Below are 288,358 nucleotides of genomic sequence, written 5' to 3'. Positions count from 1 at the left end.
ATTTATTTTTTGCCGCCATCTATGATCATATTTACCAAGGGGGCAAATAATTCTGACCAGCACATATATATATAAGTGCACTTGTATATATCGTGATTAATCGATTTGACAGCACATATGGGCTAAAATATATGTAGTTTTTTTTTTTTTTTTTTTTTTTACTTTACTTCACGTAACGAGAACAGCACTGCTGTAGGCCATTCCTTTTTGCAATTACAACTGGTGTTGCTAGTAGTGCTTAAGTTACACACTTCACCTTTAAACCATTAACAAATATTGACTTTTTGGATGAAATTCTTTTAAAGCAAAAAAATACAGATATCTTACAAGCATAATAGATCCTCTAGTGCTGCGTGATCTTCGGGTGAGTAGGAACACAGGAAGCTGAAAAATGTGAGCAAGAGGGGTCTTAAGGGAAAATAATGAGCTGATCAAATGAGGCACTTTTATATCCAAGCAGCAGGCCATGGCAAACTGAGATGTATTTGTGTTGTGTGGGTAATGCGATCCTGTAATGGATTAAAGAAACACGATTCTATCTCAGCCATGTTGAGCCACACTACCGTGCACAGAAGTGATGAAGAGACTGTTAGACAGCACTGCCTCACTCCTGGTACCGCCGTCGTGACTGTGATACACAACACCATCCTAATGTCACCTAAACGCACAGCAATCTCCAACGCACCCTGCAGAGTACACAAACACACTCCCTCCCTGCTTCTCTCTCCCTCTCTCTCTCTCTGTAGACACCGATATATCATCCACTGCTATGGTTAGGAAAAATGCACTTCGGTTTCCAAGCCAGAGCCGGTATGATAATTTTGCAACTCTTCTAAATCTAAGTGGGCTGATAGTTCTTTAATTAAGCGGACCAGTGGTTCCTTCATAAACTCTTGAGTGGCTGAAGTGATCAGCCTATGTGCTTTCTCATTAAATACCAATTTAACTTTCAGGCTTCAGCATTGCTCTTGTTTTAGAGGGGTTAGAAGTAGTAGGCCACAGAGGGCAGTTTGGCAGCTGTTGACCTCTGCCGGGAGACACTGGTTTATCAAGTCAGTGTAACACATTCAATCAAATTACTCCCACCTCACTTCCTCTCTCTTTCTTTATGTATCTCCTCCCTTCCCTGTCTCCCTCACCCTCTTCATTCCCATAAATCAGCTCCTGCACTTGCCATATCAAATGTTGTTTGGGGTTTCATTTATGGTAAACTGCCGTTCGTCTACCAGGATTGGCCATCCAAGCTTTAACATTTTCTACATCTCTTTATAATAGTTACCATTAAAAAAATTAATTAATACTATTATTCAGCAAGAATGCATAATGGATCAAAAGTGACAGTAAAAACATTAACGATGTTATAAAGATTTTTACTATATTTTTGATCAAATAAATGCAGCCTTGTGAGCATAAGAGGCTTCCTTCAAAAACAAAAATTCTTAATTATTCTGAACTTTTATATATCATAGTTTTAAAAACTGGACACTGGTAAAACATTTAAACCAATATTTATAATGCAAATAAAATATTAGCAATTTATAATTTACTTGGGCCTACAGAAAAAAAATATTTTGCCATTTTGAATGGCTGTCAATAAAGAAAGATGTTTTGGGGGGTTATCTGCCACAAGTTGCCAAGCTAAACCAACTTGTTTGGACATGTCCTATGATAGTGCTATGATTATTGGACATGTCGTTTTATGGTATAGCCTACTTTGAAATACCCTGGAGTACCATATAAATATAATGGTATATGGATATGGTAATCTTTCAGTACCATAGTAGCCCTATATATAAAAACACATACCCAAATGCACAAAAACCTTGTCATTTCCAACTTGTTTTTCAGCACAGCAGTAAGGTGTTTTCTCTGAATGTGGGAGACTTCCGATGTATTAGCCGCTATAGGGAAATAACGAGAAGAATATGTCAAAGTTCAGTAAACTGTAAAACTGTTGGCACTACAAACCAGCCTGTTTGTAATTAAGAAACTACATTAAATTAATTTGGTAAGAAATACCAGTTTGCAATATCAAGCAGCATAATGAGCTGTTTTGTACAGCTAAAAATAACTGGAAGCGAATGACACCGGAAGCCAGACACATTAAAATTACAAATTCCCGCTCTAACCTGAAAAATAAGGTGGATACCATTAGTAACTTTGTAAGGCGAATGGGTGCTGTAATTCAATTTGGATGATCCAATAAAAAAAGCATGGAGAGGTGTTGAAGAGTATCTTTAAGGTTATGTTAAAGTCAAATTCAACATGGCTTCTAAAAGGCAGAAATGCATGCGGTGATAACTTTCTCCAGGCTGCATTTGATAAACACTGGCCATAAATCAGAGCCGAATCAATCTAGATTACCCTGACAGTGGCTGAAATACACTCAATAGCAATGATAACACGGATAGCCTCTCATGTTTCTGTCCATATAACCACTCCTTCCCTTAAAGAAAGCTGGTGGAAAAAGTGCAGAGGTGAGTGGAGCACTCTCACGGATGGATCTGCTTCAGAGAGCGAGTGGAGCGATGGACACAGAGAAAGAAAGCTGGAAAAGAGAGAGCAGATGTATTACCTAATGTCCGAGCGTTTGCTTGGGGGGGGGGGGGGGGGGGAGATCACCTGTATTGATTGATCTGCTCTTTGCCGGTATGCCTCTTCCACCATATTGTTCTAATCTAATAATGCTCTTAACAGATGTGGCTGATACGGTCTCTCCATTCTGGATTCGGATCGTTTAATGTCTGGTTCGTTTCTCCCATCGGTTCTGCTTTAATGGACTCTGAAATTCCATCAGTAAGGCTGTCCTTTCCCATACGATCTAATCTGAAGTGGAGGCATTGTGATCTCAAAGACAGCTGAATACCCCACTTAATGGTTTGAATTATATGAAGTGTGCAATTAATTATGTCTTATTAGTTGCTTTTGTTATTAAGTCAAGCTTTTATGTAATTTACAGTAACTAATTGGGACATAAGTGGGGGAAAAAAACACTTAGCCTAAATTATAATGCTATACTGACTTAAACTTCAGCCTAATTTTGCCACAAACATGATTTTATATTATTTTAAGAAATCATTACTAATTTAAATGAATACCAAAAAGTTTCAGGACCAATAAGCCAAGTTCCAGACAATGCTGATGACCTACATGTACTTGTCATCTGGAGACCAGCTCATTTAAAACCCACTGCTCATGGCCCACCACATCCCTCCTCCTGAATGATTACCCTTCTCTGGATGGAGCTTATTGGTAGGAGTGTAATTAGCATGAGCACAAGTGTAACTGCTGTGCTAATCGGTCTCAGAGCTGTTGTCCCGTTTCTATGTTCTCTCTGGTGGTTTACAGAGCGTTTGTTTTAATATTTGTGGCAGTGTGGTGCATCAGACTCCCACACACAGCCGATCATCTGCTGAAGCCCACTCTCCTCAGTTTCTGGGGGTCTAAAATTGGGTTTCTCTCTCTCTCTCTCTCTCTCTCTCTCTCTCTCTCTCTCTCTTTTATTTATTTATAAAACATTTGACTTCTCTTAGGCCTTTTCCTCACCTCACACACCCCAAACTGTGACTACAAACAGCTTAAATCTGGACTCAGTCAGATTTAATTAATATAAAGTGCTGTTTGTGTGGCTGTCACTGCGTGTGGATCTTGCCTCAAGTCTTACAGACTGGCCTTTTTTTCAAACAATGGCTGAGTAGTCCACTCCAGTATGTTACTTCATAGAAGATTATGTTAGAAAAGATTGTGTTGATAAACAGGTTTATAGTGATTTTTCCAATGTGTTCTCTGCTGAGTTCATTCCACTATGCATGGCAAAAAAAAAAAAAGGCTCAGTGCCAAAACTCTATGTGGACCTTCTGGTAGGCTTCTGCTGTGCAGTATCTCTAAGCCCATGCAGGCAATGTGAAAACTGTAACCTGTTATTTATTTCCTTCTTTCTCTGCCCCTCTGCTGCCACTCAGACTATCTTTGTGACAGGAAGCTCAAATGTGTCAATGTGGGTGGTTTCGCATATGTAAGGGTGAGACAGTGGACTCTTCCTCACACTTTACACTCTACCTGAGATTCTGTAGTCATGCCTAAGTTTGTACAGTGGCAGTGTGCTTTCTAATATGACATTAGCTCTGTTCCAAAATAGTGAGCTGCCTGTCTAACGTCTACATGGGCACATACTTTCTTGAGGCATCGTACAGCTGTCAGCTACAGTAACTAAAATGGTACCTTATAAGATTGAAAGACTTAAAAAACATTCTATATTGGCAGCAATTCTGCTATATGTTCACTCACAAATAGCGTATCATGTACGAACGAGAGAAAAAAGGTCAATTGTCTATTGTCAATAGTGTAGTAATGCATGAAGCACCGCTCACACAGAAGTCACTTTCAAGCCAAGTTTCCAAGCATGACAACAAGTGAAACTCCAGATTGCACTTATTCCTATTGAATTGATGTGATTTCTTCAGGCTAAATGACACAAGCACATAACAAAATTACAAAAATTAAAATAAAATTAAAATTAAAATAAAAAGATAATTCCATTTATTAATAAGTGCTACAATAATCTAAATAAATAAAATAACACAGCTATATATGTGATTAAAATTACTGAATTAAAAATATGCATTTTCATTAGCTATTTGTCATGCATTCTGGGATGATGTGGACATTTTGGTCCAAAGAAACTAGTAATTAGTCATTTCTAATAGCCATTCTCATTTAGCTTCAATAAAGAAAGCATGTTAATAAGTGACTCGCCGATTGCTGAGTTCCCATCTGTCTGTAGCCACTTAGCTCATGTTAACCACGTCTATGTGTTCCATGTTTAGAACATATGACCAGATGGAGAGCCACTATAGCATGAAGATCGCCCACTGTCAGATTAAAATAGCCACCACATTCCCCCAATGTGTTCACACAACACCTTACAGTGGGTGTCGCATGTCATATACAGGGCTTATGTCATTCTCATTTCCGATGAGCCCTCCTTTCCAAGGAAAAGAAGAAAATCAATTTACCATGCACTGTTCTGAACGTCAGAGATTGTAGTCATCATTTTAACACAGAAACATATGGTTAAATCGTGAACAGTGGAGGAGAGACAGAAAAAGGAAAATAAATGACCTTTAAAGGAATAGTTCATTCAAAAATGAAAATTATCCCATAAATTGACTCACCCTCAAGCCATTCTAGGTGTATATGACTTTCTTCTTTCAGCCGAACACATTCAGAGTTATATTAAATAATATCCTGGCTCTTCCTGCTTTGTAGTGGCATTGAATAGTGCCTGAGTTTTTGTAGCTCCAATAAGCGCATCCATCCATCATAAAAGTAATCTACACAACTCCAGTGGGTAAATAAATGCCTTCTGAGGCGAAGCGATGTTTTTTTGTTAGAAAAAATATCCATATTTAAAACTTTATAAACTATAATCACTGGCTTCCAGAAACGGCTGTATTCGCATTCACGAGAGAGTCGAATTACGGTGGAAAGGTGACCTCTGACCTGACGTACAATAGGACGTATATAGCTCCTCCTTTTTTATATCGAAATATTTAGTTTTGCTCTATCCTCTGCGATTCCACATTCGTTAGTTCTCACCTTAGCTTACGTGCTACGTCATATGACGGGTCAGAGGTCACCCTTCCACCGGAACTCGATTGTCTCATGAACACGCGTACGGCAGTTTAAATATGGATATTTTTCTTACAAAAACCCATCGCTTCACTTCAGAAGGCATTTATTAACCCACTAGAGTTGTATGGATTATTTTATGATGGATGGCAGCGCTTTTTGGAGCTACAAAAACTATCCAATGCCATAAGAAAGCTGGGAAGAGCCAGAATATTATTTAATATAAATCTGATTGTGTTTAACTGAAAGAAGAAAGTCATATACACCTAGCATTGCTTGGGATAATTTTCCTTTTTGGGTGAACTATTCAATTAATGATAGAGAGAAAATGTCATAGGTCAAGGTCCACCACAAAGTCCAGTAGCTTTTGTGACTGAATTTAAAATAGTTTGTATTTAAAGGAACAGTCATGATCAAAATTAGCTGTTCCAGAAGACTTGAAAAGTGAACAAGTTGTGCGGTCCTTATACAAGATATTTATCTTCATGAATGTATCATCTTCAGTTCTTGAAGCTTTAGTCCTTATTCATTTACCAACATGGAGAAAAAAAACGACTTGTACAATTCCTCGAAATATATAAATAAATATTCAAAATAAACTTAGACAATACAGTAACAATACAGATTTTGACAATTTGAAACAGTATTTAATTTTTATTTTTGTGATCTATCCCTTTAAAGTCGGTATGAAACGGAAGTACATTCGAGTGAAATGCCTTCTCGAACAAGAAAACACGTAGGGCGGGGCTTGATTTTGTCCATTGGGATTTGATTGGCTTGTTGTGGTTTGCTATTGCTGTGATCTCATGTGAGTGACAGGTTGTCCCGCCCTCGCATCAGTAAACACGTCATCAGAGAAGAGATGTTGTTGCAAGAGGGAGGGGAAGTTAATTTGGTTAAAGATTACAAGGGCACATGCTTTTTTTTTTTATGTGCACAGATACTGTAAATAATTTACAATACTGTAATATTGCATACAAAAATTATGAATTTTTAGTTTTAATTTCATGGTGGATTTAATGTGCCTTACTCCAGTGCGTGTTAAAGTATTGGGGGGCGAGGACCTCATCAATCGTCTAATCTAATTATATTTCTCATTTCTCTATCGTGATTGATGCGTAGTACTCAATCTCGTCAAAACAGCTATTTAGAAATGGAAATCAGCACAATTGATCAGATGCAGAGTGATGGTCACAAGAAAGTCATTAGCAAGCACCCTGTAGAGTGATATATGAAAAATATGAACTGCTTTTCCCCAGTGCAAAACTCTTCCTGACATTACTTCCAACTGGCTTTGGATGATGTTAATTGCATTTGGTGCCGAAATGCTTTGGGTGAGCCTTGTGAAAGCATCAAATGTCTGCAGATGGCTGTGTGGGCTGATCGGTGGAGAGTGTTGTACGGATGATTATATTTTTATTTGACTCTTTATCATTGTCTGAAAAGAAACGTTACATGCCAGAAAAACGGTTAAATCGGCACCTTGTAGTCTCTTTGAAAGCTCTGCTGTCAGTTAACCCGTTCTTCTGTGTTGAGATGCTTGAGTTGTTTGACATCTCCTTACGATCAGAGCGAAAATAGATGTATGCTTGATATTTACAAGGGGAAGAAATAGCAGTGCGGTTTTCCCATGCCATTAGTCAATTTTATTATTTCATTAGTTTAAAGGGCATTTTCGAGTACCCTCGGATGATATTAGAGCTTCTTCGTGCAGGCAGAGAGTGGCACTTTGTCTCCCATATCAACACCATCCAAATCATACTCCTGTCTCCAGGCAACCAGGACCAAATTTAGGAGGATGTTATCTAACTATTCAGAGCCATTGTAAGGTGTCTGACAGGACCATCTCCGGCCTGTGAACTTTATGTTCCTCCTAGATCTTCCCCACCAGATTAATGTAATATAATAAGAGCTTGTCTCATTGCTGGCTATTACAATTGGCTTTTACCTAGCATTGATTGTCTCAGTAATACTCCCACAACAGCTTGTTGATCGTGGAAGCAGGAAAAGGAATGAGTGGTCTGGGTTTTTGAAACGCGATGCCCCTCGCAGTATAACACTTATAGAGCCGATGGGTTCAAAATAACCTTGTTTTCCTCACTGCACCAAAATGGGCTGCAGTGAACGAGTAAGACAACATAGAATTGAATCTCACTAAAGAGGTTAACACTTTGAGGTTGTATATAGCTCTGTGTCTCGAAGCGCTCACACATGTACAGTACTCCTTTTCTCTCGCACACACACAAAGGCTGTTTGGAATAGCATATTAGAATACTAATCTCAGTATTTCTGCAGTATATAGTATGTATAGCCTACTGTGCATATTAATGCATATTAAAACCTGGAGGAGCAGTATACAACAGAACAAAGTGCATTGAATATTGTAATCCCACAATGCAATGCGCTCAAATTTCCTGTAATGAATGAACCGGAAGAAATATCCACCACAATCAGTTTTTTTCATCTATTTCTCATTATTCAATTTCATTTTCATTAATAATTATTAAGAGTTAAAATGTTTTCACACAAAATTAGATTAAAAAATGCAATAAAAAAAAATTGTTATTAAGATTTATTCTCAGATTAATTTAATATTTAAAATAAAATTGTGTGACACCTTACAATAAGGTCCCAATACTAACTTAACGCATTAACTAACAATGAGCAATATATTTGCTACAGTATTTATTCATCTTTGCTAACATTAGTAATTCAAAATACAAATGTTCATATAGTTCATGTTTGCTCAGGTCCATTAACTAACAGATTAACAGCAACTTTTGATTTTAACAATGTATTAAATGATGAAATCAACATTAACTGAGATTAATACATGCTTTTCATAGATTTTGTTCCAATTGTTACTTCATGTTAACAAATAGTTAACTAATTTTAACAAAAGTAACCTTATTGTAAAGTGTAACCAAATTTTTTTAAGACACAGTGCAAAACTGTTTACATTAAATGTTTGTTGCATAAAAGTATTTTTCATAAATAGTATGCAACATTCAATGTATGCTGTGCAGTATGCACTCAGCAGTCAGCACTTTTGAACATAGCCAAACACTCTTGGCATTGCGAGTGTACTGGATGGAGTCTAGCTCCCTCTGCTGATGAGTCTTATATCTGTGTGTGTAATAGTCTTTTCATTTCTACTAGACTGCAGCACAACTGAAGTCAGCTATACATCATTACACTGAGAGCCAAATGTAGAATAGATGGGACAAAACGGACTAAAAGAAAAAAATTTCACACATGAAAGTCAACATTTTGATTTGCTTTAAAAGTAAAAACCACACAAAAAAACCACATGTAATGCATTATTTTGAGTTATTTCTTTTATATAGATTTTTCATAGATTTTGATGTATTATTATATTTCAAGCTCTTTTTTTTGTGTGTGTGTAATAGCAGATACTGTTCTTTACTCCTCCAGATCAAACCCCAGTGTCGCTCTGTTTCTGTTCTTGAACCACCTGACCACTCCCTGATAACTCATCTTTAACAGATACTGCTGCATCCTCTTGAGAATGGCTCAGAAAGCACATCCTAGTGTTTCAGAGCTCTGCTTGTAAAAGAGTAGTGGTGATTGGGATGCGACTGTGTGCTACTATCAGCACGAACTGCCCTCTTTTACTCATTAAAGCAGCCACGGACAAATGATGAAAACAAAATATGCTCTCATGATGCAAAAAAGTATTGAATTTGAAGAGTTGTTTATAAAAAGAGCTCTTCTGCAGCATTGCGCATGATAGACTGAGCTAGAGAACACTATGATTAACCATGTTGAACTGTTGACCTTGTTGTCAGTGTGGAAAAACTAATGTGCTTGATGTCACAGATATCTATATTATAGAGATTTTTTTGTCTTTTTCACATTGTCAGCTGAAAAAAAGACATCATTTCTCAAGGGACACGTCTGCTTTATGTGTGTGTTGTTCAAGTTTTGCTCACATTTGAGACCAAATGTTCCCTTAAGAACAGTAAAACCTAGAATCACCTACACTGTGGGGGCAGAAATGGTTCCCACAAGGAAAACAGCATAGTGAACATAAGGGATAGTTCACCCAAAAATGAAAATTACCCCATGATTCACTCACCTTCAAGCCATGCAGACGAATACGATCAGAGTTATCTTAAAAAATGTCCTGGCTCTTCCCAGCTTTACAATGGCAGTGAATGGGTGTTTATATTTTGAAGCCCAAAAAAAAGGTATCCATCCATCATAAAAAGTAATCCATATGGCTCCAGGTGGTTAATAAAGGGCTTCTGAAGCAAAGCGATGTGTTTGTGTAAGAAAAATATCCATATTTAAAACTTTATAAACTGAAATAACTAACTTCCTTGTCATTGGATAATAATGACAATAACTAGTCATTGGTGAATCGATAGCAGCTGGTTCAAAATGCCGCTGCTATTGACCGGTATGAGAAAGAGGGACAGAATCACCCCGATTCTAACATACCTTCAATGGCCTATCAGATTTCGAAACGACTTCAAGGCCCTATTAATAATTTTTTGCATTTTAAATGGTCTTGCGCCCTCCTATCTGTAAGATCTTATTATTTCGCACAAGGCAGTAAAGTATCTGATATCGGCAGATAAATCATTTCTCCAGGTACCGCGGTCCCGACTCGAGCGAAAAGGTGATTTCTCTTTTTCGATAGCCGGTCCTAGGTTATGGAATAACTTGCCGCTTGCCACCCGCTCTGTCCCCACTTTGCCCTCTTTTAAAACGGCTTTGAAGAAGCACTTTTATAGCTTGCCGTTTGACTCTGACCCAGGAGAGAACTAAATATAAATTTGATGTTGTTGTGTTTTGAATTCTCTGTGTTTGGTTTTATCAATGTCTTTGCACAGCACTTTGGGCTGCACTTGAGGCAGTAGAAATGTGCTTTATATAAAACTAAACTAAACTAAACTAAACTTCCGACAGATGGCTGTACGCATCGATTTACGGCGAAAGAGTAACCCCTGACCTGACACATGACATACTTACGAACGCGGAAGCGCAGAGCATAGAGCAAATCAAAACACCAGTCACGAATTAGAAGTCTAAAATGAGAATTTTTAAAGAGAAATGTCGGAGGAGCTTGAGTTTGTTGCCCAGCCCAATTTGTTTGGACGCGAGAGGCGTCCAAGCTTACGATCCTAAATCCGAAGTCATACATCGCTTCAGACGTTACCCTTTTGGCATAAGTCGAATTGCGTAGGCTGTCTGCCAGACGCTAGTTATTTTAGTTTATAAAGTTTTAGATATGGATATTTTTCTTACACAAATGCATCGATTCACTTTTACTTTTATGATGGATGGATGCACTTTTTTGGGCTTCAAAATATCAAAACCCATTCACTGCTATTATAAAGCTGGGAAGAGCCAGGACATTTTTTTATATATATAACTGTATAACTGTATTATTTAAGTTTGTTTTTGTCTGAAAGAAAAGAAAGGGCTTGAGGGTGAGTAAATCATGGGGTAATTTTCATTTTTGGGTGAACAATCCCTTTAAAACATTTTTAAAAATGTGAGGTTAAGGTTTAGAGTTAGGAGATATAAAATATGATTAGCTCAGTATACAAACATCAAAAGTCAATGGATGGAAAGTCACCACCAAAACTGTAAAATATTGAATAAAGCATTTCTTTAGTGGCATTAAATTCAATTATGGAAAGTGAGACTGTTTTTTTAACCACTTTTTCTCCAGATGAGTGATTAGTCACACGAAAAATGTTCCTGGAACGGAGCACCTATGTGCAAAGATGACAGCATCCATTCGCACACTTCCGAGGGGCCCTGCGCCAGCCAAGAAGCTGACATTCAAGATGAATGAGAACGTGAAGACTTCTCTAAGTACTACATTTAATGAGTGCACCTGGATAGGTCACCCAAAAATGAAAATTCTCTAAATTACTCATCCTGGTGTACCTCAAATTTGTATTTAGCAGGATTTTTTGTCTAAAAAGTGATTAGTGACTACAAAAATGACAAAAAGCACTAAAAGTAGTTCTCTAGTTGGTCTAGGCTGAGTAAATGATTAGAGAATGATCATTTTTGAGTGAACTATCCCTTTAATTTTACCAGTAGTTGAAGTTTTGGGATTGTGCGCATTGTTTTATTTGCTGAAAGGGCGAAATTTGACATGCAGGACGAAAAAAGAAAAATGAAAACCACTGTCTATACAGCAGATTCATTACTTGTGCTTAGAATGTGAGCTGTACGAAAGACCAAAATAGAGCTGAATAATATGTGCAAAGCAATTTTTTGAAGTTGTGCTTTATGCGCAATAATGCACCAGAGGACAGGACCTTTGTCTCGCCAGCACTTTTGTGTTTGGAACTCATCACAATGCCATCTGCTCCTTTTCACATAGACCTAAATGTCACCAAAACAATAATAAAACCGGAAATGACCTATTGTGACTTCAACAGTCCTCACATGAGAAACAGCATAACAAACATACTTAATGCCTTAATGTCCATTACTTCGGTTCTGAGTATATCAAAGTTCAACCAACTCATTGATCTTTCCAGCAGAATATTGCAAAGCTTCAAATGCATTCTGGTGTGAAACGTGGAGATATTCGAACCACTTACACAAATTGCATGGCTCACTGGTTCATTGTAATGGCTTATAGTATTAAAAAGCAAATTATGATGGATAAAATTTCAGATGTGAATGACAGTATGTGTTGACAAGTTGGGAGAATTGCCTAAATATAATGGTGGTTAATTTCAAGTAAAATTGTATTCTTAGTAAATTGGGTGTGAATGAACAAGTCTACAGTACAGCAAGAGGATTTTTAAATTCTATTTTTGGGAATAGATTCCCAAACTGTTAAATTCTTCCCTAATGAATAAGATAGGGTCTAAATAATACTAATAATCTGTAAAGATTAAAATAACAATAAGTCATATTACCCTTAACATCAATCATCACTGTTATGGAGATGCATTTAGCTATGATTGCATTACGCCGCTGTGATTAGATGACTCAAATGAATCACTTTAATTACCCTGTGCTCATATGGTTGATAAATGATGTTATAATTTGTTAACATGGGTGATGTGTAAAACGAAGAAATCAATGATAAGTGTTCCAAATATTTTCCATTGATGACACCACAAGTTATCAGCACATAAGTATAATATAGATAGAGAGTAAAAAATTACAACAGCTGTACCACAAGAGGGCAGCTTTTTCAGACACAACCCCATAACAACATCAACGGCTAAACGTTCTAATTCAAGGTTCATTCGATCTGTTAAATGACAATAATAAATCCACTTGCTAAGCACAATGATGTAGAGCAGCAAAACAGTGGCAAATGCTGAATCAGGTTTTAAAGCCAGCCACTCTCCAGGTTTATTGGAAGTGGAGGGTGCATCTATCCAAAGCTCCAGATCTCAGCAGATTTGCAAGTGCTGGGTCATTAGCCCTGAGCGCACGGGGCAGAGGGAGATCAATCAGGGCCCTATCCAACCCACTGTCACCCTTGATTTGCAGTACTAGTGTCCAGCTGTTGGGTTTGGGAAAAAATAATGGCTGATTGACTCGGTGGCATCTTGGCATTGGGGAACAATTCAATTTCCCAGTGATGGATGGTCAAAGAGTGCTGGTCCTGAAACACTGCAGCATGCTGCTACAGACCCAACGCAGACCTGAAAAACAGTAGCGAGACAGGGAGAGTTTCCAGTCATTCCAGCTGACTGCCAGAAAGCCACTGCAATGATGAAAAAAATGAAAATGAAAAAAGCCATGTGGTCTCAGTCCCCAAAAGCCTGGGGATTGATCTGATTTCCTTTTCTTCTGAACAAGCTTTTCAAAAAACGGTGACAAAATTTACTGTGTAGTGATGAAGAAATAAGCCATTTCACATAGACTAAAGAATCTCTATACAAAGCTAATTTCACATGATTCTGAATGAAGCATAATGATGAAAAAAGTAGTGACCTATGCTCAGCATTTTCATAAAAGAACAAAGCAACACACAGTTACTAATATATTTGTCTCTGCCGATGTCAAAATGTGTTTTTCCATTTGATCAATAGCGATAGCAACTGTTTTATCTATTTAAAACTAGATCTTACCTCATTGTCATGATTTATCGCTTAGATTTTATAGATAGCTAGAAATTCAACAGCTGGTATATGCCGCATACAGATGTCAGAGCAACTTGCTTTGTTTCCCTCTCTGTTCAAGGGTATAATAGAAGAAAAAAAAGAAGAAATAGCCTATCCTGAATGGAATTCGAACCAGTTCTTCCCGTTCATGGTGCAAATCTTGTACCATTAACCCATAGATGCCACATTAGCGGCTGTTTCTATGGGCTGCTATGCAAAAATTGTCTGCCATATTGGAATATCCAAAGCCGGTCCATCATCACTCAAGAGCAAGTTGGCTGTGCAACTGCAACCTTAGCTATATGCATGTACTGTATGAATATCTAAATCTGCAATAGACTTCAGCATGTGAGTTTGATAAAATAACACAATATGTCAAGACGAAGGCATTAGCTAACACGACATTAAAATGTTCCTATAGTTTAAAAGCCTGTAATATTGAGTTGATACATATAAAAACACAAAGCAATACACTCTCGCTGCACAATGTTGACCGTTCCAAGATGGCGGACGCGTCAACGTGTCTTGATTGGTCGAATGTGAAATTTAACCATACATATATCTATGACATTAACCCACCTATTTCTGTAATCAAACTATGCCAACTTCATATCTGTTTACACAACTGCAACAATGGCAACTGTATATACTAACTTGAAACAGCTATAATAATCCTCAGATTACTGTCTGTTATGCAATGGACAACAAACATGTTTTCATTTCAGTCCTCAAGTTAACAGAGTTACTGCAAAGTTGTTTTTCTGTATTCTTAAGACAGATGGTTTTATTCAAACAGAAGATAACAAGGAAGAGACATATCAAAGAGTTTATTAAACTGCACTAGGTGGCACGTTTGCTTTCGTCTCATTACAGGGCCCTGAGTCACAGAGAAGCTGATTAACTTGTTTGTGGAGATAATATAAACATCACAAATCGTTAATAGTTTCTTGGCTAAAGGAATCTCCACCAAACAAGGGCGTAGATTTGGCGTGACCACAATGTCATGAAACGTTCATGTGCTATTTTTAATTGCACTGAAATATCCACATTTTTGGTGTGGTCTGTTTAATAGTCCTGTGGGGAGGCAGCCATCATAAAACCTACTCTACTACTACCATACTAAATAATGTCCAATAGTAAACATTATATAAATCCCTCATATTTTGAGCATTTTTACTTCTTGAAGTACATTTTTTTTCAACCCACATAAACAACAGTTGCCAATTTGTTAATAATTAATATAATTGATATAATTACTTAATTTCTTAATTTGAACAATTACGTTTGTTATCCATAAAATAACAAAAGCACAAGAGTAACTGTAAATAAGTATATCATACAGTCACATAAATAGAACACACTTTAAATAATTTTGTCTGGTTCCTGAGGTTCAATTTGTGCCAAAAAGTAACTGTTTTGTACAATACATTTACCCAGATAAATTATTATATGTTGATGTGTATGTTCTTTGTTTATATCGTAATGCTTCGCCTTGTTCTGTCATTTGTGGAAGGTTTTTTCTAAAAACTATTCCATTCCGTCTGTGCCAAAAAAAAGTATTGACTGCTTTGCACATACATTTGTCAGTCTACTGTTATTGCTGTTGTTTTATTTGTGTTGTCCTCCCTGTCGTCTGTTTGTGTTGTCTGCTTGTGTTATCCTCCCTATCGTGCGTTCAGCTCAATTTTATATTTTGTACGTTTAGATATCCAAGTAAAAATATGATGTTGTTTTCAACCATGTTTTGTCAAAAACTTTTAGATACATTTATCTTTATGACTCTATAGTCCTGAAGTTTCATTCTTTGTGCTTTGACATAATATTCTGAGTTCAAGGAAGATGGTGAGAAACTCCCTATTGAAAAAATAGACGACAAGGAGGACGACACAAATTAAACAAAGGCAATAACTGTAGACATAAACACACGTTCAACATATTTTTTTTTGCCAACAGAATGCCATATATATGTTAGGTTCCACAGCTCTCTATTGTCAATAGTAGTTTTATGTACTCTCGGTTCCAAGTTGTTGGAAATGTTTTAAGATCTTGAAAGTGAAGAGTGACTGAGGTCATTCTGACAGAATTTTTTCTTTTTTTTGCGAACTATGCATTTTTCATAATAACTACTACTACAGATTAGATGCAACCACCGTATTTAGGTGTATTCTTAGCAAAATCTGTATTTATGATAACGTCTTCCATTGGAATCGCTTTTTCTCAATGGTAACGCGTGGCACTTCCAGTTAGATGTTTCATTTGTAAATGGGCGGGGCTACGTTTGCGTCAGCGGTGACGTTACTTTTGTACCTCCAGTGATTGGCTTGTTTTTTCAACACGGTCTGCGTAAAACCCCGCATGTACAATCATATGGATGGACTTTAAGTAGCAATACTGATCTGTAGGTTTATCCTAATGATTTATGTTACTAAAATGTGTAACAGCGCGTACGTATAATCACTCGGCCCTGCCTTAAAGCATCTTCATCTACTGAGGGGGAAAAAAAAGATGCCGCTGTAAAACTTTTCAGTATTAACGAGAGAAAGGGAGAGTTGACGCGATGGGTGAGGACGATAAAACAAAGTGAAGAGCATTTCATACTGTCCTACATCATCAAGGAGGATCAGCATGATTACATAGATACCATCTTTTATTTGTTCAAGGAAAAGAGACAAAAGTTTTGGGCGAAGTATGGCGCGAGAGACTGGAGAGTCTGGAGACACGAAAAGTACCAAAGTGAAAAAGCATAAAAGGAGGAAAAGCAAAAAGGAGAGTAAAACAAGGATTGTACACGCCAACATTTTGTATGACCATACCAAAGGAGGGGATAACCCCAACAGACACTATGCAAACAATAAGATCAAAACCACGAAATACACTCTGCTTTCTTTCCTACCGAAGAACCTCTTCGAGCAATTCCACCGATTTGCCAACGTGTATTTTGTTTTCATAGCCTTGCTGAATTTTGTGCCTGTGGTCAATGCTTTTCAACCAGAGTTGGCTCTTGCCCCTGTGGTTTTTATTTTGTCCGTTACCGCTATCAAGGATTTATGGGAGGATTACAGGCGACACCGCTCAGATAAAGAAATAAATCATATGGACTGTCTCGTTTACTGCAGGTAAGCACGTGCTTGAAAACTGACCCAATACAAACTCATAAAGCTGTGTGTATTTGTTTAGTTTTACTAGTCGACAATACACAACTGTTATGATTTTGCCTTGCTTCTGGACCTGTGGGCCTGCCTACCTGTTGACCGAGGAGTCTCGGGATGTGGATCATATCTGCATTTTGGACGCGCACCTGTTGTTTGTTTGTTTGTTTGTTTGTTTGTTTGTTTGTTTGTTTGTTTGTTTGTTTGTTTGTTACAATTGAAAGTTTTAATCCTGGGTTACCTTGTTCCATGTTTCACACTGTCCATACTTTATCCTGAGTTGTTATTGAGGTGCTGCTGAGATATCACACAATACATTCGGAAACGCTGTGTTAGCGTTATTTGAGGTTAGTAACACTGAACAAATACAGCACGCAACCACCTGTCTATTACATGCTATCCAGTTGTCGCCATATAAATGTCCTCTGGTTGTCGTAATCTTTTGAAATATAACGTTACCTTTAAAACTCAAACACGTTTGACATTTGAACATTTTCCACATACCTTAAACGTAACGCATGAAACCCTTTTCTACGAAAGGGAATGAATAAAGTCACCATGAAATCGCAATTGACCATTATTATTTTTATTTATTATAATGTGCACATAATTTCCGAAAAGAAAAAGATGTAGGCTACCCTATATTCTTTAAAGTCCCACAATAAATTTTTTTTTCTGGTTCCAGAAGATGTTTCACTCGGATATCCGAAAATACTATCACAACTTTTATTCAGTGCTTGCCCCATTGATGTCAGCCTGAAACGGTTGTCTGTTACCAAAAAAACAAAACAAAAACAGTTATTTTTGTCATTTCATTTTACCTGCTGTCACACATAGGCCTACCTTTGGCCCCACAACCCTTGGAACAGGGTTTCATAACCCAAGGTTAAAAAGTGATCCTCATCCTCAAGTACAAGTAAAACTGAAACGTTTTACATAGGGTTAAACATGACTTTATCCCAGGGTTAAATGGATAGGTCACCCAAAAATGAAAATTCTGTCATTAATTACTCTCCCTTGTCATTTCAAACCTGTAAAGATTTTCTTTCATCTTCGGAACACAAATTAAAGTCTTTTTAACGAAATTGGAGACCTTCCTGTCCCTCTGTTGACAGCTACCCAACTACTTCGTTGACACTTCAGAAAGTTTTGAAGCATCAATGTGGTAGTTGGGTAGCTGTCAATGGAGAGTACAGAAAGCTCTCAGATTTCATCCAAAAATCTTTATCTGTGTTCCGAAGATGAATGAAAGTCTTACAGGTTTGAAACGACATGAGGGTGAGTAAATAGTGACACAATTTTCATTTTTGGGCGAACTATCCTTTAAATGCAGTATGAAAAGTCTCAAATGATGACGGGTAACTCACTAGCTTTTTGAGACTCATGTTGGGAAGCTTGGGTGGTGGTGTTAGTTAGTTTGCTGCCTTTTATTTTATATTTCTGGTACATTTTGTTATTTGAAATGCCTCATACCACATGACACCCATAAGGACATACTGTTGTACTGATGTAGGCAAAGAAGGAACTTTGATTTGATCTCACTGGGTAAATGAGTGCTGTCACAGTGGTGGATAAGATTGTACATTTCAGGCCTCAGCGTTGCTCTTGTATATTGACACTGAATTTCAATGAGTGTAATAACTATTAATTTCTGTTTGTTAAAAAATATTTGTAATGTGCATCTAGTATAGGGTGATTAGTATTATGCAGTTGTAGCTGATCACCTTAGATAATGTCTTTTATTCTCTGGATGTTGTTGAGTGCAGGGTTATTGTAATTAACTAGAACTTAAACCCCATTTTTCTTTTAGTTTAACTTGATGTACTACAATAGCTAAAACTGAAATAAAAATGGATAAAAACTAGGCTATACATATAAAAAAGCTAATAAAATGACAAGCACACAACATTTTTCAACATTTCATTAAGTGAAATGAAAAGCTCTTCAAACTTTAAAAACTGGAGTGAATGGCATTCAGCTCCTTTCTCATTGTTGACGTTATGTGGCAAACACATTACCCCTAGTTGTGAAAGTGTGTCAGATAATCAAGTTAGGCACTCATTTGTGTGCTGTTTAACTTTAGTTTTGTCCTTGGTTATTAACACAATGTACTTACAGTGTGAACTTGCTGGAACAAACTATAAACCTCCATCCACTTGAAGCTACAGGTCCTTTAGCAGATAAGACTTGTCAAAAAATTTCACTTTGTACAGAAATGAAGGACGTTGGATTGCTGGTGAAAAATCTGCCTTGTTTGGAGATCTTCCTGTCTCTCATCTGCTCTTTTGAAGGCTTCCACTTATTTATTTCTCAGAGTCAGGCTGTATTTCTTGATGAAAAGCTGCTCTGTCAGCCATGTTAAGGCCATGTATCAACTCTGTCAAAAGCCACAGTGTTTCTCAAACTCCACAATCTGGGCTTGTGCTGTGCCAGTGTTGCTCTCAAGGCTGGGTTTGATTGAATTTTCTCAAGCAAATGACTGTCTTCTGAAAACTGTTCCCATTGCTAACAAAACAACACTGAATTGAAACAGATCAAATCTGCGGTGTGATGTCATCCCAGATGAACCTGATTTGACCTTTAATATGATTGCAAAGTTTGTCATGGAATCTCACATTTGAATTGCTAGCCACTGGTTGGACTGTAAAGGACACATTTCCATTTAGTGTTAATGAGTACAATGTTTTGAAGAATGCAAGCGTGATTTGTTCGATGGGACCGTGCATTTGTCTTAGCTCTTCTCTCTAGCAATTCCATTGGGTTTCACAGGATGTTTTTGTATCTGAAAAATGTTTTCCACGTGTGCATGGCACCCCAGCACTACAGTATAACTACAGACATCTGTTGAAAGTGTCATGTTGCCTGATGTTATTGAAATAACAAAGTGATTTAATAGCTTAATGTTTAAGGAGAGGCTTTATATACTTTCTGTGCATAAAACACAGTTTGTTGTTGAACACTGACTGCAGCACTGTGTAATTAGCCAACTTTTTTCTATTTTGTATTGTGTTATTGCACAATGATGTAAAAGTGGATACAATTATAAAGGATAGTGCATATTGTAGAATTTCTTTTCTTTCATCATCCATTGCATCTTGCCTCATCCATGGATTACGTGTTTGCCTGCACACAAACTTCAAAACAGCTGAGAAGTTCTAGAAGTCATTTATTCAAAACTTTTAAATACAGTATTTTAAAATGTACTTTATTCCTGTGATTTTTAAAACTGAATTTTCAGCATCATTACTCCAGTCTTCAGTGTCACATGATCGATCAGAAATCATTCTATCATTCTCATCACTTGAAAATAATTTATTTACTGTTTATTTTTATCTGCCGTCCGACTACATACGACATCGTTGGCACTTTGGTACGGGTTGTGTCTTGATTTGGACTTGACTGGCATTCTGACACCGCAAGCTTCATGCTTTTTTTAACCTTATCTCCACTTCTTTTTTTCTTTTCTTTTTTTGAAGCAAGAAGACAAGAAGTTTATATCAGTAGTCCCAAGTTCATAATTGTGCCCTGCCCACACAGTCTGTTTACAATGTCTACCATTGTTACGTCTACCTATATGAAAAAGTTAAGAGACCACTGCAGAACTAACAGTTTCTCTATTTACTATTCATATGTGTTTGAGTAAAATTAACTTTTGTTTTATTCTATAAACTACTGACAACATTTCTTCCAAATTTAAGTAAAAACTCTGTCATACAACATGCAGTGTTTTCAGACCTTGAATAATGCAAGGAAAACAAGTTTATATAAATTTTTTTTTTTAACAACACAATAGGCTACTAATATTTTAACTTCAGAAGAGTTCAGCAACCAATATTTGGTGGAATAACCCTTATTTCCAATCACAGCTTTCATGTGTCTTGGCGTGTCAGTCACATTGCTGTTGGGTGAATGTATGCCACTCCTGGTGCAAAAATTCAAGAAGCTCTGCTTTGTCTGATGGCTTGTGACCTTGTGTCCTTCCTCTCGATCCCGTTCCAGAGGTTTTCAATGGGGTTCAGGTCTGAAGTTTGGGCTGGCCATGACAGGGTCTTGATCTGGTGGTCCTCCATCCACACCTTTATTGGCCTGGCTGTGTTGTATGGAATATTGTCCTGTGGGGAAAAACAATCCTTCGAGTTGGGGAACATTGTCAGAGCGGAAGGAAGCAAGTTTTCTTCCAGGATAACATGTACTTGATCGGGACTTCCCTATTATAAAATATTTTGGTGCAATTTCTTGAAAGTGTCTGATTAAGAAGGCAGAGTGTCACTGAATTTGCTCTCTGGTAGCAAATTTTTTTTTAATACGTTTAGGCTCAAGGTTTAGACTCGGCTCTGAGGGCCTTGACATTTTAAGGTAGACTGAGAAACACAGAAGGCTGTTTAATTATTTGGACTGAATGAATCCCTCTACCCTCTTAAAAATAAAGGCTCTTTATTTTAAATGATGGTTCCATGAAGAAGCTTTAACATCCATGGAACCTTTCCATTGTACAAAAGATTCTTTATAATGGAAAGGGGTTCTTTACATTTTTAAATTGTTGTTCCGAAAATGGTTCTTCTGTGACATCACTGCAAAAAAAAAAAAAAAACCTTTTCCAACCCTTATTTTTGTAAGATTGTAGGACTGCAAAAAGCCATCTGTACATGGTAGGATATGTAATTATGTATCGAATGATAGTACAATCAATATCTCACATTGTGTGTGTGTGTGTGCGCGTGTGCCTGTGTGTGGGACCCTGACCTTAGACATATTTATGAGGTGCAGAGGATGCAGGCTCTGTCTCTGGCTTCTTGTTATGAGTTGCTCTTCTGTTTTGTTCAGTTTATGTTCATATTTTCACCATCTTAAATATAAATTGAAGGTTCTGCCAAGCCATAACATTTCTTTTTTTTGCTGATCGACTGTGCGCATGAAGGTACGCATTTTATTTGCAGGGACATCCTGTTCAAACAGAGAGGGCTATTTTGGGGGAAACCTACACAAATTGAGGTCCTGTTTAGCTTCAGGGTAAACACATCTTGGAGACATATCAATGATTTGTTAACACTGCAGGGTCTCTGAGATGTCAGCACTCAAGGCAGATGCATGGACGACAGGAGAAAAGGGTTATGCAAGATAAAAATGATTTTATTATGTAGCAGCAAAGTCCGTTTGTGAGCACTGTGATAGGAGCATTTCGAGTCAGTGTGGTTTTTCTTTTTTTATTATTCAGGAAAATTGCTAAAACCTTCATAGCCCGCCTCTCCGACAGTTTCACATGGCCCATTGTTTGTGTTTGAGAGCAGTATCAAGTGTAACTCGTAAAATAATGCAAGTAATTTTTCATGAGAGACAGCGGGATCAGAAAAACAATAGAAATGTCTAGAAAGCGAGCGTGTCCCCTCCTTTCCTGTGTTCCGTGAACAGCGGCGAGATCAAAAGACTTTTTCTATTGTGTTTCTTGCTGCTCTTTTCAAATGCTTACAACAAAAATATCGCACAGTTCTTATGAAAATCTGTTTACAGTGTGACAAGGTGTCCTGGGGGATTTTCATATCAACACTTCTTTTCTTCGAGAGTTGAGAGAGGACAGGAGGCAGGAATTCAAGGAATTTTGAGCTTTTGCAGGGTGAGATGGTTCACGCTATTTCAAACGGTTCAGGTTCACCTCAGATCATTGTAAATCACTGGTACAGTTCTAAAATGGATATCTATATCATGGTAGCCCTCAACAGAGGCCTTGACTGTAGTCAATTATTATTATTTTTTTGTCATGGTAATCCATTAATGTTGTAATAAAGCAGGCTTTATTAAGTGATTACTTGTCCTAATTATTTACTATTTGTCTTAATTTGTGAATGTTTACACACATTGTTTGCTTTATTCAGCAATAAGCATTGAATTCATCAAAAGTGACAAAGACATGTAAAACATATTTCTATTTCAAATAAATGTTGTTCTTTTAACTTTCTGTTCATCAAGAATCCTAAACAAAAATGTATCACAGTTTTCACAAAAATATTAAGCAATTTCAACTTTTATGATAATAAGAAATGTTTCTTGGCCACCAAATTCTAATGATTTCTGAAAAATCTTGTGACACTAAAGACTTGGGTAATGGCTGCTGAAAATTCAACTTTGCCATCACAGAAAAAAAAAACACATTTTAAAATATATTAAAATAAAAAAAAACATTTGTTTTAAATTGTAATATTACTGTTTTTACTGTATTTGTTGATCAAATGAATTCAGCCTTGGTGAGCATAACTGTTTAGGATATTGTCTATGTAGATTCATGACTTTCTAAAACATCCACATTATGAAATGTTCAAACAAACAATTTATTTAAAAATCTGTGGATTAGGCCTAGATAAAAATGAAACGAGACGTTTTGGATTTCACACAAATACCATCTTCAGTTCAGTTCAAAACAGTATATTTGCGAGAGTTACTTCTTGTGTTTTTACAACTGAAGATGGTGTTTGGGTTCTTTTAATGTAGTACAGTGATTTTTAAATAAAGAGCTTATTTAAACTTTTTTAGGACAATAAATTGCATATAAATGAAAGTTTATATATTATAAACTGTGTGTGGTAGCTGTTCATTTAATTTTGCATATTTAAAAGCTCAGGTTTTCAAAGGTGGTATTTTATGTTGATGAATCTTTTATACAATTTTCATAATCAAAGTCTTTGATCAGTTTGGTCTTGCTACAGTTTGACATGCTTATGTTTTGAGTAATTATCGTTCACCAAAATTGAGAAATAACATTCTGCTCCCATGACACTTCTGTCCCACTCAGTTTTTCCATGCACACTAGTTTCTGTCTGTGGTTAGAAGGCTTGCTTTGGGTGGTCGTTTCAGTTGTTTTCTTTCTTTTATACTGTATCTTTGGCAGCTTTAGCAGTGATGCGTTATTGGCTTTTATGTGGGACCATTTGGATTTGTAGGAATTGTGTAGAGAAAGAGCCAATCTGCTTTTAAGAGAACAACCTTTGTTTCTGTTGACTAGATACACCCATAAGCCTTTATTCTGCTGAGCTGCTTGTTTTCTCTCGGAAGTCTTGTTGCTGGACCCTTTCCACATTTGTGTCGCTGGAGGAAATGACCTTAAAGAAGGTTCAGTTCAGTGGTCTTTTCTATGTAGGTCTGTGCTTGAATATCCACACGTCCCCGTTCCTAACTGCATTTATTTGCACATTTCTTCCTAAATTAACTGGTTCATGATTTTATATATTCTTCATTGTGGTAATGTGCTGCTCTTCAAATAATGCAATGTTTGTTATTGCTCATAACAGCGATTGGAACTATTGGATATTTGCAAAAATGACCACAGATAATAGCTGATTTCTTTTTTTCTTTTTTTTTTTTCTTTAAAGAATCTAGAGTATGACCTCGACCTCCAGAGGTGAAATAAAAACAATCACTGATTCCTCATGGGGGTTTGTTGTTAGTGACACATGACTGCACCCCACTCAGCATACCCAACACTTAAATTTAGAATACTCGGTGATTATCTTTGAGTGAGAGAATGCCAAGAAAATTGCCTAAGGAAACACACCCTGTCTGCACATACATTGTGTCTCCATCTGGTGAAAGCTTACACTAGCAGAGCTAAATCCCAATCACGGTTTATGGACTAATACTATTAGTATTGACTGATTATTAATACATAATGGTATTAAAGACATATGGATCATAGACCTTTATTGAAAGAGTTTTAGTTTAGCATAATTGATTGTGGAGTTGCCTTGCTTTGCCTGTCAATGTTTTGTTTTGACTTAGACTGACAAGGACTCAAGAGAAAAGGGAAAAAGGTCTGCTCTGTTAATTTAATAACAGTTTACAGTGTAAGTGACTGTTAATGATTTACTGTTGATAATTGTTTCATGGCTATATTTACTGTTATAGTGTTTATATTTTAATATGTTGAATATAATTGAAAGCGCACATTTTCCCTCCTTACTGTTTTGTGAGCCATTGGGGACATAGACAAGTGTAAATACAAATTTTATGTATGCACTACTGTTCAAAAGTTTGGAGTCAGTATTTTTTCAAATAAATGCTGTACTTTTGAACTTTCTATTCATCCCAAAAAAAAAAATTCCTGAAAAATGATCAAGGTCTCCACAAAAATATTTGTAATAACTTAATTTGTAAAAAAACATAACTTGCATTTTATTATTAATTAAAGGGCACCTATTATGCAAAATGTACTTTTACATAGTGAACATAAATGTGTGTTGGCAGTGTGTGTACACAACCACCCTATAATGATAAATCCACCCACTTCTTCTTTTTTTTTTTATCCACATAAATCATAAGCAGTGTCTCAGAACAAGCCCACGACTGCTGACGGACTCTGCGAAATTAGCATAGACCCGCCCTGAACGCCCCGATACTGGTCACGGCAGTAATGAAAGGGAGAGCACACACTTTATTACAGTTCCTCAGAGTTGTTTTATGGATATATAGGCTAGTTTACCATTTTATTAAGCACCTTCTGTATATATTTCTGTATATATTTGTTTACTGTTAGTTGTAATGAATGTTTTTGTGTAATTCGCTGTGTATGTTTATGATAACGCAAAGGAGAGAGAAGGAGTTTACGGATTAGATTTTAATGCGCACTTGTACTGTGTTTTATTCAGCTCTTACAGTGATTTTCTGTGGTAAAAACAGCCGCTTCATCTTTTGTGTGATGTACAATAAACTTATCAGTAAGGTTTTGGCCATCATCCAGACCGGGTCTGCTACAACAGGCTTGTACTAATAATGGATAAAAGCAAGATGACAATATAAGTTATAACTGTAATTAATAGGGGTTTAACAATATATCGTGTCACAATATATCGCAATACAAAAATGCAACAATATGTATCGTGGATAGTTCACTTTGATGCCATGTTTACTGGCATGAGGGCGGGACAACCTGTCAGTCACATGGGATCAGAACAGTAGCAAATCACAGCAATCATACAATCCAATCAATTCCCGATGGACAAAATCATGTTCCGCCCTACATTTTCTTTTTCTTGTTCGAGAAGCAGCCGTTTCACAGGTGTCACTACGCATGTGAAGGGCAAGAAACTAGTGCAGATGCAGTTACATTGATAAAAATGACCAAATGTTTCAAACTCTCAAGGTTTCATGAAGTGATATAAAATAATTTAAAATTCTTTAAAACCTGTAGCTTTGACTTAATTTAAGATCTACTCTGAAACTGAATTAGTGAATTGTGTGCTCATGGTTTCACTTATCACATTTCCTCTCAGTAAACAAAACTTTCTCTTTCTTACCCTCTCTGGCTGATCTTTTTGTTCATTCATGTATCAATCTCCCAGGGTGTTCAAAAGCTTACCCCCCAAATTCTTAGTTTTAAGCGTTTACAGTGACCAGAATTATTTATAAAATAAGCTAGATTGTGAATTGCTTTCTCAGTGTAACATCCTCATGACCACCCTAATCTGTCTCTGCTTCCTCTCAATGACATGTTTATCTACTTACAACTGGACACTGTCTGGCACTGCTGACCCTCAAAGTCATGTGCCTGTAATCAGTAATAGAGTTAAACATAGGTTCAGAGTTGATTTGAAGGTAAAGTGTGTATTTTACACTCCTGGGCAAAAAATATGGTGGGCCAAGCCAAAAGTTGGCAAACGTTATGTGGTCTTTTAATTGCTTATCCATTTTAATCACAAATCACTGGTCAGGAAATTATCAAGAATTACACAAATACAGATGCAGACAGCTTTTTACATGAAGGAAGAGTTAGTGTTGTTCCACTCAATGTTGATGGCTTCAAACAGTTCATGAGTAGTTGAAAAATGTCTCCCAGTTTGATTGACTTTAAAATTAGACCAAATATTCACTATAGGGTTCAAAACCGGACTCTGACCAGGCCAAAACATGAGCCTGATGGACTTGTTCTCAAGCCAATTCTTGGTTGTCTTTGCAATTTGGGCAGAAGCGTAGTTGAAAAATAACATCTGATCATTCCTCTTTAGATTGCAACTTTTCATTTGTGGGAAGAAAGCCATCCTGCAATATTCTCCTGTACTCCAAAGTTGTTGTTTTTTACAGTGAAGTAGCTCACCAGTACCAGCAGCTAAAGAGGCTTCCCACACAATGACACTTCTTCCTCCATGCTTCACTGTGGTAGAGAAGAATTTATTATTATATTTCCCACAAGGTTTTCGAAGACACCGCTCTGGAGCATCACCATGCAACTCGTGTTTCATTGTGATTCATCACTCCACACACGACTTCCATATTCCGCCAAAAACTTAATTCTGTCCTTGATGTATTCTGAGAAAGCAATTTTAAGTACTACATTTGCTTAAATATTTCTAATTTCCTGACCAATAAATGATGGTGAAGACAATGAAAAGCTTAGTGTTTAGCCATTTTGGGCTTGGCCCTTTTTTTGCCCATGAATATATGTGCCTCCAAACTGCATTGCCAAAATAACACGTGAAAATGTGAGGGTTTTTTAATGTAGTCATTTATGTGACAAAAGAGACTTGAAGAAACCTTCCCTGTGGCCACCTTTCCTTTTTTGCCAACAGGTGACTCCTCTTCCTTCCCTCTTAAACCTTGGAGAATTAGTTCTTCCTCTACTTTGTACACAACTATACAAGCTGAATTTATGTAAGAGGTCACACTACGGTTCTGTGTGGCAGTAAAAGACCACTCTTATGTGTGGAAGGGCGGGAAAAGAAACAGAAGGAAGTTTTGTTTAGCAGCAGCTCTCCCTGAGTCCCTGCCTGTAGCCATGTTTGCCAAAGCCCTGTAATATTATTTTTGTCCTCCTGAAATAGGCGTCATGTTGTCCATCATGTTAGGCCTTCACCATGATGAACACTACTCTCCCAGTTTTGAACACGGCACAGATGTGGTTTGTTTATTGTTCAGTTCCGTGTGGAGTTTGTTTGGTCTGGTTGTTTTTCCACTTTCAGTGCTTATGGATATGTTCTCTGTTAATGCAGAAGCATCAGTGGCAAATGTCAAATAAGTTTATGGTAAAGCAAATTGTGAAAATTGAACACCTTGTCTTTAGAGTTTCTAGATGGTTATTTGTAAGAGCACAGTTCTCTGATGGGAGACAAAGACAGATTCATGTACATTGTTTTGTCTGTCCTGATTTTTATTTATTTTTTACCAACATTTGGGTCTCTTATTTCTGTGCTATTATCACAATCAAGGCTTTCTTGAATTACACCAAAAAAAAAATTCTACCTTCATATTAGTAATACTAGTAATAGTCATGCTTGCTAAGGCTATTCAAAACCCCTAACCTTAAACTTTGGTGTGTGCCTTACATGGCTCCATGTGATTAGAATTGGAATTATTCACTCGGCAAATCCAAAGACTTCACTGCAACTAATGTCATTAGATAATAGATAACATTAGATAATACATTAGCATAGTGAGATGCTTGTCAGACTGTACAATATACTTGCTAGGTAAGATTTACATTGTAATAATAATATTTACTAGAGTAATTCTAATGTTAATCGTAATTAACATTAGAGTCTCTGACCCCAAACATAGAAATGGTAAGGTCAATCTCAACTTAACTTGAGGATTACATTTTGTGATTTGAGTATTCAATATTGATAGGCATGTATGCGTATGGAAAACATTGGTGTCTGTGAGATAACAAAGCCTCTTTGCTTGGCTACATCAATATGGGTAAATTACATTTACAGATACGTTTTCTTGTGCCCTTTGTAGGAGTGAGAAACGATATGTGGAGAAATACTGGAAGGAGATACGGGTTGGAGACTTCATTCGTCTGCGCTGCAACGAGATTCTGCCGGCGGACGTTCTTCTGCTCAGCAGCAGCGACCCGGACCGCCTCTGTCACATCGAGACGGCCACACTGGACGGCGAAACCAACCTCAAACAGAGGCAGGTGGTGCGCAGCTTTATCGACCTGGTGAGTGTTAAGGACTGTGGAGTGTTTGCTGTGAAAGTTGAGTAAAGAACTGAATAGAAGCATCCTGGTGTCAAGAACAGTTAATGTGATGCTGTGTGTATTCAGCTGGTCTGCGTTTGCCCACTGAGATAACTTTAGTCAATTCACACCAAAGTCAAATATTAATTTACCTTGGCACTGCTCAACCTGTATGTGTTACGTTCTAAGATGTCAATAAGAGAGATCTGAAAACAGTTTGGTAAAAGAAAACCGTGTATCAAAACCTAGTTCACCCCAGAAAATGACCTTAATCTAAGAAAAATGTTCATGCTGCTATTGTTTCATGAAACAAAAGGGACAAAAAGTACCTTAAAAGTAGTCAATAAAGCCTGTGCAATATATCATAAGTCTTCTAAAATCTTAAGATTTATGTGAGGAGCAGACTGAAATTTTGCAACACGAAGAGGAATTAGGTATGGCTCGATACCACCTTTTTTTTTTTATGTCCGATACCTCAAACACACACACACGCGCGCACACACAGACACATTAATGTAACTTTATAAACAATACATTTGTGATAGTACTACATAAATATATGCACTATAAAAAGCATTTATTTTGGAATCTATGCTATAGATTTTAAATAGGACTACAGACATTATAGATACGATTGAACAAATGAATTGGATAATAAATATATTAATTATCTTTTATTGCACAAATCTATCATAGTATGAAAGGCTCCAATACAGAGCAGCACAAAAGTGGCTATGCAAATCTTGAATGCGTGATGATGTGCTTAAAACAACATGGGTTTACGGGCAACCCTCAAAAATTCATAACAGTTGGAGAACAAAAATAATATTGTGTGTGTGAAACTAGGAGTATTACATCTGTCCAACAGTTTACTGAGTTTTAAATTGCATTTACTGTGTGAATGAGGAGTTGTATTCAGTCCTCTACTCCAGTCCTCTCATCCAACAGCGAGTACCACACCATTCAGAATCACCAATAAACTCCAGCAAAATAGTATTTTTAAACAAAAGCCTAGGACTTTGTTCAGATAATGCACAATAATGGGAATATTGGAACATCTTGGAGAGAGCTTTACCATGCTGACTTTTGTAACTGAACTCGACATGCTGTTTGAATGCTAAGTGGATAATTACATTTACATTACACAAGAGTTTCCATGAACTTAAATTTCAGAAATTACTATATTGCCTGTTCCTCAAATAAAGCAATGTAATGGCTTCATAAGACTTGGAATATAATGGACAAATTGTGCTTTGTCCCTTTTTTTTTTTTTTTTTTCTTAACAGTAACAACCATGGGTAACTAACAGTATCGCATTTTTATCGGTTCTGTCTGACCGATCCAAAAAATACAGATACCGAGTATCGGCTGCACCTGAGTACTGTGTATACTGATAATCAGGGGTGCGTTTCCCGAACAACGACGTAACTTGCTGCTTAACTACCATAGTATGATGCATTGTTGAAGAAATCAACTAGCTAGTCACGACTGTTTCCCGAAACCGTATTGTCGCAAAGTGGTCGTTCAATCACGTTGGTTTATGACGTCACGCACGTGGTGGAGTAATAACTTCTTTTAATGAATCTGTTTGAGATCGAATTAACGCTAGATGCTTTGCTATAAATTAGACATGACATCTGAGGACTATTTCAAATTTTTCTCAGTTAATTTGCTTTATTTCCAGATTCAATCATAGGCTCGTGCTTACATAGTAGAGCACGTTCGCACATGCGCACTCTTCAAAAACGGTGCTTTAAATCTCTTGACAAACTAAAAGACGTAAATTACATTTGTATGTATTCTAAATAAAAGACACAGGTTGTACTGAATGTCAGCTTACTTATTTTGCTCAAGATAAGGATTTATGTCCACATGTTATGCAAACTAGAAACTATGCTTCTAACCGCAGGTCGAGAGCTGTCGTTCCAACTACACAAGTTTGAGATGCTGTTTGCGAATGTTCGTTAGAACGATGGTTTCGGGAAACACTGACTCGTTGAACTATGCTGATAACGACGGAACTTGCGAACATAGTTGGCTAACGATGCTTTTGGGAAACGCACGATTGGTACATCCCTAGGGTGAATATATGATGACAACTATCCTTTGATCATTTATAAAAACTTTAACTCTTTTTATTATTCTGGTGATTTTAGTGTTCAGATGCCAAATTGCAAATATGTTTTTCATTTGCAGGACTGTGAGTTTGACCCATCAAAGTACAACAGCATTATTGAATGTGAGAAGCCCAACAATGACCTCAACAGATTTCGTGGATACATGTAAGTTAAATGCATTATTGCTTTTTAAAGGGCATTTAAATTATTGCTTAATGTATTGTCCAACCTAATCCTTTGAAGAAAATTGCATTAACGATTTAACCCAACAGTCTTAATGTAATTGAAATATCATGACCATTTGCATGGTCTTTGTTACATATGTGTATTGTGAATTAGTTTAGCCCTAGCAATATGTACTCCATTATATTCAATGATTTTCTTATCCATAAGCCAATGGTCTCAAACTCATCTCCTGGATGGCCACTGTCCTGCAGAGTATAGCTCCAACACGTTCCAAAACACCTGCCTGGAAGTTTCTAGTAATCCTGAAGACCTTGATTAGCTAGTTCAGGTGTGTTTAATTAGGGTTGGCTCTAAACTCTGTAAGACAGTGGCCCTCCAGGAGCCGAGTTTGAGACCACAAGCCATTTAGATGACTCAGATCTTTCCATTGTTTTGTTTTGCTGGCAGTAATTAAAATTCCATTAGCTCTTGAGATTCAAATAACCAGATGAATGGTTATTTTGTGACCCACATAGATCCAGTTTAATATATTTGTAATGGATAGATGGTGTGTATTTCTCTTACTCCAGCATTATTCGGATGACTTTTCAACCCTGTTATTCTACCCAATTATTCTTCCTCTTACCAGCCGCATTCCCTTTTGGAGAACTGTAGGAATGGGTCACGAAGTCTTTTATTTGTTAGTGTGGTAGATGGATGGAGGCTATAAATAATGCTGCTGTTGAAGTATGTGAAATGTTTCCACCAGAATGTTTTTTGGTACGTTTCGATCAGATGCATGCAAAAAATGATATTCTAAGAGTCATTCTACAAAACTGGTGCCATTTGTGACCCTCATTTATATTATCCTATATCATATTTATTGACTATAACAACAGTTAATGCCAAATTTTACTAAGCGAGTAAGCGTTAATACAGACAACCTTTCTAAATCTGGTAACTTTATTTATTTTTTTAAGTTGTTGTTTTTTATTTGTCTTTCATTATGACAATGCCCTCTCATGAATATGCTTCCAACGTCTCCTTGCTACATCTGTAAATATACACATTTTGATGAGAACAAAAGTTTTTTTTTAGTCTTTCTCTCTATATATATACTTGTATATTGTGTTATTAATAAGGCTTAAAGTTGTGTCCCCAGGTTGTGCGTTTACACTGTTAGTCACATTTTTCCCTTTTTACTATTCTATAAATAAAAAAATACAAAATTGAAGGATACAATCATTGTTTTCAAGAAGTGAGTTATTTAAGGATAAGTTTATCAATTTATCTTATGTTGTGTTATGATTTTGAGTAAGGTTAATTACCATAGTAAATAATTGAAAATAGATATTTTTAGACATATCATTATTCAATTCTGAGAAGCCCCTTATAGTTTCATGACTTTGAAGGCTTGTAATGCCAAATTAAATTGTAAACTTTATCAAACTGGAAAATGCACCCATTTCATAGAATGATCCATGCATTCCTTGTGTTTTCACTTTTTAAAACAGTTTGTTAATCTGGTGTTTAGACTTTCAAGGTGTGGATTAAGATTCTTCTCTGTTTATCTTGCAGTCTTAAAGTCTTAAATGATGGCTAAAGCATACAGGTCATAGGCTTAGGATTAGCATGCATAATATATTATATACAGTATAGGCAGACTGATGTAGCAGTAGTAAAACAAGAACGGTATCTCCTGTGTTTAGAAGAAAACCTGCTGCACATGGTATGGTAATGACAGCAGGGCCAAGTGAGTCAGCTGACAGGAACCAGAAGGATTATGACATTTATTTCCCTGGATGATGGAGAACAGATGCTTCTGATGTGCTGCCAGCTTTTTTGTCCAGTTACCACAAAGTGGCTTACCGTAGCAAAAAAGGGAACATGGTGCACGATGGGCGCCAAGGACTGTTCCTTGTTGGAGTGACAGCTTATTGCATTAAGATACAGTATCATCCCAGCTGGTGAATATGTGCAGTGCAATCTAATGAGGTTAATACCTGGAGGGCATAGGCATGTCTGCAACCAAGTTGTTTTGAGCCAGTCACCTTAATGCTAAATTCCATGCAACTAATGTGCCCTTTAAGTGGAGTCAAAAGTATTATAATTAGGGATGCACCGAAATGAAAATTCTTGGCCGAAACCAAAAAACGAAAAAGAGGAACCCAAGGCCGAAAACCGAAACACCGAACGAAATTATGCCAATTATTAGTACCATTGCATTTATGGCTATGACTGTGTACTAACTTTACTAAAATCAAGGCATTGTAATTGCATAAATTAACATTAAAGTTTCAAAGAATAAATCAATTACAAATTATGCAAATATTTATTTAGCACATTGCAACAATGCACAGTATAAAATAAAATTGTAACTAAAATGTTTAACTTGACCCCACTCATGTGTACATTAAATAATAATGTACAGGCCTACTGGCCTGCAGAAAGGTTTTAAAATGAAATGTTCTCTCATAAAAACAAAGTGCATTTAGGTCAAGTGCATTTGAAATTTTTCTCTGTAGGACTACTACAAGAAAGTGCATTCAGAACAAGTGCAACTGCTTAAAGATACAACAATATTTTCTCTGTAGGCCTTCAACATAATAGTGTATCAAAACAAAGACTGCCATAGCCCATATGTTAACTGTAGAACTTTAACAACAACAAATGCACCAAAAATTGCAGATGTGCAAAGTGGATAATAAATATTTAAACACTAGACAAGCCCATTCTACTTGCATTATTTTTAATATTAACGGGGCTCAGTGTGCTCGATCAGCCTACGAAATCACACATCTTCTACGACAGAGAATGGCTGATCATCTAAGGCAATGAATTCCATAATCTTTTGTGTAATGCCCTTTGCCTTGACACCATCACTGGGAAACTTCCTTGCCTTTTCAAAAACGTCTGCCACATACAGAGTGGGCGTGCTCAGAGGCGTTTTCCTTTTCTGTGCCGCGTTCCTCTCATATTCAGCGTAGTGATCGGAATGTTTGGATTTCAGGTGATAAATTAAACCCGACGTGGAGAAAGTCTTTGCAGATGCACCCCCTCTTGAAATTTTGGCATTACATGTTTTGCAAATCGCTGTCCGTGGGGCTTTCTCAGATATACTGAAATACGTCCACACCGCAGACATGTTGCTTCAGACAAGCACGTGCAGGCCGCGGTTTCTGTTTGCGTCATCACAACATTTCGGCCGTATTGTTTCGGTGATAAAAGTCTTTCGGCCGAAAACCGAAAATGCACTTTTGGGCCATTTTCGGACGAAAATATTCGGTGGCCGCATATTTGGTGCATCCCTAATTATAATTATGAGTTCTGAGCACATGAATGGCCAAGCAAATTTGAATTTACAAGTGGAAAACTCGTAATTCTAGCTGATACAAGAGTTGTGACAATAGAAGGGGCGTGTTGATTTGAAACATTGTCTTGAGCACGTGACACCGAAGTAACAAATACTTGACCGACTCGGATGTATGAGTTTCCCGGGTGCACTTTAAGGCAGCATATTTACTCTAGTGCAGCAGAAAAATAGGTACATAAGCAGATACCCTGAGCTGTGATGTGAAAGTCAGCAGACAGTGAAGAACATTTCAGTCCATTTCATACTTTTAAAAGAGATTGTTTTCCCAAAAAAAGAAAATTGTTGTCATTTACTCACCTCCCATGTTATTACAAATCTGTATGACTTTGTTTCTTTTTTCTGTAGAACACCGAAGATATTTTGAAGAATGTAAACAGTTTTTGTTCATATTATGAAAGACTTATGGAACAATGGGTTAAATGGACAGTTTTTCAGACAATTATGATATATTTTGTATATTTTTGTTTATATGAATATGTGTGTGTGTTTGTGTGTGTTTTGCAGAAAAAGAAAGTCTTACAGGTTTAGAATGACATGAGAGTAAGTAAATGATGTAATTTTCATTTTTGGGTAAATGCATGCATTTACGAGCCCTCCAAACAATTGTGCACTAGTAAAACATCTGCTAGAATATAATGAAATATTTGCAGTTTATATGTTGCTTGCAATATATTTTGTGTCAAATACATAAATTACATTTTGAATGATCTTTAATGCTTCAGCTTTTTGCTGGCATATGATATGATAGTAGTTATGACATCTATCAGAAAGGGCCTAACTAGACCAAAATATTACCCCTTGACTAGGCAAAATTTGACCCCTTGGTGCAGGATAACAAAGAGACCAATGGCTCCGAATTAAGCCAGAACTGTGGTTGACAGCATGGGGCATGTAGACAGCTAATATATCAGGTCTGCCTTTAAACCAGGGCAAAGCTCAAAGATTAATGCACTACTAGGGGATAAAAAAAACTTGCCAGAGGCCTTGTCAGATAATTGACAAAATGAAGAGTTCACAGATGTAATCCTGAATTTAGCAGTGGGATTAGTGCTTGCATTAAAGTTTATTGAGCTCCCACCACAGGTGTTTAGCATTCAGCGCTCATTCAGTGGGAGTTCATTTGCATTTGCTGCCATTTTTATCAGCAAGCTTAGCCCTGGGACCTCTTGAACTTTTTCCCGGTGTTGGAATCACGCGCTTTCGGATCTGAGGTCTCATTGGATTTAAGATTTCAATCCTCGCCTGCTCGCCACTCGTCCTCTCTCATTTATCCGGAGAATCTTTTCACTTTGCTCAGTTCTTCTATGACGCGGCTTTAGGGTTTTACAAAAAGTGCTGCATTGACTGAACGCAGGATCCAGATGGCCTCAGGGCTTTACCTGTGTGCAGAGCCATTTTAGTGAGGTCATGGCTTTATCATTGATTTTGTGCTGAGAAAGAGGGATCCTGGGGGAAACCCTGTGGACTGTCAAGGATGATGGATCGATGTGGTCAACATCAAGGGACGCAGAATTATGTGGATATCCCATGGCAATATCCACAACAAATGGTTATGAAGGCCAGTGTTCTTAGCTTCCAATTGTAAAATTCTAGCAAATGAGGACAGAGGAATTCAGATTGGAACTAGATTATGTATAATGCTCAATGATATGTTGTATTATAAGTGTGACGAATGAGCCTGTGTGGTGTGTATGACAGAATCCATCGCAGTGGGAGGAGAGACGGGCTATACAAAGACAATCTGCTGCTTAGGGGCTGTACCATCCGCAACACAGAGGAGGCTGTAGGAATTGTCATCTATGCAGGTACGCTGCCTTCTATCCAAACCAGGACTGGAAACGTCCACTACTAATTTCCACCACATCTCAAATTATGAATTGTGTTTAACAGCTCTCCTTTGTCCAACTAAGTTCATTTTATTGCTATCCCAAAAAATGAATATTTTCACACACTGAGTAACCGACAAATTATGCAGTTTTATTGGAAATGATGTGCAATTAAATATTTTGTTCAAAATTAAATACTTTGTTTAAAAAAATATATATATATTTTGTTCAATTAAATATTTTGTTCAAAAGCTTGTGAAGGAAATCTGTGTAAACAGTGTTAAATGGTAAGATATAATGAAATGGTTCATGATTATCATTAATATCTATTATAGTTTTTTTATGTATTATTTTTTTTCTTGGATTTTGGTATTCATTTGGTTCATTTTTTAATGTGTGACAAGAATACAACACAATCTTTGCATATGGCATTTAAAAAGGAGCAAAAATAATGAAAGTTGTGGTAAATGTCTGCTATTAAGTCCATTAAAAGAACAACTTTGTTAAAATGTGCATTTTACTGTTTCCTGTAATTTCATGTGTACATACAAATGCCAGAATTGTTAAATGATAGGTCATCTGACTGGTACAGCTCATATTATCTTTACAGTGTTTGTTTTTTTGTACCGATTCTCAGGTCATGAGACAAAAGCAATGCTGAACAACAACGGCCCTCGTTATAAACGCAGCAAACTTGAGCGGCAGATGAACGTAGACGTATTCTGGTGTGTCATTATCCTCCTAGTCATGTGCCTCTTTTCCGCCATTGGTATGTAACACTTTGCATCAATAGTTTTTTCTAGAAAATATAGTATTGTAAGATATTAATGTTTTCATGTCTGAGATTTTTGAAGTTGAGTGTGTTTGTCGGCTACTTTAAAGGTGGCTCATCCCATCAGAACTATCACCAACTATCTGTATAATATTAGTTACTATACTGTTAGTCACTGTTTCGAGTCTTACTGTTACATCATGTGAAGCTGCCAGATTCATCTATCATGAATAATCTTTTGCTTCCATCAAGTCCCAAATAAAAAAAAATTTTTTTTAAACAAGATGAAGTATTCAGTTAAGCATGTGGTAATGTCTATTTTGGGACAATCTTGTTATTTAAAGGTATAGCGGAGGATCTTTCCAAATTTTAGATAAGACCCGCCCTCTCCACTTTTTGAAAAGTTTGATTGATTCACCAGAATGATTGACAATTAGGAGGACCAATAGTTTAGACTACCCACCAGGAAGTAAAACATCCTCCGCTATACCTTTAATATATAAACCTTTTTGTAATTGCAAGCTAAATGTGTAGTCACTCCAAACCCGTAAGACTTTCATTCATCTTAATAAAATCTGAGACTTTCCTGTCCCTCCATTGACAGTTACGCTACTGACACTTTGACGCTTCAAAAAGTTCATGAAGAGATCCATATGAATTGAGCTGTTTAGTCCAACATTTCTGAAGAGCCTTGATCGCTTCATATGATTAACGGATTTAAATTGGGCTTTTATTCACATTTAAACATTGATCAGTGAACATAAACAGAAGCTTGAAGTGTGAGGATAAACAACATTGGTTCTTGCGGAAGCTCAAACGTGCTGTGTAACACGAGAATGAACCTCATCGGTTTTTAGGGAAGCTCAAACATGCTGCGTAACACGAGAATGAACCTCAACGGTTCTTGCCGAAGCTCAGACATGCTGCGTAACACGAGAATGAACCTCAACGGTTCTTGCTGAAGCTCAGACGTGCTGCGTAACACGAGAATGAACCTCAACGGTTCTTGCTGAAGCTCAGACGTGCTGCGTAACACGAGAACAAACCTCATTGGTTCTCGCACGTCAATAGAACCTGCTTGAGCTTCCGTTTACCAGATCTTATGTGTGAGACGATGAATGTTTATATGTGAATAAAAGCCTAAATTCAATCAGTTCATCATATAAAGTGATTGTGTCACTTCAGAAAATTTGGACTAAACCGCTCAATTCATGTGGATTAGTTTTACAATCTCTTTATGAACTTTTTGAAGAATCAAAGTGTCAGTTGCGTAGCTGTCAACGGAAGGACAGAAAAGTCTCAGATTTCATCATGTTCATCTTCAGAACACAAATGAAGATCTTTTTAAGTCTTGCGGGTTTGGAACGACATGAGGGTGAGTAATTAACGACAGAATTGTATATTGCAATGCCTGTTACCATGATAAAAATACTACAGCAGTTGATGAATGTATCTGATATGAGGAAGTGTTGGAGAGGAAGTAGTGGTTTAACTGTTTTTGTTTCCTTAAACATTTTTAGATTGCTTTAACATCTTCAGTGTCTCTTGAATAGCAATACCCATGATTCCATTTTACCTGCTTTATATAGTCAAGTGTTTGTCTTTCAAACCTTCTTTAGGTCATGGCCTGTGGATGTTTCAGTACGGAGATAAGAGGCCCGTCTTTGACGTCCTGAGCCCAGAAGGAACAGACTTATCTCCAGTGGTCTCAGCCATTTATCTCTTCCTGACCATGATTATAGTATTCCAGGTGAATAGCAAGTGGTGTGAGAATATTACAATGTGCTTCAGATTCTCTTATGTAGAACAATTCCAAATTCCATTTGAAGAAACCATTCGATTAAACAATGCCACAATTTTAATTTTGGAATCAACTGTTCCTTAAATTCCTGTCTTATTGTAGGCTCATTGGTAGTTGAAATAATGCTGTGAATCTACACCAAACCTCTCTGTTTCTCTTTCTCTCTGATGCAGGTCCTGATCCCAATCTCACTCTTTGTTTCTATTGAAATAGTGAAGATATGCCAGGTATACTTTATCCATCAGGACATGGAGTTGTATGATGAGGAAACAGACACTCACCTCCAGTGCAGGGCTCTGAACATCACAGAAGACCTGGGCCAGATGCAGTACATCTTTTCTGATAAGACCGGCACACTCACAGAAAACAAGATGGTGTTTCGCCGTTGTACTGTGGCAGGAGTCGAGTACTCGCATGATGCCAATGGTTAGGGTTATCAGTGTCTTCTGTGCCCAACACAAGGGCTATTATTGTTCTGTGGACACAACATTAATTCTCTGTTAATGAGCAATATGTTGTATAAATAATAATGTTGTCAATCAATCTAGAATATAACATTTTAATTGAATTAATTACATGAAACGCTGATTAACGTATTTAATCACATTGATTGCAATTAATGGCATATATCAAAAAGCCCCCAAAATGAAGATTCACAGACAGTAGATTATTTATTTTTTAAATTTTAAATTTAAGATATATGTTTTTGTGAAGTAGTGACACTGTGACACTGTGTGACACCATGTGACACTGAAGACTGGAGTAATAACTGCTGATAATTCTGCTTTGCCATCACATGAATAAATGAAATATATTAAAATAGGAAACAATTATTTTACATTGTAATCATTTTTCAGTATATTGCTGTTTTTACTGTATTTTTCAAGTAAATGCAGCCTTGGTGAACATAAGAGACCTTTTAAAAGCATTTAAAACTTAAAAAACATAAATACTATATCTTAGCTTGGGCTTAAATTAACATGCAACTTAAGCAGCCCTAATAAGTAATAAATAGATAATTTAATATTGAATGTATTAGTGGTTCTCTCCCTCTACAGCCTGTGCCCCAAATAGACCGTTCAAATACAGGATTAGTATGAAGAAAAGCCTTAGGTCTTCATGAAGCCCTAAAGTTAAGTTTCAAACAGTCTAACAAAGTGTCTTTCCCACAGCGAGGAGGCTTGCTATGTACCAGGAGTTGGATTCAGAGGAGGAGGACTGTACATCTCATGGTGGAACTCTCCCACGGCGGGACAGCGTCACCAGTCACCAGAGCGGAAAAGTGGTGTTGCGATCCCAGAGCACCAAATCTCACCGTCGCACCGGGAGCAGAGCCGAAGCCAAACGGGCCAGCATTCTGTCCAAACACACTGCCTTCAGTAGTCCTATGGTTAGCAAGTGCTTCCATTACACATTAAGCTGTTCATGTATCGCTCAGTAACCCAATGCTTACAAATTTTTTCCATTTTATTTGATCCGTTTGACAGGAGAAGGACATCACTCCAGATCCCCAGCTCATGGATAAGGTCAATGAGTGTAGCAGTCAAATGGAGTTCATGCGTTTTCACAGTCAGCCCCTGAACCAGATCCCCCCTGACCAGTGTGACATCTTCGACTTTTTCATCGCCCTCACTATCTGCAACACTGTTGTTGTGTCCTCACCCAATCAACCCAGACAGAAGGTAAGCAAACAGTATGGATGTGCACAACGTTTAATTCTGTTTTCATAATGACCAATGTAATCTACCAAGAGCAGCGAAAATTAGCGTCTGGTTTAAGACATGCTTTTTTTGTGCAGTAAATAATGCTGCAAATACCAGTAAATTGACTAGCCCACACATTAGTAAATCTCCTTGCATATGCAATAAGGTCAGCTGCAAAAATAACCCTGTCCACGCCTTTTCAGCGCTAATTTTTCACTGCGTGCTTTTAGTAAATCCTGTCAGTAGTTTACTTTTTATGCCAAAAGAGGGTTTGCGCTGGCGCAAGCTGTTAGTAAATCTGGCCCTAAATTCGCAAAAAAAATTCAAAGTCAACTAGCAGCAGCAGTATCAATTAATCAACTAGTTTTGCACATCTCTAGCAGACAGACCAAACAGACTACTAGGAATTAGCTGGAACTGACATTCACAGCGTATTTTACCTCAGAACTGGTGTTTTGGCCGCAGTGAACTTCCTGTGGTTTTCTGCAGGATGTAGAGCAGGAGCAACTACCTGTTTCTGTGTTGAAGATGCATGGCCTATCCTTCATTGTGTAATCTTTACCCTCTGTGAATTTATGGCATGAGTTTCCCCCAAAACCCATCCTGTCTGTTTCCATCTGCATACTTCTTATAAGTGTGTGTTTGTAAGTTCAGTTTGATGCTGCAATCAAAGACTTATCCTCCCTTCATGATACAAATCTGAGCTTAAACTGAGTGATTTGCATTTAGTTTAATGAATTTGATGCCTGATAAACTGCTTAAAGTTCTGCTGTATTGGGGAAATTTAATTTAAAAAATGAATCTCCTTTCAGTGGAAGCCTTTGACCATGTTGTCTACATGTTGTCACTAAATTTTCAGGACACAAGCTGTTGTAGCTCTGTCCCCTGTGCGGGAGCAGCAGCTCATTTGCATTTAAAGGGACAGACACAAAAACAGTGCGTTTTTGCTCACCTTCAAAAAGTGGCTATTTTAACATGCTATATAAAAATATATGTGGGATATTTTAAGCTAAAACTTCAAATACACACTCTGGGGACAACGGAGACTAATTTACATCTTGTGAAATGGTAATTATACCACCCCTTTAAACAAGCATACTTAACACATGAATTCAGTTAGGAATTCAGTTAGGTATTCAAATATTTATTTTGGTCACCATATGTGCGATAAAAAACATTTGTCTTGTCTTCTATTATGGAATGAATCTTCCCAGTTTGGCTGCCATAATGAAAAAACAACTGTTGCATGACTTTTTAAAGTGATTCAATCATGATATTATGATTGGAGTCATAATAAATATTTAAAGAGTTTTATTTTGAAAATATTTCTTTGAATCTTATCAAGGTGCGTCGCTTCGAGTTGAAGTCTCCAGTGAAGACCATCGAGGACTTCATCAAGCGCTTCACTCCAAGCCGCCTGACCTCTGGCTCCAACAGCAGCAGCTCCTCCAGTCTGACCACCAACCGCTCGTCCTCCCATAAAGTGGGCTGCAGCATGCTGTCCTCCCCTTCGGCCGAGAGCACGCTCACCAAGCTGAACGAGGAGAAGCGTCCTGAGCATGACCTGCAGCATGCCTTCAGCCCCGTCCCACCCAGCTTTGATAAAACAAAAGCTTTGGCTCAAGATGAATGCGAGCTCAGATATGAGGCGGAGTCACCAGACGAGGCAGCTCTGGTTTATGCAGCCCGGGCCTATAAGTGTGCTCTCGTTGGACGTTTACCAGATCAAGTGACCGTGGAACTTCCACACTTGGGCAAGCTAAGCTTCGAGCTTCTGCACACACTGGGGTTTGACTCCACAAGAAAGAGGATGTCAGTGGTGGTAAAACACCCGCTGACTGAGCAAATTACTGTCTACACCAAGGGTGCTGATTCGGTCATCATGGATCTGATCAGACCAGCTACAGGTATGCTAGCATTGATGTGCACACTGTTCCCACACCTTTTCTAGGGTTCAAAATTTAGGCTGCTCCATTCTGGTGCATTGAAGTGTTTGTTTAACATATAAAACAGTGACACGGTCCAGCTTGAGTCATGTCCCAGTCGTCATGTCCCAGTCCCAATGTCCCTTTCGCTTCCTATAATACAAAAAGTTCAAAAGTTTGGACTCTCCATGGGGTAGGTAAGATAAAAAAATAAAAAAGTACTTACCTAGGATGCATTTATTTACACAATATTCATACATAATATTTATAATTTACAATAACTTATTTCTATTTTCATATTTCAAAAAAAATTCAGCATCCATTCTCTAGTCTTCAGATAACATGATTCTTTAGAAATCTTTCTTTTTCAGACCACAAAAGGAGAATTAAAAAAAAAAAGTCTCGCCCGCGCTTGTCCATATGTGACCCTGGACCACAAAATCAGTCTTATGTGTATTTTTTTTTAAATTGAGATTTATACATCATCTGAAAGCTGAATACATAATCTTTCCATTGATATTAGGTTTGTTAGGATATGACAACATTTGGCCAAGATACAACTATTTGAAAATCTGGAAACTGAGGGTGCAGAAAAATCGAAATATTGAGAAAATCGCCTTTAAAGTTGTCCATTTCTATAGGCGATTGTGCTGCATCCACTCACAAAAATATATATTTTATATATTTAAGGTGGGAAATTTACTAAATATCTTCATGGATCATGATCTTTACTTAATATCCTGATGATTTTTGGCATAAAAGAAAAATCGATAATTTTTACCCATACAATGTTTTGTTGGCTATTGCCACAAATATACCCGTGCTACTTAAGACTGGTTTTGTGATCCAGGGTCACATATAATGTCAGTGAATAGCGACCAGCATAGAGCTTTTTATGAAAAGACACAAAAAGTATTACAGGATGATCTAATGCGATACGTGTCGTATATTCCAAGAGTTCTGGGGGTATGCGATAGGTTTTGTTGAAATTAAATGCATTATTTCATGAAAATCCTGACCTTGGCCATTGGTCTTGCATTACGTTTACATTTTCATTTACATGTATTCATTTAGCAGACACTTTTATCCAAACCAACAATATGACAAAAATATGCAAGTGCTATGACCCTTCCCAGTTTAATCTAACGCAGTACGTGTACCGTTTTTTATTTATATTTTTTTCAAATAAATATAAAAGATATTGAATAGAAGATAAAGTGTTCGTATTAATGGATCAAGTGTTGCTGTTTTTTTAAACGTCTTCTGTGCTCGACTGCGCGTTCATGCATTTTTTTATTATCATTATAATTTATTTGACATTTTTTAGGATTCCAATTTGTATAGAATAACAATGTAAAAGTTTCACTGTCACTTTTAATCAATTTAATGTTGCTAAGTAAATTGTTTTATTTTATTATTGTTTTTTAAACAAACTTGTGTATATAACCACCTTGAGTGTGGTGCATTATTTTTCATTAATTCAACGGCCCATTGTCAATTATTGCTTTTTTACAACCCAGTCATCACAACATACCGGTAAACTCATAACATCTTATTAAAAAAATAAATAAATCATATTATTAAACGTTGGAAGCTACAGTTCTGATATTGATTCCAATTCATCTCTAAAAGACACTTTCCATGAATTTTGCCATCTATAATTTCAACTTTCTGTAACTTTAGAATTATTCATTTTATTTATTAATGGCTCTTCTCTTTTATATTTGGAATTCATATTAACAAACGTTTGGCATGCTGTCAAACCTTCCCCCCATATGAAATGAATCAAATATTCTGGGTTAGTTTATTTTGATGTTCAGTGTTGATTATGCTTTAGAACGCTTGTTGATCGTATTAAAGTTTTAATGAAGTCTGTGTTTTCTTTTCCATGTCCCAGTTAGACAGTGCATGAGGCCTATTCCAGCAGAATTAATGAATAACGGCTCACGGCCAAATGGCCGAAAGTCATCTGATTTCTTCAGAACATTAAATGGATACTTTTTTCTTTTCCAAGAAATTAAAAGAGAGCTGGCAACCATCTACTAAGAGCAGACAGTGAGACAGTGTGATTTGTTTTTCAGGATATGTTTGGAATTTGTCATGTCTTTGGAGTGCTTAAAGTGGCCCCTGGATTTTGATTTACACAGTTGATCAATGCTGATAGACATTTAATTCCCAACATAGTAAGGTCACGTCCCTGTCGTCCCCTTCACCCAAACATCTGCTGGATGGCTTCCAGTTTGTTCCTCGCTCTAGATGTAGCCAAGGGTTTTAGTGGTAATAAACTATCCTAATGGCATAGGTAGACTGGCTTGTTAGTATTCCAGGCACGATAACCGACTCGGTGGCAGTTTTCTCTAATGCTGTGGACAAAAATGACTGAACAGTAGTACTACATACATAGCCCTGTGCTTTATAGCTAAATGTCAATGCGTGAGCCTAAAAAAAAGGAATAAAACTATGGCTTAGAATAGTTCACCAGCAGTCTAGTTGCTCAACTTTTTTGAGGAAAGAGCAGAATAAACCAGAGAATTTTTTTTGGTTTGTTTGTTGTTGTTGTTTAAAAAAAATTTCCACTGGTATGTTGCCAATTACAAAAGCAAACAATTTATTGCTCATTTTGTAAAATAAAAAAATAAAAAAGCACTTACATATGTCAATATGGCAGTTCCAGAAGGCTAAAAAGCAGAAACAGGATGTTAATGTTTTTGTAAAATATGTAATATAATTCATGCTTAAAAAAAGTGTGCTATTTGAATATTTTGGTAATATTTTTCAAATCCTCACGGACAATTCGGGGTTCTAGAAGGACAAATTTCTGGTTATTCGTCGCCAACTGCAGAAAACCATATTATTTTGTCTTGTTTTATAGTAAAAATATCTAAATGCACTTAAATCAAGATTATTTTACTTGGAGCAACACTGCAAAGATATTAAGTCTATTTCAACTTTTTCAGCACTGACAGATTTTGCCCCTTTGTTTAATTTGCTTATACTTAAAACGAGTGATAAAAATCTTCTTGTGAATTGAGACAAAATATTTATTCAAGCTACAGTCTATAAATAGTCTTAATAAAACAGTGCTGCTTCTCAAGTAAATGTATCGTAAGGATATTTAACTCAAGCCGTGTCTCAGACAGCGCGTGAATACTGAATTGAGCTCTTTCTTCACCTCGTCTTGTGATTTGAAAAGACAAATTCACACAAAGTATCCTAGTAAACCTAATCAGTTGTGTCTTAAGTGAATGCAAATAGAAAGAAAACGCATGTGTACAGTATCAGTAGTCTGTATTGGATCCGTGCAGGTCTTAAAGTTACAACAGCCTAATAATCCTGCTGCTATCTGTGTTGATAAAACTACAAAAGATAAAGAGAAAAACACTCGTCTGAATCATTTTTTTTTTTTTTTACCTTTAATAAGTTTAAGGTTTAGTGCATTAAAAATTGAGATAGTGCTGACTTTTTCCGATAAGTATTTTTACTCCAAGTAGTGGAGTTTCCTCTCATTTGCTCTTTGTTATGTTTAGTTGGCAGTCTAGAAATGTGTTTAGAGACCTAGGTTTATTAGTGTCTAGCCTATGTGGGGTTAGTTAGCATGAGACTGCAAGCACACACCCAGACTGTGCCTCACTACAGACTGTGGATTATTTCATGCACATAGAGACACACATGCTCAGTATATTTTCCTGTACTTTTGAATCCTGAACCACTGTTCACCTCTGGGTGTTGGCTTCCAATTAGCACAGTGGACCAACTTGAAGGTACAATAGCTTCTTTCAGAAGCAGTGGGATATTTGCCATGCTTGTCTAATGACACAATGTGTAAAAACAGACTACAGATGCCAGCTTGAGCCACAGCGCTTTCCGTGTTTTGACCAGTAAATTGTTATAACTTCATTGACATAAAGCAGTTTTGACCGTGCAACCATAAAGATTTGGAAGAATCAAACAGTACCTGTGTGTTTCCAGTCATTATGTAACATGTTAATATGAAGCACAAGACAAATGTTTCTGAATGTTTGGAAAGAACACCATGTTTTGCTGTGGGAATGGCAGTAATTTCCGTCTTTCAGTAATTTGACACTGGTGCATAATTTTTATTTTAGTGAGTAACATTCTCTCTGCTTACATTTCCAGACTAAAGCTGTTATTTATTATACAATCCATTATGACAGCCAGGTCTAGGCCTTCTGTGTTGTTGCTGTATTTTTTGGTGGCATTTAGTTTTTGGTGGTGGTCTTATTTTGTTTTTCGGTTTTGGTGTCTTGTTTTGCGTTTAGTTTTTGGTGTCTTGTTTTGCGTTTAGTTTTTGGTGTCTTGTTTTGCGTTTAGTTTTTGGTGTCTTGTTTTGTTTATTTTTTTCTGTCGTTTTGTTTTTGTAGTTTTTGGTGTTTTGTTTCGTTTGTTTATTTTTTGGTATGTCGGTTTCAGTTTTTGGTGTAGTTTTGTTTTATTTTGTTTAGTTTTTACTGTGTTTAGTTTTTCGTCTGGTTTTGTTTTCTGTTTAGTTTTTGGTGTCTTGTTTTTAATTTTGTTTTTGGTGTTTGTTTTTTTGTTTTATTGATGGCGTTTTGTTTTTTAGGTAAGCTTTAAAGGCAAAGATATTATTATTGATGTGTTTTTATGGGGGGTTTATGTGGGTTTTTTTTGGGTTTTTTTATGCTTTCTCCTATCCTAGTTTAATGTGTACTAAGCCATTCATAGGTTGACTTACCAAATGAATAGTATGGTGGTTTTGTGGAGCTTTCAAGATTCTCTATTTAGACAATCCCAATATATCAACTTCTGCAACAACTTTTCAACAAGAAGACTGTAGGAGTGTTTGGGGAAACATGCTGTCATTATTGGTGCATTGGAAGCATCACTTACTTTTGCTCATACTAAAGTATTAAACTTGGTGTCATAGGTTCTCCCACACTCTTGTGTGCTGTTGACATGAATGATACCACTCCATTTGTGTTACTAGTTTAAAATTGCACACTTCGCCTTTTAATACTGTTGCTTAATTTGATGACATTGATACCGTTTTCATTTTCACTATTTGGATGGTCATGTAAGGGCATGATATGGGGATTTAGTTTATCTATAGAATTATTAAGAGCATTTAATACCTGAGTCAATGCATCAGTCTCTGGAAAAACAGGTCCAGTCGTCCCACAGTTGCAGGGGTGGTGATGAATCATTCTGTGAAAATGTGAGGTTTGGCACCCCTCACCCCCTCATCTTGGCTGACTGTCCTCCATGTTGGGAAGTGATCATCCCAAACAGTTTGTTCTGCTTTTCCTGCCAGGAAGCAATGCACTGAGCAATAACGCAGGAGCGATAAACCTCAGAGTTATCCAGTCAACCTGTCAAAACACTTGTTGAGGAAGCCAATGGCAACAAAGAGAACCAACCTTAAAGATGCAGAAGTGATTAGTTTAGGCTGTCTGCTTACATTGTGTTTTTCTGATGAATTGCCTAATTCTCTTGTTGTTTTTCTTTGTTTTTGTTTTGCAGATGATTGCAAAGGAAAGCGACAAAGGAAAATCTTGTATAAAACTCAAAACTACTTAAATCTTTATGCTGCAGATGGCCTCAGAACGCTTTGTATTGCCAAAAAGGTAACAATTACTTTAATTTAATAATTAGATTATTATATTGTAAGGGCTGTCATTTTTATGTTTAAATTTAGAACAATTAATTATATTCAAGCAATGCAATGCATTTGATGTACAATGCATTTCCAGTAAATAGTAAGATGTGATGCAGTGGGCAAAGAATATAATATACGGTGATATATACACTTACACAAAGTTTTTGAATGAACTGAATTACATTAATTTGGGTTATATTGATGTGCATTTAATTTGATTTAATTTATCAACATATCATTCAAATAAAATCTTTAATCGATTGAAAGCCCTAATTTTTATTTTCACATTTACACTTTTGGGTTGTCTTCATGGATACAAACTGAGTGTTTGCCTTGTAAAAAGTGTTTTTGCACAGATGGTTTACAAGTGTGTGAGCTTTTTCCCAGAGTGCTGATCTGTGTGACAGATCAACAACCCTCTCTCTCTCACTCTCTGTCCATCATTCTCTCTTCTCTCTTCTCTCTCCATATCTCATGGATGGTAATATATGCCCTCACTCTCTTCTCTGACTTGTTAACCCAGTGTCTTGAGCTCCTTGTGGGAGTCTGATGTGAAAAGATGTGTTGTTCTTGTTTTGCTTTGTTTTCTCCCCACAAAAATGTCAACAAACCTTCACATGCTCACACGGACCTATAGATTTCTGCTGTCATAGACTTTTAACCAACAAAACATGTAACTTTTTTTATCTCCATTTCTTAGTCACTAATTCCCAGCTAAGATCTGACACTGGTTTAATAAAAGTATGAATTTTTGGGGGTTTTTTTGGCATGGTTCACAGCCACTGTTGCTAAAGTCACATTAACAGAAGGGAAGCTTTGAACAGCTTGGGTACAATTATTTTTCACACGATTAAGTGTGAAATCATACATAAATGGAGCTGCTTAAAGTTTAACAAGCCTCTTATTGTGTTAGTTTTATTTTCTCCACCTGTTTGTTTTTTAAGCCAGCAACCAGAATACCTTTATTGCGTTCTTCTCTCTTTTTCCTTTTTTCTCTTCGAAACCTTTTTTTATTTTTTATTTTATTTTTTTATGTAGCAGGCACGGTGTTATGGGTCCCAAAGTCCCACCCAAAACTTTTCTTCAAAAAAAAAATGAACTTTTAGTATATTTTAATTTTGTCAAGAATTATAAAAAAAATCGGCAAATAAGCTCATAATTTGTGCTAAAATAGTCTAAATGTTTAGTTTTCAAAGTTTCATTGCTTAAGACGTCCTCCCTATAATAAACAAATCATTTATTTAATCAAGCTTTAAATACGGCTCGTTGTGGATCCTATGGGGTGAGGTGACGTCACCTAGCACCAGTCAAGTTTTCAAAACAATTTTAAAAAGCTGGTTATGTTTATTTTGATGTTTCTGCACAAGTTCAGCAGACAGTGAGGTTCGGGATCGGATGTAGCTGTTAATCTTCGTGGATGACCGTGAATTGGCAGTAGCCTATTGTATTATTATCTCGTAGTAACCTATAGGCTACATTTTAATGCATCTTCTCTGTATAATAAGCCAAGCTCAGTCTGTTGGTAATGAAATCGAAATAAATTAATGTTGTATGAAATCGTCAAACAGGTCTATTGCCACTTATGACCGGATTTGATTGAAACTGTCGAGCAGTGTTGTTGATCTGTATTGTTGAAAACTTAAAACAATTAAACAGAATTGTGTGAAATATTCGGCCTCATGTTATATGAGCAGAACTAAACTGTTTTGGGGAAATAGATTCTTGACCACTTTTACAGTCTATAGGCCTTATGTCTATAGAGAGATGTGCTAAAGCACAGCCAGGTATGATGCGTAATGGAGATTCCAAAGCGCTCTTCTTTGGTCAGAACCAAGGAGAGCGATCGCGGATAGGTCCGTCCTATGCACCGAAACTTTTTACAGTGCAACAAAATATTTAAAGAGCATCAAGCTATTAAAATCTCTATTATTCAAGCACGGATAACATAACAGTATATTAGTCAGTCATTTTTATTAGGTTAAACAGTGATTTGAATACGTTTTTAATTTAAGGCCCACCCACAATTGGTCTGGCCCATCCAAAAAATTGAATCCTGGCGCCATGCCTGTGATGTCACTGCGTTATCCAAACTCGTTTATCACAAATAATATTTATTAAACATCATTGAGCTGATGTTACACCTCTATCAGTGATGTGATGATAGTTTTTGTTTGGTCCAGGTGCTCAGTAAGGAGGAGTACGCTAGTTGGCTACAGCGCCACCTGGAGGCCGAGACAGCCATACAGAAGAGGGAGGAGCTGCTATTTGAGTCTGCATTACGACTAGAGACCAACCTCCAACTTCTAGGTAAAAATAGTTCCTAAAGCACTCATAGTACATCACAGGACTTATTTATGCCCAATGTTAATATACATCTCAGGATTCAAAACACAAGTGCTTAGTGCCATACACCAGTGGCCATATACATCTTTTTCAATAGGAGCAACAGGTGTTGAGGACAGACTTCAGGATGGGGTCCCCGAGACTATCGCCTCGCTGAGGAAAGCGGGCCTTCAGATCTGGGTGCTGACAGGAGATAAACAAGAGACTGCTATCAACATTGCCTATGCTTGCAAACTGCTGGACCCTGAGGAGGAGATAATCACTCTTAATGCTGACTCACAGGTACACCCAACATGCAATGCTGCTGTCTCTTCTTATGGGCTCTGCTCTTTATCATCACTTCCTTCTCCCTCTGGTTGCTGACTGAGTGAGGATTCTGTCTGCATCTGATGACTGTTTTAATATACGATCGATTGATCTGTTGATTATTTCTTTAGTTAATAATTTAATCAGATTCCACCTCTCCAAACGATATGAAAGTTGAGGGCCACAAGCACATCTGTTTTGAATTCAGAATCACTCAATTTAATTTGTGAACTGATTCATTGAAATTTGAAATGTTTGAAAGAATTGTTTTACTGAAACGTTTCAGAATTCCCAACACTACAAGCATTGTTTAAAAACAATAACAATTACTCTTAGACTGCCCACTCCAGCTGACAAATTTTAGGAATGCTGCCCAGTCCCACTACAGGGTTTGAAAACTGTTTAAGATCAGTTCTCACAAGGGGTTGAAAGCCTGTTTATAATTCTGTTTTATGTTTTGATCTTGTATTTAATTATTCATTCTCTGATTTGATTATTGTTCTTGTTTTGCTTTTTGCTACCAGGAATGACAGAAATGTCTGAAGGTATTGCCCATAACCTGTAGACCTGATTGTGCCAGTTGAAAACCCAAACTGTAGTTCCATTTCTACCACTATTGTACCATTTTTTTTTTTTCTTCTTTTTTTTCTTCTCCCCCTCACTCATCTATACCGTATGGGTGTTTTTTTCCATTATGGGCAATTCAATCTCCCAGGGGCTAGTTATTTATTTATTTGTTTTTATTGCTTTAAATCTAACTGATCTCAATTTCCTTTGTTATTTGAAGGTCAAATGTCTTCTAGGTATAGAATTTTTTAAGCTGTAAGTATGCAAAAAAGAAAAGCGAATTAGTGGTTGGCCGATATTTGCAGTTTTTTAGTTATTGGCATGGCCAGATAATAAGTTATTCTTTTTGGCTGATAAGTGCCAAAAGCGGGACCGTTATATTGACAGCGTCAGGATTTTTATTTTGACTGTGCTGAGAACTCGACAAACAGAAGCTCCTATTCGACTTCATTAATTCACTATCTTTGTTTAACAGTTCTGTCTAATCAATTCTGTCTATACAATTAGCATTACCTGGGCTTTATTTAAGGAGTGTTTGTTATAGTGTTTACTTCCTTTTTAGTCATGTTTGTAACAATTTCTTTTTTGCAAAATAAATTTGGATTCTTGAAATATTAGCCATGAAATCACCCTACACTAGATAAAAAAGTTGGCTATTTTATTCCAAAAATGTTTAAAATGCAATTTCTTCCACAAACTATTTTAAGCAAAATACATTATTTGAGATGCGATTAAAAAAATCTGATTGTTAATTCAGGAAAAAAAAGAGAGAATTCTTATGTGATTCATACAGTATGTATTCACTGTTGGATGTTGTTAGTAGATACATTTAGCAAACTTACACCAAACTTTATCTGCATTCCCCTGTTTAAAATGTGTTAATAATTTATCCGCTTTAGACCTAAAGGGCCAGAAGTGTCTATAGTTGAAAAAACACCCATATACCAAACTATATCTGCATTCCCCAGCATGACATTGTCCACTATTAGACTGTAGATGTCAACAGCTGGGCTGACTTGAATGAGCTTTTGTTATGTTTCATTTTGTCTCGTTAGGGAACACGTGAAACATCCACATGAGTTTTGTTTTAAAAAAACAAAGAGTTGTCATATACTGTAAGAATGTCTTAATCACGGACTCGTTGCATTAGTCATAACTCTCTCCTTGCTTAAAGGGATAATCCACCCAAAAATGAAACTGTTGTCATAATTTACTCACCCTCATGTCGTTCCAAACCTGTATGACTTTTTTTCAGTGGAACACAAAAGATATTTAAAAAATTGATGGTATCACTATTCAACTAAAAAGAAGATATTTTAAGAAATGTCTGCGTTTGTGTAGTCATACAGGTCTGGAACGACATGAGGGTGAGTAAATGATGACAACATTTTCATTTTTAGGTGAAGTATCCCTTTAATAAAAGTGATTTGGTACAATCAATTTGTTATATAATTTTATACCGTAATTGCATTTCTTGTGTAACCCTCGTGAGATCTTCATTGTGTCCTTTTTATGACCTTCCTGAATTTGTGCGTGTGTGTGTGTGGATTCTTACCAGGAAACCTGTGCTGTATTGCTGGAGAACAGTTTGCACTACATCCAGGCCAAGTTCCTTTGCAACCCTCGACCAGATCCTCAAGTAGCTAGAGACTATGCTGGCATCCACTTCTCTTCTCCAGTGTGTTCCCCGGCCTCTTCTGGCCACTCCAGCCCGTTCCTGGTGCACCGGCTAGGGCTGGTGATCGACGGCCGGACCTTGGCCTATGCACTGGACAAGAGTTTGGAGGACAAGTTCCTGGCGGTGGCTCGAAGTTGCCGGTCCGTTCTATGCTGTCGTTCAACGCCCCTGCAGAAGAGCATGGTGGTCAAGTTGGTGCGCAACAAGCTCAAGGTCATGACATTGGCAATAGGTAAGTAAATGATTGTATTGGTTATTTTTTTACGATTCTCTCCTATCTAGTGTTTGTTGCAACTGCTTATTCAACATATCATTCAGCTGGGTTTTTAACAGTATTTAGTTTAGTTGAATTTGTTTAATGAAAAAGAACTACGTTTTTAAAGTCCAATCTGCAGCTGATGGGCCCTTAGTGTTCGTAAACATCACACAACTGCAAACTAAGACAATACACACAAATAAACGTCATTGTTTTTCACGGAACTAATGCTGGTGATTTAAAGGAATAGCTAACCCAGAATTGAAGATGCCATCATTTACTCACCCTCGTGTCGTTCCAAGCCCAGAAAATGTTTCCATGCTCTTTTCATGCAGTTACATAAAACAAACAGAGACTGAAGCCTTGAAAGCTCCAGAAAGGACACAAAAGCACCATTAAAGTAGTATACAAGTTTTACAGGAGCAGTGTATTACAACCCCATTTATGATGTTAAAAAAGATTTATATTTCAAATAAATGCTCTTATTTTTAACTTTTTGTTCATCAAAAAAAAAAAAAAAAAAAATTCCACAAAAATATCAAGCAGCACAACTGTTTTCAACATTAATAATAGAAGGAATTTAATAGAAGAAATATTACTTGAGCAGCAAATCAGCATATTAGAGAAGGATCATGTGACACTGAAAACTTGAGAAATAGCTGCTGATAGCAAAGCTGAATATTCACAGGAATAGATTAACATTTTAAATGTATTAAAATAGCAAGAGATCTTTTCCATGGTAATCACGGTTTTACGCGACTGCGATACTCAATGATTCTTTTTTAGAAATAGAATTTTCGACATTGAGGCTGGAACAACAACATACAAAGTATGACCATGATTATCCCAGGTAGGCTACTGTTTATGTGCTTTATTTAATGTTAAAAGAATCGAATGTGAGTTTGAATATCATTTTGCGTGACCTTTTATCGCTATATTGAAAGTGACAATTCACCTCACATCAAGGAAACAAGAATGTTCAAACTGTCAACTCAAGTGTATTCAATGACAAAGATTGTATAAGTCACTCAGTATGTATTTGTTATGAATAATATTGTAATATAATCACAAGCTTTGTGAGCTAAGTTGATCGTAGAGACCATTGGTTGCAACGGTTCTACAATCTACTTAGGCTTACGATGCTTTTGGGAAACACAGCCCAGATTGGTTTGTTCACGCATCTGACTGATCTGGTTCTTTTGATATCAGCTCACTGATGCAGTGGGAAGATTATACAATATTTACATTATTATGCACTGATAAAGTCGAATGGACCACTTTTATGAAACTTTTGCATTCTTTTTGGAGCTTCAAAGCTTCAGCCTCCATTCGCTCTAATTGCATGGAAGATCTAAGAGCACGACCAGTACAAAATATGTTCATTTGAGATCGCCAGCAAAAAAAGAAAAAAGTCATACAGGTTTGAAAAGATTTGAGGCAGAGTAAATGATGACAGTTTTATTTTTGGGAGAACTGTGTAAGCCCGTTTATCGGTCCAAATGGGGGTTTGCGCCAGAACGGGCGACGGTCTCTGCGTGTTACTGTCTTTCTGCGTGGCAAAGTAATTTAATTCCATTTAAGCTTTTATCTGACTCCATTTTATCACGACCTCGAATTTATGTTAGATTGCCAATTGGTTATTGGTCAATTACATAATAGTATTTAACTCTTTACTTATATTTTACCCATTCATATTAGGAAGCTATGTCGCTCAGAGGTCCTCACGCCTTGTTTAACGTGGGTCTCACAATCACAGTCTCGCCAGCTTCGGTCACTAAACAGAGGTAATTGCTATATGTCTGAGATTGATCGCATTCACGCTTACACAATCAAAGATACTTTGGTATAGCCCCCGTGATTGTATGCACTTGAAATTAAAGTAACGTTTACTTCAGTAGAGGTATGGCCACTACTACAGATATAAGTCAACCAACTTTACTTGTCTTATAATAGCTTTGGATTGGCCATGCCGTGGTTTCCCACGTACACTTATCTAAAGTAACATTAAATTAAAACAGAGGTAAAACACACCCAGATTTAGGTTGGTAAAGCAACACTTCTGCTGCCCTTAACGGAAATTCACTTCTTGTCTTTGCAAAACACGTACACTTGAATTAGTGCCAAATATTAGTAGTCACTAATCTGACGCAAAACTTGCGGTAACATACAAATCCGTTTAATCTACTTGGGGAAAACAATTTCAGAGTCAGTCGGAATAAAATCAAATGTAACAATTTATTATGTCAGGTAAGTGTATCATGCCAGGTAAGTGTATCATGCCAATTTCATAATCAGTTCAAAGATAATAAATACAAAACATCAAATGCTCTGGAATAAAGAGAGAAGATGCGAATCTGACATTATAAAATATGTGATGCGAAGTGTTTTGCATACACTCAGCATCACGGGCTAATTTGAGTTACAAATCGCCCCGAGCCTCTTGTTGCAATTCATTATATACCCAGACCAAGACAGAAACTTCTTTCACGTGGAAACATTTGCTAACATTGGGAATTTGCATTCAGAGTTGACACCTTTTGAGAGCAGGATGCCATTTGCCTGGAAGACACACCCTCTTCTGTGTGCAAGTTATCTCTAAACTCTTAAAAACGTTAATACCTTTTGTTTTACTTCTTTGGGAATGAGACCTCTGTACCAGTCGCACTGAGACATTTCAAATGATACCAAATATGTATAATTACTTTACACATTTAACATTGCATAGGTGCATAGTTTTAGGTGAGGAAGAGAAGAGGGGGAGCAGGGGAAGAGAATGAGACTGTAAAAGTGAGGTGTGAGCTGCACTCTGTGGTGCGTCTCGGATGTTGCTGTTACATATACAAGAGAGAGTTCAAATGTTAATTCTCAGGAGAGCCTTTTGCTTTCTCGCGGGGTAGCCCAGACTTACTGGCACCCGCCTTACAACTGTCCCTTTGAGCAATAAATGGTTCTTTCTTTGTAAGAAGCACAAAATAGGTAGCATAGATGTTCTTTTTTTGTAGTTTCTTGTACTTTTTGCTTGGCAAGTGGAATTTGGAGATTAATGGTACCCAGTGTTGCCAAGTAAACATTTCAGTGGTGACTGGACAGCACGTGTCTGTCCTTTCCCCAGCGCAGAATGCCACATTTACAAGCCTACGCAGCACTCTGGCTAATTATCCAGATGGCTTTAGGGAGAGAGAGAGATGCAAGGTGCATCGAGGCTGAACCACCTGCCTGCTGGAAGAGCGGGTTACCTCAGGTCATACCCCTGCCGTAAAGATTTTGTAATTCATTTATGCCTCGTGAAAAGAAAGGAGCAGATTTTTTAAACATTAACTGTCATTTTGGATGAAAAATGTGAGAGGGAGTGCTCAAACGACCCTCAGAAGTGGTGCAAATAAACTCCTTTAACCTTCAAAATTTACAGACTTCATTACAGAATGAATCGGAGCCTTGTCTCTAATGAACAAACATTTATGGTGTACTGACACGTTCACAGCAGATGTTACCGGTTCTCACGCTAAGCTTGTTTGCTTTATTTGGTGTACTTCAAATAAAGGTGGTCTTGTTGAATTTGGCGGCCATGCTTGTTTGTTTCAGTTTAGACAAAGGCGACTGACGGTCTCAGCGGGCTTTTACTTTTCTTTATACTTCAAAGCCTACTAGCTTTTTAGCTTGAAAGTCAGCTTTTGATGATAGCTTGGGGTCAAGTCTGCACTGCGCCTTATGCCTCAGGCAACAGAAGATGGTTTTAAAAAACCATCTCAAGGCAGATTCAAAGGTCCAAGACAAACATCTTTGAAAACATATTATGTGTTAACTGAAGTACACTCTGCCTCTCACCATACAGAAGATTCATACATGCTGTCAATTTGGTTCATAATAATGTAACTGTCTCATCATTGTTTATATTTTCTTTCAAAAGTGCCACACCTTTATTCTCGTGTTTATAATAGTGTTCACACTTGATTTTAATTATAATATAATAAAAAAAACTAACAAATAGCCATTTTTTTATTTCATTTCATTGTTTTATCTTATTTTAAACCTATTATCAACTGTGTGCTTCATCATTTCTAATCTAACTAGAAGTTTTCCTGTGATCAGATATGATATCAGGCTGTTCTGACTTTGTATACTCATTTTTTTTCTTGCTGCTTGTTCATAATTTCAAACTCTAACAATCAAACACACAAACCTTTAACCCACTCTATCTGTCTAACATAGCTTAACGATATATAACCATTAAAATTGGAGGCTTTCAGACAGAGCGTTGAGCCAACATTTGTGTCTTTGTCCCATTTTCTTGTTGAAGTTTCAGTTTAATAGTTTAACAATGTGCTTCGTTTAGTTAATTTGTAACATTTAGATCTTTTGCGGTTCAAACGTTGCTATATGAATTTGCAGCTCAGGCTTCACCAAGCTTAAACTGATTAATGGCATCCAACATTGACCATGACCGTCCCCTAATACTGGGTTCCTGTGTAATTTGACTTTGTAGTAAGCATTTTTCAGACTATAGATGTGTAAAAGGTGACATTGATGTAAAGTCATGTCACCCCGTTAATGTCATTCTGGTTTATTTCAGAAAACACAGCTTGCTTCTGGGCTCTTTTGCATTTAATTTATGTTGTTTATTTCCTGCCAGCAGAGCACTTTGCTGCTGATGCAATGTTTGCATTAATGCAGGCTGACATTGTGCAAAGTGAACAGGAATGAATATATCCTATACCCTCTCTCTTGACCTCTCTCTTTTTCTCATTCATCCTAGGTGACGGAGCTAATGATGTTAGTATGATCCAAGTGGCGGATGTAGGGGTCGGAATCTCTGGACAGGAGGGCATGCAGGTGAGGAGAAACTGAAAGAACAAGGGGTAGTAATGATGTTTAAAAGAGGATGGGGATGGAAGAGATGACTGCATTCTGGCTAAATCTAGAGCGTATAGTGTGAGCAAACTTTATGCTCTGCCTCAAGTGTACAGTACAAGAGGAATGAACATTGCAAAGCAGGACTGCAGAGTTAATGCACCAAAAAAAAATGGATATACATAATTCATGTTTTATGAAGATGTTTTGGCCAAGATATGGAGAGACAGTTGATAAATGGTACCTTACACCAGTGGTTCGCAACCGGTGGTTTACAACCCAATTATGAGTTGTAGATCTCATAAATACAAATGATAAGATGCAGTTAACCGTATTATTGAGTATAGTTACATATTTTCTGATGCAAAAATTACACAGAGTTATAACTCAAATGTGCTGTTTCTTTTTTTTTCTTTTCTTTTGTACGTTGTTAAATAAGTGCAAGTTGCTAAACAAGGACTATAACAATTACCATAGTAATGGGATTTTATGTGTTTGACAAATCTGACAAACACTTTTGTGCTTGCATATTTATAACTATCGTGATCCAGGATAGGATAGTAAAATACACTAAAGTTTGGGGTCGGTAACAGTTTTTAATGAAAGAGGTTGCATAAGCTCAACAAGGCTGCATTTATTTGATCTAATATACAATAAAAACAGTAATATTGTGAAATATTTGATTTAAAGTTAAAAATAAAACTGAATTCAAAACAACTGTTTTCTATATTAATATATTTTAAAATGTAATGTAGTCCCACTTAAGAAACATTTCTTAAGACCAGCGTTGAAAAAAAATTTGCTGCTAACTATTTTTGTGAAAATTGTGAGGCATTTCTTTTGGGATCTTTTGATAAATTGAATTGAATTGACCTCAAAGTTTTGAACAGTATGTAGTTTTGTTATATTGTGTGTGTGTGTTATAAAATGCTAGTTGATAAAGAGTTCAGCAAGAATGTGAAGTATAAAGTTCATTCGTTTCCATGCTTTATTTTAGGATATTTTCCTCGAGTTAATAGTACTGTATTAACTTGCCACTTGATTTAAAATCTGGGTCCTGAAGCAGAACCACTGCCTTATGCAACCTTTCTGTTAAATGGACTCTTCCACTGATATATTGACCCATGCCTTTTCTTAACGGCAGTTAACCTAAATGCACTGTATTGCAGTGGCAGCAGTCTGGCTTTTAGGTGACTTGCAGCATATGGCTGCTTCAGCGCTTCATTTATAAAGCGCCCTCCACTTGTTCGTCCCTGGGAACAGCAAATCTCATTCTGGTTTCTCAGAAAATCTCTACGTTGCCCACAAAACACTTACCCACCCCCCTCAGCCCCGTTCTCAGTGGCAGGCGTACAGAATCTTCTGAGGTGAGAAGAGAGACCGGAAGCACCATGAGCTCATCTGTTTGACGCTCTGTCTCATTAATTAATTCAGAGAAAGATCTGGACGCAATGAGGCGCCACTCTCCGCTGTGTGCCAAAGGGCTGCTCTTATCTGAGATCTCGTTGAGGCCAGCATTCAGTATAAACAACCCTAATGAGAATCTGCTTGTGACTCTGTCCCGTTGACATAATGTACCAAACACTGCAAGGTAATAACTAATCTCACCTGCTTTTTTTATACCTTTTTTTTTTTGGCTTTCTTGATGTTGAGAGAATGACAGTAGGGTGGCGAACATGGCTGATGGTGCTGTCAGGCCAATTGTAACTGATTAAAATCCCCAAATGCTATTAGAGACGACAAGGCAGTATCTGTCACGCTGATAGATGACATGTTAACTGCCTGACGCGTGCGGCTGTCGGAAACATATCATAAAGAATAGATGGGTGATGGACGGAGGATCGTTTTCACCAGATTCCACAGGCAGGGAGGCTCTTCATAGTTCTTTTATGCAAAAATGTCCTTACAAGTGTTTTGTCACCAGGCTGATGTTAATCTTTTGTCTTCTGAATGTATATGGATGCCACGCCACCATTTTTGTGTCTCACATGATGGATCTTTTGGGCCTCAAGGCAGATGTCATCAAAATCCATTTTATATGAATATGTTTGAACACTTTAACTCATTGGGACAACATGTAACAGAAGCATTGGGAAACGGTGTATATGGAAAAAAATATATACTCTCATTTAAAAAAAAAGCTATTCTACCTTTCTGAGTATTTGACATTGTTAATAAAGGTTTGACGACATTTATATTGCGACCACATTTACTGTCTTTGACTGTTCTGTTCACATTTTGTTCATTCATAGGCGGTAATGGCCAGTGACTTTGCCCTGCCACGGTTTCGATACCTGCAGAAGCTGCTCTTGGTTCATGGCCATTGGTGTTACTCTCGTCTCGCCAACATGATCCTCTACTTCTTCTACAAAAACGCTGTGAGACCCTGAAGTTTCCTCATTTCATGATTATAATTTGCTTTAATATATAGGTTGATCTACTGCAAAGGAAATTTGAAGAACTATATGGCAGGGATAATATATAAGCTAATCATCCTGAGGTTTATTTTGCGATAATGATCGGATTGCTGTATATTATCCTGGCTAATTACCAAATAAACACATAAATACGAATGAAATGCTGATTGTATGTTGGAAATAGTTTTATTCTGTGAAGGAAAATGAGTTATACAAGTGATATGGAAGGAAGAAATTAGTTTACAGGGTGTTCATGGATCCTGTAAAATTATTAAATCTTTCCCCTATACCATTCAGCCCTAATCACACTTCATGAAGTTCAACTGAACATCTTGATGCCTTAAAATATCGCTGTTTAATCATTTTACATTTAATGATTAAACAGCGATATTTTGTATATTTGGTTTAAAGAATTGGGCTTAATTTTTAAAACATAAATGATTAAATTTGCACTAAAATGTTTTTATGCTTTGAAATTAGTTTCTGTAAACATCCATAACCTGTACTTCAGCCATTATACTAAATAAATTGACTTTAGGATTGACCAATTAGAATGGAGTATTCCAGAGAGTCATGTAATAATGCATCCAGTTTAACAAGTTGAAGTTTCATGACTAGTTTATAGCTAGAAGCTCTTAAACGTTGTTGTCTGTTCTTCATATATACTCTTTGATTAATGAAGATCTATTCTTAGGGAGGTCCTAGAAACGTCTCGGACGTAATGAAGATGCATGACTTGTAATGAGGCAACAGCTGCAGACCTCATTGTAGACCTTTTTTTTTGTCTTTGTCTTACCCTTTTTCCCCTCTATTGTCTCTTTCACTCTAGATGTTTGTTGCCCTCATCTTCTGGTATCAGTTCTACTGTGGGTTCTCTGGGTCAGCCATGGTTGATCAGTGGTATCTGATCTTCTTCAACCTGATGTTCTCCGCCTTCCCTCAGCTCATCACGGGCATCCTGGACAAAGATGTGTCAGCAGAAACCCTGCAAGAGTTGCCGCAGCTCTACATGAATGGACAGAACTCAGAGGTACCGGCAGAACATAATTATAGCATAAATCGAATTATAATTGCGATGGAAAAGACTATTGAAAGTGTAATGTAAATGGTAAATAAAACCCATGAACAGCGTTTTGCCACATGTATTCACACATGAGTTGCCCCCAGTTTGCAGCATCAGCAGATCCTCTATAAGCAGATGAAGTATTACCCATGCAACGGTTGCTGCAGATATTGCTTTGATTGTTTTTTGCTGACCCGTTTCAAAATGGGTCTTTTATTCTGTGCTGAGTTTCATGAGGGGGAAAACAGCACGAACAAGAGCAAACATTTTATAAAAACCACTAATCATCCTGAGAGTGCTGAAATTGTGCAACCTGGGATAATTAAACTGCTGTGGTTGCCTCTGCTTTGCTAACAATATGCCTCTGCAGAGGTCTTGCTTTATTTTGATTTATTCACAAACCATTTCTTCACATTCTATGACTCCATTAGTGGAACATCTAATGACATTATAATAAAACTGGGCTCGTCTGGAATCGTGGAATAGTTTTAACTGCCCCTGATTGTCTCAATTTCTTTTACAGGAGTATAAACCCTACATGTTCTGGATGAACATGATTGATGCCTTTTACCAAAGTCTCATCTGTTTCTTCATCCCCTACTTTGTAAGTTTGATTTGATTTTTAGTGCATTTGCTGAAATTTCCATGCCAAATCCATGACTTGGCTGCTCAAGTATACCTTGGTTTATACCAAGTATAAACACTAAAGCCATTATTAATAATGCATTATGAAAGTATTTTTAAAGCATTAATTATTCCTTGCGATGCACCTTGTAATGCATTGTATGGTCTCATGAATAATTGTAATCACAGTTATAATACATTGTAATTCATTGCTACACCTCTAGAAATTATAATGCTTTAAAACACATGGCAAACAAAGATGTAATCTGCAAATATTATAATCCATTTTAATTTTGGTTACAATTATTTATGAAACGATATAATGTATTATAATATACATTATGAATACTGCTTTAATACATTGTACATAAGCTTTAAGTGTTACCAAACATTCTAATACAATATTTAAAGTTTAAGTGAACTGCAAAAATGACTTCTTAACTACTCGTTTTCCAGTAAAAATATTGATTAAAAAAAATCCTTAAAACAAGAAAAGCTTATTTTAAGCAACACATAAGATTTTAACTCTTTACCCACCAGTGTTTTTATAAAAAGTTGCCAGCCACCACCATCTTTTTTGATCATTTTCACAATTTCATGGCCCCCAGAATATTTTGTTTTATGAATATCTGAACATAAAAAATATTAAAAGAAACAACAGACCATCTGCTTAAAAAAAAAATTCTAGTATTTTTTTTTTTATGAACAATTGAATTTGGGTAAGTTCCATTAAAGCAACATTGAGCAAAACGCAGAGAGAAGTTTGGCGGCGAAAGAGTTAAAACTTTTTTTCATAGACCTTCACTAATGGTGTATTTTGTTTTATTGCACTGGCAGATTTTTTCTTTTAGCCATCATCTTTTTAATAATTACAATTGATCTTGTTTCAAGGATTTTCAGATATTTTAACTGCAACTTTATACAAAAATACTAATTAAGAATAGGATTTTTGCAGAGTGTGATGTTAAAATACTTAAAATCAAGTCTATAAGTAAGCAACAGTGTTGTCTGAATGTCATATTTGTGCAGGCTTACGTTGACTCTGATGTGGATTTGTTTACGTGGGGAACTCCCATCACCACCTTGGCACTCTTCACCATTTTGCTGCACTTGGGAATCGAAACCAAAACCTGGGTGAGTAAGTCTTGTTTTATCAAATGCAAAATGTAATAGGATGGTGTAATGTAGCGGCTAAAACTCTCACTCAGTCTTCATGGTCCTTCTGTATACCTTTTGGCAGTGTAATGGCAGTTGTGTGCTTGTTCAGATTGTTGAGGGTTTCTGGTTAGGCCTGTTTATTGTTTCTAATCCTAAACGTCATTTGCAAAAATGCTGATAAGAGAAATAAAGTCTGTTGTCAATCAGATCAATTTCAGTCAGAAATCAGTTAGAAATGGATGTCCCTGCATGGCATTTTGCATGCATGTAGGTAAAGACTTGCATTAACTTACTCTGTTAAAAGTATTTTAAACTTGCTTTACCATGTTTGCTGGCCTTGTCGAATGTGTCATTTTATTTTATGACATACAGTATTAATTATTTGTTCAGGTCTTCACTCTAATAACAGCAGCAACCATGAAACTTACTTTGTACTGCTACATTATCACTGTTGCTCTAGAACAATCCATTAGGGTGCCGCAATATGTATGAATATATATATATACGTCTGGTGTAAGATCCACCTGAGGTTTGGAAATGATAAAGTGCTTTAGCTTTGCAGAAATAAGAAATCCATCCCACACATGTATATGAGGGGGAAGAGAAAACAAGCCTTTCCTTACTTTCTCCAAGTATGAAATGAGGCTGAACACTGTAGCGAGGAAGACCAGGATGATGCTGACACGGCCAGAGACATTTTATGCAGGGAGCCTCCATGATTGGTTTGAACCGGGAGATAGTGCACCATCAGGGGCCATACATCAGCCTGACAGCCCATGCAGGAAGCCTGAATCCAGGCCAATGTGCTCGTCTCTCTCGCTCACCACGGTGGCGTATACATGGCCCACACGCACAGGGTGGCCAAAGCTAATAGTTGATTTTACCGATGCATGTCTTCTGGTGTATCGCAAACTACATTTATGTATGTGTGCAGCCCGTACCTGCTTCTCCTCTATTTTCCCCCTCTATTCATGAGCCACTGGCTTAGATTTATGAGGGCGAATTGGATTAGACCTTTTTCCATTACACCGGCACTGTAAATTTTCAGCTGACAAGTTTCGGTGCGTGAAAAATTTCCTCTGCAGCCTCACTGTCTTTCCGGACATGATGATGGCTTCTGGTGTGAAAGAGGCCGTTCTTCACAGTAAATGGCTCAAGTAGAGAGTAAACGTTTCCGATAGTTGGGCTGGCAGGTTCATCGTTCCACATGCTGCCTGGGAAAATGAACACATGTACTAGAGAGAGCGAGTGAAACTCCTTTTAGGTCATTTGAGGTGAGGTCAGTGTGGAGGCCAAGTATGCATCAGAAGGTCGTTGCACGTAAATTATGCGTAACCCTTTTCAGTTCCACAATTTGATGTAATGCAGAATCCCTGACAACATTCAAAAGACAGCTAAAAACCCATCTCTTCCGTGAGCACTTAACCTCATAAATTAAAATAAATAGAAAAAATAATAATAAAAACGATGTTTTTCCCTTTGAAACATCACTTATCAGGCTTATGCTACTCTGAATAATACCTGAACTTCGTATTTTGAGCACTTCTTGTGTTGTTGTTGTTTTTTGCCTCTTTATGATGACTCGCTTAAATTAGTCCTAATTTGTATGTCGCTTTGGATAAAAGCGTCTGCTAAATGACTAAATGTATTTTAGGATTGAAACAACAAGCTTTACTCTTGCAACACCAAGTGCAAACTACATGCTCACCAGAGAATGGTTGAATTTTGATGTTAGGTTTCCCATTTTCTGCTGTACATAGTGTAGTAGAGACTGAATCACATCATAGAAATAACCAGAAACTCATTTGATCCAGTGTTCTTGCATTTTTTAATTCTCACTAATAACATTGTGAATAATGTATGAAGCGTTTTCAAATTTGTTCTCATTTTGAGTCATGGTACAATATCTAATTCGGGCAATTTAGCAACTCTTGGTTAACTCTGCCTTGATTGTCTTTAATTATTTCACAGACATGGATGAACTGGGTATCGATTGGCTTCAGTATAGCTCTCTTCTTTACTGTGGCGCTGTGCTACAACGCCTCCTGCCCAACCTGTTTCTCTCCCTCCAACACGTACTGGACCATGCAGAAGCTGCTGGTAGATCCTACATTCTACCTGATGTGTGTTGTCACACCTGTTACCGCTCTTCTTCCCAGGTATTTCTAAACATGATTATGCCCTGTTGTAACTATTTGGCCTAATTCAAATTATTTGACCTAACCATTTATTTTAGTTTAATTCCATGTTGTTGTTTAGATAAGGGAAGTTTATGCCAGTGACAGATACAATATTACACATTGCTATTACATTTAATTGTTTAAAAAGCATATGGTAACACTTTTTAGTTTAGAATCCAATTCTCACAATTAACTAGTTGCTTATTAGCATGCATATTATTAAGATATTGGTTTTTATTAGTACTTAAAATGCACATATATATGCCTTATTCTGCATGACCATATTCAACATCCTTAATCCTACCCAATGCCTGAACTTAACAACTACCTTACTATTAACAAGCAGGAATTAGGAAAAAGTCATAGTTAATAGCTAGTTAATAGAGAGAATTAGACCCTAATCTAAAGTGTGACCAAAAATATGTCAATATGAGAGGCAACTCATACTGTCAATATGAAATACATACAAATACTCATTAGATCACGTTGTTAAAATACATCACATAAGACATGGAAAACATGTTTGTTTGTGTCTCGGAAAACCCTACATTATGGGGTGAAAATGTCCTTGTGGGGAAATTTTTGGGTCCCCATGAGATAAACAGCTTATAAGTCATACTAAGTGAATAAATTTTTTTTTTTTTTTTTTGAAGATGTAAAAGTGCAGAGTATTTTCTGTAATGGGTAGGTTTAGGGGTAATGTTAATGTGTAATCATTATGTCTATAAAACATGAAAACGTGTGTGTGTGTGTGTGTGTGTGTGTGTGTGTGTGTGTGTGTGTGTGTGTGTGTGTGTGTGTGTGTGTGTGTGTGTGTGTGTGTGTGTGTGTGTGTGTGTGTGTGTGTGTGTGTGTGTGTGTGTGTGTGTGTGTGTGTGTGTGTGTGTGTGTGTGTGTGTGTGTGTGTGTGTGTGTGTGTGTGTGTGTGTGTGTGTGTGTGTGTGTGTGTGTGTGTGTGTGTGTGTGTGTGTGTGTGTGTGTGTGTGCTCTTATGGTTTGTAAACATTTTAAGGAACACTGAATGTGAATGCAATTAATGTCTAATAAATGTTGGTTCAAATGACATTTTCCGTGATCTAATCTAAAGAGAGAACCATTTATGGTTAAGTTGTTAACAGAGCATTATACAGTATAACTCTTTACATATGAGCTAACTAAACTTGTATATTGTCTATTAATGTATTGACTACAGTTTATAAACTATTAATTAGCTATAAACTAATAGTTTGCAAATGATTTATAAGAGCTTTGTTACTGTAGACTTATAAAGTGTTACCATAATTTCTAATCACAGTTTTGTTGTTTCCTCTTTGCTAACTCTTTACTGTGTTCATTTCTCAGATACTGTTATAGAGCTTGTCAGGGAACTTTATTCCCAAACCCTGTCCAAGTGGGAAGACAACTGGACAAACTGCCAGTGGACATGCGCAAGCTCTTACTGAGCCAGAGCCAGATGAAGCTGGGTTCGCTCGGGTCACTGTTTGCCCCCCGCGCCCCATTTTTCCCTCTCTGCAGGCCTTTCCAGAAAGATTATGGGCCCAGGGTAAAGCAAGCCCACATGAGTGGCACCAAACAGAAGGAGAAAGCTGTAGCCAGCCCGATCCCATCAAAGAGCATGGAGATGCCGGACACACCATTAAGCTCAAAGAACTCTGACAACCATATCACACTCAACTTCAGAATGCAGGAAAAAGTTCAGTCCTGCAGACAGGGCTCAGACAGCCCCCTATCTGAGAACTTACACTGCGTGAAGGAACCTTCGAGTCCCAATACAGGCACTTTGCCGTACTCCAAAGACACTCCAGGCTCCAGGACTATTTTGGATAGCACAGGCTTGGAGGCCCCGCTGAGCCCAATAGACCTCTGTCAGGTCGGGTTGCTCACCTCCACTCCGTTGCTTTCTCAAACCGAGACTATGCAGCTCATGTCGCCACCCAGAAGTTTTTTTCTGGGACAAAAGCTAGACAATGAGGAGCATTCAAACCAAAGATCCCTACTGAAACGGGCCGGGGATGTGGATCACACCCAGTCATCTAGCTGCCCACAAGAACATTCACTCAAAACAACATTTCTATGATGCTTTCTACCCGTTACGCTGATTCAAATTTGCACGTTAGCTTTAAGAAATGTTATTATATATTCATGATTATTTTATGAAGATATAGGTTGGTACTACATATATATATGTTTAGATGTATAAAGTTTAGAATAAAGTTTGTTTGTTTGTTTGTTTGTTTTTTTAGAGAGAAAGAGAGAGAGATATTGGCCAGCATATGCAAACTGGATGGTCTTATTTTTTACAATGACTGACTTTTTGGATTTTTTTTTTTTTCTTTGTAAACCATCTCAAAAGCGGAGGGGGTTTGTTTCTCGAGGCAGAAGCATACCAGACACATTCCTTTATCTGTTTATTTGAACCTGGATGTTCTGGCGCACTTTAAAGAACCTTCCTCTTCTACCATCAGACACTGCTGATAGCACTACGCTCGTATTTCCCCATCCCAGTCATAGACATTCACGGTACCCTTCACTGTCAGTAGCTACAGAAATTCCGCTAATACTTTGCCAAAAGTGCACATGAGAAGTCATTTACTAATACCTGAACTAATGCTTACTTTTAAGCATTACACGCTAGTAATTCGCTAGCCTGTTAACGCGCCACCCTTGCGCTCAGCTATTTTTATTTATTTATTTTCTCTCGCGCCTTTGAGTTCATAAAAGCTCAGGTGAATAAGAAACACTCAACAAACACGGTGAATAATGTCTTGTCCTGTCATTATCATGCGTTGCGTCTGAATGCGTTGTTGTTTTTGGAGCTCTATCGATTTGATTTATAATTCTTGATTTTTCTCTTTAAACCCGCTTACAACGAACATTTTCTACTCTTCCTCACTGAGAAGCACTACTGCTCAAACCTCATTGTTACAACGCGGACTGTTGAGCAGACGCGTCTCAAGCCTATTAGTGATCCAACGCTGCATACTCTTAAAGGTTACGTCCGTGGATCACGGCTGAACGAGTCTTCTCCACACTCACTTATAAACAAACACTTTTTTTTCGCCTATCGTGCGTCTACTCTACACCCCTATCACTAAAAAACCTCATAGTTACAACGCGGACTGTTGAGCAGACGCGTCTCAAGCCTATTAGTGATCCAACGCTGCATACTCTTAAAGGTTACGTCCGTGGATCACGGCTGAACGCGTCTTCTCCACACTCATTTACAAACAAACTTATAATATAAATTAGTATTAATATTGATAGCATCACTGGTAGCTTCGTTGCTAACTCACTGTCCATCTGTTAAAATGGCGAATATATCAGATGTAAGTAGTCTACCGCTTGGTGCAGGTGAGGACACATTTGAGCTTCACGCACTGCAGTCTGAGCTGGAAGCTGTTGAGAAACAGATCCACAACCTTTTATTGAGACAGGCCGAGCTGAGAGACCGGTGTTTGGCTCTTGAAACATCACGCGCCGACGCACACAAATCAGTGTTTAACGTTACTAACCCGCTGACTCCGACCGCGTCTACTCCGTGCGTTCCTCAGCATCGGTCGCAATCAGCCATGGTCTCGTTCACTCCGGCTCCAACACGCCACCACGAAGCCTGGGTGGTTCCGCAGCGGAAGACGCGAGTCAGGTTTAGACCAAGACTTTCTCCGACCCTCCCGGTTTTCGAGTTATCGACACAAAACCGCTTCTCCCCTCTACGCGAAACAGAACGCGATGCTGTGATCATCGGCGATTCCATCGTTCGGCACGTACACGCTACGTTAGGTACAAGTAAGGTGCAAAGTCACTGCCTCCCTGGTGCTCGTGTTTCTGAAATCGCTGCTCGCGTTCCCGAGATCCTGAACGGTGACGAGCGCGTCGGAACTGTGGTCCTGCACGCGGGAGTGAACGACATCAGGCTGCGCCAGACGGAGATTCTGAAGAAAGACTTCAGGAATCTAATCGATACGGTACGCAGCACATCGCCTGAAACAACGATCATTGTGTCAGGACCGCTTCCCACGTACCGACTAGGGCATGAAAAATTCAGCAGATTATTTGCGCTAAATGAATGGTTAATGTCATGGTGCAATGAGCAGAAACTGCTCTTTGTAAATAATTGGAATCTGTTTTGGGAGCGACCTAGGCTTTTCCGTGCTGATGGCTTACACCCAAGCAGATTCGGAGCGGATCTTCTGTCAGATAACATCTCCAAAATGTTAAATACCCTTTGACTAGTAACCAAAAGTCCAAATCATAGTCTCTGCTGCACCAATTCAACTGATATAAATACTAGTGTAGAACATTGCATAGAAACCGTGTCTATTCCTCGTTTAGTGAGATCAAATAATAAATCTAATGCAGGATCTAGGAAAAATCTAATTGTTATTAAAACAGAAAATGTTGCTATTAGTAAACAAAAACTATTTCTAAAGCTAGGTCTTATAAACATTAGATCACTCACACCTAAGGCAGTTATTGTAAATGAAATAGTCACAGATAATAGCTTCGATGTACTTTGCCTTACTGAAACCTGGCTTAAACCAAATGATTATTTCGGTATTAATGAGTCTACTCCTCCTGGATACTGTTATAAGCATGAGCCCCGTCTGATTGGCCGTGGCGGAGGTGTTGCAACCATTTATAAAGATATTCTAAATGTTACTCAGAAAACGGGTTATAAGTTTATTTCATTTGAAGTACTTGTACTAAATGTTACGCTCTTAGATGTTAGAAAAACATCCCTATTATCTCTAGCCTTGGCTACCGTATATAGACCGCCAGGGCCTTACGCTGATTTCCTAAAAGAGTTTGCAGATTTTCTCTCAGACCTATTAGTCAATGTCGATAAAGCATTAATTGTTGGAGATTTTAACATACACGTAGATAATCCAAATGATGCGTTAGGAGCTGCGTTTACAGATTTATTAAATTCATTTGGGGTCAAGCAAAACGTCACCGGACCAACTCATCGTCTTAATCATACACTCGATTTAATTATATCACACGGAACCGATCCAACCGATATAGATATCATTCCACAAAGTGATGAAGTCACTGATCACTACATGGTAACTTGCATATTACGTACTGCTGTAATATGTCATGCGGCGTCGCGTTATCAACCAGGCAGAACAATCCTCCCATCCACCATAGATAATTTCTCAAATTGCTTATCTAATCTGTCTCAGCTGCTGCCTGAACCCAAACAAACAGATGAACTAGAAGAACTAACTAGCACTATGAGCACCATTCTCTCTAGAACATTGGATGTGGTTGCACCTATTAAATTAAAAAAGGTCAGAGAGAAAAATAAAGCACCATGGTATAACAATACTACGCATGTTTTAAAGAGAGAAACCCGTATTTTAGAGCGTAAATGGAAACAAACTAATTTAGAGGTCTTTAGAATCGCGTGGAAAGACAGTATGTCACGTTATAAAAAGGCCCTAAAAGCTGCCAGGGCTGAGCACCTCCGCAAACTAATAGAAAACAACCAAAACAATCCAAGGTTTCTATTTAACACCGTGGCTAGACTAACAAATAAACAGACGTCACCCGAACAAAATATCCCGTTACAGTTCAGTAGTAATGATTTCATGAACTACTTCACTGAGAAAATAGAAAGCATCAGAACCACAATTATAAACGTTCAATCTTCAATCGCGCCTTACAATTCAGCTTCAATTATCACCCCGAAAGAACAATTACAGTGCTTTACAACTATAGAACAAAAAGAGTTAAATAAACTTATCACTTCATCTAAAACAACAACATGTTTATTAGATCCTATACCAACTAAACTACTGAAAGAAGTGTTATCTGTAGTGGAAGAGCCTCTCCTCAATATTATTAACTCGTCTTTATCTTTAGGTCATGTTCCAAGAACATTTAAACTGGCAGTTATAAAACCTCTCATTAAGAAACCACAATTAGATCATAATAATCTAGCAAATTATAGACCCATTTCAAATCTTCCATTTATGTCTAAAATATTAGAAAAAGTGGTGTCCGCTCAACTGGGCTCTTTCTTGCAACAAAATGATATCTATGAAAAGTTTCAGTCTGGATTCAGACCGCATCATAGCACTGAAACTGCGCTCGTTAAAATCACAAATGATTTACTTTTAGCTTCTGACCAAGGCTGTATCTCAATACTAGTTTTACTTGATCTTAGTGCTGCGTTCGATACTATAGATCACACAATACTCTTAGATCGACTACAAAATTATACTGGTGTTCAAGGACAAGCACTAAGCTGGTTCAAATCATACCTATCTGACCGCTACCATTTTGTCTATTTAAATGGAGAAAAATCGATCATAACTCCAGTAAACTATGGAGTGCCGCAGGGATCTGTATTAGGCCCCCTGTTATTTTCAATATATATGATGCCACTTGGAAATATTATAAGGAAACATGGAATTAGTTTCCATTGTTATGCTGATGACACTCAAATATATATTTCATCACGGCCGGATGAAAACGCTACATTTTCCAAATTGACAGAGTGTGTTAAAGATATAAAAGATTGGATGACGCGTAATTTTCTTTTATTAAATCCAGACAAGACAGAGGTAATACTTATCGGTTCAAAAAACCGCCCACAAAACCTCGCACAATACAACTTTAACATCATAGGATGTCCTGTTACTTTATCCTCTACAGTAAAAGACCTGGGTGTTATACTCGATTGCAACCTGTCTTTTGAAAATCATATTTCTTATGTTACAAAAACAGCATTTTTCCACCTTAGAAACATTGCTAAGCTACGTAATATGCTATCAGTTTCTGATGCAGAAAAGTTAGTTCATGCATTCATGACCTCGAGACTGGATTACTGTAATGCTTTATTAGCTGGTTGTCCTGCATCCTCAATAAACAAGCTACAGTTAGTCCAAAATGCCGCCGCTAGAGTTCTTACGAGATCAAGAAAATATGATCATATAACACCGATTTTATCATCACTGCATTGGTTACCTATAAAGTTCCGTATTAATTACAAGGTATTGCTACTGACTTATAAAGCCCTAAACGGCTTAGCTCCAGTCTATTTAACGGATCTTCTATCGCCCTATAATCCATCGCGCTCTTTGAGATCACTAAATTCAAGGCTTTTGGTCATACCTAGGATATCCAGAACCACCAAAGGAGGGAGAGCATTTTCACATTTGGCTCCAAAACTCTGGAATAGTCTTCCTGATACTGTTCGTTGCTCAGACTCGCTCTCCCAGTTTAAAACTAGATTAAAGTCGCATCTCTTCAGCCAGGCATTCATATAATCCTACAGTTCAAACTACAATCCGGCCTCTATCCAATGCCAGAGGAGAACTGGCCCCCGACTGAGCCTGGGTTCTCCCAAGGTTTTTTTTTTCTCCATTAAGGCACCTGATGGAGTTTTAGGACACCATTAGGTCACTTGATGGAGTTTTTCGGTTCCTTGCCACTGTTGCCTTTGGCTTGCTCAGTTGGGGATATTTTGGGGATATTTAATTTAATTTTATCAATCAATAAATTCCTCTTGAAACAAACTTTGTTGTATTATTTTAATTTAATACTGTGAAGCTGCTTTGATGCAATCTGTATTGTGAAAAGCGCTATACAAATAAACTTGACTTGACTTGACTTGACTTTTAGATAAAGGTATGATATAATTAAAAAACTAGTAATGTGCTTAGCTGTGACTGGACTGGAGTCATTTGCATTAATGACAGCCTTAACAACAGTGTTTTAGTTAGTTAATGTTTTAACACTTTCCGGAATCAGGTGATTTCTATTACGAAGAACTCAACTTTTTTTTTTACTCTGACTTTTAATAAATTAATCATGCATGATTTTAATTCATCATAATGCCTTCATAACATTTGCTTCACATTCATATCTGCTATACTTTTTCATTTACATGAATAATCCCATTTAAAAATGTAATTAAAACACATTTATTAAAGTCAGATTAGGTTTTTTTTGCCACTTTAAATACTTTGTTATACAGCCAATCTAATGCATTAACTATCAAACTTGTTCAAACGTGTAGTTAAGGTGGCCATTATTCACATGACTCCCTCTGACTCCAGTCGTAGCTCATGCTAGCGTTTAATTAGTTCTTGATTGGTTCATTCGTCAATAGTTTTGTTTTTGCTGTTAGACGGACAATGCATAACACTTTTACTCTATTGCATTCCATTATTGAAGCTCTTAGACATCTACGCGACGTTAAAATGTTAGCTCGCACACGAGCGTCATCACAGACTTAAAGGAGTCAAACATTGCTTTGTAAAAATGGAACTGTCCTCTAGTCTAGCACAGTTGAACATGCATATAAATTGCTTGTGGAAGGTTCCAGCTCAAGTATTTGTTTGTCTTTTTTGTAATTTTTTTTGCTGCTGCTTTGTTTGTACACACATTCCTGCAGAATAGGATTTCACTTTTGCCTTTTTTATATATAGTTATATTAATTCAGTCATAGTGCAGAGTGCTTTAGGAAATAGAGGCCGATGCATAAAGCTACTTAGTTTTTATTGACAGCTAAGGATCTTGGCAGACGGCCTTAGAAGATATGATTCAGTGCATGCGCGAACAGAAGGACGTGCTGATAATGCCACTTTACTGTTTGCTTTAGTCATTTTCGGCCTTATCGGTTCAAATATGCATCTTCTGCTATGATTGTATTTTTCTGCTGTTTACTCTTTACAAGATCCTTGACCAAAGATGCAAGAAGCACATGACTGCTGGAGTTTTTGTACTGTAACCGGAAGCTCTTGCTGATTGATTTATCGTTTAGCGATTTAATCGGCTCAGGGTTGCTACTCCTCGATTACATTTCAGCCAAAATGACAAATTCTGTCATCAATTATTCATCCTCATTTTGTTCCAAACCTGATTGACTGTCTGTTTTTTTTTTTTTTTTTTGGTCCATGCAATGAAAGTCAATGGTGTCCAAAACAACATTGGACCACAAACTGCATGGATTCCACAGAAGAAAGTAAGTCATAATGGGTTTGGAACCGCATGAGAGTGAGTGAATGATAACAGGATTGTCTTTTATGATGGAACTATTCCTATATGTGTCTTTGTGCCCTAACGGCCCCAGATGCTGTATCCAAACTGGTCCTATTGTTTCATTACAGGAAGCTCTATCTATTGTATGCATTCGTGACAGGCTTGCCCTCAGGAACCGCAAGCACACGTTCATGAAAACATTCCGTTTTGATCAGTCTATTCTAAGGGAACTAATGGACTAGGCTGTGACTCGTTATTTTAAAGCTGTAATATGTGTAATGGACGAATCAGGCGAGCACACGAGTGGTTATCCTTTTGTTCCGCAATAGAATATTCCATGATTCTGCAAATGTCAGGGGTGTGGCGTATCATAGTCCCCTAGAGAGATGCTGAAATAGTTTTTATGAGATGATTTGTCATGCTGTGCTCGCATAACCTCAAGGCCTCACCAATCTGTTCGTTCGAGATCTCATTTGGGCAGTCGTTATCAAAACCGCTGATTTATGAACAGCCTACCAGGAGGATTATGAGATCTATTGTGCTCATTACACAATGAATGGTGCGAACAGAATGTGCTCGGACCAAAAAACAAGGGTGATATATTTTGCAAGCTCCTCCAATTGTACTTTCTTGTGCTTCTTAAACGCTAAAACCTAGGGTAGTATATAAAGTGGGCGATGCAGTTTTAAGCTGGCTGTGATCGGGAGAAAATGACTGACTGTGTCTGCATACGATAGTAAAAGCCTAAAAAGCTAATATGAAGCACACAAGTACTTTGTCCCCTCAGTTTTTCTTCTGCACTGCTCAGGTTCAGCATTTGCTGCTTTGAGCAATTATTTTTTATTTTTTGGTCTCGTCAAAATTGTAATGTTTATAGCATCCTGGACTTTATTTTCGTAGTCTGATAATAGCAACTTTTGTATGTGCTGAAGTGCTTTAGTATATGCGAGAAAAATGGTTTTATACGATGTGGAATATATGTTATGTGCCTTAACACTGGAGAACACATGTAGACAGCAATACATAGTGAATTTTAAAGACGTGCAGTATATGTAAAGTTATTTGGAGTTCTATTAATGAATGCGGTTTAATAAAAGAAAAACACTTGGTTTTTAAGGAATTTAAGAGATTATGCTGTTTTTTTGTTTTGTTTTTTGTCTGTACTCTTTGTTTTGGGGTTTGTTTGTTTTTTGATTGGAATGTGCCAGTACTTGGATCCCAGGTTTCAGGTCTGTCAAGTTCTTGGCCAAGCATCACATGCTGTATAAGAATCCATTCACAGTTGCATTCCAGAGCCTTCCCTAACTTCAGGGCAAAACACCAGCAGGAATGCCGTCCTTCAGAGTTTGTTAGAGTTTTTCATATCACACATGTAACCATCGACTTTTTAATACTCAGCATGACTTTTGTCACTGTCATTTCTGCCATGACTGTTTCTGGCTCATTGTACTGTAATTGGTGTTTGTTAAAGTCACACAAAGGTTCAGCATGTTCTCACTTTACACTCACTACATTGACAGCCCTTTATAAAAACACCTGTTTCAAGTGTTTCTGTGACATGTTGGGGGGTTTTGTTAAATTGTTCTCTCGTTCTGTGTTTGTTTCTTTGACAAGAACAACTCTTTATGTCATAAAACTAAAATAAATGGTAAGCCAATGTTTCTTGCGCTCTCATTCTGTTTTATTATCTTCCTTGAACACTCCAAAAGCATCATGAAAGAGGTCTGTGTGACTATATTCAAACTCTCATTGAGCCTTTGTTTGAGGAACAGGCTAAATTTAAAGTCATTATTCCCAGAAAAGTTTTGGTGATGCGTATGTATGTGCATACATTCGTTCAAATGGCGTGTCAATGCAGATTTATGATTCTCATGAGGCTCTTTGACATCAAACTTGGTGTTGAATAGAATATTATCATGTTAATTGATCTTTTTTTGGTGATCGATTCAGCAAAATAAGTCATGGGTTTGTAATGATATTAGTAAATGATTATGGGGTTTATTATTTTTGGTTGAGCGATTTCTCTAAGCCAAGACTATCCCTGTAATACACCTCAGAGACTTTTCTTTTTCTCAACTCTACAGGATGGCAGAAGTATTCCAGCACATTGTAATTGCTCCCTCTCAACAGGATCTTTTGAATGGCTATTGCACATGACAGCTGAGTGGATGCACTCGCCTCAGGGCACAGCTGGAGACATTTCCCTCTGGAATAATATACACAACTAGCAGTGGCTGAGAGCATCTGTCAGCTCAATAAGTGCTTGGTCACCCAAAGGCATGATTGTGTTTTGTATTTTTTATTTTTTTGTGTGTTATGTCTTTTTACTGGTGTTACATAATAGCTGGGTTGATACTTGATGTTCATCCAGCTTATCAAGGCTTTTGTTTGGGTTTGTGTGTGTTTTTTCCAGCATAATTAATTAATATCAGCCACCACTGTTGTATAAATTATTAAATAAATTTTAAACGGTGAATTTTGGGCCAAACCTTTACATTGTCTAAGATTAATAAAAATATAATAAAGTCAATCAAAGTTGTTTGTATTTATAAATAAGTGGCTTTAATACATTTCATGTTGTCCAAAATAAAGATAGTCAATTAATTGACACATTTTTTTATTAATTAAGCCTTGTGTATGCATTTCATTTAAATAGAATGAACATTGGATGTGTTTGGACTGTAAAAAAAAAAAAAAAGTGCTGCCTTAAATTAGGTACAATCAACTTGGATTAATTACATTATACTGACTTAAATTAGTTGAATTCTTGTACAATGCAATTTTCTTATTTTCTAATTTACTTATTTTGACGAGTTAAAGCAATGTAAAAACATGTTGTCAGCGTATTGCTCATATAATATTTTACAGTGTACTCATAATTGAATAGATTGAATAAAAAATGTGTACGAAATAATCAAATAAACGCAGATGTAGCATCTGGACCAATCAGACGCACACAAATTATTCATTATATTTAATGAATAATCCAGCAAACTCACTCTCCCAACAAAAGTCTATGAAACTTCCGCCAAAACTAACATCCCAAATGAAGCTAACACACTGGCAGAAGCCCGTGTCCTGTTATAGGACACATTAAGACTGATAAGACTTTTTACGACCCCAAAAGGAATTTGCAGAGAGTTGTGCCTCTCACTTAATTCTTGCTGAGAAGGAGAAATAAACCCTTTTAATCCTATATATTCTATCTATGACCACTTCAGAAATGTATAAACATGTATCTAATTTTCCCATATCATGATTGTCCTTTTATGTGGTTTGGCCTATGTACTCTTTTAAACTCTTTTGGATTAATGTTTCAGACTTGCATATTATGGTAAACTAAAATCATATGTGTAGCATGTTTAGTCTGTATAAACTCTAATTTTCGTCCCCCATTTGTTCATTTACATTACATTTAGCTAACTTTGTGACGCATTAGTACGGTATTATAAGAATCTTGAAGATTCTTTTCTTAAACACCCAATCAAATGACATGTTCAAAGGCCTGCTTGAGCAAAAGGTCCTAAAGAAATTCCCTCCAAAGGGAACACCTTCTTATTGGCTCACAACCCTCCAGAGGGTGTGACATATTCACACTGATCACAAGATCACGCCTCTTAGTCTCTTAGTTCCTTTCTGAAATCCTGATGTGAAGATGATGCTGAACTGTAAGTTTTCTAAGGACCCCCAAGCTTGTGCCAGGCTGCGGCCTTGTCTTTCTATTCACCAAAGGTCCTCTGACTCACACTGGTTCTCTCTCATCAAGACCACATCAGCAAAGATCAACTGGAGCCTCAACAAATTGCATCAGGACATTTAAATTCAAATGGGCGAGACATGCAAGTATCAAACTTAGTCTAATTATTTGATACTTTAAGTATCCTTACCTCTTTTAAAGAAGGGTGTGTTTGAACTAAACTGATGGTTTGCTCAAGGCTGTTGATCTGCTGAATTTCAAACAATGCTATAACTTGCTTTCCTGTATTCTGTTTCAGCTCTCTTTCCCTTAGTAAACTGTATGTATGTGAATGTTAGAGTAGTTTAAGTGTTAAATCTTATTAATAAAATATTGTTCATGTCACACGTAAAGTTGTCCGTGTTTCAAATCAAACTCATACATACTGGAGTCCCAAATCATGCAGATTTTAACTACTTGCTCTTAGTAGTAAAGTAAGAAAGACATTTCCCATACCCCGGAAATGTACATTTCTTAGAATTAATAAACTATCAACACTGAGTGTTCACGGGACAAACAGGTTAATTGATTGTAATATTAATTTTGCAACATTAAGTTAATTCTATTAACTGATCCAAATATTCATAATCAATTATAACAAGTTATGATTGATTATTAATATTTCTTTAGAGCTAATTTGCTACACAGAGAATCAATCACCTGCCTCCTATTACCTTATCTTTATTTATTTATTTTATTCCCCAGTGTAAGGTTACAAAAGGCCTGAGCATTATCCCTGCTGTCCAAAATCAACTTAATCTCATTCTCTGATTTTTTCTCTTTCTCTTTTCTATCATGATGTATTTACTGGAGAGGGAAAAACTCTACTGTATAATTTTATCCCAAGAAGGAGTTGGCAAGGCCTTTAGAGGTGAAGATGGATGATATCTGGCCCAGATTTGCTCTTGCTGGTCGTTGGGTGGTGCGTTTAGCATCTGTGGTCCCTCTTCAGGAGGCAGGAAAGAGGTTATTAATGAATTTCCTTCAAAGCACAAGGGAGGGGGAGGTTGTGCTGATGCTCCCGTACAGAGCTTCCCTCCGGCTCCCACCACTGGCAAATTACTGGACTCCTTCTTTGCACTTTTCAAAATCAACTTCCGTCATCCAGACAAGGAGATAATGATCTTCCTTTACTTGCTAACGTTGTCTCTTTTCGGAGGTTAGCACAGCACACTGGAGATCTTACCTCTGTCTTTTTCTTTTCTCTTTTTACTTCGTTCTTTCTTGTGAACTCTCTCTTGGTCTTCTGTGACTTTCTATTTGTGGTGATGAAGTTTGTTTTGCTGTTGCACCACAATTGTATGTCCCTCGGAGACCAGCTGTGAAATCTGGAATGGAGAGGTTCATGTAGTTTGTCATTAACAGCCACTAAACTCTTAAGTAAGGGATAATGTATAGTCAGCTGAGGGTTATTGCTAAATAAACCCCAGTATGCAAATTAGGACCCCAATGTGAAGCACAGGTGTCTTTTATCGTCCTGAAGGGGTTTGTTTTGCAGTGATGACTGGCTGACTGTGCATTAATGCTTTTATTTCATTACTTGCCAAACAGAAATAAATAAATGGACAAGAATTATAATAAGAGAGTGTTTTTGATAGATGCATGTACCAAAATACGGTAAAAACAGTAATATTGTGAAATATTATTACAAAGAATTGTAAATAACTATTTTTATTTTTAATATTTTAATATATTTTAAAATAGAATTTATTCCTGTGAGGGCTAAGTTGAATTACTCTATTACTTCAGTGTCACATGATCCTTCAGAAGTCATTCTAATAAGCTAATTTGGTCCTTTCTTATTATTATCAATGTTGAAAAAAATCTCTTAATATTTTTTGTAAACTGATACATTTTATATAGGATTATTTAATAATAGAAAGTAATAAAAAAACACAAAAAAACAGCATTTATTTGAAATAGATTTAAAAAAAAATCAATTTAATGTGTTCTTGCTACATAAAAACATGAATTTCTATTAAAACAAAAAAACTGTTATGCAGTCATTATATAAAAATAAAATAACAGAATGTCACGACTGACCAATCACAATAAAGTATCCCACGTAAAAGTATAAAGTCACATAATATGGATTATTAATGGTAGGCCTATCGTTAATTTCTATATTTTGTTTTATAAATACACATTTATTCGTATCATGTCTAATGTTTGTCTTTTGCTTCCAAAACCTCCACCTTCACAAACACAGTTGAAAAGGCAATGAAAAAAAAAAAGATGTGAAGCAGATAGATATCAGTTCTCCTGTTCTGGAGGTAACAGGGTTTCCTGTGAGATTTGAAATGTGAGATTTAAATGCAACACTATTCATTATTCATCTCTTTTACAGGTGTGAATCTTCTATTTCTTATGCAGCTTGTAAAACAAGCTACTGCGGCATTTGTCTTCTTCACAGTTTCCCTTCAGGCTGCCTGTAGGGATCGTTCACTTGGGAGCTCATCCTGAGTTCACGGCCAGAGTTTCACTTTAATAACCTGATAGAACGTCTAGAAAAGTTACTAATCGTTTCATGAAATTTCAGTTGATTGATGTCATTTTCCACAACTTTTTAAATGTATTTTTAGTACTTGCTAAAGCAAATATATCATATTTTTGCATGGAAGGCTAAAACCTTGCAAAATTCATAAATCAGGCACTGGTAAAATTGCTACTACTACTTCACAATGAAATATTGCAATTTATATTTTCATATTTGCTTGCAAACCTCTATGAATTTATTTCTGAACGTATTATCTTACACAAAATAATACATTTTGAAGAATATGGGTAACCAAACAGTTGACAGTAGCCATTGACTTCCATAATACTTTTTTTTTTCTTCTGTACTATGGAAGTCATTGTTCGAATGTTTGGTTACCCATATTCTTCAAAAGATCTTCTTTTGTGTTCAGCAGAAGGAAAATCGAATCATACAGAACAACTTGAGGGTGAGTAAAGGATGACAGAATTTTCATTTTTGGGTGAACTATCTCTGTAACAACTATCACCACTCATGGTCGCATTGAGGTGGAATGTTTCTCTACAAATGGAAAGCTCCAAAATCTCTAAACAATGTTGCAGTTTAGACCGGACCTTATTCCATTTATTTAAAGTTGGAATGAAACGGAAGTCGTGATAGTCTTTTCTTCCCTATTGTGACGTAGCCTATATGCGAGTGAAACGGCTTCCCTGACGAAAAAAATACACAAAAAAAAATGAACGAGGAAGTTTGTGCACTTTACATAATATATTTATATTTAGTTTACTTATAATAATTGTGTTTGTTGACTTGAAATGTTTTTTTCTATTAAGGTCCATGTTTATGTCTCAACTTAACAGTACAAAATCCTAACGCGTTGTCTAAACAAACCATTTATGTAAAATTCTTACATCAGATGGTGGCAGTATAGTGCGACGCCAACTGCCATTTTGCCCGAACTTAATTTGATTGTGTTCAATCTGCTTATATGTAAAATTTAAGTTTACTTAATCCGTTTGTGTTGGATTACTTGAATATTTGTGTTGCATTAACTGAAACTTGGCGGTGCTTGTTAGTTCCCAGCATGCTTTGCATATGGTTGAATTAAGAGAGAATAAATGTTAAAATTAAGTGTTATTTTATGTTTTTTGAGAAAATGAGAAAAGGGGAAGACTTGATTGTGTGTAATTGTGTTTAATGTCCAATTACATTGGAATGATTAGAACCATTTAAATTACAGTGGGTTACAATTGTGGAGAAGAGTGGAGCATTTTGTTTGGCTGTGGACTGATTACTTTCAAATGCTTTAGTTGAAGGAACATGTAAATCTTAGCATTTAAGACTAATGTGTTACTGATAGCTAAGTATATCAATTTAATTATGTGTCACAAAAATGAATGAAATATTAAATAAGTTGGATGCAAAGTAAGTACATTAGTTGGTCCAAAATATTCCAAATTTGTTGGGCTGACACTATTAAATTAAGCTGTGCCCAACCAAGGTAAATAAGTTGAATCAACCTTAATAAATAAAGTTGACCCAACGTAAGTACATTAAATTGGAATAACAGAATTGCATAATGCTGAAATAAAGCAAGTTAATCATGTGGAAATCCTTTCCATGATTTTTTTATGTTCATTCAAAGAGTTCTTTTTTTTAAGTGTAGGACAGTACTTGATTTTGTACAGATTCTTAGATGGTGGTTTAGTTTGCTATTGCTGTGATCTCTTGTGAGTGACAGGTTGTCCCTCCCTCATGCCGAAAAACACTTCATAAGAGAAGAGATGCTGGAAGAAGGAGGTTTAAAGATTATGAGAGAACATACATTTAAAAAATGATGTGCATGGATGAATAATTGATAATAAATACTGCAATATTTCATAAAAAAAAAAAAAAAAGGAACTGTCAATTTAGATTTCATGGTGACTTTAAGAAATAATTGTCTTGGAACGTGACAGTGATCATGTTTGTAAGTTTAAAATGTGACTGCAATTAAATAAATGAGACAGGACACCAGCTGAGTGACAATCTGCCTCAGGTATGTGGAAGGGAAGGTCTTGTTAAGATCATGACACACGCTGACACTCTCCTAATTGCCTTTTTGTCCCTCACCACACACACACACACACACACACACACACACCCTCTTTCACTGTAACTGTGGCACCTTTCCAAAATTCACTTAATGATCAGAAGAGCTGTTAATATTTTCTGAGCCTTCATTAACACTCCCCTGTCGCACACACACACCCCATGATGGGCAGGCACATGAATATTAATTATACCATGCAGGGACATTTGGCTCCTTTGTGTTTAATGTGCATCCTGCATCTGGGAGGTCAGCGCATCAGGTTGTGTGATCGGTGTTGGACATTCTCATTAAATAATGCATGGGGAAAGTATTTTGAAAAGTTTGTGCTAGCCTTTACTGTTGTGGAGTGCCCTTGCAAACTAAAAATCAAGGCTTGCTAAAGACCTCCATAAATCAGCCAAGGTACATCAGCGCAGTAGTCTTTCATCAATGCCTGTGAAATGAGCTTCTTGTATGAGTAACAGACCTAAGCGTACAACATGATCTGTGCAGAAATATCAGAAGGATTATGGCAAGCCTTTGACTAAACCAGTGGTTCTCAAACTTTTTACACCAAGTACCACCTCAGAAAATATTTGGCTCTCCAAGTACCACCATAATGACCAATATGAAAATACAGTAGCGTAGTAGGCCAAACTATTCAGCTATACACAGCTCAAAAATGAGGCAGCTTAATTTTTAATAAGAATATTTATTATTGTCAGCCACTTTAAACATTGTAAGAACACAGTTTGAACATTAACACTGCACTGTGCTGCTTGCATACAGGTAAATAAAAAACTTGAATAATGATTCAATTCAAATGTATTGCACCTAAAAGTGAAATAAAAACTGTAGCTTACTGTACTTAAAATATTAAGTAAAAAAAAGTACTGTACGTAATAAAAAAATTTGTATTGATATTTAACATTTTTAAACGTACATTTAAAATATTCTGGCTGACCCCTGTGAGTTTTTCAAGGCGATCATTATTTAGAACTGATCACTTTATTTTTTCCATGGTGACGCGTCATTGCTTGTCACGTGACACACCGCAGCCACATATAGCGCTGAATGACTAATGATCTGCTTTTATTTCATTTTTTTTTTATTCTAAATATTCACAAATTTGTTAGCTATGGCATGAAATATTTGATATTCCGCTTGTCAAATATATGCAAGTGGAAGTGTTATGTTGTTTAAACACATTTATAACGATCGCGTTAGTTGAGCTATATGCGTCGTCATGTTAGTTTGTGCCACTGTTCAGAGAATCGGATCTGTTGGATTTACAGAACGTGAATTCATCCACTTCTCCCATGAAAATACATGAAAGTAAGTGGCCGGTGAACTGGGAAAAGAATAGAGTTAACTTTAAAGTTAGGCCCTACTTACACAATTTGATATGAATCAAACGTGTCGTCTAATTATAATGGGAATTGTTATTATTAGACATAGGCATAGACATCCGTGTGTATTTTACAAATTCTAAATGTATTGTTTTTTTTTAATAGTTATGTGAATTTAAATGTCTGAAACCTAAAATTAACATTATGTGGTTTAACACTGAATAATTGTGATATTTGACAGCGCCTGAGTGGCGCGCGTCCGTCTGTGGCTCAGCGCCAGCCAACTGCGAAAACACATTTGAATTTAGCAGTTGATCACGGGATGCACTGGCCGTTCTACTCACACCGGTGTAATCGTATCGTACGCTCCAGGGACCAGCCAAGACTGATCACAAAAAAGACAGTGAAAGATCACACCGGTTTGATCTTGCGTGCGAAATTCAGTGATTCCTCTGCGTACCACTAGACGGAGCCTGTACCACACTTTGAGAACCACTGGACTAAACGACAGGGCATGGCCCACATTGCAACTTATTCTGGTCAAAACACCCGACTCGACAGGGAGAGACTATTTGACCGACATGTAAAGCAACTAATTAAAAATGTTTATGTATATATGTTTTGTCTTTTAAGGGTTATCTTAAAAAGACTATACAACCAGATGAGACCAGTGTGAAAAGAAAAGAAATCTGAATGATGTTGCAGCAAATGGTTGTGCAAAAAAAATTCTTCTTCAAACTAGTTCAGTGCTGATTTCCTGCAATGCTACAACAAATAACCCCTAACCCTACCCTACACCTTAACCAATGAAAGTTTTGCTCTGAATTGGTTTAGGGGATAAAAAATCACACCTATCATTTATGAATCCTCTCATGATGCCTCATGGGATAGTAAAATGTTATTTGTATATGTGGCCAATGGCTGTCTTGGGAACACACATTTCAATCATGAAAGTACACAGCTCCTATATAATCACGTTTATACACATTTTAAATCAGTAAAACCCTACACGATGTTGGTTACAGGGGCTCAAAAAACTGGATGAGAAAATAATCCACAGTAATAATGTTAATAATAAAACTGATTATATATTTTATGTATAATAATTATGATGATATACACTTCATCCAAGCAAAGGAGAAAATTTTTTTTTTTTTTTTTTTTATTTTATTTTATTTTATTTTATTTTATTTTATTTTATTTTATTTTATTTTATTTTATTTTATTTTATTTTATTTTATTTTATTTTATTTTATTTACAAAAGCAACACAAGTACCAACAGTCGCATGTTTATACAAATACTACACCAATCAAGGCTACACAATATCTAAGTACACTTGTCACAACTTAATATACTCATTATATATGCATATAATGCATATAAGCAAACACTGAACAAACATGTACAGCTGAATGTAATTATACCAAAAAAAAAAAATTTGTTCTCTCTTTGTGAAAAGAAATAAAATACAAATTCAATTTTAAAGGAGCACAATAACTCTTAAGCCGACACTGAGTGAAGGAATGTAGGCATTATAAGGCATGAGTGAGATTACAGAGACTCCCAGTGTTCAACTGAGTAATAGCAGAAACACCAGCGTTCTGCAGTTTGATGAAATATGCAAAGGCATCCCTTTACTCTTCAAGCACACTGCATTCAACTTGCTCTGTATATCTATTCATTTTGTTCACCATAAATCCAGTAGTGGTCATAGATCACAGCTGCAGCCAACAATAATTCATCTATATGTGATTTAATATACCATGCTGTTAGTCTGCTTCTTTTTTGATGAGGATATCTGTCTTTGAGCATGTGTATGAGCTGAGGCTCACATCAGGGTTCAGCAGTCCCCACTTCTGTAATATATATAACTCAAATCTTATGATTTCTGTCTTTTGATTTAGAGTCTACAGCCTTTCAGCCACAAATACCAATGACAGCTGCCTAAACCACACGGCACAGTGAATGTACGACTCCATTTCCAATTCAATACAATTACAGAATAATGACACTCTCATGGCCACATGGGAACTGTGTACATCAGCTAGATGAAATCATACATTATTTTATTTATATATATTTTTCAAACAATTTTAGAGCCAGACTCAAGTACTGTTCTTACATGAGATGATAAACAAAATTCCGATTGTAATAAATCGGATGAATATGATTTATCTAGCATTGGTACAGAACGGATTCACAAATGTGTGCAACTCATGAATATCAGTGATTGTTTCTCAGGGTAGGTTTGTTTTTGAAAGTGAATGTCTGTGTTGATACATACTAGATTTATGCAGCTCTAAAAATATATATATATATACTGTATAAATATATATATATATATATATATAGGCCTATATTACGGTAGCCGAGAGAGCTCAACGCGCTGCAAATAAAAAAAAACACATGCAAATACAAAAAACACCTGCCAATTAAGAAAACATCTTCATCAGTTTTACAACACATGTGTGCTCCAAATACTCCAAATACCAAAATAATTTGGCTAAATATTAGCCATGAATTATTAAATTAAGCTTTTCCCCCAAAATCAGCAAGTGTACCAGCTATGTCTCTATAAGTAATCAACATTTTGATTTATGAAAAAGGGAATAATATGCAGCAAAACAAGATTTTTTAAAAGGCATTGTGCTTTAGTAAAAAGTCATTTTTTTTTATGATTGATTGATTCAACATGCTCCTTGACATGGCACATCTTACCCCTATGGGCCTGTGTTATAGACGATTTCTTCTCATTACATTTGATAGCAGGCATCCTGAAATATAATTAAACGCATTAGTTTTACCTCATTTCTCCTTGCCTAGAGGATGATTTAAGTAAAAAGTGTCACTGCATGCTTACCCTACTCTCCCCTGTATAAACACAGACAAGAGACACATAAAGAATCAACACTTTATGGTTCTTTTTCTTCTCGCTCAGTTGATTACAACAACAGTATCATTCTGCCTTTGAAAAAGGTCTTGTGCTGATCTTAGCAAAGTTGTTTGCCCATTAGGCCTTTGAGAGAGTGACTTTGATGGCTTCCATCCAAGATTAAAATGAATTAAGACAGAAAGGCTCAGGGGCTGGCTGATTGATGAGCGTTTCTTCGTCAGTGCCATTTAACCAGATTGTAAAAGCTGATGAGAAGGAAAGCACAGAGCGATGAGCTCTCGTGTGCATACTGAAGACTGTCATGTTAAAGAGCTCCTCGCTGCTTCTCCTTGAACAATAGCCATGAATTAACTTATTACTCCAATCATTAGAACTCTTCAATCTGTTCTACACACATATTAACCTTCGTAGTGAATTGGAATCATCATGAAATCAAAATGAAAAATTCGTATTGTTTTTATGAAATATTGCGGTCTTTATTATTGATGATTTATAACGATGTCCTGATGACGTGTTTGCTGGTGCGAGGGAGAGAAAACCTGTCACTCACATGAAATCACAGCAATAGCAAATCACAACCTTCTAACCATTCAATCAATTCTCGATGGACAAAATGTTTAAGAAGCCACTTCACTTAGATATACAGGGGTTGGACAATGAAACTAAAACACCTGGTTTTAGAACACAATCATTTATTAGTATGGTGTGAGGCTTCCTTTTGCGGCCAAAACAGCATTAATTTATCTTGGGAATGCAAGTCCTCCACAGTGGCCGGAGGGATTTTGAGCCATTCCACTTCCAGAACAGCCCAGGTCACTATGTGATGCTGGTGGAGGAAATTGTTTTCTGACTTGCTCCTCCAAAATACCCTAAACTGGCTCATAAATATTTGGATCTGGTGACTGTGCAGGCCATGGGAGATGTTCAACTTCACTGGTGCATTATCATGCTGATACACGGCTACCCCTTCCGGGTACAATGTTTGAACCATTAGGTGCAAATGTTCCTCCAGAATGGTTCGGTAGTCCTTGAAAGTGACGCCCCCATCAAGCACAGAAGGAAATGCCATGATATTGCAGCCCAAACCATCACTGATCCTGCCCCGTGCTTCACTCTGGGTGTTAACCCTCTTTGCCACGGATGAGGAAAAGACAGTGAAGGTGGACTCATCAGAGAACAATACTTGTTTCACATTGTCCACAGCCCCAGATTTACACTGTTGGCATCAATGAAACTGACATTTTGCCATTGGCACGAATGACCAAAGGTTTGGCTATAACAGCCTGACCATGAATATTCATTCTCGACTAACAGTTTTGGTGGAAACAGGAGAGTTGAGGTGCGCATTTAATTCTTCAGTGAGTTGGGCAGCTGTGGTTTTATGATTTTTGGATTCAATCCGGGTTTGGACATCCCCTTCAGACAGCTTCCTCTTGTGTCGACAGTTACTCCTGTTGGATGTGATTCGTCCTACGTGACGGTATGCTGACATTACTCTGGATACCATAGCTCTCGATACTCCACAAAGACTTGCTGTCAGATGAGCCAGCGAGACGTGCACCAACAAGTTGTCCTCTTTTGAACTCAGATGTGTCTCCCATTCTGTTGTGTGGATTGCAATATTTGATGTACAGCTGTGCTATTTCTTTGCTCATTCAACCTTCACACTCTGCTCTTAGTGATGAATAGTAAATTCAGTGAAGATTAGCCAACAGGCCACACATAGGTCTGAAACATCCAACACTATATTGGCCAGCGTTTCAGTTTCATTGTCCAACCCCTGTATGTCACAATAGAGAAACAAAGGCAATCACAACTTCCGTTTCATGTCGACTTGAAATGCTTTTGTTTTGAGGTTTCAGAAGGGGAAGAGAGGACAGACGTTGCTTGAAGTGTTCATGTATAATTTGTCGTGTTCAGGTGTCAAATGTCAATTAAGCCATTCTGAGAACACCATAAAGCCCCTTTTAGTATCCCACCAAATGAATTATGAAAATGCCTACAAGTATATCTGTTCTGAGAATGGATAAATTGTCTTTTCGCTGCAATCACTCAAGCAAATGCTTTCTACTGGTCATTTTAGAAGAAGCAATTACAACCTAATCAGGAAAACTTATTTATGGATTTTCTCAGGAAGACCAAATCCATTTAAATTATAGCAAAAGCCCTGGCTGCTTTAAAACAGTAAACCTGAAGTAATGTCTTTGCTCTCACACACACAACAAAAAAAAGACAAGAAGGTCTTGTTGTGGGTGGATGCTTGCTGAATCCTAATAAATATTTTTGTATTTTTTGGGGGCATTTTGATTTTGCTTGTTTTTTTGTTGTTGTTTTTTGCTCTGTGTGAAAATGAGTGAACAAAACCAAACAGCATTTTGGTAATGAAGTGTGTAAATTATCTAACAGTTGAGTAGAAACAAGTTAATAGGTTTATCTCTCTTTTTTTTTTTGCATTGTGACATCTTTTTAAGTACAAGTAAGGCAATAGATCAGAATTCTGTTGTCACACTGTGAATAAAATACGGAAACATTCTCCAGAACCCTTTCTATCTGCTCTTTATCATTTCAAAATGATTTCCGAGTCCAGTGATGGCAGCTAGCATTACTCCTAAAGCTGTAGTTTATCACCCTGTTAAACAGGCCTGCTGAAAAGGTCACAGGGAGCGAGGCGATGAGGGGAAAGCTATATGACAAATATAACTGGACCTTCTTGCTCTTCCAAAGGTCAACGGGAACATATTCCTAATGCATTTTAAACATGGCGGGAGAGGAAGATTGAGCCTCAAGGGGACTTTCTAGAATGGTCAGTGGCCTGTTTTTCAGTCGGAATTATCCAACACATAGTCCTCTCTCCCTCTCATCGCATGCCAGCTTGTCCCACACAGCTGGTCAGATTAAAGCCCAACCAATAGCCTGTATGATTGCTTTTATTTTAAATTCCTGCTTAACTGACATACAGTGTTGTCTATTTGAATCTATGCATAATTTTTCCTTTACAATATCACACAATAACATTATTAATATTCATCTTAATACAGCTATTAATACTCATATAAAACAATTAATATATCCATATAAATTCTATTTAATTTTATTCTCGTATATTATATTATATTGGGCAAGGCGAGGCAAGGCAAGTGTCACCATCGGTTGCAAGGAACACACGATGAAGATGAAGATCAGGTATAACGTCTTTAATAATCCACTCAGAAGGCAATATAAGATGAGCAAAAGAAACCAAACGCTATGAGGGAACTTGACCGGACAGTGAGTGATACAAACCCAGCATACGAGGGTTATTAATGACACACAACTGAACTGAAAATGAATCAGACAACTAAAGAGTGGCGGGAAAACTGAACAAAGGCAGACAGGAAACTGGTGAAAACAAACTAAAAGTCCATGACAATGAAACTATGAATGAGTGTCTGTAACAGCAAGTTTATTTATATAGCACATGTCATAAACAGTGGTAATTCAAAGAGCTTTATAGAAAAGGAATTAAAATAATCATGAAATAATCACAACATATGCATAAGAAATAAAAAATAACAATCGTATTTAACTAAAGGCTATACTGCCTGAATCATTATTATATAATTTCATGTCTATCATATCATAGTATATCAATCATATCATATCATATCATATCATATCATATCATATTAGATTATTGTTAGTAAAATAATAATCATAATTGAAAAAACGAAAATATGTAAAAAAGAAAGAAAGAAAGAAAGAAAGAAGGGCTAAATGATTACTTTTTTGGCGGGAGTGATCTAATTCATGTTCTGAATATTGAGCCTTTTATGGGTGATTAAGGAAAATGGTAATAATATGCAGCAAAATAAGTCTGTAGATTATAGGCATTCATACATTTCTTATTATTATTATTATTTAAAATGTAAATTCTACACGTTGCCTAATGATTCAACTAACCCATGACAGGGAACATCTTGGATAAGTTTATATAGACAATTTCGTCTTTCATTTGATAGCAAACATCATATATGACCCTATAAATGCTTTTTTTTTTTATCTAAAAATAAAATCCATAATATTTCCATAAATATGTATGGTTATTATCAGGTTATTACTTAAAGGTTATAAGGTTAGTAACCCCACAGTAATAAGTAACAAATATAGCCTACTGTTCCATTTCTCAAAGAAGAGATGTTATCTTTTGACAAATTGATGGAGAAATCACCTCAACTGTTACCACAATGTTTGCTTCCATTTGTTCGGCCATCACACTTGCTGCAAATCCAGTTTGCTCTCAGTCTTTTTATGTAGGCTATGTGGCTCAAGGGTACAGCTTGGAAGATTGATGCTATTTTGCACACATGGAGAGGGAAAAGAACCCCTCAGACATTGACAATTCACTTACTGTTTGTTTATTGGTTTGTGGGAGCTCTAATGTCTCTTTTTCTTTGAAATGCAATAATTCAAGGTATAGCCATTCATTACACGATGTCCTTTTTTCTCCACGTCAACAGATTTTTCCCCCAACATTCCATTTTGTTATGAATTACTTTAAAAATCGAATTCTTCAACACATTGCAGAGTCATACATTTTTTAGATCTCTGGTATGGATAAAAGACAGTGGTGGATTTATTTATTTATTTATTTATTCTTCAGTGGGAGGACAAACCATTCGGATAAGATCAGTTTTTCATAAAGTGCTCCTTGAAATGTTCAAATATACAGTATGTATTCCGGGGAACACATTATAAATCTGGTATAAAAATAAATGATTGTGATCTTGCATTTCCAACCCCACAAATCAATGCGTTCAACCGTGCTTCATCACCTCATGCCCTAAATCCTACGGTCAGTCTAGAAAGGGAACACAACATCACCAGAGACCTTGACTGCATGTCAGCAGTGTGAGTGTATTTCTACAGCAGTCCCTGTGGAGGTCTGTGTGCTTACTCTTGGCTGAAATGAACCCTTAGATAGCATGTGAAATGGACTATTTGTGTGTCAAATCATGACCGTGTCTTTCACTGGTAGCTTGTTTATGTTCTGCAGTGAGTGTCCTAAAGCTTTGGCACTTTTTAATCTCACAAAAAGGCCTGAAGTGTTCTGGGCTTCATGGGCTTCATGGGCTTTTGCTTTACGTGGCCAACCTGACCGAGGGCCTGTGGTGAAAAACAGCCTCCCCAGTTGCAAAAAGTCCCCTTGAAGCCATCAAAGTCACTAACTTCAGAAATACATATAGTTTATAACTTCAGAATCTTTTAGATTTTGTTTTTGAAAACGTATCTTATACTCACTAATAAAATAACTGTTTGCTATTTTATCAAATTTTATAATGTAAGTTACTCCTGTGATGCAAAGCTGAATTTTCAGCAGTGTCCTTGTTACATATGTTACATGTAGTAACAGTAAATTATGCATAATTACAAGCAACTAACCCTCAACCAAATCCTAATCCTAACCTAATCCTTTAGTAATGTAGTTGTTTATTACTTAAATATATAATTACACTGTAACAATGACACCTTAAAATAAAGTGTAACCAACATTTCTTATAATATCAATTGAACACATATTTTTTTCAGGAATCTTTGATGAATAGAAAGGTCAAAAGAACACAATTTATTTAAAATTCTAATATTTTGTAACATTATAAAAGCCTTATTGACACATTTGATCAATTGCTGAAAAGTAAGGTAACAGTTTATGTTACAATGTCCTTGTTACATATGTTACATGTACTTACCATAGTAATAACATTAAATTATGCATAATTACATGCAATTAACCCTCAACCAAATCCTAATCCTACCCTAACCCTATAGTAAGTACATGTAGTTGCTTCATATTACTCAGTGCTTAAATATATAATTACACTGTATAATGACACCTTAAAATAAAGTGTAACCAAAAGTAATACATTTAAAAATTCCAATTTTCAAAAAAAAAACAGATTTCAGCAAAAACAGATTTCAGTTTCATGTTTTTTGAGCACCAAGGAATCATATTGATCATCATGTGACACTGAAGACTTAAGTAATGATGCTGAAAATTCCGCTTTGATCACAGGAATAACTTTGATTTTAAAACATATTTAAATACAAAAAAAATTGTTTTTAAAAATGTTAATACTTTGAAATGTTAATAATATCTCGCAATATTACTATTCTACTGTGTTTTTGCATTTTCATACGTTAAGTATATTTTACAGATTACACTAAACGTAATTCTTTTTTAAATGAGGCCAAAAGACTTCTCAAGTCTTTAGTGCATGCTAATTCCATTAACATTTTATGAACATATGCAGAGTCTTTATCTCTGTGTTAAAAATATATATATTTTTAAATATAATATAAAATATAAATGTTTTCTCCTCTACCATAGTAGAAATGCAGCACGACAACTGCACTCTTTAGATTAGTTCAGTCTTTCCATCTCATAATGCTTGAGCAGATTTGTATGAGTGGGGTGGGATCTCAAACCATGTTGACTCCAGGCTAAACAGCTGTCTATATTCATGAGATCCTCATTCTCCACAGCTGCATCATCATAAAGTCACCTTTTCCATTATTCAAGCCTACAAGAGCTTCCTCCGAATTTACAGAATGCCTCTTGTGTCTTTCAAGGGGGGTTTTCTTGTAAGCCTGCATGCGAGATAAGCAAAACACAGTGGGATGCATGTGGAATCTAACGGGTGATTTTCATGCAGTGATGAATAGCTTGAGTTAGATGTTCAAATATCTAACATTTTCTCCATGTTGCACTGTGCTGACTCAAAAATATTCCCAGTTATGCAGTCGTACCATCATGCTATTGTGATACACAGATCTTTTGGTTTAAGAAACGTCTGAGCAAATTGATAAATCAGTGTTACACTGTTAGATAAAGAACAAAAGTTCAGATCAATAAATGGTAATGAAGTCTTTCACAACTGCTGCTGCTTGCAGCTGTAAAAGGCTAGTGAGATGTGAACAGAGTCTGGTGACGTGATAGGTTGTCAATACAGGAACAGACTAAGTCTTATGGAACCAGTAATAGGAAGCTGTTCAGTTTGTGCTTCCTTTATTCAAACTCGGTTATTCACAGCTATTTTATTACAGTGCTTGCAAGGGAACGCTTTATTCATTCTTTAACATTCTGCTCAGGTTTTTTCTAAACCACTAAACATTAACTTTTGCAGTAAATTCAGCCTAAATAGATATACAGACTATATTTGAACTTTACTTATTAGAAAAATGCAGTCTTATGTGTATTGTTCGTTGGTGTGGATGCTAATGTAGTTATATCATAATAGTTATCTTTCTTGGTGTGAATGGGCCTTTACACTGACAGAATGTTCAACAATCAAATGTTAATAACAGCGACAATATCATTGTACCATTTACTGAATTGTGATTGGCCCGTTATTGAAAACCTAAAGTCTCTCAGTAGATTTGTAGATACACAAAGACTTATTTCTCTTGTGAATGTGCAAATGTGTTTTTTTAACAAATCGGTTGAGCAAATGATTCAGTGACTCATTACACATGTAAATGATTCAATGACTTATTAAACAAATGAGTAACAAAGAACGATAAAGATAACATTAAAAGGACGTCCCGATAATGTTGTTCCTATAAGAACATCTTCTCTCAACATTGCAAAAAAACATTCATCAACTACAAATAACATCAAAAGGATGTTGCATGAATGTTGCTCTAAGAACATTTTCTCTCAACATATTACGTGAACCAGAGGCGATTTCAATATCAGGGGGGCTCAGCCCCAAATGAGGGCATGATTAAAAAAAAATATTTATATATTAAATATATTGTTTGTACAGTATACTATAGGGTAGCATGAACAATACAGTATAGTTCTAAGTCAATCCCTGAATATTGAATTAATTTCTAATCATTGTAAATAACCAGCAAATATTCATTAAGAATATAGACAAACTTTATATTTCTGTAATTGTCTTTGTTGATATGTTGAAAAATGTTTTTTCAACACGTAATGTTTTTAAACACTTTTTTTTAAACTGCATTTTTGCAGTAAAAATGAACTTTAATGAAGATCCACATTTATAATTTTCATTCATGGAGATAATATGAAAAAATGTACCATGCTTTTGTGGAGGATTTCTGTCACCTGGTGGAAAACAAATACACTTTTAACATGAAAATGACATGAAATTACCACTATAACCAGTAGATGGCTGCAGAGCGCCATTCACTGGTTCATTTGCCATTTCCACTCCCTTTTACATTTATTTTAGGTTGATTTATTATCAAATTAATTTTTAAGTATATCAATTGTAGGAAAAGTCACAAAGACTCATGACATTTAGATGAAAGGAAACTCATTAAATAAATAAATAAATAAATAAATAAGCCAGCCCAGATTTTACAGTGGATGGGAAACATTTTTTTTTTTTTTTTTTTTACAAACAATTGCTCCCGCGTCATATTATGTAAACTGCATTTATGACAAAGAACTGTAGATATCATAATTATGTTGATATATATATATATAAAAATGTTTTGAAAGTGATTCCAAGGATATTCCTCTGTAAACAGCATCAATGAATGATACATATATTTGGTAAACCGACTCAAAAGATTCGAATCACTGAGATAAATCAAAATCTCACTCGATAGGCTACTGGTATTTCCATCAGCAAATGCAAATCTAGTTTTTGCCGTTTTCCTTTCGAATTCTGCCATCTGCTGATGAATCTTAATATTACAATGGTTTCGGTTTTGATATATGTATAGTAAAATTTTCAAAGACTCTTCAGTCATGTTTTAAAAGTTAGTATTGAACTGTAAGCACATGTATACCGTATTAAACGTTTCCACTGTATTCCACACATCTCAGTCAGATCTTGACTGACTGCCAGAGGTCTGTGCCGTGTTTTACACTGATGGTCGTCTTCGTGCCTCGGTGCATTGTGGGATCGCTCTCCGTGTTTGCCTCAGTTGATCAAGATGGCCGCGAATATTTTGTGGAGGGGTTGGAGTTGAATACACGCCGCACACCGAGCGATTGTGATGTTGAACGACCCGATTCTTTCGTCTGCATCAGAACATCTTCAGAAGTAAGCTGTCAAAACATTAATCCCCCTTTTCCCATCCCGATCGCGTTCGATCGAAGCCGTAATAAGCGCTGGTAGGCCAGTTAGCCGCGCTGCTAACCCGCTCCGGGGAGGGACGGAGGGAGTTTCTGATAAACAAGCGAAATATGTTTAGTGTCGATATCCTTATTACTCCATCGTTTTTGATTATGCAACAATAACCGTTAAGTAAAACCCATACGTTTTGTCTAACTGTCAGGACTGTGGTTAACGTTAGCTGCAGCTAGGCTAACTAGTTACTCAGCTCTTTCCTGCCATTAGCTACTCCCCATGACAGTTACTGCAAGGTTACAATATCTGCTGCTCTCACTCTGCCTTAAGCGCAACGATCATCATCAACACACTTTATCCGTGACTATTTGGTGTGTGATCGTTTGTTTTAAAATGATCTTTAGCAGACTGACCGTGTGTGTGCAAGGTTGAAGTTGTTTGTGCACTGTCATACCCCCTGCCTGCCCCTCTGCGGCCTCTCCTCCTCCTGCTCCTGCTCGGGGTAAACAGGATGGTACTAACGCAAAAGCACACGGTGTGTTTTTAGTTCTGGCCTCTTTTTAGGTTTATGTTCCTGCTGTTCTTGCAGACACATGGGTGCGTGTCAAATACTGGCGAGCTGACTAACGTAAGTTACCTAGTCAGTATGTTTGGACATCAAAGGGTCCCAAATTACTGTCTATGTAGTAACGTAGTTCGATAGGTTTTACGACACTATCTATGGTGACATTCTGCCCCGTGATGCACGTTAGTTCGTGTTTACCAACAGTAAAATGTTTCTCCATCACCCTGAGCAGTCTCTATCAGTTGTTAATGAGGTAGTTTTAATCCCTTTCATCAGTCAGCATTAAGTGAACTATATTCCCAGTCGTCTGTGGATATTGTCTGTAATGTACGTAAAGTGAGTGACTGTTCTCTCTGTTAATCTGCAGGATTGCTTACCTGACCACCTTTTGGTCTCTTTGAGTTCAGAGCTGAAGAAGAGTGTGATATTGGAAACTTTAAGCAAGTCTAATGTAAGTGTCTTTGTTTATACCTTTTTTTTAATCAACATACATAGCCAGTTTCCAAATTACTGACTCTATTTTACAGTTTGCATTAAGAATAAGCAAATCCTTCATTATCCTAAAGGTGCGGTCACATTTACAATTTCTGGGTGAAACTGTTGTTCAACAGGAATCTGCACAATTAAGTGTTTTTCGTGTGCGGGCAAAAAAGTTCCCTAAGCAGATTTAGGGAACTATTTTGCTCATGTGAATTCACCATGTTGACCAACAGAAAGCTGCTTGGTTTGAAAGTAAGTGACTTCTGTCTGTGTGAGCGGTGTTTTATGCATCGCTACTTTATCGACAGCTTGTCTCTTTTTTGCCCGCATAATTTTTTCTGAAATTTCACTAATGTGTCCGCACCTTGTGGGTTGGTTGAAAAAGCACTATTAACCACACTGGTGGATCGTTAAAAAAGTCATGTTACAGTAATGCACTTGGAAGTACATGAGGCCAAGCAATAAACATTATTGCAGTGTTTTAAAAGTATAAGCCATAAGACCTCAAAATTATATTGGCATGAATTACGATGATGGCACATAACCGGAAGTTTAGTCACTTAGAAAAGTGTAATTCCGGAAAGCATAATTTAGGAATTACAGATCAAATAATAAAGAGTTTTTTGAAAGCTGTAAAAAAATTACAAGCTTCATGTATGCTATTAACCCCCAGGAAATCTGCCTCCATTTACTTCCATTGTAAATTGTTACTGTTTCTGATTTTTATTTGCTTATTATTTTTTGTATACTGAGGGACGAGTCAATTATTTTTTATTTAATTCAATATTAAGCCACACATGCTGTCAATAGAGCAACTTGTTGAACCCAAAACTTAATATTAGCATGGCGCCAAATTAATGATGAAGACATAAATGTCAATTAAATGTTTTTTTTTTTTAACACATTGTGACTGATCAATGCATGATATTTTGGTGTCAGTGCAAAAGGCATTTTGCATGAGTTGCAACATTATAGATATGAGTCAAAATCTGCAGTAACATCAAACATTTATTTCCATCAAGAGGTGCATACATTTTTGGTCAAGATCTTGTATTGACAATGCAAGAGTCCAGCACTCTGTAAAATCTACTTCAGCACATACCAAAGACTTTCAATTAATTTAAGGTCTGGAGTGGACTGTGAAAATGATTCTTCCTGCTCCCTCCCAACCCTTTGTTCACGATTTGAGCCTGATGAATCTTGGAATGTGGCCATGATGTGTCTTCCTACATGGTTGTTTAAGAAATGAAAAGCTACACACTACATCAATTAGGGTTAGAAGAACTGTTGCCAAACATATAACGTAAAAAACAAACCAAAAAAAACAACATAATAATCACTACAATAATGATCCAATCATAGACTCTTAAGCATTTACCTATTTAAATCCAGACTGCGACTTTTTTTTGGCTGGGCATTTTTTATGCACAAACTACTCATTCTGATTCTGACTGATTTGAATATTTAAAATAATTTCCTATTCTTAAATGATCTTTTTTTCCCCATAATTTTGGCAATAGACGAACTGTTAAAGGGATAGTTCACCCAAAAATGAAAATTCTGTCATCATTTACTCACCCTCAAGTTGTTTCAAACCTGTATGAATTTCTTTTTTCTGCTGAACACAAAAGAAGATATTTAGAAAAATGTCTGTAACCAAACAGTTGATGGACCCCAATGACTTCCATACTAATTTTGTTTTCCTACTATCGAAGTCATTGGGGTCCATCAACTGTTTGGTTACAGACATTTTTCTAAATATCTTCTTTTGTGTTCAGCAGAAAAAAGAAATTCATACAGGTTTGAAACAACTTGAGGGTGAGTAAATGATGACAGAATTTTCATTTTTGGGTGAACTATCCCTTTAAATGAGTGACCTTGAGTTGAGTCCCTGGTCATCCAATTTGACATTTTCCTGCTGATGTAAGATTCGGGAACTTGACAGATGATTTTTATAAAATGTAGTTTGATCACCATCTTCTCAGTTTGTTTAAAAGATTGAGGCAATTATCAAAGTTTGGTAAAACGTTCAATTTTCCAATAAAAGATGATACATTTTTACATGATTTTTTTTTTTTTTCATTTAATCACCCCTTAGCAGATTTTGACTCATGTCATTCTGTTTCAGATTAATAATTCTCTTAAAGAATTTAAGGTATAATGCTTGCTTTTTCCTTCATTTTGAGAGTAGGCCAGTCATGTGCACATGCAATAGTCATGTTTTGATGGCTGCTAGAGAATTTAAATGGATGGTTTTCTTTGTTTGATTTAGCAGAGAAGTATTTGCACTATTCTGCACTTATTTTGGGATTGAACCATACTAATCCCCCCTGCTGTCCTGTTTGAATGTCTGATGCAGGAAGCGAGCGGCTGCAAAGCATTTAATTGAGCGCTACTACCACCAGTTAACAGAGGGCTGTGGAAATGAGGCCTGCGCGAATGAGGCTTGTGGCTCTTCTCCGGGTTTCCAGCGCATGGATAACAATGCAGCGGCCATCAAGGCCCTGGAGTTATATAAAAATAATGCCAAACTGTGTGATCCTCATCCCTCTAAGAAAGGAGCCAGTTCAGCCTTCCCGGAGAACAGTGCCAAAGGAGCCCACAACTTCTCTGCTTGCAGCAACGGGAAGATGAACCATAAGGACCTACAACCCGCAAGGGAGGACTTTAGAGGTGAAAAATGTTGTCATGGTAGCAGAATTTCTGTCGGTCGCAAATGTTTAAATGTGCGTTACTCTGTTTTTTGGCAGATCTGAATTTCCTGACGGAGGAGAAGGTGTATGAAATCCTGAGCCTCTGCAGTGAGTCTGAGGATTATTCTCCTCTAATTCGTGTCATCGGTAGGGTTTTCTCAAGTGCGGAGAGTCTGGTCCAGAGTTTCCGCAAGGCGAAGCAGCATACCAAGGAAGAGCTCAAGTCCCTACAGGCCAAGGATGAGGACAAAGATGAAGATGAGAAAGAAACGGCCTCTGGTTCGTCCACGGCGATGGAGGTGGAACCCGAAGCCTCAGCGTCAAGTGGAGATGGGTTGTCTCACGGGGAGAACAACGTCCAAAAGTTTGATCCTGTAGAAGTTTCTGTAGACATTGAGGCAGTTAGAAGAGTGTACGACAGACTATTATCGAACGAGAAGATTGAAGCAGCATTCCTCAACGCGTTAGTCTACCTGTCGCCCAACGTAGAGTGTGACCTCACCTATCACAACGTGTACGCCACCGACCCTAATTACCTGAACGTCTTCATTATCGTCATGGAGAACAGTAACCTCCACAGTCCGGAATACTTAGAAATCGCACTGCCGCAATTCTGCAAGGCAATGAGCAAGCTACCTCTTCCGGCTCTGGCTAAGCTTGCGTGGTTGTGGTCGCAGTACGGCACAGACCAGATCCGACGTTTGATCGAGACTTTCCAGCAGCTTATTACCTACACAGTCATCAGCAACGAGTTCAGCAGCGAAAACCTGGTCAACGAGGATGATGGAGTGGTGGCAGCCACCAAGTGCTTGAAAATCGTCTACTATGCAAACGTGTTGGGCGGCGACCTAGACACAGGTCACAACGAGGAGGAGGACGACGAGCCGATCCCGGAGTCGAGTGAGTTGACTCTGCAGGAGCTGCTGGGCGAGGAACGACGCAATAAGAAAGGCCCTCGAGTGGATCCGCTGGAGACGGAACTAGGCATTCGTGCCTCGGACTGTCGAAAACCCCTCATCCCCTTCGAGGAGTTCATCAATGAACCGCTCAATGATGTGCTGGAAATGGACAAAGACTACACTTTCTTCAAAGTGGAGACCGAGAGCAAGTTCTCCTTTATGACCTGCCCGTTCATTCTTAACCCTGTGACTAAGAATCTTGGCCTGTACTATGACAACCGGATCCGAATGTACAGTGAGCGCAGGATTACTGCCCTCTACAGTTTGGTGCAGGGACAACAGCTGAACCCCTATCTGCGACTCAAAGTGCGCAGAGACCACGTCATTGATGATGCTCTTGTCAGGGTAGGTCCCAATGAGCTCAAAAAGTTATATATTTGTTTTGAAGTAAGATATCTGAATGGTTCGTTGTGTATAGTTTATCCTTTTTGAAGATGATTTGTGGATGTAAAATGAATGTGTGATTGGTTTTAGTTGGAGATGATTGCCATGGAAAACCCAGCAGACCTGAAGAAGCAGCTGTATGTGGAGTTTGAGGGTGAGCAAGGAGTGGATGAAGGAGGAGTATCCAAAGAGTTCTTTCAACTGGTCGTAGAGGAGATCTTTAACCCAGATATAGGTAATTATCATTAATAATTCCTACTAGGGGTGGGCGATCTTCCCAATATTTTATATCATGATCTTATAACAAACAATCATGATCCACGATCTTGAATCGCGACCTTCTCCATTTTGAGATGTACTATTGAGAATATCCAGACTGGAACAAGACAGTGGACTAGAATAGTCATTAAGCCCTGAGTTAAACTTTAAAACACTGCATAGTCTTCACTGTATGAATTAAATATACATTGATTTTTATTCAGTCAAGAGCAGTGAGTGATTTTGTCTTTGTCTTTTGTTTAACATTAATGACAGATAGCAGCAGATATTTGCATTAGGCTTTAAGACCGAATGCATGGATCTAATATAATGACATGGATCTAATATAATGACATGCATCCTATTTCTTTCCCAACTGTTTATTTACATAAGACTGTCATTATGTAAATTCTCGCCAAGACAGACATTTTTACATATTTTTGTGTATATTTAATCTTTTATACACAAATACAGAAAGTGTGTGGGGATCAGTCTCTTTCATAGTTTAATGTGCATTTAATAACACTTTTTTTGTTGTTGTTGTTTTTTTACGTAAAGCATGTCCCGCAGTAGACTATATTTTACGACAGTCACGTTACATGAGTTGACTGATTTGGACGTTAAGTTTAGGCTTTTAAGGAGGGGCGAATGCACACTTCCTACTTGACCTTTTGTCTTTCTTCATGCATCCTAACGCAAAGTTCTATTTAATTTCAGTTTAATTCATATTAATTGATACTGAAATGGATAGGTTAATGTTTGTATGGCCTATTAGGCTTACCCCCAGTTTTAGACAAAGCTTAAGCCTAGTCCCAGACTAAAATGCATGTTTGAGCTGTTTAAACCGAAAGCAACTTGCACTGAGATATCTTAAAATGTCAATGCCATTGTTTTGTCTCAAGATGCACACCAGTAATGTTTTTTCTAAGGCATGTTTATAAAAGTTACTTAAATATCCTAATTGAACTAAGGCCTAATCCTGGCTTAATCTAAGCCCCGTTTGTGAAACCAGACCTTAACGTTCCACTCAGAACTTATATTACACTGTCGATTCAGATCTATCTCGTTGTCATCTTGATTCATTAAGGTTGAGGGGATTGACATCTGTTGTGCACCCATCTGTACACGCTTTCTCTTTCTGTTTTATCAACAGGCATGTTTACCTATGATGAAAGCACAAAGCTTTTCTGGTTCAACCCTTCATCGTTTGAAAATGAAGGCCAATTCACCTTGATAGGCATCGTCCTGGGCCTAGCTATCTACAATAATTGCATTCTCGATGTGCACTTCCCTATGGTGGTTTACAGAAAATTAATGGGAAAGAAAGGAACGTTTCGAGACCTTGCAGACTCACATCCGGTAATACTTGCCTGGTTACATTTCTTTGTTCTTCAGCAATCTCCCTAGTCAAGAATTTGTTTTTGTAAACACTAATATAACAGAAAGTTTGGGGTCAGTAAGATTTTATGTTTTTGAACGAAGTGTCTTATGCTCACCAAGGCTGCATTTATTTGAAGGCCAGTCTTCAGTGTCGCACGATCCTTCAGAAATCATTCTAATATGCTGATTTGGTTTACAAGAAATAATACTTATTATTATTATTATTATTATTAATGTTGAAAACAGCTGTGCTACTTAATATTTTTGTGGAAACCATTCATCTTTTTCAAGTCTTTATCATCAATTTAATGTGTTTTGATCAATTTAATGTGTCTTTGCTGAAAACTTTTTTTTTTTAAGTGTCTGATCCCAAACTTTTGAACAGTAGTGTGCATTTTTAAAGTTTACATATAAATCGATTTAAACTACATTTTAGAAAAAGTGGTGCATACTTTTTTCGCATGCAGGCAGACTTTAATGTAGATTAAAATCTTGCAAAATCCAACAAGACAGTATTTAATGTCTATACAAACAAATATATAATATAATAATGTAAACATGGCCTTGGATTTTGGGCTTCCTTGAAATGTTGTAAGTTGACTGAGGGTAGTTACAAAGAGCAACATTTCAGCTTTATTTCAAGTGGGTGTGCATGTCCTGTCCTCAGTCTTTTTAATGGCATGCTGAGAGGAGATTTGAGCAGGTACATCAGCATTTCAGTCATTATGACTTTAGCACACAGTGACTGCTCATCAAAATGTTTGGGGCGAGTTGATTCTTGCTCTGTCACATAGCAATTATTTAATGGACTGGATTAGCAAAAAAAAAAGCTTGGAGTGTCAGTGCAGAGAGAATGATTATATATGTTCTGTCAAAATGGTGCTGATTGTGTGTTTCTGCAGGTTCTTTATCAGAGTTTGAAGGACCTACAGGAATATGAAGGTAATGTGGAAGAAGACATGATGATTACCTTCCAGATCTCACAAACAGACTTGTTTGGAAACCCACTAATGTATGATTTAAAGGAAGGCGGTGATAAAATCCCAGTTACCAATGAGAACAGAAAGGTTAGTTACTTTTACAAGCATTACATTCATTCATTCAACTTTTAAAACCACGAACATGTTCATATCTGCAAGTATATGCATAACATGAAGCGGGTCTCTGCAGGATTTTGTGGCACTCTATGCAGAGTACATGCTGAACAAAACTGTGGAGAAACAGTTCAAGGCCTTCAGAAGAGGATTCCACATGGTCACTAATGAATCTCCACTGAAGTATCTGTTTCGACCAGAGGAAATTGAGTTGCTTATATGTGGCAGCAGGGTAAGTTAGCTACAGATTGTTAACCACCTCCAGGATGTTCTCACATGTGGCACATCCATACATATAAACCCATTTGTTTCTTTCTCACGCAGAATCTTGACTTCCTAGCACTTGAAGAGAGTACAGAATATGATGGAGGATACAACAAAGATTGTCGCATTATTAAGTATGTGGATGCTTAATAAAATAATATATGTGTTATAAATTATTCATTTATTGAAATATATATAATTAACTAATTTAATATATAATCTATGCATTTAATATATTTTTATATAAAATATATATTAAAAAAAAAAATTCTCTAACTTCATAGTCATGTATGCATATTTATGTAAATATGTAGTATATTTGGTCATTTGAGGTTTTTGGCAGTTTCTCCAGTTACAAAACCTACTGACAACCTTGTAAATGGATAATAAAATCTAGGTGCTGTCAATTGACCCTTCGCTAAGCCACGCCCGAAAACCGCCACAGGCCAATCTGTGGCTTAGCAACCGTTACTAGGCACGGGAGGTCTGGCAAGCTTTCGAGCGAGGGAAACATGTCGAAGCGTTGTGCGTATGGATTGTTCAAATCTGATACCCGGTCTCCTAAAAGTTTGGGGGGGGGGGGGGGGTGGAATTTTTTTCCTTCTCGAAACCTAAAACCCAAGGGGAGAAATGCCGGGCCGGGATCAAGCAGTGTGGGAGGCCCCATTCACAACTAAATGTTGACAGGATTAACAAAAACACCTACGTTTGCTCCACGACGTGTGAGCAGTAGCCTGGCGCGCTAAAAATATAAGCGGGAGAATGTTATCATTGCAAAGTGGTCAGGCTAATGTCTTGTGTTTATTCCACAAGATTTATGGGTAAGCTGTTTGATTTATAATTTCACTTACCCTGCTGTGCATGAACATAGCTGTTCCTTAATGTGTGTGTTTCCCATTTGAATGGTCAGCGAATGAGGCGGCTGCTGCTTGCACTGAGACCTATAGGCTTTAGCTTCAATTTTGATTAAATTATTCTCTAATCGGTTGCGTATTATGTCGTGGATATATCCCTCGGATGCATACCGCAGTCCCTTTTGTCTTGCTCTCTCAGATATTTCACCTGTTCGCCCAAAATTACTAATTATCTCCTTGGGAATGTCTGACACCGGTGCATACATACTGTAATAGTACCAGGCGCGAAAGCTTGTCAGGCGTAGCAACAGTAACTAAGGAGGGCGGGGCTTAGCGAAGGTGTCAATTAAATATGGGCATTGGGCCTTATATTGTCCATCAGTAAAACTGCGCTTTAGATAATGGCATCAGCATTTACAAGAACGATATCAGTGGACCACTAATTTTAAAAACTACTTCCTATGTGGTCTAAAAATTATGAAAAATTATATTTTTGTCTCTCATCAGGGATTTCTGGGAGACTGTGCACTCATTTGGACAGGAGCAGAAGAGGCTATTTCTTCAGTTCACCACTGGCACAGATAGAGCTCCAGTTGGAGGTTTAGGCAAACTCAAGATGATTATTGCCAAAAATGGCCCTGACTCAGACAGGTAAACTCAAATACTGCCACTCTACACTTTTGGTCAATGAGTTCAGTTTTTGACACCATACCGTATTCAAATATTTGCATGATCATGTATCAGATAAGTTGAATCTCAAAGTCCCCCTGTAGTCAATCATTTTATCCCTTTTAACTCAAAATTACGTATTTACAAGTTTTTTCCTTGAATTTTTTTTTTCATGCCTTAAAAATAGCTTCAATGTAACTCTACACCCTTGCCTCATTTAGTATACGTGGTTCTATGAATATACAAATAAGTCCCGCCTCCACTCACTCACATCCGTTCAGAGATCCACTGACGATCACACGTTGACGTGATTGGTGACACGGTAGTTTGTGACGTCAGAAACACCAGCGATTTCAAACCGCGTTTTTGAGACTGTCTTTGGTTCACTGCGGTTTTAAGAAGAAAATAATCAGCAATGGTGTTGACTTATGAATTTTCTCATGGTTTGTCTTAAAGCAGTTTAAAAACACCACATAGACATATAAACAATAACAAAAACTGGATTTTCACCTCAAGGGGTAGAATATGGCTCTCTCACGTACACTTAAGTGCCACCATACAGCTGAATCGATTCAGAATCACCCAAGAAAGAACCATAATGCATCAAAAAAGAAATTCCTTACACCTTTACCACTCCAAACTTCCTTGCATGATTGAAAACGAATGCTGGAATAACACTAGTAATGCTAAACAAATTCTGCTTTACATTCTCACCATTTTTTTTAATCAGGTTAATGACATTGTATACATTTCTTTCCACAGCAATAAACCTGCAGTAGAAGTATTAAATAAAGTAATACACTCTTCTTCTCCTCCTCTTATGATCAGGTTACCCACTTCTCATACTTGCTTCAACGTGCTGCTCCTCCCCGAATACTCCACCATAGAGAAACTTAGAGAGAGACTCCTTAAAGCCATCACTTACGCCAAAGGCTTCGGCATGCTCTGAGGCTCCAGGACCCGCAAAAGAACTCACTCGCCCTCAGAGGTTTCATTTGTGCGTCAAAGGAGAATTCAGCTACATCGACAACTAAAAGTAAATATCAAGTTTAAATGTAAGGCAACATGAAATGGGTTAAAATGGGAAAGTTCTGGTGGCCGTGTGCCTGTGCCTAAATAGTTGATTAAACCACACTGGACTCTTGGCTCTCTCTCCCTCTTATGTAAGTGTTAAGGTTCCCTTTTTGTATGCACTGAGATATTGCGTTATTTATTTTAAGGGATTAAATCTCTTCCGGCATGTCTGCCAGGAAATCCACTCACTTTTTGCTTTCGTAGTCATAAAAAAGGAGGGACGGTTAGAAGTTTTCGACACCTGCAGGACTGATCACCATGTAAACTTAATAAAACAGCAAGATCAAAGGGAGGAAGTGGAACTTTATTGATGTATTATGGTTGAACTGTGAAAGTGCACTTAATATTCAGAATGTCTCTTAGTTTTGTTTGTTTGTTTTTGGTCTGCCCTTTGACTTTTTTTTTGGCTCGTGTTTCATAGGTCTTCCCTAGTCCATTCGCATTTGCAGCAATGCTTTCAAAGGTACAGAGCAGCTCTAATCTCAATTGTGTCCAGGAATCTGTATTTATTGAGGAACTGCGTTGTTTGTAATGCCGCTTGAACAAGCTGTGCTGCTCTTTTATGGCCAGTGTTCTGCATTTCGCTTCTTTCGCACAGAATTGATCTGTTTGCTAAAATTAATCTACGCTCACGGTGCACTCCTGACAAAAACACGTAGTGTTACAAAAGAGAGATCCAACCTTCCCATAAAACTCTCTCAATGGTTTTCTACAAGTGTTTTGTTTTGTTATCCATCTTGTTTTAATTCAAAATTCAGACTTTTAGTCGGTGAATGCTAATTGACTGCCCCGTGAAGAAACTGTTTCTGTTTTAGTTGCTTTTTTTTCTTCTTGCTCTGCACAGTGTCTGGCCCTATACTGTTGGATGAAAATGAGGGGAAATTGGCACAAACTGTACCACTGTCTTGTCGTGCCAAACATTTATCCTGAGAATTGCCTCTCCGGTTTGTACATGCATAGCTGGAAACCCACTTTAGCAATGCCCTCTACATTTTTTTGTTTTGTTTGTTTTTCCATTTTCCCTCTTGCATAATAAATGTGACTGTGGTTTGTTCCACTGCTGATGGCGCTAACATAAAAGGGGGAAACAGAACTTGATATTGAGAATGACAACATTTGATTGTTTCAAGTTATTCTTAAATAAATTCAAAACTGAAAAAACAAACCAAGTCTGGAAATGTGATGATGAGATTCAGCTTTTGGGTCTTTTGACGTGTTCCCGGTTTATAGTGGAAAAATACACAAATTAAATGTCTGTTTTAACATATTCAACACAATATCAAAGTCAAAATACTGTATAGTTTTTAGTAAACTGAGATTTTAGTCATTTTAGAATTTTAGGATTCAGTCACCTGGTGTTTGGCAGGTTTAAAAAAATATATTTAAGTTAGATAAATAATTTAAATAACGTAAATGTAGACATATGTCTATTTATATAGTCAGTCACCTTGTCCTTTTCTGTACCAGGTTACTCTCTAAGTGCAGTTTCTGATCCTTAACATGACCCGTTCATGTACTAAACACACACACTACTGTCTGTTGAGAAGTCCATCTTCTGTTTTACATTACTTTTAAATGAAATGCTTTTATCAAACAAACAACGTTTGTTAGAACATTTATTAAAGAACACATTTGGGTACTTTGGTTTGGACACTAAAATGTTATGGTTTGTGTTTGGGATGTTTTTATCATGGTTCATGTGGTTAAGTAGTTCTTTCTTTTCGATCAACTCTATTAGTAATATTAATGAAATAATGTAATTGTTTAATGAGCTTAATCAGAACATCATCAAATGAATAAATTATATATTCTAACGCTTCTGCCAAATGAACAATTAGGGTATTAATGCCTTGTCTGCAAGTGTAGCCCTGATACAGTCTGAAGTACCCTTTTTACTTGTTTTTGGGATTCACCATAAAAATATGCTACCATTCAAAAGTTTGGGGTCATTTTTTTAATAAATTCTTAAGAAATTAATACTTTTATTAAGCATGAAATTGACAGTAAACATGTATAATGTTACAAAAAAAATCTATTTAAAATCAATACTTTTCTTTTGACCTTCCTATTTATCAAAGGATCCTGAAAAAAAAAAAAAGAAGTGTCATGGTTTTCAGAAAAATATTAAACAGCACACCTTTTTACAACATTGATCATAAGAAATGTTTCTTGAGCACTAAATCAGCATGTTTTAAATTGTAACAATACTACTGTATTTTTGAAAATCAAAAAAATGCAGCCTGGGTGAGAATAAGACTTCTTTGAAAAAATAAAACAAAAAAATCTTGCCAACCCTAAACTTTTGAACGATAGTGTATCTCTCTTCCTGAGAGCATATAAACAAATTGTTCCATACTGCATATACAAGAACCAGTGTTCCATTTTAACACACATGTGGCAATTAGTACAATGTTGTCATTTGTAAAATGTATAAATATATAAGTATAAAGTTTAAAAGTAATGTACTATGTTAAGGAATATGTACATAGAAAGGAAACCCCTTTAACCCCAATGTCTATGCTGTTAACTATTTTGTCTTCTTCTCTTCTTCTTTTTTGTCCTCAACAACCTCAGAGAGATCTTCGACTCGTAGTGTTTTCACTTTGCTCTCCATGTTGGTTATCCTCTGTTTGATCTTTCCCTGGTAGGACGTGTACTCTGCCATGAGCTTGGCAAATTTGCCAGTCATGATTTCAAGGTTGCCCTCTAGGCGTTGAATCTTCTCGTCCAGATCTTTGGGATCTGCGCCTGCGCTTGCCACCGCCTCATCAAGAAGGTTGTCTTTTCTTAAAATAGCCTTTCCTTTCTCCTCCAGGGCTTTTTTGGCATCTGGGTACTCGGTAAGCGCTTCCACGAGATCATCTTTAGACAGGGCGAAGAGGTCCGAATAGCCGACACTACGAATGTTTGCAGTTCTTCTGTTACCGGCTTTACTGCCTTTGATTCCAAGGATACTGATTTCTCCGAAGTAAGCGCCGTCACTGAGCACCACAAACTGCGTGACGCCATCATCGGCCACTACAGCAAGCTTTCCTTCTTTGATGATGTACATTTCTCGGCCGATGTCGCCCTTCTTACATATGTAATCTCCAGGACTGAACACCTGAGGTTGCAGCTTCAACACCAACTCTATAAGAAGTCCCGCTTCACAATCCTGGAAGATTCGCACCTTCTTTAGCGTGTCTAAATGGACATTGATGGCTATCTCAGCTTTGAGCTTGTCTGGGAGATTCTTTAAGACTTCCTTCTCATCACAAGTTTTCTTCTCCGTCCAAAGGTAGTCAAACCATTTGATGACCCTGGCCTCCAGGTCCTTGCTGACCTTACGGAACTGCATGTACTGCTTGATGGAGTCGATCTTAGCCTGAAATTCAGCACGAGATGCGTTCATGTTGGAGATCATGGCGCCGACGTTACCGACGATGGTAGCGAAAATCAACACTCCAATGAGGAAGTCCATAACGACAAACAAGTATTCAATATCTCTAACGGGAGGTGGCGTTTCTCCAATGGTGGTGAGAGTGAGAGTGGACCAGTACAGACAGTAGATGTATTTTCTGGCCAAGCGGCCATATTCAGGGTGGCTGATGTTAGGATATACCCATGTGTCACTTCCAAAACCAATCGTTTTTGAAATTGCAAAGAAAAGGCAAGCGTTCCAGTGAATAATAATCAGGATGTAAAGTACGAGGTTGCTAATACGGAAAATGTTCGGAAAGTTTGTTCGTGTTTCTGTGCGGTCAAAGAACTCGAAGAGACGTGCCATTTTGAAGAGGCGGTTGAAGCGAAGTTCAGGATTGTTGATTCCCACTTTCAGCATTAATATATCTGTCGGGATCATTGAGAGCATGTCATATTTAAACTGTGGGATTGTCTTGTAATGATCCATCAACTTCTTGCCATCTTTGACAAGAAGACCCTGCTCCAAGAACCCTGAAAAGGACAGTAAAAATGTTAAAAAATAAAAATAATAAAAATGTAACAATTAATTAATAATAATAATAATTTTACACATTAATTCAAAAGTTGGTAAGGTTTTTAAGATTGGTAAGATTTCATAATGTTTTTGAAAGGCTCTTATGCTAAGGCTGCTATTATTTGTTTACAAATACAGTAATATTGTGAAATAGTATTTGTTTGTTCGGTACATTTAACCGTGGATTCTTTGATAAATCAGCTGCAATTTTGGTGCAGGCTTCGCAAACAGACTTTTACTGTAAGATATGGACCTTGACAGTAATGCCACAATATGTAAGTAACCGTGTTAAATTCTAATGTTTAATCTGTGATCAGTGATTTCTGATATGTAAGGATTCATGTACAGTCAGACGTTCTTCGTCTCAAAATCATTTTACTGCTGTTTATGCGTCAGTAAATAAAGCCAGTGACTAAATGATCAACTTCACATTGTTTCTCTTAGTATGAAAATGATCTGTTATTTAATTTGTGAATAAATTATATACAGAAAGCGATCAACGAACCTTTACAATCGCTGGAGCTGTCGGTCATACAGCGTGAGTTTATCAGTGACTGAGTTCTGGACTCTCCCCAAAACTCCCTGTTATAATCAGTCATGCTGTCTACACTGCACATTGAATCTCTTATTTACATCGTTTTTACACTGTTATTTATGATGAATGCATTCATGAAGGTGCAGAAATCAATGAGATCACTGCATTCATGCACTCAACAGACATGTCTGTCATCAGCTACAGTAGATCTAATATAATGCTATCAATAGTTCATCTCAACAGCAGTAATAGTAAATAGTAAACGATTTTGAGAGAGTTCCACATGTAATATTTATTTCATATGCAAAGATTTTAGCCGATCATAGCAGTGAGTGTTTACATTGAAGTCTCACAGCAGACACGCCCCTTCCAACAGAGCATTCAAATCATTTTATTTCTAAATTATGAAAATTTTTCCATTTAAAAATCGTACTAACATAAGCACACCTCATGAAACAAAATAATAATAAAAAAATGCAGTTTCATATTTTTTCTGGAATATTTTTTTAGGATTCTTTCAAAAGAACAGCATTTATCAGATTTACAATGTAAAAGCCTTTATTGTCACTTTAGATCAATTTAACGTGTCCTTGCTAAATAACGGTATTATTTTCTATCATAAATAAACTAACTGACCCCAAACTATTGAATGGTGGTGTGTTATAATATTTAATATTAATCCTATTTAATAGATATTCCATCAATATTATTATATCAATGAGTAACCACCATACCTGTTCTTGCTCTGACAAATGTGTCTGTGTAGTAGATTACATCTGACGAATAGTCCAGGATGATCCAAAGTATTGTGAAAGAGTTCTGAAGCTCATTAAAACAGGCCCTGGAGAAATATGAAAAATGAAGCATATGCCACATCTCTCCGCACATCTAAATGTATCGATGTCATGAGAGATCCTGCATGAACAGACCTTGTCACCAGCATCATCAGGTTGTAAAACACTGGGGCTGCAATGATGGAAAGCCATCTGTAATACTTGTCTGAGGCTGGGTCCATGATCCACACTTCTTTCCTAAAACGCATATTAGATTATCGTCTGGCCGCTTTCAAACTTAAACACGTATACTAAATCACAGCATTCATCTTAAGATATTACTGTTAGACTAGACTGTGTCAATATCGGTCACTAAAACTAAAATTTCATTTGTGGCATACTCACGGCGGAGGAGGAGCATCTTTCTTTTTATCATCTTTCTTATCATCCTTCTTTTCGTCTTTTTTCTCATCCTTTTTTTCATCTTTTTTCTCATCCTTTTTTTCATCTTTTTTCTCTTCCTTCTCATCTTTTTTCTCGTCTTTTTTCTCTTCCTTCTCATCTTTTTTCTCTTCCTTTACGTCTCCATCCTTTTTCTCATCTTTTTTTATTTCTTCCTTTTTGTCCTCCTTTTTGCTGAAGGTAACATTTTGGGTTGTTTTTATTTGAATTAGCAACTAGTCTGAAATCTACGGGTCACTACTGTGAACTACCACTAGTAATCTCTCGTCTTAACCTGCAGAGGGCAGCATTACCATTAACACTACCAATATTCACTGAACACTGTGAAGGCAATGTACTAACTTAATACAAAACACGACAGACTATCATCTGTTGTTTTTAGTTGCATATTTGATATACATCACTATTAGCATTCATTCATTATTTAGGAATCTACAATCTAGTATCTACCATATAAAATATTTTAGTTAATATTTATAATGTATTAAATAGGGGTTTATATCTTGTGGAGCTGTTTCTATAGGGTACTTACTCGTCTGTGTTGTTGCAGTTGTTCATATTGTAAACTGCCAGAGGCCAATGACTGGCTTTTCTTAAGGAGCAAAAGTCATTCATTTTAGTGTTATTATTGTGGATTAAATTCTGAGGGATCTGATTCTAGGATAACTATAGACCATCACTACTGCTAATTTAGTATCTATATCTACGGTCAACATCTGTTTCTATTCTACACTTTATTGCAATACTGTTTTACCTAAAGGACATTTCTACATGGAAATCTACATACTGTTTTCATTTTATAACCTCTGGTCCAACAAGTAATGAATCCTCAGCTCTGTGATCTGTTTTATGAATCATCTGCACACAATATGGATATTTTTTTTCCACACAGATCCAGCATGATTCTCTGCACGTATCTTTCATTTTCAAGGACTCCACGTTATACCAAAGGCATCTTTGTCTGTACAAAGAAACTGTACAGAAAATCTTGACTTACTTCCTCTTATGAGGCTTGTCAGGAAGGCCTATAGAGGATCGGGCATTACTTCCTCGGCTAGATAAGTCTTTGAGGTCAGGTCCACGGAATCGCTCCAAGAAGGAGTCGGGACGCTCAACCTCTCTGTGTGAAGCCCAGTTCCTCAGCATTACCAGAAATTGGGTGAGCCTGGGAGACCGTAAGATGTCAAACAGAAACACTTCCAAGCTCTTTATACAGTATGTAGCTTTCTGCTCCACCCATGTCAAATGCGCACTTAACACATTCAAATTTTGTTGGCTTGGTTGATGAGAGGTTCACTTCTTTCCATGTTAAAATCAGATTTCACAACAACAGATCTACTGCTCAGTGTGCATTTGACTTGGTTTAGTGGTAATCAGGGTTCACAAGGTGAACTAGATTCAAGGTTTAGTTCGGATGTTACCTTGCCATAGCCCCAGCACCTGTGAAAGAGCTTCTCCTGGACTCCTGAAACTGGCTGGTTCCAGTAGAAATGATCCCCTGCATATCAGAGGAGGTGTCCTCGCATGGAGAATGTGCCCTGAGAAAAGGTGTGGGGGGAATTATGTTTCAGAACTCAAATAATGTTCCAACCCCAGAACTAACTACCCAGAAAGCACAAAGTGTAGCACTTGCATACAAAGGTTTGGGGTCTGTAAGATTTTTGATGTTTTTGAAAGAAGTCTTCTATGTTCAACAAGGCTGCATTTTTTACAGCAAAAACAGTAGGCTACTATAGTGAAATATTACTTCAATTTAAAATAGCTGATTTATATTTTAATATGTTTTAAAATGTAATTTATTCCTGTGATGCAAATCTGAATTTTCAGCATCATTACTCCAGTCTTCAGTGTCACATGATCCTTCAGAAATCATTCTGATATGCTGATTTGCTGCTCAAGAAACTAATTTCTTATCAATGATGAAAACAGATTGTGCTGATACATTTTTTGGAAGAAACCATGATAATATTTTTTCTTTGAAGATAATTCTTTGAAGAATGGAAAGTTCAAAGAACAGCATTTATTTGAAATAGAAATATTTTGTAATTATAAATGTATTTACTGTCACTTTTGATCAATTTAATGCATCCTTGCTGAATAAAAGCATTAATTTCTTTCAAAAATAAAATCTTACAGACCCCAAACTTTTGAATGGTATTGTCTTTTCCTGAAGAATCCAAATATTCCAATAGAGCTACTTTTTAGAGTTTATTATTAACAAGATCGCAGATCATTTCAGTCTAATTCCAGCTGTTTTCAGCATATATTGTTTTGTGAACTTTTCAAAAAAGATTTTCAAAAAAGCTGTTATTAAAGGAGTCCAAACTACATTTGACCATACGACAAACCCACATCCTTCGGTTAAGAGCTTCATGTTTCATATGCGAAGAGGTCATTACTTTAAAAAAAATGAGTTTACTAAAACAGTCTGTGAAAACCTAAATTAAAGTTTGTAAATGATGCACAAAAAGGATTATAAATGTACTACATGACCTTTTTAAAGGGTTAGTTCACCCAAAAAGGAAAATTCTGTTATGAATTACTCTCATGTCGTTCCAAACCCATGAGATTTTCATTCATCTTTGGAACAAAAATTTTTAATCTTTTTAATGAACTCTGAGAGCTCTCTGTCCCTCCATTGACAGCCTACGCAACTTCCACTTCCAGGCCCCTGAACGGTAGTAAAGACATCTTTAAAGCATTCCATGTGACTCCAGTGGTTTAACCTCAATTTTATGAAGCGATAAAAGTGCTTTTATTGCGCTTAAAAACCCAATTTACCACTATATTTACAAAATATTAATCTCAAACGCACATTCACGAGAGCACTACAATGCATGCGTGTTGTGTTGACGAGAGCAGTTTTTTGTTTGTTTTTTTTACATACACTTGCGTCGTTTCATAAAATTGGAGTAACATGGAATGCTTTAAAGATGTATTTACTACCTTTCTGGGGCCTGAAAGTGATAGTTGCGTAGGCTGTCAATGGAGGGACAGAAAGCTCTCAGATTGAACCAAAAAGATCATTTTTTGAGTAATTTTTGGCTGAATTAACCCTTTAAGGTCATGTCTTGTTATTCTAACCTGCTTATGCCATTTTCAGTCTGATCCAGGTCATCTTTAGAGGCTCGGACCGAGAGCTTGTGTCGGGATGGGAACGATTGCTCTGTACAAATCTTCGCCATTTTTCTTCTTTGCCTATTCTAGGCATCCAGTGCTTGATAATAAGGACAAACAAAGGACAACACCATAACAAAAAAAAGCATGAATTATTAAACATTTAAAGCATGTTTTTGATCTTAGAAAATAAATTATGCTCAAAAGCATAATGCAATAAGGCTTTCAATGGGCTGTCATTAATGAAATCATTGCAGATAGTAACGTTGTATCAACCCAAAGTTGAGTGGAATTCAAATCTAAAGAGATTATAAGAACCTGTTATTGACTTGATCTCTGCAAACCCATTTTTACTCTGACAGCAATGCCATCTAAACACACATCACCTAAAAATACTTACTGCTTAAACACTAAACAAGATCAGCGGCCCATCTCTATGCTAGATCATGACCCAGATGTACTTTAAAGCCACTTGATATTAAGCCACCATGTATATAGACGTCTTAGAAAGTGTGACTGCATATAGCAAGAATAAGTTGAAAATTTATTTTTGGTTAAACTGAGAGATGCATTTATTAAAAACAGCATCTTATTCATATGCAACAAAAATGACTGTAAATTTCCTAAACTGGTTTTTCACCAAAATATTGCTTTGTGGTTTCAGGGTCTTTGACCAAAAAAACGATGATCTCCATCTAATGACGTTTAGTTTTATTGTATCGTTGTGGGAAGATTAGTCTAATTAGACTAACACCGCCAATGCTATTCGTGTAATCTATTCCAAATCCAGAGTGATGCTAATGCTGAGGACACGCAGCAACTTCATGTCAGCAGTCCTGATTTCTATCCATCAGGGTTCTTGTCATCTGAGCATCTGAAGTCCCCGCTGCCCACCCTAAACAATACATCAAAACTTTGACAAGCCCAGGGTGGTCTTTCTTTCCATTCGTTGTACGGTCATCATAAATGTAAAAGGGAAAACCAGCTCTCTTGATTCTTTTGTTTTAAATGCTTAATCAGTGATTATGTTAAATCATAAACTTACAGAGTAAATTAAACAGAGACAATACATTATTATTATTATTATTATGTATTTCTTGTTAAATTTACAGTACCAAAATTTGAGGTTGCTAGAATTTCACTGTAAAATTACATTGATGATCATTACAAGCATTATGGGGTGACTGTATATTTAGTTTCTAACTTTGTATGTTAGTAATGTTAGAATATTATGTATTTTATATAAAGTAATAATTTATTGTTATATGTAAATTATAAGATAATTCAGTATTTTCCTTCTACAAAAACGCTTTCATATATTACAGTAGAATTACATATTTAAGATATAATTTTACCTTATGGTAAAGGTGGCTGTTTTTACAGTATAGGTAACTTTGACACTGTAATGTAATACGTCTATACTGCCTATATTCTTTCCCCAATCGTCAAGTGAAAATCTGGACTGGTTTATTGTGACTAAACGGTTAGTTGGAAAGCTGCGCACTGTTGCACGTGCGCCAAAACGCTCTGAAAGGGAATCCTGTTAACTCATTTCCATTTGTTGCTAGCCTTATTGATGCATTATGCAATATTTTAGTGACTTGTCGAGTTATTTATCGACTCGTCAACAAATGCTGTCGGAAACACTAACAGACAACAAATAATGGGACATTTACAAAAAAAAAATTAAAGCCAATTGTTAACATTTACATCAGTCTAGTAAATATTTAAACGATTTACCTTACCTGTGAAGCAACAATATTTAATAGTCCAACAGATTTAGGGCACCAGATTCAGCCAGAAATCCTTTTCAAGTTGCTCTTTGGTTGAAGCAGTTGGCGATCCTGCTTAATGTTATGTAAAATCCCATTTTTATAGAACTAATTCGAGTTTGCATTTTTGGACATCAGTTTTCATCCACTTTTTCTAATGTGTGTCTCCTTAATGTCCACATTTAGACTGCTAAAGGATCCTCCTCCGATGAGCGTTCGATGTGATCGTGGGCGGAGAGTAGGGCTCGTCTTCTAATTAATATTCATTAGCAATGCCTTTTCTTTCTTTTTTTACAACAAACTGAAACGTTCATGTTTGTAATGTTTGCTTTTCCTTTTTTCTTGACTTCTTTCCTTTTTTTATGATTTATTGAAATTTGATTGACACATTTACATCCTTTGACTTTTTTTAAGAAAATAATATTAAAATGTGTTGCTTTTTTATCTTAATTTATTTATGTTTGTATAATTGCATTGTCCAGATTGTAAATTGTTCTATGCTGCCAGGCAGTGTTTTTGTCCTGATGAACTAGCACTTTGAGAGATTAGTGATCGACTGAAAAAAGTGGCAGGCATTTGTGGCACTATACCGATATCACCAGCTCTGGCATCAACATGGTCATCCCAGCCATGCTAATGAGACCTGAGAAATCCTTAAGGCAATCTGCGGAGCTGTATTGTTAATCCCAGATTAGGCCTGAGTGCCTATCTGAGCCACCTAATACTCTTTCTTGGCCTCAGCCCTATGTGTGCTTCAGTTAAACTGAGCTGACCTTACAGCACATGCGAGTCAATGAGTGAGTGAAATGAATATAAAATATATTGAAACATTTGCAAAGACATAACTTTTAATAGCATGTCACCTGCCAATAGAAAATGATTAAGTTCCCTAATAAGGACTAAGCTGCCATTTAACATCTGCCATCTGTCACAGATCACAAGGCAAGATACAAAATCTGAATTCCAGCTAAAGGTTCATCTTACCTTTATTTTACTAAACAAATACCCTATTGTAGTTACATTTTTGATGGCTGAGATAGGCCTATGTGATTGTGAGCCTCACATGTTTACAAGTTTGCTTTGCCTCGTTTGCACAAAATTGATTAAAAATGACACTAAAGAATTAATATGTAATTCATATATTTTGGTATATCAGAAGCAGCGCTATAGAGCCTTGTAATTCGTAATATCTGAATTATAAAGCATATGGATAATTGGATATCAATCTTTGTTCTAACCTGATTGAAATCTAGGAAGATATTTTTGCGCTCTGAATGACTGTTCTTATTTTCCCCTTTTCATTTATTTATGTATTTATTCATTAATTCATTATTTATATTTTTAATGCAGACCATGAAACATTAATCATTCAAACAAGTAAACGGTACTACACTTTATTTTTTACACTTCCCTCAAGGGGAAGCCATATACACTCTCAGAAAAAAAGGTACAAAAGCTGTCCCTGTGGTGGTAACCTTTCAAAAGGTTCCAATATGCACCATTTAGGTACAAATATGTGCACTTTTGGTACCAATATGTACCTTTGGAGCACTAACATGCATTCTTTAGGTACAAAGGTGTCCCTTTTGAAAGGGTACCGCCCCAGTGACACCTTTTGCACCTTTTTTCTGAATGTAGATATGAATAATATGCACAGACTTTGATTAGAAACAAGTCCATTTTCATCCAAATGTTTCTCTTACATTCCACCAATCTGATTTACTGCAGTGCTGCCCTTATCAGCAGTCCTCTCTCATCTCAGAGGAAGCTAAGTGTCTTCAGCTCAGCTACTGCAAAGCTTTTCATGTCACGAGGACACCGAGTGACAGAGACAGCACGTCACTGCTGCAGCCTTTAGGGAAAAGCTATGATGTAGTCCACCGTAAGAAATATTTTTCTAGTGACTATAGTAGACTGATGATGTCGCTGCAGAGTATGGGCTAATCCAGATTTGCTTTTCACACAGGGGCTATAATTAGCTGGTAACTGTCGGTTTTGTCTCTAAATAGACCACACTGGAGTCATTTCTGGTGATGCTTAACGCAGCCACATCTGACTAGCATACTTGTTGGGTGCAAGTGTGTTATGCCACTGTGGCCTTAATTTTCACTCAGATTAAGGCACCTATTCCAACCAGTGTTGAGACATACTGATTAACTCTTGTGTGTCACTGATCTAAAATGCACCTTATGTCTATTGATTATACTGTAGACTGAATGAACAGATACTCAATGGTCATTAACTTAAAAATATATACTTACTAATTAAGTATTCAGTTATGATAATAAAACCATCACTGAGTCTCACTGTGTTTGTTTGGAATCACGTACAGAAACATTCAGATCAATTAAAAGCCTCTTAGCTCAAGCAGCCAGAAGGTAAAGATAATCACTATCTCTAAACACTCTACTGTCTGCCTATCTCTCTTGCTCACTCGCATTCACTCACTCTATAATAGTTTCAAGACTGCATTCGCCCCAAAACTGAAACTTTTTGCCATGTTGTTCCCCCCAAAATCATTACAAATGACTCCAATTCACCCACATGCCTGTTTTTTAAAACCTCATGTGATCTGAACCTGTGTAGAAAGTTTGATAATGCATTTGTGGAAACTGTGATAATGCCTTTGATTTTCAGTGGAATATTTCAGGGAAAGAACTATGAGGCCGAAGTGAGCAGAATGCTATTGTATTGTGTTTGCAGAAGGTTTTTGGAAACCCTACATTTCCCATGAAGAGGGAAAAAATGCTTCTTTTATTTGATTTTCTGCCACTCTTTCGCAGGCAGAACTGATAAAAAATAGAACAATTAAACAGCTGCGCAGTGGATCTGTTTAATACATTCGGAATACTGTAAAACACATGCTTGATTAGAAAGTCAGTCTGCTGTAGTCACTAGCATATAGGCCTACATTTCAAAGTACATGGATATAAATTGCACTTGCTTGCAGGAGTTGTATGTTTAGTGTTAGTTGTATGTTTAGTGTTAGTTGTATGTAATATGTAATGTTTGTATCTGTCCCAGGGCATCCGACGTAAAAACCTGTGTCAAATCAAATGTGTGGAAGAGCTTTGACCCGGAGCATTAAACGCTGTTATCCTGTTCTGCTCTACATCTCCCACAGAATCAGCTCAACAACCTGTTAAATGATCCTCCAGTTTCTAACTAAGAACACAGCTCTTTTTCTGCACATCATTTTCCAAATAACATCTATATTCTAGTTATTATTCTTTATTTATTCCCAAAAAGATTAGAATATTGCTATACATGTTGTTTGCTGGTGGAAATTATTGAGTTGCTCATAGTTTCCATTTATTTAAAATAATTAATACTAATTTATGTATGTGAACATGCACAGATTTAATTGTATTCTTTTTTATTACAGTGAATATTTTTCTTCAGATTTCTTGAAAATGTAATATTGTCTTATATTTGCATAAACTTTTCTTACATTAGGCATGCATATATGACCAAATTCTAATGTCAGCATGTATACAATATATTAAGCAGCTATTATTAAAATCCTTATGAGACCTAAAGTGTGCACAATATATTACTGATAATTAAAGTTAACTTAATTATACATGGTTATTTATCTCTGAATCTTTCTTTGAATTAGGAGATCAGTTTTTGTAGCAGTGCATGGGACATCTGTGTGTTTCAGAGTTTCCATGTAAACATCAGACCATGTGACAGATTTCCCTCTTTTGACAGACGTGCTGATTATGACAATAGTGTTCTTAGGGTGATGAGAGGTTGCTATGGCAACCATAATGCTTGAACAGAACACTCACCTGCCTCGACCTTCCCACAGCAGCAAACATGAACCCATCACAGGAATTCATTTCAGCCAGGCTGATTAGAAGGCTTTGAAAATATATTGAATTTCACAACACGATTAATATTTCAATCAAAATTAGATTTAGGAGACCGTAGCATGAATGGATTGTAACTTCTAAGATGAAACAAATCTCATACCATGTGTGCTTGTCTAAATATAGCATTGAAATATGGCATTATATATATAAAAAACCTTTGTCTACTTTTGTATTTACACTCAAACTACACAATATAATTAGATCCAAAGGAGTAAAAAAAAATATATATATAAAGATGTCTGTATAAATCCTGTCGCAAAGTGGTTTTTGACTCTTTTTGAGGCCAACAAGTATCCCGGCCCCCTCTGGTAATTATATTAATGTAATCATGCCAATCACTCTGCATTTCAAATTCAAGGACAGAGTAATTGCAGTGAAGTGATATGTGTGTGTGGAGGTGTGTGTGTGTAAGCCTAATCCTCCATCAGCATCAAGCCTTTCTCTTCTCCGTGTGTCCTGATTACTCCTGCAGTGATTGTGTTTTTCAACAACCTCTCAAATTGAAGAGGTGGACAGAGGCAAAAGCAATGTCAGATCCCTTAACATACGCACAACATCACATCTTTCCATTATCACAGCAATCTCAATCAAAGAATGGAAAAATTCTTGACTCTTTTTCTGACTTACAGTTAACAGCTTAATATCAAGTGAGTAAATCTTTGATCATCAGCACAAGCTTAAAAAACTCTAGCCATAAAGGTTCTTTATTGGCATATTGTTCCATGAAGAAACTTTAACATCCATGGAATCTTTCCATTCCATAAAATGTTCTTTATAGTAGAAAAAAAAAGTTGTTTAGATTATTAAAATATTCTTTATACTATTATTTCTATGCTGGCTACACACTACTTGAAGATTTTGGGCCCGATTTGCACCCGCCAACAATGAAGGGGAGCCCTATTGGTTCAGTAATAATACTAATGTATTCAAATTAATTATTTATGACTATTATTATTCCATTATTATTTCATTAGACAAATTTTTTTTTTTTTTTTTTACTTTATCTTATTACTCAGGAGGTTAGTATTTAAAAAACAACAACAATCGAACATAAAAACATGCATAAATGTAACTGGCCTTTGTGATTGTTAAGTTGCCATGGCAGCCACACAAAACCAAGGAGTGTGGCACACTATTGCCCACTTCAGAGCTGCACACACCACCCTATTGTACTACACACTCGTGTCCTACGTCACTTGTTCTCTGTGGTTTCTGCCTTCAAGGCTACACTACACACACAGCAGCCAAATGTTTCCAATGTCTTTTCATTTTAATGTGTAATGTGACACAATAATGTGACACAACATGAATTCTTTCCTATAGAGATGCAAAGCATTGAGGTTGCACCAATTTAGAGCTGTTTTACTTGCATCATTTTGCATAATTACACATACCTTGGATCCTTTGTTAGGGAAGAAAAAAATCCTCCAAACACTTTCAGGTTCACTGAGCAGGGAAGTCCCAACTATATCATTTAAGTCTGCTTTTTAAGGCTGGACTTTTAAAACTTACTTTAAAAATGTTTGCTGTAATCTTACAAGAATTTATTATTCATAATATGTAAAGATTAGGTTCATTTTTCAATTACTGCAAATGCACTTCAGAAGAAACCGATGTACTAAAATAACATCACTGCCATCTACTGGATACTCTGCAAAATAATAAAAAGACATGGAAGAAATCTCCAAACTGTTAAGGCAATCGTCTACATCTAGATTTTTTCAAGCCATTTTATATTACTCCTCTTTATAAAAGGTTAACATATTTAATTACAACCTGACTATAAAGGTGATATAACCCTTTTAAATGTATCCAACAATTAAATCATACAATTTTTCCTTTTTAATTAGTATTTATTGTAAATTCTTATGAATTTGTTAATAATTCATTCTTTTTTCCCATTATATTTAAAACTAAACTAATTAAATTTAATTCAGACTAAATCTATATTAGACATATAAATTGAAACATAAGGGCCAAATTTTCTAACAGCAATTCCCTATCATCTATAAACCTTGTTTTGAAACTGAATAAAATAACACAGAGGCACGAAGTTTATTCACAGGGATTTAAACTTGTCACCTTTCGGCGAAATTCAGGATTTTGAATGCAAAATAGGTTATTTGTTTGATTCGTGGTGATTGAGTGATGATTGGGGCTGTGACGGTGTGGCTGACTCTGTGACACACTCATTATATAATTTTTGTACATTCTGAACACAAAAAAAAAGTTACAGACTGCAGCTTTAAACTGACACTTTGCGTTGGAATGTACGCTTTGCTTCTGTGAACAGAAAAACCCTGACATTGACGAGTGCTGTTAGACCGTTGAGTCAGAACAGACTAAAAATGTAACTTTTTATGGAAGGCCATTAGGGCCAAAACATATGAAACTAATGTCTTAACATGTAATTAACATATTTATACGCAATTACAAGATAAGAAGTTAGTTTCACACATTTTGGCCCCTTTGGCTATCCATACTTTTAAACCTTTTTGTCATCCTAACAAAAAAGTGCTGCATAATGTAGTGCAGCAGAGCAGTGCATGAATTTCAAATACTAGGGCTACAATTTGGCCATTTCTAATTATTGGGGCTGACTCGTTATGGTAGAATTCTTCTTATGGAAGGAAGAATTACACGACAGCACTTTTATTAGTGTCAATCAATGTACTGGAGAAAACAGTGACCATAAATGTAAAGAAACAAAGTTGTTTGTCAAATTTTCCTTACAAGCAACCATATTTTTTTTAAATAAGCCCAAACAAACCGCAACCCACGACCCGTGATTTTTTTAACACGACTTGCCAAAAAAAAGAAGCCCAAAGTTGCGTAGGCTATTATAAGCAGACTTGGCAACTCTGCCTGTCACGGTCCCAGAAGCTCCTCTCATGGCAGGCCAATAGGTTCCTGTGAAGGCTGTTTTTACCACAGCCTCCCCAGAGGTTCCTATCTCTTCATTCCTCAGCTCAGTGTCTGGCGGGCTGAGATCGATGGCCTGTCCATGTCTTGGCATCTAGCAAGGCTCCCAATGATTTAGCTGATTAAAATTTAATTGATTGAAATGTAATGATTAGATTAAAATATTTAATAAATTTGATTTCACTGTTATTGACGTTTACTGAGGCCCCCTAGTGGATGTGAGAGACTCAAAAACACAGAATAGCCTGATAAAAATATTTTGTGGGTTCGCCAGCTGACCAATCCTGACCTGACCTTGAGGAAATGATATAGCATTTGCCATTTTCAAAAATATAGCCATCTAAACGTCTCAGTGGCCATCTCAATCATTTTGGCATTGACGAGCACTGTTAGACCGCTACCTGGCATGGGGTGGCAACTGCTATCCTAAGAAAAAGCATTGGCACCCCAGAAATATCCCAGTATAAAATATAAGTAGCAGTGTTTCCTGTTGGGGCGTGGCTTGTGGGGGAAAGGGGAACTGTGTAGGGGGCCCAGAGGCCTTGGAGGACTTCCCTAAAGGAACAAAATTTCGAACGCATATTTTTTTAATTCAAAATGCCCAAATTTGACAAAAAATTAAGTAGCCTGGTTTACATCAATGAATTACTGCCGGTCGTTTAACTTTTTTTTTTTACTTTATGGTCAGGTTTTTCCAATTTTACATGTTTGGATACTGTATAAAACTACTCATTACCCGCAGAACTGTCCACGCCCATCAGCACTTTAACAAGATTGCGGAATCACGCTAATTTGCCTTGTTTAGTAAATCTGGAGCATTGTGAATGCATTGATGCAAGATGCAACTGAATAATTTAATGATATAATTTAAAACCAGTAGATGGAGCAAGAGACTAGGTTTTTCCCACTGACTTACCCCTAAAACTTTGTGAGATTGACGAGCACAATGCATTTTCTTTAATCGTGTTTTCTTTCATCAGTCCATTGTTAACTTGAACTTTTACAGTCAATTTAATTGCAAATTAGTCCAGTCATTTTATGAAAAAAGGTAGGACAAATTGCAACAGAAGCAAACTCAACTGATTTTGTATCCTCAATATGTCCTGAGTAAGGGGTAAAAAAGCCCAGAAGAATCCCATTAGGGGAAAGTAGGAAAATTAGGAAAAAGACCCAAATATAGCCTATTCATATATGCCTGTTCATTCTTTTTCTCAAGTGAATAGGGTAAAAATGTTTACCTTTAGATATCAGCATGAAAATTACTAAGTTGATTACTTACATCAAGACAAACAAAAAAAATTATTGCAAGTTTTTTTGAAATTGTTTGTTAACATGGGCAAATGGTGCATAATCTAATTACGTATGTGCTAATTTGCATAAATACCACAAAAGATCTAAACACTGGGTATAGCCAGGTAAAAATGTCTTGTTGAATCTTGTTGACATATAACAGTAAAATACTGGGGCTGGGTCCGTGGGACTGTTTCTGGGGGTTCACTTTTTATTTTACCTAGTCTTCTGCATTCTCCTTACCCTTGTGTCCTGTTCTTCCCTCAGACTCGTCCCCCAGAAACAAACAATTTCAAAGAACTTGAAAAACATTTTTTGTTTGTACTGATGTAAGTAATCAACTCAGTAATTTTCATGCTGATATCTAAAGGTCAAAATTTTGAACCTATTCACGTGAGAAAAAGAATGAATAGGCGTATGAATAGGCTATATTTGGGTCTTTTTTCTTAACTTTCCCCCAATGGGATTCTTCTGGGCTTTTTTCTTTTTTTCTTACTCAGGACATATTGTGGATACAAAATCAGTTGAGTTTGCTTCTGTTGCAATTTGTCCTAGGTTGACCCCCATTTTGGCTTAAAATGACTGGAATAAATGGATACAATTAAATCTCCCTATTATGGAAGTAAAATGGAAATGTCCCTCACCCTACCATGTACCAGTGTGTGTGTGTGTGTGTGTGTGTGTGTGTGTGTGTGTGTGTGTGTGTGTGTGTGTGTGTGTGTGTGTGTGTGTGTGTGTGTGTGTGTGTGTGTGTGTGGTTATTGGGACAAAATGTCTCCAACAGAGGCAAGTGGTGATCCCTTTTGGAAAATCTAAAAATACAGAAAGTTTTCTGTGATAGGTTAGGGAATAGAATATACAGTTTTTACGGAATAAATTATTTCTATAGAATGTGCTCATAAAACATAAAAAACCAACGTGTGTGGGTTTAAAGAACACTCACAACTTTTAAATTAAAATGTTTAATAAAAAAAAAAAACTTTAGGAGCAAGCTGCAAGTTTCCAAAAGAAACAGTTTTGCTTATCTAACCTATATAAAGTGCATCAGATTTCCTCACTGACAAACAAATCATTGACCCATGTAAGCAGTGAGCCATTGATGTTGGCAGTGTTTTCAGACATGCCCTCACGCCTGTATGTGAATGTGGATGAGTGATGACATTTGAGGTCATTTTTTAGGTCTGAGTCATCCTCTTTTTTTATGAAATCACTGTTATATGCAGATGCACATAAATAGTTAACAACATAAATACAGTAACAAAGACAATGTTTGTTTATTCTAAAAGGAGAATGAACAACAACATCTGCCACCTCATAATGTTGTCATCTTATGTAATCCATGTAAATCCTGTCCATCAAAATCTGAACGTTGATATACTTTATCTGCAAAGCTTATCGTCTTGTAATAACCTACAAATATTATTATTATTAAATATAAATTTAAGTTCAACAAAATTATAAACTTTAAAAAGAACTCACTGTTCACACATTTGTAACTTTTTTTTATTTAATAATAATACATTTTACTACAAATATTTTAATGTATATGAATCAAACGGATAGCAGAAAGAAAAAAGTGAAAATATTTCTAATTTATGTCTGACTGATGAGAAGCCTCATAATGCTCCCCATCGTGTCTGACCCGGTCTGACCACGTGTGTGCGCTGAGCTGTAGTAGAGCACATGCTGGAAGGACTAAACCAAATCTAGTCCACAACAAGGGTGACAACAGTCCACGTATATGTACATGTATTTAGGTTTCCCACAGGGACATAGCCTGATCCTTGTTGATTGTATGTAGCCAATGTATTTCTGAACGTGTATTGGAGTAAAAAAATGTTGGTAGGCTATTTATATAGCCAAACATGCCTGTTGGTGTTCAGGTCAAATGGAGTAACCTATCTTCTAACTTCTTGATATTCACAACTAAAAAAAAATAATAAAAATAATAATAATAATATATATATATATATATATATATATATATATATATATATATATATATATATATATATATATATATATATATATATATATATATATATTAAAAAAGAAAAGAAAAAAGAATGCAATAAATAATACCTTTAAAATGCTTGAAAACTTTTATGATTTTATGTAGCCTAGCCTGTGTAAATGGTATAAGCGACGCTCATGCATTTTCAAATGCACGAAACTCACATAAATACAAAGAAAGCATACAAAGTTATTTAATTTAAAATATGTGATTACGCAAGAGGTTTCATCATATTTGGATCACCTCAACATTTTAACACCACTGATTTAACGTACCAAAATAGGCGTTTACATTGCGTGTGTTCTCATAGGTCAGGAATCCCCCCTGTACAGGAAAGTGGGATGATCCAGTCAAGTTCTCACTTCATTCAAGGTTCATTCAGTTCAGACTAGAAGCTCGACTGTGATTGAATCACGAGACCCACTGTCACTGTATGATAAAAATGCAGATGTCAAAGAATATTTAAGAGCTGCTGAACGTCCTCAAGATCTAGAAATATGAACGCGGAAGATATTTCCAAACGCACGCACAAAACGTGAGGAGGCGGGATGGAGGCAAAGAACAGAGAGCGGCAACGGACACGGAACGCTTGCAACAGAACCGAAAGCGCCAGTGTCCTGCGCTCGCTCAGCGTCGACAACATAGACGACAATGAGACAATGGGAGACGAGTTGGACCGGGGTAAACATTGTGGTCTTGAACGACGGCTTTTTGCACCGCGGTACAGCTTGCTTCGTGAAGTTGGCAGGGGCAGTTATGGCGTTGTGTACGAAGCCATTGCCCGTAAATCAGGTGCGAGAGTGGCGGTGAAGAAGCTGCGTTGTGACGCGCCTGAGAATGTGGAGTTGGCGCTGGCGGAGTTTTGGGCTTTGACCAGCCTGGAGAAACGCCATGAGAATGTGGTGCAGCTGGAGGAGTGTGTGCTCCAGAGGAACGGGATGGCCCAGAAAATGAGCCATGGCAATAAGCGTTCAAAGCAGTATTTGAGGTTGGTGGAGACCTCGTTGAAAGGTAAGATGTTTGTTCTAGAAGGTCAGCGGTTGAAGAATGGTTTGTCACGAGCTAACAGTAGCTTTTGTTTGTGACAGTTCACTCATTTGGTAGAAATGACATTTTGGACATTCAAAATCTGAATCACGTCAAGTTTGAGTCATTTCTCATTGTAATCTGAAACAAAACCGGTTAGAATCCATTGTTTGGCAGAGAGTCAAATGGCGTTCGGCGATGACACCGGACGTTTATAATGCGCATGTCTTTGTTCTACATTAAGATTGTTTACATTTTATGTAAGAATGTGGCAAATGTCGGTCAGATTTGCCCTCCCCCACCCTCCTCTCGGTTATGAAACTCTTGAGTTTGGAAGTGGGGGAGGTGCTGGTGTTGGGGTCAAACCTTCTCCACACTGTCTATCCCGGGTTAGAACAATGAAGGAAGTTTGATTCCTTACATGACAACTGTATAAATGATCTTACAAATGAGAGAGAGAGACAGTGGTGATTTAGGTCAGATAATCGAGGCCAATTCGATCTCATTAATCTTAATGTGTTGGGCTGTCTTCTTTGTGTGACTGCTTTCACGTGCAGATCTGAATCATGATGTACGTTTTTGTACTGTATAATACTAGTGTTTCTTGAGGCATTTGCTTGAAAGCTGTTGGCCTAGTCTATATTTAGTGTACATGGGAGTGAAAGTAGGAAGAGATGTTTAACTTCTAAATGGGCTACATGCTATCTATGAATAAATAAGTGATTTTAAGTGCTTCAAAAGTGTAGTCTCTGACATTCGAAGTTTTCGGTCTTAAATATAGCAAAGTGATTCATAAAATGGTGATATCATTGTCAAGTGTTGCTGTAGTGAACAGTTTTTTGTTTAAATGATTGTATGTGTTTAAAAATGATGGCTTAGGCTAAAAGCTCCTGGTTATGTGAAAATAACTGAAAGTCCCACTTCTAACTCTTTAACCAGTCAAGCAAGGGGTTTTACTTCTTGCTTAAATAACAAGTGTTTTGTTACTGATGCAGTCAGTATTTTTTGTTTTACTCAAATACATTTTGATGTATTTTGAGTCACTGCAACTTCAGGTGCAGCACAGTGTATGGAATTTGTGAGACAATAAAACACTAAATTAAATCTTGAGTAAGATTCTCACAACAGGACAACACAATATTGAGACAATCCACCTTTATGCTAAAGTTATTTCTAAAATATTGTTTACTACTTAATATATATATTTGAAGTCTCTACTAACGACCTGATGAGTTGAAACGTGTGTTTCAGGGAGACATACAAAATGTGCAGAGTTAGGGGTACTCCAGGACCAGGGTTGGGAACCACTGCTTTAAGCCAGGCATACACTGATTTTCGTCCAAATTTGAGCTGATTTCTAAGTCCTGTTTAGAGCCTGGGGCACACCAAGCCGACTTCAAAGAACAAGCGGCGACGGGAACCGACGGTTTTGTCGCCTGCGTCTGGACAGCACAGACTAAAGCCAACTGCAAACTAGCACGTGCGTTCTGTGTGTAGGGAATTAACTGTCTATATCAGCAGGTATCAGTAGTCTATATTCGTCATTCAAAAGGTGAATCCGAAACAAGGATATACAAGAAGCGCACAGATATACGAAAAGTTAACAAAGCAGTGCTTCTTACCATTTTGAATAGCCTATCAGTTATGTTGATAACTTTCTTCATTTTAAGTGGCTCATGTTATGATGGAAATATTCCCATTTTGAAATGCTCGGGTAGAATAACATAACATTAGATCATCCTTCTGTCTGTGCCGTCTTGACATCAACGGTCTCCCGGCCTTAACATAAATTAAACCATGGCGGCATGAAATAGCTAGCCTATATGTGCTGGGCAATGGTTAACCTTGATTAATCACATCCAAAATAAAAGTTTGTGTTTACATAATATATATGTGTGTACTTTATTATGTCACATATATGTGTGCATTATTTTGTATATATAAATACACACATATGTGTGTGTATTAAGAAATATTTGCATGTATATGCTGTATACAAAATGAATATAATAAGATTTTTTTTCTTAAATATAAACAGACATATGTGTGTATTTATATATACAAAATAATTATACACAGTACACACACACACATATATTATGTAAACACAAACTTTTATTTTGGATGCGATTAATCGTTGCCCAGCACTAATATATTATCAAAAATTATTGCACAAAGCATTTTTTGTAACTATGCGAGTGGAACCGCTTCTCATGGCACAAGCGAATGGGTCCCACATGTTTATTTCACATGTATATTGTGAGCAGTCAAGTCGCAGCTCTTTGGCTTTACATTGCATGCGATTTACTCGTACATTGAGAGATTGTATATTAACAAAAACATTGCTGAAATCGCAGTGTATGCCCGGCTTTAGACTCTTTTGTGGTGGTGTTATGATAGCACCCTTACCTTTGAAAAAGAACTGTGAGATTCACAAATGTTTTATTTATATTTACAGCAGCATGTGCAGATTCAGGTAATGCTTGCGCTGACATAGGAAGTGATAAAAATAAAACCCATGAAAGCACAGGGCCACATTTATAATTACACTAAGGCACTTTAGCTTGTATCAGGAAATACAAGTCAGTCTTTGTTGTTCATATGGGAGCTAGTCCAGTCCTGTGAGAAGAAACCAAAATGGCTTCAAACTGGTTCCACTGCAATTCAGCCTCTGAAACTAGTGACAAAGCAATTCTTCCATTGCATTAACTCCTCCTTTTGTCTGGTGCTCTCATTCTCTCACCTTTTAATATGTTTACCTTAATGTTATGTGCAAGGTTTTCCCATAGTTTTTGTTCCTGTGTTGTTGTTTTTTTTCTTTTCCTAAAGCAGAAGGTTGGTGTGTTACATAGTGAAGGGCCAAACCCTTCTTTAAAAGCTTTTACCTCAAACTCCCTTTGAGACCAATCGGTTCACTTGACGGCCATATTCATAACACCTGGGCAGCTATTTCCAGGCATGCATGTACAGCTCACACAACTAATAATTTGTCAAAGTTACATTTCAATTACACATTTCAAATCAGCAATTTGACAACAATGGTGTCATAAATTATGCTAATGTACATTCTAGAGTAAACAAAGAAAAAGAAGAATGGCTCTTTCAACTGCACAGCAAGACATAAAAGAGGATTGGTGCTTTAAACTTTAAGGCGAAACTACAGCTGTTATATTGAGCATTACAATTTCTCCCATTCATTAATGAGTGGACCTCTGCCTTATACAGTCTCTGGTTTATGTTACAGACACAATTTAATGCCTGCAGAGGCATGTGCTTATTAGGGAAAGGAACATTCTTAATTGTTAACATTGTTTACTGATTTGAACACACTCAATTATATTAATCTCTAGGTATGTTTTTTGTGTACTTTCAGGTGAGCGTGTATTGTCATGTCCTGATGAGCCCTGCTACCTCTGGTTTGTAATGGAGTTCTGCGAGGGAGGCGACCTGAATCAGTTCATCCTGTCTCGTCAGCCCGATCCCTGCACCAATGCCAGCTTCATGATGCAGCTGAGCAGCGCTGTGGCATTCCTGCATCAAAACAACATTGTTCACAGAGACCTTAAACCAGATAATATCCTCATTTCACAGCGTTCTGGCACACCTGTGTTGAAAGTGGCTGATTTTGGACTGAGCAAAGTTTGTGCTGGTTTTGGTGCCGGAGTACGGGACCCAGAGGAGGGACGAGACAAAAACAAGAATAGTATTAACATCAACAAGTTCTGGCTTTCATCGGCATGCGGCTCGGACTTTTACATGGCACCGGAGGTGTGGGAAGGACATTACACAGCCAAAGCAGACATTTTTGCTTTGGGCATTATCATCTGGGCCATGATCGAGAGAATCACATTCATTGACGCTGAATCAAAGAGGGAACTGCTCGGGACGTATGTGCGGCAGGGTTCTGACATTGTCCCAGTTGGAGAGGCGCTTCTGGAGAACCCAAAGATGGTGTTGAGTATTCCCCAGCGCAGACGCTCACACATGTCCGAGGCTCTCCGGAAACTTTTGCAGGACATGCTGGCCGTTAATCCTCAGGACCGACCAGACGCATTAGAGCTACACAGCAGAATGGGAAAGGTCACATGTGCAGCGTAAAATCTGAACTTTGACCTGAATGCACACACAGGTATGTCTTTGCCAATGAAGTTTCCAAAAATGTACACATATGGTTGTTTTTGGCTTTTATGTTTTTGTGTGAAGATTCTTGTGTTTCCAGATGCAGTAATAGCAGCTAATAACAATACTATTACTATATTATCTCTCTTAAAGACAAACACATTTACACACAGGAGTGAGCGATATATACCAATAGAAATGTGACAGCCAGGAGAAAATTTGCACCTTTGTTCTATTGCATTTACTTGTCCTAGTTCTTATTTTATTACTGACTGTTTACTTTTAACTTCGGCCTACATTAGTTAGGCTGATTTTTTTGTGATGGTGAAATTGATATCAAGAATTGTGAAATTTCAATGGCCTCCAAAAAGTTTCCGCCATAACCTTATTTCCAGCAAAAATTGTTTTTGCCTGTTTTAACATTTAGATCATCATCTAGCACCAGGTTAAAATGATAACAATAGATTTTGCCAATTTTTATTTACCCCTTAAAAGCTCTATTTCTTGAGGAGCACTTTGCCATTAAAGAGTGCATTTTGGAGTGATCTGATGTGTGTGTGTGTGTGTGTGTGTGTGTGTGTGTGTGTATGTATGCACATGTACAGTATCTCACAAAAGTGAGTACACCCCTCACATTTCAGCAAACATTTTAATATATCTTCTCAAGGGACAATACTATAGAAATTAAACTTGGATATATTTTAGAGTAGTCATTGTGCTGCTTGTATAGTAGTATATATTTACTGTCCTCTGAAAATAACTCAACATACAGCCATTATTGTCAAAATAGCTGGCTACAAAAGTGAGTACACCCTAAGTGAACATGTCAAAACTGTCCAAAGTGTCAATATTTTGTGTGAGCACCATTGTTATCTAGCACTGCCTTAATCCTCCTGGGCATGGAATTCACCAGAGCTGCACAGGTTGTTGCTGGTCCTCGTGCTGGTCTTCCACTCCTCCAAAATGACATCACGGAGCTTCTGGATGTTAGACACATGGCGCTTCTCCACCTTCCGCTTGAGGATCACCACGGGTGCTCAATAGGGTTCAGGTCTGGAGACATACTTGGCCACTCCATCACCTTAACCTTCAGCTTCCTCAGCAAGGCAGTTGTCATCTTGGCCGGTCGTTATCATGCCGTTCGGCCCGCTGATCTATGTCATTATATAGATCAGTGGTTCGGCCCAGTTTCTGAAGGGAGGGCATCATGTTCTGCTTTAGAATGTCAAAGTACATGTTGGAATCCATGTTTCCCTCAATGAAGCGCAGCTCCCCAGTACCAGGAGCACTCATGCAGCCCTAGACCATGATGCTACCACCACCATGCTCGACTGTAGGCAAGACACAATTTTCTTGGTACTCCTTACCAGTGTGTCGCCACACATGCTGACACCATCTGAGCCAAACAGTTTATCTTAGTCTCTTCAGGCCACAGGACATGGTTCCAGTAATTCATGCTCTTGGACAGGTTGTTTTCAGCAAACTGTTTGTGGGCTTTCTTGTGAGCCAGCTTCAGAAGAGGCTTCCTTCTGGGACGACGGCCATGCAAACCGACTTGTTGCAGTGTGTAGCGTATGGTCCGAGCACTGACAAGCTGACCTTCCGCTTCTGCAACCTCTAAAGCAATGCTGGCAGCACTCCTGCGTCTTTTTTTTTAAGCCAGCTTCTGCACCTGACGTACAGCACGAGGTATCGACTTCTTTGATTGACCCATGCGAGGCCTGTTCTGAGTGGAACCCGTCTTGTAAAACCTCTGTATGACGCTGGCCACTGTACTGTAACTCAGTTTCAGGGTGTTACCAATCTTCTTATAGCCTAGGTCAACTTTGTGGAGAGCAACAATTCTAATTCTCAAATCCTTAGAGAGTTCTTTGCCATGAGGTGCGATGTTGATCATCCAGTGGTCAGCATGAGAGAACTGTACTCAAAGCACAAATTTGAACTGCTCTAATACAAGAAACACAAATTTGTATGGTCCTGTCAAGCAGACAAAAACATGAAAATGATGAATAGGACATGTGGCTTTGCATGGTTAAATGACGTACAGCTATTATCACTTTGTACTCGCTTTTGTTGCCAGCTATTTTGACAATAGCCTCGTTTCCACTGTCGGGCTAGGGCTAACAGCGAGCCGAGCCGGGCCAGTGGCCTCGGGCCTCAAGCACCGGGCTTGCGTTTCCACTGCCGGGCCATTAGCCCTGCAGCGCTGCCCTAAACCCCGCCCTTAACCAGGGCTGTACGCTTAGCTTTTTCACTAGGAGCACAAGTGCTCCTAGTGAAAAAATTTAGGAGCACAGAAAAAAATTTAGGAGCACTACTAAATTTCATAAATAACACAATTTTATTATTTTACACTCAAATCACGTACACAGTAACACATGTGCACTAATACATATAAACACAGGGCCATCATAAGGCCTACTGTAACCCTCAATTAAACACAGAGAACACCCCTGTCCCACATCTTTTTGTAGTCAAGTCGCCTGGCACGCTTGGCTGAGTTCATCCAGCGGTCCACTGCAGGACTTGGATCATAGTCCTCAAGACTGGGCCCCTCCAGGGTGATCCTCATGAGGTCTTCGGTGGTGGAGACTGCAAGGCTGCTTCTTTTGGAGCTCTTTATGCGGTTCTGTGCAGAGAAGCCCCTTTCGCACTGGGCAGCCGAAATGGGCAACACTAGCATCAGCTGCACCAACTCCAGTATGTTCTAGGGGGATTAAGATAGGCCTTACTTATCTCATCTTTAACCACCAATAATAGGAGAAGGGCACTGCAGCATGCAAATACTCAGCAGTGTTTGCTTACCTTGTAATCCTCCCTGTATGGCTCCTTGGTCAGCATGGTCTCCCACAGGCCACTGTAGGACTTGTCCTTGAAAGTTTGACTGACCAAGATCTTCAGTCCCTGCCACTCATCCTCAACAGCTGCCAGGTCACACCCTGATCTGTAGAGATTTAACAGAGGAAGTTAGCAAATACCCAGGCATCATTGTTCACATCACATCACAGCAGTGCAAAATACATTCTTACCTCTCAAGAGGCTCTCTGAAATGCCTCACCAGGTCTGCCACATCACCATCACCGAAGGTCAGAAGGCTGCCCTGATCATCTGGCCATGTGTCATGATTGAAGACTCTGAAGGCCTGCACCGGGGTCTTGACTTCAGCGTCATCATTCAGGAGCCCACCAAACCTGGCTTTTAGCTCAGTCACACCAATAGTGATAGCTGCCTCCATGTGTTTCTTCAGCTGTGGATGGGTGAGGTCTGTGAGACCTGTCAGATTCCCCTTCAGTGGTATTCCCTTTGAGAGAGAGAGAGAGAGAGAGAGAGAGAGAGAGAGAGAGAGAGAGAGACAATCACACAAAATTGTTTTAAAGACTGCATTTCTCCAAATCTTTACATTGAATAGACCTACACTAATTCTCATATAGTGACAGATTCTCACACTTCTGCTCTAAACATTTGTTTCCATTAGATCCTAACAAACTCATCCTAACACACCTGGAATCTGCACTCATCATCTCCACGCTGAGCAAGCATGGTCTGGATCTTCTCCAGCATGCCTCCTGACTTTGCCCTAGACTTAAGTCCTTCTAGTCTTGTCACTGTCTTCCTCAGCTCTGACGTAGCTTGGGGGAGGATCAGGTCATTTCTCTGCAGGGTGAGGCTAAGTGAAGACAGCTCCTCGAACATGTCAGAGAGAAAATGGCAGAATACACAAAAAGGTGCACTCTCCATTTCTCTCTTTACCTGTGTAGCAGTAGATGATCTACATGATCTGATCAATACAAAATAAGTGTTGTATTCCTAGCCACCTCATCATCTGCCAACCATTCAAGTCTGAAATGTCATTTAACTTAAAACCTATTTTGTTTAACTTAATGTTGTAAAACTGACCTTCTTTGCCCGTCCTTGAACCTCCACTGTACCTGCAACAGCCAGGTGCTCCATGTGCTGCAGGACAGTGGAGTACTGGCCATTGTCTGTGGCAAGGTTCTTGTCTGCTCCATGTCGCAGGAACACTTTGAGGGCCCTGTGGACATGGGGGATCCAGCGTGTCCCTTTGACAGTAGACGGTGTGCAGACATCCACACCCAGCTCTTTCCCTAGTTGATGGAGCTCTCTCTTGGACTTTCCACTGAAGTGGTAGGTCTTCCACACAAGATGCAGAAGATCGTAGACCTGGGACACCATTGGTTCTTTCTTCTGGAGGGTTAGGATCGCCAGCTCTAGTCTGTGAAAGCCAAAATATAGTTTAAAAAAAATAACTATCCACCTTCCTCTTCTTTTTTTCCCTACTCTGTTACAGTGGTGTGTCTGTGTGCCTATTTGTGTGTGACTGACAAATAATTTAGGTTGTGTGTGCACACACGCATGTGACAAATGTGCATGTATGTCTGCTACCACATAACCATTTTTTCCAGTTACAAACCTGTGTGGCATGCAGTGGATAGGGATAATATACTCCCCTGCCTCTCTTTGCAGGAGAGCAATCACTCCTCCACGGTGGCCCATATTCACTGAGGCACCATCTGCCCCAAAGCTGATCATCTTCTTCATCCATGACCCTCCATTGTCGTCTGGGCAAACTGCATTGAATGCAGCCTTGGTTGCATCCAGAACACCTTGAAGGATAGCATAAAAACAATAAGAACTTTTGTGGCCTTAAAACAAACAAGATAGTGACTCAATTATGCATTTATGAAACTATACAAAAATAAAGGTTACTCTTGCTGCTAGACCGTGACCACCTACCATTGGCATGGGAGTGTTCAAGGGTCTGTTGTCCAACAAGGAGAGTGACTGGCTTCCCACCCTCTACCAGACGCACATAGACAATCTCACACTCTGTGTTTGATATGTCAGTGTCACCATCAATGAGAACTGCAAGGTGCTTTGCTGTTCTCAGCTTAGCAGCTAGGTTCTCTTTCAAGAGATCGGCAACTTGTCCAATCATTTCTGCACACCTGTATGAATGAGAACACTGTTGTAAAACACTTATGGTTTGTAATTTTAAGTTTTATTGGATACAAACAGTGTTGCAGAACAACTGCTTATCTCCCTGCAACTGAGGCCAAGAAATAAATACATAGCCTGGCATATGTAGTATGTAGTATACACATACTAAGCTACATACTGTTACATAACATGACTGACATCACATGCAGTTACATTACTTATCATAATGGTACTATACACATGCCAGAATGACAACATTGCTTTGTTTTAGTAAAAAGCTATGATTTTAAATATTATTATTATTACTACTATATTAATATTATTGGAAAATATTACCTGACATGGTTGTCATAGGTTGGGTTGATATCAACGCCGTTCTTCTTGTGCAGCGTCATAAGTGGCCCAAACTTGACAAACGGCTCTTCCTCCTTGGCGATGAAGTAGGCGATGTTCATTTTGATTTTAAGCTGCCTCCTCATCTCCACCTCGGACAACATCACCTGCCTGTCCAGAGCTGCGGTCACTGTCAAGGCTGGTTTGTTTTGTCTCAGCATGTAACTGTCTCTGCAGGCGATGTGCCGCTTGGAGTAGTTATGTTTGGTTACACTATCTTTTTTAAAATGGGGGTTTCCAGAAACAAATGCCGAATTTCCTGCCTGCTTTTGGCCTTTACAGTATTTACAAAACATGAGGTTGTCCTCAAATTCCAACCAGGAGAAGAGCTTGATCCAGTCGGCTTTAAATTTGTAAACCTTGCTAGCACTACCGGTGCTAGCTAGGCTAACTGTTGGCATCTCCTCCGGCTCGACGGAGTCAACATCGTCAGTCCCAGATTCCACTTCTCCCACATTTCTCTCACCGATGTCCGCTCTGTCAGCGGTTTCGCTTTGCTTTTTTAGGAAATACGAGTCAATTCTCTTCATTGTACACGGTCAGTTAATTTTCCTTCAACGTTCGAGTTGAGCGGGCTACGACTGTCACACCGATATCGCTCCGCTCAACTCCACCGCATCGTCGGACTCCGCAGTGGCGTGGAGAAACTAGTCCTCCTCTCGTACACACACACACACACACACACACACACACACACACACACACACACACACACACACACACACACACACACACACACACACACACAGAGAGAGATCAATCTGTCCTAATTTTAACTTCCGCGGGCGGTGAATCGCCCGTGCTGGCCGGGCGGCGCGGATGTTTTCATTCATAAACTCGCCGCAGGGCGACGTCACCGCATCTCATCACATGAGTTCTGTGTTTTGCAGGTGTGAAAAAGAAGTTGTAGGACAGTGCTTGTCCATTTTTTATACAGAGATGCGCGAGAATTGTGGGCTACTCTACTTTGATACACATAGTATGGATTTAGTTTAGGAGCAAAATGCGAATGAAAGGGTTGAAATCCGTAGTCGCACCGGTGCTCCCTTTTTATTTTTTCTACTCGCACAAACTATTTTTAGGCGCATATGCGAGTGAAATGCTCGCACTGTACAGCCCTGCCCTTAACACGCCTTCCTGGATCAAACGTCATACAACCCCACCCATTTTAGCGGGAATTATGATGTTCATTCAGGCAGGAAGTTAGAAAACTTCGATTTTAAGAAGATAGCATGTATTAACTCACCGTCCGCGGCTGCCATAGTGTCCCGACTTGTCTCTCCACTAACAGAGGGACGGTGACCCAGCACACCGTGTCCATCAAGTCGAACCATGGAAAGTTCCTTCTCTGGGCACCGCTTTGTTCATTGTGCGTTTTAATCGCCTTGTACTGCGCCCACAACTTTTTTATTTTTTCCCGAACTTGAAGCGTTGTTCGCTGAATGCTTAGCTTAGCAAGTTCAGCATTTTATAACGTCCTCGTTTCTGCACACGCCGTCAATTTGACGTTGTACCCTTTCTTCTGCCCAAATGCTCAGAAGAGCTTTGGTATCTTCGACAGACCAGTACAGGCCCTGGCCCGACAGTGGAAACGCGGCTAGTAATGGCTAGTTATTTTTTTAGAGGAAAGTAAATATATACTGCTATACAAGCAGCACATTGACTACTCTGAAATATTTCCAAGTTTAATAGTATTGTCCCTTGAGAAGATATACTAAAATGTTTGCTGAAATGTGAGGGGTGTACTCACTTTGAGTACAAAGATACTAAGATACTGCAACAGTTTTTAGGGCGTTTTAAAGTTGTTTTTAACAAATTAGTCTGAGTTTAAAACATTTGGCATGGCATTTATTAGTGATATCAGCCAGAATTTTAATATTGATGCATCCTTAACATCATGATCTCTTTTTCCACACGGCTGTCCCAGGGGTGTGATTATTTTGATGAGTTACCATGAGTGGGGTGGAAAAAAATATGACATGATATTCTAGGTTTTGAATCCAAGTTAAACCATGCACTGCACACTTCTGCAATATCATAATACGTTACAATAAGTTAAGTTGGTTGGATTATCGATTTTGGATAACATCTTCATTGTCTTTCCACAGCAATGCGGGATATATTGCCAGTTGTTTCTGTTCTTTTTACTTATTATTAGTGTTATGTGTTTTGACTGGACTCTATCATGATGTGATTCTTTCACAGATGTTCAGAGAGCTCCTGTTGGCGTGCTATAAGAGCCTCTTTTGTTTTTAAAAGTGCATGCTGGGATAGCTGTTATACAACCACACCCATTCACCACCACCCCTCCTCTAACACTCCCCATCCCTTATTCTCTCTCTCTTTTCCATACCCTTTGCCCCGGGGGACAGTGCTCATCAGGCAGACCAGGAGACTGGGAGTTGTTCCTAGTTCAAAGATGGAAAGATTTTTGTTTTGACATGCCACACACAACTGACAGTTCCTTGCAGAGACCAGAATTTAGACTAAAGGTAGTGCTGCATTAGGGATGCACAATATGTACTATTTGATTTAAATATCGACCTTTTAGTGCTTAGTAACTATAGCATTAATATAATTAACAGTGTATTGATATTGACCACACTTTTAATATCTGCACACATCATTAAATATAAATTGTAAATCTGCTAAATGTTTTGTTTTTAAGTTGGATTGGTTCAACATAGCATTTAAAATGATGTATTTTAGGTTTGAATATCAGTCACTTAAATATTATTTGTGTGTTAATGAATGTGAAAGGCAGGTTATGAGTTCTCCAGCCATTATGAGGACATTACAGCTGTCTGCTTCTCCCTCCGGTCGTCTTTTGTTGACCATCCCCCTCTCCTTCTCCTACCGTTGCAACATTCAAAGCGGAATAGAATACTGCATGCATGGAGCCTCTTGGCTAATTTGCTCTCAGACAGTGGTGTGTATGCGTGAGAGCGTGTGGTTTGTAGTTCGAGTGACTGCAGCAGGGCTTTAATAGCTATTCCTGACTCAGCACATAGTTTGAGCTGCAGGATATGAGGAGGAGGGGTGAGGTCTTTATACTGTATGTAGCTGCCTGAGATCAAGCTGCACTCGTGCTGATTAATGACAGATAGCCTGCAAAGACTTTTATTATTTGTGTTGTGTTTGAATGCTTGTAAATCTGGTTACTCAACAAGCAATCTTGAGATTCGGACCCATTTAAGGCATTATGCAACGCCATCATGACATCACCACTCCTGTGTTTTTTTTTCAGCCTGTCACTCAAAAGATAGAAAATGCATGGCCCCTCTTTTTCTTTTTCTTTTTTTTGTGAAAAGTGTGGTTTTGTCTGGGTTCTTATGCCAGTGGAAAACCTGGAAATATCAGGAAATCATGATATATATTTTTTTAATTCTTTTTTGGGGTGAATTTTTATTTTATTTATTTATATTTATTTTAAAAGACATTTAATTGGATGGGAATTGCTGTTTTTGAAATCCTTACCTAGAGTAGCAGGGCTGCCCTCGGGGCTTGACTAGTGGTCGTTCATTTAAGTGATTAGTCGACTAATCGCACGTTTACATTAAAAAGCCATAAATCATAACAATGAGCCTTTAAGTGCCTATAGCTATATCATTTCTGTTTTTTCGGCTGCAGAGATTAAGTCGACGATGCTGACTCGTCATCTCCACAGTAGTGGACACGCATATATGCACGTTTCATACGGATTACATAATCTGAGAATATTTGTTTTCCACTTGAATTGGTTCATTTAAAAGTAGACATTTCAAGCTTTCTATAGATATATTGTGAGGCAAGTATACACTGAGTTTCTGTTCATTTTTGTGACTCGCTCAAGTTCACAGAGACCGAGACGGCAGAAAGCGCATCCTGATTGTTTTCATTATTTTACAAAAGCACAATGTTTTGTTGTTATTATGAGTTTACAGAAATAAAGGTAGACTCTTTACAGTTTGCATTACTCTTATCTGTATGACCAAAAATTACAGAGTATTTTAAATTAAAAACAAGTGATGACGCCATCGCCTATATGTTATGCAGTAAACGCGCTCTCCACACAAACACATACAGTATATGCGCCTAATAATAGCGCACATTGATAGGTTAACATTAGTGCGAGCGGATTTGTAAAGTTACTAATACTAGGTCGATGAATGGTAGGCATTTTGGATTTCCTGCCATTAACAATCTTTCCATCACGGACTGTGTGATTTTGCCACTTCCTGTGGAGGTTTTTTTTCTTTCTGCGACTAACCGTCTAATAAAATTTTGGACGACCAATAGCCTCTACAAGTTGACTATTAGGGGGCAGCCCTATGCAGTAGTAATCATGAATGACTGAAAAATCATGAAAATGAATTGGTCAAAAAAATTTTCTTCATCTGTTTTATATATTATTTTTTTGTGCTGTTTTTGCTTTCATGTTCTTAGTAAAAGTCCTTATAATCAAATGTGTGACTATTTTAAATACCAATTCTAATGACTTGTTTTTGTTTGTTTTTTCTTTTCATTCTTTTTAGGTTTTCCCTTTCCACATCAGCCCAGAAGGGACCACATTGCTTGGACAACTGTGAATCTTCCATTGCGGATTTAATGTGAAGAGTACGAAGTGCTCAACTTGAACATCAATACAAATCTATTTTCAACTGACCTTTCACTTTTTTTGTTTACAGTAGTGATTTAAACGAATCATTCAGCAAGCCCAGAAGTGTTCAGCCTAACTCAATCATCAGTTACGTCACTAAAAGTGAAGTAAAGCTAAAAACAATGTTGTGATACAGTGAGTACAATCAAGCTAAAACAAGCAAGCTATTTATTAGTCTTACTGAAGGACTAGGACTCTAAAATTGTTCATGGAGCTTCCCTAGTTGCTCATATTCTCAAAACAATCTTTTGCCATAAATAACAGTCAACAGAAGTATTTGTTATTTTATCAAGTTTTATGAGCAGTAAACATTAAAGTTTTTTTTTTTCAAGTCTTCAGTTTTAGTGCACAAACAATTCACAGATGTTAGGTTTCAGTGATATGTTTTTTATTTTATTTAAAAATAAAAATTGCAATACTAGATACATGACAACATTTTGAGCTCATCACGTCACCAAACAAGCTTCATAGTCTTACACTTGTCCAACCAGTTGGTCTTAATTGAGTTAAAAACTAAACTCCACTGGACTTGATAATATTTATCTTTGCCATGTCGCATCGCAATAGCTAAAATTATAATTAAAGACTAACTTTCAAAACTTGATTTTAAATTGCTATTAAAATGCTCATCTTAAGCCTAAGCCCAGTATTGAGATTTTTTTCCCCCTCCTTGAATGCAGATTTATTCTGGTGCCTTGAAGTCTAGTGATATTGAGATTTTCTTTTAGGTTGTTGTTTTGTTTTACAGCTTTATCTTTTAAACATGCAGTACATTCTCCAAGATTTTAATATTTAAACACTTTACATATTAGGCGTGTGTAGTTTATCCATTTAGGTGCCAGTTTTACATTGTGTGAGATTTTTTATTTTTTTTTGCCCAAAAAGATTGATTGATTCTGGTGTCCATTTATAATGCCACTCTCAACTTTGTAAAACCATGTGAACATCCCTACTACACAGACACACACATACACTTATACAGTTTCACAGATTAGTTGTTTTTGGACTTGGAAGAGAAGGTTATGGATTGATTATGAATATTTCCTTTTTGTTAGCTGATTACTTGGAATTGTTCTCAAAAACAGGATGGGAGCTTCAAAATGGTACCATTGGATTATTGCATCCTAAATGCTTCATAGAGAACAAGTTGGTGTGTCTGTGTGTGTTTGACTGTTTCCAAGTGTGATTTTGCTTGACAGTTTGTGTGTGCTATAATTCTACCTCAACACTCTTGTGTTTTAGTAACTACTTCACTAAATGAACTAGCAGTGCTTTCTGTTTTTTGGAGAGAATAGTAGTTAATGTTTTCAGATGGTTTATTTATTTATATTTTTCGGAATAATAAATCTATAATGTCAAACTTTTAGTTACTTTATTCCCTTTTTTTTTTACTGCTTATTGCTGTCTGCTGTAGAAGAAACTTGAGGCTTGTGAGATCAAGATTTTATTGAATTTTTGTGGGATTGAATCACCCTCAGGTTTAAGGTGTTGTTATATTCTGGGCCGTTATGGTTCTTCACTTGGGAACAAAAATGGTTCTGCTATTTTTTATATGTTCACATTTCAATCAGGAAATGCTTTTTGTTTTTAATGGGAGCATTTATTTTATTTTATTTTTTATCCACATTTATTTTCCCGAACGGCATTTTAAATGATTGGATGTTTAATGAGGGTCAGCTAATCCTGGTTAGAGTTGGTCAATGTTTTTACATTTTCTTTATTGTTCACTCAGTTACTCCTCTTTTCAGTTTGGATGTTTCAGAGGGCAGAAACATAATTTTGTCATAGCAGTCAGACGAACCACAGTATTAGACTGCACTTGCGCTGAGGAGAGTGAACCAAGCATAATAGAAGCTCACTTCCTGTTGTATCCTCTCTTTTGCTCATTATGTTTTTCTTTGTATTCCTTGTGGTCCAATTTTGACTGTACAACGCACTCGTCTATGCAACCTTTCCTTCTCTGACACTATGTGATGCTGCTCTGCTTAACTAGCCTCTTCAGACCTTAAAAGTTTTTGTTACTCTTTTGTGCTCATTTAATGACCTTTTTGTGGAGCACTTTGTGCTTTTTGTGTGAAAGTCTGACTTTTTTTTTTTTTTGGACTTTCCTTTGTGTAAAGCACACTAGAGCTGTGTTGAAAGTTTCACTCTTTTGGGTGGCATCTCTTATTGTTTTGATGTTTTGGATCAATAAACCATGTAAAATCATAACTTGCGTGTGTTTTTAATGTTTGTTACTCTTTAAGATGACAATTTACAGAATACTATAGAGTTTTTATAACTTATTACATTTGAAGTTGTTTTAAAGGTGCAGTGTTGCAATTGCAAAAATAGCGCTATCCTGTCTACCATTGTTAGGACAAACCGGTATAAATTACACTGAATAGATAAAAGGTTATTTGTTGTCGAAACATAATACTAGATGTTGTACAATATACCGTGATGAGCCAAAACATGACCAGTCACAGGTGAAGCCAATATCGTTGATCATCTCCTAACAAGACCACATTTGACATACAGTATTATGGTCTGGGTAGATTAATTGAGCAAACAAACAAGGTGGCAAGGTGACTAGGTCAGAGTATTTCTGAAAGTCTTGTGGGTCAGCAGTGGTGAGAATTTACTAATAGTGGTCCAAGGAAGGACAAACCACAAACCGGTGACAGGGTGTTGGGCACCCAAGGGGGCAGCGCAGGCTATCCTGTCTGGTCCGAGCCAACAGAAGTTCTATTGTGGCTTAAGTCACACACAAATTTTAATGATGTTATGGGAGGAATGTGTCGCAACACACAGTGCATCTACTCTGTGTAAAGTGCCTACAATGGACACTTGGGCATCAGAACTGGACCTTGGAGCAGTGGAAGAAGGTCGCCTGGTTCGATGAGTCCCTTTTTCTTTCACATCACGTGTACGTGTGCACCTGGGGAAGTGATGGCACTGTGGGACGACAAGCCTGTGGAGGTGATGCTCTGGGCAATGTTCTGGGTCCAGCCATTCATGCTGATGTAAATTTGACACATGCTTCCTAAACATTATTGCAGACCAAGTACACCTGGTGGATGTGACCTCTCTCAGCAGGATAAAGCACCCTTCCACACTGCACCCACTGTTCAGGAATGGTTTGAGGAACATGATGAAGAGTTCAAGGTGTTGCTCTTGCCTCAAAATTCCCCAGATCTCAATCCAATTGAGCATCTGTGGGATCAAAATGTTAGATTCACAGAGGCTCCATCTCGCAACCTACAGGACATGAAGGATCTGCTGCTAACGTCTTGGTGCCAGAAACCACAGAACACCTTCAGGGGTCTTGTAGAATCCATGCCTCGGCGGGTAGGCTCTGTTTTGGCTGCATGCGGAGGACCAACAGTATTATGTGCTTGTTTAAGCCCTGACAGACAAAACAAATCCTAATGTAATCCTTTAGTCCAGAGTCATGGTGATGTGACCGGACTTCAGTTTGATTTCCACGGTCCGGCTACTAAATACTTGTCTGATTTTTGTCGCCTGATACCACAAACAGCCACATTATACTAATCAGTTCAGACAAGATAAATCCCCTCTTAAAACAAAGCGATCACCTTCCATAGACTGCTGTTATCCATTGTATTTATTTGGCAGTCATGCGTGAGAGCCAGAGGACACTTTGTTCCCATACTAACACCCAAACACCTGCCTGCTAGACTGATAATATCTGTTCTGACAATTTTGGGCCTAACCTACTGTCAATTCTCACAATAAAAACTATTACAATGGTCATGAAAAAAATGCAAAGTATATTGGCTCCACCAAAGGAGGAAAACTGCATATTTAAGCTTGGAATAATGACAGAAAGAAAGAGTCTTGAAGAGCGCAAGCCAAGGAGACAGTGGGGATGGGAATGTGCAGTCTATGGTCATGGTATGCACTGGGGGGAGGGTCTTCTGTTTGTGTGTTAATATGACGGGGGAGTCTATGTACTCACTGACCCCGATGATGCAGGGAAAACAGCTTTATAAGGTCATTACATAACCATAAATGTGTGTCTTTGTGACACTTCGTTGCTTGCTTATCAACTAAACACCCTTTTAAATGTTTTATTACATGTATATATGTAATAAATATCACTTCCAGCCTATTTCCTTATTTATATTGAATGTCTATTTGAATGTCATATTACATAGAAGCGCTGTATGGCACATTCATTTTCAAAAGATAATATATTTAATTGGTTTAAATAATGGTATAGTTGTGGTGGTAGTGTCCATAATGCACTAATCTGTACTCATAAACATGTTTTGCTTGTATCATGCTTCATTGATGAATTTTGGAATAATTCAGATTTTTTTTATATTTTGTAAATAAGCCTCTGCATTTATTTGATCAAAAATACAGTAAAATCTGAAATATTGTGAAATATTATTACAATTCAAAATAACTGTTTTCTATTTTAAAATGTGATGTATTCTTGTGATGGCAAAGCTGAATTTTCTGCAGCCATTAACATTAGTCTTCAGTGTTACATAATCCTTCAGAAATCATTATAATATGCTGATTTGGAGCTCAATTATTATCAATTATGATTATCAATCTTGAAAACAGTTTTTGAATGTTCCAAACTATTTTTTTTTTTAAACAAATACTTTTGTTACATAACTTTTTTTTACTGTTTTTACTGCATTGTTCATCAAATAAATGCAGCCTTGGTGAGCACAAGACAATTATTTTAAAAACATTTAAAAAATCTTTATTCCAAACATTTGACCAGTAGTGAAAATGGCTCATGTCCATCTGCAAAATGACTAAACAGAGGTGCAGGATATCCAGGACAGACTTTCACCCTGCTTTTGTCATGTAATATATAAATAGTGCCTGTTTGATTGTTAGTGTCATATTAAACCATCAAACTTCCTAAAATAGTCTATATTTTTGACAGAATACAATTTGTTGAATAATTGAGTGATATCTTAAGTGATATGTAAATCTAGTTATGTAAGGTTTGTTGAACTCATTTACCAGTTTTTAAGGTTATTTCAGAATATAACAAACCTAAAACGCAGACCAAGACATCACCATTTAGAATGGTCAAACTGACACTTGAGACAATATATAATACAATATAATGTATAATATAATGTATAATATAATATAATATACGTGCAGGCACATCATATGTTCATAAGTCATTTCATTCTGTTTTCTGGATTGATGAGTGGAAGAAGGGTTGTGTTTAAATAGGGTTGGATTAGTTAGAATCTATGGCTCACAGAGGTTAACATGGATTCCATTAAACATTACTAAACTAACTGCTTATTTAAGGGTTCTACTTTTTCTGTGAAGGATTTTAGGAATCATATATGCATTTCAGGTACGATGGAACAGGAGTCACTGGTATGAGTGTTTCTGGAAGCTTTCCGTAGATTGCGGCATCATGAACAATGCTTCACTGGATTTAGGTCACTCTAAATGGAGCATAGTCAGAGTGACATCAGTGACGGGCACTGGTGAGTTTTGATTGTCTACATGCAATCACAGAAAAAGATTCTAGATTATAATTATGTATATATATATCATGAAACTGCTAACTGTCAGCAAAATACAAGAGCTAGTGTATGATCAAAATAGATACGCAACCCATTTCAATAAAAAGTGACAAGTTATAAATGTAACTCTTGTGTCAGACTACTTACTAATGTAAAATGTCTAAATAACAGCATCAACTATTCTCAAGTTAGAAGGGAATTTGAGTGAAAACAAACTCTGATTTAAAGCTTCAGGCAGAGAATGATTTATGGTTGGCAAACTTGGCATTTATGAGAGCTTGAGCCTCAAGGAAAACATAAAAGGGTGGTGAAAGCAGCTGTGCCGTGAAATATCTGACACACCGTGCTGACTCATCATTCTCTGTCTCACATCTTTAAAAGCTTCTGCACAAAGAGACATATTATCATCTAATTAGCAAATGGAAACTGTTGATGATGTAACACTGTACTGTTGAATCGAATGTTCATTAGGCTACAACCAAACATAAAGGCCAATGAATCATTAGCCTAGAGAGTAAAAATGTTTTTTACGGTCAGCTAAATGTGTGATTTTTCAATTATTTTATAGATCAGGCAAAAAAATCTCATTGCTTTTACAGTAAATACATACAATTCGATAAAAGATGATCATCGCTGCCTCCTTGTGGAGATGGTGGAGCAGTAGCCTACTTAATGCTGTTTTTGTTGTGCTGTTGGTCAGGTAGTCTTTTTAAAGTTGGCATGGAAGTTGCGATAGTCTTTTCTTTCCTATTGTGACTGAGACGGGTTCTCGACTTTAATGGGGTTACATTTGTGCCAAAAATGAGTCGACTGCTTTGTTCTACATTTGTCCTTGTCAACAGTCATAAGTTACTATATGTTGATGTGTATGTTCTCTGTTTATTTCGTATTGTTCTGTCATTCTGTCATCTTGCTTTGTTGTCCTTACTGTCGTCCTGTTCAGTCGTCCTGTTATCTTGCTCGGTTGTCAAAAACTCAAAACTCCAGCAAGGACGACAGTAAGGACAACAGTAATGACAACAAGATAACAGTTTGGACGACAGAAGAACAGGACAACAGAACAAGACGACAGAACAAGATGACAGTAATGATGACAAGATAACAGTAAGGACAACAAAACAGGACGGCATTAAGGACAGCAAAGCAAGAAGACAGAACAACAGAACAAATTGACATAAACAGAGAACATACAGATCAACATATACTAATTTCCCTGAACAACTAGGCACTGACTAGGACAAATAAATGTCCTGCAAAGCACAAAGCAGTCGATTCATTTTTGGCACAAATAGAACCCCATACTCAAGAGAGTATGTGATTTCGGACGCAGCCGAGATGTCAGGATGGGAAGTTATTTTGATTAAAGATTTTAAGGACACATGCATTAAAATAATAATAATGTGCACTGTGCACAGATAAATCATTTATAATAAAAATGGCATATTCCATAATGAACCATTTTGATGTCATGGTGACTTTAAGAGCCCTAAGTAAATGTAACACTTGCAAAGCTGCTATGTCATATTGGATTTAAAACAGTATAGTGTGACACCAAATGATTTACAATGCAAATGCCTTTTTGTTTCCACACCTTTGACATAACAGAACAAATGTGTGTGCAGGTATCGTGTTCCAGCAGAGTTAAACAGAGAACAATACCGTTCTTTGTTTTGCCTGCAAATGACATCTGAAATGATATCTACTTCTTGTAGAACAAATAGTTTAATGTGTAGCCTATCTCATATCAGTTTTGGCTTGTTTTGTGGATGTAGTGATTTACAGTAGCCTATAGAGATTAATAAGGAGAGTTTGAGTTTGGATCACATAGCCTACAACAAAAATAAAAGGACTTGAGAGGGGGGAAAAAATAGTAGGCCTAATCAAAACTTAATATAGGCCTATGTTAGTATTTTCTATTATTGGGCTAATCCTAAAGATTGATATTGTTCTTGTTCTTGTCATGTATGTTAGACCGAAAAAACTAACCAGCCGATTCCTGGCTGAGCCTACTTCGAAATTGCATATTAAATAACGTTACTTACTTCTACTCTTACCATTAAATAAAGTAGTATGAGTGGTATAATATGATATTTCGAATTCAGCCCGTCTCTCATTTTGCACAAGTCCCGCCTTAAAATAACGGCATTTTCAGAGAGCCGTCTCAAAGTATTCAGATTGTTTAACATGTGGTCACATTTTATGTTTACAGAGTCTATCGGAGTCTTTACAGAGTCTATCTTCTATAGTCTGGTTGTACGGAGGCTTTATACGTTGTTTTCCAAAAAATTACGCCCGCCAATTTACTTAAAATTATGATTAGTTTTTATACAGTTTCGAGCGGGTGTTATGCCATTAAACGTTACAATTGTCCAGCAAACATAATCCACTCAGTCTGAAGTGCACAGCGTATCATTATAGCGCTAAAGGTTTTTAGTGTGACATGACTATATTAAAATATAGCTGTCACTTTTGCTAGCGTTAAACCCACAGGAAACACTGCTGACTAGTAAACTTCTTGATGGTGCAGTCGCACGTCGATGACAATACCAAACGCGTTTGAACACGACAGAGGAATGTTGCACAATCGGTTGGTGTGACGTGGGGTCCCGTAAGTTTGAGTCTTTGAAACTATTAAGTAGAAACTAACAGCACCACACCACGAGTGCTTTCACACCCACTCTCTCTGCTCACTCCGCCCAGGAACCGTCAGTTTATAGAAGGAAGCGCTGAGACATCTGAGAGAAGGATCGCTTTGTGTGCCAGCTGATCAGAAGTGAAGATGGCAGAGGGAAAACAAGGTGCCACTGCCAACATTGGGGGCAACATCGGCGCGGGAGCTGGCATCCTGGCCAAACGCTTTCAGAAATCAATGAACCGAGCACAAGAGAAGGTAGGTGTGGTTTTTTGTTTAGTTCAGGACCTTGGCTCTCAGGTCATGCTGCTCTGGATGTGTATTTTGTGTGTGACTATCCAACATTATTCTACTTGTACGTATTTATAAGTCCTGAAGGAAAATGGTACAAATGTACACAGGATATGAAAATATTGTGAGTTGTAGAGCTGGTTCTTTTTTTTTCTTTCAAATTCACTTTTGTGAACACAAGAACTGCCACTTCCTGCCTCAATCACTTCCTCCCTAAGCACACCTCCTCTTCTAGATTTCACTCTTTTGCAGACTGCACACAATAAGAAGATTTCTTATCTTAAAACCACTCATTTGTTTTAATTTGAGAAATGTAGTGTCCGCTAGAGCATTTCTGATCTTTCCTCATCACAAGGAACAATTGAACAATTGCTGCAATTAATATTCGAGAATAAAAGTGGAACTGGCTGGCGAGTCATATTTCAGTGGCCATACAGTGACAACTCTTGATCTTCTACCTGACATCATGTCTGACTGCAGTGTGATCAACTTGGTTGTAGGTCATGCAGAAGCTGGGCAAAGCCATGGAGACGAAAGATGAGCAGTTTGAGGAGTGCTCTTCCAACTTGAACAAGCAACAGGTATGTATGAGAGAGAGAGAGAGAAAAACATGCAGATTTTTTTACCTCAAACAATTGACAGTCTGCATTAAATGGGGTCACCGCTCAACATTAGGACATTGTTATTTAAAGTAACTGGACTGGGTGAGTTGTGTTGTGTTGTGTTGTATGAACACTGACAGAATGATTATTGAAAGTAGCACAGGAAACTCCACCTTTAGAAAATGTCAATAAGCGACTGCAGCTCTCTTTCTTTTCAGTACAGTATCAAAGGTTGACCTTTTCTGGCCTATTTTGATCCCATTTATCCCTCAACCAACCCAGGAACCCCCTATAAAATGCTATACTTGATTGGTAATGCTTTTCATTAATAACACTATCAAACTTTTATTATAGTACACTTGTGTTGATGTAGTTTCTCACTTAGGAACTTCACATCCTATTTCATGTCCTGCCTGCTTCGTAGCACTGAGAATATATTATATTTGTTTAATAATCATAGATGGTTTACACTCTGTAGATGCAACCAAGTCAAGAGGCTGCTACTTTCAACCATAAATATTTTAATCCACTTACCACAAACTTTAGCTTCAAGAACCCAATAGTAAAATCCATTGAACTAATATTGAACTAATTTCCTTACCACCTACACATTTTCTATTTTTATTCAGAAAGTTTCCATTTCCGTAATATGCCTGTTAAAGATCTTGAGGGTACACATTTCAAAATGCACTTGACTATAAAAGTAGCCAAACATTTTTTAAATGGGATAGTTCACCCAAAAATGACACACTAAAAAAGATATTTTAAAGAATGTTAGTAACATTTGACAGCACCCATTGACTTCCATTGTGACTATTGAAGTCAGTTGGTGCCGTCCACTGTTTCATTACCAGCATTCTTTAAAATATATTTCTTAGTGTTCAACAGAGGTTTGGAACAACTTGAGGGAATGAACATTCTGTCATCATTTACTCACCCTCAAGTTGTTCCAAACCTGTATGAGTTGCTTTCTTCTTCTTCTTGGGTGAACTATCCCTTTAATAAACCTTTAGCCTTTAGACAAACATGTGATTGTTTCTTTTCTCTTTCCAGACTGATGGCGTCAGACTCTTTAAGGATGTTAAAGCGTACTACAATGCTGTTAAAGGTACTACTGTCTTACTCAATTGAAACGCAGACATTTTTTGTATTGAAATCTACTGACTGAATCTTTTGAATCAATTGAAGAATAAATTGTAGCACTCTACAGAACTTTGTATTTCATAATACTTAATTGATTCAGATTTTAGATTTGCAATTACTTGCTAATTGTGCCATAGGCTGCTGGGTGAGAGTGAAAGTGAGATGAGATGGTCTTGGTTGTGTTTCTCCGATTCAGCATTTGGGGAAGTGAATGTCTGTCAATTAAGGAACTGAAAATGCTTATTGTGTAAATGTCTACAAGAATAGGTGACCTTCCCAATTGAATTGTGGGCGTACTGCCCAGATGTATGTTTGCAGAGCTATATGAAAATATGAAGGGGTTATTGAGTTTGAGGAAGACGCAAGATGTTCGTGGTCTCGTTACGCAAACCATTTGCGCGCTTTTGATAGAAACCAAAGTCACCGCATGTGTTTTTAGCCCCATCTCACAGGTGTTCTAAAAGGATGAATTAGTATCTGTGATAAATCTCTGAATGTGGCTGAATCTAAAACAGTTTATGTAACTGCCGTATTAGAGAACAGATTATTCACAGATTATTAATTTATAATTTACCACGGAATAAACTGGTGTATACATTGAATGTAATTATTAATCAAATTTCCGTCCAGCACTGTATGTTTTGCAGAGCTCGATGACTACCATAAGATACTTAAGAATGCTCATTGGTTGATTTCATAATTTCTTGTTGCTACAGTCACAGCTTTGTTACTTGCAGTGACTTGTTGGGAATAGACAGAGTTTTAGTACTACTGCCAAATTGTGTAACAGTTTTAAAAGAAGTCCTCACGTCATGTTTTGAACACTCCCTGTTTCTCAGTGATGCATGAATCATCCAAGCGCCTGTCCCAGACTCTTAAAGATATCTATGAACCAGACTGGAATGGAGTCGAAGATCTGACTGTCATTATTGAGGTAGATCAGGCCTTTTTTATGACATTTAATAGTTGAAATCTCTACCTTCCTTGCCTTCATCATCTCTCTGGCTTGCTATTACAGAGTGAGGATCTCCTGTGGAATGATTATGAGGAGAAGCTGAGTGATCAAGTCGTTCGAACAATGGAGAATTACACCGGACAGTTTCAAGATGTCAAAGTTTGTATTGCTGCCAAATTACAAACCTGAACGTGATAAATTATGTGTTCACTATCTATAGCCTAGGTCTGTTTAGTGTGTTTTTGAAAGGTTGTCAGGCTTGGTGTTGAATGACTGTTTTTAGCCTTGACAATTTAGCTGTTATCTAAAGTTTTCGTAGACTTTTTGATATTGTTGAACAAAACAAAAATTCCGTGGGAGAGCTATAACTTTGTCACAGCTTTAGTTTAGAGTGATTTAGATAGTATAAGATGCTAATACCATGGTATCTTGATAAATTGCAAAGCATTGAATGCTTATTAAATTCTCATAGTATTTACATGGTACTTCAAAATCATTCTTAATTTTACTGTAGCTTTAAATTCTCTAATACTGTAATCTTTCAGGAAAGAGTGGCTAAACGAGGAAGGAAGCTGGTTGATTATGATTCAGCTCGTCATCATCTGGAGGCGCTACAAAACTCTAAGAAGAGAGATGAGGCCAGAACAGGCAAGGTCAGCTCACATTTGATCATTTAAATCTCCCATTTTAGAAATGGTTCATATTGCTAGTTTGTTATAGCTCATCACATGACCATTGGTGCTGATTCCTCTCAGGCCGAGGAGGAGTTCAGTAAAGCCCAGGAGGTGTTTGAAGAAATTAACAAGGAGTTAAGAGAGGAGCTGCCTGTCCTCTATCAAAGGTTGGTACAGCTTTATTAACAAAAATGAAACTTAGGGTGTGATTTACACTTTGAAAGTTTGGTTCGATTGAAACAAACCCTGGTGCATCTGCTCTGTTAGTACGGTTCATTTGAATAAGTGTGAACGCTAAAAAGACGAGCCGCTGAAAAAATATGAACGCAACCTTGAACAAAGACATGTACTGTAAACAAACCAAAACCAGGACATTATGTCACGAGCCTAAAAAAGACAGAATTCTCAAGCATACCTGTCTTTTCTTGTCATAGTTGCGATGTTGCCCATCACAGTTGGGTACAGGCATTAGGACCGTGTCTCCTTGCAGCTTAGTTTGTGTGTGTGACGGAGGGAATCCTGCCGCTGTTATGACTCCTTTACATATTTTATAAGCGCTTTACAAGTTGTCAGCTCCATCATATACCATCATAGTACGCATATACAGCAAATGTATTTAGCCCAAGTTTCATCGCAAAATATATGTCATAAAATATGTTTTTTTTAATCTTTGGATTAATAAGTGTGAACGCAAAGCGAACTAGGACTAAATGTATAGTTTTCTCTTTTTTGGTCCGGACCAAAAGAACCAAGAGAACCGAACTACACGTGTGAACACACCCATAAAAGAAATAAATTCAGCCAATTCCTTCCTGTCACCGAGGTCTCTAATAATAATAATAATAATGTAATTTAATTTGGCTACATTGTCTTCCTGTTTTCAGCCGTATAAGCTGCTACGTCACCATGTTCCAGAACATCTCAAACCTGCGGGATGTCTTCTACAAGGAAATGAGTGTGGTAAGTTTTATTTTACTTTGATGCTCCTTTTCTTACATAACAGAAAGTCTGGGATGAGTACAGAGAACAGAGTACTTCTGGGATGGACATACAGTACATAGTATACTCTTCTTTCTGTCATTGAAATGCCAGGGTTTTATTAATTACATTTACTTATTTAACTTGGAAAATACACCTCATTATGACTCACAACATTTCCTTTTCAGTAACATTGTTTAATGTTTAAATCTTAATTACGTTAAAGAGGTCAATGTTGCTGAATGACTGAATTTAATTTCATGTTTCAGTTAAATCACAATATTTATAATATGATGAAGAAGCTTGAGGATCAGCACTCCACCAAACCCTTCATCATCAAAGGCCTGAACAGGTAATATCTTTATTTGGAAATAATTCATTTCTGTGAAGATCTACTGTGGCCCCAAAGTTTAGACTATTGGTCCATAGTCAAATGCATGAATGTAATTTCATACAAAATAATAATAAGAAGGATAACACAGACACTTTTCCAGTAAAACCTTTCACAAAACTTTGTGGTTGCCAACTTAATGGAACATGATGAACATCTTACTTTTGGTTGAGTATGAATTTGAAGAAAACTTACTTCACCGATAAAAAATGTAAAAAAAAAAAAAAAAAATCACGAAGGACGCATTAAATTAAAGAAAGGTAACCGTAAATACATTCATATGGTTACAAAACTTTTTTAATTAATGCTTTTCTTTTGAACTTTCACATTTCAGTTAATCAAAGAATCATGACAAAAAAATGTATCACATTTCCCAGCAACTGTTTTCTGTCATCGATAATAATTAATATTTCTTGAGCATCCAAACAGCGTATTAGATTGAAAGTTCACCTTTTCCATCACATAAATAAATAATTAAAATGGAAAACATTTATTTTAAATTGTAATATTTCATAAAATAGCATAAAATAATTATTTAAAACTTTTGAACTATAGTGTACTTCATTCATCCTCTAAAATTCCATTTTCACAAGTTGGTTAGATGGCATTGCAAAGGAAAGTGTAACTTAATTATAAGTAAAGATCTTCTATCATCCGTTTACGTAAGTGTAGATTAAGTGCTCATATACTTTTTGTGGCCATTGTACATTGCACGTCTTTAAAAGTAGGACATCGGTGTACCAATAAAGAGAAAAAAGTAGGAATTGTGAGAGAAACTCACAATTGTGAGATAAAAAGTTGCAATTACCTTTTTTTTATTGAGTTTGTATCTCACAATTCTGAAATTGCAAAAAAAATTTTTTTAAATTGCAAGTTATAAACTCAGAATTGTGAGAAATAAAGTTAGAATTGTGAGATAAATTTGTGACAAATTTAAAACTCGCTTTTAGAACTTTCAGAATTGAAAGGACTTTATTTCCCGCGATTCCGAGTTGTGAGATAAAAAGTCGCAACTTCCTCTTTTAAATTTTTTATCCTGTGGTGGAAGCTTCCATAGAAATCCAAGACTTTTTGTGTTCTGTATTGTCTTTTTATATCCCTTGTTTTCTTCCTCTTGTGTTTAGTTCTAAATCTAAGAAGAGAAAGTCTGTCACGATCTCTGCGCCCATCCCCTGCAACACCGCCTTCCCTTCGGATCATCCGGGCATAAGCAAGCTCAGCATGCCCGACACCCTCACGCACACGGACACGCGTTCGCACACTTCCTCCAAGAGCACAGGAAGCACAGCATCTGAAATATCAGACTCTGAGTCGAACTCTTTTGACAGTGAGCCCAACACACCCAAACGGCAGTCTTTGTGTTCGGAGGGTGAAGGGGTTCGATCCGTGGGAGCCGCTGAAAACATGTCAGAAAGTATCACTGATGAGTCTGTGAAAGCAAACGGCCAGGAACATCAAGGTTCAGTGGCCACTGAGCACTGTGAAGAGGAGGAAAGTAAATCAGAAGCATCATCAGAAGACACCCATCATGCATCTGCAGATGGAGACAATGAGGCTAAGCCCTTATCGGGCGACAAAGACAAACCAGCACCTGTCCCCAGTCCTCGAATACCCAGCTTCTCCAAGAAAAATGAAGGAGGGATGGATCAAAATACAACGGAATGCAGCAAGACGGAGGGAGCAAAGGAAGACGTTAAAGCCCAAAAGACAGAGTATGAAAATCCTCCTGGCTTCCTCGATAAGGTACAGTGTCTTTGGAAGTGCTAAAACAAGGAAAGTCATTGATTTGTATTTGTGTGGGTAATCATTGTTTTTGTGTTTTATTCTTTTCCATAGGCTGTTGCTCTGGAGAATCAGGACTCAGATGAAGGTGTGCTTCTGCTGTTTGAAAAGGGAGATGTGATCCTTATATATGTCGATGAAGAAGAAAAGGTGAGGTCTATATATATTTGTTGTATGGCATAGGAGTTTTTACTTAACTTAAGGACTTTCTTGCATCTGGGAACAGGGTTTGAAATCGGATGGTTGTTGGTTCCATCACTGTTAAGGAAACTGTTGTGTCCTTAAGCATATTGGGGATCAGTAAGATTTTTGTTTGTTTGATTTTTATTCAGCAAGGATAGATTACATTGAACAAAAGTAACAGTAAAGACATTTATAATGTTTCAGACAATTTATTTTTCCAATAAATGCTGTTATTTTGAACTTTTTATTTCTTGAGTCCTGAAAAATAAGTCATGATTTCCACAAATATTTCTGCTGTTTTCAACATTGATAATTATAATAATAATTTCTTGAGCAGCAAATCAGCATATTAGAATGATTTCTGAAGGATCATGTGACACTGAAGACTGATGTAATGATGCTGAAAATCCAGCTTTGCATCACAGGAATAAATTACTATTTAAAATCTATTTAAAAAAAACAAAACATTATTTTTAATTGTAAAATAAAATAAATAAATAAATATCAAAATTACTGTTTTTACTGTATTTTTAAATAAATGCCGCCTTGGCTTCTTTAAAAATATTAGAAAATCTTACCGACCCCAAACTTTTGAACAGTAGTGTGTATTTTTTTTCCTTTCCTAATTTCAGTTATTATTACCTGAATAACTTGCCCCCACCATGGCTTTCAAATCTCATTCATGCTTTTGTATATTCACATTTGCCATGTCATGCTCATGACACAGTTGGGTTTGGCGTCGCCATCAAAATGAGTTTGAATAGAATACACACGTTGAATAGAATTTTAGGAAGTTTATTCGTGAATAGCTTGTATGGACTACATTCATAAGTGCTTTCGTTGTCCTTTTTGTAAATGTGTTCTTTCTATTTCATAATTTATTATTATTAGCTTTGATAATGGTTTGTTCATTCTAATGAATCAGTCTGAAATCTATTAGTACTTTTCAACATTCTTGGTAATGTTGTGAAAATCTTCTATTGCAGCCGGAGGGCACAGTATGGGGCGTGAGAGAGCAGGACTGGATCCAGTACAAGGATCTAACACTACTCTCTGGCATTGTCAAAGAGACCATGATTGAGCGCATCACCTCTGAGTAAGATACGTCTTGATGTGGGGGACGCAGGATGGCATGTGAACCCGAGATGCCTTGAGTGCCCGTCTGAGTGCACTTATGACTGGATGTCGTAATATGAACTTTGTCTGCCCTTTCCACTAGACATGAAATACAGTCTGACTTCTTTAGGATATGGTGTCTTTACAAGTTCCTGTTGCAGCCTCAGCAACCCTGTTTTTTGTATCTTTGTCTTTCTGACTTTTATAGATTCGAATTTTGATCAATGGATTTATGAATTGTTCATGCAGTTCTTCACTGTTTCATTTGCATGAATGAAGCCACATATTTTGTATCAGAAAAAATAATTGTGTATTATGCAAAAATATTTCGAAACATACTGCACTTTCTGGTGTTTTGTTGAACTAGCTGTGATCTCTTCTCTATGTGTGTATTAACAGTGTAATATTGTTGTCAATGTTGTTTCTCTTATAAATTCAGTGTTAAAGATAGACTACCAAGCTTTTTACAATGTTTACAGGACCAAAAAATGTGTTTATATGAGTATTACTTTGAAACCGTTTTCTTAAATGAACAAGAAAAAGTCTATTGTTTTACTATAATAAAGTTGACTGCTGGGAAAAAGTTCTATTGAATTGTTACTGTATGTCCAGTGCTCAAAGTGGGGTGAGTGGGGTGGGTGGGGGTGGGGGTGGGGGTGGGGGGGGGGTGCAAGTGTCATCTTTATTTCCATAATTTATTTTGCTTCTCTCAGTATCAACAATTATTAAATACTGATTTTGAATTTCTGTAGTAAATAAAATATATTAGGTGACATAGGTACCAGTTTACTGGCTGTATAAGTATTCCACTATACTGAATTAATATGAGAAACGGTGTGTGACTCTACCAAATTTCTTTTGTTTCATTGTAGAGACAATAGATGGAGGAACTGGTATTTTCGCGGAAAGTATGGTTACCAAACTTGTTGGGGTAACAATCACATGTGACCAACCACATGTGGAGCACTTATTTTAAGTTTTTGTGACATCTAGTGGACATTAGTGGAATTTGCACAGTTTTGCACACTCATTTGCGCGTAAACATTAATAGAGGGTTGGCAAGTGTCACGCATTTGGCGCTCTCACACCACAGAGAACACGAGTACTCTCATACAACAGAGAAATGATGATGCGACTAAATATGCGCATACCATACACATGTTTACTGTATGTTGTAACGTTAACATACTATACATTTTTATTTTTATTTTTTGACATAGTGTAGAGAAAACAAAATAGTTTACATTTATTTATACACTCTAAAAAATGCTGGGTTAAAAACAACCCAATTTGGGTTATTTTGGCAACCCAGCGCTGGGTTGTTTTAACCCAACTAGTTAAAAGTTTGATCCCAGCATGCTGGGTTGTCATTTTAACCCAATTATGGGTTAAAAATTACTACAGTGCTGGGTTAATGTAACCCAAAATGGGTTGGAAATTTAAACTAGAAATGTTAGTGATTAAAATGACTATTTTAGCAATACAGCAATACAGACTTCAGTAATCAAAATATGAAAATGTATTTTTTGTTTTATCAAGTAAAATTGTCCAAATTGGGTTACATCAACCCAGCATCCTTATCCAACAGTCTCAACCCAGCGTTTGGGTTGAAAAAACAACCCAGCATTTTTTAGAGTGTACATCTATTTTATTTATTTATTTATTTATTTATTAACCAGTAAAGTATGACTCGCTAGTAAATTACCATAGAGGTGATATTACCTGCTCAACATAGATGGCAGGGAAAGTTTATATGGAATAAAAGTGCAACTAAGCACATGTGTAATTTTCAAGATAATACCACCAGCAGCCACGTTTCTTCCACTACTACAGCTGTGATTACTTAGTCCTAGATATTATTAGTTATATTAATACCATCATTACTTTTACTTCTAATACTACAGCTACCGCATTTAAGAAAATATATGTGACCCTGGAACACAAAACCAGTCACAATTAACTAGCACGGGTATAATTGTTTGGGTCAACTTTATAGATTTTTCTTTTATGCAAAAAATCATTAGGATTTTAAGTAAAGATCATGTTCCATGAAGATATTTTCCTTCTGTAAATATATTAAACATTTCTTTTTATAAGTGAATGCAGCACAACCGCGACCGCGATCATAAATGGACAATTTTAAAGGTGATTTTCTCAATGTTTCGATTTTTTTGCAGATTCCAGATTTTCAAATAGTTGAATTATGTCCTATATCACAATGAACCATACATCAATGGGCTTTCAGATGATGATATACACATCTCAATTTTAAAAAAATGACCCATGTGACTGGTTTTGTGGTCCAGGGTCACATAATAGCCTACACTTTTAAAAATAAAAGTTTCGTATATTAACTTAATGTTTCTTACATTTGCCGTCATGATAATCATAACCATTTTAATTCAAATTAGGCATCGCCTAATATCACACATCATTTTCGAAACATTTAGTTTGCATTATTTTACGCATTCAAGCCAGACGTGTCGTTTTCATCCATACCTGTAGGAGTCGCTGTTTTCTGTTAGACGGACGCATTATTTCACTTTTGCTCCTCTGCTGTACATAGGCGAAGAGCAACAACAATAACACGCTGTCAGCGCGGGTTTATGGAGCAATAAATGACAGTAAACGTGGATTGGTCGATTGAGGCGGTCTGACTGTCGTTCATAAAACTCCGGTCAATGTCAATTGTGCACTAATAGCTGTTACTGCAGCTGGATTTGCGCTGTCTCCAGGTCAGAAGAGCGGAGGCTCCTGAACAACTATTTTTAGTAACTGGATAGTTCTTTGTTGTTTTGGGATTTTTCAATAATGTTTTCCTTATTCATGTATTTTTGACGACAGGAATGGCATTCAATAAGAAGTATGTACGCGTGGGCTACTCGTGTTTTGGGATGTTGGTGGGATTTTCGGCGTTTCTAGTGTGGAACATCGCCTATAAACAGCCGTGGACAGCCGCGATGGGTGGATTATCAGGTACATTCCTCGGCTGTGTCTTAAATGCAAGTGAGCCGCCTACCTAGACAGCATTTTGGTCATCATAAACTGATGCTGAACGCACTTGGGATGCTAAAAATGTTGTCTAGGTTGACAAATAATTAGTTTTAGCCTAGGACAGTGTTCAAATAGATAATGGATTTTAAGTAAACTTTGCTTGTAATTGCTAATTTTGTGCCTTTCGTCGAGTAAGTTAGCAAGTTAGGGCACTTAAGCGAAGAGAATAGAAGACAGTAAAGTATACACCCTTTTCGATCAAAAAGATTGGATTATTAAATTATTAAAAAATAATATATTACACACTTTCATTCAAAAGTGAAGAGTCAGTAAGATAAAAAAAAAGATAAAAAAAAGAAGGCAATCGTTTTATTCAGAAAGGATGCATTATATTGATCAAAAGTGACAGTAAAGACTTTTACAAGCTGTACCACTATTATGTTAATTTCTTGAGCACTAATTTCTACTGAAAATTCAGCTTTGCCATCACAGGAATACATGATATTTTAAAATATATTACAATAGAAAACCGTTCATTTAAATTGTACTAACATTTCACAATGTTACTGTTTTTACTGTGTTTATGATTCAATAAATGCAGCACTGTCGAACATGAGACTTCTTTCAACCAAATAGTCCGACCCAAAACTTTTGAAAGGTACTTCACACAAATCAGTTCACAGACGACCATTCAACATGTTCACTGGGTTGTGTCGAACACGTAGAAGTTGGCCTGACATCATCATTGTTTCCATTTCTAAAGCAAATTAGTCCAAAATCTTTGTGTATGGGATAAGAAGGGTATCACCTTTACCTTAATAGATGCAAGCAAAAGATTTGAGATTTCGCCCAGACCAGTGGTTTTCACTAAACCTTTGTTCCTCAGTGCACTTTGATCCGTCACTATGCTCTTCAAACTCAGGGCCTTTGAGTTTGTGTTATGCAAGTATGGTCTAGTGCATTTGTACTTTGAGTACAAGTTTTATACTTTGGTCAGTCTAGTTTCTACTGCAAATGATGGCATGATTTTACAGAATTTTGGTCTGTGCAGTTATTAGATGGTTGACCAGTCACATTAAATATTTCAACAAATATTAGGTTAAAAAAAATGTAAAGCAGACTCAGAGCATATTTCAGATGTTGAAACTGGCCACTGCTAAAAATCACATTTTAACTGTTTGCAATTCACTTAAGGACATTTTTGTCTTTTACATTTTTTTTTATCATATCCCTCTTTTAAGTGTAATAGTGTGGAAAAAATGTGTGTATGTGAGAGGAGGATCACAAACAATTCTCCAAACATTTTGGGGAAGTAGTTATACCCTTGGTAATGTCAGTAAGTTTTAGTCCAATGCAGTAACTTTAACTAGCATTTTCAGGAAATTTGGCAAATTGTCCTGAACTGTTCCAAAGCTTCCAATTTTTATGACAGTTTTTTACAATTTTTATGACAAATTATGACATGGACATTTTTGTCCTCTAAGGACCTCAGAGTAACTTGTTTAAATTGATGCACACAAGTTAAATGGTTGTTTTTTTATTAGTAGAAATATTCCTATATGTGCGAGGTCACAAAAACAGCTTGTATAATAATTATACAGGAATAATAAAGCATGTCACACTGCGGTCACTTCTTGATATTTCACATGAACTAACCTATTATTTATAGAATTTGGGTTTTTTATGAGGGCAAGTAAAACTTTTGATTAGTAAACATCCTGCCCACATACACCGCTGTTTAAAAAAAAGAAAATATGATGGTGTTGGTCAGGGAGATTATGGTTTGTTGTGTAATATCCCAAAGGGCTCTTCTGTAAATCTAACAGCGCATGCAGAACTGAGAGCAAATATGTGCTGTCAAAAGAATCAAACAGGAACGCAGCAGTTAAACATGCATGTGAGAATATGACAAAGCAATAATAAATTGCAGACTCATAGATTCAGTCACATGCAAAACTAGTATGTGCTTTGAGCTTCATATCGCTGATTGTGTGTTTATACATGTATTTCTCCAGGTGTTTTGGCATTATGGACTCTGGTCACACACATAATGTACCTTCAGGACTTTTGGAGAACATGGTTAAAGGGACTGAAGTTCTTCTTGGTCACAGGCGTCATTTTCTCCATGGTCTCCATCGTAGCGTTCATCTCCTTCCTCTGTGTTGCCGTCTCCCACAACGAATGTGAGTAGAGATCCATAGTGAAGCACATGAAAGTCTTGTATTTGTAACATTTAGGTGTGAACTAAATGTTCATTCATATCAGTCTCAGAGGAAATGTTTTGAAGAGAAAGTGGCCTTCAGGACATTAAACTCACGGGAGGACGGTTGTTTGAACTTTGAAAACTGTTTCATTTTCTTTTTAATGTGTGTGTGTTTGTGTTTACAGCCCTCACAGATCCTGCTAGTCTGTACCTGTCGTGTGTGTGGAGCTTCATGAGTTTGAAGTGGGCGTTCCTGCTGGCCCTCTATTCCCATCGATATCGCAAAGAATTTGCCGACATCGCCATCCTCAGTGACTTTTAAATATACACACAATAACACACTCGTGCCCACAGAGAACGGAGACATGCTTGGCTGTTGGACCAGGAACACTCAACGTGGAGAGTCAGAAAGCTTTCGTGTTTTTAGTATATCAATATATGACATTAGTGTATCACTTCTCTCTCTTTCTACTGTTGTCTGTTTAGACAGTCTATTGTAGATCTTGTTAGACGCAAGAGTATGTTGAAGGATGTCATCTGTTATTTTAAATGTTTGGACTTTTTAATAGCTCTGATCAATGTCAATATTTTCACTATGAGTATGTATCGTTTATAGGTATTAAGAGTAGTCTTTTGTCTTTCTCCTTGCTGCTCTTTTCTTGTCTTGAATGTTTTTCCTGCAGTTTCACTATGGGATATTAATAAGCGACTAAAAACCGATTTCTCCTGTTGCTGCATAGCATTTAGGTAGTCCAAACTGATAAATATTGGTTGTTAAATAAGCACTTTATTGTCTAGACAGTGTGGTTTAAACAATCGCAAACCTTGTGTGGGAATCTTGAGGCTTTATTGACGAGGGAAACGTTGTTTGAAAGGCTTTTTGTTTCTTATTTCTTGTTTATACTTTTATGACCCCAAAGCAACATCCAGCACACATTTGAATTATATATGAATATCATAAATGAATGATTCAGTCAATGATTTTTGTAGCATTTTTTTGTAGACAAACAGGGTTAGTGATTTTCAGTATTTACCATCACATGTCTGTCATCTGAGTGTTGTTTTAGTATAAATTCATTCGCTCAGATAATACTGCATGCATATCTTATATAATGTTGAGATTTCTTTTTATATTTACATTGTGATATACTGTTCGAATGTGTTGGCGTTTGCCTAACATTTCAGACACTTTTGTGAACATATCCATTATATTGCATTGTTATGAAATTAATAACTTTATGTATGTGTGAGCGGGCCATTAATAAAATAACCTGTTATGGCAACCAGACACATGCTTCTTGATTTCCAAACTGTTTTAAAAAATACAGCTTTATTTAATTCTGAGAACAGCAAAACATGTTGAAGAAAACTGAAAAGCCTACAAAACATAAAAATCCAGGCAAATGATATGATGGCATTTCACACAAAAAGCTTTGAATGTAATTGTAGAGCAATTTGGCAATAAAAAAAATGAAAGAAAATTAATATCCTCAGAAATTAATATCAGCCCAAATGGATTGCAAACTGACATAGCAAAAAGCACTTTGTACCCTTTACTTTATGTTTGTTATATAGGCTACGTAGTTTACAGTCAAGGATAGCTGCCTTACATGTTCATTGAAGGGAAAGCAATATTAATAATAATAAAAAACAATGTAAAATGTCTCAGGATATTATTTTTTTTAAACATTTTTAAATGGATGAATATAAAGTGCAATTAACAAAAGCTTTTAGAAATAAATTGTCAAGACCCTTCAAATGCACCAAGGCCAGAGGACTACTGTCATTTTAAAGACTTAAATATAAAACTTAGATACCTAAAATTGTAGTCATTTAACAATCCACACGGTAACCATTTACACTACTGTTCAAAAGTTTGGGGTTTGTACGATTTTTTCAAAGAACCCTTATATTCATCAAGGCTGTATTTATTTAACCAAAAATACAGTAAAAGAATAATACTGTGAAATATTATTACAATGAAAAAAAAAGAAGTTTTTCTATTCATTTATTTAAAAAGGTAATTTATTCCTGTGATGGCAAAGCTGAATTTTCAGCATCATTACTCCAGTCTTCAGTGTCACATGATCCTTAAGATTTCATTCTAATTTCTGCTGATTTGATGATCAAGAAACACTTATTACTGTTGATGTTGAAAACAGTTGTGCTGTTTACATATATTTATATATATATATTTTTGTGGAAACCATGCTACATTTTTGACCGTGCTACAAAACAAAGCTTTAACCATCCTTGAATTAAAGCATTAATTATTTATTTTATTTTTATTTTTAGAAAAGACTCTATCTGACCCTAAACATTTGAACGGTAGTGTAAATAACTCTATGGTATATACAGATGATCAAACTCCTATAAAAACAATTCTGGATAAGACCTGTGAAAACACATTTCACTTAATGTTTCTCATACATTTTCACAATGATCTCCTTGATTGACACTTCTCAGAGGCTTCATGTGCAATCTATAATTGCAAAATCAAAAAAATGAGTCAGCATTTGAATAAATCACACACTAGATGTGATCTTTTGTTCATCTTAGTTCCTGAGGATTGTCTCCTGTCTCACACAGTAATATTACATTAGCTTCAGTCTGGATGTCCAGCTTCTGCTTGGAGAGGAATGAAGTCTCCCAGAAAAGGAGTAAGACTTCTACATTAAATCATCTTCATCATGCTCCATTGGCTCATTTGGGAAACTACAAAGCAGATACAAAGCAAGAGCAAGCTCAATATATTCAATAGTTTTGTTAGTTTCAATTAATCTCTAACCACGTTAGTCCAATATGCTAATACTGAAAGCTCATAGAGTGCAACAGTGCATAACCGCTTCTTCAGCAGGGTTGGTTACAGAAGTATTTTTCCGTTCAATTTTCCCATAGGGATAAAAAAAAAAAAGTCTTTGTTAAAGTGTTATAAGCCATGAACAAAACCAACCAGTCACATTACAAAGTTTGAAGCAAAAATGTATTTGAAAAACAAGACTTTATGGATTTATGAGAAAAAACTACAATCCTATGAAGCATTGTGAATGACATAATCGAATTAAAAACAATAGAGAAATATAAATGTATTAATTTGCAGTTGCATATTATATACAGAAATAATATATTTTAAGTTCAGTGCAAAATTTGCAGCTATATACACATATTTAAGAATTTTTATAGTGTGGCGAGACTCGATTACATCCATCGCGGTGCTTCATGGGAGAGGGTGTTCCCTGTAGAGCTCTTTTGCTCATCGTGACACTCTGATTGGTGGAGATTTTTGAAGAATCATGGGTAATGTAGTTTTTTACCAGGAATTCCACTATGCCACAAGATTCTTTAAAAAGTAAGTTTAATAAAAAAATTGTTATGCAAACTGATGGCTTCAGCAAAAGCATATACCCTCGATTTACAACCTCGGAGTTCACAGCAGGTCTGTCTATAAAAGTTACTATTAAAAATCAATTTCCTTATGGAGAAAATGAGTGGAATTTTCTGAATGTTGCACTCTATACTGTTGTCTTACCGGCTTCTGTTTGGAACATTCATAGTAAGGCCACCCAGGACAAAAGCAGCTTCAGTGCCCGCCGAGTATCTCCTCTCTCCTTTTCCAAAAGACTGAGTCTTCAGCATTAAGCTCGCTGAACGCCAGTACCTGCCTGAGAGGGAGACAGAGAATAGTATGAAAAGAAAAGATCATCAAGACCACAGAAAATAAACATAAACAACACAAACGGAGCGATTCTCACTCTGAAACCGCAGCACCGTCTCCAGAGATTTGATCGCGTTGGCACAGGGACTCCTCTGTAGTTCCTTCTCAGCTAAAGGCTCAGGCTGCAGAAACACACAATACTCAATTCATGCAATACCCACTGTGTTAAACATGTTCATGTTGGCATCTGTAAGCACACACACCTCATTTCCCACAAGAGCACTGACACAGGCTTGAGATGCATCGCAGAGGGATATAAGATCATAACCTCCCTCTAACACCAACACCACTCGTCCTTCAGCCAACTCCATTAATTTTCGGGTCAAGACCCCGAAACCTGAGAAATTTCACATAAAACCTTATAAACCCAAAACCATATACGGTCAATGGCACATACCGACACAAATGTCACACCCTAAAGGTATCAGTCACATTAGTCATTAGTTACAAAAACATGATATAAGTTTAATATGTGTCATATGAGAGCCTTAATGACTTGACACATTCACGATAGCTGACATGGGCATAACAGTCATGATTAAGCCAATAACATTTGAGTCCCAACAAAAATGCAAAGTCATTATAAGCTCTTCTGCTTCCCATCTGAAGGACTCTTATTTTTATTCTTAGGGGAAATCCTACAGAGCAAGAAAATGCAGACAAGCACAAACACTCTCAAGCTCAGATAATATAATGCTCTTGCAAAACCTAGTGAGCTAATAAGGCAACAAAAAGAAGTTGATTATAAATAAAATAAAATTTTATTCAGTATGGAAAATTATCAATAAAAACGATTTAAATTATTAAATATTTTAAAAATACATTACATTAAATACATACATTATTACAGTACTATGTAAACATGTTAACAGTAAACTAAATAGCAATAAAATGTGAGTAATATTTCATAATGTAGTTAATATAAAAAATAAAATAAAACATATATATATATATATATATATATATATATATATATATATATATATAAATATTGCATTTGGAAATGATACTCTACAAAAAAACTCTACACAGTTTGTACTTTTAATACGTACATTTTGCTGAGACCATGTATCCACCCAGAGAATCTGAGTGACCCTTTGCAGCATTAAAACCAGCTGAAACCAGCACCACATTTGGGGAAAACTCATGAGCAATAGGCATAACTACGGTTCTATAAAGAGAGACACAATATTTGATTAATTAGTACATGTAGACTTAATAGTGGCACCAGACAGAACTGCAAACAGGTTCTCAGAAGAAAGAAAATCATGCAGGTTTGGAATAACATAAGGTGATTAATGATGACAGAATTTCCATTTTTGGCCAAACTATCCCTTTAACGTGAGATTGGAATGAAACTAAACACACTAAAATGACTGCAGAATATTACCTGAATGCAGCTAGGTATTCTGCATCTCCCATTGGAAGACTCAGCCCTCCTGACCACGCCACATTTACATTAAAGCCTTCCGCTCCGTCAGATCCTGTCTGCAATACATTCAGTTAGTTTACATATAGATGCAGACATAGCAGTATGACACTTAAAGAAAGCACAGCTTTGCTCAAATATCAAACACACTTTATAGTTTCATAGAAGAATATACACAAAACAAACCCTGTTGGGTCCTCCAGTACCATCACAGTGATGCAGAGATATATAGAGGACATTAGGATCGGTGTAGAACATCTGCTCAGTTTCATTATCATGATGAAGATCCTGACAAAAGTGAAGGGGAGTGCAATGATTAATAAAAACACAAACCTTTTGGAAACTTCATTGATTAATACACACACAAAAAAAGCTGAAGCGTGTACTTTTTGGCGAATTATCGGCAAATTAAATTGCAAAAAGTATGATTGTTGAAGGCAAGAAGGAGATCAGAAATCAGGTGAAGCTTAAAACTTAAGAAATCCTGACTAGGCACAGTACAATATACACTATATACTGTATCTAAATCTACAACTCCATTTCCAGAATAGTTGGGACATTTTGTCAAATTTTACAGTTTGCACTGATGCACCCCAATACCAGGACAGATGTTTGCTTTCGCACCTGTCACTGATGAAAATCTGGTTGGTCCCTTTCGTCTTTGGGACTGAGAACTCAATGTCCATTTTTTTTCAAAAACAGGCTGAAACATGGACTCATCAGACCACAGCACACATTCTGAGATGATCTTAGGCCCAGAGAACTCGGCAGCATCGCCGCATAGAACTGATAGCTTTCAGAGATTCCAGTTGCATTTCTTAATGCAGCGTCAGACTGTGTTAAGTGAAAATGGTTTTCTAAAGTACTCCTGAGCACATGTGGCTGTATTTAACACAGTTTCTCATGCAATGTCATCTGAGGGCTCAAAGGTCATTCAACAGAGGTCTCCTGCCTTGCCCTACACAGACATAAAGACATCAATTCTTTGCAATCTTGCATTGAGAAATGTGATTTTTGAATTGTCTGACAATTCTCTCATGATATTTGGCACAAAGTGGTGAGCCATGACCCATCTTTGCTTGCAAAGACTGTGAATCACTTTTACACCCAAATATGATACCCTCCACTAATGACCAGTTCACCTGCTCATTGTGGACTGTTTCAAAGGAGTTGAATAACCTAACTTGGAAAATCTTTTCACTTTTATTTGCCTCTGTCCCAACTTTTTTGTAGTCTGTTGCAGCCATCAATATCAAAATTAGTTTATATTTACAAAATGCAATTATGTTGTTCAGTGAAAACATTGGAAAACTTTTCTTTGAACTTTTGTCAGTTAAAAAAAGGTTAAAGAGAATGAAAAAAAAACAAACACAGATTGTGAATTTTATAGCATTTTACAAAATGTCCCAACTTTTCTGGAAATGGGGTTGTAAAATCTCATGGTCAAATACCCTTTATCAGTAAGTGGAAATATGTGTAAGTGTGGAAATAAATCCACAAAGGCAAATACTGTGTTTTTGTGTGTCTTACCCAGTCGACTATAAGGATCTTTTTAAGCTTTATTCGGTCCTGAAGCTGTTTAGCAGCAATGGCCACAGAATTAAACATAGTGGAGTCACTTTAACAGACACAATGAGAGAGATCAGTTTTTTATAGTGCTACTTAAAGTCAGTAAGAAAAAAACCCTCCTGGACTTATTGTGAAAGTTTCATTGATGTACATTATAAAAAAATTAAATAAAATAAAAACACACACACATAGTAATATACAGCATTATTACATGGCTTGGTTGAATTCTAATGTAGAATGCGGTCTGTAATTTCTTGACAACAGACCACTGCTAAGTATAACACACCGTTGCCAGGATTCTAACCGTAGAGACGGAACGGACTATTTTCTTTAGCAGAAGCAATACAATAGTTTTTAAATCAATAAACTCCTTTTTAAATCAATATTTTGTGTCAAATTATTTATTTATTTGGTAGGTAGCAATGTACTAAGCGGGATAATGTAGAGCGAGGCGGTTGTTATAGCGAATACAACCCCTTCAGGCTGATTCAAGACCCATCAGCCTGTCGGGGTTGTATTCGCTATAACAACCGCCTTGCTCTACATTATCCCTTACATATTTACCTACATAAGCTACCGTTCAAAAGTTTGGGGTAGATGTTTTAATGTTTTTGAAAGAAGTCTCTTTTGCACATCAAGGCTGCTTTTATTTGATCAATTATACAGTAAAGCAGCAATATTGTGAAATATCACTACAATTTAAAATAACCGTTTTCTATTTTAATATATTTTAAAATGTGGTGGCAAAGCAACGATATAAAAGTCACTTTAACTTTTAATTTTGATCATTTTAATGTGTCCTTCCTGAATAAAAGTTTTTTAAAAATCGTACTGACACCAAATTTCTGAACGGTAGTGTGTGTTATCAGTGCTACTGAAGTTTAAACCAAAAATGATATTAAATATTATTCTATATATTTTCTTGCTGAACATCCACTTTTACTTTACGCGAAAGTGGCTGTGAACACCATTTCATGTTGATGTTGTAAAGTGCAACTCACTTTGTTTGAGAATGTGATGCATGGTGTCCTGAGGGTGTGACCACAGCAAACCCATTCTAAGGATGAGTCAGAAAAAGAAGAAGTGAGAATCTTTGTGGTTATAGGAGAAAGAATTGTGGACAATAGGAATCTCACCCTTAGCTCTCCACTAGCCACATGCAGAGCCAGCTCGATCACACTGCCGAATGCCATTTGCAGTGCTGCTGTGCTGCAGGAACTATTTAATATGGTTTTTGAGAGCCCAGAATGAAAAACTGACAGTAGTTCCTTAGGAGTGGCCAGCCTGCCTTTAACCCACTAAAACACAAGCACACACATATGGATGTAACTTCTCACCACTGTAATAGTTACAGCTATATGATTTGTTCAGCATTGTTTACCTCACACTGATCCCTGAGGCCACACTGCAGCAATCTTGACCAGATACTCCAAATTCTGTCGTCATGTTCACGGTGAAAGCTGATATCTCCACAGTCACACTCTCGATTCAGCATACGAGAGTCAAACACCAAACCTACACACACACATACAGTATAAATGCATTTTATACAACAGTTACAAGAGTGCTGATATTCAGTCCAACAACACTGGGACTTCCTATCACTCCGCTTATCTGTGTTTGTGTGCTTCGGACAGATAGTCAGTCTGTCATTTAGTGGTATAAATACTTTATTAACTTGTACTTCTCTATCTAATCAATTTTACATTTCTTTGTCAATTACACTGTTTTCCTTCTTTTTTTCTCTTTTAAATCAGTGCTACCTGACTAGAGAACACAGAGAAAAAGAGCTGTTGTCTACCCTTGTGCCAAATAGGTAGGACATGTTGCCATCCAAGGCCACTCCTAGTCTGCTCCTATTGGATAGGACGGGTTGCCAAGTTTATGGTTTTCCCACTGAATTGGGCTACATTTAAACTGTTGCCACGGGTTGATTTTTTTTCCCTTGAAGGTTAAAGTTTTGACATATTGCATAAATTAGATTGACTGAAATGCTTGTATTGAAATATTTTATCTTATACCAATGATAAAACTGTGCTGGAAGTTAAGTTTTGTGAAGGAGGGCCACTGGTAGGGAGATTTTAAATTATATTTATAATCCCCATGATATAGTGGTTTTCAATTTGTATAAAAGTGACTGTAAAAAAAAAAAAAAAAACGTATTATGGAGATGGCATATTTTGAGTTTTGATATTTGGGATATGGTCTTTGGCCTACTTTTGGGCTGTTTTTGATTGGCCATTGGGCAACACTAGGTTTGAGGGAGTCAAATAGGCGTGACCAGAGACAAATACTGCCTTGCTTGAGTTGGAAATACTGTACTTCTTAGCCAACTTTCCTTCAAATTAATTCAGAAGAAAAGGAACAAGGAACGCCTTCTGTCCAACCCCTCGAAGCAAAACACCTTCATGTATAGGTATTAAAGCTGTTAGTGTTCCATTTTTATCATAATGCTGTTTAAAGAGAAGACAAAGTTTGATACAATTTTCACTGATAAACCTACTCTTACAAAAACTGTTTTGTTAACCCTCTGTGGGCAGGGATGCAAAAATGCTAAATATAATCTGTAGTTTTCACGAAAGACCTGGAGCTGTCAAATAAACAGTAATTTCTCAGTCTAGGTAATACAAATATAGAGTCAACTTTGTTCATTTACATATACTACCGACATTGTAACAATACAAAGCGGGTTGAAACTTGGCGAACTTGCACTTTAATATTAACTTCTTAGTACTTAGAATATACTGTTTGGTATTTTGCATGTCACCCTTTTTTATGACAGTAGTGTTTGAGATGCATGATTTCAAGTTTGTCTAAATCCTGATGATTTTTTGCTTCAATGGGAGCTAGAACACCTGACCATCTGTACAAAGGAATTCACAAGCTCAATGACACAAATTTCCTTATTTGATTAGTGACTTATTATAAATTATGCAAAAACATTTAAATATTTCTTAACTATTTTCCCCAGGGCTTTTTAGTGGATGTTTTGTTGTGACAACCTCTTTCCTCCTACCTGTGGTGTATTTTGGTTTGCTCCTTATATTCCAGGCAAGAGGTGAGGTTAAATGTAAAGGCGGAGTTCTGTCAAAGTTGTCTGGAGTGGATTGCACACGTGAAAGTTTCCGGTGGTGTTTTTTGTATGGCAAATCCCAATATTCATCACTGTGCAGTTCTCCCGGGGTATTACTGCAACAGTTACAAAGCGGGGCTTGAGATGGAACGCTTACTGCTTCTCTTGCTCTCTGTCTGTCACTTTCCAGCTCTCCAGGAGAAACAGGCCACACTGAGGGAACAGGTACCTTATAAAGAGATAGAGCTTGTGAAAAAGAACTCTATGTGTTTTCAGTGCAAAAACATTTGCATTCGCCTCACCTTTTTTGGAGTGTGTTGTTGGAATGACCCCTGTGGCCACTGCTGATGGTACATGGGGTGTGGAACCAAAAGAGTCCGAGTGTGTATGTGCGTAACATGCTGGATAAAAGAAGGTGCCGACTGGGTTTTGCACAAAGGCCTATGAGCCATCACTACACAATGTTCTGGGACTGTGAGAGAGAAAGTGCAAATTACTTTAACTTTTCTTTACACCAATTTATTTTTTTTTTGCTCTCAATATCAGTGAATGTGTGTGTTACCTGCATGAATAGGTTGACGCATGGTAAAGACCTGTGTATGCGGTTGGGGATAATGAGTGGTAGAACATTCAGAAAAGACGATGGGGTCAATGCGTACGGGACATTCATCCTGAGGAAAAATAGCTGCAATCAGCAATGAGCAAGGTGCAGGCTTGGCTTATCAGAGCATTACCTTCTAAACTTACCGTTCAAAAGATTGGTTCAGTATGATAAAAAATACATTAAAAAATGTATACTTCTTTTTTTTTTTTTTTTTTCAGGGTTTCTTTATGACAGTAAACACATTTATAATGTTACAAAAGATTTCTATTTCAAATAAATGATCAACGTTTTTCAACATTGATAATAATAAATAAAAAAATCTAAGTTTCCACAAAATTGTTAAGCAGCACAACCATTTACAACTGTGGTAATAACAAGAAATGTTTCATCATCACCAAATCAGCACATTCAAATGATTTCTGGATCATGTGAGACTGGAGACTGGAGTATTGATGCTAACCCTAACCCTAACCCTAACCCTAACTTTGCCATCACAGGAATGAATTACATATGAAAATATCTTAAAACAGGAAAAAGTTATTTTATTTTGTAATAAAATTACATTATTACTGTATTTGAAGCTTTGGGACCATAAGATACCTTTTTCCAAGTATGTATTTATATATATATATATATATATATATATATATATATAAATAAATGTTCATTTCTATAAAAAAGTTTTCTCTCAATTTAAAAACATTGTTATGCAGCTTCACATCAATTAAACATTAATTATTTTAGAACCAATAACGGACCTTGAATGATGATGTGCTATAGGTCTGTGGCTCTTGATGGCTCATCCTTTTATCTGGTGATAAACTTCTCTTGCACACTGGAGCAGACCTGGAAGATACCTCTACAAAATGCAAACAGCAGGTCACCACAGGATCTTTGCTTTTTATGTTTATGATAGAGATGAAAAATATGACACTTTTGAACAGCACTTAAGTTAATACACACCCATAAAGTCAGATGCTCTGACAGCAGGGGGCGCACTGGTTTTACACTGCAGTGGGTTCTGTCTCGAGTTTACACTTCTCTTTGGTCGCAGCTTTAGAATTGGCTCTGAGGCTTCTCACAAACATGCACACACACACACACACACACACACACACACACATTTATGTTTACAGTATAAACACATGAAGACTATATTCGTTAAATAAGCTCTTCGATGTTTGCTCATTTCAAGCTCACATGTTTATTTGAAAATGTACATGTGTCACCTGTTCTTCTTATTGGATTTTCCTCCTCAAAATAAGAGTCAGGTGTGTTAGATGCACGCAGCTGTTGTGGATCCTGACTTTCAGATTTCCTGAGAAACAAGAATTAAAACAATTAAAATGCAACCTACAGTATATGTGTACACAGTTGAGGTAAGAATTATTGCCCCCCTTGGTAAATATGGCCAAAGACAGCTGTGAAAATAAATCTGAAATGTTTATCCTTTTGATCCTTCATTAAAAAGAAATCACAAAAACCGAACCTGTCATTGAAGCAAAAAAAAAAAAAAAAAAAAAAAAAAAAAAAAAAAAGTGGGAGGAAACTACATTATGAAATAAATGTTTTTACCAATACATGTTGGCCAGAGTTAGCAGAACCCCTAGAAATTCTTATGAGTAAAATGTCTCTGAAGTATATTCCCATTCATATTACTTTTGTTTTTTAGCACAACATGGTGACTAGGAACATGAAAGCCATGACTTCCTGTTTCACAGGAGTATAAATATTCCCTAAATAATCAATCACAATGGGTAAAAAAAAAACCCAAATGATATATGACAACTCTCAAAGTGTTTAGCATGGTAATTGATATAAACAATGTTGATAAGTTTGGTCTGGCAAAGTTTGGCAAATTAGTTATGCTATCCTGCTGTTGGTTATTGCTACTTCCAATACATACAGGACATGCTGCTGTAAGAAAGTAAGACATGCTAATGCTGTACAAAATAGCATACATGAATTACCCATAGCAGATCTTTACAGATGGAGCTGGGGAAGGTGAAGGGTTTCTGAAAGCGCGCTACAAACAGCTACAGCAAATGCTGACCAAGTATTTAAAAAGGTTGAGCAGTGAGCTTATTGGCTACTGATACAGGAGGAACTTTGTTTATGACAGAACTTTGTATTTCTGATGTGCAGCAAAAGATTGTTGAGCTTCACAAAATAAAAGGGCTGTGAGAAAATAGCATTAAAAAGGTCCATTTCCAACATCAGGGCAATGATTATTTCCAATCAACTATACGAATCTGCCTGGAAGAGGACATGTCTATATTGTCTTAATGCACGGCGAGGAGGATAGTTAGAGTATACAAAGACTCTACAAGGATCACTGATGAAGAATTGCAGAAATTAGTCGAGTCTTGGTGTCAGAAAGCCACAAAACAAATAGGCTATATCAAACGGTACCTACATCACCACAAGTTGTTTGGGAGGGTTTTGAGAAAAAAACCCTCTGTTCTCATCCAAAAACAAATTCCAGCATATTCACATGCCAGAAACTACAGGAACTTCTAACGGGACTGAGTTCTATGGTCAGATATGGTCAAAAATATTTTTGGCAGCAAACACACAAGATGGTTTAGTGCACACTGGGCTAAAAAGGTACCTCATGTCCACCGTTAAATATACTGCTTAATTATTTTTCTGCCAGAGGTCATGGACATCTTGTTCAGATAAATGGTATCATGGATTCGATAAAATACCACAAGATGAAAAAAATCAAAACCTGATTGCCCCTGCTAGAAATATTATAATTGGGCCGTGGTTCAATCTTCCATCAGGACAATGATCCAAAACAAACATAAAAAATGATCACAAAAAATGGGTCACTAAACACAACATGAAGGTTCTGCCATGGCCATTCCACACTGCAAAAAAAAATTGCTGCGATTATTTATCACAACTTAAAATCCAACATTGTTTCAACTTTAAAAAGTATGTGTTCATGCTTGACTTAAAATATTAAGTTTAGTTAACTTTAGTTAAGTTGGATATTTAAGTTATCAACAAATTTTAAGTTGTTATAACTAATCGCAGCCACATTTTTTACAGTGTGCAGTCTCCTGACCTGAACCCTACAGAAAATTAGTGGGGTGAACTAAGGTGATATTCAAACTCATCAGGCATTATAAGAAGACTTGGAGCTGTTATCTTGGCAAATGGAGGCTGCAAAAAGTATTGAATAAAAGGGGGCCAATAATTGTGGCCAACGTGTATTGGAGCAAAACATTTATTTCATAATGAGATTTTCCCACCATTTTCAATTGTTTTGTCAATTAAAGGTTTGATTTTTATGATTTTATTTTTTAAATATAAGATCAAAAGGAAAAACAATGCAGATTTATTTTCATAGCCTGCTTTGCTAATATTTATTTACCTAGGGGACCAATATTTCTGACCTCAGTAAGGAGTAATGAGACAGTAATGGCAGGTTTTTCTTGTTTGTAACCTGATCTGCTTCTTGCGAATATGTTGATTTAGTATTCGTTTCACCTGGTCACTGGCAACGGCACCTGCCAATCACAACAATCATCAAATCACACCAGACCAGACAAATGATATGTTTAGAAACACCATATGGAATTACAGTATAGCCTACAACAGGGTTAGAAATTAACCACGGCTTGGTGAAAAATGCAGATGAAAAACATCAGAGCAAAAAATAAATGTTTATCTGACATTTTAATTATTTCATAATATTCTACTCTAGGCCTGTATGGGTTCAGACACTGGAGTAAGCATTCTAGTTGCAATTTAATTAGTTTTGGAAATAACTGGACAAGCCATTATTTTACATACAAAAAAAAAAATCAATCCATCGGGCCAAATATTAACAAAAAATGAATAATAAAAAAAACACACTTTCTGACACTGGCATACAATAAAAAAAAAAAAAAATTGTAAAAAAAGAAAGAAAAAGAAAAACATGAGTATACTCTGTTCACTCTTCTTTTTATTCAAAGGCTGATTAAATGGCTGTTTTCCCACTTGTGCGCTCTCCCTCCCTCTCTCCAGCTTCCTGTGCGGATGTTGAGACATCTGAATAATGAGGATGAGACAGAATATCAGTTCTGAAACTGGAATATTGAATATCAATGGTTCCAGAACAGGCTTGTTTCAAAATTACACTACAGTATGCATGCTAACCAGGGGCTTTAACAGTGTATACAGTGTAACGATGTAGATATCTATATTACAATTGTAACTGTAAATAAATTGTACAATTGTAACTTCGGGGGGAAGAGACTATCCCTCCTTTAAGCCAAAAAGTATCATAACAGTCCTTAGTCCAATAGGTTCAGCAATGCAGGACTTACTTTGCCCCCGCCAGTAAAAGTACTTGCACAGTCCCCCAGTAAAAAAACCCAGTTACAAATAGTTCAAAATAGTTCCTCTAGAGCGAGAAGACATTAAATGGCTTTTCAGTTTCTGTAGTGTTCTTCTCTGTATTTTTTTTTTATGAACTTGACACATACCGAAACATCATCACCATTTCGTTATACGCTACCGCAGAAACCATGCTGCACTCAATCTGGGCTGGATCACTATGGTAACCCTTCAGCTGACAAGGAAGTGCTCTATTAAAATGCACATAGATGAAACTCATCCACTTCCTGAAGCTAAAATTAGAATTGTTTGTCTGATTTAGGGGTGATTTATGTAAGTATGGTATGCTATTCTCATCCTACAATTTGCCTGACCTATTTTTGACTTAAATGGCTCTTGGGGAAACATTTCAGTCAAGATGACAAAATCATCGCAATGCAGAACAATCTCAATGTCTAACTTCCAAAAGTTCTGGGTAATTTTTTGCAGCTTAAACGCTTTTATTTATCCATCATTAAGAATGAATAAAAGCAGCTGAAAGACTAAAAAGTGCAAATCTCACACTTAAGGGTTTCATGCTATACACACAAATAGCAAGCTAGATTATTGACGTGCTTATATATATATTTGTTCTAATACTAAACTAATAAAACCAAATCATCTTACTCAGAAAGATTCAAAGTCTGACCAATAGACTTGCTACATGTAGTAAATGCTACATTACACTTCCACATCTGATCATTTGAATACATGCCATTATATTTGACCTATTAAGTTACAATAATATTACAGGAAGCCTGCGATGTGGCAGAAATTTCAGTTGTCTATATTGGGAACTGAACATAGCAAATAAAGTTTAAACACATGCAGGTCTCTTACCTGTCACATCAGCATAGCTTTTCCACCTCTAATACGTTTCCAGGCACCAAGTGCTCATCTAAAAATGAATCAATGAAACATGCATTTGCACTTTCTGGCTGGCCACTTAAAAAAATGAAAAGCAGAACTACAGAAATCTATATTCAAACCACCTGCAGACGACAGCGAGCTCCAAAGGTGTGATTTCGTTGAGTGACATCTAGCTACATTTATGTTCACGCTGTCAACTCTGAAGCCCCTCCTGTTGAGCTTCCTCTCTTCTCACTACATCAACAGTTGTCTGCTTCTCTCTACGAACAAATCTATCAATGATTTCATTTGGAATCCGTGCAAGTTGTGCGTGCAAATGATTGATATCTTAAAGTCTGCAATAGCCAAAATTTAGCTTGCAAAATGGTTTGCTGCCAGAGTCACGTAAAGGAAGAGTGTGTATTTGAAAGATAAGAAAGGCAGGGCACACGCTATTATCTGGTGCCATCCTTACCAACTAATGTACAGTAAAGGGTTATTCTGGGATGGAAAGTCAAAAGACATTCAAGTGAGAAAAATAAGTGAGGCGCACTACGAGCAATTTAAAAAAAATGTTTTACCAAATCACTAAATATATAGAATCCGTTAAATGAACAGGAGAGGCCAGTGATATATTTTGCATTTCAGGTCACACACCATAACATGTTTACATGTCAAGCATCAACACAAACATGTTGGTTCCATTATATTAATGAGGACATATCATAGGCGCAATGGTTTATATACTGTACAGAAGTGCTGATATTTGCTAAGCCCAAACCCACACAAACCTGTTGATATAATGCAAAACATGATTTGGCTAATTTAGGAACTAGATACTGAGATATGCAGGCTATATCCAACTAAAAGAGAGGGGATATTGCAAACAAATAGTGGGGAAATTAATATTTAAAAACCAAACCCCAATTTGGTTGTGTATATACATGAAATCTTCATGAAATGAAGTCTTTATTTATTTCATCCTTGATTTTCTCACATTTTTAATCACTGATGACTTCTCTGAGCTGGTTAAAATGTTGATGTTGATATATGCAAGTCATTTAGAAGAGGTTTGTGATTCTGTGGCTTTTTGATCAGTTGTCACCTCTGCATTTGCACTGACATCAAATTAATGATTTGCTTTATATTATCAAACTATTGTTATCAACTCTGCATGATGATATTTAATGGCCCTCCAATTTGTACATTGGAGCTCAACATGCATATAGTGTTCCTGTGCGAATGTATGTGTCTGTGTTTGGTTTTGCACCTGCTCTACCGCTTTACAGGAAGCTTTGACCTCACCCTTCACTGAGACTTTCTCATTCTCTGTTTGTGCGCTCTATCCAGGTTTGCCTATGCAGATACCTGGGCTCTTTGCTGAGACAGCAGAGAGGACAATGTGGTTTTACTCAGAAACACATGCGAACAGGCTGCCCCATATAAGAACCACCCCATGTCACTTGCACAACCACCTGCAAATGCATCCCCAATCTCACTTTCAAAACGAGCCGAGCCCATGGGTGTCCATGTTTTGAAAGTAAAAAACACTTAACTATTTTGTATGTTGTTCCAGTGCTGACCTCACAGCATTCCTTTCCATTTGCCCAGATCTGTGCATCCGTTTCACTGACATTTTGACATTCTGAGCATGAGCTAAACTGAGGAGATACACTTTTTCCACGTGATGCATGGGACGACTGAGTTTAATAGCTCTATATTGACTTCTAACATCCTGTATTTACTAATGTTACATACAGGAATTCAGTGTGACACAACCAAGATTAATTACATTGGCCTTCTCATGGCAACATTAATAAATAGTTGTTTAAAGACAGCACAATCATTATATTTCATAATATAGCTGTAAAATAACGAATTCAAGTTTAGCCTATATGCGCTAAACACATACTAACGTTTGAACTTGTTGCCCTGGTTGGATGTTAGAAAAACTACGATGATCTGAAGTGTGCGAGATGGTTGGTATGAACCAGTGTGAAATGCCATTTATTTATTCATAAAATGTGTAAAGCACCTTTTGTTATGGTACAGGACAATAGAGAACAGACAGAAAGCAAAGAAAGAGGGGACAGGCCGAGGCTCGAACTTGGGTCGCCCGAAGAAAAACTCTGCAACATGTTAGAATAAGGCCCACATGGCTATCAGCTCCTACTTTAGGACCATTACGCACATTACGTCTCATTACCGTAATGCATGTGTGCGTGTGGTTTTTTTTATATTTAAAAGGTATTTATGATTTATGGTAGTGTTTGTAGTTGTTGTACTGCTTTTAGTTTTCAATGCTGATTAAAAAAAGACAATGTTTTATAGTTTGACCTACACTTTAAAACGATTATATAACACATAATTATATTTCAGATCTAGACTAGTAGACCTAGTTGGTTCAAAAACACTGTCCCAAATTTAATGATGTGAATAGAATGTGTTTTAGGCAAACACCTGGTTCGTAACACTTACAGTAAAGCTAACCGAAACTCATATCAGCTAGGGCACACTTCCAAGGAAACACCCACAGTATTAATACCCAGACAGAAATAGAGAGGGGACAGGAGTTGATAAGACAGGCATTAATTTTTCAGCTTTTACTGAACTTTATCTTAAAGGCGTACAGCACCCCACCCTGATTTAGACCCATATTTGCACACTAAAACAGACACAAACACACACACACTACTTTTTTAAGGTCAGCATGCCCAAAGCGCATTGTTTTCTGTGAATTTCAGCACAGACGATTTTATTTTCGTAATAAACAGTGTTGGGTGTAATGCATTTCTAAGTAATAAATTACTGTAATTACTTTTCCCATGAAAAATTAAGTAAGGGATTACTCTTCATTTTGTCTGGAATTTAACTCTCTCCCCGCCAGCATTTAATTTTTTTTATTTTTTTTTATTTTTTATAAAGTTGCCAGCTAGAGTTTTCTGGTCATTTTCAAAAAAAATTCCATGGCCCCCAGAATATTTTGTTTAATGAATATCTGAACATGCAATATATATATATATATATATATATATATATATATATATATATATATATATATATATATATATATATATATATATAAATATATATAAACAGACCCTCTGCTTTTAAACAAAAAAATCTGTTTTATTTTAGCTTCATGCATTCATTGTTTATCAAAACTTGAATGTGGGTAAGTTTTTTTTTTTTTTAAGCAACAATTTGAGCAAAAAGCTGAGAAAATCACGTTTTTGTCAAAGACTACGTCTGGATCAGATTCAGTACGATGATCAAAACATAAATGGAGTAACGTTAGATCGAGTCCATCAACACACATTGATGACATTTCACTCGGGGACCGTTTTGATTTATATGCAGTTTATTGTTGATGATCGCATTATTTTTCATATGCATCTGGTTGCATATGAGAATTAAAAAAAGCATGTCTATCCTTGTATTATTCTACTTGTTGAGGTTGATATGGGATTTAGAAAGTAGTTATAAAAGGAATGCAATATTTTTTTAGATTGAGTATAATTAGTATGGTAATCTAATTACAATATTGAAGATGCAATTAGTAGCTAGTAATTAATTATAATTTTTTTAATAACTTACACAAATTTATATAGGCCTATGTAAACTAGAAAACACACCAAAAAAAACTACTTTGGGTTACATTAAGCTTAGATTCATATACATGCATCTAAACTTTTTTATTTATTTATCTTTTTACTGTAAATTAATTTAGTTTAAATTCCAAAATTGTTGAATTATTATTATTATTTTTGAAAAGTCAGTCCATTAAAGAATGTTTTTTTTTTTTTTTTTTTACTTTACTTAGTATTTAATTTTTCAAAACAATATCCTTGAGTATTCTTCTCGAATCACTGTCAGTAAACAGGTTCCTGTTATAGGGGCATGTTGTCACATGTAGTAAATAAACCTTTGTCCAGGCCTTACAAAAGGCTGGGATAGGAAGAATTGAGAGTGAGGAGTTGAGGCGGAGGAGGGATGCCGGAAAACTGTTGTGGAACAGAGGTAAGTCATATAGGCCTCCTCTCGCACTGATTGGACTGATTATCTGAACATGCTCCTCCTGAACTTTAATTAATAAAACATTATTTTGTTTTGAGAAAACTTAAATATAATCGTCTATAAAAACCCGACTGTCAAAAATAACCAGAATCAATGTATTACTAATAAGGTTAAGCATTAAGCTCATCAAACATCTCTGTCATTTTGTTCCTCAGATTTTATGCATATTATATACGTGAAGGACCTAAAGTGGCTTAAAAGGTCAAGTGCAAAGGTCATTCTCATACAAGCCTTAAAAAGGGTTTATGAAAGCACCAAGAGTCACCACTCACCACCGTGTCAAGCTGATGTTTGCAGTCGGGAAAAGTATTTTAAAAGGCTCCGAAAGACTAATTTAAAGCCTAATGTTACGTATAATTTTTTTAATTTATGTATGTGATGCTGCTTAGTGCTGTGTTGTGTTGTTCTCCCGTCTGTCTCTTCTAATAGCGCACATGTGGAGCGAGTTAGGGCTGTAAGAGGCGAAGTGGTGGTGGTGTTCCCGCGGAGCGTATTTAAGTCGTCTGGACGTACACTGCCAGCTAGTGAAAAATTTACTTTGTGTTGCCAACTCATGCTCAGTGTGTTATCAAGTAAACATTGATTATAGTCATTATGTGTACAAGAAATCTAGTCTTCCTGCTTACTGTACGGACACCCATGTAGGGAGGAGGGTGGCTGTTTATTTTTCTCCCTGTTTTGTGGTTAGCCAGGGAGATAAGATTATTTTGTCCTGTTTCTTTTCAATGGGCAAGTAAGAGGTTAAACTAGTTAGCTGGCTACTTTTATTTTTGTTTTGGCTTTTTCCGCTCCTGAAGCTTCTCGTAGTCATTTTATGTTTGAATAAAATCTCCCTTTAATTGTATCCCCTGACCTGGGGGTTTTTCTTGTTTCAGAGTATGATATGAGACTCCGGGCACCTGTCTAGTCTGCGGGGTTACGGTACTCTACTTTCTAAACCTGTGGTTTACTTTCCAAATTCCTTGTGAGGGTCTGACCGGGAGCTGTGGTGGAACAGCTTTGTCGGACTATGTAACAGATGATGATTCAAGGACTCCCGTGTGAAGGACTCAAGAAAGGCCTGGAGAGATATAGAAAAGGCCTTCCTCTAATTTTGGAGACCGTTTGAAATCCACCACTCATCACATAGCTTCACTGACTTTGGTTCAGTCTCCCCTCCCTTCTCCTCCTGGGATCAGGGTAACGACCGGCCAACTACTTTGTGGCACAAATAGGCACCTCTTATCTCCTGTTCCCCGCATGGCAACGAAAATCAACCCACGCTCTGCTAACTACCATCTCGTGACTGTGCGCCCTGATAAACTATATTCTCTCCTTATTCTCTCTCACACCCACACTCACCACAATGTGTTGAAGGTACTCAGGCAGCAGGAAAGAACATGTCTGCTTTGTATAAGATATCTGAGAGATGCTCAAAAGATGAGATCTACCACTCACAGTCACAAACAAACACTCCAACTTCAATCCCAGCAATCCCACGCCCATCCAGCCAATATTGGTTGAGTAGCTGCTCTCATAGATCTCATTTCCTCAAAATGAAAGCAACTTGAAGACATGCGCTGCGTCTGAACATGCATACTTTCATACTATATAGTATGTGAAAAAACGGTAGACCAAAAGAGTAGTGTCCAAATTTATATTCATATTCAAGGTAGGTAAAAAGTACCGGGATCACCTACTACTTCCATCAAGTTTTTGGGGGTGCACACATTCGAAGGACACTTTACCATCCCATGACATCACGGGAGAAAGTAGGCATATTCAGACAGAGCGATTGCATCTAAATCATTAACTAAACCTGTAGATGGAAAAGAAAATTACTATAAAAGGAAGGCAACCTAAACAAGTCAATCAAGGTCTTCAGGATCACATGCTGCATCCAAAATCACTCTCTGAGGTATTTCTTTTGGATAAGTAATTACTTTGTGACTATTAAAAGAGTATGTTTGGTTCACTGCCATTCGCAGATCTCACATTTGGTTCACTGCCTCTCCTTTGGTCTCATGGGATAGTAAAGTGTTCATTGGATGCTCACTTCAAAAGCCAGAAGGTCATCCGGGTACTTTTTGCCTACTGTTTTATGAATACTGTTAATTCTGACATACTACATACCTTTCAATTACTGTTTTTTGCCTACTATATGGGAGTAGCATGCATATTCAGATTATGTTATTATGTTGCTGATTACCTGATATAGGTCTGCGTGCCTGCCATACTGGAAAGGTCACATGAGCCACCTAAAGTTAAACACAGAAATGTAGATTGAGTCTCTTCCAAAACGATTTTCACAAGATTTGGTTTGTCATAAATTCTGCATATTCCAGATAACATACAACTCAAAATTAAAACAAATGCTAGTGACTAACTAATACTAATTAAAACTAGTGTTCATAAAAGCAACGAATTAGAGAAAGTAACACACAAAATATTTATTCAAATCATATATTTGTTTCTAAATCAGAGTATATAGAAACATCGTGCATTGTATTTTTTCAATACATATTCGAACTCATAATCTTAGCTTCGAATTAACCTTGGTGTGGCGTTCCTTCCCTTCCCGCTAAAACGCCGTTTGGGCCGTAAACGAATCCTACTTATTGCAAAATGTTAATGACTTCTCTTAAAGGGATAGTTCACCCAAAAATAAAATTTCTGTTATTTACTCACCCCTATGTTGTTCTAACCCTGCATAAGATTCTTTCTTCTGCTAAACACAAAAGAAGATAATTATTTTGAAGAATGTTGGTAACCAGACCATGGAAGACAAAGGCCACCATCAGCTGTCTGGTTACCAACATTCTTCAAAATATCTTCTTTTTTAGTTCAACAGAAGAATGAAACTCCTACAGGTTTGGAACAACTTAAGGGTGAGTAAATTATGACAGATTTTCATTTTTGGGCAAACTAATGCTTTTTGAAAAAGATTTCTCCAGCGAACCTCAAATAAAGTTCTCCCCAAAAAAAAAAAACAATAAAAAAAAAATGCCATGGCAGAAATTTTTGAAGACTATCACACAGCCACTAAATTTATTATTTGGGTTATTAATAATTATTAAGGCACAATCTATCCAGTGTACTGAGGCCTCCTCTCTGTTGATTGCCATTCAAAAAGATCTGCTGACCGTTCCTGGATGGCAGCGCTTTTCACATTGGCGACCAGGGCCAGAGTTAATACTGCTGTCGATTTTGACTTTTTAATGTTGTGATACTTGGACAAGTAAAAGTGACACAGCTTAACAGTTAGCAAATATCATCATAATCTGCTCCACAGGCCGATTGCCTCAGTGTGTGTGTAAAGTCTCCATCTAGTGCCCACAAAAATGAAATGCATGTGCGCTTAATATAATATAGGCCTACCTAGTGGACAACTTTAAATGTTATATGTAATATATATTACATGGGTAAAATTTGCTTTGACAAAACATGTTTGAGAATATTTGATGGGCCCTTTCTAAACATATGGTCACATGACAGAAATAGATAATTTTGCTAGAATAGGTCTACACAGCCTACCCCACTCTATATGACAAAATAATCAAAGAATCAGTGTTTATTATTATATTCTTTTAATGATTTGTAAAACATTTGACCAATATTACATGAAATCAGGAACATGAATTTACAATATTTTATGATGAAAAAGAAGAGAAAAAAAACAGGCATTTTTAACCGTTTCATGAATGGTCATATTCAACTGGTTTTGTCCTGGTGAGCAGGCATACTACTGTTAGCCTGTAAACAGCTAGCATTTGCATTACAGTTTTCCTTATGGTACCCATTCACTCAGAGACAGAAGTGCTTCAGCACTTATGAGCCATTTAGTGCCACAAACTTTCTATTGATCTCCTGTCCTATGGTGCCCCAGACAGAAGAGAGGTAAAGAGCATGTCTCTCTTCATCAACTCTTTGTCAGTTGACTCTGTCATCAATTCGAATCCATCTTCTACTCCATTTTAGGATTGACCTGGCATGAGGTATTGACCATAGAGCGTATGCGAGGTAATGTTTGAGCATGTGTGATTTGCAGGGTAGATGATGTCCACTTGACAGTTCACCGTTTAAAAAGAGAAAAAGAGAGAAGGCCATGCTCATGTTTTGTGTAATTATTTTTTGCAGAGCAGCAAAATCCAACTGAGCAGTCAGAATAAAGAGGGGGAGGGGCCTGAGGATGGCCAACCAATCCCAGCAGCAACTGAACACTGTCAATCATGGAAGTGACCACACCTTAACAGCTCTCAGCTTTCTTGTGAACATGTACGTTTGTTGTCTGTCAGTCCGTGTTTGTGAATGTTTGAACGTGTTGGAGAAAGCTACGGATACAAATACTGTACACACAGATAATAATAGTTTAAAAAAATCTGATAAAACAGCTGTTAAGGCGTCTTTGTTGTTTAGTGATATTCATACATGAGGTACTGGGTTGTCCATGTGAGCCACTGCACAGCAATAAATACAAATATGAATCATAAAAAAATACAAATCAAATGTGTCTGTTCCCCAGAGAGGTAGTTTGTTATGGTTACATTTTGGACTAGGAAAAGAGACCAACATCAATTTCATCTCTGTCTTTCTCATGTCTCGCCATCATCACCATCATGCATAATGTATATCTTGCAACGGTTTAAACATGACATGTCCTGGTTTGTCTGATATTAATTCATGGTAAGTGCTGCACGGATATTCTCACTCGTTCATCACGAAATCAGAACAAAACAAATAAGTGAATGATTACAAAAACGCTAAAAACTGGAAGATTGTTTTCCAGTTTAAAATTGAGTGTACACCCTCATCCCACAAAGTACTGAGCAGCTTAGTATAGAGAGAAGGCATGAAGACGAGAAAATAGACTGTCGAAAGAGAGCAATAAGATAGTGAATATATATATATATATATATATATATATATATATATATATATATATATATATATATATATATATATATATTCACCAGCACTGGGCAGGAGGTTAGCATTCAATCGTACTTTCCTATATTTGCATACATACCCACACATACACACACAACCATCTGCCCTGTGCCTCCACCTGTACAGATAACAGAATATCAAAACTAGTCTACAAGAAAATATTTTAATCTTTTACATTTGCAAAGTAATACTCATAGATATATATATATATATATATACATATATATATATAGCAAACCTTCCATATCATTAAATCTTAAGTGCCATGACTAAGTTATTTATTAGTAATGTAGCCTACTAAGGAAACGATAACCTTTTCACTCACACACAAATTACCCATCTATCCTGGGCCGAATATGTGATACCCAATCAAATATATAGGTAAATGCTATACATCGCCCTCGCTTCAAAAAACACACGCGCGCACTGCGCTCGCCGAGGAACCGCAGTTTCCAGATAGTTAAATTCAGCTTACATGATCATTAAATCGTCGACCCAGTTCCGACACCAAACTCACACCTACAGACTATCTTCATTAACGATGATTAACTCTCATACCACAGAAAAGGTTTTCCTAATGACCCTGAGCCCTGACAGAAAAGTAGAAGATTTATACAAATCAGACTTGATTAAAAAAGAGATTGTGGAGAAAGTGGAGAGAACAAGATATATAAAGCAACAGAGATAGTGCTCTGTAAGTATCAGCCCTCTAATGCGACTCAGGGAGTCGACAGTCTCGCAAATATCACATTCAGCTATTATACACAGTGGAGAAAAGGACTCTAACAAACTTAAAAAGCATATTTAAAATGAATAACTGTGAACGACTAAGGCCCAGCTAAGGCAGCTGTGTTTGGTTTAGAGGACACACTGCAGGCAGTGGCTAGAGTGATATTAACACGACGCACAAAGACATGCAAAAACGTCTATACCATGGCCGACATGGTATTAGGTGTCTGTAATTACTGTTTAGATAATAACAACCAAGCATAAGAAAAGAATGTGCTGAGTTGTGTTATGCTGTAATTAAATTATGCTTTGAAGAACCTGCCTGTGCAAACAAATATCAAAAACACCCAGGTAGCGTGTAAAACCGTAGTTACTGATGACAAACATTAAGATCATAAATTATCCAGCATGCTGCTATTAGAGTTACCTTAAAAAAGTGAGAACCAAACAAGTCTTATTTCTCAGTAAAGTCATTCCTTCTAGTGTTTGATGCACAAGACCAAAAAATTATTTGAATCTCCCAAAACCTGTCAAGAAGATACCCGTGTTGTATTTCAACCCAAAATAAAAAAGTAATTCTTTTTTTTTTCTTCAATGTTACAATTTTGTCAATCAATTGTTCTAATTAATTATATTTATTAAGAACATTTTCTGACAAGTTTTCATTACTGTAATGTGAAAAAAAGTTATTAATACGTTTGTGAATACGAAGAAAAAAAGAAATATTATTTAAAATGTTAAGCATGTATAGATAACTAATCTAGATGATATATATATATATATATATATATATATATATATAAAAATCTAGATTACAATTATCTATGCATATCTGTATATATATTTTTTTTTTTTCATATTACAGTAATTAAAATTACATTTTTTTTTTCTTTTGGCTTGAAATATGAGAACCTAGAACTTTTTTTTTATAGCTTTGTACTTGTGAAACGTACTATAAATTAAAAACCGAAAAAATCATGATAAAAAGCATTCAGGATATTGAGGATTTCATGTGGAAAAACAAATGTGATGACTAATGAAGAAGGTTAAAGCTTTGTTAGGGAAAAATGCAATTAGTTGGATTAATCTGGAAAAAAAAATGAAAAGAAAAAAGTCTAAAAGAAAAAAATGAATGATGGAATGCAAGAGCTGAGAAATATGTAACCTATAGGATTTACAGTTGTGACTTCACAACAATGTAAAGAACAGAGGTAAAGCTCTCAGTTAAAAAAAACAAACAAGTCATGGTTCCAATTCCTGTGTGTTTGCATAAACGCGCAGTTAGATTGTAGTCTTTACATATTGATTATAGCCAGCCAGGGCTGCAGGGTCTTTCTCTGCTAGATTCTACCATAAGTCACAAGAAGCGCTTATATTAAACTCTATTTACACTAATCGAAAAAGGTAAGAATATAGATACCAAGTCCTATTTACAGGTTAGCTGCGTGGCAAGCGCTAATGCTGCCCTAACCACGTTGCAGAGGCGTCAGATAATAGGCCAATCACAGCAGAGGCAAACATTAGAGAAGACAGCCATTGTGTAGCAACCTATCAGAGCTCTGGAGGCAGAGGAAGGGGGCGGAGCTGCCGTTTAATTGGTTAAGTGGCTAGGCGAGGGGTGAGTTGGGTGAGCTGTGTGCTTGCATTAGTATTTTTAACCCTGTGCATTTAAAGGCAGGAGGTGAAGAGATGGGACATCAGCAGTAGTGGACAGCGCTTTGGGGACCATGCAGAGGTTTAGAACAGGACCGCACACTCACACACTCATCCTACACATGCAGTGTAATACTGTTGGCTATTGATAATACAGTAAAATATTACTGTATTGAGTTGCCACAGTGAAAAACACCATGACCATATTACATTCTTGTAAGAATGTACTCCTTACATACAACAAACAAGAGGAAACATCTATGGTACTCCCTTAGCCGATCTGAAAATGATGAGGGATACACACACACACACACACACACACACACACATCACTCACAAACTTCGTCCTGGAAACTCTGTATGCATTATAAGGTGATTGTCCGTACATTCACTCCACACCTCTCCGGGTCACACCGTTTAACCCGCACATCTTGGATCTGACTCGAGTGAAGTAACTAGGTGACCTGTCCTCCGAATACTTCCAACACCAGAGGGGTCAGCTGCATGCTGTGTTCGGGCTGGAAAGAAAGGGAGCGGTACTGCTTGGAGTGCTCTTCGTTCAGGCTACGGAGGTCCGCCAGCTTCTGGATCATCTTAGCATAGAGCAGACGGCCCCCAGGGTGATGCGCGAGGATGTACGCCTGCAGGACCTCAGATAACCTGTCCTGCAACGCTTCCACTCGCACGTGGTCCTGCACACCGGGCCGGTCTACGGCCACACAAACACAGACAAATGAGATTCCTGTTTGCAAGCATGGGCATGTTTTTAAAAAGTCTCAGTCTGTCTAATGTTTAGCGTATTGTGAATACACACTGACCTGGAGACAGCAGACAAATGCCCATCAGCAGCACATGTTCCTCCTCATGTAGGTTGAGCTTTTTTAAGCCCACCTGAAACTTCACCAGAGGCTCCAACAGCTCCAGAGTGTGTCCAGCTGCGCCCCCAAACATACACAAAATCAAGATGATTTCATAAGGCATAACCACGGGTGCTGTTCATCACAAACTAAGCACTTTTTTTTTTAAATTTAATTATTATTTTTGAGAACCCAAATGTGACCCCCCCCAACAATATAGCTATTCTATTGTTTTATAATGAATTATTATTATTATTATTATTATTATGATTACATAATTACTATAATTATAATTTAAAATAATAATAATTTGAAACAAACTTACAATACAATAAACAATGCTTCCATTGCATTTATGATCATTTCTAATTCAATTATTAGTATAATTAATAATAACAACAATTATTATTTATATTAAATCAATAATTTAAAACCTAAATATGTCATAAATAAAACAATAAACAATTCTTTCATAACATATATTAATAACATTTATGCTAAAATCTAATGTTAATTTGTACATATACATTTCAAGGCAATGTATTATAAACTAATATGAATTCATGTACAATAGTATGTTTATAAATTAACAAACCTAGATTTAAAAAAAAAATGCTGTACAAAAAATAATTAATTGTTAGTTCATGATATCTAATGGTAATGATTTGTAAAAAGTAACCCAAAGTGTCCGTGCTATATTTCTTTAAAAAAAAAGATTGACTTATTTTGGTATTAATCATCAATAAAAAGATTTGCATACATTTTCAAGTCTGGTGTAAGTGTCAAAATATTTTTTGCAGCCAGTGTAATTTTCTCCATGCATAAAACTGGGATAAAAAATGTTTTAAAAATAAAAATAACACATTTCACCTTTAACCTGCAATGCACTTTTAGAAATCATAAGATTAACTGCTAATGAGAAATAAAATACAGTAAAACTTCTTCAAAATCAAGGAAAACTTAACATAACATGCAACTGTTCAGTGTTATTTTAGTATGATTACATATTACTGTAGTATTTATTAATGTTTTAAATTAGCTTTTTTTAATATATATATATATATATATACATATATTTTTTTGTTATGTGGTCTTTTCATTTTTATTATAGTTTTTAACATTTATATTTTGCTTCAATTTTTTTTTTTTTTTGTACATCAACTTTCATTTATTTTATTTTAGTTAGTTGCCAAGGCAACATTTTTAATTTTCGTTTCAGTTTTTTAAGTTATGTAATATCTATATCTTTTGTTTCAGCTTTCAACAATAACAACACTGCAACCAACTGTCTATCCCTGTGAGCTTGAGTTTGTACCTTTTGTCACATCATTGACGCAGTATTTAAAATCTGGTCCTCCACAGCTCCAACTCATGTCCTCTAGACTGAAAGACTGGTTAGACCTTAGCATGATCACTTCTATAGCACTGGACTTTAGCAAAGCAATCTGATCTTCAGCTGTCAGCTCTCTGAGACACACAAGAACAGACACAAACACATACACGTCAAATGTTGGCTCATGCTGGATTCTGTGAATGGCAGATGTAGAGGGAGTGGGTGAATCCAGTTCAGATAACATGACACTCCTATGGTTACCACAGCAACCTGCGCTCCGTAATGCATATGTATGTACGCACATTCTTAGGAAGCGGGGAAATACATGGACGTGCACAGAGGAAGGCAAGAAACATGTACTGAGAGTGACGGTTTAGAAGGTCAAACCTATTTTTATGTTCCTGAGGAAATCAAATAGATGACAGTCATGTCAACAATAACCTGTTGGGAAAATGGTGGAACTTTCCACAAACGAGCACCACTAAATGGATGAAAGGAATATAGAACACCCTTGCTCAGGGTCCACAAAAGATTTTAGTTCCAGGCCTTGTGAAATTAAGAACCAGCCCTTGCCATCAGGGATATTTAGTTGAATTGAGCAAGACAATTCAATTCTGAATTCAAACAAGACATAGAATTATCATTTAAATTCAAATTTAATCAAATAATTAAATGAATGGAATGGAATTAAAGAAATATAGCTGCTTTAAATGTAGTTTAATAAAAAATGATCTACTATATAATTTAATATAAATTAAATAATACATAATTTAATATTTCTTTAGTAATCCTTTAGATTACTGTTAAATTTCTTCAAATTGCAATTCAGTAATTCCTCCTGCCATTTCAATTAAAATGAACTCATGAATTTACTTTACCTGAATCCAGGAATCATCTTAGCAAAGCCGATGACTTTTTGAATGCTGTAGGAAACCAGGTCGGCCAGGTGAGGAAGCATGGAAAGACCGGAGCCCTCATCCTCCTTTGAGTCCGGACTGGAGCTCAAACCCTGCTCCTGATACATCATCAACAGATTACTCAGGTTCATCTTACAATCTCCTGACTCTACAGATGTGGAGAAAGAGATGGGGGGGAGAAGAAGAAAAAAAATGAATGCCTTGCTTCATCTCAGCAACCTTCAACAATTCATGTAACAGGTACACTGACTATGAGCATGAAATAAAATTAATGATTACATTTTTTTGTATAATTTTTTTTTATGGTGGGACAGTGAAAATGTTGGTAGGGCATGTAAAAATCTGAATCAATGGCCCAGAAAAAAAAAAAAAAAAAAAATTGACAGGCACACTATTTTAATACACTGGCTTATAACTCAGTCTACTTTGCTAAATAACAGAAGCGTTATCTCCCCCTTGTGTCTGTTCCAAAATCTGCCATCACCTTATATAATACAGTTGGATAACAAACAACTTCTGTTGTGAATGTTTAGTGAATTGTATGGAAAAATGCGGGAAAAAAAATCTACATTTCAGCAATTTTGTGCACATGTGCTGTCATTAAATTGCATTATGTATTATGACTGCACGATTATGAGAAAAATCATAATTGTTGCTTTTTACCCTTAATATTGTAACTGTTTATTCATTTGGATTTTTTTGTTATTCAGATTTGTAATAAATTATGCAAAGCTTGCAAAAAAATCATTGAAGACATCTTTCCTACATGCTTCCAGAGGTACACGTGACTGGTTGAGCCTGCAGCTCAGCACAAGCTCACTGACTGTCAGCGTACTGTGTTCTGCACTCTTGCAAACGCCTTCATGACAATAAACAAAGCTGTCAACAGGCAACACAGCCGAATAAATCTCTTACTTACATTTTCCCTATAGAGCAAACAATATCAACATATCTGAACAGCTGAAAAACGTTTTGATACAACACGAATAGATATAATTGTAATGCTGTCATTGACACTTTTCACAACGAATTAAATCAGCAGCATTTAAACAATTAATCTGAATTGTATATCAAAAACAAATTTCAAGGGTTATTTAAAAAAAAAAAAAAGTAAACCCATAAAAAGGAAATATATAAAAACTATGATAAAAAATAAATAAAAAAAGTACTCGTACTGTGAGATGTAAGATTATGGTCATACCAATTATGCCTAGTAGAGAATTTATAACAAATGTCATATTTAATGTTAAAAAACAACAACTTGCTGCTTCCAGGACAAGCCATAATGTGTGTGTGTGTGTGTGTGTGTGTGTGTGTGTGTGTGTGTGTGTGTGTGTGTGTGTGTGTGTGTGTGTGTGTGTGTGTGTGTGTGTGTGTGTGTGTGTGTGTGTGTGTGTGTGTGTGTGAAACCCTAAATTATGGGGACTAAAATGTGTATTTTTTTAACTTGTGGGGTCATTATTTTGGTCCCGATGAGGAAATCAGCATATCAATTATTTTAAATTATGTTTTTTATTAAATGTTAAAATGCAAAAAGTTTTCTGTGATGGAAGGTTTAGGGTTAAGGGATATAATATACAGTTTATATAGTATAAAAATCATTATGTCTATGAAAAGTCCCCATAAAACATGGACATGTGTGTGTGCACACATGTGAATAGTCTGTTTGTCATTAGAGTGGCTCTCCTGTGACGTCAGGCATGGTGAGATGGACGGAGCCTGCTGTGCATATAAGACACACAAACCTCTAACACACAAACACTCATGCCTGCCTGCGCCTCACACTGGGCTGAAAAACATTTCTCAGAATGAACTTTACAGGTGATTTACGCACAAACGACTGTGTGTGTACATTTGTTTAGCATGTATACGCATTTGTGTGTGTGTGTGTGTGTGTGTGTGTGTCACCTGGAGAGTGGCTGAAGGAGTCTGAGGAGGCGTCTGACAGTGAATGAAGAGACGCGGCTCGGCTGGCACTACGAGTAACTGGACCCTCTCTAACTGGAGGCTGCAACACAAAACACACACATAGACATATGAATGCACTGAACAAATTAGCAATGTATGAATGCCTAATAAACAAAAAGGTGGACCATAAAAGTATTTGAACACTAAAAGTATGAATGTCTCTATATTATATAACAAAATATCAAACCAATTACATTTATTTGAGACATAAACATTTGGTCAGAAAAAAAAGACAAGGTTTGTTAGGTTTCAAATAATACAAATATTGTTTGAAATTATTGTTTGAAAAGTTATCTGGACACTTTGTTTGTCAAATGTTAGTGGAAAACGTTTACGTACTAAACTATGGTTGCTCTGCAAGGAGATATGTATAATATATACACCACAGTTTGGGGTTAGTAAGATGTTTTTTATTTCGAAAGAAATCAATACTTTTATTCAGCAAGGACACATTAAATCGGTCAAAAGTGACAGTAAAGACTTTTTACATTGTTACAAAAATGTATATTTTAATGCAGTTCTTTGGAACATTCTATTATTCATCAAAGAATCCTGACAAAAATGTAGCAAGGTTTGCACAAAAATATTATGCAGCAAAACTGTTTTCAACACAAAAATAAAAATAAATGTTTCTTGAGCAGCAAATCAGCATCAGTTCCCATCAGTTGGTTGAGAAAAGTTTGTTCTGCACTTGGTTTGACATTTATTATTATTATTTAAAAAAAATGTAGGTCACTCAAGAGTACAAAAACACATTGGGGCCACTGTAAAAGAAGATATTAAAACTGGTCGAAAATAAGAGAAAGATATGCAGAGGAAAAGAACATAAAAGATTTGATTTACTCTGAAACGTGAGAAGTCAGAGTAGGAATCGTCATAGGTTTTGTGATGCGCATCCACCAGCGTGTCGATGATGTTGCGCTGCTCATCTGAGAGCCGGGGCTTCTGCGCCTCCCTCTGTGCCTCCTCATCCTTTCTCCTCTGGATCAGATCCTTTTTCCTCTGAACCTCTTCATCCGTCAGGATAACTGAAGGAAAAGACAGACGAGTATCATCACTATACCCATGTGCTATCATTTTATTACAGGTAAAATACATCTAAAAAATAAAATCGAATATTGTATGTTGTTCTCCAGTGTTCTATTATGACCATAATGCATCATAATTTAGTTGTTTGCTGATGATAATCAATAGCTTTAAATTCAGTCTCACAGACACTGATAAGTGGGAGAACAATTCCATCAGACCAATATTTGTAGAAATATATGAGAAAAAAAAACTGAACCACAATACCATAAAATACTTTTTCCCCCCTTTCTAAAACCGCTAAATCTACTGGATATTTTTCTTCATTTTCTACAGTAAGCTGATAATAATAATAATTATAAATTTTTTATCTCTCTGAATAAAAACGTAATTATTTATTTTTAAGTTTAACTGAATTTAACATCATTCTCTGTGCCTTTCCTGATATATTCTGGAGCACCACACAATTGTAAAACATGGGGGCGATGTCCTATATGAGAACGTGCATTACTACCAGTTTACTTTGGATCAAACTGTGACCTTGAGCAATATTCAGGTTTATAGCTATTATGATTGTTTGGGTCAATATAACATTTCAATCAAATATTGCCGCTTTATGACTTGTTTAATTCAAATTTATCTTATCTTTCTGTGTGTGGTGTTTGTTTAAAAAATAAAGTGGCAACATATAAGCTGATGATTCTTCAAAACACAAGAGCAATTGAGCATTTGGAAATCCTGAAGTACCTTTCACTTACAAAATGATTAGCAAAGAACTGCCACTCAGGATCATGTGCTCACAAATGGCAAAACTACTTCCTTATACGAAATATCGCTTTGCTAACAGCCTTGTGTCAAGGAACTATCATCAATGAACCACCTTCCCCGCTTCTGTCTGGAACAACCTTATAAATAACGGTCCCTTCCCGGAGAGCCCTTCAACACTGTAAAAATGACAGTTGGGACATGTTGAGACTTAGCAAGGTTAAATAAAAATCGAAACTATAATTAAAACATTATATAACAAAGTGACTTGGCTCCCCGTGATCACTGTTCCAAGATGTGTCATGTTGGCTAGTAACTCACACTCTTTCATCATGCCAATATCCAGGCAACGCTTGAGTCTGCAGGCCTGGCAGTGGCGACGGTTATCTTTAGTGATGGTGCAGCTTCCATTAAACGGACAGGTAAAACTGGCCTTCCGCTTCATACTGCGCCTAATGAACACACAAGCGTTACACACACAAACTATAAATAGTCTGGCAGTATCACATTGGTTACAGATAATACACGTTAATGTGTTTCTTAATGAACATCGGTGTAAATGTGCGAATACCAAATTGGATGAGAGAAAGTGTGTGCGTGTGTACCTGAAGAAGCCTTTGCATCCCTCGCAGGTCATCGCATTAAAGTGAAAGCCAGTGGCTTTGTCTCCACACACACCACAGATCCGTGGAACATTACGGTCAAACTCATCTGGCACTTGAGTGGATGTACTAACAGCTGACTCCATCACTGTAGGAGACGAAGGAGGAGAAGAGACAGTCAGAGACATAAATACAGAATTGTGCATTTATGGGGATGATGGGAAGAAGAACACTGACTGTGTAATGTACACTACTTACAGTAAAACAGTTATATTGTGAAAAATTATTCCAATTTAAAAGAACTATTTGAATACATTTCATGTCACATGATCCTTCAGAAATCATTCTAATATGCTGAATTGGAAACATTTATGATCATTATCAATGTTGAAAACTCTATAATTTAAAAGTTTAGTGTGAATAGAAGAAGAAATGTATACTTTTATCTTAAAATGATCAAACGTGACAGTAAAGACATTTATCATATTCTTTCGAGCTTCCTATTCTAACAAAGAATCCTGAAAAAAAGGGTCACATTTTCCACAGAAATATTAAGCAGCAAAAACTGTTTTCAACATTGAAAATATTGAAATATCTTATTATTAATATTAATTGAGCACCAATAATAATTGATCAAAACTGAGCACCAAATCAGCATATTAGAATGATTTCTGAAGGATCATGTGACACTGAAGACTGGAGTATTGATTGCTGAATATTCAGCTTTGCCATCAGAGGAATAAATTACATTTTAAAATAGAAAACATTTATTTTAAATTGTAATAAGATTTTGCAATATTACTGCTTTTACAGATTTGGTGGGCATAAGAGACATCTTTCAAAACCATTTAGAAATCTTATTTATTCCAAAGTTTTGACCGGTAGTGTATGTAAGGCAGAAAAAAAAAAGAAAAAAAAGGAAATTCCCTATTTCTTCAGCACTGACCGACAGCATAACAAAACCACAAATCATAACTGACATTCTTTAGCAAGTGTTGAATAATTAACAATCCTTTAATAGAACAATATATCATTCTGATTAAAGCCATGAGACCAGTATAAAAAAACGAATGGGGGGAAAACAGAGTTCTTTATATAAGCATCACTAATGTATGCGCATTGATAAACAGCGTACCAGAAAGAGGGGAATATTAATTAGCTATCAGTGCTAAACCACTGAGAAAGGGCTGGACCGCTCAGAGAATTGGAGTGGTTGTAGGAGACCGCGCAAATGAAAACAAACAGATGTCAGCTTCAAGATCTCCATAGGAAGCTTTTTTCAAAGAATAAAAAAGAACAAGGTCAGCAAACACATAAACATGATAAAATCATTATAGCTCGATGGAACAACCCATGAGAAAGAGCAGCCGTGCTGAAATGAGCAAGAGGTCACAGTGACACGCCAACTCAAACAGGTTAAAAAGCATCAGGTGATAAGAATATTGTCACAATAAATGAGTATATGATAACACCACGTGATTAACCATTTCGCTGTCGTAGAAAATGAAACCAGCAATGAAGTTGAGATCTATGTGAAAGGTCGCAGGGACATCACGACACTGTGTACAAACAGGAACAGCACAAACCAAATAAACACAACTATGCATAGAGAGTGATGTCACGATTTTCCTGTTTTCACTCCTTTTTGTGAGCTTTTCTGTATAGACTCAAAATCTTTCAACTGGTAAATATGCTGAAAGCTTCCTGTAGTGCAAGTTCCACAGATGAAATACCAGTTCAGGTTTAGTACACTATACAAGCACACACATGACGTGACCTCTTCAAGAGAAAGTTCTCAAATTACTCTAACGCACACCGAAAACTCACACTAATAAAACCATTTCAAAACACTTCAGCACATAATGATGCATTTATCTAAATTGGGCTGTTCATTTATTCATCTATTCAAAATGTGTGAAACATTTGCAATCCCAGTTTGTGAAGATTTAGTTGGCAGTCAGCCATAAACATGGCACTACTTATGTGCATATTTTGGAAGGTAACCTGCAGATTGGATGTTATTTTTCTTGACTTTTCAAGTAATGATAATGATTGTTATTGGTTGTCAATATTTAGACGTCTTCAAAAAGGTGGATGGAAGTAAATCAAATAAAAATGAATAAATAATAAATAAATAAATTATTTATTTATTTTATTAATACAATTTGTGAACTTATTTGTGAAGTATAGGCCTACTGTCAGGGAATTACCAGACCAAAACACAGGTTTATTGCAGCATTAGGATATGAGCACACAGGTAAGTAAACAGGAAAATAGCAGGTTGGGGAGAATAACTGGACAATAATAGCAGTCTTTACTATGTTTTTTTTACTGCAGTCCTTGTTGTAGACCAGACCATCATTGAATATGAAGTGTGCACTCTTATAGTGCCCTAGATGGCTAGCAACTGGTGTCAGGAGCGGACGATAGCTGAATGAGTGCAGGTGAGAACCAGGAGGGATGCTGGGAAATGTAGTCTAGAATGCATGTGACAGAACCCCCTAATCCCTCCTAAACGAGCTTTGATCGGCCTCCGTGCCCGTGAGGAGGGAGCTTAGACACCGTGCCCGTGACGAGGGAGCATTGATCGGTGACCGTGACTGTGCCGAGGGAGCTTTGATCGGTCACCGTGCTCGTGACGAGGGAGCTTTGATCGGCCTCCGTGCCCGTGACGGGGAGCTTTAATCGGCCTCCGGGCCCGTGACGAGGGTACTTAGACATCGTGCCCGTGACGAGGGAGCATTGATCGGCCTCCGTGCTCGTGACGAGGGTACTTAGACACCGTGCCCGTGACGAGGGAGCATTGATCGGCCTCCGTGCCCGTGACGAGAGAGCTTTAATCGGCCTCCGTGCTCGTGACGAGAGTGCTTAGACACCGTGCCCGTGACGAGGGAGCATTGATAGGTAACCGTGACTGTGCCGAGGGAGCTTTGATCGGTCACCGTGCTCGTGCCGAGGGAGCTTTGATCGGTCACCGTGCTCGTGACGAGGGAGCTTTGATCGGCCTCCGTGCCCGTGACGGGAGAGCTTTAATCGGCCTCCGGGCCCGTGACGAGGGTACTTAGACATCGTGCCCGTGACGAGGGAGCATTGATCGGCCTCCGTGCTCGTGACGAGGGTACTTAGACACCGTGCCCGTGACGAGGGAGCATTGATCGGCCTCCGTGCCCGTGACGAGAGAGCTTTAATCGGCCTCCATGCTCGTGACGAGGGTGCTTAGACACCGTGCTCGTGACGAGGGAGCATTGATCGGTAACCGTGCCCGTGACGAGGGAGCTTTGATCGGCCTCCGTGCCTGTGACGAGGGAGCTTAGACACCGTGCCCGTGACGAGGGAGCATTGATCGGTGGACCGTGACCGTGCCGAGGGAGCTTTGATCGGTCACCGTGCCCGTGACGAGGGAGCTTTGATCGGCCTCCGTGCCCGTGACGAGAGAGCTTTAATCGGCCTCCGTGCTCGTGACGAGGGTGCTTAGACACCGTGCCCGTGATGAGGGAGCGTTGATCGGCCTCCGTGCTCGTGACGAGGGAGCTTTGATCGGCCTCCGTGCTCGTGACGAGGGAGCTTTGATCGGCCTCCGTGCCCGTGACGAGAGAGCTTTAATCGGCCTCCGTGCTCGTGACGAGGCCTCCCCCAATTGACGAGGCCTCCCCCAAGCTTAGACACCGTGCCCGTGCCGAGGGTACTTAGACATCGTGCCCGTGACGAGGGAGCTTTGACTCCGCGCCCGTGACGAGGGAGCTTTGATCGGCCTCCATGCCCGTGACGAGGGAGCTTTGATCGGCCTCCGTGCCCGTGACGAGGGAGCTTTGACTCCGTGCCCGTGACGAAGCCTTTGACTCCGTGCCCGTGACGAGGGAACTTTGATCGGCCTCCGTGCCCGTGACGAGGGAGCTTTGATCGGCCTCCGTGCCCGTGACGAGGGAGCTTTAATCGGCATCTGTGCTCGTGATGAGGGAACTTTGACTCCGCGCCCATGACAAGGGAGCTTTGATCGGCCTTTGTGCCCGTGACGAGGGAGCTTTGACTCCGTGCCCGTGACGAGGGAGCTTTGATCGGCCTCCGTGCCCGTGACGAGGGAGCTTTGATCGGCCTCCATGCCTGTGACGAGGGAGCTTTGATCGTGCCCGTGACGAGGGAGCTTTGATCGGTCACTGTGCCTGTGACGAGGGAGCTTTGATCGGTCACCGTGCCCGTGACGAGGGAGCTTTGATCGGTCACCGTGTCCGTGACGAGGGAGCTTTGATCGGTCACCGTGTACGTGACGAGGGAGCTTTGATCGGCCTCTGTGCCCGTGACGAAGCCTTTGACTCCGTGCCCGTGACGAGGGAGCTTTGATCGGCCTCCGTGCCCGTGACGAGGGAGCTTTGATCAGCCTCCGTGCCCGTGACGAAGCCTTTGACTCCGTGCCCGTGACGAGGGAGCTTTGATCGGCCTCCGTGCCCGTGACGAGGGAGCTTTGATCAGCCTCCGTGCCCGTGACGAAGCCTTTGACTCCGTGCCCGTGATGAGGGAGCTTTGACTGGCCTCCGTGCCCGTAACGAGGGAGCTTTGACCGGCCTCTGTGCCCGTGACGAGGGAGCTTTGACCGGCCTCCGTGCCTGTGACGAGGGAGCTTTGATCGGCCTCCGTGCCCGTGACGAAGCCTATGACTCCATGCCCGTGACGAGGGAGCTTTGACTGGCCTCCGTGCCCATGACGAGAGAGCTTTGATGAGTGATGATGGAGCATGAACTGGGAGGATTTCGGAGACAGGTGGAGATTCCGCTGTGATGACCGCTGGCTCCTGAAGGACTGGAGTGAACTGGGGTGGTTGTGACTGAGGGGCGATGATGTTTTCAATTGTTTCACCTACTGTGAAGGAGGATCCACTCAGCCACTGCACATATTCAATGTATTGCTCCAGGAAATACGTGCTAGCTGCCGCCGAAATTTGTTGCAAAAAGATAATCGTCCAAACCACTCCAGAAGATTATAGGGTATCATCGTTCCATGGCACCAAATGGGAGAGCTCAAGGAACTCCTCCACATAGACTTCGACCGGTCAGCCATCTTGTGGGATGAAGAGGAACAAATCGGAGGGGTGGACTGGTGAATCTGTCTGTGCTCATATTGCTGTCTGCTTTCAGGTAATTATCAGACTCAAAGGCAGATAGACAGTGAAAACCACACAGGTTTATTTCAACATTAGGATGTGAGCGCATAGATAAGTAAATGGGAATATAGCAGGTTGAGGAGAATGATTGGATAATAACAGAATAGTGTTGCAGGTGCAGGAGGAGATCGCAGACACATGGACGGTGAACGTGGAGAGAACACTTCCCGGCATAGTCCAGACAGGTGAGTATACTGATAAGGGTAGAGGCTTACTGGAGTGTAGAGGGATCACTAGAGAAATGGAGATCAAGGGGCAGGTAGAAGATCGCTGGGGAATTGTTGGGAAATCGTAGGGGAATCGTCAAAGTGGAATTTATTTCAAAGAAAGTAATGATAAAGATATAAACTTCATCAAAAAGTCATTTTTACTTTGCTTCATATGCTTGCATAAGCATTCGCATATCGGTGCGGTCAAGTGCAGAAAAAAAGTCATTGCGTTTCTTTATTCTGGATTGTGCCTAATTTCTCAACAGCCTGTAGAAAAAAATATATCTTTTAAATAATGAAGTAGACTTAGTGAAGTGAGCTGTATGACTGATTAGCCTAGCTATATAATATAGTCCTCACCAACTAATATTACAAACAATGCCCCACATTACACACAATAAACTCAAATGAGCTTAACATTCAAGGTGCAACACAAAAAGACAGAAGGATAGGACCATGTTTGGCAACCCCCGGGAAATCCATTAATACTATAATACTATTCACCTGAAAATAAAAACAAGGGTCACACTTTTCAATATAGCTGCTCAATATTAGAAAAAAACGGCCATTGCGATATTTTGTTTTTCTGCTATATATTTTGTAGTATGAAAACACGTTCAAATGATAAACTCTCGCTCTATGATGGTTAAACTTTGCAATTAATCCGAGAATCACATGAATTTCGAACCGTAGTGCCTGGTCTGTACAGATCAACTACAATCCCTATACTTGACATCGCACATCCTGCGATTTGACTTTCACAGCTGCACACATCGTGATATCGATGTTACAAAATATATATATATATATTGTGCAGCCCAAGTAACACAAAATTTTAGGTGGCTTGTCTTTAACTACTCTGTACTAAAATCATAATTTTTGAGGACAATTTTCTTATTAGGTACAATGTTCACGTTTGCTGCTATTGAGGTGGGATACGGAAAAGATTAAGGACGGGTTTGGTGGTATGGTTAGGTTAGGGGGGTTAAGGTGTAAGGGAGGGGTCAACAGTGTAATTATACATGTAATTACAGAAACTAATTACAGCTGTAATTACATGATGGTATTTTTTAAATATAATTAAGCACATTGTAACAACATGCATGTGTACACAATAGGTGCACTGTATCAAATGATTAATTGAAATGTTAGTACATAGTAGTTTAAGACACTTGATATAAAGTTGGACCAAAACAAGAACATAGTGCTGAAAGTCTCACAGAATTCTCTTTCCTTTAAAAAAAGGAAGCTAATTGCAAATTGTTAGATAAATTTAGTCCTTGCTTTTTCAAGTCTCCAAAATCATTAGCCTAACTCTGTGTGCACACTGTGTGTTTTGTTGAGATTCTGGACTGTGCACAATGCACATGCCACATCTCCACTATTCGCACTTCAGTATATGGCTCTTGTTATCAATGCACACATAGCATGAAAGAGATAAGAGACTTTCAGAAAATGTTAAATGTGTCTCAACTGGGCAGTCAGGTTAATGTTCCATCTTATGCCACATAGCATCTTAGGAACTCTGAGAACACCTGGGATATTTTAGGTCTGGACATGTGAAGACGGCATGACTGACACTTTGACTGTGGCCTCACTATATGTATGACTGTGATGCCCTTTAAGGTAGTGCCGAGTTAATGATTGAATGGACTGAAGCATCACATAGCACTAACAAGTATGTAGGCCAAGGTGTACGAGAAAGACTGTCCCTCTTCAGAAGGATGACCTGGTTGTGAGTTTAATGGCCTGTTTATTATATAAAAGAACATGATGTACACCGGAGAAGATCAGCATCGAAATGACATGCATTATCATTATCTTTTAATCAAAATTGAAAACAAGGATTGACTAAGAATTGACTTTGACCTTCTCAAAAAAAAAAAAAAAAAGAAGCAAAGTCATCGTGGATAAACATGGATTAGCATATTCCATAACATATTGCTGGTAATTGTGTAACATACAGTTTTCATGCTACAGTAACTCTATAACATGCAACTATGGTGATACCTCAACCGTCAAGCGTAACTATGGTTCCTTCGCAATAAATACTTCTAGTAACTGCATAATGTGGTTCGACTTTGTAACGAGTGCAACATTTAAACATAGTTAGGTCATAAATTTAAGTAAACAGAGAAAAGCGCCACAGCCCTTACAGCAGAGGTCGAGGGGCGCCTGTATGCAGGACAGGACAGAGATGCTGTCAGGGTTTCATAAACCTTCATTAGCTATGACAACAGACAGAGACAGACTCACACGGCAGGAATGCCAGGCCTGGCATAGAGACCATGTGGAAAACACAGGAGCACATGCAACAGCACATACTAAAGCTTCGTAGAAATGTTCTCACACTTGGAGCAACCCGGCAAACTGGCGTTGACGGCTATAATGCAAGAACGATCAGCAGACTCATAAAAACCATAAAAACAGACAGAGACATAGAGACAAACTGTCCTACACATTTCCTCCGCACACACACACGCAAAGGAAATCTGTGCGTATGTGTAGTGTGCAGAGCCAGTTGGGTCAGTTCGGGTCCAGAACACACAGAAACTGCTGTTGTCCTCAAACGAACCTGACTGGAAACACACTGCCAGATTATAACACTGCCACACACTCACACAAAGTCTTTCTCTCACATACACAACACACAAAATTCCACAAGTACACCACACAAATACAAACTTAGACTCATGCCAAGCAACACTCTATGAGGACATGGTAAAGTAATTTTTCTGTCAGATTCTTTCAGAAATTTCCATTTGCTTAAGCTAAAAACATTCACATTATGTGAACATAAGTAATTGTTTATAGTAGATGCTTAACCACAGACAGCATTTACATTAACATACCGCTCAGGAGCCGGAACAGCCGATGTATTCCTTGAAATCAAGCTGGTTTAGATTTAACTTCAAGAAATGTGGTAAACTTGAGGAGAAACACAAATTCAATCCGGTTCAAAATCCGGTCCTGGAGGGCCACTGCCCTGCAGAGTTTATTTCCAACCCTAATCAAACACGCCTGAACAAGCTAGTCAAAGCCTTCAGAGTTACTAGAAAATAGCAGGAAAGTGAGTTTGATCATGGTTTGAGCTAAACTCTGCAGGGCAGTGGCCCTCCAGGGCTGGATTTGAGGAACCCTGATATAGGCAAACATCACATCCTCAAAGGACAAACATTTCTGCATAAACACAATTTAAAGGGATAGTTCGCCCAAAAATGAAAATTCTGTCATTATAAATGGAAATATTTTAAGTTTTTTCTTTTCTCAAAACTATCCATTCTGTTCTGCAAAATGTATTCTTTTATGTTCCACTGAATAAGCAAAAGTCACACAGGTTTGGAACGACATGGTGAGTAAATGATGATAAAATTTAAATTTGGGGGGTACTATCTTTTTAATACAGTGGAGAATGCTGCATTGCTATATTGTGAAGAAGAATCTCAAATGAGCCTCAACAACATCAACTTCTGATTGCGGCATTATTTTTGTGTAATGACCATTCAGCTATAATTATAATTTATGTATTTATTTGGTAAATATGCTTCATGATAATGACTGACTGAAGGCTATGCCTTACATACTAGAAACTATGCAAAATAATAGGATCTCACAAAAAAAAAAACAATGCAAGGGAAAGAAATGTAAAAAAATACATTATCATACATCTGTGTTATTTCAGTCCATTTGATTCTCAACCCATGTAGGTTTAGTGAAGCCATATATAGCAATGTCAAGCATCTGAGCAAATAGTACCAATCCACAGTAGCTGAAGATATGCTGCGCAAAGACATACATTAATCATTTATCGTTCCATCATGCTGAAAAACCTCCACACACTGAACATCAATTATTTCTGAACTGTTAAATTCACCATAAGCAAACAAATATTATTTATAAAAAGATGCAAAGACAAAGATAGCACTGTAAAACATTAGCCACAGTAAACAAACAAGCATCAGGCCAACACTGTTCAGGTTACATTACTAAATGGCCTGAAGTCAAAATTAGCTGTTTACTAATGAGAAATCTTTCTCAGCTGTGAATAGTCTCTTTACGTATTCGTCTTTGGTTACCCTTGCCATAACGCGACCACTCACTCTGCTCATGCAAAACACGGGGCAAGAACACACACATGACCAGAAAAGTGTAACTGACTCCTCCTTCCTCTTTCCTCCCTTTTCCCTCCTTCCGTACAGGGGGTCTTTCTACCCTGTGTCCAATCCCAGTGGTCTGCATGCACACACACGCATACACACACACATACAGAGCCAATGTTCCCCTTCAATGGGCCTCTCTACAGGGCTACAGTCAAGGCCTCACAGCTTCTGCCTAGAGTTACAGAAACTACACACAGGCCCACACATTCCAGCCTCTGAAATGAGCACCGCCACAATAACAACCTAAACATCACAATCCAGTTACTTTAAACAAAAGAAACATATCATCAGTGCAACCTACATAGAGCAAGACATGTACAAATGAAAGTCCAGTATGGCACAGACTCAGACACTATCGTGATTGTGAACATAATATACAGGTGCATGGAAACTCTGGAGCATACTGAACATGTATCCTGTATAGATTAATATAAATGTTGCTGCTGCGGTACATTCTGGAGCTCAGCACAAAACAAATCCATGTATTTTTAATAACTTATCCTGCACTGATAATCTAATAAAATTAACAAAAAATAAGAGAAAGCGGACAAAATTAGATATGCATATAGTTTGTTTATGTATACATTACAGATCAAAAGTTTTATGGTAAAAAAAAAAGAAGAAAAAAAGTCTCACCCCAAGAGTAGAAATGTTCATTTTTATTGCATTTATTGGACCCAAAAAAAAAACAGTAAAAACAGTAATTATGTGAAATATTATTACAAGTCAAAATAACTGTTTTCTATTTTAATATATTTTAAAGTGTCATTTATTCATGTGATGGATGGCAAAGCTGAATTTTCAGCAGCATCATTACTTTAGTCTTCAGTGTCACATGATCCTTCAGAAATCATTCTAATAGCATATTTGGTGCTCAAGAAACATTTATTTTTTATCATTGATGATAAAAACAGTTGTGCTGCTTAATATTAATGCATCCCTGCTGAATAAAAGTATTAATTTCTTCTTTTTTTATTACTGATCCCTAACTTTTAAAATGGTAGTGTACGAAAGACAATGGTACTGAATAAAAGGGAAAGAGGGTTTTGAAATCTTTCCAGGGTATCACGTCTAATCTTGTTACATGGTTGGATATTTCATACTATTTCCACTCAAATTAGAAAATAGCAGCCCTGAATTTGCACAATGGAGCATCGTTCACAAAGCAACCACTTTTACCATATGCATTCTAGCCACACAAAACACAAACACATTATCTGATACAACTAGTCCAAGGCATAGCCAACCAAGCCATTCAAACATGGGACAAGGGTAAGCATTACATTGATTTTGAAAGTCTACTACCTGACATAAACCAAAACATTTTTTTTTTTACAAATATGGCCAGGTATTTTTCTTTTTACCATGCTTATCTGACATGCCCTAACTAGTTGTCCATTACACTATCAAAATGTCTGTAAAACTAGGACACAATGTACTCTATAAATATGAAGGAATTTTCCGCATTGTTTTTTTTTTTACAGGTGTTTTACCTGCATTTAAAATTATGCATTGCATTGTGTTTTAGGGATAGCGGAAATTTCCGTAAAATTAATGCATAATGTCCTGGCAGAAAAAACACCAGTACATTTTCCGATTTTATTTCTTTACAGTGTAGGAAAGCTGAAAAAGTCCTAGCCCTGTTCAAAAGACATGTTAAACAAACTATGCGGACTACAACAGATTCTCAACATACCAACAGCACAATGTGCTTTCATGTGAGTCACACGCTCTCTCTCCACAAGGGCATTATGTTTAACAATACTGCTGAGGTTAATATGATTTATATAGCAGGGTTTTAATAAAGCACTTTTATGTTTCACTTTCATCATAAGGTTTTATAAAACATATAGGTCTCCATTACTGGAAAGCAGAATTGAAAAAATATTCAATTGGAATAATTATTTGCACTTAAAATTAAACGGGTACAAATAGGCAAGTGCATAATATATCTTGTATTGATGTACATTTAAAAATGGCCATATGTGAAAGCATATGAATGAAAGTTTAATTATATTGTAACTATTCTAATGTATATTAACTACTGATCTACAAAGCATTAAAAAATGCATTAATGTATGGGGATATTATCGAAGTAAGTTATTATAAAATGATACCGCAAACACGCTCTATCAAAAAACATTTATCGGATGTGAATCAGTACACCAAAACCTGCGCTTTTGTTATGAATTCGTAGTTCAGTATATCTCTGACATTAAAGTATGTGGTTAGAAAAGTGAGCTACATCTCTAAAGCAGTAACTTTACAAGTGCTGGTAAAGCTATAGAAGCGATATTGTCGCTGTGGCTGTATGATGTCGCAGTTACAAATTACTGCAACAGATGAGCTGATACGCAGCTATACAATCAAACACAACACACTCTTTATTATTGCTTAGAATAGAATTAATGCTCATTAGCAGGAATTTTCTGCTTTAAGTCATTCTTCAGAACTATCTGTTCTTGGTGGCATGTGCAAAGTTTTCCACGTTGTATAACTTGCCAAGATCGGGGTTTAAATTGCATTAAATCAGTGCAACGAGAAAGATGCATCGAAGACATACAACGAATAAATAAACAAACAAACAGGTATTATAGTGACAAACGTGTTTTAGCTCAGCAACTACCACATAAACTCTCTCTCTCTCTCTCGCTCTATCTGGAGCTCATGTGCCATGTTAAAAAACAGTCACTTGAGTAGGTTACCTAACATTAGCAGACTAGCAGCTTTTGTTGTGAATTGCATTAGTGTGAGCACAAGGTTCACTTTGATAATAGTGTGTGTCAGAGTAAACAGCTCGCTTCGTACCTGCGTGCAACTTTTCCGATCAAGCGTGATGTTACTTTTGCTGCTTCACTCTAGCCCGTAACTTGTAAATCTTGTTTTTTTTTCACACCGAGAACTTGGCGCCAGCTCACATGCTAGCACGCCGAGAAAACACGCCCACCGCCTCGGCAGCGCAGCCCGCAGAGGGTCGCCTCGCTCCGCGTCCAGCCGCACCGCAGCCCCGTATTCGCGATCGAGCCTCTGGAGGAGCTAGTCGATGAGATGCTAACGAATTACGTTGGCTATTGCAGATTTGCAATCCATCCCATCTCGCTAGTCTATGGATTAACTAAAGATAAATAAATCAAAAATATCGGTCGAATCTGAAAGCACTAAGAGTTACCTCCGCGCCCTGTGGGTGATTCGCAGTTTCCGGACACAAAACAAACTTTGAACCCACGCTGGTTAGGACTGTAAAAATGTTGTACTTGACCCTAAATAGATGGGACTCCGTGTAATTACGCCCCGCCCCGACTCTACCCTGTACGGCGGATTTTCCTCCAAAGACTGTGCTGTGAGCGTTCGTCCGCTGTTTTGGTTGGTGTGACATCCTCTGCCACGCGAGCACTGTTTGGACAGGTCGGTTGTTCGTAAAGCGCGTGGGGACAACTCCCACATTCCACAAGCAAAACACACTCACACGCACAAACCCCACTGCATTCACAGGCAGAGACTGCGCGCGCACACACACATACACTCACGCGCGCGAGGGGTGTGTCATGACGTCAGAGGCATCAACGAGGTAAACAGTTTGTCCGCATGAGGTCGAACATTATGTTCCTGTATATATGTGGAGAAATGTGTGTCAGCCACTTGATCGGTATTGGACTGCATTAAATTAATTACAAATAATTTACTCATCCTGTTGCAAACACAATTTTCTTCTTTGTAACACAAAATATGTTATGCAGAAGGACTGTACAATTCACTTTCATTGTATGTAAATAAAAAGCTGCAAGGCTATCATTCCATATCATAAGGGTGAGTAAATGGTGAGAGAAATTATTATTTTTGTATTTTACTGTTCCTTTAAGAAAAACAAATACAACGCAAACAATTTATTGCCGAGCCAATAACATACTTAACCTAATAGCAGTATGCGATTTCCAGTCACTACAGTAACCGCAGTAATTCATGGAAATGTTCAGCCATGTATGACGGCCAGTCTTTTTAAATATAATATTTTGGTTTGTAAGGAGACGAGTTCATGGTTTTTGGGTGTGTCTGCCTGAGTAGTGTAGCAGAGGCTTCTGTTTTAGGCCTCGAACGCAAAACACAATGTTGTGTGCGTGTGTGTATGCATAAGATCACATGAGGAAATTCATCGCTGTGGCACCCAGTGGGAGAAGAATGGTTTTGTGTCGTGTTTGTGTGCATGCATTTGAGTGTGTATAATATCGGAGCAGATTCACGGTGAATGTTTAGATAAAGGAAGAGAAACGTGATGGAGTGACTTAGCGAAAGTAAGATTTTAGTCGTAGAGACATGAACGGAAGTAAAACATACAGAGAGAGAGAGAGAGAGAGAGAGAGAGGGCCCCCTTATGGTTATCCCCTGGCTGTTTCCGTTGTCCTCTCACGGGAACATATGGGCTATTGTCTGGAAATATAGAGGGGCACGTTTAGGGTACCGAGCATTCTTTGTAACGTTACATCAACTTAAAACTGAAATGCAAAGACTAAAAATAAAAGATTCAGAGGCTTACGGGTTCGGAATATGTATAGTATCTATCATTACAATAGTAACAAAATAATATGTGAATCTATGTGCCTGTGATGTTTTAATCTGGTCTTGTGACCTTCAGATGACTCTGTTATGGTGCTCACCTATAAAAGATCCCTCTCAACCCTGCGTTTGCTAAAGACTAATACTCTTTTTTTTTCTTTTTCTTTTTTTTTGCAAAACCTTTGTTCTCCTCTCTCCATTTCTAATGCACAAAATGTTCTGACGGTTACAGTGATGTAACAGGTCATAACCTCTCATAGACTACAAAGATCGCGTTGGAATGTGTGAGGAACAGGAACGTTTCTTCATTTTAGGTCAAAGGTCAAGGGCAGCCAGCCAATCGGGATTCTGCATGGAAATCATAAAAAAAAAAACATGCCTTAAAATACCTTTTTTTAAAGCTATAAATAATAAAAAAAAATATCAGCAGAACACTTTGTAAACAGCAATAGTAGGCTATTATTACAGTATGCTTTTGTATATGCTTTACTGATGTGCAACATTAGGAGTTGTTTGTCGGATTCATAGTTAGCATTTAGATAATTCCGTAAATTCAATTAACCCTTTAGCGTTCATGTAAAATTTGCCCTAAAAAAGGCATACCCAAAATAAATTGCATGTTGTTCTTGAACCATTTGGGGTATATGCATGGTTTTGGTCTCTTTTAAAAGGGGACACTTTGAGGTTTGTTCCTAAATAGTAAGCATCACTGTAAGTCTTACTGGTATTGAGTAATAGAACTTTGAACACACTAAAAAAGGAGAAAAAAACGTTCTGCCTACTTTTTTTTTGTAAACAGATGCCTTACCAAGCCCAAATTAAAATTGAATAACAGTTGTGTAAAATTAGATAAAACTAGGGTTTCACTTTATTTTAATGTATCCTTGTTACTGTGTAATTGCACAAATAAGTACTCTAAAAAAAAATATCTTGTTGACTCAACTCGTTTTGTTTCTTTTTTACATGGGCTTTTTGAGTTTTACTTTTTTTGGAAAAGTCTATCTGACAAATTATAAAATAATCTGATTAAATTTTGTTATGAAAACTTCACTTTAGATTAACTTAAATTGGATAGTTACAAAATCTTAACTTACTGTAGCAGTAAATCAATATGGACTGTATTAACACTAAAATATTAATTTGTAAATTACATTTGATTTAGACTAAAATGGCTAATTTAAATCACAGCAACACATATTTTAATACACAATTGCATTTATTGCAATAACAAACACCTAAAAACAACCACAAAGTTACGCCTCACTCAATGTATGGCTTATGCTTGCCTCAGTTTCCAAATAAAGCAAAAAGAACATATATCACCAAGCTGGATTAATTTGCTGTGAAATGTTTAATTTAACAAGCTCACTCCACAACATAAATTATAGAAACGTCCTTTGTTCAGAAGTTTCCTTTCAAAAAGAAACAGTGAAGATTGTTACACACCTCTGAATTGACTTCATGACATTTTAAACTCGTCAATGTGAACTCTCTCAAGCTTCAACAAATTTATCAATGAAAAAAAAAAAGGCAGAGGTGGTATGCGCCAGTGTTTCCTCACTGCATTTTTTTTTTTCAGGTCATGAATCTCTGCTGTGCATAGCTCTCCCTACCAACCTTCATACAAATGTTGATGGATCATCTCAAAGGTGTATCGTAGCTCTTTGGGATAGTCAATGTATATAAAGGAGTCCAAACAGTGTGTCAAAAGCATTTTGAACATCTTGGAGATCCAAAACCACAATCTCCTCCTCCAGTATCACAGCCACATCCACAACATCTTCTGGGAAGACACTATTGTGTCTGGTGTCCTCACTCACGGTCAAGATGTTCACATTAACCCTGCAAACAATGTCTTGCATCATCATCAATAGGCTGAAAAGAATGAGAGAGAAAAAACTCAGCGGTGGACTATAACTTTCATTACTGCATAAAACAGACAATACCTACACATTTAAGGAATTCATTGGCATTTTCGCTGCATTTATTTCCAGGAGTAAATATTGAATTATATTGTTCATGCAACAGTTTACATCAGCGGCTTGAACACTGAACAGTATCTGTGTTTGCGTGGACAGCTGTTGTTGTTTTTCTGAATGTAATCATTCTCATTGATGATTCAGAACACAAGGTTTACATGAGCACTAAATAATTTGATTGATGTGTATGATTGTTGGATCAAATTGGAATTATAATACTGGAAAATAACTGACATAAGTGCAATATTTTGTGTTTCTGTGACAGTGACACATATTTTGATGTGAAAAATGAGAATACAGGAATTTCCAGAATACTTGAATAGCTCTATTTGGAGAGAAATAATAATTCTAGTAATTTAGTAATTATCTAATAATAATTACATCTGATTTTCTTAATTTTTAAACCAATCAAGCTCTAATTTTGGCTGAAAACTGCAGGGAGTCCTTAAAGCGTCTCCTTTGTTGGCATTTATTACAAACCAAGCTGCCCTGCAACGCTAAACACACCGGATCCTGAACACACAAGATCCTCCTGAGTGACTCGCATTACTCGCATTCAAAGATCATGCTGGAATGTGCGAGGAACATAGAATGTTACTTTTTTTAGGTCAATTTTAGGTCAAAGGTCAAGGGCAGCCATCCAATCGGGTCTCTGCATGGAAATCATATAAAAACATGATTAAATAATAAAATATTTTTACAAAAAAGTGAATCTCCTTTTGTATCCTGACAAATAAGAGTTGTGTAAAATTAGATAAAACTGAGGTTACATTTTATTTTAAGGTATCCTTGTTACTGTGTAATAACAGTAAGTAATTTTAGTAGACTAGTACTTACAGGGTTTGGTTATGGGTTAGTTATTGCTTGTAATGGTGTATAATGTAGGCCTAATGCTATAGTAAGTAGCCTACATTAGATGGATGGATGGATGGATGGATGCATATGCCAATGCCTACTACAAGGGTTTGTAAAATAGTGTTACCAAAATTGGTTAATATTTTTAGTCTGTTAATTGACCCTTATTTAGTAATGAACATATTTTCTTAGATTAGCCCAAAAGGGAAACTGAAAGAGAAAATCTTCTTCATCTTTGTTCATAAATTGCACAACAAAAAAAGGCATTTGATTTCCTGGAGAAAAGAGTGCATCACTGCGAAAAAAAAAAAAACGGGTTTCAGCCTCAGATTCTACTCTTGCAAATGCTTAAAGAATCTGCTGCAGATGTTTTTGTCACAATTAAATTATATATTTAAAAAGTATGCTATAGGCTACCCTGGACTGTACGTGCACGACAGTCATCTCTTCTTGTTTCTGATTTGAGATTTGAAAATAATAAAGAGGCATGCCGTTTTGTAACAATCTGATGTGCCTGTTGTATATAATACTAATACTATTAGCCTACTGATAATATAAAATAATACTATTAAAACCTTTTTCTACAGAGGAGATTGTGAGTTTGAGACTCCTTTCAGTCCGAGTCACTGAGTACAAGATGAGCTTACTTTACACCTGAGGTATAGGCTATTTTAGCGCTTATGAAAAGACATAATTGCAATAGGCCTACTATAAATAAAGTAAAGCAAAAAAGCTGAAAGAATTCGACAAATAAAGTGTGTAGCCTAGGTTATAGCTTATACAACGGTTAAAACTATTTAACAAGCTAAATACTGTTGGTTTGAGTGAACCTGCAATTGACGCGGCCGTAGCTAAATAAAATAGCCAAGCGCCATATGCCCGAATTAAGGACACATCGCAAATTCACAATAAACACACGCACAATTTAATACCATATAACTGTACATAACAGCACTCATATCGACATATTAAATAAGTGTCGTTGTGCTGCTCCTCGCGGCAGTGCGGTCCCATGGTGTAATGGTTAGCACTCTGGACTTTGAATCCAGCGATCCGAGTTCAAATCTCGGTGGGACCTCGTCCTTTTGAAAAAGCCACAGTAGTCGAAGATTGAAAACAAATGCTATGTCGTGTTGAATTAGAAAACCCAAGGTTAAAGCATCAGCTTTGTACCTTCATAAAAATGATAATTCATCATGTTTACGTTTACAAAATAAACAATGACAAAGTGTCTCCAATAAGTGACTCGTGAGTATGCTCATATTTAATTTACTGATGAGGATGGACTGTTTTGTTACTTGATAGCTGCTTGTCATCAAAATTTGTGACAGTAAAATAAATGAAAAATTCTTCTTCTTTTTTTTTGTCACAGTAAGAATATGTGTATAAATATGAAATTATTTGTGTTAGCCCATCTCTTTCAGTGATTAACATATATTTGTAAACTAGTTTTTTTTGTGTGTGTGCTCTATTACCAGAACGAGGATGTAAACATTTGTAAAATTTCCAAACTATAAATATATTGTTAATTTACACTTTGCAGACCACATAAGTTCTATGTTGATTTACAGTCTGATGGTTACTGTGAGATAAATAGCATTGAGCCTAATTAAATGGCTGTATTCATAAGCTTTAAGTTTAGAATTGTATGCCACACCTAAGCAAACTATGTTTAACGGGCAACAAGCAAAGACTAGCAGTGCTTGTCAGTTAGAACATAAGAAAGTGACGCCCAACATGATTAACAAATTTAGAAAAACAAAAACAAAGAAACATGACTGCAAACCTTTATTAAATAACTGGAAATCAGATAATTTATATATAAAAATGAGAGTCTAGACATATTCATATTTTCCATTTTTATTAATATTTTATTTAAATACCAAAAAAGTATAAATTTAAAAATGCATCAGTTGCTAAAAAATATGATTGTATTGTAAAGGCCATTTTGAATAGAAAACAAACAGCCAAAACATTCTGACCATTAAACTGAAAACAAACACACAAGTCAAAATCAAAATCAATGAAAATAAAAACAGAACACATTTGTGGTTCTGTTCAGTCATACACTTTGGCATCCTGAGTGGTAGGATTAAAAAAGCCCATTTACTTAAACCAAAAAAGGTTTGTGTTAAAAAAAACTTTCTCTACCAGGAAAATGTCCAGTTGTTGTTTTTCTCATAGAATTCATTTTTATTCAATAAAAGGCATATAATTTAAAATCACTTCATAATGCACTCAATTTTAACCTGACCTTATCACACTGATTTTTACTACATGTGAACATGACAGGAAAAGTGGAAGCTTGCATACTGAGTTGTTTTTTTGTCCATCCTAATGACAAACACTCCTCTGATTCTGTGTATAAATGTAACAATATCCACTGCACTACCCTCTTTTCCTTTGTTCTCTCAATTTTGTTTTTCTCCATCTCTCTATACTGTGTTCATTTTCGCAGCTGTTGAGGTCCCAGCATGACTTTATTGATGAAGTTCACAATGGCTGTGGCTGGCTGCTCTGGGTCGAGCTCTGCAAACAGGTGACACACATTTCCCAAACCACCACTGCGCCGTGCAACAAATCCAAACATCCTATAGAAAACAAGTAAGAATCAGACCATGACAGATTGTTAAACTGCTTAACAATCCTTATTATACTAAAGGTTCGTAATTTTGTTTTGGAGGTCTTCTACAATAGGTTTACATGCATCAAAGGTTAAAAAAACACTTTAATTTTCTCATAATATGCATTGCAGCATCACCTCTTTTCTCACAGTGTCTGAAAAGGTTTGATGATTTGATCAAGGATCAGGGGCCTCATTTATAGCCGTTGCGTACGCACAAAACAGGCCCTGAAAGAGGCGTACGCCACTTCCGACGCATAAGTTGTGATTTATAAAAACAAACTTGACGGAAAAATTTGCGCACCTGCACGCAAACTCTGACCCATGAACGTTTTGGAGATGGAGCAGTTTGGCGACACCGATGGTGAGCTGGAGTTAAATGTCTTTTTGGTCACTTTTAGACAGAAAATCTAAAGAAAATTAAACATATACAGAAAGATAATACAAATATAATTTCACTCACCAAGCCTGTCACTTGAAGCAAATATCCATTCTTTCTTAAATGTCCGCGCCAGCGAGCGCGTTGGGCCGTTTAGTGAAACTGACGCAAAACAGTTTAAATAAATAAAATAATGATTTAAACTATGTTTTACTTCTGATATAAACATTTAGATTAAATATGTCATTCAAAGTAATGGAGTTAAACACTTAAACATGAAATCATTACTGAGAAGTAAAAAAAAAAAAGATATTCAATCAATAGAAATATTTGTTGTGGATGCGATGTTTTTTTTAACACTTTTCCTGTGGCGTGCTGTGTTTTAATGTTTTAACCACAGAGATAATTGCTTATCATGATAATACCAGATTGTCTGAGAAAATAGTTTCGTGCAAATAATGCACAAGGCATCTGTTTCCATAAAAAATATAAACCAATTAAAAATACAATTCGGCCAGTGGAAAAGATTGAGAAAAACTTTCTCTGAAATGTATTTTACTCTATTTAATTTATGTATTCAAAAACAAGGCAAGGATAGGCAACTACATGATTTTTATTAATGTAGCCTAATGTGTCTTGTACCGTTAAACGTTATCACGTGGATGAATAATAATCATATGCAAATGATATGCAGATGAGGATCTGCATAGTAAAACTAGGCGTTGTAAGCTCCATATATGTTTATTTCGGGGTGGAGACGCATGTGCGCACAATCTTCCGCTGACTGGGATTTATAAAGTGAATTCTGCGCGGGTTCTGGCGTACGAACGGATTTATAAGTCTGAATGTTTTTTGCCGTACGCCATTTTTGGCTTTCGGGCGCACGTACACTTTTAGTAAGGATCCTACGCACAGTTTTATAAATGAGACCCCTGATCTGTCTAAACCCCTCCTTTCCAATAGCTGCTTTGCTCTGATTGGTCAGATGGCCCAGTCTGTTGTGATTGGTCTACCTCTTACAGCGTGTTTCGGAAACGAAACAGCCATTACTATATCTGAATTTCAGCTCCGGAGCCTGAATTTTCAGCCAGTGAAGACCATATGCATATGCTTTATGCAAATTCGTTACAAACCATACGTAGGTTCGTGCAGGAAGTATGACTGGAGTTACTGATGACTCGTTTCAGGCAGTTCAGAATTGGTTCTTTCTTTTGGGAGACAATAACTTTGATCTTTGCAGATCTAAACAGCTATATAACACACTACATGAAAGGTAATATCCGAAAAAGCATAAAAGGGGCACTTTAAATTAAGAAATCACTTATTCTGAGCGGCAAAAAACAAGTTGTCTCACTCCTAAATTTACATATTTAGGAATAAACTTCCAGAAAACATGAGAAATGCTACACCAAAAGAGAAATTGTGTAAGTGTAAGTGTATAAGTAGAAGCACTTACTTGCAGGAAGTGTTATCAGCATCAATCCACCTGGCACGCACACAAACACACACACACACACACACGCACGCACACACATACACACGCAGAGGCTAAGCAACATGTACAAGCAGAGCAAATAAGAGAGAAGCTTAAAGAGGGCAGGAGAGCCCTTGTGCAAAAAAATAATAGCATGTTGATAAACTTGATAGATCAGCATGAGAGTCAAACCCTCTCCTCTAGACATGTTCACTATACTACGTTCAAAGCAATACACGTTGGCTTGGCAATTGGCAGAGTATATGAACGATGCAGTCTGTTGTAGATTGGAGTTGTATTTTTCTAATGATTCCATCTTGAATTTTACCTTTGATCCAGCGGATCCACACTGCTGAAAGTCACAGTATGAATAGGGTAGTGTCGCCTAAAAAATAGTCTGTATAGAGAAGGAGAGAGAGAGAGAGAGAGAGAGAGAGACAGAGAGAGAGAGAAAGAGAGAGAGAGAGAATGAGGATATGGATTAGATTCTTATCTGTGTCATGACTATGAAGACTGTTTTTACTTTTCAGTGTCTCCGATTAATGTCTTGGGAATGAGCCATAAAGGCATGTGGTTTGCTTGAATGTCTAAAATAAGTAACTTTAATCTCATACTTGAAGGACGGTACTAAAAATATGCTTGGGGAGTGTTATTAATAAAGCCATGATACAATGAATGTTGTTTTGCTTGGCGAAGCAAAACATACGTGTTATTCAACATGTGTGTTTGTACCTGCGCTGATTATCAGTGAGGGTGATGCCCTGTTTGGACACTTTGAAGTGGACGACTGTTGGCGAAGGACGAGGCTCCTGGGTCAAAGTACACTTGGTTGCCTTGGAGATGGCTTGCGGGCCAGTCAAAGATTCAGTTTCCACTGAATTTAGGTAGAGAACATTACAAGCTGACAATGAGAGAGAGAGTGAGAGAGAGAGAGAGAGAGAGAGAGAGAGAGAGAGAGAGAGAGAGAGAGAGAGAGAGAGAGAGAGAGAGAGAGAGAGAGAGAGTAAAATAATAATATTAGAGGGAGAAAAGGGACATTTCTGCCATGACAACTCTCTCAATGGAGCTGCTGTAAAGCCAAACAATCTCTGTTACTTTAATTTCCTATTATCACTGTAAAGCTGCTTTTATAAATGAAGGTGACTTGACTTGACTAAATATGGCAATGTTGATATGTTTGGTATTGGTGGAACTGATCCGCTTCGCTGCTGCTGTGAGAAAGACATGCTGCTGCTGTATAATATAGCACACATGAATTACCCGTAGCAGATCTATACAGGTGGAGCTGGGGAAGGTGAAGGGTTTCTGAAAGCGCTCTACACTGCTAAGGCAAATACTGACCAAGTATTTAAAGGTTGAGCAGCGAGCTCCTTGGCTACTGATACAGGAGGATCCAATCAGCTGTGCCCTATAGAGAATGATGTGATCGCAAATAGATTGAGTAAAGGCCCTATCAGCCTTTGCTATCTAGAGTTTCATGACAGAACTTTGTATTAATTTGTTTCATATTTTTATTTTTAATGAAATATAATTAATATAAACTTTGAAGTTTATCACCAAGCTCTTTTTTTATAAACTACCATTCAAATGTTTGGGGTCAGTATGATTTTTTTTTTTTTTTGCAAGGATGCATTAAATTGATCAGAAATGACAATAAAGACTTTTATATTGTTACAACATTTCAAATAAATGCTGTTCTTTTGAAGTTTCTATTAATCAAATAATAACAAGCTTTTTTCCACCAACCATTTATACATAGAAAAATTAAGTAAAAAATAAACTCACCTGCCCCCTGTTTCAATAGGTCAGCAGCTGTGCTGGTATTAGTTCCACTTTGCAATTCCTGCAATTCACCAACAAGATCTGAAACGCAATCAGACAGTTATTATACACTCACTATGAAAAAAATGTATGCATTGCCAAAGGTTTAAATGTTTGTATGACCTCTATCTGGGATTCGCAGTACACACGGAAGAGACACAGGAGAAATGGAGTGCTGATACACCAAAGCAGACAGGGAGCCTGGGAGGAAAGAGAGAAGATTCATAATACAAAATCAACAGGGGTCACTGTTTTCAACGCAGAGCATTAGAAAAACATCCATAAACCAGGCATAATCATCTTTGTCTCACCAAAATATGTTTCATTTTGACAGCCTTTGATCTTGACACCTTTAGCGCCACTCTCAATCAGGAAGTGCCTAACTAGCTGCTCCTGTGGGTTGCCCGTCTCACCATGGTTACTAGCGTGGGCTGGAGGTGTGGTGACTTTGAGGGCCAATCCATATGCGCCTTGGAATGAATTACTATCCCTAATGAGAAAGCAGCCGGGCTCCTTATCTTTCAATACTGCAATAGCTAAATGGGGAAAGAGATATTTTGTACTTCTGTTAATAGAGGCACAGCAATATTTCTGTAATATGCATCGTCTCCTATAGAATGATAATTTAATACAACTATATTTTTAAATGTTTTAATTCCTACAATTTATTTGCTCATTCAAATATGCTCAGGTTTTTCATTTTTTTATTGCATTACTATGAAGTTGTTCCTGGGTAGATGCTAGTTTCTTCATGACCGCTTAAATTATTAACACAAACACCTGGGTGTTTAATACTTGCACTGAGATTAATCGTATTCGATAATATTCTGACCAATAAGAAAAATCGATAATTGTTTTCATGTTATGGCTGATAACTGATAAATGGCCTATATTTAAATTATATTCCATTTTGTCTAAGCAATTAAAAAAAGTGGAAAAATGCAGTAAATACTATAAATAGCAAATATCAACTGCTCAATTGTTAATATTATTGCAAAATGTAAACTATATCATTGCTTAGCTCTAATATGCTAAATTCGACTATAAGGCATGAAGATCATGATTTTCTGTAAAGCTGCTTTGAAACAATATGTTTTGTAAAAAGCACTATACAAATAAAACTGACTTGACATTTAACAGTGTTACTAGATTATTATTGTTTTTAAAGATTCAATTTAGGTGAGCGTTAGATAACAGCAAGGTAATCTAAACGTAAAAACAGGAAATGAGCATTTGCAATTAAATATCTAATATAATTAAAGGAACACTCCCCCGTTTTTTGAAATAGGGCTTATTCACCTTCTTTCCTACATTTAGATAGGTGGGCAAATGCATTTTTGTCTCAGTGCATGCGTTGTTTTAGTTTGACAGGGTCGGCGCTAGCTTAGTTTAGCACAATGAATGGAATCCTTTGTTGCCAGCTAGCATGGCCTGAGTAAAAGTGATAAAAAAAAAATAAAAAAACACCTAATTACTTATTGTGGCCTGCATATTCACAACGAGTACAAATAGCGATGCAGATTAACACTAGGCGATTTCCTAGGCAGATATTGACTTGGGACTATATTAGGGGGAAGCACAGGCGAAACACTGCTGCTTAGGCGAAGCACTGCTACTACACCGGGAAAAAAAATAGAGTAAAAGTTACTGCAGGATGGATCAACGCCGTGAAATCCTCGGTAGCTGTGACACAACTGCGGGCACGCTCATCTTGATCTGACGCGCTGAGCCTGGTCATCGATGGCAGAAACTTGTCCCACTCTCCACAGCACAGACACTATTTCAGTCGGGATAGATTGGCATATTCCCCCTCATTCACACCACCAGTTTGTGTTGGCTCTCATCCTCACGTCCTCAGGCTGTTGAGCGATCGCAACCTCCTCCTCCTGTCATTCTATTTCCAAAGCACGCAGCTCATCTTCTGAAAACTCAGGTATGGTTCTGGCTCTGGCTCTTGACTGTCTGAGAAGTCACCCTCTTCGTCTCTCACAAAATTAGCCATATTCATTGCCATTCATGTACTGTAGAAAAAATAGCCAGCTACTATTCACGCCGGTATGTTGACGGAAGTCGTGGGATTTCATGTGTTGCGTGATATCTCTGCGCCCAAGCAGCAGTGCTTCGCCTGTGCTTCCCCCTAATATAGTCCCAAGTCAATATCTGCCTAGGAAATCGCCTAGTGTTAATCTGCATCGCTATTTGTACTTGTTGTGAATACGCAGGCCACAAGAAGTAATTAGGTGTTTTTTGTATTTATTTTTATCACTTTTACTCAGGACATGGTAGCTGGCAACAAAGGATTCCATTCATTAAGCTAAGCTAAGCTAGCGCCGACCCTGTCAAACTAAAACAATGCATGCACTGAGACAAAAATGCATTTGCCCACCTATCTAAATGTAGGAAAGAAGGTGAATAAGCCCTATTTCAAAAAATGGTGGAGTGTTCCTTTAAATACTAAAAAAATCTAATACATTTCTAATGGTACCAATAATATATTATCCAAGGGTGTATCCCTAATATATAATATTAGTGTATCCCTCCCTAATATATAATAGTTAAACTGTGTAGAGCATAGAATGCCATAATCATGGGTTCGACTGCCAGAGGATGCATACAAAATCTGCCAATTGAATAAATGTAAATGTACAAAATATTGACGCAAGCACCATTAAACATGCAGATGTTCTCACCCTGGTCTCTGGAGATGCCCGGTTTGTACCAGTACTTGGAGCTGTCTTGAACAAACTTGGAGCTGAGGCGGTTCTCTGGCTCCTCCACACCACTAGAGGGGGTTACTTTGCAACTAGAAGTGGGAGGCAATTCACTGGTGGTAGAGGAGAAGGACACATGGAACTGGGCAGATAAAATCGAAGGTTTTCCAGCTGATTTTACTGAGGAAGTGCCAGTGCTATCAGACATGTTCTGAAGGGGGGGTGAACGTTGTTTTTCAGGAAGAGGAGGTTGGGGTAAGGAGGCCGGGATGGTGATTGCAGTGTAGCCCGTGTATGGTACATGAGGCACTGTCAGAAGAGGGTAGCAGTATGACACTATAGGGAAAGAGGGTGTGACGTAGCCATCAGGGTCAGGCGACGATGTTGTCAGGTCACTGTTGCTGCTTCCCTCATTGCAGTTGGTCAAGGGTGTCAGGCTTCGCCTTTCAGCATTTATGTTGAATGAAGGGAATTCAGAAGTGGAATTTCTCTCTGAAGAGCAAAGAGGCGGCTGAGGACTTGTTGAGGTTGAAGTTGAGGTGTAGAATGAGCCAGGGCGCTCCCCTTTATCCTGCACTGATTCTGGGACTCGGTTACTGAGAGCTCTGGGGTTGTGCGTTTGTACATGCACTGACTCCACACCCTTGGATAATGGTGGGTTACTAGTGACAGCGGTGTTAGATGTAGAATCTATTATCTGTGTTTTCTTCATCTTTTCCTCTGCTCCACTGGCAGTGGAGACAACTGTGATCAGAGATCCAGGGAAAGTTTCACCCTCTGGGGCTTTGCTTTTTATTGGATCTCTTGCCTCCAATGGTCCACTGTTAGAATACACAGATGGATTTAGGTTGATAGTAGGCCTACATTAAATTCAATCTGACTTCAACTATCAAAATAAACAACGTGGTTGACATGAGATTAATGTACATGAAGAAACATAATTACCTGTCCCGGGTAGGATGAGAAAAGGCATCAATGTGACTTTTATCAGCATCTAAGACCTTAATACTCCTATCTACAAAACACACAACATAGAAAGAAAAATTGAACAGATTAGAAATGAGAAGAAAGCTGAAAGTTAAAGGGATAATTCACCCAAAAATGAAAATTCTATCACTGTTTACATCATTTAGTCACATGGACTTATTACTATGTAACTTTTATGCCACTTTCTGTCCTTTTCGGGGCTAGACAGTATCAATCACCAACCAATTTTGTTTACATTACAAAATATCTGGTTGGAAAAAAAATACTGGTTTGGATGACTTGAGAGTGATGAACAGAAGTATCTTTTTTGTTGTTGTTGAACTATCCCTTTAAATATACACTACTGTTCAAAATTTGGGTTTTGGAAAAGGTCTCATATGCTGACCAAGGCTGCATTTATTTGATCAAAAATACAGTAAAAAAAATTGATATTGTGAAATACTGTATTATTGCAATTTAAAATATCTGTTTTCTATTTTGATATATTGTAAAATATAATTTATTCATGGCAATCTGAGTTTTCAGTAGAAATTACTCCAGTCTTCAGTGTCACATGATCCTAAGAGAACTCATAATATGGTAATTTGCTCAAGAAACATTTCTTATTACTATCAATGTTGAAAACAGTGCTACTTAATATTTTTGTGAAAAGTCTTTTTTCAGGATTATATGATGAATAGAAAGTTCAAAAGAACAGCATTCATTTGAAATAGAAATCTTAAACATTATAAATGTTTTAAATCTTACTGACCCCAAACGTTTGAATGGTAGTGTACAGTCTGACACTTCATTTGCATTATATAATACCACAAATATTTCTATTATATACATCTAATAAAAATTGTTTTAGGAACACACTGTTTGGCATAATTTAATGACTAATGACAAACTGTGTCAATGTGATTACCATTAAGGCCATTCTGACTCTCTTCAGTTGAGGCACTGTTGTGATTGGCTCGTTTTGGAGATGGCGTGACAGCAATTGGGGAGGAGTTTGGGGAATGACTGATGGAGGCGTAACCAGGACTCTCTCTGAGCGCTTGTGGAGAGCAGGGACAAGGTGGATGCGGACTGTGGTAGCCACTGCTTTGAGGGCTGGGATATGGACTGAGTGGTGTAATATTTTCGGGTTGGGTGGCTGTGACATATGCCGCTTGATCTTGTTTTGGGATAGCGTGGCAATGTCCGTATGATAATGTTACTGGTGACATCGCTATTTTGCGCCGCCAGTATTCGGCCTCTTGAACTCCCTCCCAATGAGACTCCACTCTTCCATCCCTCCAGTGCATAGGCACCTCCGTCCTAATCCCAAACTCCGCCTGTCTAGACCAAGGTATAGCTTCTAATTCTCTGCCACGTAAAGAGTGGAGGGCAACGTCCTCTCGTAAGCGAGAACAATCCCTGCAGGAGCACGATGTTGGCGATGTCGTGCTGTAACGTAACTCTCTGTATGGACTGGAGAGCAGTGACTGATTAGGGGATAGAGAAGGAGGGATGATGGCATGGCCCTGAGGGAGGGCGGAGCAATGGAACAGAGGACATGCCTCCCCAGTGAAGAACGCGCGTGTCTGTGGAGGAAGTGTGTGGGAATGGGAGGACTGTGAGTGGGAAAGTGGCGAATGAGGGTGAGCTTCTTTAGGGGGAAATGAGTACAGGTGTCTAATGGTTTCTGGGCAGGGATGGTGCAGACAGCGCCCTCTTTCCCATAAAAGATCCGGGTGGGATACACACAGGTCTCGGACTGACAGTGGGGCAGTGCGGCTGCAGGGAAGTGTGTAGTGTTTGGGGTGAAGGGTTTGTGCAAGTGCATTCGGGTTGGTCAGGTCTGGGCCACAGAATGAATGAGTGTGGGAATACGGACGACCATAACAAGACTGAACGGGCCGATCTGGTCTCAGGGGAGAGCCGTCGCAATCGTCAAGAATTGCGGTTTCTCTGTGTCTTTCCCTGTCTTCGTCCTTCTCCCTTTTTTCTCTTGGAAGTGGAGAGAGGGATTCTGGCGGTGCAGATGAGCGACTTGCATCTTTGCTGAGTGAGAAAGGCTGGATGGAGAGATGAATGGGAGGACGAGGGGAGGAATTACTGGGTGAGTGTGTGGAGGTTTTGATGGAGGTAGGGCATCCGCTGGGACTGGAGCCTTGTGCTCGACGCTTCTTCACTTGAGCATACAGGCTACCGTCCAAAGGCCCACGTGTGTGACAGATATCTAGAGATCACAGGGAAATACATAGACAAAACCATATTATTTACAGTCTCATGACTTTGGAGTGAATGAAAAATGTCTCAGTGTCTTTTTGTCCCGGAACTCATTTTTTTTACCAGTAGGGAACCCCTCAAATATTGATTATTTATTGATTATTTTGTTTTGTACTTTTTGATATTTTTGTTTGTCACTATGGCTGTCCACACTAGTGTGTTTTCATTTTAACACAGAACTGTCCATACTAGACTGAGTGCACATACCCTCAACACTATCCTCATGGTGAAGGTTAAAGTTCTCATACGAGTCCCAGCGCACAACAGGATCTGTGGTGCCATAATCCACAGATACTCCCGGCTCATTTCCCTGTACCTCCCCACCTCAGAACACAAACACACACATACAGCATTAAGACAGTGCTAATACATGGAAAAACGGTGGAAGAGTTAAGTTGATAGATGTTTACCTCTCCTTTGCGGGCCAGAAGAAAACATTAACTCCACTGTGGCGTCTGCAGGGAAACGCTCGTCTACACATAAACAAAAATCAGAATGATAAAACAGAAAACATCTGTTATTTCTTTGCTTTTGAGAAGCTGAGGCACTGGAGTGGGCAGTCAAACAAGCAGTGCAAGTATTTACCTGTGCAAGCATGGTCAAGTTCCACTTTGCCAAAAGCAAGCTGAGATCCATGAACACTACAGGTGTGAAACTGGACTCTGAACACACATTCTCTCATACACACATCTGAGAGACGGTGATAACACTTCACCTAAAGACAGACAGCAAGAAGAACATTTTTACTGAAGGAAATGTGTTGCTATTCCGCACAAAACTTGCAAATACTTTGCTTGGGTGTTGTGGTTGGTTGCCAGGGCGTTGCTATGTGGTTCTCATAAGGTGTTCTGAGTGGTTATAAAAGTGTTGCAAGGCAGCTGAGAGGGTGTTCTGGTTGGTTGGTTGCTTGGTGGTTAATGGCCCACCAGGTGTCTGTGAGATTATTATCCAGATATATGGCTTGGGTTTTTCACCTTTTTTTATCTTTAAAGGGATAATTCACCCCCCCCCCCCCCCCCCCCCCCCAAAAAAAAGTCTTTCCAAACCAATTAGACATCCGTTTCATCTTCAAAACACAAATTAAGATATTTTAATGAAACCTGAGCCTAAATTAAATCTGTTCATCATATAAGGTGATCATATCTCTTCACAAGACTTGTATTAAACCATTCAATTCATGTGGATTCTTTTTACAATGCCTTCATGATCTTTTAGAATTTTCTATATTTCGGTTATCTGGACTTTCCATGGAGGGACAGTAATATCTCAGGTTTCATTAAAGTGATCTTAAAAGTCTTATGGGTTTGAAATGACATGAGGGCAAGTAAATGATGACAGAATTTAAATTTTTATAAACATTAATTACTCACCCTTAAGACGGAACACAAATTAAGACATTTTTAATGAAATCTGAGAGATTTATGTCCCTCCATTGACAGTCTAGGCAACTGACACTTTCAAGCCCCAGAAAGGTTGTAAAGACATCATAAAAGTAATCCATGTGACTCCAGTGGTTTAACCTCAATTTTATGAAGCGATGCGAGTGCTTTGTTTGAGCAAAAAACATAATTTACCACTTTATTTACAAAATATTAATCTCCATCGCGTGTTCACGCAACAATGTCTGCTCTCACGTCAACACAACATGCATCCGCTGTGGTGCTCTCGTGAACGCGCGATGGAGATTAATATTTTGTAAATAAAGTGATAAATTATGTTTTTTGTACAAACAAAGCACTCGCATCGCTTCATAAAATTGAGGTTAAACCTCTGGAGTCACATGGATTACTTTTATGATGTCTTTACTACCTTTCTGGGGCCTGAAAGTGGTAGTTGTGTAGGCTGTGAATGGAGGGAAAGAAAGCTCTCAGGTTTCATTAAAAAGATGTTCATTTGTGTTCAGAAGATGAACGAAAGTCTTACGGGTTTGGAACGACATGAGGGTGAGTAATTAATGACAGAATTTTCATTTTTGGGTGAACCAACCCTTTAAGCCAGATAACTTGGCAAACTAATAGCACACACTTTTTCTCATTTAAGTTTAATACCTAGCATTGATCAATTCTAACCCCAAGCATTGCATGCAATATTCTGGTGTCTTATCATACATCTAATAATGGAATGATATTTTTAAATATGTATTTGAAAATATTTTCTCCCTTCAAAGCAATGGCTAGTGAGCAGGTTTTAGGAGCTTCTAATATAACAAGAATGTATTCATGTGAAATGCTTGAGTGTCCTCACCAGGATGTCTCCCTTCAGCAGTAGAGCTGGTTCAATATTCACACACAACATCTTACTGTTAGGGTTCTGAATATCACTGTAACACAAGCAACAAGAAGTCAGCAAATTATGATATCTGATTTGTTTTCATAGGTCAGTCAAGAGAGGACATGACATGTGGAGAAGAGAGGGGAAATGTGATTTGAACACACTGTGAGCCCGTTTGAAACTCACATTGCTTGGATTTCCTGCAGAAAAAACAATCTTAAACCAGCCTAAGCTGGTCAGGCAGGTCTTTGGGCTGGTTTTAGAGGGGTTTTGGACACTTTTCAGCCTGTTGACCAGCATAATACCAGCTTTGCACAGCTGGGAGACTAGCAACATTAGTATGGCCAGAGTGAGATCAAGATCAACTTAAAACAGCTAAGACCAACTGAATGGTATATATATTTTGCAGGGTTATGTGCCACAGGTCAATATATCAGAACGCACAGTGCCACCATGCCACAGCTCTGAAAAACATGTAACACTTAATGAGACTGATAAAATAGACCCACTTACTATTTGCCTGAAGAATAGACCAGCTGTAATGACTGATAAATTTTCAGAAAGGGAGAGTAACCTTCAAAATGCAATGGAAAAAATTAGGCAATGCAATGATGCTACATTCTGTCATCCTTTACTCACGCTCATGCAATTCCAATCCTGACTATGACTTTCTTTAAACATAAACATAAGAAGAAGAACAACAACAACAGAAGTTTACTTTTTTTTTTTTAAAGGTCGCAGTGTTTTTTTTGTTATACAAAAAAGGTCAAAGGCGACCAATGCTGTTTTGGATACCAATGGCATTCATTGCCATCCATAGGAAAAATAATTTGAAACATTCTTCAAAATTTCTTCTTTTGTATTCTACAGAAGAAAGAAAGTCACAGGTTTGGAATGACATAAGGATGTGTAATTCATCCTTTCATTTTTGGTTCAACTATCACTTTTACACATTTTAACATTTAAAACATTTACATAGAATTCTGTACTTTTTCACCTCCCCAAACTTAGTACAGACATTGCAAAATAAGGCCTTGGTTTGATTGAAAAGGGGTTTGTGTACCTCCACCAGACTGGTAGTTATGCAAAGCTGGAATATGAATCTGATGCAGGAAAAGTGGTGAGCTGTTCATCTTTATTGCACCCGAGAGAAGACCGGCAAAATAATGTATATACCTGCGATGACAGAGAGAACATCATGACCAAACTAGAACACGTTATTCTGGAACAAACATAAATAAACATTGGTCATACCTGTTCTGAGATGGCTGAAGAGAGGAAGAGATTTTATCTTCACAAAATTTCCTCATAGCAACTGTCGAGAGAGCCTGATCTGCCCTGCACACATACACCAGTAAGAGTCAAATCATTTGAATACCAATCATGAATTATAATAAAATGCCCACAAAGAGCATTTTAAGATTTTTTAAATGTTTTTGAAAGAAGTTTCATATGCTCATCAAGGCAGCACTTATTTGATCCAAAATACAGTAAAAACAATAATACTGTTAGTATTAATAGTATTACAATTTAAAATAATCATTTTCTGTTTGATATATTTTTAAATGTCATTTAATTCTGTGATGGCAAAGCTTAAAATAACAGCATTAAATATATATATTTTTTAACATTATACATGTCTTTTATCAATTTGAGTCTTTACTGAATAAAAGTATTAATTAACTTTTGTGAGGTTTGTGTTTAGGGGAATAGAATGTACAGTTTTTTTTTTTATTAAAGTCCACATAAAACATGGAAACCAAACAAGTGAGTGAGTGAGAGTGTGTGAGAGTGTGTGTGCGTAAGTACCCAGCTGATATTTTGCTATAGTGCATGTAAGCTGCCACAATCACCCCTGTTTTTCCTTTGTTTCCCTAAGAAAGTAAAAGTTAGAGAGAAAAGAAGACAGATAGAGAAGAAAAAGAATATATATAACAACTAATACTAATTTGGGGTTATGATTTCTATGACATGAAAATTTTATATTTAAATTCTCTCATCATTTACAAGTCTATATATTGGATCAGACGGATCTGGTTATTGAGTTCACAAAAGGGGAAGATAATCTTAGGAATTATACTAGAAATACAGTTGTATGGACTACTTTTATGTTACTTTTATAGTGCTTTTCTGTCACTTCAATCCAAATTCATTGCAACTGCACGGAAAAGAGAGTACATTAGTCTAAACTTTACCATTAAAAAGACAGTCATATGAGTTTGGAATGACTTTGGAGTAAGTAAGTGATGAAAGAATCTCATTTTTGGATGATCTATTCTTTTAATAAGACTGTGATGACATTTAGACACTTTTAGCTCTAATATTAAACATTAAATAACTTCTGATCTTAACCTTGCAGTGAAGTACAACCACGTTGTGGGGGTCAGAGTTAAGCCAGTTCTCCATGGTCTTGCACACAGCACATATTTTATCGAGGGGCGGGGCATGCAGATCGGGCCACCCAAACTCCTCAACCTGAGGCAGGGGAAGGGGTCATCCCAAAAATACAGAAACAGAGCCATACGTCAAAACAAGCAAGCTACAGAGTGACTTATTATATAGTATGCAAATCTAGATAATAGAATAACAAAGAGCAAGATACCTTTGGATTTAGGCTGCAGATGTCATGACGTTTCTCTGACAGATTTATAAGCTGAGAAGAAGTGAAAGAGACATAAGAGTGCTAATTCATGTGGAATTAAATCTCAACAATGATTTTAAACAACAATTCAACTGACCAAGAACTTGTCTTGATGTTTAGATTTCAACATGGCCGCCACTTCCTTAAGGTTAGCGCTGTAATGCTGTTCTTCCAGGTCAGACAGGTAGAGGACAGAGATGATACGCTCAGTGATGTAGGTCAGATCGAAACCATAATGATTGCCCATTAACTTCTCCATAACACTCTCCATGCTGTCTCTACTGTGAAACACACACACAAAAGAGACAAACACATGCAAATTTAAAGGAACGGTACGCCTGAAAAATTGGGCATATTTTGTCACCCACATGTCATCCCAAACAGGTTGATTTTCAAATAACCTGAAGGTCAGTAAGTGATGACAGACTGTTCCTTTTTCGGTGAACTATTCCTTGCATTCATGATGTTGTTCTTTTCTCTGTCATTCAGAGTTAGCTTTATAAAATTTGCTCTTACCTGGGAGGGATGTTCAGCTGGTTTTGAAATGGAGGCTAGGAGAGATCAGAGTTAATGTGAGAAAAAGGCAGGCAGATATGGTACAGACATTGCTTTTTAATTGCAATACATCAAACACAATTCATTTAACCGTTCTTTTCTGTTAATAATGACTTGTTTTGTGTTTGACTCCGGTTGTGTCTTTGTAAAAAATAGTTGTAATTTAAAATGAACTTCTTATTTCCTTTCCAATTGTTTTATTACATTCCTCTGATACGACCAAAAACAACTACATAAACAACACTATATTTTACAATATAATTACATTGTTTCTGCTTGGGGTCTATTTAATCCCAGCAAAAACACACTGTAGAAAACACAAGAAAACAACCGGCAGGAGTGGACTACAGTGTGTATAATCAATCAGAAAATCTTAACATGTGAAAATGCATTGCATTTATTCATGTTTCATTCCTGGCGTCTCTGTGACCCCAAACATAAGACTTCAACTTTAACCAAACATAAGATAAACAACTTCCATTTTTCCCCAGACAAATTCTATTTTAAAGGTTGATTGAACAAGTGAATGCATAAAAAGTTGACATTACACAAACATTTTTTATCTTTCCACAAGTCAAAAATGTCCTGAAGCTGGTTGCTTCAAGTTTTTGAGTATCTAGGTGAGATTTTGTTTATTATCAGTTCTTATAAGATTCATGAAGTCTCAATCAGATCCTTCAATATCAGTTCCGCTATTGAGTTAATGTAAATGTAATGTAGATGGACTGATTTTTTTAGATCTTTTTTAGATATTTGTTAAATGTTGGGTTAAATAGCAATTCACCCATAGACATTATGGAAGTAAATATCTGTAAATTAGTAATACTCACTGGATCTGAGATAACTTCACAGGGGACAGTGACCTGGAAGAAATCGAGATATGTGGAAACCAGATACACAGAATCAAACATCCTTGACATATAATATGGGTTTAGACATCAGAGACCATGACAGAGACACATAACAGTGTTTTAAACATACACATACGCAGCTAGCATACTTTGGGGCCACTGGGTGACTCTCCATTTAAAGACATCCTCTCTGTCCTCATTAGGTTATCATCACACCAGGGGACATCTGGTACTGTTTAACACTGTGTGCTAGTGTGTGGGTGCGCACATATTTGCACACGTTTACTCTGCTTCCTTTCCAGTAATTAGTTTAGACTTAACATTTTAACATACATGACTTTGCACAGGCTATATAAGGCTTTAATACGTTATGTAAAAGTTTGAGAATCCGTCACTGAAACCTGACCACCATTCTGGATATTGGAGGGTGAAAGTGTGATATTCTGATAGACTGACAGACATGGAGGCTGATGTGGACAGAGGGTGGAGACACGTATATAAAGAGAAACAAAAGCAGCTGATCTCTCCATCCAGGACGGATGAAATGCCTGCTGCATGGCTTTGCGAACTATTTCCACTACTCTATTTCAGATGATCAGCTGGCCTGTGCCTCCTCCTAATCATGAGTCTGTTTGTAGAAGTGTATTTTTTTCACCATGTAAGTCATGAATGTTCACTGCATTGCTGCCTTACATTGAAGAAAAGTCATTTTATTCATTATTTGAGCTCTATAGACTTAAGTAGATTGACTTTGGATTGCCCTGCTGGAAAACACAATGAAACGAACATGTTGCAACATACACTCTTAAAAATAAAGATTTAAAAAAGGGAGTTTTTACCTATTTTTGGTTCCCCTAAGAACCTTTCAGTGAACCATTCTTAAAAGAACCTTTTTTTTTTGCATGAAGAATAAAGCAGTGGAAAGGTTCTGTGGATGTTAAAGGATCTTCATGGAACCATCGATGACAATAAAGAACCTTTGTTTTTAAGAGTGTAATGATACAATTATATTACAGCAGAAAAAACAGATCCTTTATGTGGGATGAGGAAACACACAGGGGTTCATTAACTACATCCTGTTTAGCAGGTAGCAACTAATTGCTAGACACAGACACAATAACATGCTCTCACACACACAATCTCAATCACTAAAAAAAGTTAAAAGATAAATGTTCATCTATAATCCTTAATAACAATCTGATTGTATCTCTCATGTGTCAGTGTCTTACACTCTTGTTTCCACTTTCATCAATTGGTGATTCTGTCTTTTCTACAGTATTTCTCTCTGTGCCAAACAGATCATTTTTTCACTTCAAAGATAAAAAATATTATACTATCCAAAATGAAAAGTACACTAAATGTATAATTAACTTTTGCAATAAGCAATATGAAATCCCTGTTTAAAAAGTAAAAGTGTCTGTACCTTTCTCAAACGAGTCCAGTTTCCTAGAGTTCATATAGCACACACACATACACACGAGTGCTCTCCTCTCTTTCTCTCTCTCATTCTGATCCTCTCACTCTCTTGCTCCCACCCAACTCTTCCTCTCTCTCTAAAACCAGAGGGCATGCACAGTAAAAAGTATTCTAAGATCAAGTAAATGTTGCTTTAAAAATGTCCAAAGATTTACTTGATTATTGTAGTTTTTCATTGTAGCTCATGATGCATTAATTGAACCTGTAACACTTTTCAATAAGGTCCCATTAATTAATGCAATATAATGCATCACCTAACAATGAGCAATACATTTGTTAAAATATTTATTATTCTTTGTTATAGACCTTATGTAGCGCCGGCCCTTTTCAGCATTGCGCTCATTGTGTTCTGTCTTCCAGTCTGTATTTCCACAGAATGAAGGTAAGATCTTACAAATTTATGAATGAACCGCTCGTTTAAAAATCTTCCCGTCTACTGACGTTATGACATCCGCTTAAAACATTACAATGCTCATAATACCTTTCCTTAACTCTACAATAAGTAAATCCACTTCACCGATGCGATACCATAGAAATATACAGAGCTATTCTGAAGATTGCACATAAGTTCATTAATTCTAAAGATTCGCTGGTGCATTAAGGTCTAATACTATGGGGCTGTTGAATGCTAGAATCTGGTTGGTTGATGAATGTTCTAAGGATTGCAATTATTTTCAGGGAAACGCACGGCCAAAGTAGTTCCAGGCAGGTCTTGACCGCATTACAGTTCCATATGACTTCACCAAATGATTTCAGTTATTTCAGTTATTACAAATTATTTCAATTTTTTGCCGCAAAAATTACATTTTATTATGTATGGGAAGCACATACCCTCTTTCTCCCGCTCTCTCTCCCACTCAAACACAAACACACACAGTACAGACAAGCACTGGCACAGAAACATGTTGTCAGCACTGCTCTGATGATATTATCAGTAAAATATTAAAAGCCACATGACATTTCTCACTAGTGAGTTAATAAGGGCGCTGTTTTTGAAGCGGATAAACTTAGTTGTTTCGCTATTAGTAGAGACGATGTTGCCAAACAGTTACTTTTTTCCAGCATGCATTGGAGCATAAATAATTATGATTGCATTGTTTTGACACTTGACATTTTATGTCCATGGAAACTGTTGCCTTAATTTATTTAGGTTCGATGAACACAATTTTTTTACTGAGAAAAAAAAGAGTGCAGGAGAAATATGAAAGAGAAGGAGAGAACAAGAGGAACAGCTGTAGCGTGTATAACGTGTGGATACACTAGTGTATATCCGTGTGATGCACTGATGGCATCCGGTGACTGATTGCAATTTCTATTAATACCAGAGATAACCAGAGTTCATAACTCATCGGATTTAGACCTATTTGTACTATATTTGTGAGTGACACACATCACAAGACCAAAAGCCACGAAGATCATAGATGAACATTTGGTGCTACAAGGACACACACAGTCATTAGCAAGAAGTGGAATTATTTTTCAGCCAAATTTCCTTATTGTTTATAGCCAATACAGTGACAATCACAGTTTAGCAATATTCACTTACTTCACATTATAAGCAAACAGTAGTAACAAGATTTCAGCTGCGAGAGAAATAAACATACCTTTTCCTCGCATTTCGTATGCACTGCAGTTTTACACTCTGCAAGGATAAAATGTGGATTATATAAATAAATATTAATGTACATTATATGTTATATGTGTGTGTACATTATATGTGTATGTGATAGGTTTTGCCTTCAATGTGGGGACCAAATGTCCCACAAAGATAGTAAAACCTGAAATCACATACATTGTGTGGAGCAACCAACGGTGTCCACGAGTAAACGGCTTAAGAAACATGATAAAAATATATTTTAAAAAACAACAGAAGTAAATGTAAAGTATAAATGATAGAAAAGCAAATGTGTGTTTCACCTCTGCAGTACATGCCATGGCTGTCGAGGGTTTGTCTGCAAACAGCACAGTGGTGTTTCTTCTTGAAGTTCCTCTCTTTAAAGGAGTGTGAAGCCACTTTCTCCAACTATGTAAGCACACACACATACACGCACACACACACACCTCAAAATTATACAGTAGTAGATACATTTTCACAAATGTATTTATATTTGGATCTATGGTACATTTGGCAAGAAATAAACCCCAAAAAGATCTGCCAACCACAAACATGATATTAATGAGAACTGAGCACACATGTCCACACGCCCCCAGTCGTGGTGATATGAAGAGCACAAATCAATCACTCATACACTGGAGATGATGCATGAAATGTTTGTTTGTATTGGGGAAGAGTACTGTGATGATGTGAACTGTTTTTGATGCACTGAGCAGATGTTGTGAAAGACAGCTGGATGATCTGACCATCACTGAATGACAAAACTCTTTATTCTGTTGTACCCTACAAACTGGCTGATTTTTTTCTACTTAATTAATGACGTCTACATATTACCACCATTTCATCAACAAATTATTATGAATCCTATAGGAAAGCTTTAACTCCATTCATAGCAATTATAATATTTTGTTTATGAAATTAGATAAGATTTTTTAAATAAGTCTCTTATGTGCACCAAAGCTGTATTTATTTGATTAAACATACAGTAAAAACAGTATGTTGTAAAATATTATTAAACTTTAAAATAACTATTTTCAACTTGAATTGTTTTTTTTAACGTAATTCAGCAAAGCTGAAGTTTCAGCATCATTACTCCAGTCTTCAGTTTCACATGATCCTTCAGAAATCAGTCTAATATGCTATTTGGTGCTCAAGTAACATTATTATTATTATTATTATTATTATCATTATCATTGTTGAACAGTTGTGCTGCTTAATATATTTTTGTGGTAGCCTAATGATAAAAAAAATGTAGGATGCTTTGATGAATAGAAAGTTCAAAAGAATAGCATTTAATCGAAATATATTTATATGTCAGTAACAATGTTACAATCACTTTTGACAGTCTTTATTTTCACTTTCGTAAGATTCTTACAATTCTCACAATTCTTTAAATCTTACTGACCACAACCTTTGAAAGGCTCAGCTTGACAATGCTGCCATCTACAGCCTGTACATGGGAAGTAAACAATCGCTATAATATTAGCAAGCGCGTGCTAATTCATATGGGTTGTATAAAACCTTAATCGATCTGCCTAAAAGTTTTAGAGGAAATATAACTGTTCAACAATTACACAGGATGTTTTAAAAAGCACGCGTACAGCAGTTCACTAACAAACTAGTGCAAAGTTCCCCTCATAGAGGTTATGTTTACATAGCCTACTACGAGCCTGTGACATCCAAATATTAAATGTAATCCAGATAAAAGAGAAACTTTTTTTCTTTTCTTTTTAAACGTGGTTCTTAACAGGCACATTTTCAGCTCTCCACCCTTGCTCTCTGCAGCCAAAGTTTGGCTCATGGATAAAGCATTTCCCTTCACATATCCAACACCACAGCTTTCTCCTCATGCCTTCTCACTTCTTGAAGAGAGCAGAATGAACTCACTGTTTAGGTTTCTAGAATTCTCCCAAAGTCAAATGTACAGGCTATAAGAAAAAAAGAAAGAAAGAAAGAAAGAAAACTCCACTCTGCTACTGTTACTGCTTACATTCTGAAATAGAGTTTTGGCCCTGCTAATAGGAATTCTCTTACACATACACACTCACATTCCGGGCAGGAGTAGACGGGAGCAGGTGGGAAGGCCGAGGTATGCTTCCACCGTTCCAGAATTCCACCGTCTATTTTTAACCTCTTTCTGACCAAAGGATCCCTGGGAAACCTATGTGTTTGTGTGCATGCTTGCATGCGTATGATAATCTATTTGTCAGTGTTATGGAATATATTGCCCATTGTCAACACCATTACACACTTATGACATGGAAGAGTTTGTCACTGCGTACAATGAATTGTGAAGTGGAAATATTCCCTTATTCTATTTCCATGCATTTAAATCTCTAAGGAGGTCAATTTTCCACCCTATAGGTTAGTTTTCTAAGGGCACATAACATGCTAAAGCTGTCTGACCCCAAAGAGTCAACCTGCCACCAAATGACGGACATGGAAGTGTGATTGTGAGTGAGCGTTTGTGTGTGGGGGTGAATGTTCACTGACAGGAATATCCCTTCAGCTACTATTCAACCTTTGCAGCAAAAAAATAGTTTTACATACACTTCATTCACTTTCAATTGCACTGTACATTAAACTGCATTATAAGCAGAGACAGGGGTCTAATATTCTAAACAGAACCACTTAAAACAAGAGACAGCTGACAGCACTTAAAATATACACTTTAACTTGAAATTTTGTTGAAAAATAAAATAAAATACTCCTATGGAATGTCAACCAACTCGGGAACCCCAAGAGTAAACAAAAAAGACACTTTATAATAAGTTAATATGACTAGGCTATATAGCTAAAATTATAGCCAATATAAATACGCGACAACATAATATAATGAATAATATAAAATATAATGGATAATAATAATATATTATATAACAATTATGGTTGATGCATTTGGAAAAAAAAATACTCTTACATGATTTATAAATCTAGATTAATGCTAACGTTTCAAGCTGTATTTAATGAATATTAATGTATCATGAATGAACATGAATTAATAATGAACAAAAGTATAGGCCTATTAACATTAAAGTAGGTTAATGAAATTATTATAATAATTTTTTTTTTTTTTTACAAATGTTTGTCAGTTCATGATACTAATGCATTCACTAATTTTAATTAACTGAACCTCATTGTGAAGTTTTACTGTGATAACTTTTATAAAGTACATTAAACAGATTATAGTTATAAAGTTACAAATAGTGGCAGTACTATACGTTTTAGATTTGTTCTCCATGGACAACCCTGATTCTAAAGATTGCAAATATGGAATGATTTACAGAAGACATAAAACATAAGCATTGAGGGAGACCCAATGCAATCATTGCCTGAAGAGCTTCTTACCTATGACCCCATGTGTGCACGCAGACAGACACACACACACACACACACACACACACGTACCTCTGTTAAGCTGAGAATCTCTGCATCATCTGTGAGGTCTCGTGTTTTCGGGGGGTCCGAGGGCTGGGAATTCCTCTGTTTAGCCCACCGCTGCTTGCTGAAGACACAACCCATTCTACTTCACTTGCTTTATTCCTCCTTAGATATCCTTTCCTTCTCCTCTTTACACTTTCTTAGCACTTGTTTTCCTTGGTCTTCAGTCCAGGTTGCTCTTTGTTTTATGTTTCCCGTCTCCTCAAGGACGTCTCGTTGTTCCTCAGTGTCTTAGCGTCCAGTTCCAACACAGAATCATATCTCTCACACCATCTTTTCCACACATTCTCTCCAACTTCCAACGTCTCCCTCTAAGTGTCTCTCGGGGTGTCCTCCCTTTGACTGTCTCTTGCCCCCTCACATGCACACTATGTAACGCCCTCCTCCGTCTCTATCGCAGCTGTTTTTGGCAGGCTTACGTCAGACCCTTCCTCTTCTCAGGCACTTGAGCTCTGCTCACCCACTGGGAGCCATCACACACACACACACACACACACACACACACACACACACGCACAACCCCTAAGGCTTGTATTCCAACATCTCTCCACCACCCAGTCCCTAAGTCTGCACACAGAGAGAAGCATTAGGTCTTCTGTTCCTCCTCATCTCTGTTTTTTATTGGCAGAATGAGACAACAAAGCATCTGTTCTTGTTCCTTCCCATCCGCTCTTTAGCTGTACTCGCCTCGCATCTGCATGTGTGGGTGCAATACTGAATAAGTTACTGTGGAGCACATGAAACCACAAAACTGTTCCATGAATAAAATTCCATTCATAATTTTTTTTTGTAAAACAGGGTGAGCAGTAGCTCCAAATTAAATTAATAAAAAGCTACAGGGACCAACTGAGGTGACCGTAGAAGTTGTAAGACTGCAATTAATGAAATTAATGAAGGTTACATGACTGAATCAGCATACTATAATACACATATCAGTAATATGGCTGACTTTTCAGTGTACATTTACTGGACTATACACCTGCTGTGTGATACTGCAATTAAATTAATTGTGTAAAATAAAATGCGTCTGATTATTGCCTAATTGCCATAAATATACAGTTCTGGAATTGCATAAGATTCCATAAAGTAAGTAGGCCTACTTGTAATTAGATACTCATAATCAGACTACGGAACCTTTTTCTTGATTACAAAGTCTTCCAACTTATTCCAAGTTTTGCGGAATTGCAAGCACAGACCAGCCACTAATCAGATGGCTAATTACATGGAAAATTGAGAGGCCACAGAGCATTTGACCACTGGATTTACAGAAATCATTTCACTTTTAAGAAGTGTTTTCTCAAAAAAATTCTTTCTCAAAATTTTTTTTTTTAATTATTTCAAAATGTTTATGATTTATTTATAAGCTTTTCATTAACCTCACAAATCCCCTCTAGTTCCTTAAGGAACCCTGACATAATGTAGGCTAATATTAAATGAAACTTTTTTTTTTATGTTCTTTATGTTGTTGATCAAATTTATATTTTGTTTCGGTGTCTATTTTTATATCAATATGGTACATTATCCAATTCAACGTGATAAAGTTAGGTCAAAAGTTATTTTAAAAGTAATCAAAAAACAGTCATTATATTACCTTAAATGTGTAGGCCTAATGTAACGGATTACTGTAATTTGTAATCAGTAACTGACTACAAATTGTAGACTAAGTAATCTTCCCAGCACTGCACATATATTATATAATTAAACCTTTATGGCCTCATGTTAGTCACAAGACGAGGTCAGAAAGCTCTTGTGATTATGCAATTATGCAGTTTTCTTTTAAACATTTGTTTGTGCACACCACAAGGCTATTTAAGTGATCTGAAATAAAGCTAATAGATTGAAAACTTTTTATATAACAAAAAATACCATGACCAAAAACTTATTTGTGAACTACCAATACATAGGCTACATGTTATTTAGTCGCTTCAGTAGTATCTGTGTCCAGAGACCACCAGATAGCACCAACTGTCATTCTACAGACAACAGAAACAACACTCATACATGCACCTGACACAGCAGAAACACACAGTAAACACACAAAGCACAGCACCTGTCACTAAAAGCTGAAAACACACAGGATTGCAGTCTCGCATCAGTCTCACATAGGCTGCCTTGATTCTGCTTTTTGTTCGTTCGTCAGCGATTCGCTTGGTTTTATCGCGTCATGCTCAGTGTGAAAGGGCCTTTATAGTTTAACTGTTACACCCACGTTTTTAAAGTCTCAATGCTATAGTTCGGAGATTGTTAATACTAAAATATAAATCACCAATCAACGACACAGAGGAATAGAGTTGAAATCGCATTCAGAACATTTTTACGATGAATCGTTATTAAAAAATTGACAGCCAATCAGAATCTCAACGAAACTCAACGTCATCACACGTCAGCGTGGGGGCTGAAATATGAATCGTTTGATAATAAAGTGGCTTAAATCATTATCTGAACACTTACCATATTGTACTGCATTATAACAAAATTAGTAAAGGCCTGTTCACACCAAGAACGATAGCTTTAACTATCGGAATGAGTCGTAACTATATCTAATTTGTATAAATGTAGTGGAAAGTTGTTTTATTACAAGCATGAAGCTAAGTAAACCTTATGTTCCATCTAAAAGAAACCTTAATGGCAGACCACAAGAGCCATGGCACATGGCTTGTTTATAAAAGCCATAAGGATGACAAAAACATTTGGTTACACTTTATTTTAAGTCTTCATTGTTAGTGTAATTATGTATTTAATAAGTACTGGGTAATATGAATTAACATGTACTTACTACAGGTTTAGGGTAGGATTAGGGTTTTGTTGAGGGTTAGTTGCATGTAATTATGTATAATTTACGGTTTTAACAATGGTAAGTACATGTAATGTATGTAACAAGGACACTTAAATAAATAAAGTGTTACCAAACATTTCATAACAGGACCAGAGTTCAGGTATCTCCATGTGTGGGCACATTGATAATGCACTCATGATAGAGATTGCAAGAGTCCATCTGAGTAAAAAATGCCAGACCACCAGACAACTTTTTTGCAGAAAAAGAACAGCCCAGGTTACAGGCAGGAGAGTTTCAGTTAGGGCAGCTGGGAAAACATAGGCGGACAGCACAATATGACCACACAAAGAATGCAACAAGCATTGCAAAGATCCCACCCTAGAATGGGCCGTAAAATCCATCTAATAAAGCAGTATGTGGAAGACACCTCGAAACACATGGCTCAGTTTTTCAAAGCTCAGAGTAAATGGCTCTAAAATGTAACCAAACTAGATTTCTTGTAGCACACATGCAGCTTATTTCAATACTCAATCACCAAGAGACTGGGAGGATCTGCACATCCTATGTGTTGGATCATTACATTGGTTTGAGAGCACTTTGAGGGAGTTCACTAACCTTGCCTTCTGAGAAAACAACAATGCTATGCAGGTTTGAGGAGAACAGATGAACAAAATAAGACAGAAACCTTGAGTTTCAGTCTGAGGCATTAAGAGGATTTGAGAAGAAAGCCTATCCTGCTGCCTACACCTCATTCAGTACTGAGGGTGTTTCTGCTAATGTGGAAAATTAATGTATAAACCCTTTTCAACAAATATACACCATGGTTTATGGCATTACAAGACAATACAGAGCATTGAATGACCAATTAAATTAGATTTATGCATCAAATTGGAAATGCTGACTGAATTAAATCAGAGGAATTCAGAGGCAAGTTATAGTATCTTACATACTTTATTTATAACAATGACTTTCAAGTTAACAATGATTTTTAAATGTCTACATGAATGCATTTATCTACTTACTGCACTGATTGTTTTCATTTTATTTTTTTAATTAAAATGGACCAGTTTTGGGAATACTTGAATACATTTCCATAAACGTGACACAGAACAGCATTGTGGGTACCTTAGCCATCATCCCATTAAACTACGCCACTCCATCATCATGAGGGAATTCTAATTTAACCGCTCATTTGATCGTTCAGTTGCTCTTTTTCTTCTGTTCTGTAGTTAGTTGATCCTTCCTAATTGTTCATTCCTCTCCAACTTCTCCCTGTTCTCCATCCATTAGTAGGGCAGCATATTTACTAGCTGAGCTGAATTGCTGTAGGGACAAAAAGAAATGTAATGACCACAATGTCTGTGAACAAATTATGGTAAATGGTTGAACACCACCACTGATTTGTTTGTTTCTACAAATCAATCATCTTTGGGGTCTAACTGTTCTTGCAATGTAGCCTACATTGAAGAAAACTGATTCAGGGGTCAGGACCAGGTGAGGTACTCACAGGAGGAACACTCTCTTCATATTTCTTTGGTTCTGAGGCTATTCTGGGATCTTTGCCCCGCCTGACCTCCTTCCTGTCAATACAAGGAGTTTAAGAATAGTTCACTCAAAAGCTAAAATTTAGTCATCCTCAAGATGTTACAAATCTGTATTTTTTCCTTCCAAATAACACAAATAGGACTGAGCTGCTCTTTTCTATACAATGAAAGAATAAGGACTGAGGCTGTTGCATATTTCAAAAGGTATGATTAATCTATTTATTATTATATTTCCCCATAACAGAAAGCCTGAATGAAATCTGTTCATTATAAAATGGGATCATATCTCTTTACACAACTCAAATTAAACTGCTCCATTCATATATATTTACCTTATAGATGACCTATATAGATGATAGATTACCTTTTTGGATCTTCTAAGTTTTGGTTGCCTGAACTTTCAAAGGTGGGACAGAAACCACTCACTCACTATTTGCACTGGATTAGCATTACATGACGACGGTCACCAGATACACTTGGCAGGGTCGTATGTAATTTTTTCAAGGTTTGTTTCCTGTGCACCTTTTTATCCATCTTTCGCAAAATGGAGGCTGCGTCGGACTGTTTTTAAAGTATTTTGGGTGCTGTGTCATATCGTTATACAACATACAACTATACAATTTGGCGAAAGAGAAAGCTGAAAACCATTAGAAGAGAAAAAAAAAAAATTTGATGGAGATGGATGACATGTAGAGCAGCATGCGGTAAAGAACATTCTTCTGTTTATGATATATCATACAGCTAGACCTATAACGACAAGACATTTCCAAGCAATAGCTTATTGACATCACATCCGGGGGAAAGTCAATAAATACGAATAAAAATCACAGGCTTCACTTATCCCGTGCGATTGCGCCACACGAAATTCAGATGTGGGTGGGTAATTTCTAAATCACACGAGGTCCCCAGATAATACTAATCCAGTGCGAATAGGGTTTAAGATTAACCGAAGTCCTATGATTTTGGAACATGAGGGAGAGTAACTGTCAACTATTCTTTTTAAGTACAAAATATGGGACTGACAATATTCTGATATCGTATTTTGCTCTTTGAACGCAGCACCTATTCTGACAATACTGTAAATAGTTTGATTTAGTTCAGTAGCTACTGCTTGTGATGAAAATAAAGAGAAAGATGCATCAACACATTCTTGCCATCACTGAATTATGCGCATTGTTCCAGCCCTACGTCACTCGATTTTCAGCAAATAACAACCTTTTTTCTTACCGTCTCAATTGTAACAAGATGCAGTTGTATAGACTACTTTTATAGTGCTTTTTTGGAAAATGTTATAACTTAGCAGTTCCAATTCACTTTCAATATACAGTAAACACTAGGGTTGGGAATCGAAAATCTGGCACGCATTTTTGCGTGTTTCTGACAGTTTAAGTGTGCACCGAAGCTCAAAGTTCACGTTGCTTGTTCATGTTCCCCTTTGTCTCGGAGTGCACGCACAGAAAGCCACTTGAGAAACAGGGCGAGTTCTTTTTCATGCTTATAATAACTGTAATATCAAGCACGTTACTGTGGCGAGCAGGGCGGGGCCGAGGGGCGTAAGAGATCGCCACGAGGCTGGTGGCGTGATAGATGATGAGCGCCACCTGCGCCCTGCACCGGTCATGTATCTCTCACAGAGGAGCTTGGAAGCATAAAATGAAGAGTGATGACGACAGTGAAGGACGAGAGAGGACCAGGCCTTGACTTTTACGTTATGTTTTGTTTGTGTGTGTGCGGCAGTCGTCCCTGAGGGGCTGCTGCCTTTACTTACTTGCGTTTGCTTATTTTTGGATTATTAAAGTGTAACACGGTTCCTGCCTCCTTCCCATAACAACATACTTTGTTACAGTCCCATTTCGTGAAAGGGGGCAAAATAATCGTTTTCTCTCAATTATCGTATTTTCATTATCATTGGAAGCCAAAATCGAACCTCAATTTCGATTAATCGCACAGCCCTACTATGCAGTCATGTGAATTTATAAAGTGCATGACACATTCACATTAGTGAAGACTGCCTCACCTGTCTGCAGGTTCTATCTGCTTGTCTTTAGTTGGGCAGTCAACCCCTCGTCCCCACCCTCCTCCTCCTCCTCCTCTCCCAACTCCTCCTCCACCTCTTCCCTGAGGCATAACTTTATCCCTTTGAACGCCATCATCCCGGTTTTCATCTAGCAAACAGAACAACAGACAAGTGAGAAAACTGTATATATTCAAAGGTTCTTGCCACTGTTGAAATGTAATTGTGGAGTCTTTTACCCTTGCCCAATACAGTCTCTGCACTTTTGGGTGCAGCTATGGGTGTTCCTTCCTTTTCATTAGCACTCCCCCCTGGGCTGCGTTTGGCCCAGGCATTTTCTTTAGGGGGAGGGGCAGGCATTACTTTCAGTGGGAGCCCTCCCTGATTGGAAGAGGGTGATGTACATGCAGGAGAGATCGGCTCATCCTCCTGGCCACTGAAGACTTCATTCTCTGAATGTTCATCTTGAGACCTAGATCCTTAACATCACAGATACAGAAATATATTTTTATTAATTTAACTACTGGATTTTTTGTTTTCCTGCTATCATTACTGTGCGTTCACACCGGACGCGAATAGTGCGTCAAATTCGCGTCTACCGCGTCTAGTTTGACGCTTGACCACTTTGTGTTAATTCGCGTGTCTAACGCGCGTAAAAACAAAAGTTTGAAGCGAAATTTACGCACGTCAGAGGTGAAAGTTTTGGTGGCCATCTTTTTTAGATGTTTATCGAGCATTAGCATTAGCATTAATCGAGAGAGTCACCGCTCGTATATGCTCTGGAGAGCAGAAACAGCTGCGTAGGGGACATCGTCGCTGTTCTCGGGTCCACCAGACCCTCCGGAGGGTTTCAGGAGTTTCACAATTTGCTCCAGGAGCTAGGTTTGGTGGACCTAACGGTGAGGACGCTGACGAGGACAGCGTAGGCCGTATAAGGCCTCGGCCTCGAGTGGTCTATGCCTGTCGAGCCCGCGCTCTACAGCCCGGCGCGAGGTTCACCCTCGCCCGCACCCACCTAATCTGTCATTTATTTTTGTTTTGATAATAAATGGAGCCAGCCTCCAAAAGTGAAACCTGTCCTGGGATTTTTTTAAAAGTTTTAATACACTAAATTGTGTTTGTTGTCTTTACATTAGAATAATAATGTTTCATATAATCTAGAATAGATATGGAATAAATAGCTTTCAATACAAAATGAGTATCTCTCATATATTGAAATCGAGTTTTTATGTGAAAGATTTGCTTTGCACACCAAGCATTTTAGTCATATTACAAAATAATGTATCGAGGCCAAACATAAAATAACATTATAAACTGTCACTTCACCACATGACAGCAGCAAGCAGGGTCCTGATTGGTTAACGCGGCGCGAATTGACGCAGAAGTTCAGATTTTTCAACTCGGGCGGCAGACGCGAACTCGCGTCAAACGCGAGAATGCACAAAAAGCACTACATAAAACATTCGCGCTTAACGCGCCAGACGCTCAATTCGCGCGAACTTGACGCGCGAATGAGGCGTATTCGCGTCTACCGCGCCGCGCTCTACGCCTCATTTGCGCCGCAGGAATTTTTTACGCGCATTGCGCGTCTTTGCATTGACTTAACATTGAAATCACTCGCGCCTGACGCGCTATTCGCGTCCGGTGTGAACGCACCATTAGAGATCTTTAAACCAGTGTTATTTTAGTATTATTTATAAACTACTATAGCATTTATTAATATTTTGAATTACCTTTTATTTATATTTTCAGTTTATTTTTATTTGAAAGGATCAGTAATTTGATTTGCTTTTGTCCTTTAGTTTTTTTTCTTTTTCTTTATATTATAGCTTTAATTTATATTTATTTCAGCTTTAGTTTTAGCAAGTTTAGTACATTTCTAATTTTAATTTAAGCTTTGAATTAATTTATTTTTCACAAATTGTCTTAAATAGTTTGTTAACAATAGCAACATTGCTTAAAATAATCCATTAATTCAATGCAATAAAAAAAACATATATAGCACTTCTACGTTTTTTTTTTAATGACTACAACCGTTTCGAATACCAGTTATAAACTGGGTTGGTTATCAGCTATCATATGAGAACATTAATCAGAATTGTAATATTAGTGCATTCCTAATCTACATTCTTTGATAAGGTATCTGCTAAGAACACAAATGTATTACCTTTAGGTTGTGAGGATTCACTTCCTGTGCGTTGCCGCTCTTTAAATGGCTCTTCACTTCTCCAACTCGGGTCTCTGAAAAGAAAAGAAATTAAACTCCTAAAATTACTCTTTAATCACTATTTAAATGTCACTTTTTCAGAGATTCCAGGGCTGTGTCCGAAATCGCCCCATACCCTTAAATAGGGCACTATTGATGGGGCAGCCATTTGTAGTGGTGTCCGAAACCATAGTTGACGTTGAGTGCACTTTGTATCTACCCATCTATTTCCCCCTTCTCACCGGTCTCTTGGTCGTCTCTCCGGGCCCCTGTTCTTGTCATCCTCCAACTGTTTCTGGAGTCTATCTTGTTCTTTCTTCAGCCTCTCCTCCACCTCTCTCTCCTTGGCAGCTGTGTCCACAGGTTTGGCTGCCCCAAATATAGAGGAAGTCCTGCTGGAACTTGTCGTGTTACTCTGGGGGGGCAAGGTTCCACTCTGTTCCTCCTCTTTTGGGATGCTCCGTGGCTTCAGGTTTAACTTGGGCCTCTGAGTAGAGGCTGGAACGAAAAATCTCATACGATTAGAATAACATTTGTATTTTTAAAGCTGACGTGTGCAATTTCTCCATGAGCTTATCTTATCATGTACCCCTGTCTTCTCGTCCCTCATCCCTCTTGTCAAAATGCTCTTCACGATCTCCGTAGCGATCTCCATCACGCCGGTCATCAAAGTCTCGTCTAAAACCACTGCTGAATCCTCTTCGTCCTCCACCACCACGTGAGTCAAAACCTAAGACAATCATAGGACCGTAGCATTACTTGCAAAGCAAACTGCAATAAATGTACACACCAAACATTCATGAACTCAGAGAAATTAAAGGGATAGTTCATAAAAAAAATGGAAATTCTGGCATCATTTATTCACCCTCAAGTTGTTCTAAACCTGTTTGAATTTCTTTCTTCTGCTGAACACAAAAGATTATATTTTGAAGAATATGAGTAACCTATAGGGCTGCGCATTGACATTCACAATGTCGATTCACGATTCACAAGCTTGCAATTCGATTCGATTCAATATAGATTATTTTGGATATCAGGTACAATACATTTTTCTCAAGGAAAACAAGTCTCTTAACTAATGCTGTAAACTATGGGAGTCAGTTGTAGCCTACTAGGCTTCATTAGCCTACTATAATATTGAAGGTAAAAATGGTGCATATATTTAGCAAAATGCTCCTCTCTAGAGTTAATTTTTCTAGCTGATTAACGAGTTTATGGTCGCTGGATATGTTTTTTCTGAGGTAAATGTGACGTTACATGACATTGTTTACAAGTTGCACTGACGTCTTTCCACGGTTGAAACACTGATTGAGCGATTCCATGTGACATGATACGGATTTTGATAAGTTGTAATTATCTTTTAACACTTTCAGATGCTCATTCATGTTTATTTCACGCTGTAACTGGTATTGAGGCGGAAGAGAAGATCGTGTGCTGCTGCTTCTCATGAGCTGCGCCACAGCGATCTCACGCCACAGTGCCAAAACAGTATTTATGTTTTTGAATTTCTTAAGAAAATGGACGCAATTTGAAATCTGAGACTTTGTTTCATATCAATAGTAGCAATAGTAAAGCACAAAGATTATTACAATTTATTGCATGGGATGCGCGCTACAATGTTCCATTCATTCATCAACTGAAAACAGGATGACTAGCCTAATCGATTCTTGGGATTTAAGAATTGATATCGGTTCGTAAAAATGAGAATCGATTAAAATCGAGAAATCGATATTTTTTACCGTTTTTTTTTTAACAGTTGATTGAAAAAAATACTATTGAAGTAAATGGTTACCATCAACTGTTTGGTTACCAAGTACCAACATTCTTCAAAATATGTTTTTTTTGGTGTTTAGCCGAAGAAATAAATTCATATAGGTTTGGTCTGGAACAACTTGACGGTGATTAAATGGTGACAATTTTAATTTTGGGGGTGAGCTATCCCTTTAATACCTTGCACTACCATTTTTGACTAGAGTATCATATTAGAAATTCCACTGAACGAAACTCCACCAACCTCCACGATCATAGTCTCTGCTTCCTCTGTCGTCGTAGCGATCTCTCCCACTGAAGCGATCTCGACCGCTGTCAAAACGATCATCACGCCTTGGACCATCTCTGAATCGGTCCGAATCATAGCGATCACGAGACCCTGCAAAAAGACACCACAAGGCATTACATAAAATAGTACAAACAACTGTATGTTAAGTCAAACCAGGTTTAAACTGATCTATATTTAACATTGAATAAACAAAACAAAAACAAAATGAGAAATATTTCTATTGTAATATTTCACTGTAAAAAAATAATAATTGTACAGTACAAATACAATACTAATATTTATGGTTGTCTTAATTTCTTTATTTTCTAACTTTCTAACAACTGAGCTTTTATTTTGGAAAACCACAAGGGCCCATAAAGCTTTTTTTTAATGATTACATATTTTACTTGCATTTAAATACATGTACGTACTAAATTAAATTGCAGAATACTTACTGAAATATACAGTATCCTTTATATTTGCGATTTGATAGTCACATTAAGCTATTATTTTTAGTAATCATGCAGCTCTACTTTTAATGTTATAAATACTTTATTTTTTACTGGATAGTAGACATTCTCAAATATAATATATGCAAAGTATTTTGTTTAAGCATAATATACAGTTAGCATCTGTTTAACTTACGGTCTCCAAATCCTTCATCTCGGCGTGGTGCTTCATCTTGCTCGCCACTCGGGCGTGCCCTCCAATCAGAATCAGTCTTATCAGGGCCACCGTCCATCCCACGACCGCGATCTCTATCCCGGTCTCGCCCTGACATTGATCCACCATCCCTCTCTGGAGGAAATATGACGTTAAATTTAATCAAGAAAGACACTTTCACAGAGGCAAAAACAATGTGAAGGAGTTTGAATATCATCAGTTCACCTTTGTCATTGGACTGATCAGCGATATCCACCCGGATCCGCCTGTTCCCAAGATTCTAAGCAAATTTGATGCAACATTAATTCAAAATAGAAAACAACAGCAATGCACTAAGGTCAGTATTTTATTAATGACCTACCTCCTCATTTAGACTGAGCGCACGCAAGATTGAGTCAACATCATCAAATTCAGCATAACCAAATCCTTTAAGCCTTTCTGGGTTATTAGGCTCCCGTGGCAAACGCACCGCACTGATCTGATGATATACACAAAAGACACAGTTACACACAACCTGCACTTGTCAAGCAGCTAAGACATTATAAGTATTATCTAGACATCCCATTTTTAAACATGCATGCAGTGTATCCACTGACCGCAAGTCCCCTGAAGAAGTCTTTGATGGATTCCTCGCTGACATCGTAGGGAAGGTTACCGAGGAAGGCAGTGTAGGGCGGGCCGCGTGGCAGCCGAGAGCGGTCAACATTTGGCTCCCGTGCTGCACGAGGCGCAGTAGGCAGGATGGAGCGATCGATGGGAGGAGCTCGATATGTATCCTCCGTAGTATGCCAGGAAGTTGAGACTAATGAGAAGGAGAATGGGACTTGATTACCACAGAATAACATTTTTATTGACTGGATTTCAAAATGCATCGGATCCTATTTACACCCGTATACGCAAAACAGATGTTAATAGCACATATACAATGAACCACATCTTACCAACCCAAGCATTCAGTCTTCTTAAGGCTGGAATACAAGTGACTTTTGCCTAGATTTTCCCCCCTGATTTACAGTCAGGACACTAGTTCAGTAGTACCAGTTTCAGTAGTTGCTGAAAGTCAGAGCTAGTCTTCAGATTTTGGTCAGCTGACAGATTTCACAGAAGATCGCATAGAATATCATGGGCACAGACAATTGTTTAGCTTCAGACTAGGGCTGCATGATTAATCGAAATGACACCGAATTGACGATATGGCTTAGTCTGCGATTTGATTAAATATATACGCTGCTCATTATTTGCTGGTGTGCAGTAGTGTCTCAGAGCGGCTCATTTCTACACAAACTCAAATTAACAAAATACTTTTTTTCTCTGATTATTTGGCTCAAGACGATTCGATTGCACCCTTTGACGTCATTTACTTCACGAAAATGTACGGCATTTAGAATCTTTTTTTTAAAACCTACTTTTAAAAACTCATCCTAGCCTGTTGCTCCAATTTTCAAGAAAATGTAACCAGATTATCTTCAGACCATGCTAAGAAAAATTTATGGAATTCAAGTGCATTAATGAAACCGTTCTTGAATAACAAGAGAACGAATTCAACAAAGAGCACACCAAAATGGACTTGAGGCTATATATCCGCAACACTTTGGCATATTCAGACTAGGGCTGGGTATCGTTCAAAAAATTTCGATACCAATACCGATAATTTGATTTCGATACCGGTTCCTGAACGATACTTTTTTCGATACCAATTTTATGAAATCCATTTTAACAAGATTACATAACACATTACCTCAGAAAAACTTTGGTTTTATTTTTTCAGTTTGACTCATGCTCCTTAGTCAGTCCAGAAAGGAACAAAAAAAAAGCACAAAGGAACAAAATATTTTTTTATAAAGAGCTCATGCTCACCAAACCTGAATTTGTTTGATCAAAAATACAGTAAAACTTGTAATATTGTGGAATAGTATTACAATTTAAAATAGTATTTGAATATATTTCAAAATGTAATTTATTCCTGTGTTGTCAAAGCTGAATTTTCAAAATCATTACTTCAGTGTCACATGATCCTTCAGAAATATGAAAACAATTTTTGGAAACTATGATACATTTTTTCATGATTCTTTGATGAATAAAAAAATTCAAAAGAACAGCATTTATTTGAAACAGAAATCTTTAGTAACATTACACATGTTTTAAGGTCATTTGATAACTTTAATGCATCCTTACTGAAAAAAAATTCTGACCAACACATTTTGGAACGGCAGTGTACATTCAGTAGGTCATTATTGCAATATAAACACTGTCAGAGTGATCAACAGGTATCTCTTCAGTTACCAGTCGAAGACGGAGCAACTTTCTGCTCTTATGTTTACTCCGTGCACTGTCAAGGGCTTCATCATATCTGTCGCGGTACCGTCTTTGCAGCAATTATTTTACCGCAAATACTGCATCGCACGCTTGGCATCGAGAATGGAGAAATGTAGCCACACTTTTGATCGGCTTTTCCACATCTTTAAGGTATTGTGAGTGTGTGTGCTCGCGTCTCATTGAGTATGTGCGCGAGTTTGTGTGTGTGTGCTCGCGTCTCATATGAGAATGTGTGCGTGGACAGTTTGTGCGCGCGCGCGTCTCATATGAGTATGTGCGCAGAGTTCCGTGCGTCTCGTGTGTGTAGAGTTTGCGTGTATGTGCGTGAGCGACTTTAGGCGTGTCGTTGTGCATTTCGTATTTGTTTGAGCACTGACGTTGACGAGTTAACCCCTTAGGTATCGAAATCTGGTACCGAAAAACAAGTCATTTTTCGATACTCGATAGTATCGAGGCAATTCGGTCGGTACCTAAAAAGTATCGAACTCGGTACCCAGCCCTAATTCAGACCATACTTGGTTTGTTTTATAACAACCAAGAACATGCACAGTTTCAGTACAGTGCCACCTGGTGGTCAGGAGATATGAAAAATTGGCCTATGATGTCTGAACAGTTAGGCCGAAACCCCCCAAAACTGGCCTCTTTAGATTCGGTGCAGCATGCAGAGGCAAACAATACCCAAATTTCCCATGTCGGACATTTTGAATATTGTCATAAAATGCTATATTTTACGAACGCATTGGAGATTGTTAAACTCAGTATGTGCCATTGGCAACATGTCCTGAAGTTATTCAAAACATTTTAAGTCAGCGCTACCTTGTGGTCAAAAGTTATAATGTAATTTCAAAAAGTGCTAACAGTTTGTGATTAAGCCACGTTTCCACCGCAGGAACTGGGGACTTTGGGGTGATACTAGGTAGGTTTCGACTGCAGAGACCAGGGTCTAAATGAAGTTCCGGGTAAAAATTTCACCTTCAGAAAGTCCCTGCTCGCGAGGTAGTCCTTTTTCAAAATTCAGGAACTTTCGGGGGTTGGTACTTAGGCGCTGAACATGCTGATTGGTTGAGTTCTCACGCAGCATTTTATTTAAACCACCAATTTTTAAAGGTCTGTTGCGGTGCGTGCAGAATGGTTTTCTATTCAAATCAACAATGGAGTTAAAAAAACCCGACAGACGGACCGACGACGAGGTTCGGGCTTTATTAAGCTTATGCGGAGGACGAAATCCAGCGGGAACTGGAAAGTCGTGCACAGATGCCAAAACAACTCTCAGGCTGCATCTCTGCAATGCTTTGCATGAGTCATTGCCACCTTACTCTGACCACACCACATCAATTTGATCACATTGCAACCTATTGGTCGAAAATGATAAATCGTTAAATTAGGACTAGTGACTTTTTCCTAAAATCTTCTTCATATAATTGCTCATTGTTGCAGTTGGTCTGATGCTCCCAGCCATGCTGGAATGACTTATCGTGCCTTCTTTGTGCTTGGCCCTTTAACTGCTGCTTGCAGCTATATATAGCCATATTGACATATAATCAATTCTGGCCAAATTGTGCAGCCCTACAAACAAGCACAGCAAACCTGGAATGTTTTTTATTTATTTATCTGATTTTAAATTCCAATCACAATTTTTATCAGAAAAATCTCAATTATATATTCCCCCAAATCATGTAGCTCTACTTCAGACTATGATTCCATTCAGTCTGAGGATACCAAACATGTTTGATATTGAGCCAATTTAAGGCATGTTTTCATTTGTCATGCATCTCTTTAGCAATGAGTCGGTTTAGATTTTAAAAGTCATGTAGTCCATTCCAGGATTAACTCACCATCTCCATCCAAGTCATCAGTCTCATCTGCCCAGCTGGTGGTCTTCGCGCTGGGGTAACTGGGGGGTGCACTGCCACTGCTATCATTCGCAAGGAAATCAGTCAGGGTCAGGGTCTTCCCCTTCTTCTTATTCTTCTTAGCTAAAGAAAGAATAACATTCTATGAGAATGCCAAAACTGAGCTATTTCATTATTTGATAAATTTCTGCTTGTTAAAATTCACAATGAAATGAAAGTAGCGATGTTATGGCATACATCTGAGTGAAAGATTTTTGAAAAAAAAAAAAAGAAAAAAAGTAGGGCGTGGTTCTATTAATCGGTTGCTGATTGGATGGAGGTCAATCTGCATGCAAGCTTGAGGTTGATTGTAAGGAAGCGGCAGTGATTAAGCAGACTCAAAAATTGGAGTCTGGTATACGCCAGAAAGAAATCTGTCATTCATTTCACCAGAAAATTAGATCAGAATTATGACAATTTGATTAAGAATTAAAGTCAAAAAAGAAAACATGCATGGATGAATTGTTTACAATAAGATCAATAAAATGCATATAGGCTAATAGGCTTCACACCACTCATTAAATGTTGAGTACTATCACACTTATGTAAAATACGTGCTGATACTATGCAACTAGGAACTGAAAAGGTGAGATAAGACACTCAGTGAGCCTCACCAGGGATGTTGTAAGGGGAGGAGATGGTTCACTCAAATAAAAATGAATGGGAATGTCCAACATGAAATATGGTAGCTTTAGTACTGCCTTACAGTTAAAAGGGCCAATGATCTTGTTCACATAAGCATCGTCTGTTTATTTCTCTATAACGACTGTGTGAGTTAATTGGACCAGCCAGAAAAACATAGAAGAACAATTTATGAAACCATTGGTGTCAGATACTACTGATTTGAAATAGGCCTCTCTCTTTCAGAGGTAACATTAACATAGTTTCTTATAATTCAGTCTTTCCCTATTCAAGAAGATATGAGCTGTACTTGCATAAGATGTAGTGTACATCTGCATGGTTGTACAAGACTTGGAAATAACATTCAATAATCATATTTTGTGATCAAATTCACGTTCCACGCATGTTTTGTTAACTTACTTAGGCACTATTTTTTGTATGCTTAGTCGAATATGGCTTAGACAAACTGACACGTCAATTAATATAAGATGTGTTTTGGTCGTGAATTCCTCGATTATTTTAATTAATCGAATGAATTAGTGAATGATTCAATAATGACTCAACAGAAATAAGACACTCGACATCTGCAAGAGTAACGATGTTAACTGCACTGAATGAATCCGTAACCACATAAAATAACCGATTCCGAAATCCCCACCACTACAATCGGTCCAGTCTAAACGAGCACAGAACGTCCACGGTTCCGTGCACGTGGTGAACCCTCCGGTCCCTCCTCTGGAACGTACTGCGCATACGCACCAAGCACGGGTTATTAGCACCATCCAGAACTTTATGCACTATCATTGAACATAATATTTTAACTTTCTGCACACTAACCTTATGAACTACCACGTACATTATATTACCCGAACATCCGTTTGCAAAACCTTGTCGCGTCCTAAAACTAAGGGGGACAACGAGACAGACGAGGCACATGATTTGGCCGCTAGCACATTGGCTAATTCATCTGAGCATACGGCTTCCCCAATGCGACTAATCCATGTTTTCAATGCATTTAACCAATAGATTTAACAGCGCCGCGTTTGAAAAACGGATACAGTGAATGCCACAACCATTACGTTTGAACCCAAGAATGTTATACAAACTTGTGTATAGCTGTTTCGCAAAGAATCCTACAAATATAGGCAGAGCACGAGTGCGCATTATTCTTACCTGACGCCGCCATGTTGGAGAGTGTTCTGGTGGAAGAGTCCCGGATGAAGGCGTCAGGGATTTGTCACGGGGTTAGGCAGGCATCACTCACACCCTCACTCACAATGATAACGTTTTAGTAGTTGCATTTTGCGAGGATGTAAAAGCTGGTAATAATCATATCTGAAATAAACATAACACAAATCCCAGAGATATAAATTGGCATAAATATTTTATATAGGCTTATTTAACTTATTAAATTATTTAAATATTTTACTTTACGGTTTATGTGTGTGTTCTGTAATATGAAATATATAAGAGAGGGGTAGGTAGGTCATTTACACACCTTTATGTTCAGTTCCGTCGCTGGGTTTTCTGATCCCTTGAACTGTTTGTTGAAAATGGCCATTTGTTGGCTCCTCCATGCAAGGTTGCTACTAGAAGACTGTTCTACGTTTTATGCATTTTGACAGATTCTTTTATCCACAGCAACTAACATTATATTACATTGAAAGTATACCGTTCATGCATTCCTTCAGAAACAATTCCCATGACTTTGGCATTGCTGGTGCAGTGCTCTGCAGTTAGAGCTAGAGGAACAGGACGTTCCGCAAAGAATCTCTTTACATGCCTCTACATCTCAAGATCCATTTCAATGTAGGCCTATATGTTTTTTTTTTAATAGTGCACACTGTGATGCATCTTTGAGAGGCTGGGTGACGACTCAATATTTGTGGTGAGAAAATAAGGGTTAATATTTCTCTGTGTGGGAACTCAATGTGGTTCTCTCATGGTTTGCTACTTGCAACTTTCAACAAAGAAATATAACATAAAAGTCTGATAATATAATTTTAAATATTTTATCACCTGTTTAGATGACTATTGAGCAATGATTTTATCACTTTATTACTGTACATCCTTGTAGACACAAGCATGTCGTTTGTACCATGACAATATAAACACCTTTCATACACTCACATAAATCATTAGTCTGAGGGAGGAAAAGACTTTCATTGCAAATCATTTTTGAAGAAATGAATCTAAATCTGATTCATTCTGTTCTGGTTTAAAATTATATTTTTGAATACTATTTATTTGATGTGAAATATGCAGGTGAGCCATTTAGAAGATTGTGCGAACCAAGGTTATCCACTAATCCCCTGCAGAGAAAAACACACACACACACACAAAAAAAAAAAAAAACAGAGCTGAAGACTTTTAAGAATTTGAATCATGTTTGAATTGTGTTCCAGAACTATGAACAGTTGTTTATGTATTTGTCTGTGTATTTCGACTTACTCTGCATTGCCTTCTATAATCCAAGCAGCAGTTTCTGCTACAGTGATGATTGCAGTTGCAGCGGTTACGGATGTCAAATCTCTCACCACATCTCCCTTGACAAGAGTTTGAGACTACACCAAAAAGACATTTAAACAAGCATTATGCAGAGAAGTGGTGTTAAAGGGGTCTTGACATGAGAAATCAAATTTTCCTTTATCGTTTGACATATAAGAACCAAAGCATCCTGCAAGTTTCATAGCTTAAAACGTCTTCCTCATTATAAGCAAAACAGTTATTTAATCAAGGTCCAAAAATGGCTCGTTTTGATATTCTAGGATCTGTGATGTAACATGGGCAAATATATTTGCATATGACTGCCTTCAGAGCAAGACATCGATGAATAGTTATACATCATCGCAAAATAGGCCCCATACACTGGCATTCAGTCACTGACATGTTCCTACACTGGAAGTGAGCATCACGTCAAAAGCAAATAGAACCCATTATAAATACTAATGCTCTTTACACTGGATACAGTACAGATGTGCATTCAGTTTCTGACATACTACACACACTTTGTCTACAACAGGACAAATAGAAGAAAATAGAACGTTGGTTTTGACGTGTGCATTTTAAATGGATGTTTGCATCTCTGTACAGACTTTACAGAAGGATCCCAGCATTGGAAACAACTGGATGGTTTATTTTAATGGTGTCCCTGCCGGATCACGTCAGAGGATTATATTTTTGTTTGGAGCATTTTGTTTTGTAAATGAGGCACGTAATGAAGAGTTTGCAAATAAACTTTTGTTTAAAGATGGAGCATCCAACTGTATTGGATCCGACAGTAACTGCATCACAAACCATAAGTAAATTATTTCATAATGCTTTATCTGTAAATTATGATTTTATATGGATAATGTTTTCAAAACACTTACTCGCATGCAATAGGGAGTGGGCGTTGATCCTGTTTCCTATGCAATAACGTTAGCCAATCATAACTGTGGTCATTTACTGACAGTTGAAAATAATAATTTTTCCGCATATATATTTGTTTGTTTTTTAATGCAAAACTCTTTATTAACATTAAGTAAACCTTAAAGCTGCAGTATGTAGTTTTTCCTCTTTGTCACCATCTCTGTTCGAAATCTGCAATTGCAGTTATTCGTGGAATTATCAACTTTACGTGGGTTGTGCCTCGGCACGGCACAGCGCGGATGAATCCAATAATTTGAGGAGAATGTGCGGCTGTCAATCACCGCACCGGTGTGGATACTGTCATTCAGAATCACAGATTATACTTTTTGGAAGTATGACCAACATAAGAATTTTCACCCGGAAAATGTCATCTGAACAAGTAAGTAACATCCACTTTTGTTCTGACCAACTAAGGGAAAAAAAGCATTGCAGTAAATTGTGCTGATTAAATCTAACGATCGCTTATCATATCACGTCAAACCGTGCAAATTATACTTTCTTCTCAAATTGTTAATGTTAACAACATCAGCATTGCGTGACTACATTTAATGCCCTTCCGATATTTATCCTTGTTTTCGCGTGGGCCCGGTTGCAGTCTCTTTTTTTCTGTAGCCAGTCCGAAGTTTGCGTTTTACAACGGGTGAATCTCCAGTCGTCACTGGTGATTGTCGTTTTAACCTTTCTGGATCCACCATCAAATTGATAAGTTTAATTATATCAAGTGCTATCAGAAAAGGCTATAAATCTCCACCTCCAACATCCTCACACGCAACATAGCCTACTAGCCGAGACTCCTTCTTTATATGTTCAGATGTGACGTAATGACGCAAAGACATGCTCGAATTTCCTGCGGAAATGCACCAGTACCACTAGAATTAAAAACATTATTACAAGCTTAACCGGTACGAACGGAGCAGGAGCTTGGTTCGCATTGCCGGCAGTAAGTCAGACTTGTTCCCGGTGCATGTTGGACTCCGGCAGGGCTGCCCTTTGTCGCCGGTTCTGTTCATAACTTTTATGGACAGAATTTCTAGGCGCAGCCAGGGGCCGGAGGGGGTCAGGTTTGGGGACCACACAATTTCATATCTGCTCTTTGCGGATGATGTTGTCGTGTTGGCCCCATCAGACCAGGACCTTCAGCATGCACTGGGACGGTTTGCAGCCGAGTGTGAAACGGCTGGGATGAGAATCAGCACCTCCAAATCCGAGGCCATGGTTCTCAGTCGGAAAAGGGTGGTTTGCCCGCTTCAGGTTGGTGGAGAGTTCCTGCCTCAAGTGGAGGAATTCAAGTATCTTGGGGTCTTGTTCACGAGTGAGGGAAGGATGGAACGGGAGATTGACAGACGGATCGGTGCAGCTTCTGCAGTAATGCGGTCGCTGTACCGGTCTGTCATGGTGAAGAAGGAGCTGAGCCACAAAGCGAAGCTCTCGATTTACCGGTCAATCTACGTTCCTACTCTCACCTATGGTCATGAGCTGTGGGTCATGACCGAAAGGACAAGATCCCGGATACAGGCGGCCGAAATTAGCTTTCTCCGTAGGGTGGCTGGGCGATCCCTTAGATATAGGGTGAGAAGCTCAGTCACTCGGGAGGAGCTCAGAGTAGAGCCGCTGCTCCTCCACATCGAGAGGGGCCAGCTGAGGTGGCTCGGGCATCTTTTCCAGATGCCTCCTGGACGCCTTCCCGGGAAGGTGTTCCGGGCATGTCCCACCGGGAGGAGACCCCGGGGAAGACCTAGGACACGCTGGAGGGACTATGTCTCCCGGCTGGCCTGGGAACGCCTCGGTGTCCCCCCGGAAGAGCTGGAGGAAGTGTCTAGGGAGAGGGAAGTCTGGGCATCCCTGCTTAGACTGCTGCCCCCGCGACCCGGTCCCGGATAAGCGGAAGAAGATGGATGGATGGATGGACGTTTTGAATCGAGCTAAGGCAAGCAGATCGTTTTGAACACTGGCTGGTCATGTACTTGCTCAGAAATGTATTTGGTATAATTTTTGACCCACAAAAGTTACGGACTGCAGCTTTAAGGAACATGACCCCTTTAAAGGTATAGTCCACTCAAATATTTTCTCACTTTTGGGAGGACTATCTCTTGTCTAGGAGAGTGTGTGTGAGAGAGAGTTACTCTGATTGGGTGGAGGTCTTAGGGTAGTAGTTGTTGTTGAAGTAGTAGAAGTTCTTAAGGTAGTAGAAGTAGGTAATGTGGTAGAAGCGGTTGAGGTGGTAGAAGTAGGAGATGTAGTAGAAACAGGTAGGGTCGTAGAAATAGGTTGGCATGTCCTTGTAGGGTTGAAGACGACAAATCCTGGGAGATTCTGGACAATGGTGGTGGAGATCCAACTCTCATACTGTGAAACACGCGTGTAAACACCAGGTGCGTTGGGATCGGCACAGCCATAACCCCAGCTGGTGATACCAGACTGAACCCACACCAAACATTGCTTGCTCACCATTGGACCTCCAGAGTCACCCTACAGAGAGACAGAGGGTTTTTCTTTATGGGACTAACTTCTCATCAAACATGGCCAGAAAGAATCACATAGGCTGCATATATAAAAAAGAAGCACAGACAGACGTTTTTGTGTCAAGATATATTAGAAAAACATAATGGACTTTCAGACATGCAGCATGTTTTGATGTGCACATTAATGATGATCTGGTTGACTGTTGTACCTGGCAGGTGTCTTTGCCTCCCTCCAATAAACCAGCACAGATCATGTTGTTGGTAACAGATCCAGAACCCAGCAGAGTATTACATTGATCATTAGCCACCACTGGAACCATAGTTTCCTGCAGAGTCCCAGGAGCAGCTAGGCTCACTGAACAGGGTACACACAAACACACAATCATATATTTGTGTTGTTATGAGTAGATGTATGTGTAAACGAATGAGTTTGTATGTGTTTGTACCTCCAGACTGAACATCTCCCCACCCTGTGATCCAGCTGCTGGTGCCGGCACTGAAGATGCTGTTCTGGGCTGCCAGACACACGGGTCTAATATAGTCATTAAAGGTAACGGTGGAGGACAAGCGCAGCAGAGCGATGTCATTGTCATGTGTGTTGCTGTCGTAGGAGGGGTGGACGATGATTGTGACGACATTTCTACTGATTTCATTGGTATTGACTCCCTGTTGTGTCCTCCTTCCCAAGTACACACGGAGACTAGATGCACTGACACTGAAAACAGTCATAGAATACAGTGAGAAAAGAAAACAATATATTTGACCAATTAATGTTTGTTTAGGTGAATCTTACCCAGGTAAACAGTGAGCTGCCGTCAGCACCCATTCATTGTTGATGAGGGATCCTCCGCAAAAATGACCTCCAAAGGTAGAGCTGTGCAGACTGACCTGCCATGGCCACGACCCTTCAGCGGCATTCACACCACCCACAATACGGGTGTTTAGAGGGGCTTGTCCACAAACTATGTGAGAAAAAGAGAGATTGCTCACATGCACATTTCCGTGATTCATATGAACATCTGAAGAATGAGACGAGCTCTTACCATTCAACTGAGAAAGTGAACCTGTGGTGGAAGAGATGGTAGCACACATTAATGAGGAATGATTTTATAGACATCCATCTGCATGTGACATCCTCAAGACAACAGGACTATTGCAGAAATGTTTAGTGCTGATAAAATGTCTACCTTAAACATTAAGTGTTAGTCCTTACCTTGAACAGATAAGAGCAGGGCCAAACTGACACACGTTAACCTCCACATCTTCTCAAACCATCTCTTGTCTTGCAGAATGGATGGAGATAGTGGATTTGGTCTCTTTGCCTCTCACAAACCCTTTTTATATTCTCTTATTGAGTCTCTGCTTGTCACTTGTTTAATCACTCTAATGTCTCACTAATCTGTTTTTATTATTATTTTCTGCTCCTCGCCCTGTTTTCACAATGCAGACCTGTTAAACATGTATTCTAGATCTAAACATCTTAAATGATAAATACATTTTATTTCAGAGATTAAGAGTTTTGTTAATTTCTGTCTTATTTGGGCAGGGTGTTCATGTTATTTAATCATTTGTTGCCTTTTGTTCCAACTTAGAATAATTAGTCAATCTAATATATTCAGATAATTATAATAATGTAAACAAAAAAAAAGAGAGAAAAAAAATCAATATAATAAATAAAATAAAATAAAATATATATCCATATAAACCAGGGTTTCTCAAACTCGGGACAGTGGCCCTCCAGGACCGAGTTTGAGAAACCCTGATATAAACTAACATATCTTGCATTATATTTTACACAGAATATTACTGAAATCTACAAATGGTACAATATGGTAATACTTTAATTTAGGGTCCAATTCTCACTATTAACTAGCTGCTTATTAGCATGCATATTACTAGGATATTGGCTGTTTAGTTTTTATAAAGCACACATTAATGCCTTATTCTACATTACCATATTCTACATCCCATAATCCTACCCAATACTTCTAACTAACTATGTTACTAACGATTAATAAGCTGTAATTAGGAGTTTATTGAGGCAAAAGTCTTTGTGTAAGTTAATAGTGAGAATTGGACCCTAAATATAGCCTATATATATATATATATATATATATATATATATATATATATATAAAAAAAATTGGAACTATAATAAGGAAAATATAAATATATTATATTCAAATTATGTCATGGTGTTGATCAGCTTTGTTTTTCTTGCTTCTTCTCTGAGATTATTTATTGCCAAAATTGTTGTCGTTGATGAAGCCCCTTGATTTACTTTGAAAAATGTAATCATTATGAATATTTTTTTTCACATGTTCTTTCTGGGTTTCTTCATGAAGATTAAACATTATAAAATGGATTGCTTGAAGCACTATTGCAGCACTCACTGAGTCACCTGCCCTCTGATACACTTTTATAATGACTATGTAAAATTGACAACGGCCACATGCTGTTACTTATGTCATAATTAGTGTCTTAAATACCGTCAATTGTCTACTTGTTTTTCACCAACACCTTTTTAAAAAATTTTTTATCTGTCACAAATCCAGATAAACTGAGCTTTAATTGCTGTGTGAAGACGAATGTCTTCTCTAAATAATCAACTCACATTCTCTCCCATGCTTTGTATTTTATTATCTCAAAATAAATCAAACTGCTTAATAAGTGCTTATGTAAATGTATATATTTTGGATCATTTTATTATTCAAACATTACATAAAATCAATGAAAGAGAAACTAAATAGGCTATTTGAACACTTACTCTAACATTTAAAACTATGCATGTGAATTTCTATATAGTTTCTATTACTGTTGCAGATCCGTAGTACGGTGACCGGGAGGGGGCATGTTCGGTTTACTTAGTTTTGTCGTGGGATCGACATCCGTTTCTCTACGAGTTTTATAACATGTGGGAACCGAATCTTCACACGCGACACGGGCTCTCCTTTTACCCCGGGCATAATTTACTTTATTATTTGTTAATTTAAGTTTCTCATAATTAATATTATTTAATTTTTTTGCCTTAAATGGGACTTTATTCGTGACCCGAGTATTTCATTCAAACCAGCAAATTTCCGACGAAAAAGCCCATTCAACTTAAGAATGCGCTTCAGGTGTCTTTCACGTATAACGTACCCATGTCTTAATGCCAGAAAGCGCACTATATATTTACATTACATTCCTAATTCAAAGTAAAATGTTATTTCATCAGTCATCTCCATCTCCGACTGCTGTAGGCTATAGGCTATGGTTACATGTATTGACCGGTGTGGTTCCCTCAACATAACCACGAGAACCACATAACCACGTGGCCACGATAAATGTCGTTCTCTCAAAATATGAAGTCGTGGGCTGGCCACGAGAAAAATATATTGTTCCCTCAAAATGTTGTCTCGAGACCACGACTTTACATCGCGTGGCCACGACATAATGATGACGTTAGCCTACCTCAACAAAATGATCTTGTGGCCCCCTATTTATTATCACGTTCCCACAACTTAATATGACGTTCCCACGAATTAATATCTCGTGGCAACAACATATTACCACGCTCCCACAAGTTTGTGGCCACGACAAAACTAAGTGAAACGAACATGTCCCCTCCCGGTCACCGTAGTACGGAGGCCTATCGTGATTTTTCTCATTGTGATGTGTAACAAACATGGGTAACAAAGCATGGCTGAATAGAACCTTTTTTTAAATCATTGATTTATATAGTAACAGAAGTGTTTCTATCTTATGTGTGACATCAGGAACAACCTATCTATTTGCATCTGCTCTAATATAAATTTTGTCATTTATTATTTATATTTTACTTTAAATCTTTAAGAAAATCAGTTTCCACTGTTCTTAAAGGAATAAAAAAAAAATCATAGCCTATTATTCTGTCTTTTTTTCCATGCAGTGAATGATTAAATATACAGAATGTGATTCAGAGCCACTGTTGAAAGTCAAGCAGGTTTGGGAAAAAAATTGCTTTTGGACGAGCAAATTATGCATTTTTGGGTGAACTATCCCTTTAAGATTTAATATGAACACCTTGCTCCATTCAGACAGAGATTAACAAAACTCATAATCTCTGAAAACAAAACATGCATTTAAGATCTTTGTTTAGTTAATTTAGTTCTAGAATACATGTTTAACAGGTCTGCATTGTGAAAACAGGGCAAGGACCAAATAATAATAATAAAAACGGATTAGTGCGACATTAGAGTGATTAGATGAGTGACGAGCAGAGACTGAAGAAGTGAATATAAAAAGGGTTTGTGAGAGGCAAAGAGAACCAAATCCACTATCTCCATCCATTCTGCAAGACAAGAGACGGTTTGAGAAGATGTGGAGGTTAACGTGTGTCAGTTTGGCCCTGCTCTTGTCTGTTCAAGGTAAGGACTAACACTTAATGTTTAAGGTAGACATTTTATCAGCACTAAACATTTCTGCAATAGTCCTGTTTCTTGTGAGGTAATTTAATTTAATTATTTAGTTGGATGATCACATGCAGCTAATGTAATGTAATTTCTTTCTCTCAAATGTGTACGACCGTCCCTTCCACCACAGGTTCACTTTCTCAGCTGAATGGTAAGAGCTCGTCTCATTCTTCAGATGTTATATATAGATATAGTCATAGCACAGAAATATGCATGTGAATAATCTCTCTCTCTTTCTCTCTCATAGTTTGTGGACAAGCCCCTCTTAACACCCGTATTGTGGGTGGTGTGGATGCCTTTGAGGGGTCATGGCCGTGGCAGGTCAGTCTGCACAGCTCTACCTTTGGAGGTCATTTTTGCGGAGGATCCCTCATCAACAGTGAATGGGTGCTGACGGCAGCTCACTGTTTACCTGGGTAAGATTCACATCACAACTATTCATCCAAACAGGCTCTGAGAGATCGTTTTTACACTACTGATCCATTTTCACATGTTTTCAGTGTCAGTGCATCCAGTCTCCGTGTGTACTTGGGAAAGAGGACACAGCAGGGAGTCAATACCTATGAAATCAGTAGAAATGTCGTCACAATCATCGTCCACCCCTCCTACGACAGTCAAACCAGCGACAATGACATCGCTCTGCTGCGCCTGTCCTCCACCGTTACCTTTAATGACTATATTAGACCCGTGTGTCTGGCAGCCCAGAACAGCATCTTCAGTGCCGGCACCAGCAGCTGGATCACAGGATGGGGAGATGTTCAGTCTGGAGGTACAAACACATACAAACTCATTCGTTCTCACATACATACAGTATACTCATAACAACACTAATATATGATTGTGTGTTTGTGTGTACCCTGTTCAGTGAGCCTAGCTGCTCCTGGGACTCTGCAGGAAACTATGGTTCCAGTGGTTGCTAATGATCAGTGTAATACTCTGCTGGGTTCTGGATCTGTTACCAACAACATGATCTGTGCTGGTTTATTGGAGGGAGGCAAAGACACCTGCCAGGTACAACAGTCAACCAGATCATCATTAAGTGTGCACATCAAAACATGCTGCATGTCTGAAAGTCCATTATGTTTTTCTAATATATCTTGACGCACAAACGTCAATCTGTGCTTCTTTTTTATATATGCAGCCTATGTGAATCTTTCTGGCCATGTTTCATGAGAAGTTAGTCCCATAAAGAAAAACCCTCTGTCTCTCTGTAGGGTGACTCTGGAGGTCCAATGGTGAGCAAGCAATGTTTGGTGTGGGTTCAGTCTGGTATCACCAGCTGGGGTTATGGCTGTGCCGATCCCAACGCACCTGGTGTTTACACGCGTGTTTCACAGTATGAGAGTTGGATCTCCACCGCCATTGTCCAGAATCTCCCAGGATTTGTCGTCTTCAACCCTACAAGCACATGCCAACCTCTTTCTACGACCCTACCTGTTTCTACTACATCTCCTACTTTTGCCACCTCAACTGCTTCTACCAAATTACCTACTTCAACCAACTCACCCATATTACCTACCATCTCACGACCTTCTACTACTTCAGCAACAACAACTACTACCCTGAGACCTCCACCCAATCAGAGTAACTCTCTCTCACACACACTCTACACTCCTGTACACATTTATGCCTCCTTAACACCACTCACTTCTAATGCTTGTTTAAATGTCTTTTTGGTGTAGCCTCAATTTCTTGTAGAAAGAGATGTGGTGAGAGATTTGACATCCGCAACCGTTGCAACTGCAATTATCGCTGCCGCAAAAACTGCTGTAGGGATTATGAAAAGCGATGCAGTAAGTCCATATACACATGCAACTGTTTATGGTGCTTGTTCTGAAATAAAATTCAAATCACTAAATCAGTAAGTTACTCTAGCAATATCACACAATCTCTGTATGTTTTTGTGTCTCTGCAGGGGGTCATGGATGGTAACTCTTGGTTGGCACAAGCTTCTACATGGCACAACTTCTCTCTCTCTCTCTCTCTCTCTCTCTCTCTCTCTCTCTCTCTCTCTCTCTCTCTCCATATATATATATATATATATATATATATATATATATATACATAAGCTGTCCATGTACCGCTTATAGAGTAAATATATAAATATTTCTTTAAATCAGCACAAAAGGACTCAGATGTCTCTATTCAGACTTAAGATTTATTTTAAATCAGATGTGTCAAAAAAACCTAAATTTCAAATTCATGTAGCATACAAAGCATACAAAATAATATGTAAAATGGGTATTATAAATTAGTGATTAAGTGATAATATCATTTGAGTCTGTAATCTGTATCTGTATAAGTGACTAAATAAATACTTTGCATCACATGGCTTGTAAAGTCTTTTTCTGTAATAAATTACACCAACAGGGGACGTTGTTTTACAATTGAAAAGTATCACTAGGACAGTCACATAGAAAAGAATAAACTGATTAAACACATTAATCATAAAACCTTTGGTAAATGTTGGCTGTTTAGATGTTGAGGTACTGCTATGATGAAACACTGGCATGTTCAAACCATTAATGAGTATAGATGTCATTTTACATTAACTTTTGTAAAGCTTTATTTTCTAACAAAACAGTGACTTACCACCACCACCACCACCACCATCAAAAAAAGAAGAAAAAAAAAGAAAAGATTTTCTTATAGTACTGTAATTCTGAAAACAACAAGGATAATATTAGTTTTAAGTAGAAAAATATCCTAGTGTGTTAACAATGCTAAATACATCCAAAGGTCATTGTGGACTCATGGGACATTAATAAACACATGTGACGCATTTTCATTAGAATAACTCCGCTTTTTTGTTATAGAACTTAATTTTTCCATAATCTTTAAATTGTTGTAAATATACAGCTTATGTATTTCCTCATTTGTGCTATATTATTGTAAATCAAGTATATAGAGGCATTCTAAAAAATAAAATCTCATTTTAATACATCTGTTAGGATGTGTAAGTGACAAACTACAATGGATCAAAACGTTTCATCAAAGTTATACATGAATTACAACAATACCTGTTCTTGTCTTAGGACAACTTTGATTCACTTTTTTGATCCACTTCAAATGTTGACTACAGACTGTATAGAGTAACTACTAGAATTTTACACTCAACATATTATAATAATGTTAAAAATACAATAATGATGTTCAATAAATCATGCCGATGATGTTGTGTAGTAGTAAAAATGTCATCAAACAGTAAAAGCTTACTCACGTAAAGCATTCAGTAATGAAACTTGTGGCTATGAATATTGCCATTGTATTAATAACAAGGTAACTAGGAACAAGGATATAATAAATCACCACGCAATTCACGTAACATCTCATCTACAATAAACCCACAGTCTTGACACAAAGGACAGTTTGCCACCAGGATTTTTCCACTACAATAGTTACATTTCAATGGAAGTTTAGAAAAAAAAAAGAGATGAATGACTGACTTGGAAGGGGGAAGTTCTTTTAGGAAAGGTAGTTCATGATAAGATTCAGGATGAGATCATGGTCTATAAGGAAGTAGCAACAAAAAGACTGCTGGCAGTCTTCAATTCATTAGAGGATACACAATTGACTTACTACCAGGATATATACATATATAAATATTACTCAACATAAGGTGTATGAACCAAACCCATCTTAAGTGTTTGCTGCCAAAAAAGCCTTTTTTTTTTTCTTTTCATCTGACCATAGAACCCGTCCCGTTCGAAGTTCCAGTTACTTTTCAAACGTTCTATGGACAGATGAAACAAACAAAAAAAAAAGAGCTTTTTGGCAGCAAACACTTAATATGGGTTTGGTTCATACAGGGATAAAAAAGTACCCCATGTGTAAAATGAAATACTCTTCTGTATCTTTAATGCTGTGGGCCTAATTTTCTGCCGGAGGTCCTGGACATCTTGTTCAGATACATGGCATCATGGATTCAATTAAATACCAACAGATAAAAAATCTAAACCTGACAGCCTGTGCTAGATATCTTATAATGGGCCATGGATCTTCCAACAGGACAGTGATCCAAAAACAAACATCAAAACAAAAAAACAAGCATCTGCAATGGCCATCCCAGTTCCTGACCTAAACCCTATAGAAAATGAGTGGGCTGAACTGAAGAGAAGAAGCACCAACATGGATCTGGGAATCTGAAGGATCTGGAGAGATTCTGTATGGAGGAATGGTCTCTGATCTTTTGTCAGGTGTTCTCTAAACTTATCAGGCATTATAGGTGAAGACTCATAGTTGTTATCTTGGAAAAAGGAGGATGCAAAAAGTATTTAATAAAAGGGGGCAAATAATTGTTCCCAATGTGTTTTGGAGAAAAATATTTATTTCATAATGTGCTTTTTCCCCCCACTTTCAATTCTTTTACTTAAATAAAAGGTTAGATTTTTGCATTTTATTTAAATAAAATATCAAAAGGATAAACAATGCAGATTTATTTTTTACAGCAATCTGATCATATTTACCAAGGGGGAAAATAATTCTGACCAGCACTATGTATGACTTTCTCTTCTGTGGAACACAAGATTATTAAAAAAATAACTCTTTGAGTCTCTTTGAGTTCCTAGTCTCTTTGAGTCCATGTAATGCAAGCGGACCGGTCCCTCAAAAATGACGATTCAAAAACAACAAACACGGTGGTAATCCATACAACCCCAGTTGACGACAGAAGCGAAACGATAGGTGTGTGTGTGTGAGAGAAAACATGTAATGAAGTAATTAGTAATTAAAGTATTAATTTATAGACTGATGGACTATATATATCGTCCAGGCCCTGGTCATCTCTAGGCTCGACTACTGCAATGCTCTTCTGGCTGGACTTCCAGCATGTGCAACCAAACCCCTACAGATGATCCAGAATGCTGCAGCTCGTCTTGTCTTCAACGAGCCCAAGAGGGCCCACGTCACTCCTCTGTTCATCTCTCTGCACTGGCTACCTCTAGCTGCTCGCATCAAGTTCAAGGCACTGACGCTTGCTTACAGAACTATCACAGGCTCAGCTCCCTCCTACTTTCACTCACTCCTACGAGTCTACATCCCTACCAGACACCTACGATCGGTCAACGAGCGACGTCTCGTGGTTCCATCACAGAAAGCCACAAAATCACTTTCCAGAACATTCTCATTCACAGTTCCATGCTGGTGGAACGCTCTCCCCACCCTCATCCGGAATGCAGAATCCCTGACAGCATTCAAAAGACAGCTGAAAACCCATCTCTTCCGTGAGCACTTAACCTTATAAAAAAAATAATAATAATAATAAAAAAAATAAAAAAAATCCTTTCCCTTTGAAACATCACTTATCAGGCTTATGCTACTCTGAATAATACCTGAACTTCGGATTTTGAGCACTTCTTGCGTTATTGTTGCTTTTGCCTCTTTATGATGACTCGCTGAATTTTTGTCCTAATTTGTAAGTCGCTTTGGATAAAAGCGTCTGCTAAATGACTAAATGTAAATGTAAATGTATATTAATATACTAATAAATTACAAAATATTAGTCAAAAGCTGTTTCTAACAATTCAAATAAAAACACATAATATGAATACTAACTCATTATTTTTTTAGTTGTAGTTATTTTAGTAGGCCTACATCAAGTTAAACTAAATGAAAATGTAATTTTTTTTGATATATTATTTCAGTCAAAATGTAATGTTAATTTTTTTGATATATTATTTCAGTCAAAATGTATCTTATTCTAGTAACAACTTTTTTTAATGGTTTTAGTTAACTTAACTACATTGTGCCATTTAGAGCACTGGATGGATTACCTGATCCTGAATAGAAAAACATGGAATTTCCAAATTCTGATCATTCTGATCCTGATTAAACTTTATGAACAACTTGGGTCAAAGCACCAATGAAAGCGAAAGCATCATTAACATTTAATTCTTTTGATATTAAATTTTTGCATATCTCAGTACATTTCACTTTAAAATTGCTTAAGGCAAATTTTTTACAGTCAGTGGCAGTGTCAGTTCTTGAAGTCACAGCTTCAATGTATTTTTGTCATGAAGTTCCTTGAACATCAGAGAGTTTCAATGTACAATGAACTCTTTTGTCACAAAAGGTCAAGATTTCTCATGATATCACCCTAACAGTGAACCAGCTTCAGAAAAATTCAATCCTCCAATAAAATTTGACCCCAACTGAACATATGCCAAAACACATACACACAGACATCGCTCAACAAATCTCTTACACTTGGCTATGCATATTTACCAGGTACATAATTACACTGTGTGATGTTACATAGGCACAGTCTTAACATGTTTGTACTGTCTTATTAGCTTTATCTCTACCTCCTTAAACAGTCTATTCTCTTGTTGTTCCTGCAATACTTGTTTGAGCAGCTTTTTCCACATGATGACCTGCTATTTTGAAATTCCTTTTAAATATTCATGTCATTGTAACTAGCTTCCAAAATGCGTCATCTCAAATGTACCATATTGACATGAGCTCCGTGCATATGGCTTAGAAGAAAAGTGCTTCTCAACAGGATCTCAGGTCCTTTGTATGGTTGTCAGCATCTATTAATAGTTTGGACTCACGCTATACTAAAAGACAAACATTTTTGTAAAGACCTGAAAATAACTGAATGTACAGAATTTTAATTACCAATATTTTGTAGGTGTTCATTTAGCAGACACTTTAATCCAAAGCAATTTAAAGTTTTCTGAATATAGAAAAAAAACCCTGGAGGAACCAGAGCTTCAAGGCAAGAATAGTTATTTTAATTTCCGCAAATTAGCAGTTTTCTAATTACCAGCCCTGAGGTTTAGCTATTGTCACACCTGCCCTATTTTGTTCATTAATTTTGGTGTCTGTTCACAATCCAAGAGACTTAAAGTAAAAACTAAATATACCTTTTGGAATGCCACCTTTTTAAAGTCACTGTTTTATGAGAGACACAGTGTTATTAATGGGTGAAAACGTTTGCTATGATATGTTAGAATAAGTTCTTGAGCTACAATACATTTTAAATGTGATATTAACTTGTTTTTTTAACTGCATTCTGTGTTAAAAGTTTTAAACGTAGAGGTTTTAATGAATACTGTATTACTGGTGCTTCATTATTTATGTGGTTCAATGTCATGATGCTCAATTTTGTTTTTGTTTTTGCTTTTAATCTATAAAAATGCAATTCAATGTTTATTAATATCTGAATAACTTAAGTCTTTTGTCCCCATAAACAATATTTTGTTTATGGGGACAATAAACCCCCCTCCCTCATAATAGTCGACAAAGTCATCAAGCATAAAATACTGTTTTGTCATCCTTGTGCCCTTGAAAAAAGTACTTCAATAAAGGATAATCTGATTCACACACAACAAATTAATTCTATGTTTGACGTGTCTTACAGGATTACAGTCTCCTCTGAAGCCTTTTGATCTCTGATTAACGAGCGCATTTTAAGACAATTCGATGTTAGGCTGACAGAAGGCTTATTCTAAGGTCAACTTTCAGGATTCTGTATTCTTTGTGTTGCCGGATCTTAAGATATGTGATTTCACAATTATGTTAGAGGTGAGAGAAATGGAGGGGAACCTGAGAGCCAGACAGATCAGGTCTGCACAGACACTAGACAAACACACAAAAATATTAAAGAGATCCAAGACACTTTAAAAGCATATATATATATATATATATCATCTGTCAAAAGTTTGGAAACATTGCAATTTTTTATGCTTTTGAAAGGAGTCTCTTCTGCTCATTGCTCACCAAGGCTGCATTTATTTAATTAAAAATACAGTAAAATATTATTTATATTTATTTATTTAATATTAATTATAATTACATTATAATTAAATTCCTGTGGTTGCAAAGCGGAATTTTCCACATCATTACTCCACTCTTCTGTCACATGATCATTCAGAAATCATTCTAATATGTTGATTTGCTGCTTAAGAAACATTTTTTATTATTATTATCAATGCTGAAAACAGCTGAAAACAGCAAAAATTAAGTTTTTGTGGAAATGGTGATTTTGCAGTACTGAATATAATATAATAGTAGGCATATTATATGTTAATAATAGCTATAATTTATTAATTCCGCACTTTTTTTGTTATACTTAATTCAAAATAAAATATTAATGTTTTGATAATATCCATTTCTGATAATCCCAGGTTGATATGGTCACGCAGGCTAGTTCTCGTGGCCACGAGAAATAGCTAGAAATAGCTATAGATGTCGTTCCCACAATATGATCTCGAGGCCACGACTTCACATGTCGTTACCTTGACAAAATGATCTCTTGGCCATGACATATTATCACGTAAACTTTCAATTTAAAGTTTAAATCTACACTAAAGACATCTCTTTAGCCAAGCATTCACATAATACAAATCTCATAACCTTTCACTCCAGTAATATCAGATCAAATGCACATGATTATCTTTGCTTGAAATGTTATGAACAGCAGCCAATTATTTTTCATTTGTTTTTCTGTTTTATCTTGGGATGCCCATCCCGATCAAGGTAACTAGAGAGTATGTGAGCTTCAGTTTGGATCCAGCCTCTTATGAAGACTTCAGATACCCCAACACATGTAAGAGATGGTGCCAACTCCTACAAGGACTTCAGATGACACAAACTCTGAATCAACATGCACCAATGCTAAATTTCTATATATTGTAGGCTAATCATTATTAATAATCACTTGTAATAATCAACTTGTAATAATCACTTCAATGAGCTAATTTTTCTGCCTAAAATGATGATGTTAGCTAACTGCGTGATTTGTATACATTTCTGAAATTTGGACACAGATATGGAACACAGACTTGGAAACAATATGAATTGCGAAAAGCGCTATTCAAACAAATGTGAATTGAATTGAAGAGAATGACAAAAAATTAAGGAGGAGCATTAATAAAAAGGAAGTGGGCAGGTGAGTGAGTTATGAAAGGAGTAATTTGAGAAGCACAACTATATAAAAGGGACTGTAAGAGTCGTTTGGTACCAAATTACCAGCATCCATTCTGCTAAGAAAGAGAGTGACTGTGTGAAGATGTGGAGAGCAACGTGTGTGACTTTGACCCTGTTCATGTGTGTAAAAGGTAAGGTCTCATGATATATCTATTAAAGCGAGGATAACAAAGACATAATACTATAAACTATAAAAAACTAAGACAAACTATATATTTAAGTATTATAAAGTAAATAAATATTTGTTTTATTTGTGGTACAGCACATAAGAGCAGTCTAAGGGCTATGAAAATACTCATTACCATTAAACTTACAGTTCAGTAAGTGAATCATGTTGAATCATGAATCATGATATAACTTTTGGCGCTCTAGCAGTTAATAAACAGAACTGCATGCGTCTTGGGGAAGAACATTGTCACTATTCTTTAATAAGATACTAAGCAAAGTTCGGGATTTCTGAACTGCAATGAACATGAGAGATAATATTTAAATTCTCTCTCTCTGGGCCATATTCTGTTAATAATCCAAGAACAGAAGAAGCCTATAAATGTTTGACATTGTGAGTCACACCTGAAATGTACTTGAAGGACATGGGGCTAATGTCACTTGTTGAATAGCTGTGGAAAAGAAGACTGTTAATTGTGCTTATTGTGTGTAATTAAACCTGTTTGCCCAGAGATGTTTTCCGCATGTTCAGTCTCACAAGTTGAATCTACTATTATTAGAGCAAGTATCTCTGGCAGGGTCATTATTAAGGGAAACGTTTAATTAAATTTTTCTAATTTCTTTATGCCCTTGCAGGTTCACTTTCTCAACTGAATGGTAAGATCTTTTCTCTTTCTTCAGATGTCGACATCAAGTCAAATAATTAATGTCGATATGCTAATGTGAACAATCACTCTCCTCTCTTTCTCTCTCATAGTTTGTGGACAAGCCCCTCTAAACACCCGTATTGTGGGTGGTGTGAACGCTCCCGCTGGGTCGTGGCCGTGGCAGGTCAGTCTGCACAGCTCTACCTTTGGTCATTTTTGCGGAGGATCCCTCATCAACAATGAATGGGTGCTGACGGCAGCTCACTGTTTACCTGGGTAAGATTCACCCAAACACGCATATTATGCAGTTATTTAGTTTTAATTGGTAAAATGTACTTGGTATATTGTTTTGTTCTTTTCTCACTTTCATGTTCTCTGACTGTATTCAGTGTCAGCACGTCCAGTCTGCGTGTGTACTTGGGAAGGAGGACACAGCAGGGATCCAATGCCAATGAAGTCATGAGAACTGTGAGAACGAAAATCGTTCACAGCTCTTACAACAGCAACACATATGACAATGACATCGCTCTGCTGCGCCTTTCCTCCACTGTTACCTTCAATAACTACATTAGACCTGTTTGTCTGGCAGCCCAGAACAGCGTCTTCAGTGCCGGCACCAGCAGCTGGATCACAGGATGGGGAGATGTTCAGTCTGGAGGTAGAAAACACACACAAACTCATAAATTCACATTTGCATCAACTTATAACATCATTTATTTATAATTATGTGTGCGTTTGTGTACGTTCAGTGAGCCTACCTGCTCCTGGGACTCTGCAGGAAACTATGGTTCCAGTCGTGGACAACACTCGATGTAATACTCTGCTGGGTTCTGGATCTGTTACCAACAACATGATCTGTGCTGGTTTAACGCAGGGAGGCAAAGACAGCTGCCAGGTACAACAAACCCCAACCAGATTATTACTACAAATAATCTAAGCTTGTACAGCTTCCGTGAACATTCAAGATAGCATTTTAAAACCTACTGTATATTCCTGGAATTCACATTGCTCATTTAGTGTAAATGTTTGATGTTGAATAGCTCCAGTAGTGTAAATATACATGAAACACAAGGGCTGTAGTGCTCCTGTGGGGCACAGGTTGGAGTGCAGACCCGGACTGCCATTTTGCTGTTGCATGTAACTGTCCCATCTTGATAAAATAGTCCATCTCCTTTTTTCTTTCTTTTTGTCCCTCTCTGTAGGGTGACTCTGGTGGTCCAATGGTGAGTCAGCAGTGTACAGTGTGGGTTCTGGCTGGTATCACCAGCTGGGGGAATGGCTGTGCCGATCCCAACTCTCCTGGGGTTTACACCCGCGTGTCTCGATATCAGTCTTGGATCACGAACAACATCGGTCAGAACCTGCCGGGATTTGTCACCTTCAACCCCCCAAACTCATGCTCCTCTGCCAGCCGAAGTAAAACTCTCTCTCACACACCTAAACACATATATCCACTCAAAGCATACTTGTTTGATTAATGCTTGTTTGTATGCGCAGCCTCAACCTCCTGTAGGGGAAGATGCAACGAGAAGTATAACTCTTCACATCGCTGCAACTGCAATACTAACTGCACAACAAAATGCTGCAGTGATTATAGACAGCGTTGTGCCGGTAAGCCCAAACACATTAATTTCCATAATACACAAAGAAACACAAACATACTTCACTTATAAAAGAGTTGCTGTCTTAAAAGCAAAATATCAAACCATGTGGCATCTGCAAACAAATGGTGCTAGTCACTTTCCCAGATTACTTTACTTTTTTTGCAATTACTTTTAATTGACTGGTCTTGAGGTGATTGTTAATGGAAGTATGTATGAAGTCAGTGTTTTTGTCTTCATTTTGAACATTATATCTATTGTTTTGTATCATATTCATTTCAAACCTAACAAAACTTATTTTTGTGAAATGTCTTACTTTAAAAATGTTTATTTAAAAAAAAAAAAACCCCACTTGCTTTGATTTTTTGATATATAATGCGGATATACAGATACAAATATGTTTTATTACTGCACACCATAACATGCATTAAACATACTTTGCTTGTCGAAAAAGTGAAGACCAAAAGTAAATCTTTCTTACTCCAACTCACTTTTGTTTTTGTGTCTCTGCAGTGTGAAGTATGTCATAACTCCCTGGATTATTCAAAAACAGGCTAATAAGCACCTCACTTGCACACAAGTCAGGTGATAAAATATCTTTATCTGCATGTTCTACTATTTTACTTCAGCGCTGCTTTGGAAATGTTGCACAGTGCAAACAGTCTGTCAAAGATCTGCTGCACTGACTTCACTCAGGGGTGTAAATGTATATTGTTTATGTTCAACATAAATTTAACAACAGCACTTACCTCACTCCATTAGTAGTCTATTATTACCTCTCTCTCTTTTATTTTTCTCCCTTTCCAGTTGTAGCTCGTAACCAGCTAGATTAATTGTAGACACTTTAAACTTTTTTTCATCATTTAGCATATACACATTTCTTATAAAAATGTAATATCTGATAATGACTTGGAATTTAAAATTGATTGTGATTGCATTTCTGCTGACAAATAAGTGGGTATTTCTTTGAGTTTAAATTCATATTTATTTCACTGAATTATTGAACGTATGTAATTATATTAAGCAATGTATAATGATATGTCATTGCTTTATCAGAATCAATAAATACTTTAAAACACAGTTTTAATTATGTTTTATTAACAAAGTTCGGGATGAACATCCATCCGCCACCTCACTATTGGCGGCTTCCTATCCCAGTCAGAGTAGCTACTCTGTGTTCAGACCAAATTTTTTGGCTCTGAGCCCTTCCCAGGACAGCACGCCAGCATGCCTGAGAAACTCTTGCTTGTATTTACTGTTGTGTACTATATGTTCATTTTTCGTGCTTTCTTGTCGTTCGTGCGTCATCCTCCTTTTAATTTTTGCAAGTCATTATTTTGCTTCGCTTACTCTTGCATTGCGTTTGTGCATTTCTGAGCAATGAAGGGAGGGGTATGTTTGTTTGGATTGAAAATTTCAACAGTGTTCAACAACAATTTTAAAATTGCATACTGCACCTTTAAAGGGATAGACTACGTTTTCTTTCCGAGTTCATCCATAGTAGCTGTAAAACTTGTAAAAAGCATTCAAGTCCTTGTAGAACTCATTGGAAGTCTTGTTTTTGGAATAAAATTTATTTGAGAAACTCAAGACAATTTTGGGGCAGAGCATAAAACCAGAATGACTAATGGTATAATTCAAGTTTAGTGTCAGTGTCCAGACACTAGTCTGATGCTGAAAAGATGGCGTTTAACAAACCAAATATGGAGGAGCCTTTGTTAGATCTAGAAGGATAAGGATGATCTAGAAGGAACAAAATTTAGCCTTCTTCCTTTACATTGAATGACTGTTACTGAATACACAATATTTAAAAAATAATGTGTTAAAATTATGCTCAACCAACCAACACTGAGTTAGAGGAACTTCATAATTTGTTACATAAGTTGATTAATTTGCTCCAATTACATGAATAGTAGTATTGTGGCGCATTTCCACTGCATGGTACGGTAAGGTACGGCTCGCTTTAAATGGTACCTTTTTTTAATTATTTTTTATTAAACACACTTATTTACAAAACAAAATTCACTAAATCTCTCGTTGGGAGACTTATGTGCAGAACATAGTTAAACACAGTTAAATAGAACAAATTTTGATAAAGAAAATAAATACAAATAAATATAAAATAAAATAAATTAAGCAAAGGCACATCAGTCCATAAGGCATGTCAAAGTTATTCACATACATATATTGTCCTCAGTCTTCATATATTCTTAAAATAAAGTTACCTGGAAGCTTTACAAATTATAATGACAAATATTTTGAGACATCTTCACATAGAGAGTAAATGTTATCACTGGAGTCTTTCAGAAGTTTCAAAGAAGCAAAGTATTCCCTCAGTTCAATTTTAAACACCATTAGGGATGGATTTTTGTTTTGTCATTTACATTTATGAATATGGTATTTACCCATAATTGTTATGATATTATTGTAAATTCTAAAAAGTTCCTTCGGAAGGTTTTCATTACCAAAAAGAATTTGCTCTAACTTTAATTGTGTAATTCTCTCCATTTTTATTTCTAGCCAATTCATGACATCTTGCCAGAATCTTTTTATCACTGGACAAGAGAAAAACAAATGTTCAATAGTTTCATCTTCCTGGGAACAGAACACACATGGCTCCACTTCAAAACCAAATCTCTTTTTAAGCATTGCTGCTGCTGGATAATATCCATTTATAATTTTGAATTGCATTTCTTTGATTTTAGGAGGTATAGGCCATTTCATGAATTTGATGTATTTATTTGTTATTTTGTCATAATGCCTTATTTTTATATTTTGGTCAAAATCATGACATAGTTTACATTTGAATATTTTATACAATTATTGTAAAAATGTTCGCTATTTAGGGGAATTTGGTTTAGTTGCAGTTTAGGCAAATTTATTTGACTTTTGGAATAATGTAAATAGTTTTGTATCATATTTAATAGGGCTGTTGGTATTGCTTTACATACCTTGTTATAATCCCTTATTAAACTTTGTATATTAAATTTTGTTTTAAAATCCGTAAACCTAAGAAAATTACCTTGTTCATCTAATATATCTGTGATGAAAATGATTCCCTTTTCAAACCAATTTCTGACTTGTTTATGATATTCAGACAGTTTGACTGGCAATTTGGATACCTCGAAATCGCACTTTAAAAGGAACTCTAAGCCTCCCACTTTATCAAAAATATTTTTGGGAATATGATACCATAGAGAATCAGGTTTATCTAAAAAGGCTTTCACCTGCAGTTAACTCTAAAAACTCCAACCATAGATTCAAAATCAATTGTTTTTAACCCCCCTTTATTATAGTCCTTTACAAGTTGTGATTTTTTGATGTGGTGCGTTTTATTACGCCAGATGAATTGGTAAATTATAGTATTTGCTTTTCTTATGTTTTGTGAACTAATATAGAGAGAATAGCTTGGGTAAATTAATTTAGAAATCCCTTCTGATTTTGACAATAGGTTACGTCCTAAAATAGTTAAGTCTCTTGTTAACCAATGATTTAAGTTTCTTTTTATTTCTCCAAATTTCTCTGTGATATTTTTGGATTCTCTTATTGCCAAGTTTTTAGATGATGAATTTAGATGAATGCCCAAGTATTTAACCACATTCTTAACTGGAATCATCTCCAAGTCTGTCTCAGTGCAATTATATAAAGGTAATATTTAAAAAAAATTTAGATTAAGGCAAAGGCCTGATGCCCTGGAAAAAACAGAAATCACATTTAAAGCCTTCTGAAGAATTGATTTGTCCTTTAGAAATATCACTGTATCGTCAGCAAATTGGCTTATTTTCAATTCGGTGTCACAAACTTTTATCCCTTCAAGGTCTTTATTATTTACTACAAAATAGGCCAAAAGCTGCGTACAGAGAATGAATAATTTTGGTGAAATTGGGCACCCTTATTCCACAAGAGACATTGATTCTTAGAGTGATGTCTGATTGAAGTGAAATATAACTGTATATTTGGTCATAAAACATTCTGATTACCTTACAAAAGCTGTTGCCAAACCCAAAAAGTTAGAGAAATTTCAGTAAAAAGTAATGATAGAATCAAATGCCTTGAAAAAAATCAATAAACAATATTAGGCTTTCTGTGTTAATAAGGCTCTGGTAATCTAACATGTCCATAATTAGTCTCACATTGTTATGAATATGTCTACCTTTAATAAAAGCTGACTGAAATTCGTCTATTAACTTGTTCAAGACATTTTTTACTCTGTTAGCATATACCAAAGCTAGTAATTTATAATCATTGCAAAGTAGAGTTATAGGTCTCCAATTATCTAATAGTAATAAGTCTTTATTGGGTTTGGGCAACAAGATTATCAGACCAGTTTTGTTATACATTTTTTAGTCTGTCTCCGTTTTTCAAGGCTATAAAAATATGATGAGTTTTTTTCCCCCTGCTCAATCCATTTGGCTTTTGATCTTACAAAGGCGCCTTTTGCCTTCTCCAAGTATATAACATCTAATCGGTTCTAGAGCGTGTGTAACTCTTGTGTCTCTTCTACAGTTATGTTAGGTTTTCCACATAATAAACGTATCTTTTCAACTATTTCCTTTTGTTTACGTTTACGGTTGTCGGCTATTTTCTTTCCAGTTTCAATAGCTTGTTGCTTTACTCGAAATTTAAACCACTCCCATTTACTTATATCTGACAAATCCATGTCATTAGTTTGAAGACATATTATTCTAATCTGGCTACAGAATTCTTCGTTCAGCAACAAGGTATTGTTAAATTTCCAAATATTGTTTGATTTTTGTTTTTGTTTGACTATTGAGAGTGACAAACCAATAAGACAATGGTCCGTGAGAGGAGATGATTGAATATCACATTTTGGTGTAAGAATAGTAATATTTGGAGACACAAGCCAATAATCTAACCTTGAGCATAGGTTAGCATCTGCTGGGCTGATCCATGTAAATTGCATTGTTTTAGGGTGTGTCACTCTCCAATAATCTACCAAGTTATTGGATAAACAAAAATTGTTTAACATGTCATTATTCTGGTTGTAACCCCTTGGGAGGTTTTCTGTCAAGCCAGGAATTAGGTGCAATGTTAAAATCACCTCCTATTATTATGCTATCCATGCCATAAGTTGCACTCCATTCCCTGATAGCTTGAGTTAACTTTAACATCATATTTCTATTGAGAGACCTGTTGTTGTACCCATATACATTAATCAAAATCATTTTAAAATCAAATAATTCCACCACAACCATTAGCCAGTGACCTGCTTCATCACTTTTATAATCAATAATTTTCCCTATAAACCTAAAAAATAAAATCATCACTCCTGCAGAATGAGAAGTTCCATGTGAATACAAAATATTGTCTCCCCATTGTTGCTTCCAGAATTTTTCATCGTCCTTGTTAGAATGTGTCTCTTGTAACAAAATAAGGTTGGCTTTGACTTCCTTACAAAATAAAAAAATGACCTTACGCTTAATGTTATTCTTTAAACCTCGAACATTTAAAGAACTAAAAACAAAAGACATACGAATGAAACAAAATACACACAAAGTCAATTGTGCTGGGTGCAAGATAGGGCCCGTAGTGTCATATCACCCAGCCCTAACATGCAGTAATGCTTTAAACACATTTGACAAGCTAGTTGATAAAAATAAACAACCGGTCAAGACTGATTGGCTTACGCTATTTTCCCACTTGTCTCTGCTCTTTTATTCTGAATGTTTTATTCTAGAATGTGTCTCTTGTAACAAAATAAGGTTGGCTTTGACTTCCTTACAAAATAAAAAAATGACCTTACGCTTAATGTTATTCTTTAAACCTCGAACATTTAAAGAACTAAAAACAAAAGACATACGAATGAAACAAAATACACGCTCTTAAATGCGCTTAAAAATAGGATTTAAGGCAGGAATGAACAATCTGTCATAGATTTCAACTTTGACATTAACAGTAACAGCCCCTATAATCAAACTTTCTGAATCAAGGTGATGACTACTTAACCTGTGAAAGGTGCCTCCACTCTTTTTCCGTCTATAATAGCATACCCTTCCTTCAAGTAAGCTTTCTTCCCGTTGCGTCTGGCCTCCTGTACTGTCGGATACAGCTTTGCCCGGGCTTCACGATCTTCTTTTGACCAGTCCTGTCTGAATTGGACATGCAGCTCCTTGCAGACTCTGGCCTCCCTCGACCTCCTTCAGATCTCGTCCCTCGTCGTCCACATGCCAAACTGCATGATGATCGGTCGTGGTCTCATGTTGAAGGCGGGATCATCTTTCTTTCCCAGACGGTGGACAGTATCAACCTTGTCTCGTAGTTTTTCCACTCCAACGTTCCAAGAATTCCTGCCCACTAAAAGCTGCACGGATAAATTTGCTTACCCCACAAATAGGCCTATCTGTGTAATCGATTTAGAAAAAGTTCCGTCAATTCACACTTTATATCATCATTATGGTAGGGCCCTATTTTAACGATCTGAAACGCAAGCATCAAGCGCGAAACACGCAAGTAACTTTGTGGGATGCAAATCTAAAATGGGTTGGTCTGAAGTAGCTACATTACTCATAGGTGTGGTTTGGGCGTAGCGTGAAATAAACCAATCAGAGCGTCATCTCACATTCCCTTTAAGAGCAGGCGTGCTTGTTCCATGGCGGATTGATATTATAACGGCGGATTTGCTAGACGCACGCCAGCAGCGGTTCACAGCCGAGGAGACCGACGTTCTCGTCAGGGCCGTAAAAGACAGAGAAGTGACATTGGGGATGGAGAAACACACCCAGATTAGCTTCGGTTAAACAGGCGTATGATAATTTGGGTAAATGTGTAAGGTAGATTTATGCCTATTTTTTCACATCTTCATGGACACAACAATGATTTCCCCTGAAGTCCACTGATCGCGTAGCCTGGGTTTCCCCATGCTGCCTTGCTCGCAGCATGATTTTATTGACGCTGCTAGGCAGCCTGGACACCATGGACCAGATTTTCCCCTGAAAAAGGGAACCAATCACAGAACAGGGAGGGAGCAGCAAGACGATGACGACACCGAAGCAGTTTGTTTATGGATCTATGGATCCAACATGGCATCAGACTCGACGTTACCTCTACCCTCATGTTTATCTTGCACAAACGGTAATATTCGCTAAACGCCATCGTGTACAAATAAATCTTTGACCCATCGTCTTTTTCCTCGTCGAATTTCTGTCACTTTACAAACGTCATCTGGTATAATTGAAGCGATTGGCTATGAGCTACGTACAGGCCCATTTGATAGACATTCATAGCGCCCAATAAACGGCTCTGGGCATTCGTAAACCACGCCTCAAATACGAGAAAATGAACATGTGGTTCCCAGACCAAATCTCAAATGAGACTTGGTCTGACGTTAGCCAGGCTACTGAGCGCGGGTGCAAAATAGGAATGATACATGCATCGGTGTACAAAGTCAATTGTGCTGGGTGCAAGATAGGGCCCGTAGTGTCATATCACCCAGCCCTAACATGCAGTAATGCTTTAAACACATTTGACAAGCTAGTTGATAAAAATAAACAACCGGTCAAGACTGATTGGCTTACGCTATTTTCCCACTTGTCTCTGCTCTTTTATTCTTTCACGTTAACTGAAGTGAATAATGCACTATTTTAACTTTAATCAACAAGTAGAATTGATCATGACATTCTCACCTTATTCCAAAAAAAAAAAAAGAAGAAATCGCTGATCCAATGTTGAGCTAGTGAATGTCTGAACTAGTTGATGCACAAAATCAATACCCTGATAAAGAGGTTGACTGGCAAAAAGTATTTTATGTATTTTGAAAATACAAAAATACTCATCTTAAATGTATTTAAATACAAATTACATTTGATTTTTTCCAAAGGCTTTAAAATACAAAATACAAAATAGTATTTTGCATTTCAAATACGTATTTTAAATACATGTATCTGAAATACTGCCCATCCCTGTATCTATCTATTAATCTAGCTGTCTATATATATTTATATCTATGTAGGCCTATCTATTAATTTGTCACTATATGTATACTCTGTCTGTCTCTAGCCTATCAGTCAATGTGCTGTGTAAATTTAAATGTAAGCCTAAATAGCCTATAACTAATCAAATCGCACTATGTCACTATATCACCAAAAGTCCGCTATCTCAAAATCAAACTCCTCTCACAAAAACCCACGAGGTCAATATGCGTTGATTTCACTTTTATATGTGTATCCCCACCCGTAAAGAAAGAGGGCAGGGAGGAACACACGATCTAAGGCTGTTTGTTCGCCATAATATGCTTGTGACTGATATAGTGACAGACAACAATAAATATGACAGACAGTAGCTGTGTGTGTCCCAATGTGAAGACTGCATCCTTCGAAGGCTGCGGACTTCAAACGATGCAGCCTATGCGTCCTCCGAACGACACACCATGTAGCCTTCGTAGGATTTCCTAATTGTGCAGCCAGGTGTTCCCGATTACCGCTCCAGGCGCCAAGCAACGGTGCAAGAGTATGCTGCCATCCTGACAATTCATTTGATATAATTAAGTAAACAGCTAGGAGCCAGAATTGGCTATTGTCATTTTTATGTTTTATATTTTTCTGGAGGACCAGGTCATGTAGGCCTACTTTCGGCTTAGCCGAAGATTCAAATGTTCATTTATATATTACCTGATGCGATTTTGTAGGCTAGTGTATTCTTTTTATTATGCACACAAATGGACCATGGTAAATATATTTACACAGGTTTTCAACCCTATTTGAATATAAAACTCAGTTGAATATAAAAAGTCCAGTGCGAATGTTACTCCCACTCGTCATCGGCAGCTGTCAGTCACTGTTGCTAGGCGACAAGAACAATCCTCCGTCGCTAGACCGGTCCGAGCGCTTCAGATGCTATGAAATGGGACGGAGCTGTAGTTAGCAACAATTTGTTAATATTGTGACAATAGGCCTACATTTTGTTAGTTTAATTTTCAAAATAACCAGTGGTGGTATGTAAGGAACTACATTGTTAATACTCGAATTAATTTTCCCACACAGGACAGCAACACTACAAAATTAGTTTACAATATGATGCATTGTTTTACAATAAACTACACAAAAGTATATAGTTTAAATGTATCAACCTTGAAAATATTCAGAAGTAAAATGCAACATATGCAGTAATATAAAAGCAGAACCATCATAAAAACCCTGACAAGTTTTTTTTCCCTCCAGAATTCCTTTACTTTTACTCTTGATACCTTAAGTACATTAGAGTATGCAAGATAAGTTTGCTTAACTAAGGTTTGAAATATATGACTAGTAGTTTTTCCCCAAAGCGGTATTAGTGGTTATTTAAAGTACTTCAGTGTAATAAAGTATCTCAATATTTATTCCATGAGTCAGCCCTGCAAACCTGTTGGTAGACGTGGATAGTGTAAATATGCAGTCAAACACTCTGGAGAATATCCCAGATGATGTCCCACCAGCAGGAGGCCTTACCAGGGTCTCTATTGTGGAGCCCATCCCGGTCCAGCAGCAAACCAGGGTCTCCCACTCAGCTGAATAAAAGTCTACATCATTTTTTCTTATTTTATGTACTGTAAATTTAAATGTTTATGTTGATTTTGATATGTTTAAAATATGTTGTAAATAGTTGGGGGAAAAAAGTTATAGAAGAATTTGTTTCATGTAGAAATTATGACTGTCATTACAAAAATAAACAATGTCCCGAGCAATGAATTCTCTTTTATTTACACATTTAAAGTTGCATAATTTTTTTTTCCTTTTAAAAAATATAAGTGAAAAAAAGTTAAACAAGAATATATATATATATATATATATATATATATATATACATATTTATCAATGATTCTTTCAAGAGGAGAAAACATTCTGTCCATTCTCTCTTGTGCTCTCCTCACCTCTGCAGTCCCATGTCTTCTCTAATCAAGTCCAAAAACTCATCCTCTCTGTCTCGCCTTCATCGTGGTGCTGGTGCTGATGC

At 37.3% G+C, this 288,358-nt stretch overlaps 13 protein-coding genes and 2 long non-coding RNA genes across 29 annotated transcripts; 6 read left to right on the top strand and 9 right to left on the bottom strand.

Annotated features, from left to right (window-relative positions):
• Positions 1-16,210: 16,210 nt before the first annotated feature.
• On the top strand, positions 16,211-67,686 carry atp10a (ATPase phospholipid transporting 10A). The gene is made up of 21 exons (XM_082137228.1): positions 16,211-16,867; positions 28,619-28,823; positions 31,038-31,123; positions 36,195-36,301; positions 36,960-37,091; positions 38,714-38,844; positions 39,069-39,321; positions 40,068-40,285; positions 40,383-40,577; positions 41,944-42,505; positions 48,023-48,126; positions 50,339-50,465; positions 50,599-50,783; positions 52,933-53,284; positions 58,062-58,138; positions 60,409-60,534; positions 61,403-61,603; positions 62,160-62,240; positions 63,290-63,394; positions 65,390-65,577; positions 66,940-67,686. Exons 1-21 carry the CDS (start codon positions 16,440-16,442, stop codon positions 67,673-67,675), a joined length of 4,599 nt encoding a protein of 1,532 aa, XP_081993354.1. The 5' UTR covers positions 16,211-16,439; the 3' UTR covers positions 67,676-67,686.
• A 106-nt stretch (positions 67,687-67,792) lies between these two features.
• On the bottom strand, positions 67,793-77,258 carry LOC309474709. The gene is made up of 2 exons (XR_014197398.1): positions 73,220-77,258; positions 67,793-68,208 (listed from the first exon to the last, which is right to left on the bottom strand). It is a non-coding gene; the product is annotated as an uncharacterized lncRNA (long non-coding RNA).
• Positions 77,259-95,864: 18,606 nt separating this feature from the next.
• ube3a (ubiquitin protein ligase E3A) lies at positions 95,865-108,044 on the top strand. The gene is made up of 11 exons (XM_082137235.1): positions 95,865-96,178; positions 97,138-97,221; positions 99,610-99,923; positions 100,001-101,247; positions 101,377-101,521; positions 102,698-102,903; positions 103,827-103,991; positions 104,095-104,250; positions 104,343-104,416; positions 105,644-105,787; positions 106,634-108,044. Coding segments are annotated over exons 2-11 (2,574 nt in total). The 5' UTR covers positions 95,865-96,178; positions 97,138-97,219; the 3' UTR covers positions 106,755-108,044.
• cnga3a (cyclic nucleotide gated channel subunit alpha 3a) lies at positions 107,243-117,858 on the bottom strand. Its single transcript, XM_082137248.1, has 7 exons — positions 117,488-117,858; positions 115,710-115,842; positions 114,047-114,163; positions 113,623-113,790; positions 112,320-112,421; positions 112,125-112,231; positions 107,243-110,812 (listed from the first exon to the last, which is right to left on the bottom strand). The coding sequence occupies exons 2-7, from the start codon at positions 115,808-115,810 to the stop codon at positions 109,407-109,409; spliced, it is 2,001 nt and encodes a 666-aa protein (XP_081993374.1). The 5' UTR covers positions 115,811-115,842; positions 117,488-117,858; the 3' UTR covers positions 107,243-109,406.
• Positions 117,859-127,981: 10,123 nt separating this feature from the next.
• Positions 127,982-144,965, top strand: stk35l (serine/threonine kinase 35, like). The gene is made up of 3 exons (XM_082137284.1): positions 127,982-128,629; positions 132,018-132,773; positions 142,630-144,965. Exons 1-2 carry the CDS (start codon positions 128,167-128,169, stop codon positions 132,740-132,742), a joined length of 1,188 nt encoding a protein of 395 aa, XP_081993410.1. The 5' UTR covers positions 127,982-128,166; the 3' UTR covers positions 132,743-132,773; positions 142,630-144,965.
• LOC309474681 (zinc finger protein 862-like) lies at positions 135,035-139,231 on the bottom strand. The gene is made up of 8 exons (XM_082137247.1): positions 138,807-139,231; positions 138,059-138,768; positions 137,519-137,730; positions 137,196-137,388; positions 136,661-136,997; positions 135,793-136,064; positions 135,569-135,707; positions 135,035-135,470 (listed from the first exon to the last, which is right to left on the bottom strand). Exons 2-8 carry the CDS (start codon positions 138,643-138,645, stop codon positions 135,198-135,200), a joined length of 2,013 nt encoding a protein of 670 aa, XP_081993373.1. The 5' UTR covers positions 138,646-138,768; positions 138,807-139,231; the 3' UTR covers positions 135,035-135,197.
• A 5,806-nt stretch (positions 144,966-150,771) lies between the features above and the next one.
• On the top strand, positions 150,772-159,607 carry bin2b (bridging integrator 2b). 2 transcript variants are annotated; one of them, XM_082137253.1, is made up of 13 exons: positions 150,772-150,881; positions 150,974-151,163; positions 151,697-151,777; positions 152,852-152,906; positions 153,781-153,875; positions 153,960-154,055; positions 154,442-154,549; positions 154,652-154,737; positions 155,455-155,530; positions 155,818-155,900; positions 157,064-157,682; positions 157,776-157,871; positions 158,891-159,607. In XM_082137253.1, exons 2-13 carry the CDS (start codon positions 151,053-151,055, stop codon positions 159,002-159,004), a joined length of 1,620 nt encoding a protein of 539 aa, XP_081993379.1. In that variant the 5' UTR covers positions 150,772-150,881; positions 150,974-151,052; the 3' UTR covers positions 159,005-159,607. The 2 variants fall into 2 exon arrangements, with proteins under 2 accessions (XP_081993379.1, XP_081993380.1); XM_082137254.1 differs by lacking the exon at positions 150,772-150,881 and having other exon boundaries at positions 150,913-151,163.
• Positions 159,608-161,550: 1,943 nt separating this feature from the next.
• slc48a1b (solute carrier family 48 member 1b) lies at positions 161,551-165,505 on the top strand. Its single transcript, XM_082137290.1, has 4 exons — positions 161,551-161,755; positions 161,865-161,996; positions 164,030-164,197; positions 164,403-165,505. The coding sequence occupies exons 2-4, from the start codon at positions 161,867-161,869 to the stop codon at positions 164,537-164,539; spliced, it is 435 nt and encodes a 144-aa protein (XP_081993416.1). The 5' UTR covers positions 161,551-161,755; positions 161,865-161,866; the 3' UTR covers positions 164,540-165,505.
• Positions 165,270-180,157, bottom strand: hdac7b (histone deacetylase 7b). 5 transcript variants are annotated; one of them, XM_082137241.1, is made up of 21 exons: positions 179,971-180,157; positions 179,819-179,876; positions 178,549-178,651; positions 178,062-178,125; positions 175,837-175,925; positions 175,571-175,681; positions 175,366-175,466; positions 174,566-174,674; positions 174,306-174,475; positions 173,947-174,232; positions 172,312-172,445; positions 172,067-172,228; positions 171,932-171,987; positions 170,892-170,979; positions 169,548-169,649; positions 169,323-169,420; positions 168,985-169,103; positions 168,136-168,269; positions 167,970-168,054; positions 167,747-167,879; positions 165,270-166,932 (listed from the first exon to the last, which is right to left on the bottom strand). In XM_082137241.1, exons 3-21 carry the CDS (start codon positions 178,649-178,651, stop codon positions 166,887-166,889), a joined length of 2,190 nt encoding a protein of 729 aa, XP_081993367.1. In that variant the 5' UTR covers positions 179,819-179,876; positions 179,971-180,157; the 3' UTR covers positions 165,270-166,886. The 5 variants fall into 5 exon arrangements, with proteins under 5 accessions (XP_081993367.1, XP_081993366.1, XP_081993368.1 ...); XM_082137240.1 differs by having other exon boundaries at positions 179,819-180,157; XM_082137242.1 differs by lacking the exon at positions 178,549-178,651 and having other exon boundaries at positions 177,990-178,125; positions 179,819-180,153.
• Positions 180,158-187,453: 7,296 nt separating this feature from the next.
• Positions 187,454-211,736, bottom strand: vdrb (vitamin D receptor b). 2 transcript variants are annotated; one of them, XM_082137274.1, is made up of 9 exons: positions 211,374-211,736; positions 198,684-198,828; positions 198,400-198,530; positions 197,131-197,315; positions 196,228-196,327; positions 194,281-194,467; positions 193,385-193,536; positions 192,031-192,147; positions 187,454-191,921 (listed from the first exon to the last, which is right to left on the bottom strand). In XM_082137274.1, the coding sequence occupies exons 2-9, from the start codon at positions 198,824-198,826 to the stop codon at positions 191,668-191,670; spliced, it is 1,269 nt and encodes a 422-aa protein (XP_081993400.1). In that variant the 5' UTR covers positions 198,827-198,828; positions 211,374-211,736; the 3' UTR covers positions 187,454-191,667. The 2 variants fall into 2 exon arrangements, with proteins under 2 accessions (XP_081993400.1, XP_081993399.1); XM_082137273.1 differs by having other exon boundaries at positions 211,013-211,734.
• Positions 192,240-193,378, bottom strand: LOC309474710. The gene is made up of 2 exons (XR_014197399.1): positions 192,526-193,378; positions 192,240-192,289 (listed from the first exon to the last, which is right to left on the bottom strand). It is a non-coding gene; the product is annotated as an uncharacterized lncRNA (long non-coding RNA).
• Positions 211,737-217,750: 6,014 nt separating the features above from the next.
• On the bottom strand, positions 217,751-242,284 carry tns2b (tensin 2b). Of its 6 annotated transcripts, none has more exons than XM_082137229.1 (26): positions 240,658-242,282; positions 237,552-237,657; positions 237,239-237,276; positions 234,138-234,170; positions 233,269-233,303; positions 232,850-233,033; positions 232,714-232,764; positions 232,464-232,586; positions 231,921-231,985; positions 231,366-231,449; positions 231,175-231,287; positions 230,625-230,685; positions 230,085-230,160; positions 228,426-228,555; positions 228,251-228,313; positions 228,048-228,164; positions 226,492-227,790; positions 225,543-225,612; positions 224,577-225,418; positions 222,198-222,422; positions 222,010-222,087; positions 221,851-221,928; positions 220,798-220,966; positions 220,394-220,462; positions 220,048-220,077; positions 217,751-218,180 (listed from the first exon to the last, which is right to left on the bottom strand). In XM_082137229.1, exons 1-26 carry the CDS (start codon positions 240,769-240,771, stop codon positions 218,036-218,038), a joined length of 4,398 nt encoding a protein of 1,465 aa, XP_081993355.1. In that variant the 5' UTR covers positions 240,772-242,282; the 3' UTR covers positions 217,751-218,035. The 6 variants fall into 6 exon arrangements, with proteins under 6 accessions (XP_081993355.1, XP_081993356.1, XP_081993357.1 ...); XM_082137230.1 differs by having other exon boundaries at positions 232,850-233,030; XM_082137231.1 differs by lacking the exon at positions 220,048-220,077 and having other exon boundaries at positions 240,658-242,284.
• Positions 242,285-244,398: 2,114 nt separating this feature from the next.
• On the bottom strand, positions 244,399-258,079 carry eif4bb (eukaryotic translation initiation factor 4Bb). Of its 2 annotated transcripts, XM_082137251.1 has the most exons (14): positions 257,934-258,079; positions 256,083-256,223; positions 252,528-252,733; positions 252,293-252,409; positions 252,157-252,211; positions 251,914-252,066; positions 251,245-251,379; positions 249,820-249,960; positions 249,473-249,728; positions 249,192-249,265; positions 247,264-247,503; positions 247,028-247,175; positions 244,974-245,046; positions 244,399-244,789 (listed from the first exon to the last, which is right to left on the bottom strand). In XM_082137251.1, the coding sequence occupies exons 1-14, from the start codon at positions 257,944-257,946 to the stop codon at positions 244,718-244,720; spliced, it is 1,824 nt and encodes a 607-aa protein (XP_081993377.1). In that variant the 5' UTR covers positions 257,947-258,079; the 3' UTR covers positions 244,399-244,717. The 2 variants fall into 2 exon arrangements, with proteins under 2 accessions (XP_081993377.1, XP_081993378.1); XM_082137252.1 differs by lacking the exon at positions 244,974-245,046.
• An 811-nt stretch (positions 258,080-258,890) lies between these two features.
• Positions 258,891-264,666, bottom strand: LOC309474701 (trypsin-like). 3 transcript variants are annotated; one of them, XM_082137282.1, is made up of 6 exons: positions 263,427-264,666; positions 263,080-263,348; positions 262,843-262,988; positions 262,295-262,640; positions 259,212-259,324; positions 258,891-259,072 (listed from the first exon to the last, which is right to left on the bottom strand). In XM_082137282.1, the coding sequence occupies exons 1-6, from the start codon at positions 263,723-263,725 to the stop codon at positions 259,058-259,060; spliced, it is 1,188 nt and encodes a 395-aa protein (XP_081993408.1). In that variant the 5' UTR covers positions 263,726-264,666; the 3' UTR covers positions 258,891-259,057. The 3 variants fall into 3 exon arrangements, with proteins under 3 accessions (XP_081993408.1, XP_081993409.1, XP_081993407.1); XM_082137283.1 differs by having other exon boundaries at positions 258,891-259,324; positions 263,427-263,595; positions 263,677-264,666; XM_082137281.1 differs by having other exon boundaries at positions 258,891-259,324.
• A 2,487-nt stretch (positions 264,667-267,153) lies between these two features.
• On the top strand, positions 267,154-279,149 carry LOC309514017 (transmembrane protease serine 9-like). The gene is made up of 14 exons (XM_082190133.1): positions 267,154-267,217; positions 267,314-267,482; positions 267,567-267,835; positions 267,932-268,077; positions 268,281-268,682; positions 268,982-268,994; positions 275,982-276,128; positions 276,799-276,819; positions 276,920-277,085; positions 277,199-277,467; positions 277,559-277,704; positions 278,012-278,225; positions 278,307-278,420; positions 278,924-279,149. Exons 1-14 carry the CDS (start codon positions 267,169-267,171, stop codon positions 278,926-278,928), a joined length of 2,130 nt encoding a protein of 709 aa, XP_082046259.1. The 5' UTR covers positions 267,154-267,168; the 3' UTR covers positions 278,929-279,149.
• The last annotated feature ends 9,209 nt before the right edge of the window (positions 279,150-288,358 follow it).

The sequence above is a fragment of the Leuciscus leuciscus genome (assembly GCF_965113295.1).
Source record: "Leuciscus leuciscus genome assembly, chromosome: 14".
Taxonomy (NCBI): domain Eukaryota; kingdom Metazoa; phylum Chordata; class Actinopteri; order Cypriniformes; family Leuciscidae; genus Leuciscus; species Leuciscus leuciscus.
This window is presented reverse-complemented; position numbering and strand designations above follow the sequence as displayed.

Bases quoted from the DNA above. Each gene is read 5' to 3' on its own strand.
- atp10a (XM_082137228.1), top strand. From the start codon at position 16,440: ATGGCGCGAGAGACTGGAGAGTCTGGAGACACGAAAAGTACCAAAGTG. The intron at 40,578-41,943 runs GTAAGCAAACAG...AATCTTATCAAG, and splicing joins CCAATCAACCCAGACAGAAG to GTGCGTCGCTTCGAGTTGAA. The intron at 42,506-48,022 runs GTATGCTAGCAT...TTTGTTTTGCAG, and splicing joins TCTGATCAGACCAGCTACAG to ATGATTGCAAAGGAAAGCGA.
- ube3a (XM_082137235.1), top strand. The intron at 101,522-102,697 runs GTAATTATCATT...TTTTATCAACAG, and splicing joins GATCTTTAACCCAGATATAG to GCATGTTTACCTATGATGAA. The intron at 103,992-104,094 runs GTTAGTTACTTT...GGGTCTCTGCAG, and splicing joins TTACCAATGAGAACAGAAAG to GATTTTGTGGCACTCTATGC.
- cnga3a (XM_082137248.1), bottom strand. From the start codon at position 115,810: ATGGCGAAGATTTGTACAGAGCAATCGTTCCCATCCCGACACAAGCTC. The intron at 114,164-115,709 runs GTTAGAATAACA...ACCTTTTCTCAG, and splicing joins ACTGAAAATGGCATAAGCAG to GGCACATTCTCCATGCGAGG. The intron at 112,232-112,319 runs GTCTGTTCATGC...ATATTTCTCCAG, and splicing joins CTGATGATGCTGGTGACAAG to GGCCTGTTTTAATGAGCTTC.
- stk35l (XM_082137284.1), top strand. From the start codon at position 128,167: ATGGAGGCAAAGAACAGAGAGCGGCAACGGACACGGAACGCTTGCAAC. The intron at 128,630-132,017 runs GTAAGATGTTTG...GTGTACTTTCAG, and splicing joins GGTGGAGACCTCGTTGAAAG to GTGAGCGTGTATTGTCATGT.
- LOC309474681 (XM_082137247.1), bottom strand. From the start codon at position 138,645: ATGAAGAGAATTGACTCGTATTTCCTAAAAAAGCAAAGCGAAACCGCT. The intron at 137,389-137,518 runs GTAGGTGGTCAC...CTATCCTTCAAG, and splicing joins TGAACACTCCCATGCCAATG to GTGTTCTGGATGCAACCAAG. The intron at 135,708-135,792 runs GTAAGAATGTAT...AAATCTCTACAG, and splicing joins TTCAGAGAGCCTCTTGAGAG to ATCAGGGTGTGACCTGGCAG.
- bin2b (XM_082137253.1), top strand. From the start codon at position 151,053: ATGGCAGAGGGAAAACAAGGTGCCACTGCCAACATTGGGGGCAACATC. The intron at 157,683-157,775 runs GTACAGTGTCTT...TCTTTTCCATAG, and splicing joins CTCCTGGCTTCCTCGATAAG to GCTGTTGCTCTGGAGAATCA. The intron at 157,872-158,890 runs GTGAGGTCTATA...CTTCTATTGCAG, and splicing joins ATGTCGATGAAGAAGAAAAG to CCGGAGGGCACAGTATGGGG.
- slc48a1b (XM_082137290.1), top strand. From the start codon at position 161,867: ATGGCATTCAATAAGAAGTATGTACGCGTGGGCTACTCGTGTTTTGGG. The intron at 161,997-164,029 runs GTACATTCCTCG...GTATTTCTCCAG, and splicing joins CGCGATGGGTGGATTATCAG to GTGTTTTGGCATTATGGACT. The intron at 164,198-164,402 runs GTGAGTAGAGAT...TTGTGTTTACAG, and splicing joins TGCCGTCTCCCACAACGAAT to CCCTCACAGATCCTGCTAGT.
- hdac7b (XM_082137240.1), bottom strand. From the start codon at position 178,651: ATGTCTCAACATCCGCACAGGAAGCTGGAGAGAGGGAGGGAGAGCGCA. The intron at 172,446-173,946 runs GTAGGAGGAAAG...GTGTGTGTGTAG, and splicing joins CAAACCAAAATACACCACAG to GTTTGGTGTTTGACTCTCGT. The intron at 172,229-172,311 runs GTAAACAATGCT...CTTGTGTTTTAG, and splicing joins GCCTCAGGGATCAGTGTGAG to TGGGTTAAAGGCAGGCTGGC.
- vdrb (XM_082137274.1), bottom strand. From the start codon at position 198,826: ATGGAGTCAGCTGTTAGTACATCCACTCAAGTGCCAGATGAGTTTGAC. The intron at 197,316-198,399 runs GTGAGTTACTAG...CTTTTCCTTCAG, and splicing joins TATTGGCATGATGAAAGAGT to TTATCCTGACGGATGAAGAG. The intron at 196,328-197,130 runs GTAAATCAAATC...TTTGTGTTGCAG, and splicing joins CTGACTTCTCACGTTTCAGA to CCTCCAGTTAGAGAGGGTCC.
- tns2b (XM_082137229.1), bottom strand. From the start codon at position 240,771: ATGGGTTGTGTCTTCAGCAAGCAGCGGTGGGCTAAACAGAGGAATTCC. The intron at 231,450-231,920 runs GTACTTACGCAC...GTATGTGTGCAG, and splicing joins TATAGCAAAATATCAGCTGG to GGCAGATCAGGCTCTCTCGA. The intron at 220,967-221,850 runs GTGAGTTTATTT...TCTCATTGTCAG, and splicing joins CCTATTGAAACAGGGGGCAG to CTTGTAATGTTCTCTACCTA.
- eif4bb (XM_082137251.1), bottom strand. The intron at 252,212-252,292 runs GTAGGTCATTAA...AAATTTGCTTAG, and splicing joins CGCTCAGTCTAAATGAGGAG to AATCTTGGGAACAGGCGGAT. The intron at 247,504-249,191 runs GTAATACATTTG...TGTGATGTTAAG, and splicing joins TGAATCCTCACAACCTAAAG to GATCTAGGTCTCAAGATGAA.
- LOC309474701 (XM_082137281.1), bottom strand. From the start codon at position 263,725: ATGTGTGCTACCATCTCTTCCACCACAGGTTCACTTTCTCAGTTGAAT. The intron at 263,349-263,426 runs GTAAGATTCACC...GACTGTTTTCAG, and splicing joins GCAGCTCACTGTTTACCTGG to TGTCAGTGCATCTAGTCTCC. The intron at 262,989-263,079 runs GTACAAACACAT...TACCCTGTTCAG, and splicing joins GGGAGATGTTCAGTCTGGAG to TGAGCCTAGCTGCTCCTGGG.
- LOC309514017 (XM_082190133.1), top strand. From the start codon at position 267,169: ATGTGTACGACCGTCCCTTCCACCACAGGTTCACTTTCTCAGCTGAAT. The intron at 267,483-267,566 runs GTAAGATTCACA...ACATGTTTTCAG, and splicing joins GCAGCTCACTGTTTACCTGG to TGTCAGTGCATCCAGTCTCC. The intron at 277,468-277,558 runs GTAGAAAACACA...GTGTACGTTCAG, and splicing joins GGGAGATGTTCAGTCTGGAG to TGAGCCTACCTGCTCCTGGG.